The following is a 288,358-nucleotide window of genomic DNA, read 5'->3' as shown; positions in this document are numbered from 1 at the left end:
TTTGCTTTCCATAGGTTTGAAGTCCGCCGCAGTTATGTACCGCGCCGTGCTAATGCCAGGAGTAATACGACAGTCACTGCACTAGCTCACAGTCTTCCTGACAGGACGGCCGATCTGTCTCGGTGCCGCAGTGGAATAATTCCGTTGCGGAAGCGCTCTAGAGGATTTCACCGGTCCCAAAAACGAAGCTTTTGAAAATGCGTAGCATCGTCAACTAAAGAAAAGCTACAGAGGCAACCGGCGTCCGTCCGAAAAAGCTGACCAGGCGAGCGACAGATAACAAGGCCGCCATGTTTAAGCACTAACTTCACTCAAGGAGCGATTCAAGGTAGCTGCGAGGCTACCTTGACATTCTCGAGTAAAGCGCTCGAGCTTTCCTTCGCTCAAGGCGCGTTTCGAGTGGAGGGCGATTTGTGAAACTAAAAACCGCACTCAAGGAGCATATCGAGTGGAGGGTCGAGTCGAGGTGCGTTTGTGAATACGGGGGAAGATTTTCTGCGTGACCGTGTAACATTTTCAAGCACTTTCGGCACGTGTACAACCTCATTTCGACAACTCTTATTTGCTGAGGATCCGTTTTAGAGACATTCTTAACTTTACACAAGCCACCGCAAACGAAGTAAGGGAAAGCGGACCAATGGTAGACGCCGGCACCGCCCTCATCATCCGCTTATCGATTTTCACTGCACTGGCTCGGCCCCGCTGACTCTGTCCACTTGAGCGTGCTCCTTGCCCCCTGGAAGCCAATTACAAACGAAAAACCGCTCAATGTAGACAATGTAACTTGTTTTGAAAGCAAATTCACCTCCTATAAACTAAGAGGGCGTTTGATTGGGTTGCTGAGGCAACGCTGCGGGTTATCTCCCGATGCTTGCATCAGCTACTATGCAACTTTGACGTCAGGAGGCTGGAATACGAACACATTAGAATAGTTTTGTGTTATAGGGCCCAGTTTTCATGAATAGATCTTTCTGAAAATTGCCAAATGAAGTCAGACAATGAAACTTCTAGTTCAGCATTAATAGCGATTTTATCATTAATAGTAATGCAGCCGCGGCTTTAATCGCTCATTTGCTTTTCTGCTTTTTTATTAGCGTTGAAGAATTTTTTAATGAGTAGTGCGTCGCTAAATGATCACTGAAACCAGGTAACATTGTTACATTGGCAACTACTGATGGGTGCATGGTAAGTAACAAATCTAATGCAGTCACTCTAGAGAGTGTAATGTGTGCCAGACATTTGAGGATCTGTGCAAGATTGAAACCTGAACATGTGTTTATGAAAGGAGTAGATTGTGAGGGATTAGAGCTTATGCGAGGATGAGGCTCGGCCCGTGAATTGACAGGAAAGCTCAAATCACTCACCAGAAATTTGCATGCTACTGGGTAGCGAACATGAAAATTGTGTACGTCATGTAAGTCAAAGCTGAAAGCGTAAGGATGGCTGGAACTGTGCTAACAAGCACAAAATGCAATGATTGGATGCAGACACAAAGCAGTTCAAAGGGCGATACAAAAGGAATAAAAAAAGAGGGTAATGGTTCACTGCCATTAAAACTCCACCACCAAGTCGAGTTCCGCGGTCACATCAATAAAATGTACACTTTCTTTCACAGTTTCTACTGTCAATTTTAGCGAAAAGCCAAGCTTCGCTCAATATAAGATCAGCGCAACATATTTCAGCTAGCGATGGCAGGGACTCACGTTTGTTCAGTAAACTTCTGATATTACAACATAAAAAAGAAACATCGCTGGATACATTAGAACAATTCTTTTTTTTTTTTTGGCTTCGTGTGTAGGGCCGGCATCTGTGCTCTGGCCCCTTCAGGTGCAAGGGGGGATACTCTCCGGCCGTTCGATTCAAGTTCACATACACTGTTTTACAAAAGCTGTAGAATATTTTATTTAACATTAGCTTATTGTGGACTCTACCTTGCTTGTGTTTCTTTTTTTGAAAACGCTGTGCTCGCTACTTTCCTGTCAAGAATACTCTGTTATACTCATAGCGCGCATGCCGTTCGTGACTTGGAAGTACCGGGCTCGCAGCCTTAAAGAAGGACAAGACAGATGACAGTTATTGTTGTGTGGCAAGATAAGCCCCAAAGGATGTACATTTGTTCAAGGATCTGGCGTAGCACATACGGCTCCCCACTGGCTTTCCCAAAGTGAAGCAGTTTTTTGCCCGCTTTGGGCGTCGTCTGACAAAAATCTTCGCTAATAAATACTGCAGTGCCTCGAAGTTAAGATTTTTTTCAGACAACACACTTGATTTGACCTGTAATGAAGACAAGCGTTATATAATAGGCCTGCACTTGTACGGAAAGAATGGACGCAACCGATGAGCACGAGAAATCCCGTCATCAGGCAGCTGCAGACCGAGGCGCTTGGATAGCAATTCCCTCACATTTTCCTCGGCCCTAGCCCATGATTCCGTGCCACATTCTTTAATGGCATAAAAGACAAGGTTTTCCCTTCTAGCTCGATCTTCCTGATCGTCCAGAGGTGCCTGTAGTGCTGTATTTTCTGCTTGGACCTCTACAGAAACCAAGTTTCAGAAGTTCGGGTCCTCGTGGCTATTTTCGAAGGAAATTACTTTGTCCTCTAGAGCAGACACCCTAGAAGCTAAGCCCAGGACCTTTGAGTCGAGCAGTTTTTTACTTTCCTTGACCTCGTCAGTGGATTGTAGGAGTTTATCATGAAGTGTGTCTAAATGTGCACTAGGCTTCTTAATCGCGCATAGAGTTTACTTATGTTGTGCACTGCCCTCTTCATGCCGCGTACCGGGAATAATCCTGGTCCGTCGCGGCAGTGTAGCAGGGCTTTTCAAACACGAACAAAATGAATAGCAGTAGCCAACAATACCCGTGGGCATGGTGATTGCAGCAGGGCAACGCTGCTAGAGCGTTTAGAAAAAAATGTAACGGGGTTGAAGCAACATGTACAAATAGGCAAAACCAGTTTGAGGATGACATCGGTGCGGCATTTTCTTGCCCACTTAAGAGGAATGCCGTTCGCAGGCTACTTATATGGTTCCCGTGTGGTTCGGGTGGCGTCGAAGTGGCTGCGTCATTGAACCGTGCGTCCAGCGGCGCACAAACGACGTCAAGCTCCTTGATGGTGCAGGCACCGTTGGTCCATGTGCCACGCGTGTCGTAGTCAGTCGTCGTATTGAAGAACGTCATGAACGCCAGTAAGCACGAGCAGATGACGCAGGCCAAGTGCACAAACATACAAAAGCAGATTGCGGATGCCATCGGTGCCGCATTCCCATGCTACTCAATAAAAGAACAACGCGGTTTTTGGGTAGAAGCGTCGATGGCGCAAAGGTTACAGTATCGGGCTACGGGGTTGGAAGTTCTATGTTTGAATCCGGCGATTGGGCCATTCTAATTACTATTATTAAAAAAATTAATGTTTTCGCCATAAGCCCGAAGCAATGAATGCGATGACAACATGTTGGAATATTACACGAAGTGTAAGGTTCGTAGCCGTAGTGGCAGTATGAATTGGAGCAAACACGCACTTATTAAGTAAACAAGCGTGGTGTGGCGTTTATAGACACATGAACAGAGAGAACTCTGCGAGCGCGAGCAGCAGCGGCTAGAACTACAGCGTGTTGTGGACGTTTCCACCTTGTGTCGACCTCACGTTCCCGTACTACGGCATGCTCAAGGCTGCCATTATGAACTGCATGGTTTTGTAGAAATTGTCGCTTAGCCTAGATCTCCCAGCTGTTCCCACAGCGCCGCGTGTGAGCGCCTTCGGCACCGTGGTGCAACGTGTGACGTACTTACAGCAGCACGTTGTTTCCGCAACTGGACCAATACTGAAGTGGTCTTGGTGCGTATCCGCTCCCGCCTTGCATCAATTACAGCAATCGCTTGGCTGGATCTCCTCGGCCGGCGTTCTGAAAACACGCGGGGGCCCGTTTCCACGATGTGAGCGCCGCAGTGCTTCGCTGTATAAACGGGTCACCGGCAGGTACCAATCTAGTCACCCTACCACTACTACTGTACGTGTGAAAAAACTATGGCGCGAGCTGAGAAAGTCTGTAAGGTCTGGGTAGGTTCTGTTGCAAATCGTTCCACCAAGCAAAACTTTCTAACTTGAGGTCTTAGAATGCAGCTTCCTTTGTACACCAGTCTCTACGATTAGAATCCGAACATACCTAGACATTTTTTCTTCACCAATTGGGGTTCCAATTATTTAAATGTGGTCTTTGAATCACGATAAATCTGCTTCTGCTGAATGCATTCAATTACTTTTTGCTGCTAAATATTTCCGAAAAGCCCATCCTTTCACTTGAAATTTTTTTCATGACTTCGATAAAAAGTGTTGGCGGGCCCCTAAGGATGTTCTATTCCGTGTACTGAGGCATGCACCTCTGGTTTAATGTTTAAAGCATCGCCTGGCTGTGCAAGCGTTCCTCTGTTAAAATCCTGCCGTGGTGCAACTTTATTTATGTTTATTTGATATATACATATATATTGCGAAAACTGCGTTGGGGCGCATATCCGCCTACTCTTTAAGGCTGCCCTCTTCCAGGATCGAAAGACGCTAGAAATATACATCGCATTTCCAATCTCCAAACCACGGGAAGGCCGTCAACCATCGCCCTGCCTGCATTTCTGAGCATCTGTCATCATTTTTCGTCCATACAGCAAGGGACTGGAATGACCTGCCAAACGCCATCATTGATCAGATCGACTCATCCTCGTTCAGATCGTCCATAGAAGCAATGTACTGCTGAAATTCCACCCCCTCATGTAATACCCCTTCAATGGGGCCTTTGAGGTACTAATAAATAAATAAATAAATAAATAAATAAATAAATAAATAAATAAATATCTACGTGCATCAAAATGGGGCACAATGCGTGCTATGATGTCAAGCCCTGCTTCGTGTGCAGTTACGAGGTCTCTGTCAAGCTGCAGCAAAGCTTGCTATCCATTTTACGATTGCACAGGAAAAAAGGAATTCAATGAGAAGTTAGTTCTGTTCACAAGAAGGCGCATCGGATGTTGACGCATGGTAAGAAGATATAACATGGCCTAAAAAAAGTGTTTATTCTTTGCTTCATACCAGTACTAAAATGCGAGCAGGCTTCCAGTATATTTACTTCAAACTAAAAAAGAAGTACGCCAGCTTTTTTCAGAACTCACTTTTAATAGAAAAAGATGAGACAGCGAAAACAGCGATAAGTATGTAGCGGGTATCATAAATGTGCGCCTGACGCAAGAAACCTGCCGATAACGTCGTGTGCCAGCCTGCCTCGAAAGCAACCTTTACTCCGTTTTTTGTACCTGTTTTTCCTGCGCTTTACCAAAGCAGATTAGAAGGAAAGCAGCGGGGGCTATATAAAGGGGTTGTGAGTGCCCTGGCCCAAGTCTTTGTAGTCATTGCACTGTGGTGGATGAACCGATGCGAATGCGGGTTATTCTACGTAGCCATTTTTTCTGTATTTTTTGAGCTTTGTACCTGCATAATATTACTAATAAACTATGTGTCTGACTACACTTTTAGAAAAGTTTACACCTTTTGAGTCGTATTTTGCCACACAACAATAATCGTCATCTTTGTTGTCCGCATTTCCTTTCTTTAACACGGCGAGCCAGGTACTTTCCAGTAACGAATGGCACGCGCGTTATCAGCATGACATAATATTCCTGACAGGAAAGTAGCGGGCGCGGCGTTTTCAAGAAAGGAAACGCAAGCAAGGCACATGACGATTATTGCTGCGTGGCAGAGATAAACCCCAAAGGGTGCAAACTTTTTTTTGAGTGTATCAAACAGTCACTGATTCCTGCACAGTCCCAACTTCAAATGTTTTTGTGTCAATTTGAATTATTTTCCTTAAACAAAACATAGACGGAATAGCCATAAAGTGCTACTGAGCTCACATCTTAGCATGGGAGCAAGAGTGTACACTTTTAGATACAATTGCAGAGAATGAAATGCCAAGGTGAAGAATCTCACAAAATGCAGAGGAACACAGCCAAGAATAGAAGAATAAAGAGATTTTACACACAGTACACACAAGTTCTTTTGCACGCATTACAGAAAATGAAGTCATAAGGGCACATAAGGCATTTTACCAAATACAATAGGAGACAGCTAAGATTAGTAAAATAACTGCAAATTGAGATCATTTGTTTCCATATTTATTGTGAGGTGTAAAACTTGAGTGTTTTACTAACAAAGAAAAACCAGGGATAAATCAGTGGTCGCTACTTGGCATGTTAAAATAAAGGATTTTTCTCGATAATATCACGAACAATTAGCATACGCAGTGTCCTCTTTCTGAACAAAAACACACTTATGCAAGTGAAATCACTCATGTGTAAATGAAATGGAAATACACCTGTACGCGAGCTGTGTAATGAACTCATTATGAAAATTCTCGTTGGCAGGAATTATTTGTATTCTAAACAAACATAGTAAGCAAAACCAAATAGACATGTTCGGCAAAATGAAAGTAATTTGTCATGAGATAAACCTCATACATAAATATCGCAAACAGCAACAATAATGGGTTCACCAGCATCAGCAATACTACCTAAATAGTTTTTTATTTAAATTCCCTCGCTGAATAACAGAATCATGTTCAAATTATCCTGCACTATATTTTGCATTGATATGATAGCATGTATGACCTCAATTAACTTAGGCATGTAACAATTAAAAATTCTTAGGTTTTACATGCCAAAACCTCGAAATAATTATGCGGCATGGTGTAGTGAGTGGGGGGACTCCAGATTAGTTGGACCACCTAAGGTACATTAACGCACACCTAAATCAAAGTACACGGGTGTTCTTGCATTTGGTCCCAAACGAAATGTGGCCACTATGGCTGTGAATCGAACTCACTTGTCGAGCTCAGCAGGGCGACACCTTGCCTGCTAAGCTACGACGACAATTTGCATAACAATGATGCTGATTCTTGTAGTAAGTGAAGTGGTTTTCCTTGACATTAGAGTGCTTGTTATCAGGAATATGCCAACAAGCGTGTAAACATCCTGCCAAACACCAATTTACTTGGACGGATGGTAGGAGTGCGCTTTATTCCAACAGCCAACGAATTTCCCCATTTTCATCTTCAAAGGCACTATTACTGCTCAGATTAGCACCCTATCCCCTCGACCGACCGTCACCACAAAGTCTCTGTAATGTTTGCAGTGACGTTTGCTATATGTGAAACTAACAATAGCGCGCACAGGAGAACGACAGCAAAACAAAGATACATATTTGTGTTTTAGCTGTCACCTTTTGCTAGGCAAAACATGCATTTTAAGCTCCATCAAAACACATTGGCTTCTGACTTGTGGCTTACAGTTCTGGAAGAGTAGATTCAGTTAAGACTTTCAATATCTTGTATGACAAAGTATTCGTGTCGACAAATTAAAAATTCCCCCTGTGATAGGGCATATTTGGTCGAGTGTCTCTGTCTTTTCCGAAGGCAGTGGCGCTTTAGTACTTTGAATATCGTCATTCTTCGGATGGCTCTTCAACGTGAACACGTGCGCTAGCAATTGTCAACGTTTTGCTTCCATGTGCAGCTCATAATTGCTCCTGAGAGAGCAACAAAGGGGGTTGTATAAGACCCAGCCGTAGCTCTGTGCACTTTTCAGCCGCAATATATCCCTTATCAACCACTACATCTTCCTGAAAGCTTGTCAGCTTCAGAAGAACCTGTCATTTCTCTGGCAAGCCATGTCGAATGCCCTACCGCGAAAAGCACTGCTTACAAATGTTATGACACCTGCAGCCGATACATCCACAAGGACTTTATCTGTATGTGTTCCCTTGTAGTGGGAGTATGTAAGTTTTCCGCATGAAGTAAAGTGGATATTTTCTACCTCAACCTCTGTCCAGTAGAGAATGACACGCACCTTTGAGAAGACTGAAAACAAATCGGCACCTTTTTTTGTATTTCCTCTGCTGTGGAACAAAGAATCGCGCAATCCAAAACTGCAGCAAGGCTGGGCAATGTGCTATAAAATGCCTGTGCACGCTTGTTTTGCTAATAATAAGTGAGGCACCTCAGCAGCCAGATGAGGGACAAGTCTTTATACGCACAAAGACAAGTGCAACACGCCCAAGCACAGATCTCAAAGGACAGACATCTAAGAGGCATTATTGTCAGTTGAAATTGTCTCATTAAAAATTGAATGAAAAGTTTTCACTCACTGAACACCTGTGAAAAATCGAACAGCGCTGTCGTATACAGCAACTGCGCAAGGTTCCGCTTCCTGCTTACAATGGGTAAGCAATCCAACATGAGAGATTTTTTGGTGGCATTGTTGTCACTCCCACATGTTACAAGAAGGGCCTCCACTGCCTTTTCATCTAAGTGTATCGGTTCCGCCCCAGCTCTGGATTCTCAGGTAGTTTCATGCCCTGACTGCTCCACCTGTGCCAGTCAACAATAACAAACTATGCACTCCATGTTGAACAGCACACCATGCGAACATCTCGTTTTCAAGTCCAATGCACGATAGTTGGTGAATGGCAGCCAAACGTAACACACCATTACCTGTGAAAGGTGTGTATGAACTACTGCGAACAACCGCTATTGCTAATGGATAAGGTTTAAATATATAAAACCCCAGCATCTTAGAAGAAGTTCTTATCATATTGAAGCAGTGCGTTTCTTAGTATTTTTGAAATCTATCTTAGGCTTAGTATAGCAGGCAATTAACTGCAACGTTGTGAACACGCTGACTCCCCAAGACGCTTCTGTTCTGCAACTGTTTTTTGTTAGTGGACTGCGACTGATGTATGGCGGCAAATGACAAAGTAGAGTGCAGTATAAACAAAACAAAGAAGTGCTCTGAAAGATGGTGCGAATAGAAGCGGTGCAGATGGTGCATATAGATTGGTCACCAGATAAACATGCAATAATTACATAACTGTGTTTGAAGCAGCCTTGATTTTCGTTGAACCTTTTGTGCTAATCGCCTTCATACAAGTGAATGAAGCAACAATTTGTTGTTTTACTAAAGCACGAGTAACAGAATTGACTCCAACATAACACAGGGTCATCACCTTGAATTTACATCTGCGTGGAATGTAAAGTAAGCAGATCATCACTGCATTCAAATATACCGGTAAATTATGCCTCCGCTCCATGTTTTCAATGTGGCACATGCGTATCTTACCGCCATGTGGTCTTCTTCGTACGGAATGCGGTTGTGCCTAGACACTTTTTTTGGTCTGAGAAGTCACACCTGCATAAATTACAACTTTTGTTACCATGTGAGAAGTGCTTATTCATGGTCATAGTACAACTGTCGATATCTGTTTTAACCTACAGAGAAATTTACTGATTGCGCATAGTAAGTTCACTTTTAGAATAACGGGCAAACACGGGCTAAACGCAAGATGATAATGTTGCTAGTATAAGCACATATCTTAAAAGACGCAAACCTTGAGAATGCCTTGCATAGGCCCGTTTATTACATTCTAGGGCTACATGCATCCTCGGCAAGTTCTGTCTGTCATGAGGCCGTACAGGTAAACATTGGGACGGCACATCTGTCAACTTCAGTAGTCGCCTAGCAGGCTGCTATATCTGCGGGGCTGCATACCAAAAAAAAAACGAATTAGTTTGACTGAGGAGCATTCGTTGCAAGGAGTAGACTAATGGTATCAATGAAGCTGGGTGGTTGCTTAGTGGCTATGGTTTTGGGCTCCTAAGGTCGAGGTCGCGGGATCGAATTCTGGCCGCGGCGACCGCATTTCGACAGTGACGAAATGCGAAAGCGCCCGTGTACTTAGATTTAGGTGCACGCGAAACACCTCCAGGTGGTCGAAATCTCCGGTGTCGCCCACTACGGCGTACCTCATAATCAGAAAGTGGTTTTGGCACGTGAACACCCATAATTAAAGTTTTAAAGTTATCAATGAACTATTGATATTCTGAACTAAACATTATTTGGTGTCTACATCCTCCAAGCCATAACATTTTTGTAGAGCATAAAGATTATTGCCTTAGACGCTCATCTGTTCTCGCTGCGCTGGTACAAGTGCGCAGCTCGAGCTTGGTTAGGCGTTGCCGCACGGCGTGCAGCCCAGAGCCTAAACACATGCGTTTCTAGCTGGACGAGACATAACGACGACCATACTGTGGGCTTCTGCCGGTAAAAACACGGTCAAATACTTACTGCACCTGCCGACGTAGATTTATTGTAGCATTGCTCTTGACCTGCGTCAAAGTGCAACAAAAATGGTAGTTTCTATCTCAAATGATCGCATGGTCTCGTTGCGCTGGCCACAAGTGCGCAACTCAAGCTTGGCCACGCGGTGGAGTACGGGATGCAGCGAGAACGAAAACACGCGCTTCTGGCGAAACGAGACACCACGGCAACAATACACTACGAGCTGATGCAGGCGAAACCTGAACAAGCACTTCCAATGCTCGCCCACGTACCTGTAGTCGGGATCAAAGCCACGGCGTTGTTGCGTTGCTGCAATACACTGTCGCAAGCTCTATTTTTCTAACTAACGGATCGCTTTTCCGTATAAAAATAAACAAAAGAATGCACATCAGTAAACAACTTTCGTTTTCTAACCTACGTTGCTCCAGAAGAAGCCACTGGTGATCAAATGCGCACTGCACACTCTCATCGGTGGTGTGACCGGCTTGTCAATTCTCAGCGTCATAAAGCATTCATTCTTCTTTGCGGCAACTTCGAAGAACGAGTGGAGGCCCACTTCACTTGCAGCTCTGTTGGGGCACTGCGGCACGCAGCACATGTGATTGCTCTTGAATTTCATCACACAATCAAGCTCACGGTGATCAAACCTACTGACCAACACGAAGAAAGCAAGCAAATGTGCTACCACCGCACCTCCTGCGGTTATTTTAATTATTTTTTTTTTAATTTTGCCGATGGCAGCAGGGTGGCCTGACAATCTACGCAACTTGTGAATATTAATGCTCTGCCGGTCTAGCGCCAGCGCACTTAAGAGGAATCTTTAGCTCGGGCCCAACTCCGACGCGGCCTATTCAAATACATGTTAAACGCAAAAACGTTTTTCTGAGATTGTCCCTGGACCGCTTTTAATGAAATTTCTTGTATTTGAGAGAGAAAGTTATATTCTAGTGACTGTTGGAAGCGGAATGTTGATCTAGGGCCTGAATTTTATGAAAAGGATTTTCGAAAATTCGAAAGTTTGAAAAAAAAAAAACTACGCGCACGAAGTTTATAAATTATTAGCTCTGCATCAAAAACAGATATCGCGGTACTGTAAACGGCATCCATTAGATCATTCAAAGTGGACAAATTCAGTATGTCAATTTATATCTTAGGTGAATTTGTTACGTTGTGTGCAAGGGCTCTGCAAAAGCTATATTCCCATATTACTCCATTTTTTTAGGTTCATGTGTAACATATCAATTTTGTCCGCTTTAGACGTACTGTAGCTGGAATTCACAAAATTGTGATATCATTTTTGCTTGCTGAGTTAGAGAGTTGTAAACTTGATAGTTTCGTTTTCTGAAAATTTTTGATGTTTGCCAATTTTTAATAAAAGGTTGTCGATGTAAATCGAAAATTCGACACCAGCAGCCACTGGATTTTAAGTTTTTCTTTGAAATGCAACAAACCTCATCAAATTTGGCGCAGTGGTTGCCGAGAAAAACGAATTCTCCTTTTACATGTATTTAGATAGGAACACCCGGGGTAAAGCTTCCTCTTAAGTGATACAATTTGACGCGCTTTAGGGTACACTACTCAAGTTGCTCCCCATCAGAGGATCCATGGGGTTTCTTTCATTAAAATAGTTAAGGAGGAGGAATAAGACATAGCACGCGCACTTTAGTCACGTTATTTGGCGCTGTCCAGAATGCGTCCTTAGGGGTTTATGATTTTCTTGGTGTTGTACACTTTGATGAGAAAACAAATTGAGAAAGGAATTGGACTAACAACACTAGAGGTAGACGAATATAAAATTTTGGAATACAAAGCGAATATGAACAGCAGGCATCGAATATCGAGTAATGCAACACAGACTCGCAGAGTGGGAATATTAATTTATTTACATTTAAGTGTCGCGCTTGCACTGACTTGTGCAATAAAGAGAGTCTATTATGGACAATAAGGATCAGTTAAAAACAGAAGATCACTATTTGTCAAATAAACTCATAACATATATAGTCTCTCAACATGTTTACAGCCTGAATGTAAACAAGCTTTATCAAGAATAAATCCCTGCTGCCTGACTACCATTGCAAAAATACTAAATAAGTTGTTAAAGAAGATCCCAAGTTCAGGGAAAACGAAAACAAAAACTCAGTGCGCTTCCACTCTGTAAAGAAGGATGACAGGCGAAGCAGTGTATGTGGGCGCCTTAATGGCGAATTGCACCGCGCGCGTGCCGGCCCAGTATTGCACTATCTTCGGGGTCGGCCCACGTATAAGGAGTGCTTAACGGCGGCTTCACCTCCGCAGCAGATCGTCCAACGTTTGAAAAATTGTTGGTGTACGCGCGGACGCGAACTGCCAGATTCTAGACATATACAACTTCGCTGTAAAAGCTGCTGAAGAGCTCTGTGTACCGTAGACACGCGTAAAAGGGCCCGTCGCTAGAAAAAACATAACTGCTTGTAGCACACAGATAAAACTGCTGCATGACTAGACTGCAAGAAACACTAACTGACACAGTAAAAGAAGAAATCACATGATGTGATGTAGACTTCCGCCACGAAACCGAAAACTGAGCTAGCATCACGCATTTTGTTTCTACATTGCCTCGAAAACGTTTGTTACTGTTAGACTTCTTATAGTTCACGATACTTTATTGAGAGGATGGAGACCAGTAACCTGACAATAACAGTGGTTTGCTGCCAAATATTTGGCTAGTTTTAATTGTCGAAAATACCTACTGGTTCATTTCCGATATTCGGGATATTCGATTCATATTCGAAACTTCAATATCCGCCAACCAATAAAAATCGGATATGAACAGAGAGAAAAATAGGAGCTGAAATTAAAAGGTAAGCACAGGAGAGAGAGGGAGAGAAATTCATTACGAGAAATCAAATAAGGTCAGCCTGAGGTAATAGTTCTGAAGCCTGCGTCTCTTCTCAAGAGTGGGAAAGAGAAGAGGAGAAAAAAAGGCATGAGAAGTTACGTAGGAGGAAAGGCATTAGAACGCGATTACATACACGTCCATGTCCGAAAGTTCCATTCACAATCTAGAATGTTAGTGGGCTAAATAAAAATTCGAAGAGAGCCTTAATGGCTCGCTTCGCTGATATCCTGTCCGGCTAGGGTGGAGTAGTTCTTTTTCACTCAACAGCTTGTTGGTAACTGAAGCTAAAGAAGAGGACAATGCGTGCTGTTAACAAACTTGTTTGAAACAGGCAACAAGTATGTGCTGGACTCTCTCAGGTATGCGCGTATCACAGTCTGGCAAATCCACGTGTTAGGTGCGATGCAAACATTGTCACGCAAAGGCTGCACCTAGTCTTAGCCTGCACAAGAGGCTCGTATTGCTACGCTGGACGCCACAGAGCGTCGGAAATGTCCTATGAGCATCGAATATATAAATACGTTCGTGGCAATATTTTGTTACGGCCGTCTCTCACTTTTCGCGTAGCCTCGATAAGAAGAAAATTGCAATCTGACCTCAGAATGGGATCAACTGGCGTAAAATAAGGCCTCCTTTTCATTGAGAAACAATGTAGAGATGCGCAACGTTACGGGACATAAAATAAAATGTTTATTCGCAGGATATTATTGCAGCGCTGGTCATGAGTCGCATGATCAGCTCTAGGTCTCAGGGAACTCATAAAGGTGACTAAGTGCTTCTAAGATTACCACAAATTATGTTGCAGCTGATGTGGTGCTGCGTTATAGCCAGTACAACGGCCGCTGTTAAGGCGGACAATGTTACCAAGCCATCGGTGTACACGTACATGAAGTTCTCATATCTTTTCACATATGTACTCGTGGGTGAGTTGCCCGAGGCCTGATGTCGGGATGTACTGCTTTATGCCAATTCCTGGTATGAACAGCCGCACCTCAGGTGAGGCTGTCACCCGTGGTGGTGTGCGTGTTAACTGGGTGGAGGCATGCCCTGACGAGTTGATGGTTCCATGTGAAATAACTCTTGAAAAGGTGCTGTTAGGTCGTAAACTGTGGATCATGAACAGTCTGTACTGTTTATGTCGAGTAAGTAGTCGCGGACATAGTAAAACAGGTTCGCGTGGGGCCGGCACAGCCATCGGAGTGGTGCATGCGTCATCAAGTGTGTCAATGGTCGCCGTGCAAGGCAGTTTTCGATGGCATCTGCACAGCACCTCCGCTTGCAGACCATCCAATGGGAGTAATCAAGTATTTCTCATGTGTGAAGGAACTTGCAGGATATAATGCGCGAAGCCACCAAAAAGAGTTTTGTAAAAAGAAAGGGGCCAGGACACCGACCAAGAAGATTTAAATGCTTCTTAATGTTTAGGCTCTACTACGTGAGCCTTGTTCCACAAAGAAAGTTTTATGTATCATTCAGGCAAGACGGCATTGCGTCGTTCACTTGACTTCAAAAAGAGCTTCGTACAGCTGATGTAAGGATCGTTCAAACGGGTTCCATGATAATCTTGCAGCTTAAAGTAGGAAATTTGTCTTGACCCTCAATCGTGATTTCAACATTTCCATATGTTTAAAAAACTACGAGGTTTTACGTGCCAAAACCACCACCTGATTATGAGGCACGTCGTACACTGTAACAAGTACAGTGTTTTTTATGCGCAGCACAACGTAAAAAACACAGCGTTACGCCTGTAGCTCCAAAAAACCGTCTCTTGCCCGTATATGTGGGCCGCGTGATGAACGCGCATGCGTATCTCGTGGCGGGGCGGCAGCATGGCCATGCGTGGCTTAGGTGATGAAAAAAAAATCGCGCTCACAGGTTGGTGGGAATGCGGCAGCCGGGTAGTGGTTAGGCTGCGTATCGAAGCTTGGACAAGAGGTTAATCAAACTGTAAAGATTGTCATCGTACACGTGGGCGACATTGGAAAAGTTCCCCATCTAGTAGATGAGTAGGTAAGTCCCATTGTTGGTGACTTCAGGCTATTGTGCGGTTATTCGTGGTATCGTTGCCGCAACATCTGTGGACGTAGTCTTTGTTTCGTATCCCGCCAGCAGTGTTCGCCGCTGAGATGTGTTTCACGGGGCTCGCTTCGGAGGACATCGGCGAAGTGAATAAAAAAGCCCTTGGTCTGTTCCAGCAAATCTGTGGAGCACACTGGAATGTCTAGGTTGGCACATTTTCTTATATCATCGGTTGCCTTCTTTAGTTTCCCTTTCCAAGCACCTCAGGACTGAAGATAAGGTACATAATCAAAGAAGCCCAATATTGCTCCCATGGCGTACTAACACGGTGAAAAGCATTGCTGCGAGAAACATTGTATGGTGACAGACTGTACATGAATCCAGTTGACTAGAAATACTTCACGTGATGAAAGGTTCTATAAATGTTTTTTTTTTATATTTCGCGATCAACTACCCTCCTTACTTTTTGCAGTGGTCAGCAGTTAAAGTGGGGCACTGCAAAAAGTAATGAAATCGAATTACGCAAGGAAACTTCGCTATATGTTCAGTTTGGCGTACTCAGGAAATAGAAAACAGTTCAATATAGAAAAGAATTTACTCAAAAAAGGTATGGTCATGCAAAATGATTAGAGCAGCAATTTAACTTCTGAATGGCATGCTGGAGGCCTCTGAGAGTGCTAGATCTATGTGCCATAGATGCTTTTTACCACATTGAAACTTGCAATGCATATAGTCGCATCATGTAGCCAGCAACACCAAATAGTGGTCCATGCTGTAAGCTAAGCGTTATTGGGCTCACGACTCTTTCTTTCTCGTGGTAGTAAGCTCAAAGGTGACTTAAACTAGGTTGCACTGCTTTGATATCTTTTTATAGCTAGCGATAGTCCTTTTAGTTTAATTTACTTTTGTATGTGTCCACAATGTGTTTTAGCCATTCGTTGATGAGGTTGTTACCTTTGTCCTTTCAGGAGCGCCCGCAACTTGACATGTTGGCAAAGCTCACTGCACAAAGTTTACCCTACTGTCGTCTTTCACTAAGAACTGATAATTTTCCTGCAATAAATGAAGGCTGCAATGCTGGCCATCTTCTTCGTACTGAATTCTCTGCTGCATTATAGCATGGTAGCCTCAAAAGCAGGTAGCTGTGGCATATTGCAAGTAATGAATTTTAGGTTGTAAAAGTGTATCAGACGAGCACAAAAACAGCTAATTTTGTATTTTTAACTGGTGTTTGTTAATTGTACTGCAGAGTAACGATAAGAAAAATAATAATAATAATCTTTATTTCCATCGGGATGATGGAGGAGGTTGTGGGTAAAAGCTGCTCGTAAACGGCAGCTTGACAAAGGCCCACAGCCCCCTTCTACAGGGCAACAACAGCAAAGCAGGGAAAGACACACACAAGTGTGCACATAATCTCTTCGCAATTTAGCAGAGCCAAAAATAACAGGATCATTTCATAAATGAAATAGAAACAAAGAAAATAGAACAACAATCAATACAATAAGTGCAGAGGGTGTAAAGCTATACAATAAACACAGGATTAAGTATACACATTATAGGAATACAGGTGGAGTTACTAGGAATGTGTGCAGTGAAGCTGTCGTAATTCACGTTTAGATATTTTAAGTAGGTCAGTCCCGGATTTTTTGCAGTTGTTTAACAGAGTTGGAAGTGTGAAGGATAATTTTTCCATTGTGTAATTGGTTCGAGGAGTTGGTACAATCCACTCCTCTTTATGACGGGTAGTGTAAAACACAGTGATCTTTTTCAGTACTGACAACTCATGCAGAGATTTAAGATGATTTTTTAGTTCGCGCTGGAATGCAAGTGATAGCTTATAATTGTAAAGATTGAATACTGGTATTATGCATGCTTTGGAGAAAAGACCTCGCGAGTGACTATTGTATGGTAGACTAACAAGTACTCTGATAAGCTTTTTTTGAAGTATAAAGATCCTTTGCAAATTTGTATACGTGGTTGTGCCCCAGACCAAGAAACAGTAATTAAGATGGCAGTAAAATAGGGAATTGTAAAGCAGGATCTTTACGTGATACGGGAGATATGATCTGTAACGGGAAATAATGCCGACTGCTCGAGCTAACTTAGAACAGCATCAATGTGACTATCCCATAGCATGTTCTGAGAAAAGGTAACACCAAGAATTTTAATATTATTTTTGATTTCTATTGGTGCGCCACCATAACTTAAGCTTACATGAGAATTTAGCTGCCTCGATTTAGGTCTAAATATTACAGCTTTAGTCTTATTAACATTTATGTTTAGATGGTTTACTACTGACCACGTTTTAAGCTTAGTAAGGAGAGACTTCGCGTGATTGTGTAAGATATGACAGTCTGGAGCAGATAGAAATATACTAGCGTCGTCGGCATACAAAACATATTTCGGTTTAGTAGAGAGGTTAGTGAGATCATTGATGTAAATGTTAAAGAGAAGCGGACCAAGAATGCTGCCCTGAGGAACACCTTTAACTATGGATTTTAAATCAGAACGATACGTTTCGATTTGAACGAACTGCTGTCGAAAACTGAGATATGATTTAATAAGTTCAAGAAAATGACCTCGGATTCCATAAATTTCCAGTTTCTTCAGCACAGTTAAGTGATGAATACAATCAAATGCTTTTGAAAAGTTGATATAAATAACTAGTACAAAGTTCTTTTTTCCAAATTCGGACAAAATAAATTCCTTCTGTTCCAGCAAAGCTAATTCGGTCGATTTGTTCTTCCGAAATCCATATTGAGCATCTGAAATAAGTTCGTGTAATTCAAAGAACGAGCAAAGCTGATAATGGATAAGCTTCTCCAAGCCTTTGGAAAATATGGGTAAGACGGAGATGGGTCGGTAATTATTCATATCATTAGGATCACCCTTTTTGAAGAGCATAGTTACTTTAGCGATTTGCATTCGCTTTGGAAAGCATGCACTTGTTAGGCAAAGGTTAAAAATGTGGGTTAAATATGGACATAAGACATCCAACACATATTTCAGCGGACGTGTCTGAATTCCTTCAGCGTCGCAACTTGAACTAATATTTAAAGAAGAAAAAACTGATGTAACTTGATCCTCTGTTACAGGGCTTAGAAAAGCAGATGAATTATTTCTAACGGGCATAAAATTGTAAAAATCTACAAGTATACCTTGATGAGAATAATGAAGTAAATGCTCATTAAAGGAATCTGCAAGGGCGCAGCCAGACACTTCACAGTCATTTATTGACAACTTCTAGATTCTAGGTGAAAGTTTCGTGCGTTTAAAAACAGTGTTCAAATTTTTCCATACGAGGTCACTTTTCTTTAGGCAACTGTGGAATTCAGAGTAAATGTAACTAGATCTGCTTTTTTTAGCCTCCTTGTTTAATTTATTTCGGCACGCCTTAAATTGCTTTAAGGTATCAGGATCCTTTGTTTTAATAAACTGATGGTAAAGCATATTTTTCTCGTTGATTTTTCGGCGCAGTTCTGGAGTTATCCAAGGTTTGCAGATTTTTTGACCTAGCTTAAAAGTTTTTATTGGAAAATGTCACTTGTAAACCTGCTGGAACTGGTTGATAAATTTTTCATACCCTTCGTCGCCATTTTTTATCTTCATTACCCATGTAAAATCTGACTTAAGTAGTTCAGTCCTGAAGCTGTCTAAATTTGACAGAGTAATAGATTGAAAAAAAAAAAATGGGTGGTCGGCTTTTGCATCCTTCTAAATTCTGCTTCTTTACCATAATAAATATTGGAAGATGGTCACTAAGACCACATGATATGGCTCCTGGTGTGATGTCTGTATTATCAAAATTTGTCACAAAAAGGTCGAGCAGTGTTTTATTGTCTTTCGTAATTCGGGTCGGTAGTGTGATTGCATTATCGCAACCATTTGATGTAATAAGCATTTTCATGTTTCTTTGTTCGTTAGTGTTTGCTAACATATCTATATTAAAGTCGCCGACTGACGTGACAGAGTAACCATTTGCAGAAACAAAATCGAGAAACTGCCCGTAAAATAAAAAAAAGCTTGAGACATTTCCATGTGGGGGCCGGTAACAAACAGAAAACACATGCTTATTTACACGAACTGAAAATATTTCAAAGTCATCACATAGCACAGAAAAAGAAGGAAGCAGTTCACACTTTACATTCGGCTTCATCAATAGCATGACTCCACCACCACGACGATTTTTTCGATTTAAGCAGAAGGATTGATAACATGAAAACCGAAAGTTATTTTGGTCGTCTTTACACCAAGTTTCAGTTAACATGGCAGCGTCGAACAAAAAAGAAAAACTAGAGATAGAACAATCCAGTTCTGCTTCCTTGTTGTAAAGTGAGCGAACGTTTAAATGAAGGCATTTTAATGAATTTTTGTGCTGGTTCGTTGCAACTGCGTTTACATTCTTTGGAAGAAGGTAATTGTCATTAGCCATTTCAAACTCCGACAGCACAATTTGTTGGACACTCTGAAATGTGCTATGACGGAAGGTCACGCACACTGCGCACTACGATTGCCGACTGGCCATCTGTTTTGCGCATGAAGATCTTCCCATTCCTGTGCCAGACATACTGATATGCATTGTGTTTTGCCCAGTCCTTCGTCAGTCGCAACAGATTTCGGTTATGACTAGTCATATTTTCCATAATGGCAATGAGGATTTTTGAAAAATGACAGGTTCACGTTTATATTACAGCAATACGTACCTTTTATTTTCATTCGCTGTAAAATGTACGTAATATTTACAGTGTAGGGCCTGTAGTTTAACAGTAATATCACGTGACCATGACCACATACTGTAAAATGAAAAAAAATGGTCATGTGTAATTTTTACGCCAAAACTTTTGATTTGACAGGTAAATTCCTGTTAAAATAACAGCCTACTTGTTACGCTGTAGTGGGTGACTCCGTAATAATTTAGATCACCTGGGGTTCTTTAATGTGAACCCAAATCTAAGTGCGCCGTTGATTTCGCATTTCGCCCCCACCCCCAATGCCGGGATAAGAACCCGCGACCTCGTGGCCACACTGCATGAAAAGGACTGTTATCTTTACAGGAAGTTATCTGTCATATTTGGCTGCTACACATTTCAAGTAAAAGTACACCCAGCCTTTCTTTTCTCATTATCCAGGTTGCAGTGATTATTATTGTATTATTGCTGGGAAATCTACATGCCCTTCACGTGAAAATATGCAGCCTTTTTACTGCAAAATACCGTAAAATTTACGTGGTCCTTTATTATCAACGTGTTCGTGTAATTTTTCTTTCGATCTTACTACAGTATAATTAACAAGCAGCAGCTAAAAATACAAACTGAAATGTTGTCTTGCTCATTTCACACATTATTAGGACATTAAACGCTTTACTTGCGATATGACACTGCTTACAGCTTTGCAAGCTGCTTTGCTTTCAATTCAGCAGATGACTCACTACACGGTACGCGAGAGGAAAATGGCGAAATGTTTTTTTCTGCTAGTGTTCATTTAAGGAAAATCATCAGTTGCTTAAACTCCGCCTGGTGAAAAGGATGGTGGCGTTAAATTACGTCATTGAGCTCCATTGGCATGCCAAAATGTGGACACACTGAAAAAGCACAGAAGTGACATTCTGATCACTGCATGGCTAACAAGAGAAGTTCCCGACAGCTAACAAATTGCACAAACGTAGGTCACTATGCAAGAAATAAGGATTTTTGAAAAGCAAAAAGACATAGCCTCGGTCATGTTTGAATTTAGTAGCGCGAGAAACGAAGCCAGCCGCGAGACTATATACGCGAGGATGATAACATGAAACTGCTACTTTGTGTTGGTGGCTCTATGACGTTAACATATGCAGGTTTGTGTTCAAACTCTGCGTTAAAACATCTTATGTTAAAACTCGTTCACGGCAAAAAAGTCTGGCACATTCGAAGCCATCCAATGTGCAATTCAAAAGTTATACTTCAGCTCAAGTCAGCTAGCATGGCAATTTCGTTTTTTTTTTTCGTCACTTGTTTTCTGAATGTGAATGCCTCCGATGTTTTGAAACTAGCAAACTGACCCAGTGTTGAAATTTCTGTATGTCATTTTAGATACCTTCTCGCTTATTTGGGGCGAATTCGTGTAATTGCTATCCACTGAAAAAGGTAAGGAGGCTGTTTTCTCTAGAAAAATGAAAATTACTTGTAAGATTTTCCACCATAAAATAAATGTTTATTGAATTCCTGTACCGTCTGCTCAATACAATGTTTCTCGCCGCAATGCTTTGCATGATTTCCATACACTTGGACCACAGTTAGGTTCTTTTATTCACGCAGCTTACTTTGACAATTAAGCTGCATTGAAAGAGAAACCAAAGAAAGCAACCAAAGACAGAATAGAATGTTCTCAACTAGGCATCCGTTTGCCTGGAAGATTTGATGGAACGAGATGAGAACTGTTTCGGTCACTTCTGTGCGTGTATTCTTTTTTTTTTTTTTTTTTTTGCCTCGCTGCCACGGTCCGAGTTTATCCCATAGAGTGCTCTGTGTGAGTGGAAAAGACATTGCAAAAGGAATGAATGTAACGACGGCAAAAAAAAAGAAGGTTTGTGAGGACGCAACGCTCATATTGGGAGGGCTTACCAACGAAGATGTGTAGGCTGCATACATGGGCACTGAATTGATGCGTGGGCACGTTTCACATAAGTGGCCGCAGACAGACGTGCGCTCATGCATCGCTTTGTTGTAATTATGGTATAGGCGGACGTGCTTGCCGTACACCTTATCAATAAATTCATCGGCGAACCTATGACAGCCGCCGCAGAAAGACTGAGGTTCAATACAGTTAGTCTGCTAAGTTAAAGTATAAGCACAAGGAAAGGTCAGTGTATATAAAAGTATACCCACATTGCGCTACGCTTGCATTAAAATACCCTGTATAACGCTTAATAAAGGAAATGCTTGCGACGCTTGCTCTGCAAATCTCAATTCAGAAGGTCATTGGCTCCTTTAACATGTTCTTTGTGAGTACGGCCTAAGCCCGGAACAGGCGGTTGTTAGCATTACAAAATTCTACCCCAGACAGCATGAGATAATGCAGTGTTGCTTTTGTGCGTGGTACTATTTGTCTGGCGTTAGGAGTTACTGCACATCTACAATTTTCCCCGCAATGAACAAGGAATGTGGAGACTTTGTCTGAGATGGTAATGCAAGCACTGAATATAGCTGTAAATAGAAGGCAAGCAACAACTACATGCGGCGCCCACAACTGGCTGTCCTTTACAGAAATTAGATATGCATATGTCTACGTGAACAAGGGGGAAGCGAAAGTGACGCTTGCGCTGTTAGGCACTCAATCTGCCCATGACCACAGCCATGCTCAGACTTCCTAGCTAAATAAAATGCCAACCATGGCAAAGATGTGACACACAAGTCACCAATATTCACTCATACATTATTTTCCAGTATATACTGATCCAATGGGTAGCACTACCTCAATCTTTCCAAAGTTCAAAAATCTAATCATGTGAATGAACTTTAGAAGCTTACCTTTGAACAAATTCAAGGCTTTAGCAGACTTTGCCAGCGAAGCAAATCTGCAGGCAAAAATAGCTCACAAAGAGCATCCGGAAGGCCTTATCGAAATGCGATACTGCTGCAACAGCATGGCGATGAATGAAGACAATCTATTCCTCTGCAGACCAAATTTCATCTCCTGGAAAGCACCAAAATAGAGACATGTTCACCAATGGAACAAGCTCATTAATTCCAAATTTGTTATTGCCAATTTTTCAATAACATAGGTCAACCATGGCAGTGTAATTAATGCGTAATATTCTTGAAGTTATTAGGCAGCTAGCTACTTTGAGACTACATTATCTATGCTCCGAATACTTTGATCTGCTCGATACGATGGCCAGATAAATACATTGCCTGTCGCCGCTATCCAAGCCAAGGCACATGCGTAGCGATCAGTATTGTCGTAAACACACTAAAACCACCAAAGTTTAGCATGCTCATGATTTCAGAATATGCATTTAACGATCACCGTTTATATTTCGTGATTAGGCCCAGAGCCGACGCTGATCCTATGTACCGCGGTGTAGTGGTTGTAAGTGTAGCAGAGATCCACAGAAAAGCAATTCTCAGGGCACCTTGAAGGTCTATGTGCTTATAACATAAACCACATGAAAGAGACGGCCAGGTGTATTTCCACACCTTTTATGTACAAAGGAGAAATTACTGAGGTCTGAAACATTCAATAGAGTACTGAAACCAATACTGAAACTTTGTTGAGGTCATGCTAAAAGTCCACGAAAAGATGAGTTCTGAGTTATGCAAGATGAGTCCCAATAGGGTCCTTTTGGTTTAATTGCTTCATATCATACTTTCTTATATTTTTAGAACCTCCATAAAGCAGCAATAAAGCTTGAATTATGAAAGGAAGTTTGCTGAGCTAGATTACCATAATTCAGAAGTGTTCTGCTGGTACTCCTTTACTCAACAGTGCACGAAATATGCCCCCAAAATTGGGACTTGCTATCAGTACCATGCAAAAAGGTACTTTGTGCAGGAGAATTTTCAATGCTAATTTCTAAGTTCTTTGAGGCTAAATTTTTCTTCACACAACGTTATTGTCAACATTGTCTGGTTATAATTCTACTGTAAGCAGTATATTAGTCAATGGAAATATCTGTAGCAAGAAACTAGTCATGGCCCAAGAATTCAATCGTTTCTTTGTCTCTGTATTTGCACCCAAACTTGATGAGCAGGTTTCGAAGCATTCACTAGAAGATGTTCTTGCAAAACGATAGAAACGCTTTAGATGACTAGAAAACAATGACACTTTAGGACTGAAAATTATTGGGCGATTAGAAATATACTTCTCGGTACCTGCACTGTACACACAAATAATGAACACCTAGTTAATAACGAAATCCTCATAAAAAGATGGTTCATTCTTTATTGCTACAAAGTCCGCGTTCTGATAGTCGTTCTGATAGTCAATGTGTGGTCTTTTTATGGGAAGCGGCATTAAGAGAAAGTCAGCAGAAGAAAGACAGGGAGGTCCACCATACGGGTCTCCCATTTGCCAGCGTACAGTTGGGAAAGGGAAATAGAAAAGAGGGAGAGAGGGAACACCGCTTACGCACGCGTCACTGCGTGCATCAAAGCGCTGGGAAATAAACGGACCTCGCATATGCATTGAAATGCCGTCATTCTGCCATCTGAAGTCGATTTTGGTGCTTCCCCATAGCTGGTTAAGCGCAATGAAATCATCTGAGATGACCCAGGGATCGGTGGTCGTTAGCGGTACACTTCAGCGCGTCGCAGTACGTCGCGGTGTATCGTTGCAGTAAGAAGAACCGTTTTTCGACTTCAGTGCTTATAGAAGCCTGCTGGAGAGCCATGGTGCTTACCGAAGACTTGCAAGCACTGAAATGAGAGCATCCAGCTGCCCTTTCCGCTGGCGGAGTATGCAGCTGGTTGAAAAAAAGTATTCATGAATGACCGGAGCATCACGACTAGTTGCTGGTCTTCAGAAAATTTGTCAGGAGCTGGCGCTGTGTACTATTAAGCAGTGCGCTGTATCGCTCTAACTGGCTCCAGATCCGACTGTCGCATCTCGTTGTGCTTCTGCTGTGGCTTCGTATGTGGCATCGGCTGTAATTCCAGCTGTGGGCTTGTTTAGGCTGTAGCTTTAGTAGCGTGGGTCAAGCTGTATTCGTGTTATCAGCCATGACATTCTCAGATTTAGATTGGATTCCGCCAGGTCTAGGGTACAGACGAGGAGGCGTTGTAATATGTGGCGAACTCTAAAGAGAGGCACCAGCATTTTCTGACGTCCGACGGCGCCAGGACCGTCGCTTTCTAACAGCCGCAACAGCTTTCTGACTAGATGAATGGTGTCTGGCCATTTGCTTCAAGACCACCTTTTCCTTCTTCATTTGAGGCAGTGCTTCGAGGAAGAGTGGTGGGAACCAAGGCAATTGGCGCAATAGAAAACTATGGCGACACAGGAGTCTGCAGCGTGGGGCTCGGCGCAGCGTGAGCGAACTCTAGTGTTCTCGGGCATGGGTTTCACGTGTGTCAGCCTCATGCAATTGCGGCATTGGAGGGCCCTTGGGATAAGTGGCCACACGGGGTGTCTAAACTAAGATGGCCCACTTTGACCGGTGAGGGCAGAGACTCGCCCTTGAAAATGATCTTTGCACAGTGGGATGTGCCGAGGCCAAGCACATGGGTTATGGCGACGCCATCCACGGCTGCCTTCGCTAGAATCGGCAAGTCAGCCCTGTAATGGAGACGTCCACGTCGAAGATGACACCAGTAGTGGAACCACTTTGCATGGGGATATACGAGCGGTGTTTCGTGTCACCAAGTTCTCAAATGCCATCTTCGGCTGGTCGTTTCTGAGCGCTCTGGAGCGCTCTTGTGAGCGGCGTCGTCTTCGGCTGGATGAAAGAGGGTGCGCACCCTGAGTTCGGTTGGTTCTTCTCGATTGCTCTCCTCCATCTTGGAGCGCTCTGAGCCGCGCTGAGCCCTGTCGTCGGAGCAGTTGTCGACATTGAAACGTCATTACAGCGTCGCGTGGCTGCTGTTGGCGACGGCCCACCGTAACCCTGGCAACCTAGGCCGCTGCATGCTGGTGTCTCGACGAACGCTCGTCCCACCCGCGCGTCTGTATATTTTCCCGGCAGCGCCTGGAGCTTTGGATTGGCGAAACATAGGGCGTTGGCAGTAGTCACGTGGTTTCGCATCTGCCATTTCCTCCTGCGAGAGCGAGTCTCACGTTCTGCTTGCGCGCTTGTCCTCTACCTCTGAGCTCGGGGAACGCCGGATCTGCCCGACTCGTCGCGCTATGTTCGTTTACTTTCTGTAACACAGGGTCTGAGTGTCCGATGGGCAGCAGAATTAATAAGTCGAATGTTTTCTAAACGAAAATGTGGCGCAATGTAGTTTTGTCTGATAACTGTTGCATATGAATACATGGTGTCGCAAGGAATTAGGAATGATTCTGTGAAAATGATCCGTATTTGTTGCTCTATGTTACAGGTGTCTGCTGGCCGTAGTAATATTAATCTATATAAACATGTCTCGTTTGGTCAATTATACTGGTTACATAATTATAGACGAATAAAAGTGAAATTGCTTCTGAAACCTCTGGGGTAGCTTCATTTATTTGCATCCAGTTCGCTCACTTTCTCAAAGAAGCTACAGGAGCAAAGGCCGTTAATAAAAACCCAATTATGTTCACATTAAGACATACGCCACTCCTATAGTTATAGGACACGCTGACGTTTCAGCTGAGGCGAGTCGCAAGCTCGCCTCAGCCTAAAAAGTAAAATAATTGCTTGCGTAGCGGTCGAAATGCCGTACACTAAAGAAATTCAAACATTCGCGCCAAGCAGCAGAAGATCTTGACGTCACTGCCCTTTCCGGTTGGGACGTCACAACCTAATCTGGAGCCCTCCATTACGCCGTCCCTCGTGTCACATGTGCCGATTAACAGAATATACAAGCTGAAGGGGCCAACTATTTTAAGTCCTCGGGCCACTTTCGCACTTCAATCTTGCGACTATGGAGCCGGACCTCACTTTCTAAAACTTGCGTAAATCTGGTTTCACGAATGACTTCAACGTCTGCAGGGCAGCCCTCTTGGTCATTTCTGGGGTATATTTTTTACTCGCTATCTTGTAAGCGCCTTTCTGCCAGGTCTGGCCTTCAACTTTCCACCTGCACACAATCCTCCTGGCCTCTGCAGCAAACACCTTCTTTTCCGGCCCCATCAAATGGGTGTAAAATCTGCCAAGTAAATATGTGCGCGTACATCAGTTAATCCCTTGTGAAAAGATACAAGAAAAAAATGGCCAGAAGGAAAACACTGAAATCGAACACCTTTAGAAGCTTCAAAGGAACACTACAGTACAAGCAGCTACCAACACAACTCCGCATTGTTCTTTTCTCTCCCTGCCCACTTTACGTGGATAGGACAATCGACGACATTTGAATATGTGTGTTGCTCTCAGGCCCTTACCACAATATGGATTGCTAGTGCTGTGTGAAATCTCCATCTCAATTATTGCAGTAAGTCATGTTGTATATATGCAGACGAATTGTTGGAGGGCAGACATGTGTTACATGGAAGACATTTTATTTATTTTGTTTTATTATACAATACTGCGGACACATGGTCCAAGCAGGGTGGCCGATACAAATACAAAAGAAGCAGCAACGAAGAAAAAGTTAAAATAATACAGGCTCAGAAAGGTTACTTCGCAGTGCACTTGCTTTGATAAGGCAGTTCCATTCACTAATGGTTCTCGGGAAATAAGTAAACTTAAATAGGTCTGTGCGAGCAAAATATGGGGTTAGAGCGTTTTCATTGTGGTGTCGGGTGGGCCTGCTAGTTAAGGGTGACAAATATGTTGATGCATCTAGCGCTAGTCATTTTTCCAAGAGTTGGGAAAGAAATTCTAAGCTAAATATTTGCCTTCGTGCCTGTAATAGGGGAATGCCATTTGCTTGCATTAAATCGGAAGGTGAGTCTAATACTGAAAATTTATTAAAAATAAAGCTTACGGCCTTTCTCTGAATACATTCAAGACAACCAATGTTGCAATTAGTATGAGGATCCCATATAATGTGCGCATATTCCAGTCTTGGCCGTACAAGAGCAGTATATCAGAGCAGGTTAACATTAGTGGGAGCAGTTTTAAGTTTATGTTTTAGGGCACAAAACTTACGGAAGGCAGATGAACAAACATTATCAATATGAAGACTCCAAGACAGGTTTGAAGTGGGTGTTACACCGAGATATCTATAGCAACTTATTCTTGTAATGGTGAAGAGCCTAATGTGTAGGTATATGACAGCGGATTTTTTGGGCGAGTTACTAGAAGGCAGACACATTTCCTCGTGTTAAGGGTCATTCCCCATTTCACACACCATTGATGTATATTGTCCAGAGTAATGTTGAGATCGTTGTAATAGTTAGTGGAACTAATTTCTTTGAAGAAAACACAATTATCAGCAAATAATCCTATCTCTACACCAGGGCGAACTAGGTTAACAATATCATTAATATGCAATCTAAAGAGCAAAGCACCTACCACGCTGCCCTAAGGTACACCGGATGTGACTGGAAGACAGCCCGAGTGTTGACGCGCTACATCAACGCATTGTTTGCGATTTTTCAAGTAGGCTGAAATCCAAACAACAAGTATATTTGGAATGCCTATTGTTTTAAGTTTGAAAATGAGTCTACTATCAGGAACTTTATTGAAGACTTTGCAAAAATCCAAGAAAAGCATATCTATCCTACCGCGTCTATCGAGGGTCAATGCTAGAGAATGAAATAATGTGACTAGTTGAGTTACATTTGATAGTCCTTTACGAAATCCATGCTGATAGTTGGTCAATATGCAGTGTTCCTCGAGGAAGTTTGTTATACTAGTAGCTATGATATGTTCAATAATTTGCAGCATTGCGAAGTTAGTGAAATAGGACGGTAATTTCCTAATGTCAGGCGGTCTCCATATTTAAATATTGGTACAATTCTGGCTGCCCTCAAATCACTGGGTAGTTGTGAAGTAGGCAAGGAAGTGCGAAAAATCACCAAAAATTTTGCAACAGGTAAAGCATATCGTCGTATGTGATGTGAATGATGTGAAGGTTACGTTTCTCCTCCAAACAAGCATGGCGAGATGCACGTAAACAGGCTTGTTCAAAAGGACGTAAAAATGACATATTGCTCTTGCTACAGGGTCATATTGTGCACGCAGAATACAGCTTCGTCACCGTCGTGTGGGTAGCATTTTGACGAGAGAAAGGACATGAGACGGGTTCAGGTATTTTACAGGTTGTAGGGCGCACTGTAATAATGTCCTGAAATATACATCTAAAAGACTTACCTCAGTCAAATTATTTGCTTAATCTTTTGTTCATTCGGATAACGGATTTTAATGCAGCCATTAATAAAAGGAACTTTGCACATTTTACAGCAAGTTATTTAGGATTTTCACTTTTCAATGTAGTTATTGTTTCCAGCAATTAGGTTATGAGCAAGAAACTGTGTCCACTTTTTCGCAGCCCGGACGGCCGTGGCTCTAGAGATAGCTCGCGCTCTGTAGCTACGACATTCTTCGTGGGCTTTTTGCTGGTAGCCATAGAGGGAAATGAATTTAAATGGTTATTGTCCATGGCATATTTTCACATCCTATATGGTCGCCGCGGGTAGGTACCAGGCGATGAAAGCGACGCTTAAGTAGCGCGCGGGTAGACAAACACAGTCGACAACGACGTCGCGTTGACTGCTCTGATAAAGTGCTTTTACACGTCCTCGACACCGGCTTTCCCGTCTCCTACTAGGCTGTGACACTGGTGGAGGTCAACTGGTCAGCAGTCGAGATAAGTAGGATATATCTAGAGTATTTGTGGAAAGAAAGCAGGGAATACCTTGACACGACCGGATCATGTACCAGCATAGGTAGCGGTACAAGGTAGATATAGCAGTCTTAAGGAAAAGAAGAGGTTAAACAGACGTATACAAAAAGGCTAGGATGAAAATTATGTATAGCATACCTCATTAAATCAGGCAGCCTAGATTACTGTTTGTAACGGCCACGTTTCAGAGGGATGCAAACAATTATCATCAGCATCGTCATACTTTTGCTTGGGTCATCGACAATTGCAGCTGTTAAGAGGCTATTGCGAGGACGTTCAGGTAGCTTCAAAGGTATTTGTGCGCATGCGACACGGCGGAAAGGTCCAAACAGTTCTCCCGCCGCGTTTCCTATCTGTCATGAACAAGGCTTGTATGTGTGCGCTCTGAACCACCTCTCTACGCGGTAGGTAAAACAGCAGCAGCAGCAGTCAAAAAGTCGAAGAGGGAAAGAAAGCTTCGCATTAGAACACTCCTACTGTCAAGATTAACATCTAATTTAATTTAGGACGATAGAACTTTGTTGCGAGTTCATTTCCAGCCTTGACACACAGCAAAGAATTAGCGCGAGCATCATCTCGTTTGTCAACAAAGCTACCTTTTTCTTAACGCGCAAGCGTAGTTGGCCAGCTAGGGAAATCGGCGAACGTATGTTTGCAGTCGCAAAGGAAGCGAAGCAGAAGGGAACCTGGAGTTGGAGGAAATCGTGCGCCGGGGAAGTACGAAGGAGTGCGCCTAGCGCGCGGCAAATAACGCCACCTAGAGGAAAGTGTAAGTAACGTTGAGCGAATAGGACATGGAGAAATATGGCGAAGCGTCGCAAAGGAGAAAAGCAGGCGGAGACGTGATTGCGTTGACATCCTCTGGCAGTCGCTACAGGTTGCGTGAGCGCTGTGCGGATACCAGGTTTTTCTCATGACCGAGCGGCCGAGAGCCGAGCGGAAAGGCTGGAGCAGCAATGCAAGCGGCAGCAGGCCGACCGCGAATCAGCCGACCCGAAATCATCGCAAGCGCCGGGCACAAGCTGAACAAGTCCGGCAAGAAGTGCGGGCTTCGCATCCACAGGGGATTCCCGAGGAACGTGTTAGGCGACTTGCGACACTGCGCGTGTATCAGACAAGACGCCGCAGCGTAGAAACTCCTCAACAATCCGAAGTCCATTTTAAAGTCCAGCACAGTGCGTTGTGCAACGCCCGGAAGCGCAACAATGAACAGAATGAATTGATTGCGATAGCAAGTTAGTAGACAGCTATACTAAGTAAGGATAGTAGTTTCATCGGCCATATAAAATTCCAAACATTCGCTAACTAACTAAATTAGCAAGCACGGTCACAGCACAAAGTCAAAGATCACATTCGATGACCGCGGAAACTCGCTGTCAGAAACACTACCGTGAGGAACCGTAGCAGCAGCAGCGAGCGAAGTGACCTGCGTGCTGTCTATCGCTTCAACGCAAACTCAGCGGCGGGAACACAGCGCCCATGCTGCTGTGAATTGCGGGCGCCGTCACTACTCCTATACTCTGCAGATCGCTTTCAATATTATGAGATAATGCACGCGTGGCCGTGGAATACACAGCCGCTGATGGAGTACCGCGTCGTGGCTCCTCCCTCCCCGCCCCCCGGGACCATGCGCACGACGAAGACAGCGCGCTACCTCCCTGCTTTCCTTTTTACAAACGCGAGATTATCCCCCGAATCATAGAGAAAGAAATTCAACAAGAGGGAACACTCGGCCAACACTGGCAACCAGAAAGAAGTCAGGCGTAGTGCTCGTCCCATCCGTTAGCTAACGCGAGCCTCGGAATAAAAGATGGTCAAATGAACTTGCAGCGTTTACCTTTTTTTTTTCTTTTTTTCCGCTAAACATAATAAGTTCCGTGTATAAGGTACTTTGCGACCTACTTTTGTTGTGTTACGCAGCAACATGACAATTACACGCGAGACGCGCCAGATACATGCGTCACGCGCCAGACACGTCACCGATGCGAGTGATGCGGGCTGCACACATGAGCGCTCGCCTCTTCGGTGAGCATGTGTATTTTTTTATGTAGCCTGGTTTCTTGGGCTCCCGGCGTATTAATACAATCCCTTGTTTACTACACTCACTATACGCTGACGATATCGCTCTCGGGGCTAATACCAAAAACGATAGAAAGGTAGAGGAAACACTACAAGCAGGAGCAGACCGAGTGTCATATCATGCGGATAAAATAGGTCTCTCATGCTGATTATAAGGGCTCAACCAATCGCAAGAACACCTGACCCGGACATCAAGTTGATGGTAGATGGCACATACGTTCAAGAAGTACAGATACTTAGAATTCTGGGGATGCACGTACAAAACAACGGAAAGAACGCCGTCACCTTGAAGAAAATCATAGGATGCGTTAGCCAAACAAACAGACTAATTAAGCGAGCAGCAAACAAACATAAAGACACGAAGAAAGCGGATATTAGGCAACTAGTGCAATTGCTCGCCCTGAGCCGGATAGTATATTCCCTTCCTTACCTGCACCGCTACCGGACTGAAAAGAAGAAAATTTATCGCCTAATTAGGCAGTCATAAAAATCTCCCCTTCACCTCCCCATATGCGGCTAATCAGAAGCTCCTAGAATTGTAAGTCCGCAATACGCTCATATAGGCAAGGTGTGCTGCAGTGATCATAGGATGCTAAGAACTCGAATTAGCCTAGACTTGAGGAGGGAACGGAAAAAACTGGTACATAACAAGCCGATCAATGAGTTAGCGGTAAGAGGGAAAATAGAGGAATTCCGGATCAAGCTACAGAACAGGTATTTGGTGGCCTTAACTCAGGAAGAGGACTTGAGTGTTGAAGATATGAACGACCATCTTATGGCCATCATTAAGGAATGTGCAATAGAAATCGGTGGTAACTCCGTTAGACAGGATGCCAGTAAGCTATCGCAGGAGACGAAACATCTGATCAAGAAACGCCAATGTATGAAAGCCTCTAACCCTATCACTAGAATAGCACTGGCAGAACTTTCCAAGTTAATCAACAAGCCTAAGACAGCTGACATAAGAAAATATGATATAGATAGAATTGAACATGCTCTCAGGAAAGGAGGAAGCCTAAAAGCATTGAAGAAGAAACTAGGAATGGGCCAGAATCAGATGTATGCGTTAAGAGACAAAGCCGGCAATATCATTACTAATATGGATGAGATCGTTCAAGCGGCTGAGGAGTTCTATAGAGATACATACAGTACCAGTGGCACCCACGACGATAATGGAAGAGAGAATAGTCTAGAGGAATTTGAAATCCCAGAAGCAACGCCAGAAGAAGTAAAGAAAGCCTTGGGAGCTATGCAAAGGGGGAAAGCAGCTGGGGAGGATCAGGTAACAGCAGATTTGTTGAAGCATGGTGGGCAGATTGTTCTAGAAAAACTGGCCAGCCTGTATACGCAATGCCTCATGATTTCGAACGTACCGGAATCTTGGAAGAACGCTAACATAATCCTAATCCATAAGAAAGGGTACGCCAAAGACTTGAAAAATTATAGACCGATCAGGTTACTGTCCGTTGCCTACAAAGTATTTACTAAGGTAATTGCAAATAGAATCAGGAACACCTTAGACTTCCGTCAACCAAAGGACCCGGCAGGATTCCGTAAAGACTACTCAACAATAGACCATATTCACATTATCAATCAGGTGATAGAGAAATGTGCGGAATATAACCAACCGTTATATATAGCTTTCTTTGATTACGAGAAAGCGTTTGATTCAGTCGAAACCTGAGCAGTCATGGAGGCATTACAGAATCAGGGTGTAGAGGAGCCGTATGTAAAAGTACCTAAAGATATCTACAGCCGCTCCACAGCCAACGTAGTCCTCCATAAAGAAAGCAACAAAATCTCAATAAAGAAAGGCGTCAGGCAGGGAGATACGATCTCTCCAGTGCTATTCACAGCGTATTTACAGGAGGTATTCAGAGACTTGGATTGGGAAGAATTGGGGATAAGAGTTAATGGAGAAAACCTCAGTAACTTGCGATTCTCTGATTATATTGCCTTGCTTAATAACTCAGGGGACCAACTGCAGCACTTGCTGACTTACGTGGAGAGGCAAAGCAGAAGGGTGGGTCTTAAAATTAATCTGCAGAAAACTAAAGTAATGTTTAACACTCTCGGAAGAGAACAGCAGCTTACCATAGGTTGCGAGGCACTGGAAATGGTAAGGGAATACACCTACTTGGGACAGGTAGTGACTGCGGATCCGGATCATGAGACAAATAATCAGAAGAATAAGAATGGGCTGGGGTGCGTTTGGCAGGCATTCTCAGATCAAGAACAGCAGGTTGCCATTATCCCTGAAGAGAAAAGTGTATAACAGCTGTGTCTTACCAGTACTCAGGTACGGGGCAGAAACCTGGAGGCTTACGAAAAGGGTTCTACTTAAATTGAGGACGACGCAACCAGGGTGCTATGCAGGATGCGCCGAGTTTGGCGAAACTCGGGATCTTCACGAGCTCTGGCGACACCCCAAGATGAAAGCACGAATGGTACCGAGACACAGTTTATCTTTCCACAAGCCTCCAGTTTCATTGGTTTATCTAGATTCACTCTGGCTGGCTATCATTCCTTGGGCGTTGCCTTCTGGGCGGTCGACAAACTGGAGCTCACGTGATCATACCGTCGGTGCATGGTCGTGCCTTCTTTCACTTGTTTGTCGTTCCACCGAGTGCATTACATGCACAAGCGATTATAAAACAAACACATTTAGTACAATATTATTAGTTAGTTTAGCGTGGTTTAGAAGCATTTTAAAGCTTACAACATGTACACTGAATGTGCATTAGACTAATTTGTAATTTAGTACGCTTCGCATTATACCACGAGGGAACGCTGTGGTGGCGTCATCACATCCATTCACCGGGCGAGCATGGCGGCTAAGCATCGGAGGCGCCCAGTGTAAACAAACTCGTACAACGAGCTTGCAGTGCGCGACGTAGTGATCAGGCTCGACGATGACCACTATTTCTTGGATTAGTCTGTTCCTCCGTGAGCAATCTTTCCGTGCACTCCGAAAGACTGCCAATAGCTTCGGCGATTTTACCGATCGCAACGCGCACCTACTGTTCACGGCGCAGTGCTGAAGAAACAACTTGTCCGGTGCTGCTTCTGCGAGCGTCACGAACATTACATAGTGTTACATTACATCTTATATAGCTACGATGCGACAAGGAGGTGGTACCGACGATGGATCTCGCTACCAACACAGTGAAGGAGACATCGACAAACTGCAGATAAGTATATTTCTACTGTTTCATATTTAGCATAATAAGAGTGCACGGATTAAGTCGCTTTCGTAGTAACGAACTGAATGTCTAGCAGTTTAAAGAAGGCAGTGAGAACCAATGAGTGTTCGTGCTTCTACATGCAAGTGGGCCCGCGAAAATATGGAAAAGATGAAGGTAACTTTCACTAACTTGGTGAGATAACAGAAATTCATGAGTGACATTAAGCCCGCAAAATTTATGGAAGAGTATCTTTATCCAGGTTAAATATCAATAGCAGGTACTGATATAAAGCAGGAAACTTATACAAAAATTTCACGGGTTGAACAGCACATGGAAGGCATTACCGAATCGTGATCGCCACGTTACCGATATCCTTGAAAAAAGTTTAGAATCATTGCATTTTACCGGTTATGCAATATGGGACATAAACCTGGAGGTCAACAAAGAAACTTGAGATGTCAATGACTGTGCAGAAAGTGAAGTAACAAAATTGTTGGAGATAGCATTAAGGCAGGAAGACGGTGGTGTAGTAAACCGTGGCAACTGATATGCTAGTTGAGATTAAGAAAAAAAAAAGGAATCAGCAGGTACGCCATGCACGTAATCGATCACTTGTTGCCAATTCATAACAGGTGATTACATAAGCGTGACAGAATGGATGTCAAGGAGAGAGAACTACAGCCGAGGGTGGTAGAAAATTGCGCAATGGGATAAAAATATGATGTTTGTAGGCATAGGATGCAATCAGCTCGCATAAGACGAGGTTGTAGGGTGAGGCATTTGTTTTGCAGCGAACAAAAATAGGTTTGTGGTGCTGACAGTAGAGACTCGTGAAGGTGCAGGGCCACCTTAGCTGCAGGCACACTAATCAACATGACAATTGGCTCTGAAAAAGAAAACCCCAGTTATGAAAAATAAAGCAACGTTGTCCCAACGCATTGTTTTATTATGCATACTACACTAGAGGTGTCCACAGTTAAGGGAACTTAGTACTAATAGTGCAACGAGCATTTTTCTTTGTAAATAATGGGTTGTATGCGGCTGATTCATTCCAATACACTTTTTTGCAGCAAAACATTCTGCTGCTGGAGGCACTCAACCGCCTGGTGGCAGTAGGCGAGCGCCAGGATCGTGCTGTTGAGAGTGCGCCAGAGGTCCAGAGGGCTGCTCTGCAAGAGTAGTATCGGTGCCCTCACTGCTCTCCTGTCGAGCCCACAGGAGGCACCTTATAAAGGAGCTTTCAGTTTAATATTTTGTTTATTATTCAAGAACATCAATAAAATTATTGCAGTAAACATTGTGCTGTGCATATCAGGAGACTTGTAACATGCATTGGTGTCCCTTCAAAATAGGCAAAAACATAAGACAACCTGTGCCACTCTTGGACCATGTAAATAAAGAATACACTAATGCAGCATACACGTCATTGTGCTGTTTGTTCTTTCTATGTGCAAGAATACAGTGCGTGTTGATTAGCCACAAGATGAACGGTGTCTGTAATTCAGAATGAAGACAGGAAACAGCAGGAGCTTAATAATGCTATCACCTATAGACTGTGCATGTGACTGCAACACACCCCGATTCAAATGTGCCATTACATGCATGTTCGATACCACATATTCTTTAACATTGTCTTATAATTGCATGTACTACATTTCACACATCTTAAGCCGTTGCATAGCACACTTCTGATGTATCCATTTCATAGGCCAAATAATTGTACACTTTGTCCTTTTGTGTTGTATGAAAAGCAGCATCCTTTACAGTCAGAGAAAACTTCAGAAGACAGTAGAGGCCCCGCCCAGATGACCAAAACGCAGCAGCCGATTGCGTCCACGTCTAAAGAAATAGTCCCTCTCCAACGAGCAGGTATTAGTCTGTCTGGCGGCACGATGTCAGTCTAGAGTGCGTGCCCATCGGTGCAGGCTTGTGTTCACCTGCCTTGCAGGTGAACAGATTCCACAGCCTCCTAAAGTTGTATCCGACTATAGAAACACGTAATGCCTTGCACCAGTTGCATAGACTTCTGCAACTTGATAGCACACAATGATCAGGAGCAGAAATCTATAAAGGCATCCAAGCAAAGCTGGCTGGCCACACTTCCATTATGAGGGGCTGCAAAAGGTCTCGCCAAATATTCCCATGACGTCCTTGAAAAAGAGGTGGTGTTTGGCACTTCTTTAGAATCAAAAACAGATTACAGTGAATGTTGTGTAGCACGTCAAAACAAACTGAGCTTGGTTGTCTGCACAGCATGTAATGGGAGGTTGTGCTTCACATAGGAAACAAACTGCTCTATCCAGTACAATTTTGAGGCCAGTATGGCACCTATTATGTCAACAGTGTCTATATACAAATTACACTTTTCACAGGCCACTGATTTCACCATTATTTTTGTATGATGGTTCTTTCAATCAGTGCTTGTATAACATGACCAGGTGGATTTGAAAGCAAAGCTTTGTTTGCAAACCTTCCGACTTCCATAATTGTGTGGCAACGCAGTGGCATGTTGTCGAATAGCTCACACTTCCTCGGTCCTGCACCAAGGAAGCCCAATGCTCTATTTGAAGTTGGATCGCACAACAATTCAACGGCACACAAAGAAGAGTAACACACACAGCAAAGCATTCTGCTGTGTGTATTTCTCTTCTTTGTGTCCCGTCGAATTGTTGTGCAATTAAACTTCAAGCTTCTATACCAATTCACCGTCTTCAACCTCACCAATGCTCTAGTTATTAGGCCACAATGGTGCACATCTTTGAAATTTCCCAACACAAATTAGCTCTCCAAAAAATCACAAATGATAAATTTTGCAGCACAGGTTTATGTATGCACGTGCCATATTCTTTACCACTAAACTCACAGGAATCAAAGGGGCAAGCATTAACCAGCCTTGCTGCTGCAAGGCTGGTTAATGTTTGCCCCTTTGATTCCTGACACCAAAGGAAATACAGTGCTACGTTTAAGTAAAGGGATTGCCGGAGGGAAAGGTGTGACAGCGAGGGCTTACAATAAAAATAATGGTTACGAGACATGTTCAATGCCAATATACGCTGCATGTCGCTCAGCCTACTTTGGCATTGCAGCAAGCGTTTACTCGTTTGAGCATATCACGTTTTGTGCAATCATTGCTCTAAAGCTGCACAAATGGTCTATTTGCTCTGCAATTTTTATTTTTATCATGGTGGGTTAAAGACCCACTTTTCATTGGCATCTGCACCACATTTCTCCCGATGTGTAATTTTGCCTTGGTGGTTCATGACATTTTCATGTACACAGAGTTCTGCAGAGCATTGGATGTGCATTATTCTACTGCTTAAGAATTAGAGCCCCATTATGAGACGAAAATATACAATTTATCCATCCAGAATAACGCCGCCCCCCCAAAATAAGAAGATACACTGAACCTCTGGCACATGCATCGACGGTGAACAGAGCAAACAATCTGAAGTATTTTCTTCATGCAAGCCAACACACTAAGATTCTCAATGCATTTTCATTTCGCCACAAATGCATAGGCACAACCGGCTTGGCGCAACATCCACATCTCGCGCTGCAACAAATTGTGCAATGCCTCGCTGTTTCATAGTGCGGCCGATAGATTACGCATAACCAAAATTCAGCATTGTGCATACTAAGTAACTTCACCAATGAAGAACCCCAAGTTTTTTATGAGATTAGGATTCATAGGTTACTTCACACAATTTGTGATATCCATTTATCTATTTATACTTGATTAACCTCTTTCCCAAGAAAGTGAGCCATTTGGAAGGCACCCTGACAGACAAGTAGAACAATCGGCAAAAAGTCATCAACCAGCGAAAAAGTCAGTATCATAAGCAGGCGCATGTGAGATGTCGCTAACACAAAATTTAAGTCGGCTACACAGATGTGACGAATTTGGCAATATGGCGTGTCTAAACATTGCTTCAATGTTAATCACAGTAACGCTGACATTGAAGGCGCCTTAATTCCTACGTACGTTCCATCGACACACCCGACTACGTTCGTAATGTTCCCACGAAGTAGGAAGCGTTCTTTTACATATGCCCGCTCAGCCGCAGTATTCTGGAAAGCTAGCCACCGCTTACGCACTGCCGCATCGATAAGCGCGTCAGACACATCTCTGACACAGTGGCTAACAGTAGTTTGATGGCATTCAATGTAACGCTCGGCGCCGAAGCTTCTCTGAAAACTCCCACTCTCGTAGAAACGGAGCGCACAGATAACTTGCTCTACGACGGTGAGCGAATGAAGCCCGCCACGCTGTCTCCGCAGACGAGTCTTCGCCTAGCTCGTCGCACAGCCAGCGCACTGATGTCTTCTACAGGCGAAAATGACGCTGAAACTCCCCGTCGGTCATGTAGGTGAACGGGTCCAGACGCTCATACTGACGCTTGCTGCCGCTGGATGCAATGAAACAGGCTGCTGCTGCCGCCGCCATGTTCCCGAGTTGAACTCGGAGGGGGTTTCGCGATGTACGAGTTTAGCACGAGTTCGCCTGTCAATCAAAACCAGAGGTCACGCCCCGCGCGAGGCATGCAACTCTTGTGCGCGCACCCACTACAGTTGGGCCACGCCCACCTTATCTTCCGGCAACAGCGACGCGGTGTCGAGCTGAGAGGCATCAACAATCTTGACCGCCGACATAAAACGCGCACAACGCACTGTCATCGGTGATGTACTGAGCACCACTATCGAAAACAAAGCGTTGACTGTCGCTGGCTTATGCATACATCTTCTCGGGCTGAGATGGCCGCACAACAAGGTTTCATGGCCTGTATTGTGGCGCGTAGCACACAGTAAATAATTATCGGCACGTCACTGTAGCTGCTTACAAGGCGTCGATGCGGCGAGGGGGACGACGATGCTGAGGAGTGCGTATTGCAGCAGTCGTTTGAGATGGCTGCTCTGTCATCGGTGATGAAACGGAGCCACAGCGTCGTAAACACAATCAGCGTCTGAGAATCGCTCGCTCTGCTAGACCCAGTGCAATGGCATTTCTTCATCACAAGCGCTGCGCACTCAACAGTTCCAACACCTCTCTCCGTTCGAAATCTGATTTCAAACTGCACACAAGAGCCCTCACCCGCCAAAATGCGAGTGCTGCGGTGTCGTTACGATATCCATCTGCGATCGCTGCTGGCTCCAGCAGAGGTAATCTGCAAGCACCTTCGACTGCACAACACACTCATATACTGCGTACATGCGCTCAAAGGCACCTTCACTGGGCAAGCGATGAATTGTGTCGCTGGGGAAGCACGCACTTTTCGCAATGTATCGCAGAGGCTTCGCGCACAAAGATAAACTGGTACATTTTCACTGAACTGCGTCACTACGCACTCTACAATAACATACCGCCATTTCACAGCGACAGCCGTTGTCGTTTTTAGCTGGTAAACCGGGAGCCTTAATGGCCTAGTGAAGCGCCTGCGATGAACAGCCGTACCGCGGCGCTGCGTTTCTATTCCCCTAATAGAGAAAGAGTGGCCATGACCCTCCATGGATCATGACCGACATCATTGAGAATAGCTCTGCAGCGCCCCTAGGCGACTTATCACCGTATGAACGCCCTCGTGCGCGTGACCCGTTTCAACGTACCGCTTCTAAGCTTTCGCCTCACTGTCGCCACTCGCGGCAAGAAGTGCAAAATTTGATAATTTGCTCGATCTCCGTTTGTCACCACAAATTTCTAGCGTTGAAAGCGAAAAACAGATACTTAGAGAAATAAAAACGTTCGTTATTTTATTCGTTGTACTTTAACGTATTCGTTTGAGTGAAAGTGTAGGTGCAAGAATGCGCCGCATGTACCCTATTCGCATTCGATGGAGGAAAGAAAGATAGCGCCCGAAAGAAAAGGCACGCCCTTGACGCGCCGGGGAAAGGCGTGGCAAGCGGCTCACGGCAAGTGTGCAGACAGACAGCGGGACAGTCACGGTATCGCTAAGTTGCGATAATCCGTTGATAACAATACGTGGCGCTGGCGCGTTTCGTTGTGCAGCCTTCTGCGCTTGAAACGTGGAAGCAGCGTGCCGCGCAGGGTGCGCTCATGTTGTCATACGCGGCTTTTTGTCTACATATTTTTTTGCCTGCACCTTCGGCGCGTTCCGCGCTATCTCCGTTCACTGACTGCCGTCGAGCAAACTCGGGTAAAACTCGGGTGAACGAGAAACTCGGCGCATCCTGCATAGCACCCCAGCTATGGAAAGAAGAATGATAGGTGTAACATTAAGGGATAAGAAAAGTGCAGATTGGGTGAGGGAACGAACGCGAGTTAATGACAGCTTAGTTGAAATCAAGAAAAAGAAATGGCCATGGTTAGGACATGTAATGAGGAGGGAAGATAACCGATGGTCGTTAAGGGTTACGGACTGGATTCCAAGGGAAGGGAAGCGTAGCAGGGGGCGGCAGAAAGTTAGGTGGGCGGATGAGATTAAGAAGTTTGCAGGGACAACATGGCCACAATTAGTACATGACCGTAATAGTTGGAGAAATATCGGAGAGGCCTTGGCCCTGCAATGGGCGTAACCAGGCTGATGTTAAGGATGAATACGCTAGAGGAGCTGGCCGAGGCACAGAGACTAGCCCAGCTGGAGAGGCTATCCAATACTGAAGTAGGAAGACACATGCTGGAAGATCTGGGGATCCGACATGAATGCACACACACCTCCATATGCGAACTTCTACTAATATATCAAATAAATTTAGGGATATTCCCACTACGATGAAACAAGCATGCCGAACAACCCAAGGACAGAAGGATCGAGAGCAAGAGCTAAAGCTATACATAAGCAGTAATAGGGCCTGCAGGATACAGTCCACGTCGACGCTGCGCAATACCCAAGACGACATGCCTTCTCTAAGGTGTACTCAACAATCAAGGCCAGGCTTACTCTGCAGCAACAGTTAGTTGCACGCATACAGAGAAAAAAAGAAGCAACTATAGCTCTAGCTATAAATGGCAGCACCACCAAAATCATCTTTAGCGGTTCCAAAACAGCAGTTAGAAACCTTACCAGTAGAAAAATACACAAACCGGGCCAGTAAATTGTAAGCACTTATCCAGCACCTGATTGCCAGATTCAAAAATTCTGGATCCCGGCACATTCCTCGTACCGAGGAAATGAGGCTGCCGACAATTATGCGCGAGGTGTCGACAACTGCGCGCAGGGAGGCCTCGGCCTGGGTTCAGCGAAAGATCGCATGGTAATGTTTGACGAAATTACTATGCACTACCGCGAATGTAGACAAAAATGCCCCCCCCCTCCAAATAAATTTATGGTTGAACAGCAGCAGGTTACCTGGAGACAGTTGCTGACTGGCTCATTCGCCAACCGTTACAAGTATTCACTGACATATCCGGGCTGCTTCTCGCCTAAATGCAAAAACTGCGACGCCCATAAGGCAGACCTGACACATATATTGAGCGACTTCCCCGCTCTAAAGCCTAGAGCTTAACTCCAATTTAATAACACTTCGGACTGGGGGGTAACGGTGTTCAGCTGGGATCTCGCAGTACAGCGGCGGACCCTTGGCGATCACCGGAAGTCAAGGGATTATAAGGCCACCTCACGCTGCCACGCAGAAGAAATAGCCTAGTAATTCACATAATTCTAAGATATGACGAAAATAAATATCCCCTTCCGGCACATGGTGCGTTACTCCTGCACTCTCACACACGGTGTCACTGCGATATTGCACTACGGCAAGGTGAGACATGTTTGAAAGTCGTCTGCGCCGCATTTGAAGCGATTCAGACTTATAGGGCACGGCACCGAACGTTGTGACGCAGTTAGCGAAAAACAGCTCGGCAGCTGTGGCCAGTTAGTTTCGCGTGCACTGAACCTTTCTGGGACATGTTTGTGGCGCTCTCTCGGAGCCCCCAAATTATTTCAATTGATTTTGTTACTTTTTGGGGCACTTTTGAAGCACGGTTGCCGCATCCGGCGTTCTGACGCAGTAAGCAAAAAGCAGATTGGCCGCGGTGTGGTGATTCAGTTGTTTCGCGTGTACTCAAGCTTACTGGGGTGAGGTTGTGACAATTTTTATGCCCTGCCCCCCACCCCTAACAAGGTATGCGTTCTTTCAGTAGTCAGGCTTGTGGAAAACGGGATGAGCGATTGGCAAGAGTTATCACACGGGAGTGTGTTACTTGCGCCGGCAGAAAGCGCAAAAAGTAACGCCGAGGTGATCCAAAAACGCAACTTGTAAGTAGCAAATTTTTGCTGTCTACTGAACGACTGAAAACAGGCATTGCACCGACTCATTTGTCATGAGTGGGGAGTAGAAGGCATTCGGTGAGCTTCTGCCTGGGATCCGTTGTTGTGGCCACCTCTGTATACGTGGCCTACCATTACGTCAGCTGAGGTCAAGTTGTGTCGAAAACGGGCAGTCGACTATGTATTTCTACTTTTAAAGAGCAGTAATAAATGCCCACGAATGGAGGAATGCATGTGAGTCATTTTTTTGTCATACTTTATGTATGGTATTGTTTGGGATGGAGTCGGGTATTTTCTGCGGCGTGTTTGTAAAAGCGAATTACTTTCATTTGTAATGTCGCCTATTCAGCACCTTTGCACGTTTCGCCTCTACGTGCAGTTTTCCTATAAGGGCTAAATACAAAAAGGACACGTGCTTTGAAATAATTTTTCAGCTAATGCCATCCGACGGAGCTTCGTACGAGAACTACTGCTGCTTACCTGGTGCCACAACATTCGATGAACGCACTGAAAGCACGCAAAAAGCATATTTATTTATTTATTTATTTATTTAAAATACCTTACATGCCATGGGGGCATTGTGTAAGGGGGGTTACAAAATCAAGGAAAAAAGAAAAAAAAAGAGTAAGCGGCCTTCTAAAGTGCTATGCAAAAGATACACCTCAATACAGGGCTCAACAACATTACTGCCAAGATTAAAACATGAAACAGGAACAACTGAAGTAATGAAAGGCCACAAAGGTACACTTAAGGAAATAACACGAGTAAAACTTAACGTAAGGCACTAATACTAGAAGGTAAAATACACAAAAAATGAACATATCAGGGAGTACAATTCTCGAAGTGATATTTATGGAAAAAGACGCAAAAAAGCAATGATATATACAGGGTATACAAGTGAACACGCGACGCAGCATAAAATAGCAATTCACAAGAGCGAGTTAGCAATGCATCAAAAAAAAACATATCACAAGAAGTTCGAAGCAAATTGCCAAGTGTAAGAAACAAGATAAAGTGATTTGTAAGTGCTGTTATGAAAAATGCTCGTGTAGGAGATGACGAAATTTTTCTTGATCTAACTCGGAAGCAATGTGATCAGGCAGATTGTTCCATAAGCGAATGGCCGTAGGGAGTGCGGAAAAGTTAAAAGCATGTGTCGTACCGTACATGCGCGCAAAACTTAAGTGGTTATTTAACCGACGAGACGTGTTCGAGGCAATCTGGATATGTAGTGTGGATTGTGTGGCATTATAAACATATTTGTGAAACAAGGATAACAGAGCCATATTACGGCGAAGAACTAAAGGCTGTATGGAATGATCGAGTTTCATTTGCGTTACGCTGGAGTGATGGCTATAATTACGTGAAATGAAACGGGCAGCTCGGTTCTGGACTGATTCAAGCATGTCGATTAAGTATGTAGGATGTCGCGACCAAATGGATGATGCATACTCGAGCTGTGGACGAACAAATGTCTGATAGGCCAATTTGCGGATGTTGGAAGGTGAATTACCCAGATTACGACGTAGGTAACCTAATGTCCTTGAAGCTTTTGCGCAAACGGCTGCAATATGGTCTGTCCAGGAGAATTTTTCGGTTAGGTGAACACCCAGATATTTATACGATACTGTATGTAACAATTCTTTATTGTTGACGTTGTATAAAAAATGTGAGTTGTCACGCTTACGACTAAAAGAAATTACCTGACATTTTGAAACATTTAAAGCCATTAACCAGGTGTTACACCAATTATGAATTAGGCTAAGGTCATTTTGAAGGGTCAGGTGGTCGTCAGTACTGTTAATTGATCTGTAAATAATGCAGTCGTCAGCGAAAATACGTAAGTGAGAAGAAACATTAGGTGGCAAATCATTTATGTAAATTAGGAAGAGTAAAGGGCCCAAAACGCTGCCCTGAGGAACACCAGAAGTAACGTAAGTAGGAGACGAAGCAATATTATTAACTACTGTGAACTGTTGACGATTCGAAAGAAAATTACGAAGCCATGTTAGAGTGAAGGAGTCAATTCGAAGTGCAGTTAATTTTGCAATAAGGCGACAATGAGCTACACGATCAAATGCTTTGGAAAAGTCAAGGAAAATGCAATCGGTCTGCTGGTTATTGTTGATGTTAAGGTGCAGGTCAGTCGTGAATTCGAGTAACTGTGTCTCACATGATAATCCTTTCCTGAAACCATGTTGATGGCGAAAAAAGAAATTATTGGACTCTAGGTGATTATAAATATGAGAAGCAATTATATGTTCGAGCATCTTGCAGGAAATGCAGGTCAATGAAATTGGACGGTAATTTTTCGGGGACTTTTTATTTCCAGCTTTAAATATGGGTATGATTTTGACCATTTTCCAGTCATTGGGCAGCTGTCCCGATGACAAAGACTGTTTGAATATATGGTATAGAATGTTACTGGATATAGAAATGGTATTTTTTTATATCTTGGAACTAATATTGTCAATACCAGATGAAGTAGAAAACTTCAAATTATTAATGAGACATGCAATTCCCTCCACCGAGATTTCAATACTTTCCATGAATCGCCAGTCATAATCAGCAACATCAGGTACATTGGTATGATCCTCGCGGCTGAAAATCGATGAAAAAAACGTATTAAACGCAGAGGGGCACTCATTGTCAGGGAGGGGAGTATTTGTATCGCTATGCAAGGCTATCCGGTTAGAGTCACGGTCAGGTGATATAACTCGCCAAAACATTTTCGGATTCGAATTTAAGAGAGAAGGTAAATCTGTGGAGAAATATTTATTTTTAGCTGCAGCTAAGGCAGAACAGTACGTTTTTAGGCAAAGGCTGTACCTTTCCCACGAAGGAGCATTATTGACGCGTTTAGCGGTATTGTACAGACGTTTCTTTTTATTCCTGAGCTTACGTAGGGCATTATTAAACCAAGGATTTGTTTTGTCATTTGTTATCGAGATCAACGGGATATATTTGTTAATTAGAGCAGACATTTTATTCTTAAAACGTACCCAGTTATCTTCCACCGAGCGATTATAAAAACAAGGAAGTAGCGTGCGCTTGAAAAATACTTCCAAGTTCATCGTTTATTTTAGAGTAGTTTGCTTTGTTATAATCACGTATTATTTTCTTTGAGATACCTGAAAAGGGTAGTGGAACACTGATTGTTTCCTGAAGTAGATCGTGATCGCTAAAGCCGTTTAGATGAACTACGGATTCAATCGTTTCGGGAGTGTTGGTGAGTATAAGGTCTAGAATGTTAGTACCACGGGTTGGTTTGTTAACGACCTGGAACAGGTTAAGATCTAAAGTTAAGTTAAGAAAATCCACAGATGTTCGACAAGATGATGATAGATTACGCCAATTTATGAGCGGAAAGTTAAAATCACCGAATAAGTAAACAGAAGGCGCCGGACAGAGCTGAAGGGCCGTGGTTATACTATTGCGTAGTTCTGTAATGAAAGAAGTGCTGCAGTCAGGTGGACGGTAACAGGCACCTACCAGTAGTTTGGTCGTATTTATTATTATTTCAACCCACACAATTTCAAGAGATGATTTCGAGTCGATAACAAGTGAAGATAATGATTTTTTAACACCGAGAAGAACGTCATCGCCTCTCTTGCTAGTTCGATCTTTGCGGTAAATATTATAAGAATGGTTATCAGGAAGAATTTCGTCGTCTGTAATGTCAGGATTTAGCCAAGTTTCGGTAAGAACAAGAATATTAGATTCATTATCGTCAAGCAGGGAGCAAACTAATTCGCGCTTGGGCATGATGCTTCGTATGTTTGCGTAAGATAGTGTCAACAAAGACCCATTGATATGTAGCTTTGACTGTGGAAGAGCCCGTGGGCAAGTGCTTATGTCTAGCTATCTTTGCGACATGACAACGGTATCAGTGTTTTTGTCGTAAGTGTAAGTCTGGTTACTTATAAGCAGCCGATCTACTGACAGTTTAAAAGGCACTTTTTGAGGTTTGGCAAAGTAAAGCAGCTTCCTTCTAGCTTGTCGCGTAGCTGGCGAGAAATCTTCTCCGATTGAATATTGTAAGCCTTTTAATTTGTGTGCAGATGACAAGATGCGTTGCTTGTCTTTAAAAAAAGTTAGTTTAGCTATTATAGGTCTTATCTTTCCTTCTTGGTATTTCCCAAGCCTATGTACGCGTTCGAATTGCGAACTGATTGTTGCAGTTTGTAATTTTTCAGAGCAGAATTGTATATATATATATATATATACATATATATATAGGGAGAGCGAGAGAGAGAGAGAGAGAGAGAGCAGGTAAGCACTTCCTTATTTAAGAAGGCGTCTTGCACTCTATGAATTACATGTTGCACAGATTCGACAAAGGCTACCGCGAATGTTCCACCCGTTTGTCAGGCGGAGTGGCTGTAGTCGTGCAGGGTGGCACTCCTACCCGAAACGTCCCATTGAATACATCTTTAGAAGCCGTAGCTGTCACCATTCTATCTTACAAAACCATCACCATTTGCTCACTGTATATTCCACCCCACACCCACTTCACTACTAAACAATTAGAAAATTTAACAGATCAATTACCGGAACCATTTGTTTTAGTAGGGGATTTTAATGCTCATTGTACTCTTTGGGGCAGCGTCAAAACTGACCAAAGAGGACAGCTGGTTGAAGATTTTATCTTATCCAATGATATCTGCCTTTTAAATTCAGGTGCCCCAACGTACTTTTCACCAACTGCCCGCAGTTTTAGCTGTTCAGATTTAGCTTTTTGCTCACCATCTCTTTTTAATGATCTTAGGTGGGAGGCCCTCGACACATCATATGGTAGTGATCACTTACCAGCAGTCATTCAACTCCTATCATCACCACGAACCGTAACCACTAGGCTACGCCGATGGAAACTAAAGCTCGCTAATTGGCCGCTCTTTACGGAAAACTCGAAACTGGAAGATGTCTTTTCGCCAGCCCTAAGCGTTCATGAACTTAACAAAAAATTCACTGATGTAATAATCTCAGCGGCACAAAAGGCGATACCCCAGTCATCGGGAATTGTGAGCAAAAGGCTAAACCCCTGGTGGACGAAGGAGTGTACCAACGCTAAAAAAGAACAAAATAAGGCCTGGGAAATCCTACGGAGGCACCCCACCTATTCCAACCTCTTAAACTTCAAACAAGCCAAAGCCAAAGCACGATTAATTAGAAGACCAGGCTGAAAAATCTTCATGGCAAAAATACATATCTTCAATCAACAGTACAGTAACATCAAAACGAATGTGGGATCAGGTCAGGAAATTTAGAGGAGAGTACTCATCGTACACAATTCCACTACTTACATGTCCAGGCACACAAACAACAATACAAGAACAGGCAGATATACTTGGAGAACATTTCCGTGATGTATCCAGTTCAGGGAATTATACAGAGGAATTTTTACAATACAAACAGTCCGCTGAAAAACAGAAGCTGCCCACTACTGGCGCGTCAAATGAACCGTACGATTCCCCCCTGACACAACAAGAAATAAACAGAGTTCTTTCTGCAGGGAAAACAACAGCGCCAGGTCACGATCGTATTCACTACGCCATGCTGGCCCATCTATCTCAGGCATCTGCAGACGCTCTCCTTAAATTTTTCAACATAATCTGGGAATCTGGTATAATGCCCGAAGAGTGGAAAAAAGCAATAGTAGTCCCATTTCGAAAAGCCGGTAAATCCCCAACATCCGCAAGCAGCTACAGACCCATTGCCCTCACAAGCTGTTTGGCAAAATCATATGAAAGCATTATCAATATCAGACTCTCATTTATTTTAGAATCAAGAAACCTCATAGACCGACATTAGTGTGGATATAAAAAGGGTTGTTCAACCACCGACCATCTTGTCCGTCTTGAACATGAAATTCGACATGCAGTTTTACACAAACAACACTGTCTTGCAGTTTTCATCGATTTAGAAAAAGCCTATGATACCACATGAAGATATGGAATCTTAAGAGACCAGGCTGACCTCGGCATCCGTGGTAAAATGCTGAATTGCCTAGCTGATTTTATGTCTAACAGAACATTTCAGGTACGTCTGGGTTCAGTTCATTCTAATACATTTACACAACAAAATGCCGTTCTGCAAGGCTGTGTTCTCAGCACGACGCTGTTTATAGTAAAGATGAATTCAATTAATAAGATTATACCGTCATCTCTTATGCACTCTGTTTACGTAGACGATCTCCAAGTAGCTTGCCGCGCCTCAAGTTTGCCAACCTGTGAAAGGCAGCTTCAAATGACAATAAATAAACTTACACAATGGGCTAACAAAAATGGTTTTCGTTTCTCCACACAGAAAACAGTTACTGTTTTGTTCTCTCAGAAACGAGGGCTACACAGCGATCCAGTCCTAAAATTGAACGACACCATATTGCCGGTGAAACAAGATCATAAGTTTTTAGGAGTAACCTTTGACACCAAACTTAATTTCCTAACTCACATAAAAGCACTAAAGATTAAAGCAAATAAAGCTCTAAATATCCTTAAAGTTTTGTCTCATAAGCACTGGGGTTCCGACCGAACGTGCCTTTTACGTGTTTACCGGTCTCTTGTGTGGAGCCTTTTAGACTACGGCTCCGTGGTTTACGGCTCAGCCAGACAGTCCTACATCAAGCGACTTGATCCAGTACATAACCTTGGACAGCGACTGGCAAGTGGCGCCTACAGAACGTCACCTGTCCAAAGTTTACATGTTGAGTGTAATGAACCCTCATTACATCAGCGCAGAGCATTACTCACTTTTTCCTACGTACTAAGAATTCAGTCATCACCACAACACATATGCTACAATATCCTCACACAATGCAACTCACGCCTACACTATACAAATAAACCGAACATGATTAAACCGCTTGTCCTGCGATACGAGGAATATGTTCGGGATTATAACATTCCTTGCGAAGTCCTACAGGTTGCCAGGAAGCCACAGCGTTTGCCCCCGTGGTACGATCTTAAACCGCTATGTGACTGGACATTGACACATTTAAAGAAGAAAGACACCCCACGCGAACACGTCACACAAGGATTCCGTACACTTCAGGACAAATATTAAAATAACATGCAATATTATACTGATGGCTCTAAAACGAAAGAACACGTGGGTGTGGGGGTCGTAACGGAAAATTGGGAAAAAAGTATTCGATTGCCACAACACGCCTCTGTCTTCACGGCCGAAGTTTTCGCTATATGGGTTGTTGTAAAAAAGATTATCGCTGATAAACACAAAAATGCAGTCATATACACAGATTCTTTTAGCACACTAAAGGCTCTACATTTTAAATCTAAGTGTGAACCCTTGATTGGAGACATTTTAAACATGGTGGTGCTTAACGAATACGGGAGGTCAATTCGTTTCTGCTGGGTCCCAAGCCATGTGGGATACCGGGTAACGAAGCAGCTGATAGATATGCATTGATGGCAGCGCACAAAGACATTACAAACACAACACTCCCATATAAAGATAGCATCCGTGCAATTAGAAAAGCCTTAACGGTAAAATGGCAACGCGAATGGGACCGTTGTGCCGACAACAAGCTACATCTCACGAAACCCATAGTTGGCGAGTGGAAGTCATGCTATCATCAGGAGCGGTTCATCGAAGTAGTTTTATGCCGACTACGCATTGGGCACACACACCTCTCACACAATTACTTACTTACGAAAGAAGAGACACCAACATGCGAGAAATGTCAACAGCCACTAACAGTTATGCACATATTACTCACATGTACGGAGATTAAAACACACAGGCGAACACTTTTGCACAAATTATATCAATTACACATACCTTTACACCCTGCTTTAATTTTAGGTGATGACCCACTAGTACCATTATGTGACGTTCGTAAATTTCTAGATGACACTGGCTTTTTACATAAAATATAGATTAACAAAGCCTTTTCCTTGGATTTTAAACACCTCGTGTTTGGCGCAGCATAGCCTCAGCCGCTTTTGCGCCATTAAACCCCATTTAACTAACTAGCTTGTAAATATCGTTCGCAGTTCATATTGATTTTACTAAATAAAAAAAAGCGATTCCTCTACAGCACAACGTGCCGTTCAGCAGCAAAAGCGAAAACAAATGGCACGCTGATCAGCGCAGCCGGCGTAACGCGTAGCAGCTCTAGCGTTGAAAACACGCGCGCCCCAACCCGAAACCAGAATTGTGGTTCAGGCCTTAATCTCATTTCAGTTGGTGCGCTGCAGTCGATTCGGCCGCTGGGGTCTATGGGAGTATCCGTTATCGTTGAATGCCTTTCTCTATGGCCGTGTTTTTAAGGACCGAATTTCACCCTCTAACAAGTTAAAGTTATCACTCAGCGCTAGATGCGCCTGCGTGATTTGGAATTTACTCGAATGTTATCGTTTTTTCTATCTGTTGTGTACTTTCTCCCTTTACCTTGTGAGAGAAAATTGTGTGTGCGACGCCGTGGAGGAAAGAAGCAAAATAGGAGAGGCCCTGATGTCAAGTTTTTGAGGCCGGAAGTGCGTCCATGTTGGTTTGCCATCTCCCGTTGACCCTGCAATCAGTTCGCCGGAGCAGATAGGCGCGAACATTGAATTTGCATTGTTACGAGCTGCCGGAAGAGTGTGCTGCCGACGCGCGTGGCAACAAATGCTACGGAACTTCTGTAAGCTTTAGTGAAGTAGAAACGCTCCTGTGCTTTTCCATGGCACGTCGAAGGGGACGACTCAAACACACACCGTGATTACTTGAGTTGCTGCAAGACAGGCCAAGTTCACGCCAATTTATTCAAAGAAATTGCTAACAGTTCCTACAGCGCCCGATTAATGGCCGATCTTCCAGGGTGGGTTGAGCCAATCGACTACAGAACAAAAACTTGACTTTCTGCTTGACACTCATCTTCAAACACAAACTTTAAGCTCACACGCTGCACTCCAACGTCTGCTTGTCTCGTTAAGAGGATGTGCTGCGGGAAAGACACGGGCCGAAGAAATTTATTTCATTCTTCTTCAGAGCCCAGGAGGAGCAGCGAAAGCTTAAGAATATGGAGTTCTGAGTAGAAAACCACGATCTCATTATGAGGCACACCGTAGCGGAGGACTCGAGAAATTTGAACCACCTGGGGTTCCTTAACATGCCCCTCAATCTAAGTACATGGGTGTTTCCACATTTCGCCCCTATCGGAATGCGTCCGCCGTGGCCGTGATTTGATCCGGCGACCTCGTGCTCAGCAGTCCAACACCACAGCCATAAGCAACCACGGCGGATCAGCAGCGAGAGTTTCAGGAGCGCTGTTACTATGGCAACGTTGACGTTTCGGGTACTAGTCACGGTGCTCCTTTGCCAGAAACAGCATCTGACTTCCGTCACACTTTCCTTCGAAACATCCGCGCTCGCCGGCGCCTTTCCTGCGCTTTCTATCCTCCCTGGCGCGACACGAATAGTGTTGTACTTCCTCGAAGTTGCACGAGCATCAGCGATTACAGCAGAACCTTCGACGAGTCATGTCTAAAAGCTGATGTGTTTGTCTCGCAGATAGGATTTTCGATTATCGTCGGCTGGGCTAGCTGCTATTGTTGTGCTTTGAATGCCAGTTGCTTTTAGGGACACAGGTTTGAGCAGTAAATAGCTAGTTCTGTGATACAGAGTTATTAATGCGAAAGCATATGTCCTGAAAAGCGGGAAACCTGGCGTGATCAAGCAATGGCGCCTAAATTGGCTGACAGCGCAAACAGTAAAAGCACGTCAAAAATGCGCGGATTGGGGACTCATTTCCCAGGGACGTTCCTGTAAACAAAGTAAAATATTGCCATCGAAAGGAAAATGTGGTACATTTGCGTCTTCCTGGGAATAGAACCCGGGCTTTCGGGGTGCAAGGCGAGCACGGTTCCCCGGACGCCACGGCGTCTCAACGGTTCTGGATGGCTAAAGGTGTGCCTAGTGCGCGCGTCATTGCACACGTGACGCCGTAGCCACCTGGCTGAGTAAACGTGTGGCCTAGTGCGTGCATCGCTGGGCACGTGACGGTGCAGCCAATGGGGAGGAGGTGACGTCATCAAGTGGTTCTGTTGCCTCAGTAGTAATACACTAGATACGAGGGCGAATCAGACAGTATTTGCCCCTATTCATTAGCCAAATTACGGCTGTAAATGCGAAGTCAAAATATGCGACCCCAGTGGTGGACCTTTCTTGGGCTGCCCGGCCTTACCTGCTGGTAGCTCCATGGCACGGCGCTGCTGTCAGTTGTTGAAGTTTGCGGTTGTGCTTCACACGTCCACGGCGTACGAGCAACGAAGTTTTATTCGTTTTCTACGGAACAAGAGACCAACGCATCGAAATGCATAGGGAAATGCAGCCAACATATGGGGAAAGGTGTCTCTTTTTAAGAAGTATGAGGTGCTGGTCTTGGGAATTGGCAAAAGGCCTTGAAAACTTGCATGTGAATGAGCTTTAGGGGAGGCCACGTGCGTCACTTGCTGATGACAGCTCCGTTCATTTGTCTGGGAGAGTCTGTACCACCCACCATACAGTCCGAACCTCGCCCCTAGTGATTTACAAGTTTTCGGTCCGCTGAAGAAGTACCTGGCATGGGAGTGATTCACGTGCAACGATCAAGCCAAGACAGCAGTCCGACTGTGGTTCCACAGCCAGACTGACGAATTCTACCACAGGCACATCTCAAATTTAGTGCTGCGATGGGACAATTGTGGGGCAAACTGGAAAAGTAGTGTGAGGTGCGTACAATGGTACGTATATTTGTAGTTACTTGTATGCACCCTATTTTGGCTAATAAAAAATATGGACAAATACTTCCTGGTTCGCCCTGGTAGTATATAACATTATTAAATGGTTAGTAATTTTGGGTAAATAATAGGAATTCAACTGAAATACGGTGAATTACCGTGAAGTAAACAGAATTCAAGTTAGAACAAGTTAGAGTAAGCTATCGTAAGGCCTAGTAAAGGGATTTAAAGTGAAGTAAAGTGAAGGAAGGTTAATAAAAGTCTATTAGGTGGATCAAGGTAGATTTGAATGCTTTCGCAATCCAATCACGTAAGGATACTTCGGTGCCTGTTAATTTGGCTACTGTGTTCTTCAGCATTACTACTTCGTGTTCAACCGGTTCATCCCATATGAAATTTTCAATAAATATGACCCCCAAAATTTTCAGGTTGGAAACACGCTCCATAACATCGACCCAACCTGCAAAGTAATATTTTGCTGATGTTTTCGTGAAGCTGATTGGATGATAGGCTTTGTTTTTCTTGCTTTTAATTTGAAAGAATCGACCTTGCTTCACTCGACCAAGTGTTTCAGAGTGTCATTAACTAAGAGTGAGTGGTTATTCATATTACGACACTGAGAGAAAAGCCTGCTATCGTCCGCATAAAGAATTAATTTCGCGTCATTAGAAATGGTAACAATGTCATTAATATAAATAACGCTTTTGGGTCACTGACGTACCGGTGCATTTTCATGTTTCTCTCCCGACACGTCACTGACGTCAATAGGTGTGTGAGGACCATAGCAACAATGATTTGGCATTATTCATATCATTGTTTTCCTTCTGCACATCTGAAAATAAATCATTTTACACGTATAATATTATCAGTGAAAAATTTATGAAGCTGCAGGAGCGTCACCTCCGAAAATCTCGACGCTGAAAGGGTTAAACAATGGTCTGGTCATAGAGTAGCTAGCAAGGGAACCCCTTGTGGTATTTTCTGGTGGAATTCAATATTCTGATAAATTTGAAACGAGTTGTTTGTTGTGGTTAAGATAAGGAAGTAAAAGCGTTCAAGAAATTCCGCCAATTTCGTAATGCTCTAGTTTGGAGAACAAAGTTTGATAATTTAGCTTATCAAAAGCTTTAAACTATATTGCACAAAAATTGCTAACGTTATTTTCTTATTTCCAAACCCATTGCAAGCTTACTTTTTAGAGTTAATAGAGCCAATTAAGTCGATATTCCCGTACAATAACCAAATTGTTTTGTTGGGATGATGCAATACTTACCATAAACTGAGGTTCTTGTTTTACACATAACTTCTTCAAAACCCTTCGATAGAATAGGCAGTACTGAAACTGGTCTCTAATTACATAGCATATTTTGGTCCCCGACCTTGCATAAGACTGACGCTTGCGTGTTACATTTTTATTCAGGGAAATATTTAGTTGATAGGGACAGAATAAAACGATTCGTAAGTTCCGATTATCAAAGATCAGTCACAAATTTAATAGGCCTTACTTCAAGCCTGTCTACATCGCGGGATTTACTACACTGAGGTGGTATGTTGAAAGTCAGCACGCGACGTTATTGCTAATATGGTATTGCCTGTCATTTAGGATAATGTGTTATACTATACCTATCAATTAAAATTTTAGATTCGTAGGTACCCCTGGTCTACTGTGACTTGTTTGTCTCTTACATATTTGCGTGCTTGTGCCTTACCACTTTCTCGTTTTTGTATGTACTCAATATGAGAGGTACCATTGCCGTTATTTCACTTCATTACCTCTCCGTGTACATAGCTTAAAAGATACATTGTTTCTCGGTGTGTGTGAAATAAAAACTTCCCTCTAAAATTAAGAAGTTTCGTTGCACGGAAAGTGCTTAAAAGCATTGTAATGTACGGCTGCAGTCTAAGCCGTATGCATTGGCCATGACCTAATTTACTCGATCTTTCTCGTAGACATCTTATTATGAAAAACATTGGAGGCGGGCTGTAACTTTCATCTGATTCAGGCAATGTCGTAGGTGCGTGCAGGCCTTGAGCGCTGAGGTGGTGGCACTCAATTTCCTCTAAAAGTGAAGTATCGATCTGAAAGAGACGCACACAATCGATCATGGGTCTGTTAAATGCCTAATTCCTGTTTGTCTATTAAACTTTCCTCTACACGTCGTCTGCAGCGAACAGATAAGCATATAGTGGCACAAGAGGAAATGACACGTCATTGCAAGTTCGCATTTCGCCTCACAACAGCAATGCACAATTTGCCTGCATTGTAATGCAAGTAGAAAATCCCGCCTAAGGAAGGCATCCAAGGCCTCTCTTGCTTCCTGTTTTGCACAGACCATGTTTAGAAGAGTAGTTTTCAACGTGTATTTTCATTTCCACTCTAGGAATATTTGTGATGCTATATGTGTTTGGCGCTCTTCTGCTGCAACTAGGTAACGGAATAATCAATGTAATGCAGGTTCATTTCCGCAGCAATACGATCTGGCTAAAGAGAAATGAATTTTCGACGATGTTGTTCCTTGCCAAGTTGACGTCCTTTATTTTTGTTTGACCTTGCGATGAAAACAGTTCGTGCTTTTTGAATGTTTCACACTCTTCGCAAGCTAGACAATGTATTCGTCCACCACAACTCAAGTATTTACGGAGTATAAAGGAAGCGCTCGTTATTGTGCAAAATACGCTGGTTTTACTCGTGATAGCAAGGAAACAACTGAAAGCAATGGATGCAGGGCTGTTCTCACAAACAAGCGTGTGCGGATTGGCGGCTTGTGGTTGGCTCCATCCGTAAACTACGGCCAACTGGAAGGTAAACATGGTGCGAGGCAATCAAAAAGCATCATCGAAAACTGGCTCGTACGGAAGTTTTGGCTTGCGGTTGGCTCGCAGGAGTGTGCCATACCTAGGCTACGACCAACTAAGCGATAAACGTGATACGAGGCAGTTAGCAAAGCACTATCAACCACAACTGGTTTTGCGTATAGAACCCTTTATCGATAGTGTTGCCGGTAAAAAAACCAAAATGGCATAGTACATCAACCACTCCCCAATCGAAAAACGGACCCGTTATTTTTGTCTGGCTAGCTCAAGAATACAATCTCTCTATGCTCTGTCACTCATACATTATCACATTTGCATGAACGTTTAACTGATGTTGCCAGCAAGCCTTGCTGTAAACTTCAGCAACCTGCAATAACCCGCACGACGCTATATTCTAGACCTCCCTGGCTAATATAACGCAGTGAAAGGTGTTCTAAATGGGAAGACCGACGACATTTGAAGTAAGTGAGCTACGGACATGCAATAAACGCACATATTCCTAGCAGCAGTCACGCTACACACACAAAAAAAAAACAAGTTACGCCCTTAAATATGAATAAAGGTGAAATCAACCTTTAACTCACCGTTACATTCAAAATGAGGGTAAACAAGTTAGTTACAGACCCATTTACACCATTATTAACATTTAAAGGTGTAATTTATTTTACAGTGTACATTAAAAGCAGTTTGTCGCACGAATGCAAAGTGGCATTAAATAAGTGACTTGATGCTACTTGGTAAGCATTGGTATAGTCACACATATTCTATGTTTACATAGCAAACAGCCATCATGGGTCACGATTTCTTTTATTCACCTGGAAAAGAGCTGAAATTATCCTTCAATAACCGATCATTTACTGGGTGACTAAGAGCATGGTCTATACCCTGCCAAGATCACAATACGCCAGATCATGTCAATCATGGGTACAGATAAAGCTAGATGAAACTTTAGAAATAAGTAATTGGGAGAGGATGTAAATATGTTAGTGTACCTAATGTACATAAACGCATCTTTTTTTGCAGGTGATCACATCGTAAAATGTGCGTAGTGGGATCATGTCCAACGAGAAGAGAATACGCCCGTCGTTTAGGAACGGCATGCCATTGTTGCACGCAACTAAAGGTTTCGATGACCTATACGAACATGTATATTTGATGTATTTTAGGCGGAGGCAAGGATTATGCATTTTGACAGCTTGAGAACGGAGAGTCGACTGGCTTCATACCGAAGTAAAAGCAGGCTTGCCGAGTGGCTGTGGTGGTGCCCCAATCGGGCAGCCGCCTCGATTCCAAGAAAGAGGAGGGGGCAATGACCCCCACGTCGAGGCACGGCGAGATAAATTGGATTTCCGAGAAGGGGTCAGCTAATTGGCGGACGGTCGCTACAGATTAGTGAATGCGAGTTGTCAAGCGTCTAAGTCTCACCTGACTTGTGTTATTCTTTGTAGTGTGTTATTGTTAGAAGGTTGAATCATAAGGTAAGCTAATTCCTATTCTCTTTACCCGCCGTGGTTGCTCAGTGGCTATGGTGTTGGGCTGCTGCGCACGAGGTCGCGGCGGCCGCATTTCGATGGGGGCGAAATGCGAAAACACCCGTGTGCTTAGATTTAGGTGCACGTTAAAGAACCCCTGGTGGTCGAAATTTCCGGAGTCCTCCACTACGGCGTGCCTCATAATCAGAAAGTGGTTTTGGCGCGTAAAACCCCATAATTTAATTCCTATTCTCTTCGCTATATCTGTTAAATCCTGGTTACTGTAGTAGCTCGCAGCTGCTTCATAGCGTCCAACAATACCCATAGATTGGCATCCTACTCTGGTGGACCCAGTTGCGTCACTAGCGTCAACGGCACCCGGAGTGGTAGCCCGCCGCAACACGTCCCCCTCCTCCCGCCCGCCTTCTCGTTTGATGCAACAAAGCACAATTTTATCCTCTTGGCTTGCTTCAGCGTGGAGTTGGTTCTCTGGTGGGAGAGGAGTAGGAAATAACTTTATTGTCTGTCCTGCGAGTTGGTGGGGAAGACCAAAATCCCCGCCTAGGTGACGGCCAGGAGTTTGTTGGTTCTGGCGGCATCCTCGGCCAGCTGGGCAGCCCACAGTTGATCCTCGAGCGGGGGTTCAAGAGCGCGGCCTCCCAGCGCGTGCGAAGGCGGTTGCAAGAGGCCGCGTTCTCGTTATTCTTACATATCCCTCGGCCTTCCCATAATAAATGCTGCAGAGTGGCTGATGACTAATTCTTTTTATTTGTTTATGAAATGTCCAAAGTAACGAGTGGCAGCGCACAACTCCGAATTCAGCACATCACATCAAAAGCACATATTCACGTGTTTATTTTCTATTAAGCCTACAAGAACTGAGGCCTGGGCGAATTTCTAAGACCTCATACTGACTTAAAGCACAAAAGAAAACCAGAACACAAGAAGTAAGACCACAGAAGATGAGCGCTATTTCAGATTAAAGTTTATTCTCTGAAAATCATGCCTATATATCTGTTGAAACAGATCAGAAGCAAAGTAAATCATTTCGCAAGCGCACTTCAAACCCCCTAAAAGTTTTCAGAAAGTTGTGCAATTTAATTATGACACAGCAATACTCATAGAAAACATACAAATAAACAAAAAATACTCAAATCTGCGAGAGTGTAAAACGTAGAAGCAATGCTCTGACTCCGGCCTTTCTCATGGGGCATTAATTGTGCTGGATTTGCAGCGACAAACAATTTGTCGAGATGAACTATTTCACTTGTGAGAAAATTTATCGCGGGCTGCCTGACACAAGCGGAACAATTTCTTTGAATGTAGATAGCCTCTACAACCTCCCTAGTTATCCTATCTCGGTGCCCAAAAATGACTCATGTGCCTTGCAGAAAGGGTTCACATCTGCGTTGTCGACCAGTCTCGTAATATGAATAACCTCCCACTCTTAGTTAACGGCACTCTCAAACACTTGGGCGAATGAAGCAAGATCGATGCTCTCAAATTAAAAGCAAGAAAAACAAAGCGAATCATCCATTCACCTTCACGAAAACGTCCGCAAAATATTACTTTGCAGGTTGGGTCGAAGCTATAGAACGTTTTTCTAACCTGAAAACTTTGGGGGTCATATTTATTAAAAATATCATATGGGACGAACCGGTTGAACACGCAGTAGCAAAATTGACAGTCACCTAAGTCAATTGACAGTCACTTCACCTTAAATCACTTTACTCGGCCTTAAGTCACCTTACTCTAACTTTTTCTAACTTGCACTCATTTGTTTCACTGTAATTCACCTTATTTCACCTTAATTCAGTTGAATTCTCATTTTACCCATAATTACTAACCATTTAAAAATGTTATACCATTTACTACCAGGGCGAACCAGGAAGTCTTTACCCCAATTTTTATTAGCCAAAATAGGGTGCATACAAGTAACTACAAATATGCGTACAATTGTACGCACCTCACATTACTTTTCCAATTTGCCCCACAATTGTCCCATCGCAGCACTAAATTTGAGATGTGGCTGTGGTAGAATTCGTCAGTCTTGCTGTGGAACCACAGTCGGACTGCTGTCTTGGCTTCATCGTTGCACGCGAATCGCTCTCATGCCAGGTAATTCTTCAGCGGACCGAAAACTTATAAATCATTAGGGCCGAGGTTCGCACTGTATGTAGGGTGGTTCAGACTCTCCCAAACAAATCACCGGAGCTGTCGACAGCAAGCGACACACGCAGCCTCCCCTAAAGCTCATTCACATGCAAGTCTTCACGGCCTTTTGCCAATTCCCAAGACCAGCACCTCATACTTCTTAAAAAGAGACACCTTTCCCCATATGTTGGCTGCATCTCCCTAAGAATTTCGATACGTTGGTCTCTTGTTCCATAGAACACGAACAAAACTTCCTTGCTCGTACGCCGTGGACGTGTGAAGCACAAACGCGAACTTCAACAACTGACAGCAGCGCCGTGCCACGGAGCTACCATCAGGTAAGGCCGGGCCGCCCAAGAAAGGTCCGCCACGGGGGTCGCATATGTTGACTTCGCATTTACAGCCGTAATTTGTCTGAAAAATAGGGGCGAAGACTATCTAATTCGCCCTCGTATCTACTGTACTTTCGGCTTCGGCAAGCGGGATAGCCGAAAGTGGACGTGGAGGAGCCCGAACGGCGAGACTAGAAATGAAATAGACTTCATACTCTGCGCTAACCCTGGCATCATACAAGATGTGGACGTGCTCGGTAAGGTGCGCTGCAGTGACCACAGAATGGTAAGAATTCGAATTAGCCTAGACTTGAGGAGGGAACGGAAGAAAATGGTACATAAGAAGCCGATCAATGAGTTCGCGGTAAGAGGGAAAATAGAGGAATTCCAGATCAAGCTACAGAACAGGTATTCGGCTTTAACTCAGGAAGAAGACCTTAGTGTTGAAGCAATGAACGACAATCTTGTGGGCATCATTAAGGAGTGTGCAATAGAAGTCGGCGGTAACTCTGTTAGACAGGATACCAGTAAGCTATCGCAGGAGGCGAAAGATCTGATCAAGAAACGCCAATGTATGAAAGCCTCTATCCCCACAGCTAGAATAGAACTGGCAGAACTTTCGAAGTTAATCAACAAGCGTAAGACAGCTGACATAAGGAAGTATAATATGGATAGAATTGAGCAAGCTCTCAGGAACGGAGGCAGCCTAAAAGCAGAGAAGAAGAAACTAGGAATTGGCAAGAATCAAATGTATGCGTTAAGAGACAAAGCCGGCAATATCATTACTAATATGGATGAGATAGTTCAAGTGGCTGAGGAGTTCTATATAGATTTATACAGTACGAGTGGAACCCACGATGATAATGGAAGAGAGAATAGTCTAGAGGAATTCGAAATCCCACAAGTAACGCCGGAAGAAGTAAGGAAAGCCTTGGGAGCTATGCAAAGGGGGAAGGCAGCTGGGGAGGATCAGGTAACAGCAGATTTGTTGAAGGACGATGGGCAGATTGTTCTAGAAAAACTGGCCACCCTGTATACACAATGCCTCATGACCTCGAGCGTACCAGAATCTTGGAAGAACGCTAACATAATCCTAATCCATAAGAAAGGGGACGCCAAAGACTTGAAAAATTATAGACCGATCAGCTTACTGTCCGTCGCCTACAAAGTATTTACTAAGGTAATTGCAAATAGAATCAGGAACACCTTAGACTTCCGTCAACCAAAGGACCAGGCAGGATTCCGTAAAGGCTACCCAACAAAAGACCATATTCACACTATCAATCAGGCGATAGAAAAATGTGCGGAATAAAACCAACCATTATATATAGGTTTCATTGATTATGAGAAAGCGTTTGATTCAGTCGAAACCTCAGCAGTCATGGAGGCATTGCGGAACCAGGGTGTAGACGAGCCGTACGTAAAGATACTGAAAGATATCTATAGCGGCTCCACAGCCACTGTAGTCCTCCATAAAGAAAGCAACAAAATCCCTATAAAGAAAGGCGTCAGGCAGGGAGATACGATCTCTCCAATGCTATTCACAGCATGTCTACAGGAGGTATTCAGAGACCTGGATTGGGAAGAATTGGGGATAAGAGTAAATGGAGAATACCTTAGTAACTTGCGCTTCACTGATGATATTGCCTTCCTTAGCAACTCACGGGACCAACTGCAATGCATGCTCACTGACCTGGAGAGGCAGAGGAGAAGGGTGGGACTAAAAATTAATCTGCAGAAAACTAAAGTAATGTTTAACAGTCTCGGAAGGGAACAGCAGTTTACGATAGGTAGCGAGGCACTGGCAGTGGTAAGGGAATACATCTACTTAGGACAGGCAGTGACTGCTGATCCGGATCATGAGAGTGAAATAATCAGAAGAATAAGAATGGGCTGGGGTGCGTTTGGCAGGCATTCTGAGATCATGAACAGCAGGTTGCCATTATCCCTCAAGAGAAAAGTTTATAACAGCTGTGTCTTACCAGTACTCACGTACGGGGCAGAAACCTGGAGGCTTACGAAAAGGGTTCTACTTAAATTGAGGACGACGCAACGAGCTATGGAAAGAAGAATGATAGGTGTAACATTAAGGGATAAGGAAAGAGCAGATTGGGTGAGGGAACAAACGCGCGTTAATGACATCTTAGTTGAAATCAAGAAAAAGAAATGGGCATGGGCAGGACATGTAATGAGGAGGGAAGATAACCGAAGGTCATTAAGGGTTACGGACTGGATTCCGAGGGAAGGGAAGCGTAGCAGGGGGCGACAGAAAGTTAGGTGGGCAGATGAGATTAGGAAGTTTGGAGGGTCAACATGGCCACAATTAGTACATGACCGGGGCAGTTGGAGAAGTATGGGAGAGGCCTTTGCCCTGCAGTGGGCGTAACCCGGCTGATGATGATGATGATGATGATCTACTGTATTGCTACTGAGGCAACACAAGCAGTTGATGACGTCACCTCCTCCCCATTGGCTACACCGTCATGTGCCCAACGATGCACGCACTAGGCCACACGTTTACTCAGCCAAATGGCCACGGCATCATGTGTGCAATGACGCACGCACTAGGCACACCTTTAGTCATCCAGAACCGTGGAGACGCCGTGGCGTCTGGGGAACCGTGCTCGCCTTGCACCCCGAATTCCCGGGTTCTATTCCCACAAATTGCTAATGTACCACATTTTCTTTCGGATGGCAATTATTTACTTTGCTCACAGGAACGTCCATGGGAAATGTGTCGCCCATCGAAGCATTTTCGACGTGTTTTTACTGTTTGCGTCGTCAGCCAATTTTGGTGCCATCGCTTGATCACACTACGTTTACCGCTTCACGGGCTGTGCGCTTTCGCATAATTAACTGTGTATTACAGAACTAACTATTTACTGCGCCAACCTGTGCCCCTAAAAGCATGTGACATTCTTAGCACAACGATAGCGGCGAGCGCAGTCGACGATAGTCGAAAATTTGATCTGCGCGTCAAACACATCAGCTTTTATACACGACTCGTCGAAGGTTCTACCATAATCGATGGTGCTCGCACAACTTCGAGGAAGTACAACAATATTCGCGTCGCGCCATGGAGGAAGGAAAGCGCAGGAGAGGCTCTGGCGAGCACGGAAGTGTCGGGGAAAGCAGGCGGAAATGACGTGTTATTTTTCGCAAAGGAGCAACGGGACTGGTACCCGAAACGTCAACGTTGCCATAGCAACAGCGCTTCTGAAGCTCTCGCTGCTGATCTGCCGTGATTGTTTAGTGGCTAAGGTGTTGGGCTGCTGAGCCCGAAGCCGCGATTGCCGCATTCCCATGGGGGCGAAATGTGAAAAGACCCGTGTACTTAGATGTAACGGCACGTTAAAAAACCTCAGGTGGTCCAAATTACCCATGTCTCCCGCTACGGTGCGCTTCATAAGTTGAACATACTTATTTGACTATTCTATTTTCATAAAGTGTTCTGCCACCTAGTGTGGGGTAACACGTCTAAGAAGATCAGTAAATTAGTATTGCTACAAAAATATAAACAAAAAGTTGTTTGTCATATCGCAAATGCGCCATTAGACGTACATGCAGTAGAACTGTTTTCAAAGTTTACTATTATTCTAAATCAAAATTTCTATGAAGTAAACTTTGGCCTTCAATTCTAGAAGTGTTGTAAGTGCAATCATATAAAGTTCCTGGCATTCACTCTTAAAGGGAAGCTGAAAGGTTTTCCAGAAAAAAATGAGTGAACATCTGTACATAACGGTTTTCAACCCTCCGAATTCGAATATCGTATCGAAATTGAGCGAAAGAAAGCGCAAGTATATTTTATTTCGACGAAAAGTGCAGCAGTGGACACGCCCAGCTCGCGCGTCTCGTTTCCGCCTGTGATTGGTCGGGCGCCTCGTGACGTCAACACTAGTGACCGACCGCTGCCGCTACACATGAAGCGCGGTGCCAGGTAGTTTGGTGCTGTTTTTCTGAGACGGTAATGGAAAATTTAGAGAGACTGCGTTTTTCTGAGGAGTTCGGCGTTACTCCCTACACGTACGAGCCGATTGAGAAGAGCCGGCCTCTCGAAGAAGCAAACGATGCTGGTGCGAGCAGTGCTTTCGACGCGAACGAAAGCAAAGTCTTGGGATCTCCTCGTGTTGGAAATGCTCTTTGGTGAGTATGTTTTTTGCAAAGCGATCTAGTGATCTCGCCGATCTTTCGCCGATCTAGTGAGCTCGTTTCCGGTCAAAAAACTGTAGTGTTGTGTTCCTGCATGCCTCCTCGTGGAACGTTAGCGGGGATGCGATCGTCGGCATTTGTGCGCTGTCCAAAGCTGTCGGCAATCTACAAAGGCGGTTTAAACGCGTGAAAAGCTTCCCGGTTCATGCAGTACGTGTAGTGACCTTCATCTGTTGACTACCACGTTGACTACCACTCACGTTGATTACCACTCACGTTGACTACCACGCACGTTGACTACCACTCTACATACACGCAGACGCACCAACAAAGGAATGCAGGGTCGATCGAAGCAGATTACGATGGCACGCACGCAGAAACAAGCGCGGTCAGGCACGGTCGCGGACGCTGCGAAGGAACGAAACACTAGAGTTGACGTCACAACACCGCGGTTTCCGGTCTCCGCTCGCATCGTCAGCGTCAGCAGCAGCGCGCGGCATTCGACGGGGGGCGGAGCTACAGCGCAATTTCAACCGACGATTACGTCGCTCCTAATTGAAAAAAAAACTCAAATTTTACCTACATGGTTTATAAGGTTCCCGCATCCGTATATGAGCGTCTTATTGAATTCGACAGACTCTTCAGCTTCCCTTTAAAGAACTTTGCAACCTTCCCGGCTTATCTTGTCTCGCAACAATAAGCTTCATCTACGTTGCTTCTGTTCGCTTTCTTGAGAAATATACACGCGCTACTTTCCTATCGAGAATGCTATGTCAGGCTGATAAGGCGCATGCCGTTCGTGACATGGAAGTACCGGGCTCGCAGCGTTAAAGAAAGGAGACGCAAGACGCAAGCAAGACAAATGACAATTATTGTCGTGGAACAAGATACGCCCCAAGCGGTGCAAGATTTTTTAAGAGTGTTGTATCAAATTGCATCTGCAAGTTTTAAAAATGGGCGCATTCATATCAGAGCACCCTTACAGTACCGTTTGAATAATTTTAGGGTGCTGCAAGAATGTTTGTGGAAAACATGTACCTTGCTGAATGTAAGTCTGAAAAGACATTTTCAAGAAAGCAAATATGCGTAAGGAAGTGAAAAGATATATGTGTGTGTTTTCCAGCAGTTTGTGTGAAGTCGTTCTTAGAACACGTCAAGTTGTCACAGTAATTTGTGTGCATAACGTCTCCGGTAAGGAAGTGGAAAACATTAGCTTTTTGTTTTGTTTCCTACCCTATCATTCGATTATTTTTTATTATTGGCTTCATTTAGGTTGTTTCGGCTCGGTGTTGTTTTACAGATCGGTAGCCAGTCATCAGCAAATAGTAGTGCATCGTCTAATGCTTTAGGCGCATGTTGTTTTTGGTGTTGCATCAGGGCCGGCGTTATGTTAGGCGCCCTAAGTCTTGGGCTGTTTCATCGATATCGGTTTATAAAGAAACATTCGCAGGTGCGTGAGGAGCAGCCTGCTACAGCTAAGAACACGGCATTTATTTTAGAGATTGAACGGCCCGGTCGTAAATTCGAAAGGCGCACTTACTTTGCTCCCTTTCTGCCATTCACACCTAATTGTTAGCTTTACTTCAACTGTCTCAGTTTGGTGAAAACTTATAGATAAACGGAAGCACTGCAGAGTGTCACTTCAGTCTATCACAGCAGGTAGAGGCGCTACTACGCCCTTGAGGCCCTATATTATTCCGTTTCATTGTGTCGTCGGCGTGGTCAAGTTTTTTTATTTCTTTATTACCAGTTAGAAGGATCACCAACAGAAATACATAAAATTTGTCAAATACTAAAAACGTCGAGAAGAAAGACTTCCTTCTTGAAATCCACAGGTCCGCTGTTGGAATGAAGACTGAGAAATTTTTTTGCGCTGTATTTGTTTCATACGAATTGGAACACAATTCTGGAATACTTATGTGGACGTTCGAGAGACTAGAGTAGGGATAGCGTAAAATATATTGCTGCAAAAATAACAGGGAATGAACATTTTGACAAAACATAAATTGGTGGAAACGGTCAAATTCATTGCAATATATCACCGATTCATATGGGTGTATTAGTCCCTAAATAGCTTTTTCTATGAGTGTAAGGGTATGAGTTATAGTAAAAAATGCCCTTAAGGATACAGTTTCTCTCAGTGTGTACAAATTTTCCATGCAAGGTTAGGCAAAGAAATAAATAGCTTTTCCCACTCTAAAGTACACATTATGGATCATGTAGCTTGGCCAGATGCGTTGCAACTTTATTAGAGGAGCTACATCTTTAGGTATCGGGAAAATAACATTTCTAGGTGACCCATTACGAAGCCATTTAATTCAAACCGATTATTTTAAGAGATGAGACATCGCAACTTATTTTTTATTTTAGATATTTTCCTTTCTGTTTCTGAAATAACATAAAATAATAGTTCCCTTTATATGCACATATTAGTTGTATGCACACGAACATATTTTTTCATCTACGTTTTATCTTTGCCGATGTTTCTAGACCCTTTAGTGTTGCCTGTGATTTGGTATGTGCTCATACAATGCTGTTTTCTGAAATATCTGTGTTTGAACATGTACTCATGGCAATGTTATTTGTAAAGTTTTAAATGTTTTCCCCATGAAAATAACTGCGAATGTCAAGCGTTTCCCCACCTATTCACATATGCAGTTGTATAGATTTGCAAGATCTGCTCACTGCTTAAGTGTACACATTGTTTCATGTTATGCCTTTTATTTCTCCTCGTTGTAATTTATAGGGGCAAGCACCTCTTCAAGCTGCAAACAAGCAGCGTTTAGTTCTTGTCCCAGTTTTTTTTTGTAAATAAATGACGGCAAATAAGGAATAATTGAATGAATGCGAATAAATATTGAATGATTGATATTGAAAAAAATAATCTCGTTGTTGACTCTGTCGAAAGTATTTTCCAATTAAAGGGGTTGAGACATCAAACTTTGAGGCTATGAAAAGTATGTTGTAGGCTGCTTCCGTATGCGAGGACACCCACAACGAGGTATTGGACGCGGCAAACATTTCCAAATAATTTTAATTCATCTACAAAAAGTCATTAAAAGCTCCTTCTCGTGGCCGAGACCCATCACTAGCGCGGCAGTTACCACGTCACAGCGGAGGAACGAAAATATTGACGTCATAGCACACTAGCACAAAAACATGACGTATGATAAGTAGCGATGAAATGCCGATTACGGAGCCTGCTGAGCCGAGCGACCGAGCATAGCCTCCACTATGACCGAGCTAGAGGCATATAGAAATCCTTTCTTAATGCAAAGAAGGGGTAAGACGTGCAGACACGGATACAAGAGGAGAGAAGTGGACAACACGAATGCCGCACGGCGGCCCGCGAACGGCAAACTGCGTGCGGCGAGTTGCCGTGCCGGTAACGTGGACGGGCCTTTATACGTTGAGTGTAACACTAGCCGGCCGACTCCGAAAGGGACCAGGATATGCCGCGTTCGTGTTGTCCACTTCTCTTCTCTTGTTTCCGTGTCTGAACCCATTGCCCCTTCTTTGCATTATGAATCATAACCAACTAGCTCAGCTTACTGTAATTCTAGAAATCCTTTCTCTATGCTACAGGCTTCTAGAACACTGTAACCGAGCTAAGCCTGGCCCCTGACTAACCGAGACATGCACAGCGCTGTCCTGGAGAGCAGTTGACGTAGCATCTGCCAGTCGCATAGTTCGGCAGTTCGGAGCGGTCTCTTGTTCGCTTGGTGTTTCTCAATGTGTAAAGGCCCGTCCACGTTACCTCGCCGCACGCCGTTTGCCGTTCGCGGGCCCCCGCGCGACGCTGGTTTTGCTCGCGAACGGCGAGATTTACTTGCCGTAGAGAGGATGGGCCCGGGACCCATTTGTGCGGCAGCCGTACGGCGAAGCGGCCAATCAGTGACCGAGGAGTGGTCACTCTAGCACCGACGGCAGCCCCACCGCCGCTGATTTATTTATTTATTTATTTATTCTGTACTGTAAAATAAGGAGCAGTGGGGCTGTGGCTAGGAGAGAGACAGCGACGACGAGAAAGAACAACCTTGTTTCGGTGCTCGGTCGGCTACACTACCTCTCGCTGCTTCAGCGTTCTAGTCGCGAACGTTTTCTGCTCAAAGTGCTTCGCGACATTTGGTGGAGGTGCTGGACTTATTGCAAACCTGGAACTCCGAAGCCGGACGATCCCTCTCACGTCTCCCATGCCTGAGGAGACTAGTACTACCGCGCCACCCATGGCACCGCCTCCAGTCGTCTGTCCTGGTGCGCCACGCCAAAGGGATCCTCCCATATTTAATGGCACTGACGATCATGACGTAGAGGACTGGCTGTCATCATACAACCGAGTGAGTGCACACAACAAATGGTCTGAAGCTGACAAGCTTGGCTACGTACCATTCTATATTTCCGGGGTCGCCCATCTTTGGTTCCGCAACCATGAGGCTGACTTTTCCACCTGGTCAGCATTCCGAACGGCACTTCAGGAAGTATTCGGTCGCCCTGCTGTGCGCAAACTTCGGGCTGAACAACAGCTTCGCTGTCGTGCCCAACAAAAGGGCGAAACCTTTACGAGCTACATTGAAGATGTAGTTGACATCTGCCGGCGTATAGACCCAGATATGACCGAAGATGCCAAGGTCAAGAACATCTTGAAAGGCATAGAAGATGACGCCTTCCAAATGCTCTTGGCAAGGAATCCTCAGACGGTCAACGACATCATAACGCTTTGCCAGAGCTATGAGGAGCTGGCATTCATTTCCTCAAAGGTCTCTGTTGAGACATTACATGAGGGAGTGGGGAGTTAGTGACAAAGATAGGTACTACAAATTAGAAAGGGATATTTTCGATGAGTCGCTTGAATGCAAGTGGGTCGATGATAGTGGCAACTTCGGCAGGCAGGCCATTCCAGTCTCGTGTTGTGCGTAGAAAAAATGATTGCTGAAAAGTAACGGTATGGGCTTGTGGGGGATATACTGTATTAGAGTGACTGGTGCGGGCAATGCGATGTGCTCTTTTTATGTACGGGTTCTCGAAAGGCAAGGAATGAAAGAATTTATGAAAAAGCTTAAGACGGGCTATTCTACGGCGTGAGGCTAGAGAGGGTAGGTTTATTTGGGCTTTTAGTGCCGAGATACTTAAATTGTATGAATAAGTTGACAGGATAAATCGTGTCGCGCGGTTCTGAACCGACTCGAGGGCTTTAATAAGGTTATTGTGGTGGGGGTCAAAAATAGCTTCGGCATACTCAAGCTTGGGCCGCACAAAGGTTAGAAAAGCAAGTTGTTTAATAGAGGGAGGAGCGAGGAAAAGGTTACGGCGTAGATAACCTAGAGTACGATTAGCAGAGTTTATTATGTGGTATCGTTCGGCTGCGTCGATATCGTCGCTAGGCCTTTTCCGGTTCACTTCAAAGCTAAAGCTTACGGCGCTTCGGAATGAATCACCGACTCTCACAAGCCGCAGCATTTTGGTACCGTTGTTGTCGCACTTCGCAATAATTATAATAATCGCGACATGCACTTCGAATCGCCAGCTGTTCACCTCTGGCATAGCACGCGTATGCGCTAGCAGACGACGGAGCATGGTTTTATGTCACTATTTTTGTGACCCACATGACCAAGCCCGTGTTGCGTTTCCTCTCCTGTGACGTCATAGCATCACCCGGAGCCCAGAAACCGAAACCGAAATCGCTCGGTATAATAATGCTATTATTCAATTATTTATTGTGTATATATGAATCCCACCGTGTGTATCGTGCTTCCTGAAGCAGTACGCAACGCTTGAATTGATGAACGCATGAACGAAAATTTTCATGTCTCCCCCCCTTTAAGCATACTTGCATCATGGCCACCCGGTCATCCTATGTATCAGACCATTCAAAATTCTTTGGTGTAGTATGAATATTCGCGCTGATTCCACTCCCCTTGATGCCACATAATGGCTGAGGGTCCACTATGCTTTTAATCACGCCCTACAATTTGCGCACAAAAGCACAGGAAATAATGTAGTGCTCTAGCTGCCCCGATGAGATGACGCCACCTTGTTCAGTGCTCCAGATTATCTATAAAACAGCTCCAACATAAATCTTTAAAGCAAAGCCAGCAGTAACACAGGAAAAAAAGTCAGGAAAGAAGAGAACGAAGTGGTTGTGTCTTTCCAATTTACGACTGGGGTACGCAACCTCCACAATACATACTGTGTCCTTATCGGTAGTATATTGGTCTTAATGCACGTGCGAATGTTTATCCAAAACTGTGCAAGATTTACTGCGCATAGTATTGAGGCAGCCCAATGCGAATTAAAAAGACATGCGCCTGAAGAAGTGCGAAAGGATGGCACGCTATGATTCGCAGCCGATTAAAAAAAGAAAATTGAGGTGAAACAACGCAAAGCAAGCCATTGGTCAAAAAATAAAGGCCGGGCAAGGAATAAAAGAAAAAGCTATGTCTTTCAGCTTCGCCACAGGGGACGGAATGTACATGAGGTACCAGGTTGACATCCACAGCCTGCTGTGACAAGATAACATGCTTGAACAATGAATTGGTGCAGATTGTTCCGAAATATTAACTTATGGCTTTTTACTTGCTTTAAATGTTGAACTGCCAGAGCACCCTCACATTCTGCAAGATGTATATGTTGCAACAACGTCCTTTTAGCACTCTGAAATAATGAAAGGATGATCTTACACTTGTCTGCTAATGAATGCACGCATTTTCGAAATTTTCAGAGAAAGTGAGGACATAAAATGGGTGTTTCAACATACAATCTACCTTGGAGAGTCATTTTCCGGAGTGCATATGTATCCGATTAAGGAAATTGCGCTTATTAGTGATGTGGTCGGCTAATATTCCAAGATTGTGGCTCATAAATTCCTCGATGGGGGTTGCGCTAGATGGACCGTTGATGAAGGTTTTCGTGCCTAATAAATTCACTGCCTCCTTAATTCTGAAACCCACCCTACTTCCATCCAGTCAAATAATGTAGTAATTAATTCGTTTCATTGGCTGCATTTAGGCCTTGGCATGGAGATATTAAGGCTAAAGAAGCGCTATACCCTGCACGCACAAATAATGGCAGATTGAGGCAAAACAGTGCATTACTTCTCCAGTTAGCCCATTCTTGCGTGCGTCACTTTCTGAGCCTCGTAATCCGGCAATGTTCCGGCTAAATTGCCATCTTCATGCCTCAATCCCTATCTTGAAACTTCTACCACCAAAACCTAACTGAAGTATGAGGACGTAGCGACGTCTGGCAATTCTTTTTTCTTTTTCCTGGGGAGTTGGGGAGGGGTGGCTGTAAAATTCAGGTTCTTACTGTCACTTTGAAAAAAGCCCGCCAGGGGGCCGAGGAGCACAGTCGTACCTCACATAGCATCCTGCTTTTTTTGCTATTTTGTGCGGAACATTGCTTGGAAACTCCGCGAATTTGGTAACCTCGGGTTCCTGAAGTTGCAAGGCACCGTTTGACACGAGCCACGACGCAGTGAGTAGACCTTTACTCGAATAATTGAACCCTGAACATTCTCTGACCGTGCGCTCGAAGATAACCCTAACGCCGGGGCACCCGTGGCACGAGCGGGAGACCAGCGGCTCGCGCTTGCCGGCCCGCGGTGCACGCGCACGGCACTCTCGCAGTAGCAGAGAAGCACGCAGAACCAGCATCTGAGGCAAAGCGCGCACGCTTTTCTGGAAACACAGATGGCGAACGCTTTACAAGAAGAGCCGACAAAGGCGCGAATGGAGGTGACCGGGGCTAACTCTGATACCATAACACAGTAGACATACGACGTGAATAGCGGCCAAACGACGGGTAAAGCCCACATCGAGTGGCTACAAGTTCGTCGTAAAGGCAGATCAGCAAAAGAAGACAATAAATCTACCGAGGAACGAACCATGGAAGTCCTGAAACCAGACCCCAAACCTCAAGCAGAACAACTGCCGCAGCGTCAACGCATTCTGAGGATGTGACCCTTCCCTACTAACGGTTTCAAAATCGTCTTCCGCCCTCAAGCAGGACTTGACCTCTCGAAGCACACACTCATCGCAGTGACACATGCCGTCGAAAGATCCAGTGGTTTGGTCCAGCAAGACATTCACGATAATGTCCAAGTACAAGTTCAGAAACTATAGAATTTAACCATCGCGAGCACGTCAAGTACGGAACGAGCTTCCAAACTGCAGCATACCAACACCACACAACTCGGCGGAACCGTCTATCAAGTAAATCCCCGTATTCGACACCCAGGCGATGTGTGCCGCGGAGTGATATACGGCCTCAAACCGGGTACAAGTCCCGCGGAGATTGTTGCCGGCCTTCCAGTGGACTCAAGATACACGGTTCTCGGCGCGCGCATGCTAGGATTTTCAACAGCCGCGGTTATCACCTTCGACGGACAGCACGTCCCTTATTACGTAACGTACAAGAGCGGTGACTTCAGATGCAAGCCCTACTGAGATATCCTGTCGGCGCCATCGGACACCAACAGTATATCCGTCCTCAGCCAAGAGCAAAATTTGTGCTACATATGCGGGCGTGATGGGGTCACGGATAAACACGATTGTCACCCGAAATGCAAGATTTGCGGCGGAGACCACAAAACAGCAGGCAAGGAATGTAAGAAGAAACTCCGCAACAACCCGCCCTCCTACCAAGTAAGAAGACAGCAGCTTGACAACGTTCGCACCCGAGAGAACCACTGGAGCTCGAGCACCGAAGACTTCCCCGCGCTGGTTACCGCCTCGGACAGCTCACAGGGGTCCTCGCCTCGACAAAGACCTGGCCGGAGACGCTCTCGCTCTATCCTAAGATCGCGCTCTACATCCCGCTCTCGGTCATGGTCTCGCTCCGTAAGGCGAATTACTTACGTCGCCACGGCGAACGGAAGCAGTGCCTCGAATTCATCACGCAACCCGAGCAGTTCAAGAGACAGCGACGATACGGACTCTCGAACGTAAAGTACAGGATCTACAGAGGAGGATACAACAACAACTGGTAGCCGAGTGCAACACGCCAGAACTCGAGGAAAGAGTAGCGAAGAGAGTAGAAGGAAGCATACTAAAACAGGTAGAAGCCAGAATAAGGAAGCGGCTAAACGAACGGCTGCAAGTACATGAAGGGAAGATTCTCGACCTTGTTGAACGACGCCTTCGAGTCTTCGAGGAAACCCTCACTACAAAACTTCTCGCATCAGCAGACAGAAGCATAAAAAAAATGATAACTAAAATCGTGGAAAAGGTAGAGCCACTAACCCATACGGTCACCACACTCACGCGAAACTGCATGGCTTCATGGCACAACACAACTTCATGACCTGTGCTTACAAGAAGTTCGTGACTCATGAACATCTGACGGAGCAGTTGGGAACCGAACGCCAAGGACGAAAGACAGTGCAAGTGGAGTCCGCGGAGGATTCTAGCTCGAAAACACCAAGCCGCCTACTCCAGGTGGAGGACAACCACCAACATGGCGGCTCCCAAACGTAGACATACCGAGCCGCTTCCAATCCTCCGCATTTGGTATTGTAATTGCAGATCCTATAGACGCCACTGGGCCAACCTGCAAGAATATCTGAAACAACCCTGACATAATGGCATTACAGGAAACCAACACCAAGGAAATAAATCTCCGCGGCTACAACACTATAGCACACACTGCCCGCACCGCAATTCTTGTCAGGAAGACACTAACCACCCAGCCTCACGAAATTGAAGACACTAAAATCGAACACACCATAGTGGAGGTGTTCCCTGCTCGCAAGAATCAACAGAGCCTATACCTGGCCTATCTCTACAGCCCCCCGTGGGAGCAGCTACTCCACTACGACTACTTCGTCCGGGTCTTTTGCAAGAACTTTAACGGCAACCGGCTTGTTGTAGTAGGGGACTTTAACACCTCACACGCGGCCTGGGGCTACCGCAATACCACCAAGAAAGGGGCACGGGTTCACGACGCCGCACAGCAGCACGGTCTTACTTTATGGAATGACCTACTCCAACCCACCCGAGTGGGCAACAGCATGTCGAGGGAAACCAATCCTGATCTCACGTGGACCCGACTCCCGGGCACGCTAGGGAGCGATCACCACATAATTCAAATCGAGGTTGAACAATCTCACCGCGCGCCCAAGTCAGGAAAGGCGCGACTCACTGACTGAAACGTGTAAGTTAGTGAACTTGACAACGATTCCGACATCGAAGACATTTAAGCTTCGCTGAACGGCATCGTAGGTGCGGCTGACGGCTACACCAGAACGATTCAACTAGACGAGGACAACGCGGCGGTCGCTAATCACCTACTGCACTTATGGGAGTCTCGGCTATCGCTCCTCAACAATGGCGACGCCAAGATCTCAACCGAAAGCTCCAGCGCCGAATTGCCCTATTAAGCATGCAGGCACAGGAGTACGCTGAACAGCTAGCGAGTCAGCACTACTGATCCTTCTGCGACCAACTTCAGGGATCCTCAGCACAAAGAAGACTTGGCATATACTTCGAGCCCTGGTCGACGGCAACGCACACCAAAACCCAACAAAGATATACAATTCACCGACTAATCCATAACTATGGCGGCGCAGAGGATCAGCTACTCCAAGAACTTCAGACGAAGCTACATGGCTCAGCTAGCCCTCAAATCACTGCTGCCAACCTTTCCCTCCCCCCCCCCCCCATGGAGTAGCAAGGAGCGCCGAACGAAGAACTAGATCGGGCTTTCCCACAGGCAGAGTTACAGGCGGCCCTCTCTAGGCTAACACGCAATACGAGCCCGGGCAAAGACAGGGTCACCAACAAGCACCTTCGACAGCCACCCCCTTCGGGCGTTGACGGCTCTCCGGTACTATAACGACTGCTGGATTAAGGGCGAGTTACCAACAGCCTGGAAACACTCGGAGGTAACCATGTTACCCAAGCCAAACAAACCCATCTCCATCGCAAATCGTCGCCCATCTCCCTTACGTCCTGGGCCGAGAAACTGTTTGAACACATGGTCAATGAGCGGCTCACCACACAACTCGAGGAAAACGATCGCTATCCGCACACCATGTTCGGCTTCCGCCAGATGCTCGCCAAGCAGGACGTCCTCTTCCAGCTAAAGGAAGATATGCTTGACCATTTGAGCAAACACAGCAAGTCTTCCACTCTAGCTGTAGACGTAAAGGGCGCCTTTGATAACGTGAGCCATGAAGCCATTCTCCGTAACCCAGAAGATATCGGCTGTGGTGCCAAAACATACGCCTACATGCGCGCTTTCCTCACTAACCGTACGGCCACAGTGGGGATTGCCAACCTCCGGAGCAAGACATTTCACCTACTAAACAGGGGTACGCCTCAAGGTTCGGTGGTCGCGCCACTCCTCTTCAACGTGGCTCTCCTCAAACTTCCCCGCCTCCTAGACACCGTCCCAGGGATGTTCCATGCTCTATATGCAGATGACATCACACTGTGGACTAGAGGCACGAGCACGGGTGAACAGGAGGCCCGTCTTCAGGAGGCGGTCAACATCATCGAACGGTACCTCAACACCTGCGGCCTCCACCGGGCCCCGCTTAAATCCGAGCTGTTAGTACTCGGGGCACGCACCCGGGGCCGGCCCCAAAGCCACGACGCACCGGACCCACAAGTCCTTCTTCAGGGAGTCCCGATACGGAAGGTCGACTCACTTCGAATCCTCGGAGTCCATATACACAAGGATGGGTCCGGCTTCGCCACACTCCCCAGGCTACACAACACCGTGGCACAGCTTACTCACCTGATACGACGAGTGGCCAATCGTCAGAATGGCCTCAAAGAGCACGACCTCTTGCGAATGGTACAAGCCCTCCCTTGCAGCCGCATTGCATACAGAACTCCCTACCTCAACCTGAAGACAGCAGAGAAACAAAAGCTAAACCTCCTAATACGAAAGGCCACGAAACTCACCCTAGAACTGCCGAAAACCGCCTCCACTGACCTATTGCTTCGCATGGGAGTTCACAACTCCTCGGAAGAACTCGCGGAAGCTCACCTAATCAACCAGATCGAGAGACTCAAGCTCACAACCACAGGCCGAGCAGTTCTCCGACGCACAGGATGCGTAACCAACCTAGAACTCGATGGCGAACGTAAGGAAAAGATAAATTCGAAGCTCCGAGAGTCTCTACAGGTTTATCAGATCCCTCGGAACATGCGTCCAGAACACCATCGAGGCAGATGGGTCGCCAGAGTAAACGCCATCAGATACAAAGAAGCACTGTAAAAACCCGCAGGCGCGCTACGTGGACGCAGCCAAGTATCCGGGCCGAAACGCCTTCGCCATCAGCGTCAAAGACTACAGGGGGACGACACAGGCGTTGGCGACAATTCTCGCCAAACGCGCGGACACAGCTAAGGAGGCCGCTATAGCACTCGCCACTCATACAAGCAAGGATGCCATAGTGGTCTTCACCGACTCTCAAACAGCGGTACGCAACTACATGAAGGGCAGGATCTCCATCAAAGCGATCAACACACTGAAACGTGGCGACACTCATCGCCCCTACACCTGCATTATGTGTGTTCCGGGACACGAGGGACTCGAGGGGAATGGAGCGGCACACACCGCGGCCCGCGCAAGCGTTAAACGGGCCTTCCCGCACGTGATTCTAGACATGTCCCACCCACCTAAATCAGCGGAGAAAACAGAAAAAATACCGCTAACTTACCAAGCGCTACTGCAGCACTATCGGCTTGGACGCAGGGTATACCCTCCACCACATCCAAAACTAACGAGAAACGAAGGTACCGACTACAGGCGACTCCAGAGCAATACCTTTACCCACGGCCGCTTACTGCAACATTTCCACCCGACGCTATACAGCTACACCTGTCCATAATGCAACGTGCCAGACACCCTGGCGCACCTCCTACTGCCATGCAAAAACACCCGAGCAAGCATCACAGCGACACAACCAGTAGCCCCCCACCCCAGCAGATGCAGACTCAAACCTCCTCGCTGAAACGTGGGAGGCTGCGATCTCCGAGCCGGACCTGGTCGACCAGAGCGAACTCGTCGCCCGGGCCTGGAGGGCGATCCAAGCCAGAGGATTCCTGGAATAAGGGACCCTCCCACCTCGACTGACAAGTCACTGCTTCAAATAAAGGTTCATTCTTCCTCTACTGTCACTTTCGAGGCACCTTGCGGGTGTTTCAAATTGATATTTGTCAAATGGCCATCGGATATTTAAAAAATATGCGCAATCAAGTTCACTAATTGTTCATAGGCACCTGCTACGTGTATATACTTGCTTTTGCATCATCCTATGAATATTTTCAGCGTTACGAAAATGAGAAGTAGCCAAGCAACCACGGATATCCCTGGGACGTTCGCCACAAGTCCGAAAATCTATCAAGCAACTACGCATGTCGGTAGGACGTCCGCCACAAGTCCGAATGTCCGTGCACGTAAATATTCATCACGGACGTCCATAGGGCGTTGAAGAAAGGTCAATATCCCGCTCGGATGTATGGGGGATATCCTCTTTTGAACATCCCCTGGCTGTACATAAATGTACATCCAATGTGCAGCTATTGAACGTCTGCAAACACCAACAGAGATCCGTCGACCGTCCAATGTGTGTGTGTGTGTGTGTGTGTGTGTGTGTGTGTGTGTCTGTGTGTCTGTGTGTGTGTGTGTGTGTGTGCGTGTGCGTGTGCGTGTGTGTGTGTGTGTGTGTGTGTGTGTGTGTGTGTGTGTGTGTGTGTGTGTGTGTGTGTGTGTGTGTGTGTGTGTGTGTGTGTGTGTGTGTGTGTGTGCACGCACACTAATCTTGAAGCAGCCATATAGGAATGCATGTAACAACCAGTCGGGTACTTCAATGCATTTCAACTTCACCGCTCTGCTGCAAATAAACAAAAACATGGGTACACACCAGATTCAAATAAAATAAATCTTTTACTGCCACCGTACTTTATAAAGCCCACAAAGAACACATGAATACTGTTCATAGCAACAAATATACAGGCTGATAAAAAAAAACTTCCAGACCTGTATATCATGCCTGAAGTTACGACAACACGAAGGCATAAAAAAAACAAATAAAAACTCAGTTCAGAATATGAGACAAACTCTAAGAAATGTGGAAAGACAACACAACTAAATGAGGTCTTATGTGATTATCATACTTAATTTACTGTTTCGTACTGTCAAAGCTTACAAGAATTAATTCAAGGCACATGCTTTAGAATGGAGAAAAAAAACTTACAAGCAAGGTAAACGTGTGGCGGAAACCACAAAAAGACAGCACAATGCGTAGTGGCAGTGGAATCATCAAGGCTTATCTAACACAGTAAGGTGTCAGAACTGGCTAGACAAAGGCTGGCAAAAAAAGCGGGTGTTCTCGAGAAATTCGGTACTCTCGCTTAGTGATGTCCATTGTAGAAAGTTTTTACACTAGAATTCTGGTATGATACCCACAGAGCGAGCTACCCAATTTCGATTGGCGTCCGCAGCGTGGTTTCGATCCCTGCAGCGTTTGCAAAATCTGTTTGATAACGATATCAATTAAGTTACAGAAATTCTGAGAATTGTCTACTGATGCGTAAGCACTGTTTGCTCGGCTATGACATTGTTCTTGCTTTGTTTTTCATACTTGCTTTTCCTAGCCTATGCGTGACTACCCACGGCCTTTCCGGCGGCAAAAATGCTTAGGCTTTAGTAGACAATTTTCAGATGTTTTCGCCGCATCCCGCCTCTTCAATGCAATCCTACCAATTGGGCCAGAACGCTGGGCACGTGCACGTCTCGACGGAGCAGAGCGATCGACAGAGAACGCCAGCTCCCGCAGCAGCGCGTGAGGCGTTGCGTGAGGGGAGAGTGCCTCGCCGTGATGCCACGTCACCCGCGCTGTCGCCGTCACAAGCCTGTGTTATGCACGATGACCCTGTCCACGCAAGCTCTCTCCTGCGTTCTGACTGCGCTCTGCTGCAAATAAACAAAAACATGGGTACACACCAGATTCAAATAAAATAAATCTTTTACTGCCACCGTACTTTATAAAGCCCACAAAGAACACATGAATACTGTTCATAGCAACAAATATACAGGCTGATAAAAAAAAACTTCCAGACCTGTATATCATGCCTGAAGTTACGACAACACGAAGGCATAAAAAAAACAAATAAAAACTCAGTTCAGAATATGAGACAAACTCTAAGAAATGTGGAAAGACAACACAACTAAATGAGGTCTTATGTGATTATCATACTTAATTTACTGTTTCGTACTGTCAAAGCTTACAAGAATTAATTCAAGGCACATGCTTTAGAATGGAGAAAAAAAACTTACAAGCAAGGTAAACGTGTGGCGGAAACCACAAAAAGACAGCACAATGCGTAGTGGCAGTGGAATCATCAAGGCTTATCTAACACAGTAAGGTGTCAGAACTGGCTAGACAAAGGCTGGCAAAAAAAGCGGGTGTTCTCGAGAAATTCGGTACTCTCGCTTAGTGATGTCCATTGTAGAAAGTTTTTACACTAGAATTCTGGTATGATACCCACAGAGCGAGCTACCCAATTTCGATTGGCGTCCGCAGCGTGGTTTCGATCCCTGCAGCGTTTGCAAAATCTGTTTGATAACGATATCAATTAAGTTACAGAAATTCTGAGAATTGTCTACTGATGCGTAAGCACTGTTTGCTCGGCTATGACATTGTTCTTGCTTTGTTTTTCATACTTGCTTTTCCTAGCCTATGCGTGACTACCCACGGCCTTTCCGGCGGCAAAAATGCTTAGGCTTTAGTAGACAATTTTCAGATGTTTTCGCCGCATCCCGCCTCTTCAATGCAATCCTACCAATTGGGCCAGAACGCTGGGCACGTGCACGTCTCGACGGAGCAGAGCGATCGACAGAGAACGCCAGCTCCCGCAGCAGCGCGTGAGGCGTTGCGTGAGGGGAGAGTGCCTCGCCGTGATGCCACGTCACCCGCGCTGTCGCCGTCACAAGCCTGTGTTATGCACGATGTCCCTGTCCACGCAAGCTCTCTCCTGCGTTCTGACTGCGCCTTGGTACGGCCCAATGAAAATGCGCCAAGCCTATCGAGGCTCTCGCTTGCCCGCGACATGTTCATAACTCGAAGGACGCTCAGCAGTGTTCAATCGGACATGGGTCCCCCCAATATCTCAAGTTGACCCATCCCTAAATTTAAAGTTTGCCTACGCCCAAATTTCCGTTGGCCCGCCCCCAAATTTAAAGTTGTCCCACCCCCGAATTTAATTCGGCCAATCCCCAGATTTCAACTTGGCCCACCCTCAAATTTCAGTTGGCCCAGCCACAAATTTCAGTTGGTGCACTCCCAGATTTCTACTTGGCCCACTCCCAAATTTCACTCCGTCCTTGTTTAATTTTGCTCACGCCCAAATTTCAAGTTGACCCACCCGCAAATTTCAGTTTGCCCACGCCTACTATGAGCTTCCCCATGTATGTTCTAAGAAGCGCTTATCCATCTCTATGGATACACTCTTTTGATTTTTTGCTTTAAAGCGTTCCTTATGGCTTAAAAGCTACCAATCATCAACATATACAGTATAATAACGATTAAACACCTCAACTTTGCAAATGTACGAATTTTTGTGCAGATAAAAGGCATTACACTTTTCCCGTGACAGGGCTGGCGAGCTCGCCAAAGATTTCTCACACATTAAAAGCGGGCGGCGACATGATGAAAAAAATTGTGTAGTATATATGTATGTGCACACATCGCATTGCGGAAAGGCAGTCTATAGACTCCTTTCGAGAGAGTGCGAAAATGTACGTTTACCGAAAGAAAATTTCCTAGGCGGTGGCTCCGATGGGTCGTCTTCGCTGCAGTTATTCCCTTCCTGAGGTACTTGGTATTCGAAGAGATGGCTATCGAATTCTTGCAGGCTACGCGTCGTTTGTGCAAGTGCTTAAAATTCTTCACATTTATGTCTGTTTTTTCTCTTCATATACCATGCTCTCCTTTCTTACTTCCAGGATAGGCAAACAGCGCTATCTTGTGGCGTCAGCTGTCTTCTTAGCCCTCTTTCGCTTACACCAACATAGTATACCGAACAGAATTGAGTAGACATTTTAAGGTCCCCTCAGCTCCTACCTTACCCGCGCCATAGAAATCGAAGTTAAGACGACCAAACGCCCTGAGTGCTGACATGGTATTGTATAAAAGGCTTCTCAAGCCCTGTAGCCGCGAAAAGCACCAAGGAGAAAGGTACACATGCAAGATCAAGCACTGATAAAACCCGAGAGCCTGCAACATTTACATAGGGAACTGAGTGTACACTAGCAAGAAACAGTAATTTCAGTCATACCTAACTGTCTCAGGGAATAGGACACATTAAAACTGTATTGTTTATTAGCCCTCCACAGTTTACACTTTGCAATTGTCGGCAAAAGTGACATGCATGCACGACTGCGTCGAACGCCCATCCGTGAGCGTATGTCTTTCTCTCTCTTTTTTCTGATTGAAGGGTCAGTCTTCGTTATAGATCATTTTGAGCTAAAACGCCTAAAACAAATTTTCTTTGTTTTCGTCACATGCAATCTATTCCTGCTCTCGTAAGGAAAATAGGTTTTTACTGCTTGTTAACTCTTGTTCCATGCATAGCATGGCCGAACATCCTAAGCACACCTTCCCCCGTTGAAGCTTGAGCTTTCAGGCGCTTTGTGTGTGCGTCACGTTACACAGGTACAAATTACCTACAAAAAAAAATAGACTCGCCATTCCGACCCTGGGAAAGTGGATGGCCAGCAAAGCTGTTAGAAAATGACTCAAATGTCGTCGATGGGGATAATAAATGTTTCATTGTTCTGTCTAGTATTAGCACGACACCCATGTTGAGCATTACGATTTTGCAACCAGGCCCATTTTTCCCAAGAAGATTGGCGAGGGTCGCCTTTGGGGTCTGGGACATTTCCAATGGAATGACCCTGGAGAAAGAAGTTTTGGGACAACTCACCACATGGTTCTGGAGTGCGAAGGTATTCACCCAGCCAGACCCGTAAGAAACCTACATTTTAAGAAGCACTGAGATTTAAAGCGAGCATTAATGAACCCTTCATGACTGCTGACCGGTTAATGAAGGCACTAACAGGTCCGCAGACTAGGTAAGCAAGGGACGTTCAGAATACTAGTGGAAAAAAAGCAGGGAAGAGGCTTGACAGGACCGGATCCGTTACAAGCATAGGTAGCGGTTCAATGTCGATATACGTTTTGCGGAAGAGAAAAAAAGATTAAGGAGATACAGGGGCAGTGCTACAGTCAAAAGCATGCATAGCGTACATGATTACCTGAATAAGGTTAGGTGAATATTTACCGCCCCATTTCGATAGGGATGCCAATTAATAATAGTAAACGTCATCATAGGATGCAGGAGAGCTGGGTCGGAGAAGCAGGCAGAGCTGAGAGCGCCCGGCCGCCCGAGTGCGTCGCCCGGGTCATGTGCCTGTGTTTTGAAGAAGCGCTAAACACGTGAGACTAATAGGTCGTATGCCTCGTGGATGTGTGAAAGAGCAACAGAAACACGATGCGAGTGGCGCATAAAGAAGGGTCAAAACGTAGTGTTGCATGGCGCTAAACAAGACAACTTTTACGTAACTTCGCGTGAAATACAGCGCCACTAAGATTCGAAATGCAAGAATAACGTCAAAAACAGGCAGCATAGAAATAAAATATCACCATTTCACGATACAAGAGTTTTAACTGCCAAGTACGTCGACCTTCTTTACTTTAGCGTCGATACTTGGTTGAGAATTGCTTTTCTTTTACCACATCTAATATTTTTATAGCGTCGGCATTCTTAGGAACTTCACGCACTTTCCGGGAGCTGCGCATCTGTGTATGTATGTAGCTCTCTACATTTCTTTGTATCTAACCGTTTTCCCACCTACCTGGGTGATTGGACTGTCCGTGGTCGAATGGGTAATACCTAAGGCTTTTATGCTGAGGTAACAAAGTGCTCGAAACCAGCCATAGGAACAACTTTGAAAACTGAATAGGTGGCAAGATGTACATACGTGCCGCTCTTCAGCGAACGTCTTTCCCGCCGGCATGGGCCACTTTAAAATGCAGGATTTGGTAGATACCGCTGTTCGAAGAAACTTTTTCATGGCGACTTCGAGCACCGGATATGTGCCACTCGGTCAGTTCTGCTCTCCAGTGAAACCCATTGATACCAACTTCGCTCGCTGGGTATATGCCGGTAGGTGTGTGCCACTCTACAATGACAAAAAATATCCCAAGTTTATTCGATGCTGAGCGGAATCGAACCCGCTTTACGAGGGTTCTTCAAGCACAGAAACCCGCCACATTACAGACTGCGCCGCAAATCCACTGTGTATGTGCCACTTGCAGTGAACGCCTCTCACGCCGACGCTTCAGCGAGGTGCGCCATGAATGCACTGGGTATGTGCTGCTCCTCAGTGAACCTCTCGTAAACTTGAGCCACTCAGTATATGCCACTGATTGTGCTGCAAGCAAGGAAACAATTCTGAGCTTCTTTTTTCGAGCACCACGCTCGGACTTCTCGGCAGTGGCCCTAGACTGTGCAGCGTCTCCAGAAAGGAGCGCGAGGGAGTAGCCCGGTTGCCGTGTGACGTGTTCCTCAGCGTTCCCACGCAACAGCGAGCCATGCGTTCCGGAAGCCACGCGCAGGCTTCGCGCCGGCAGTGCTAGCTGGCGCCGAGTGTCCTTAGTGCGAAATAGGTGCCCGCTGCAGTGCACGTCTCATGCACAACTCGTTTCGATGACGGCAATAAGTTGTGTGGCTATAATGCTAACGCTTCACCATCGACAGTTATCGTGAGATCGGTTCTGCAGCAATTTTTTCACCAACCATTTATTTATTGTTTTTGGAGAGCTACGAAATGAGTGAACACTGAACATCAGAAATAGATGGAAAGAGACAGAATAGAAAGATACAATGAACATTTAATGATAGAACCATTTGAACTGCCAGGTACGTCGACCTTTTCTGTTTTCGCATAGACACTTGGTTGAGCTTTTCTATTCTTTTACTACATCTAATAGTCTTTCAGCAGCCAGGCATTTAGCGCCTTTGCAAAGCTAGTCATACCACAGCCATCAATATTTAATGTTCTTTCGAAAGCAGACCGTAAAAATTTTGAGAGGCTATGAGGCGCTTTTTTGCAATTATTGTTCTTTCGCATGAAACTGGTTCTTTGTTTCTGACAGTTGTCTACCTTGCTCTACACTCTCGATAAAGTTTACACCCTTTGAGGTATATGTCGTCCCACAACAATAATTATCGTCCGTATTCCTTGCACTTTCTTTCTTCAATACTATTTGCCTGTTACATTCAACAGTCTTAGCAGAATGTTACCGTTTGCCGTGAGCGGTACAGTATACCGGCTGTCACGACTGCACATGGACATAGTTTAGTGGGCTACGATATGAGTTTGCCGGAGTGCTCCTCCGTACACCGTATTTGCGCAACAACACTGCAGCATCCAGGTGGCCACTTTGATCTTGTATATATATAGGATGCCCGTGATGCCTACTCCCCTTTGCGACAAGAAATTAATGGCAAAATTTTTCATCGCTTAGTCTCGTTCCCTGACGAGGACAAAGTATGAACACTCTTTTGTCGTTATATTGAGATCGGTCATTATTTTGATGCTGCTAGGCATACAGCTAATATAGCCAATACTAGAGGAAATGTTCTCGTTCGCGCTCCATGCATTGAAATCTGTTACCGCAAAGGCGCCGCCTTGTTGCGACTCTGTGCAAGCGCACACGCGCCGACGACGAGATACACTTCAGGCGACACGCCGATGAACGGGATCCTGAGTATAGTGGTGCCATCTAGTTTAGGGGTCTGCAAACACATCATTTCACGCACCGAAAATTTCAAATTGATATTTGTCAAATGGCCATCGGATATTTAAAAAATATGCGCAATCAAGTTCACTAATTGTTCATAGGCACCTGCTACGTGTATATACTTGCTTTTGCATCATCCTATGAATATTTTCAGCGTTACGAAAATGAGAAGTAGCCAAGCAACCACGGATATCCCTGGGACGTTCGCCACAAGTCCGAAAATCTATCAAGCAACTACGCATGTCGGTAGGACGTCCGCCACAAGTCCGAATGTCCGTGCACGTAAATATTCATCACGGACGTCCATAGGGCGTTCAAGAAAGGTCAATATCCCGCTCGGATGTATGGGGGATATCCTCTTTTGAACATCCCCTGGCTGTACATAAATGTACATCCAATGTGCAGCTATTGAACGTCTGCAAACACCAACAGAGATCCGTCGACCGTCCAATGTGTGTGTGTGTGTGTGTGTGTGTGTGTGTCTGTGTGTCTGTGTGTGTGTGTGTGCGTGTGCGTGTGCGTGTGCGTGTGTGTGTGTGTGTGTGTGTGTGTGTGTGTGTGTGTGTGTGTGTGTGTGTGTGTGTGTGTGTGTGTGTGTGTGTGTGTGTGTGCACGCACACTAATCTTGAAGCAGCCATATAGGAATGCATGTAACAACCAGTCGGGTACTTCAATGCATTTCAACTTCACCGCTCTGCTGCAAATAAACAAAAACATGGGTACACACCAGATTCAAATAAAATAAATCTTTTACTGCCACCGTACTTTATAAAGCCCACAAAGAACACATGAATACTGTTCATAGCAACAAATATACAGGCTGATAAAAAAAAACTTCCAGACCTGTATATCATGCCTGAAGTTACGACAACACGAAGGCATAAAAAAAACAAATAAAAACTCAGTTCAGAATATGAGACAAACTCTAAGAAATGTGGAAAGACAACACAACTAAATGAGGTCTTATGTGATTATCATACTTAATTTACTGTTTCGTACTGTCAAAGCTTACAAGAATTAATTCAAGGCACATGCTTTAGAATGGAGAAAAAAAACTTACAAGCAAGGTAAACGTGTGGCGGAAACCACAAAAAGACAGCACAATGCGTAGTGGCAGTGGAATCATCAAGGCTTATCTAACACAGTAAGGTGTCAGAACTGGCTAGACAAAGGCTGGCAAAAAAAGCGGGACGAAGACAAAGGCGGTCTTTTTCCTACCTTCTTTGTCATCCTTTGTCCTGTTTTGTGCTGATTAAACAAGATTACTTAATACAGACAAACAACAGTCTGCACAGAATAATGTAAAATAATGTGCCATATAATTCAAAACCAGTTATGTACAACATGTAAGAAAAAGAATGCATTTTCAAAGAAATGAAAAACAAAATGTGACGCACCTGCAAACCAATTGTAATGGCAAGCTTTAACACAAAAAGCACTGCCTTTTTGTGCCAGTCCGAGAAACTTATGTATTGTTGAACAACAATTCGACCCGCTGCGCGATATATGCGTATCTCAGGACTCTCAATAAAGTTTTTCCATCCATCCACCCACTAAAATTCATTTCTATGTATAGAAGGAGCATTTTTTCACTCAGAAGCTTAGTAAAAAAATAATTAAATGCATAACACTTGAACCTGTGAACCTTTAAACCTTTGGCTACAAGGACGATATATCGAGTCAGCCATCAAACATATTTGTAACTAGGTGTGAAAATTTCCCCACAAACGAATTTAATAACAGCATAACCAGTACCTGCACTTAGCGAGTACACAATTGCGAGTTATCTTTACCTCTTTAAACATGCATTCAAAATAATGCTATAAGTGTTTTTAATACCCGCTTCGCTAGCAAATGATTACATCGATTTGCTGCTGAGGCCGAGGTCGGGGCTGAAAACGTTGACGAGTAGCGCTAAAAACATGGACTACTAAGAATGACACAAGTACACAGGTCGCGTCGTGTTACAATCATTGGCATTAACTTATGATGTAGCCTCTTTACAACGACAAACGTCGCAAGGCACAAGAACGTTTGCGTTGATACGAAGACAATCATGTTAACGCATGCGTGCGGCGTACATGCACACTGCACCGTTATGGACTTGCGAATTCTCAGTCCATTGAATGCTGGCTGCCGGCGCGTGATCTGAAGTTCTCAAATATGGCGTTTGTTTGCAGTGACGCTTTCTCTCGCATCTACGGCTCTCCCCTTAGTTTAGAGCGTGTTGGCGCCTCTGAACAATACATATTCTCATAATCCAATGACTCAAATAGGGATAGATGTTGCTGTCATAGCTCAATAGCTGAGCAGGTGACTTCGGGCAGGCTATGAAGGTGGCAAACCAACCAGCACTACACTGGCGCTTCACCGCCATTAAATCGATGGAACGATGGCTATAACTTGGATTGAATTGGATTCCTGCAGGACACTGTCGTCCAACATCATGCGCTGACAAGGCTTTCCGACATATCAACGCAAATATAAATAGTTTGGTTGAAACATTTACAGTATATTTAAAATTAAGCAATCAAATAGCTACTTGTTTTGGGAATAAGTGGTGTCCGAAAAACCAAATGTCTATGACGTGTTTCCGGCTACCGAAATCTCTTCCGCTGAATTCAAACAGAAAAACTGTAGGAAAAGCATAACCTTAGAGATATTCTACTACTACATAGCATCTATGATGAATTTTTACATTTGTAGTCGGTCGTGCAGCGAGTGAAAGAATAACCTTTGAGATTTGTTCCGGTTTCACAGTCATCTTAATTTGCAAGGATGTGTCAGCTACTCGTTTTGTCTTGCAAAAATAACTCAGGTTATGTGTTCAATAGAGTGCGGAAAGATGCAGAGAAAATGTAAAATCAATTAGTAACATTGATCAATGCCCTAATTATGTCCTAGACATGTCCGTTTACGTACAGCCAGGAGATGGCCGAAAGAGGATGTCCCCGGGACGTCTTCATGGGTTATGGACATTTCTTGTACGTCCTATGGACATCCGTGAGGGATATTTAAATGTAGGGACTTTTGAACTTGTGGCGGACGCCCCACGCATATCCGTGGTTGCTTGAGTACTTTTGTCGTCCAGTTTTTACTCAAGAGGTGGCTTAATAACTCTATACAACTATGCCTAGAGCTAAGCAATCTAAGGAGGAAAGTGTGTACATCTGAAGCCAACAGATGACACGACATCCAGGCACATAAAGGGCCACATAGATTGATTCAATGGACTGGGAGAGTGTTCAGGTATTTATACAGCAATAGCTTGGTTCAGAGTAGAGGAAAAGAACTAGGAAGCTTACTACCAAGTATACAGCTGTAGGGTGAGCAACACAACAACAAAGAACTCCAAGCGGAAAGTCAGAGAGGCTGAAATAATTTCATGGGTGGCGGCAATGTAAAAGAAACCTGCCATGAGTAGCTACTTAAGAGCATAAACGAAATCAGGAAAGAAAGGATTTATGAAGAAGAAGCATGTGCTTACTGCGGTAAAGCTAGGAAAACGATGGAACATGTTTTATTAGAACGTGAAAATATCTCCCCAGTGTTCGATCTAGGCACCACTGACCTCCTTGAAGCCCTTGGGCTCAGCGAGGGCAAGGGGAAAGTAAACTTGTCCGCAGTAGAGATTAGTAAGATGCGACTGGAATATTGGGGGAAGAAAAGTAGGGAAACGACAAAAAACGGAGACCTACAGAAACAGTCTTCACAATAGGGGGTCAGAAAATTTGGTTATGGAAATTCATCATGCGTTTTGTCTTCTTTTTCTTTTTTTCTTTTTTAACCGCGGTAGGACATTACGCAGTATAATAGCAAGAGCTTGGTGGCGCAACACACCGACCCGTTCCAAAGGTGGACACTCATAACATCCATCCATACATCCATCCATCCATCCATACAATATCGATTATAGCTAAATGCTCTCACTGGACCACGAATATCCTCTGGACATCCTGATTTCATCCGAACAAGTCGCGGTCAGGACGTCCAGTGGATAACGTGAGAGCATTATTTTCGGGATGACCTATTTAAGAGATCTTTCAGACATACAGAGAATTGAACTTCTCAGATGTAAAGAAATCCCACAACCTTAATCCTATTAGTGTCTGAAGGGTGTTCTCAATGGGACGTCCCATACCGGGAATATCTGGGACCAACACACATAATTCAACACGTATTACGTGATCATGTCGCGGAATGTTAACTCTCTTCCACGGCTACCCGCCGCGCACAATCTTCTGAAAAGACATGTTAGCCAGCAACATGGAACTGCCACACCCAGGATCATATATCTAGTGAAGAGGATAAATGGAGAATTTGTATTGGACGACCACAATTGCACAATCATTTCGGGAGGAAATGTCACAAAATGGTAGGCAGAGCTCGGAAACAGCTGCGCATTACCACCTACAGCTAGGCGTAATCGAATCAGTTCTATCTTACGCTCTCCGAATATGTTGAGAACGCCGAGTACTGCATAGGCTACAACCCCTGCCGCAGAACAGAGCAGTGACGGCCTTTACCCAGTCGAATCGCCACTGTCTGTTGCATGCACGCATTGCGCTGACTTGCGCGTAGTCGATCACATCACTTGACGTCACCATTATGCTGGATCTCTTCACCCTTTTTGTGGTCATGTTTGGTGCGCTCCGCGCTCAGTGTGCGTGTTTCTTTAAACGTGGTAGTAGTTTCATGCGCTCTTCAGTTCCAGAGTGAAGGTTTGTCAGTTCCAGGAAACGTTTCCGTCGTGCACTTTGGATCTCCATCTATGCTGCGTGCGCCCTGTGCACCTTACACCCATCAAGAGGTAAGGGACACTTCCTGTAGTAAGTGTTTTTCTTTAGCAGCCCTGAAACCTTTTCGACTAGCGTGTCGTCCAGTCTGCGCGTAATCGAACGCCGGGCACTCTACTTGGTCTGTGGCTACGGTAACACTATTTGGTGATTGACCATCCATTGTGCTCCCGCAATACTGCATTTGGTTGCATCGTACTGCTCTTTTTTTGCAAACTTCCGACGTTACTCTGTGTTATATTGTTTCTATGCAGCACTGAGATCAGCCCAAATTTCTGAAAGCGAAACTTTAGAAGCACTAGCTGCTAACATGTAGCCCACAGGATTGGTCCGCGAGAGTTTCGCTGTCTTTCGTGAACAGTAGCAAATAATATAATAATAATTATTATTATTTCCTACACGCATTTCTGGAATAGCCTCGCCTGAGCTTCGTTCGCGTTTTGTTTTCGTAACCGCGACTGGGATAGCAATTGTAAAACTGCGTAAGGTTCGAATAACTTAACTTTTGTAGGCATTTGTATCGAGTCCGTATCACTTGCTGCATACTATGGCTGGCCGCGCTGCTGACTTTTACCATGTCCGCCTTTAGGGCTGCTATAGTGCTTTTGCCAAATAGTGCCGCGCACATTTATTGGAATCACAAAATCTCTGGGCGACTTTTTAGACTTATGATAACTTACACGTGATTCGAATCACAGAGTTTTGCATTTGTGGTAGAAGCCAGTTGCCACTTTGTTAGGTCATTCTTGCCAGACTGCCTATCAAATTGAATAGGGAAAAGAGAGTCAAGTATAGCGAATGGTACAACGCCTTTACCGAGGCGCACAGATTTACCCAAACAGAAGCATAACACACTCGCGCGCTTGCTGGTTAAGTGCCCTGTTCTACGACGATAAAAAAGTGCCTTTCGCTGCGCACGCTATGGCGCCTACGTGCGCTTTAGGGCTTTCACTCTATATGAAACTAAGACGCGTCTTGGATGTCTCGGCTAGCTTTTTAATCCTGCGCCCTATGGCAATTACGTACGCGTTGAAGCTTTCGCTTGATCTGAAATTGCGACGCGTTGCACAACCATACGGACGCTTTCTTCCGCTGCGCGCGATTGCTGCAACGGAATGAAGCGGGCACAACTTGCTTGCTCCGCCTAGGGGTCAATTTTCCTGCGGCTTGCACTGCTCGCATTACTGGCTTTTCTGAAACTGTTGTGTGACGCGTCTCAGCTTGCGAAAAGCCAGTAATGCCAGCAGCGGAAGTCCCTGCAGGAGAATTTCTATGTGGAGCACGGTAAATTAACCGCTCCCTATCGTTTCAGTCATCGCGCGCAGCGAAGAAGGCTAGGCGCGATTTGTAATACGCATCTGTTTAAGATCAAGCGAAACTTTCAACCCGTACGTAGCAGACATAGCGCGCGGCGAAAAAAACCTACATGAAAGTTGGGCGACGCGCCCCACTTTCAAATACAGCGAAAGCTTCAACCTGTATGTGGCTGGGATAGCGCGCGCAGCGAAAAAAGCAAGCCGATAGTTCAGAAACGCGTCCCGGTTTCATATACAGTGCAAGCTTCAACCTGTAAATAGCAGGGATACCGCGCACCTCGAAAAATCTAGCCAAGAATAGTGCGACGCATCCCACTTTCACATCCAGTTACATCTTCGATCTGTATGTAGTAGGCATAGCGCGCGCAGCGAAAAAAGGTAGCCGGAATTTGTACGACGCGTCCCAGCTTTAGATCCAGCAAAAGCTTCACACTGTATGTCGCAGGGATATCGCGCGCAACGAAAAAGCTAGTCGAAAGTAGTGCGACGCCTCCCACTTTCAGCTCCAGCGAAAGCTTCAACCTGTATCTAGCAGGGATAGCGCGCGCAGCGAAAAAAGCAAGCCAAAAGTTGTGCAACGTGTGCCAGATTCAAATCTATCGAAAGCTTCAACCTGTATGTAGCAGAGATTGCGCGCGCCGCGAAAAAAGCTAGCCGACAATAGTGCGACGCGTACCACTTTCAGCTCCCGCGAAAGCTTCAACCTCTATGTAGCAGGGATGGCGCGCGCAGCGAAAAAAGCAAGCCAAAAGTTGTGCAACGCGTCCCACTCCCAGATCCAGCGAAAGCTTCGACCTGCAAATCGCAGGGGTAGCACGCACCGCATAAAAAACTAACTGACAAGAGCGCGAGGCGTCCCATTTTCAGATCCAGCGTAAGCTTCGGCGTGTATGTAGCAGGGATAGCGAACGCAACCAAAAAAGCTAGACGAAAGTTGTGCAACGCGTCCTAGTTTTGGATCCAGCGAAAGCTTCAGTCTGTATGTAGCAGGGATAGCGTGCGCAGCGGCAAACGCTATCCGGCAGTAGTGCGACGCGGCCCGGCTGCAGATCCAGCGAAAGCTTCGACCTGCATGCAGCAGGGATAGGCGAGCAGCGAAAGAAGCTTGCCGAGAATAGTGCGCCACGTCACACTTCCAGATTCAGCGAAAGCTTCAACCTGTATGTGGTAGGGATAGCGCGCGCAGCGGCAAATCTACCTGAAATTTGTGCAACGGGTCCTAGTTCCATATGCAGCGAATCCTTCGACCTGTATGCATCAGGCAGAGGGCGCGCAGCAAAAAAAGCTATCCGATAGTTTTACGACGCGTCCCAGCTTTAGATCCAGCGAAAACATCAAACTTTATGTAGTAGATGTAGCGCAAACAGTAAAAAACGCTAGCTGAGAGTTCTCTAACGCGTCCCTGTTATGATCCAGTGAAAGCTTCGACCTGTATGTCGCAGGGATAGCATGCCTTGCGGCAAAAGCTATATGGCAGTTGTACGACGTACCAGCTATAGATCTAGCGAAAGCTTCAACTTCTAAGTATTAGGGATAGCACGCGCACGAAAAAAAGCTAGCCGCTAGTTATGCAACGCGTCCCACTTTGAGATCCTGGAAAATAATCGACCTGTATGAAGCAGGTGTAGCGCGCGCAGCGGAAAAACTAGCCGAGAATAGTGCGACTCGTCCCACTTTCAGATCCCGCGAAAGCTTCGAGCTGTATGCAGCAGGTGTAGCGCGCGCAGCGAAAGAAGCTACCCGAGAATAGTGCGGCGCGTCCCAGTTCCCTTCCAGCGAAAGCTTCAACCTGTATCTAGAAGGTGCAGCGCGAGCACCGGAAAAACTAGCTGAGAATAGTGCGACGCATCCCACTTTCAGATCCAGCGAAAGCTTCGACCTGTATCTAGCAGATGTAGCGCGCACAGTGAAGGAAGCTAGCCGAGAGTTCTACAACGTGCACCAGTTCACATACAGCGAAAGCTTCGTCGTGTATGTAGGAGGGATAGCGCGCTCAATGAAAAAAAGCTAGCCGACAGTTGTGCAACGTGTCCCACTTTCAGATCCAGAGAAATAATTGACCTGTATGTAGCAGATGTAGCGCGTACAGTGAAAAATGCTAGCCGAGAATAGTGCACCGCGATCCACTTTCAGATGCAGCGAAAACTTCAACCTGTATGTAGAAGGTGTAGAGGAGCAGCGGAAAAACTATCCGAGAATAGTGCTACGCGTCCCACTTTTCGATCCAAAGTAAGCTTTGACGACCTGTATGTAGTAGATGTAGCACGCACAGTGCAAAATTTAGCCGAGAGTTCTACAACGTGTCACAGTTCAGATCCCGCGATATCTTAGACGTGTAGTAGGAAAGAGAGCGCGCTCAACGAAAAAAGTTTGCCGTCAATTGTGCGACGCGTCCCAGTTTCAAACCCAGCGAAATCTTCTCCCTGTATGTAGAAGGGATAGCATGCGCAGCGGCAAAAGCTATCTGACCGTTGTACGACGCGTCCCAGCTATACATCCAGAGAAAGCTTCAACCTGTATGTAGTAGGGATAGCGCGCGCAATGAAAAAAGCTAGCCGACAGTTGTGCAACGCGTCCCACTTTCAGATTCTGAGAAATAATCGACCTGTGTGCTGTAGGTGTAGCGCGCGCTGCGGAATAACTAGCCGAGAATAGTGCGACGCGTACCATTTTCAGAACCAGTGAAAGCTTCGACCTGCATGTAGCAGATGCATCGCGCACAGTGAAAAAAGCTAGCCGAGAATAGTGCGCTGCGTCCCAGTTCAGATCCAGCGATGGCTTCAACCTGTATGGAACAGGTGTAGAACTAGCAGTGGAAAAACTTGAAGAGACTAGGGTTACCCGTCCCACATTTAGATCCTGCGAAAGCTTCGACCTGTTTGCAGCAGATGTAGCACGCACAGGGAAAAAAGCTAGCCGAGAGTTCTATAACGTGTCCCAGTTCAGATCCACCGGAAGCTTCGACGTGTATATTATTAGGGATAGCGAGCTGCGAAAAAAGCTAGCCGACAGTTGTGCGACGCGTCCCAGTTTCAAATACAGCAAAAGGTTACAGGTTCTGCCTTTATGTAGCAGGAATAGCGTGTGCAACGGGAAAAGCTATCCGACAGTTGTACGACGCGTCCCAGCTAGAGGTCTAGTGAAAGCTTTAACCTGTATCTTACAGGGATAGCGCACGCAACGGAAAAAGCTAGTCGAAAGTTGTGCAACGCTTCGCAGTTTCAGATCCAGCGAAAGCTTCAACCTGTATATAGCAGGCATAGCACGCGCCACGAAAAAAGCTAGCCGACAGTGGTGCGACGCGTCCCACTTTCAGATACAGAGAAAGCTTCAACCTGTATCTGGCTGTGATAGCGCACGCAGCTGCAAAAGCTAGCCGAAAGTTTTGCAACGTGTCCCAACTTCAGATACAGATACAACCTCTATTAGCAGGGATAGCGCGCGCAACGAAAAAAGCTAGCCGACTGTTGCGCGACGCGTCCCACTTTCAGATCCAGCGAAAGCTTCATTCTGTATGTAACAGAGATAGCGCGTGCCGCGAATGAAGGAAGCCGAAAACACTGTCCCGCGTCCGACTTTCAGATCCAGCGAAAGCTTCAACCTGTATGTAACAGGGATAGCACGCGCCGCGAATTAAGGAAGCCGAAAATACTTTTCCGCGTCCGACTTTCAGATCAAGCGAAAGCTTCAACCTGTATGTAACAGGGATAGCACGCGCCGCGAATTAAGGAAGCCGAAAATACTTTTCCGCGTCCGACTTTCAGATCCAGCGAAAGCTTCAACCTGTATGTAACAGGGATAACATGCGCAGCGGCAAAAGCTATCTGGCAACTGTATAACGCGTCCCAGTTATAGATCCTGCAAAAATTTCAACCTGTATGTAGTAGGGATAGTGCGCTCAACGAAAAAGCTATACGACAGTTGTACGACGCGTCCCACTTTCAGATCCAGTGGATGCGTCTACCTGTATGTAGCAGGTGTAGCGCGCGCAGCGGAAGTATCCGAGAATAGTGCGTCGCGTCCCTTTCAGATCCAGCGAAAACTTCGACCTGTATGTAGTAGATGTAACGCGCAGAGTGAAAAAAGCTATCGGGGCAGTTACTGATGCAACGGAAGCTTCAACCTGCATGTAGCAGGGATAGCGCGCGCAGCGAAAGAAGCTAGCCGGGAATAGTGCGCCGCGTCCGACTTTCAGATCCAGCGAAAGCTTCCGCCTGTATGTACCGGGGATTGCGCGCACAGCGTAAAAAGCTAACCGAGAGTTGTGCCGCGCATCCAAGTTTCAAATCCAGCGAAAGCTTCAACCTGTACTTAGCAGGCATAGCGCGCACAGCGAAAAAAGCTAGCCGACAGTTTGGCAACGCGTCCCTGTTTGAGATCCAGCGAAAGTTTCGACCCGTATGCAGCAGGGATAACGCGCGCAGCGATAAAACAGTCCCGAGAGTCGTGCTACGCGTCTCAGTTTCAGAAAAGCCAGCCACAAGAGATTCTCTATCCGTACCACGGCAATGCAACCGGTACGTCTCGTTGCAGCCTTCGCGCGCAATTAAAAACATAGCCCAGGGTAGCGCGACGCATCTCAGATTGAGATCGAGCGGAAGCTTCAACCCGTATTTAGGTGACATAGCGCGCTGAGCGAAAGGAAGCGCTTCGTATCTTCGGAGAACAGGGCGCGAAACTAGCAGTGGATTTCAAAGTTTGAGGGTTATGCAGCAAACTTACTGTACTGCTTGGAGCTGCGATATTGCGCGTGTGTTATGCTCCTGGTCTGATAATTCTGTGCGCCTCAGGAACGTCGTCATTGCGTTCGCTATATTTGGTTGTTGTTCCCCGTCAAATTTGGCAGGCAGTCCTGCAACAATGACCTCAAAATCAGGATACAGACTTCTACCATACCAAGCATAACGCCATCGGATGCTAGTACAGTGGTCATATTAATTGAAGTTTACTCCTCAGCTGTACGTAACGATCAAAACATTGGCGCTGACTTAATTATTCGTTCGCACGTGGTCGTATTTTTTTAGTACGCAACAGTGAAAGTAACAGTTAAACTCATCATTTTGTGCTTTTTTACTCCACGTTGGTGGAGAAAATATATTTAGCTGCGGAGTTTCACAGTGCATTCAACCATATAAATGCGACACAAATTCTGACAATTGTCTGGTAATGCGTAAGCATTCTTTGGCTGGGCTGTTACTTCGCTTTGCCTTATGTGCGTTTCCTAGCTTATGCAAATCTACCCATGGCTTTTCTGGTGCCGACGAATGTAGCGAAGTAGTAAACAATTCTCAGAATTTCTGTAACATTTTTGTTGTTTGTCATGTCTGCCCTGCTTAGACTATAATGCTATAGAGACAATTCCATTTCATCAAATCGCGGGATTACATTCTTCTTTTATTGGTGCGTTCTGTGCAATGTCTTTTTTTTTTTTACGAATCAAACAACCTGCATTTTTTCTGTGGAAGCTGGCAACCTGTTTCTATTTCGCATTGAATTTTTCGCTGTTCCTGTGTCCCCGTAGCTTTGTGTTCTTGATATCAGTCACATTCTTTATTTCCCTTCTGTGCTGGATCAAGTACAAAGTCCTTTCTGGTTATTTCTTTTATTTTATTCCCTTTGTATGCTAGGACATCAGCGCGGTGACATCCCAATTTTATGCCTTTGTTTAAGCCAACCAGTCATCTACTATTACAGTATTATCACATCTGCCGATCCGCTATTCTATCATTTTTATACCCCTTAATTCCAAAGCAGGTTTCGTTGCACGCTCACAAGTAATGCGGAAAAGTAAGCTAACAAGGCCGCACGGCGAGAACGTTTTATCCTTTTTTTTTCATTTTCTATTGCTTCCTTATTGTTTTGAAATCAAACATTCATCTACATTTATACTATTGGTACAAATAAATGTTTTAACTTCGCCAATTACCTACTTAGTTCGCAGATGAAGGGTGTGGCACCTTTAGTGTCAGCTTTTGCTGAGGTACTCTGCAAATCATGCTCACGCATAAAACCCCTACTCAGCTTCATTTTTGTTTATAGCGATATATAGTGGCACCCGCAAAAGACAGCAGGTGCGCAGTTGTGAATCCGGTATACGTTAACCATCACGGTATACCGTAACTCTCTGCTAAAACTGTAACATAGGTCTATGTCACACCGATAATGCGCATGCCGTTTGTCACTTGGAAATACCAGAAGCTCAGCGCTAAGAAAAAGCGGTATATCGAGCCAAACTATGTTTTCCTTTTCAATGCTTTTACGAGACAACCACTTCTATAATGTCAATGAAATTTGTTGCGTATATGAGAGTAAGCTGCATTGATTCCAGCAAGCAGATTTTTTAGTGTGGCCTGCAATATTTTATGAAAATACTTCAAGGTTGGTAAATTAAAAAAAGCTTGAAGTTAAAAAATACATAAATCTATACAAATACGAAAACAAATTTTGCAATTCTGTAAACTGGATCTCTAAGTGGATCTGAAATGCCTAAATTTGATTTTAATTGACTGCTTATATAAAGTAGTTACAATTATCACGCGGGTGTTGCAAATGTCTTACTCCCAGATTTGTAGTACGTTTCAAGTTGGTATATAATACACATATTTTGGCCTCTTAACATGCATGATTAGGTGCAGTTTACAGAATTTGGATATCATTTATTTTTTAATTGTGGAGTTACCACCTTGAGATGTTGATGCCTGGGTTTTTTTCTTTTTTTCAATTGTGAACTTCCAACAATTTTTGTGAAAACTATGGGCGGCCTAATCAAACCGTTTGCTTCCTACACATAATAAATGCTTTGCCAGAACTGGCCCCTCCGCCATAAAAACCCAATAATCAATCGCGCAAATTCTTTTTCTTTTGAATGTAAGAAACTTCATCCTATTTCAGTAAGTGCTTGTCCAGAAAAACCATGGGAGGAGGAGCAGCTGCAGTGGCCAATTTTTACGTCCACTGCAGGACGAAGGCCTCTCTCAGCCGTCTCCTATTACCCCTGTCTTGGGCTCACTGATTACAACTTGCGCATGCAAATTTTCTGACCTCATCACCCCGCCCACTTTTCGGGCGGCCTGGACAGCATGGCTCCTGAACAGGCGTATATTTATCTAGGCTTTTTCTCAAAGGGACCCTGACCACGATAAAACGGTGGTCAGACCTGCAACGCAGCAGAGAGTGCTGGACCCGGACAGGCCGGCAACGGAAACTGACCCTGACAACATTCAATATCTGTACCATCTCGAGTGAAGCTAGCTAATCAAAACTCTTTGATGAACTTTCGAGCATGTCGAGAAATGTGGACAAAGTTTGCAAGCCAAGAAGATTGCAAGCAGCGTTATGACAGCTCTCACCACGGCATTTTCTTTTCGTTTACCCACTTGCAGCCGGGGCTTGTGCGAGAAGTTCTTTTCGATTTTCTAGGACCGTACATAAGTACAGGGCAAATGTCCTCTGTGAACTACCGTGTTACTCCCGTTCAAGTTCGTCCTCTTCGTCGTTGCCGTAGTTCCGAGATCATTCACGTCTCGCGTTTCAGACCCTTTGTTCGGCGTTCCTTTCCCGCCTTAAGTTGCGGCCTGGCTGCCTGCTTCAGAGCGCGGGGGGAAATTAGTGTGAGCGCTGCGTTTGCATATCATATTCCTCATCTGTACATACTCAACATCACCACTCGGGGACGTAATGCTGGGTGGCTCGATCGCTGAAATAAATGGGAAGACCAGCGGTCTAACCGTTGTCTCTCAATATATATATATATATATATATATATATATATTCCTTGCGCGGCACATCGTTCTTGGATTAGTGTAATAGATTAGAGAAGTTCCTCAGCAGCTAAAGTGAACATTCAGTTGGAGAATATACTTTTTCGGACCAGACTTTTTCGGAATCAGATGCAAGTTCAGGTTGTTGTTAAATTCTAGGTGTCTTCTTTGTGCGCAAATTGCATTGAAGGTGCTTCCGTATTCAGAAAGTGTATTGCTAGCGGTATCGATACATGAAAGTATGAACGTTGTCACCGTTTTCACTTCTCGAAGCTTTACTATTTATAAATTAAATTATGGGGTTTTACGTGCCAAAACCACTTTCTGATTATGAGGCACGCCGTAGTGGGGGACTCCGGAAATTTCGACCACCTGGGGTTCTTTAACGTGCACCTAAATCTAAGTACACGGGTGTTTTCGCATTTCGCCCCCATCGAAATGCGGCCGCCGTGGCCGGGATTCGATCCCGCGACCTCGTGCTCAGCAGCCCAGCACCATAGCCACTGAGCAACCACGGCGGGTAGCTTTACTATAATGCATGTCAAATAAATATACAGAATGGTATTGGACTGTGCCACATAGTGTCAAAAAAACGAGTTTATTTCATTTATAACTTATTGAGCACAGTAATACAAGGACAGCACATGAGTAAAACATCGCTAGTATTTCCGACTGATGACTTTTATTAACAATGTGAAATTGCCTGTAGTGAATTTCGTTCTTTTTATAAGACAACATGTATCTCAACCACGTGGAGAATAGAGGCCAGAACTGGCGCCCAATAACGTAAAACTATTCCAATCAGCTTTATTTCTAATCTCCTGACGTCAAATTTACGTAACGGCGGACGCAAGCATCGGGCCATGATCCGCAGCGTTGTCTTAACAGCCCAATGAAACGCTCACCTCGTTTAAAGAAGGTCAATTTTGTTTGCTTTCCAAACGAATAAAATTGCTTACATGGAGCGGTATATTTATCTGATTGGCGGACAAGAGGTGAGGAGCGCGCCCAAGTGGAGAGGGTTTCGACGGGGCCGAAGCCAGGGCAATGAAAATGGATGACCGAATGAGGAGGCTGGTGCCTGCGATTTGTCCGCTTCCCCCTACCTAGCTTCCGGTGGCTGTTCGAAAATCGTGGCGGCGTGCAACGGAATGTTAAGAACGCGGCTAAAACGGGTCCTCAGGAAAGATGACTTAGCAGAGTGACGTCGTATACCCGCCGAAATGGCAAAAAGTTTATTATACGTCAATAAATCCATGCTTTCCGGCAGGTGCGAGTAACCAGTGCCTGAGTGATCGGCAGGCAGCCATCTTCTATTCCTTTCGCGACGCGGCACTGCCCAGCTATTCAGAAATGCTTTCAGTTTTGTTGGGCATATTAATGTCTTTAACGCGTACACGTCACTTTGTAGCGGTGAGTTTTTACGGTTTTGTGACGTCGTGTGACAGACAGGCGAAGTGGGTGGAGCCCGAAAACTTTTGATGAATAGCAGAAGGCTCATCGCAAAAAGGCGTGGAATCAGAAGAAATTCTTTTTTATTCTATATGGTCTTTCAAGCATAATCAATGTGTACAGCTGATATCAGCTGCGGAGCTATGACGGTTTTCGTGACGTCGCGTGACAGACAGGAGAAGTGGGAGGGGCCCGAACACTTTTTGACCAATCGTGGAGGGTTCATTGTAGAATTGGAATATAAAACTTTGGAATAGCTTTACCTTATAGTGTACCTGGGGCGCTATAACGTAAAGCTATTCCAAACTTTTCTTTTCCAATTCTGCAATCAGCCCTCCGCGATTGGTCAAAAACTTTTTTGGATAACCCCCACTTCACCTGTCTATTACGCGACGTCACGAAAACCGCGATAGCTCCCCATCTGATATGACGTGCACACACTAATTATGCATCATTTGCCGGAGAAAAGAAAAATGGTTATTTCTGATTCAACCCTTTTCGCCATTAGCCTGCGGCTGTTGGTCACAAGTTTTGGGGCTGCACCCACTTCACCTGCCATTTACGCGACGTCATAAAACCGCAAAAACTGGCCCCGTCGAAGCGACGTGTACGCGCTAATGATTCATTAATATGCCGAACATAACTGCATTTTCTTCTGAATAATCGCAGGCTGCCCCTTTCCGAAAGGAATAAAAGATGGCGCATATCGCTGCGGCACTGGTTACTCGCACCGGCCGGAGAGCATTGGTTTATTTGCGTATAATAAAACATTTTGCGGGGCCGTGTAACGTTTTCGAGCACTTTCGGCACGGTTACGACCTCGCTCTGCCAACTCTTCTCTGATGAGGATCCGTTTCGGCGTCATTCATAAGCTTCCGTTGCATAACTCTGGGATGTTCGACTAGCCACCGGAAGCTAAGTAACGGAAAGCGGACCAATAGTAGACGCCGGTACCACCCCCTTCCCTCGGTTATCGATCTTAAGTACAGTAGCTCGGCCCCGTCGAATCCCTTCTCCACTTGACCATGCTCCTTGCCTCTTGTCAGCCATTTAGATAAGACAAGCCGCTCTGTAGGCAATGTTATTCGTTTTTCAAGCAAACAAAAGTGACCTCCTATGAACGATGAGAGCGTTTGATTGGTCTGTCTAGACAACCCTGCGGGTCACCGCCCGATGCTTGCGTCGGCGTTACGCAAGTTTGACGTCAGGAGATTGGAATAAAAACATATTGGAATAGTTTTACGTTATAGGGCCCCTGTTTACAGCAGACAAAATATACGGTCTAATCTTTAGGTTCAACCATATCAACCGACACTCAAAACGAGGCCTAAGCTATACATACGCAGAATAACATTGCGCACCCCTTCACAACATTAATTTATTGTCACAGTCTGACTTCGGGCGTTCACAGTGCACTTTCATTGCGACATAAACTACATTTTCCCCACTCTTTGAAGCATCTTGCATTCTCATAGCAACATCCTTTAAGGAGACAGGCAAAATGCTTATGGTGTTCCATAAACGCTCTGCGAGTTGCTTCTGGCACTAAGTGATTTCCCAGAGGGGGTTTTTAGGACGGCTGTCAGACCGAATTTCAGCTTGGGACAATGTGAGACGAACAATAAAATCGCTACTCACGGGAGAAGATATCCCAGGAATAGCGTTGACGCGAGTACCAGATGAAGCACCTTTATTTCAAACGCTAACAAGGCGCCACTAAAACCATTCATACTCATTTGCTATCAGCAACAAAGCTGGCAAAGTGCTGATATTCCTTGCAAAGTGCAGCCATTTAGATAAGACAAGCCGCTCTGTAGGCAATGTTATTCGTTTTTCAAGCAAACAAAAGTGACCTCCTATGAACGATGAGCGCGTTTCATTGGTCTGTCTAGACAACCCTGCGGGTCACCGCCCGATGCTTGCGTCGGCGTTACGCAAATTTGACGTCAGGAGATTGGAATAAAAACATATTGGAATATTTTTACTTTATAGGGCCCCTGTTTACAGCAGACAAAAATATACGGTCTAATCTTTAGGTTCAACCATATCAACCGACACTCAAAACGAGGCAAGGAGTGCAAGAGGCAAGGAGCATGGTCAAGTGGAGAGGGATTCGACGGGGCCGAGCTACTGTACTTAAGATCGATAACCGAGGGAAGGGGGTGGTACCGGCGTCTACTATTGGTCCGCTTTCCGTTACTTAGCTTCCGGTGGCTAGTGATAGCTCAGCGTTTTCAATAATAGTTATAGCAATGTTAGCTACATTACATGAAAGGGCTGGAGAGGGCGAATTGCTCAATGAAGGTGGTACATGCAGCTATGATTCGGAATATGGTGTAGAGGTCCACCAGGCTCTCCTAAAATTCGCACGTCTCAGTTTTGCACCAGAATACAAGGCTCACACTTGAGGACGGACTGGTGTGCCGAGCGATATTCTAGACGATGAACTAGCTCCTAGTAGAGGACATGGTATCTGTACAAGGTCCTGTAAGAACTGAAACCTCCTGCCCATCATGAGCAAGAAGCTCGACGAGAAGCGCTCGCAAACATGGATATTACGATGAAGCTCTATATGACACGAATTTCGAGAAAATTATTCCGCCAACTGAAGCGAAAAAAATGCCTATCTTCATGGGAATTACGCATGCAAGTCGCACTCCACTATTCGTTTCTATAAAGAAAAGCACAAAACAGGGTCACGACCACATGATACATGATAAGGCGCGTTCGAACAATGTCAAGCCCGTAGCGTATGCCGCATTCTTTTCCCGGTAAAGATTACGGTTCCATAAGCTGCCGTTGCCGGAAAGCGGTAACTGCAGCATACGAAGCAGGGAGTAACGTCACTACACTTTCATACGCAAAAGAAGAACCCGCCTAGCAACTGATTTCGTTTGTGTTGGGATAGTGCTATGGCAAGAGCACACATATCTAGGGCTCTCGAAGAGCAGCGTGAGCACGATGGACGGCGACCGGAACAACGTCAACATGAACGACGGTGTTGTGCTCAGGCAAGACCGGACGCAGCGGTTCCTGCGAAAAACAAGCCGCGCACATTTAGGACGCCTGAAGAGCACGAATCAACTGCTAATATCGTTTCAATTAAATATAGTTTTGCTAGAGTGCATTTAAATATTTTGCTGTCAATTATTTCACGTAGGGGATTGCTCAATCGTTCAAGGCTACGTCACACTGGTATATGGGATCAGGTGATACCACAAATTCGCTGGCCAACCACTTCCACAGCGTGGATTGGAGCCCAATTTTGTTTACTGCGACAGAAGTTAAGGGTTGGAAACTGGGTTTGCTTTTCCAATTCGGTTGCTCTTTCCGCTCCGCCGACGGAGGTTGTCGTCGTGGTTACCGTATCGTCGTCACCACGCCAACCTCCTCACAGGGATTTAGCGCATCTGGTATTCCACAAAACGCAGGCTAACTGAGCGTTTTGGCGGATAATTGGAGGCACCAACGTGAACGGCCTGAACGGTGCAGCCAGCTGAAGGCGCAGACCTAAATCCGCCAAACACAAGCTAATATTCCAGGAAACAAGTGTGCTAAGGTACGTCCTCACCCGCGGAAGTAAGCGTTAACAAGGCGGCGCGCTTATTTCTGCAGCGCTTGGGGGGTCGTCTTCTTGTCTCCTGTCCCGTCTACGTTTTGCGCTGTTAACACCATGGTGGAAAACCAACAAGCTTAAGCTGTTATTCTAGAGAATTCTTGCCGTGAAAGCGCCTTTCGCGGCGCACCTTTTTAAGCGCGCGGCTTTGTGCGCGCTTATTTCCACAAGTGAGTACGTACCTTTATACTTCGCTGCTGGTCTACATTTTCGACATTGGCGTATTCGCGAGCACTATTGCGCCTCTGCCGAAAGTTTACACCCGAAGCTAAGTAGAACCAATTTGGTAACTGCGCTAAAAACTGCATTTGTCTGGTTGATCTTTGTGGCAGCAGGTGGCGCCACCACTCCGTCCTCTCGCGCTTACACCTCCGCTCAGTCAGCATTCTCGCGATCCGCCTGCGTTTATCGGAACACCGGACAAGCTCAAACTATTACGTTCACCAGCGCCATACGGTGAAATATAATACTTCTCATTCACTGGGGATGGAATCGCGCATTGGCAATGTGCAATTGCGAGCCACACACATGTAGCCACAGGGCATTAGAGAGCATTCGGTGAGCGTTTATTTCTGGCTCCTCTCGGATTTCTGTATCCCGCCTAGTCAATGAAGAGGAACGCTAGTGCTTGTGCGCCCAATGCTTTTTTTTTTGGCACCAGGGCACAAATCGGTCAGCTGCAAAGACGATTGAACAAGCGGACGCACCGCGACGGTGCGTCCGTTTGGTCCTTTTGCGGTTTCGCGGACAGGCTGAGTGCGCATCACTAGCATCTTTGTGCCAAGTCGAATGGTGCATTTCAAAGAGGCGAAATCAACGCAGCTTTGAGCAGTGCTTGAGCGCGTGAAATTTCAGCAGAGCGGACCGTAAGCGACGCTCAGCTAAAACTGTCTGATAGTGCTAAAATGAGCATGTCGAAGCCTTTTAGTGTTATAACCCATACAGGTTTTGCCGGATCTTTCTGAGCCTGAAGGTACACAAATTTTAGGCAAATTTTCGCTAAGCGTATGCTTGCCGATGTTATCGTGCTTGTGTGTGTGTGTTTTTTTTTTTCCTCATAACTTACTACTGAGTAACCGCGCTTGTCCAAGTCACTCTGCATTGTACCTGTGTTCAAGTGCATTGCAGTAGCAATAACAGACTATAAGAAATAAATTGTAGTTCTCGCCGTCTAGTCCCGTAAAGAGTGCTTCCGTATTAAAGGTCCTGGACAACGCAAAACACGGTAGCATCGTCTGCTCGCTGTCTGCATTCCATGGGGTCCTTTCTTTCGCTATTTGCTTCTCATTCCTAATATACTGGATGTCCCAGCTAAATTTAGCTAGAGTTTAAAGATATGCAAATGCCACGCAGCTGCGCAGAACAAAGGTAATGTTGTTTGCCGTTGCTTGGAGATACACAAAATGTATTTTTCAATCCGCCTGATTAGATAATTAATCTTAATTAATTATTCAACTTCTCAAATACTATAAATTGTTTAAAAGTGTCAATGTGAAAATTGTAAAGCGACATTAAAAACTCCCGACACAACTTTCTGTTCCTCAAAACATGTTACATGAAACTGTTTTTCCGGGTGTGAAAGAAGCGCGCAAATGCAGGCAAAATTGCCTCGCGACTGGCCGCTCAATGCAGTCAGTGCGCATACGCAGGTGCCTTCAAGACCTACATCAGCTACCTCATAGGTTTTACTAGCGCGGTATGTACACGTTTTTGCAAAAGTACATTCACGCTTGCGCAGAATGCCAACGCCGCAAGCCTGATTTTTTCCGCAAGCCCGCAATCCTGACCAATGCAACCTTTGCGCGGCCCTTCGCGACCCTGTTACCGGGTTGGGTATAGGCCTATATGGGCATCTGTCATACACAGCTGCTGGAAATCGCTCAGTCATTGCGGCTATAGACCATACTTCACGACGTATGCAGAAACGGCCGCTCTGCCAGCCGCGACAGCTTGTGGTGTGCCTCCTTCGTGCTTGAACGCTTCGATCTAGGTCACGGTGCTCCCAGCGAACATCTGAGCGACCAAGGCCACCGCTTTCTCGCAAATGTCATTCAGGAACTTCATAGTGAATGCCGCGTTGTTCATCGCTGTACCACCGCATATGACCCGCAAACAAACGGCTTGACACAGCGCTTTAATCGAACTCTTGGCGACACGCTTTCGATGAATGTCGCCTCCAACCACACCAACTGGGACCTCATCCTTCCCTATGTCACGTGCGCCTTCAATACGGGACCCCAGACAATGACTGGATTTTCTTCCTTCTTTCTATTATATGGCCGAGAGCCATCAGCATCCATTGAGACTATTCTTCCTTACCGTCCCGACTTGTCAGAGGGTACACTGGTTTTAGAAGCCGCGCGGTATCCAGAAGAATGTCGATAACTCACTTAGAACGCAAGAACAAGCGCTACAGAGATTACGTCATGACGACGGGCGGCCCACCCCCAGTTTTCTTCTGACGCTCTCGTTTGGTTGTGGGCGCCACCTATTTCGACACCAGGCGCCTCCTGCATTTTTGTCTTCAGATGCCATGGACCCTCCCGGGTCCTACAGCAAACTTCTCCGATAAACTACGTCATCGAATCTCTGACGCCCACTACGGACTTGCGTCGCCGAGTCCGCGAAACTGTGCACGTACATCACCTCAAGCCGTATTACGAGCCCTTCGTCCTCACAACGCATTAGGCCAACTGTGTAGCTTCGTCTTGAGCGAGAGGGGAAGATGTAATGAACCAGATATGCGCCGCTGCAGAGCTCCGCAGGCGGATCGCGAGCGCTACGCAAGTGGGGCTAGGCCTAGATGTTGTTCCTAGTGTGACTGGTGAAGCCTACGCTGTTGCGTCTTCCAGTCGTTTCTTCGTGTCGTCCATAGCCGTGTCGAACTTCTCTGTCATACACCCCATATTATAAGTCACCATCGTCATCTAATCATGGACAGCTCAATCAAGAAAAAAAAGCCACGCATATTTCTGATCTGCACTCGTGCTCTTAAAAACTTTGCCTAAGTTTGTCGAAATAATCGACTTTGTGATAGCTTACCTAACACTTCCGTTTCAAATAAATGCGCTTGATTCAAGGGTTTATATACTAATTTCTTCCATAATTTCTTTATAATCGGATATGCACAACTACTGCTATTAAATGACGTTCCATGGCTGACCAAAGTGCACAGGCTCATGAAAGTCAGCGTCCTAAGCAACTTAACGCAGAAACACTTCTCGACTCAAGCGACCACTTTTCTGAGCGGAAGATTTTCTGCTACAGCTGAACAGGCACACTTTTGTGATACACCTGCTTCACGGGTACCCTTATAACGCTACAGCAGTTCGAGCTAATTTACTAGCTGGCCGCTAAAATAAATAATTTTGTCCAGAATGAAGTCGTGCGCTTGTTGCATTCGCCTAAAGAAGCTATTCTTCTACCTGGGCTGCCTGGACTTTCATTACCTTTAGGAGTGCGATGACTTGGTCTCCTTCGGAAAAAATGCCGCTTGAGTCACTAACTTCATGCGTGCTCTTAAAACACACTTGATGTTGCACTGGTAGTGATTTTATGTGTACCAATATTCGAGTTCAGCCTAAAGCGATATGCTGAATGATTATCAAACTTTCTTAGTAATTTTTAATGATTCACATTCCAAAGGCACCCTGGCTGACGACCAGAAATTCTCTAGAGCTAAAGCTTTATTCAAACACGCGGACAAACGGCTCCCCTATAACTACTGTCCGATAGCCTTCACTTGTACGTGCTGTAATTTATCGGAAGATATAATTCATAACCCCATTTGGCTCTTCCTAGACACATATTCAGTTTTTTCTTGAGCCCAGCATGGTTTTAGACGTGGCATTGGTGCACGGCCACCAATGCCGACAACAGACAAAGCATCGAGGATTGCTTGGTGTACTACATTATCATATGCGCCAGTGACATCAAGAAACATTGGCAACATTAATCTTTTCACGCTTTTTTGATGTTGAATAGATGTTACTAAATGAAGCACGTTATTGATGGATGACCGACAGCGCTGGAAGCCCGCCAATGCATGCGGAGATGGCTCATTATGTTCTAAGTACCGTTCATGACGCATCAACGCAATCATTAGCCATAAATAACCGGTCTCAGATGCAAAAACAAGAAAGGGGCTGACAGATGGAATAGCACACTGTGGTATAAAGTTTGTAAACATCCCCAACACGCTCCCCAACACGCTCCCCAACACGCATCCCCAACACGCTCCCAAGCCCCCGTATTTCTTAGATTTCACTTTTCTCCTTCTTTTTCTTTCACTCCTCCCCTTTTTTTGTCTGTCTTGGTGCCGCCCTGGCTTTCCCCCCCCCCTTTTTTTTCCTTTTCTTTCCTTTTTTTCTGCTTCTATTCCTTTTCTTTTCGCCCCGCGTGCCCACTCTGACGGTCTTGTCCCCTCGTCTTGAGAATGAAGCTCACAGACGTCGGACGACAGCGCTTGTTTCCTCTTGTAATCTCTCTCTTTAAAACCAGCCGCCAGCGACAACACCCGCACGTGACGTCACTGCACTAACCCTTTAAAACTAACACGCCGAGGATGACGAGGCCGCCTTTGACGAAGATAGGTCCTCCTATCGAAACGTTGGCCAGCCTGTCTGAGGCACTTCATCCCTGTTTACAAACTTTATACCACGGTCTCAGATGCAGTTTTTTTTAGACTTCGCGAAGGCCTCCCATAAAGTCTTTCATTATAAACTAGCCATGAAACTATCGGAAGTGTTCAAAAACCCACAACTTTGTGAGGATGAATGCGTATCTTACAGCTCCCAAACAAAATTTTGTTTTTAATGAATGCTCCTCGAGAACCTACCTGCTTACACGGGTGTCCCTCAAGGATCAGTGCTGGGGCCGCATTTGTTTCACAGTTTTATAAATGATACTGCGGGTGATTGTGGTGTAAAAATGAGACTATATGCAGACGAATGTGTGGTGTATACTGTGACAAGTTCAACTTTCGGTCAAAGAGGAGGAGGAGGAAAAATAAGAGGTGAAAAGCTGTGAGAATAAGCAGAATAATTGTTCAGTTGGTTACTCTGCTCTGGGGGATGGGATAAGGGCAGAAAAAATAAGAAAAGAAGAGAAGATTAAAATAAAAGGAACGCATTCCCCCGTTCGCACATTCTATATTTTTTCAAAAAGCCCCATTTATATTAAAAAGCATGTTAGCGCTTTTAAGCCAGTTCGGGCTGACGGCCGCTGGGAACAGGGTCCAAGAATTCTGGATTCCGTAAGGGGACGGTTGTCAATGTTGTCGAGTGTGGTGCTGAGGACTTTTTTTGTGCAATGAAATGACGACAATGGTACTCCAGGTGCTCTATCATCTCTTAGCACCCGAACGCTTCACATTCTGGACTTGTGGCCATTCCGATGAGGCTGGAGTACGCGTTAGTAAAAGATACTTCAAGCAACAGGCGACAAATGAGTTAGGTCCCGTCGTGGCAAGCCATGTGGCAGGCGGAGCTTCATATGAGGATCCACGGAAGAAATGCGCAAGGTATTAGAGTCTGTCGAATTACATTGAGCAAGCGTAAGCTCGGAAATGCATGGAGCTTTGCCGCTGCGTCGGTTCTTGGCATCTGGATACCGACGCAATCGCCACCGTTGTGTGAAGATCGAGCGCGTGCGTCTGCTTGCTCGTTTTCAAGGACACCACAATAATTGCCAACCATTGAAATGCGATATCATTTCGTTTCTCTACTAGACCAATGGTACATTTCTAGTGTGTCCACGACAAGTCGTTCATAGGGTCCACGGCGCATTGCAGAGAGGAAACTCTGGAGGGTGATTTCGGAATCCGAGAAGAAGGACCATTTCTCAGGCGTTTTCCAATCTGCAAGTTGGGCAGCTGTTGTTGATGTCAAGTGCAATTTGCTTAAGTTTATGACTGTAGATCTTTCTGTGAAAAATACTACAGCTGCTGAACTAGTGTACATGACCGACGCACCGGTATAAACATGTAAGCAGTAATTGACTGCCTCTAGTAGCAATAATGCTATCGGCTTCAATGCTGCTGAAGGCATTTGTGCCTTCATCCTGGTGCCTCGAATGGTAAGGCATAGTGTAAGTGAATGCACATACCACAGTTGAAATGAAGGTCATCTGCTGGAGCGTAATTCGATGGCAGCGTTGCTCCATGAGTAGTCAGGAGACGGCTATAACTCTTATGCAGCCTAGTTCTTGACAGGCAAGCAAGACTGTGAAAGACTGCCCTTGCGACATGCCGAATGTGCCTTCTCAGAGCGTCTACTGCAATGTACATTACTATAATGTGGTCACGCGCTATGGCTATTGTGGCTGCTGTGGATGCACAGCTAGGGAGGCTGAGGCACGTCCGCACAATTTGGGCGTGTATATTCCGGAGTGCGTGAATGTTTTTTTACTCGTGCTACCAGCACAGGCAGGCTGCATATTAAAAACCGATAAATAACGCATGGTATGGTTGTATCCTCGATTGCACAGATGAGCGCCAATAATTTCCGCCGACAAACTTGAATACATGGGCTATTGCAGTTAACCTCTTCATTTAGGAAATATGTGGCGTCCAAGACAAATTATGGTCGATGATGGCTCCAAGGAAATAATGCTTTGTTTCGTATACTATTTACCTAACCATTACACCTATACCATATTTAGTCGTTTTTTTTTTTGCATTTAAATGCGACTAATCGGCACTTTTCTGAGGATAGTTCCAGGCTTTTCTTATACACGTTAGCGGACGTTTGTGTGGCCGCCTACTGCTGTCTCGCTCGTATCTGTGGAGACTTGCGACACTGGAGGCTCAGATGCAAATATAATCTGCCTAAATGAATATCTGAACCGTCCTTGGCAATGATTCAGCAAGGCCTAACAGTGCTGTGCTCAAGATCGTGGGGCTTCACAGGTCGCCTTGCGGTACGCCTTTGCTGATTAGATGGTGGGATGTCATTCAGTCTTCGGTAAGCACGAAGATGGAACTAGCCTCCAAAAGACTTTGAATCCAGCGCAGTGCACAGCCACCAATGCCAACACCAGACAAAGCATCGATGATTGCTTGGTGTGCTACATTATCATATGCGCAGGTGACATCAAGAAATATTGCCAACATTAATCGTTTCACGCTTTTTTGTTGTTGAATGGAAGTTACTAAATGAAGAACGTTATTGATGGATGACCGTCAGCGCTGGAAGCTCGCCATTGTAATGCGGATATGGCTCATTTTGTTCTAAGTACCATTCATGAAGCATCAACACCATCCTTTTCATTAGTTTCCCAACGCAACTGGCAAGAGTGCTGGGACGGTACGACGCCAAGCCTCACGGAGATTTGGAACTCCTAGGAAACTGTACTAGGTCGCTGACCTTCCACTCACAAGGCATCAATCCTTTGCGACAGGATTTGTTATATCTCTCCAAGGGTAAACTGCGGGATTTTTGGCTAAGGTGTCCAAGTGCCATGTATGTGACTACACTGGACCCAGGCAATGATGACTTCCTAAAACTCGCCAGCGCAGCCTCTAGCTCCTCCATAGAAAACATGAGATCCATGTAAGAGTCCATAGAAGCCACTCCATCACGTGATGTTGATATAGGCAGTGACGGAAAGCCAGCAATTCTTGCACAGAATTCCTCAGTAACGTCGATCTCACGTGGTCCTTGATGCAGGGCGAAAGCTCTAAAAGGTGGCACTATTGTAGATTGTAGGACACGCAAAGTTCTCCACATATGGGACAGAGGCTTACGAGGATCCAAGGACTCGCAAAAGGATTTCCACTTTTGAGATTGTAAAGTATCGATGCGGCGCTGGATATTCTTTTTGATTCACCTCAGCTCCCTGAGATCGTGAATACGTTTGGTACGCCTGTATCTTCTTTCTGTTCTTCGGCGGCCACTCCAAGCTTTTCAATTCCCCTTCCTATTGCATATACTTTCGAGAACCCCTGAAAGTGAACATAGCTTTTTGCAGTTAATTTTGAATCTGAGACTCCAATAATTACGCGTGGCCTTCTTGATATTCGTCTGCCATGACGACCTGAACTTCGTCCAATCTGCTCTACAGACGGCAGTGGATTGAGACTTGGCCGCTTCCTTGGTCTTCAAGTAAGTAAGAACGTGATCTGTTGCGTGGGTTTCTATATCTGAGAAGCATTTTACACTGCTTCGATTACACGGAGACACCAAAGTGAAGACAGTTGCTGTAGTTCACTCCCCGTAAATACGTCGAGCTACCGTCAATGAGATAACAAAGCTCTTGGTTCGAGGCAAATGCTACAAGCATTTTCTTCCTTGGAGTCCATCTTCAAGCGCCCCCAGAGCGGGTGGTGTGCGTTAAAATATCCACTAAGAATCCAAGGCCCAAGTGTTGCGGATAACAAAGCACTCAATAGTTGCGTGTAAAAACTGGTTGGACAAATATATGCAGCGACAAAAGTGAATGTAAGTTTCTTTGTTTTTCCTGTTAAACACACGTCTTGGTAGTTGTTGTGAGGCAGAACTGAATATGGCACGTAAATTAGGCTGTGTAACAAACAACATGCTGGAATGGTGCAGGACCTAGCACATATCTGTGAATAACGGAAAATTTCCGGTATTTACCATAAGTAACAAAGAAGTCCTTGTTTGTGTAACTGCATATCTCACGGTAAAGCAATAAATTCTATCAATGAGTTCAAATATTTGTTTCTTAATACAGCCAATAACATTCATTTGGATAAACACATCGCTGATGCTTCTAACGGGGCAAAGTCCAAACTTCATTTTTAAAAAGGTATCTCAGTAGTGCATCCAACAACTCCAAATTAGTCGCAAACATATACCCCGTACTGACAATCTAGAGTACGCGAATGTTATCTGGGACCCGTTTACACAAGTTAACCTATATAAATTCGAGAAATTTCAGAGCAAGGCTGTAAGATTTGTTTTTAATAGTAACGGTCCTTCATCTATTACACATTTACTTGACCGAGCAGTATTGAAACGAATAGCAGAAAGGAATGAAGTCTCAAGCCTAACGCTTATGTTTAGCATAGTTAAGGGTAAGTTAAAAAGCCTAAGGCCAGGTTAACCACCGTGGTTGCTCAGTGGCTATGGTGTTGGACTGCTGAGCACGAGGTCGCGGGATCGAATCCCGGCCGCGGCGGCCGCATTTAGATGGAGGGGAAGTGCGAAAACACCCGTGTGCTTACATTTAGGCGCACGTTAAAAAACCCCACGCAGTCAAAATTTCCGGAGTCCTCCACTACGGCATGCCTCATAATCAAAAAGTGGTTTTGTCACGTAAAACCCCATAATTTAATTCTTAAGACCAGACTATATTTCATTTTCCTCTAAATATACCACACGACAACTTCATCCCTTTTCATTAGACCCATTTCAGTGCGGAAATACTGTTGTTAAATATTTTTTTCCATGAACACTACTAGTAGATTGGAATGATCTTAATACATGTCTAGTAACGGAAGATGGCATTTATCAATTTCAGGCTCTTACCTTTATGTAACACTGTCAATAATTGCGCCACCAAAGGGTTGTTTACGTATTGATGTAAAATATAAGATTGTGATATTCATGGAAATCCAAGAGTATATTTGTAGTGAGTGATGCCATGACACATGCTAACTGATGGTGTGATGTATGCGTTTGCCTGTACCACCCCTTAAGAGTCCCAATCATTTGGGTCAGCAGTATTGTAAACAAATGAAATAAATAAATATGACTGCGTTGTAAGTATTCTTTCTTGTACACTAGGGGCCTATAACTTAAACTATTCGAATACGTTTTTATTCCAATCTGCCGACGCCAAATTTGAGTAACCGCCGATGCAAGCATCGGTAGGTTCCCCGCACGGTTGTCTGAAGAGACCAATCAAACGCTCTCCTCATTTATAGGAGGTGATATTTTTTTTTGCCTTAGAAAAGAATAACATTGCCGACACTGAGCGACTTGTCTCAAATAATTGGCTGACAAGAGGTGAGGAGCACGCCCAAGTGGAGAGGGGTTTGATGGGGCCGAGCTAGTGAACTGAAAATCAATAACCGGATGAAAAGGGTGCTGCCGGCATCTGCGATTGGTCCGCTTTGCCTTAATTAGCTTGCGTACGCTGCTTTCGAAAATCGCAGCGGCACGCAACAGAAGCTTAAGAATGACGCTAAAATGGATCCTCAGCAAAGTAGAGTTGGCAAAGCGAGGCCGTAAGCGTGCTGAAGGTGCGAAAAAACGTTACACGGCGACGCAAAAAGTTTTATTGTATGCAAATACACACATACTCTAAGGCATGTCTGAGTAGCCACTAGTTGAAAGATCGGCAGCAGCCATCTTTTATTCCTTTCGGGATGGGGCAGCCTGCGGCTATTCAGAAAAAAAATAAGTTTTGTTCGGCAAATTAATGCATTTTAACGCGTACACGCCACTTTGAAGCGGTGAGTTCTTGTGGTTTTGTGTGTGGCGTCGCAGGACAGGCAGGTGAAGTGGGCGCAGCCCTAAAGCCGAGGTCTATTGGCGAAAAGGTGTCGAATTATAAATAACTATTTTCCTTTTGCTCGGCCCAATCATGCATAATCAGTGTGCACAAGTCATATGAGATGGGGAGCTATCGCGGTTTTCGTGACGTCGCGTGACAGACAGGCGAAGTGGGGGTTGTTCAAAGAAGTTTTTGACCAATCGCGGAGGGCTCATTGCAGAATTGGAACAGAAAAGTTTGGAATATCTTTACGTTACAGCGCCCTGTTCAACGATGTCAGAGCGATAATCGGGACGCATGGCGGCTGGCACGTTTGTCTCCTTTCAATCGCAAAGCAAGGTACATGCGCATTTAGTCTAGTAAACTTCACTTCAGTTTTTCAAATGTTACTGCCTAAGTTACACAATTCTGAGTCATTGCACTACAGCTTGCAAACAAAATTTTATATCGTAAAATAAAACACGTGTTTTTAACGCGGGCGCTTCTAATCCTCCCTTCCAAATTTTTAGAAAGAAAACAGTAATCTTAGGCTCGCGTATCAATATTTCAAGTACATTTTTTTTAAATGTTCACATTGGATTCGAATAAAGAATTTCACTATTCGCATCCTCCTATGCTAGAGGGACCTCTAAGAGGGAATACCGGCTAATATTTTTAGCTAATATACAATTAGAAAACTGCGTAGAAGAATTTCTAATATAAAAATACAAACAAGAGCATCATAAGTTAGGACCCAGGCCAAGTAGTAGCATAACACGTGTCATCGTATAGTACTTCGTAAAAACAGGTGATGATTTCTTGTGATAGCGAATAGAGCTTTTAGGCTCGCTAGCCATCCACACCACTTCTGGGGAAATAAATTTGAATTTCAATAGTCAAGGAAGCGGCTTTTTAAAATTTTTGTTGTCACCTCACTTTTCAATGCTTAGTGAAGAAAACATTTCTATATTTGTTGCTGCTCTTTGTTGCTGACTGATAGGTATTGCTTGTATGATGTACCGCTCCTATGCACAAATTCTAAATTAATATTTCGCTGATGTTTGCGCCATTCAAGTATTTTATTACTTGTGACCGGCGAACAAGGAAGAACAAATTGCGTTTCTTCCAATCCTAGTGCATGAAAGCACCAAATCCCGTGGTTTTACTGTAATTTACTAGATTGGTGATAAAACGTTCGCCTTCTTTTCTTTGTTGTTATTGCACTTGGATATGCAAATATAGTTATATGACAAAAAATATGAAATGATCAGTCAAGCAGGGAGGCTGATTTCCGCGAAGAATGGCTGTAGGCCATATTGTTGCAACGATTTTCAAGGATTATCCAACGTAAAACTGCGTGCCTGTTTTACATGTTCGGCTCGCTCAACTTGGTCGCCGCACACGTCATAAGCCTCGCTGGTTTCCTTATTACATACGTTTAGGGCAGCTGCACATTCGCCGACATTGTATCGGACAAGTCTGCACATCATCACCGTTGATAATGTTGTCATTATACGAGGCTTGTGTCATGATTGTGAGTGTGGTGATGACCCTTGCCGAAGCCTCCCTTCTGCGCGACCAGCCTGTCTTTGCTTAACAGGACAGCGTGCGAGCACATGGACACCCTCATCGTTTGCTGTCGGTCTGTCCAGCTGGTCTGGAAGGGCACAGCCCGGCCGTTCGCCGAGACGGTCTTTGTGGCTTCTGGCTTCGGGAAGCACCAGCACAGCGCTTGGCGGAAATACGATCTGAACCTGCGAACAATGTCGAAAATAAGCCCTGTGAGCAAAATGCTGCTCTAGCACAGGTGCGCTGTGCCATAACGAAAGCACGCGAACACAAGATGAACGAAGACTGAATCGAACCACTTCATCCTAACATCACTCACAAGAAATGGCGAAAATAAAACATTGTGAAAACATTGAAACATTACAAGTTGACAACAACTTTATAATTGACTCTATTGGGCTCAATCGAAGACCTTTCCAACAGATAGCATGAAAATATGTTATAATCTGCCTCTGACACGTTTAAGGCTTCGGGTGATAGAAATCTTGGCATACCAAAAAATAATGTTATAGGAAGATCGACAGCTCGGAAGTATAAAGGGTAACATTAAGCTGCAAGAAGCGTGATTATTCGTTTTCCGATTGAGCTGATGAGAGGGAATGAAACGCACGTCAAAGCCGGCTTACATAACTACCTTGATTTTTAAGCGCGTTCAAAAAGTGTCTTTCCTTGTGTCCTACATGCTGCCGCCTGTAATAGCTTCCAGTGTTTCAGTGAGAAAAGTGTTCGATATGCGGAGCACCGACTTCAGCTGTTAGGTTTGTAGACAAGTAGTATGCGCTGTGTGTACATGTTGGTCTAATTATGAACGCTCTATCGGTAGACGAGACTTATAGCCGGCTGAAAGGGAAGTAAGACGAGAGCCTGCAGCAGAATTGATAGTTGGGCTGGTTGGTACGAATTCATAGTGAAATAGCGCGCACAATCGACAAGGACACAGTTAAAGCGCTCGTGTGTCCCCCTTTACTGTGTCCTTGTCGATTGTGCGCGCTAAGTACTTCACTATGAAGGCGAGAGGTTCGTCGGATCTCAATTCAGTATATGAACAGCACTCTTGGTTTAAATTTCTCAGATACACTTTCCTTCGACTCTGATACAAGTTTCTTTGATGCCTTGATGGTTAGAAAAAATGTTTTTTCTCTCTCTCTTTAATGACTTGAAGTCAAATACAGCGGGGGTTATTCCCTCTACCGAATAAGAAACTATGGCTCAGCTTGTGGCACATAATTCTCCCTCAGCTTTATAGGCAATCCCCACGGTAGCTCAGCTGCCATGCAGCTGCCACGACCAACGTTGTGGGTTTTGTTTTTGGGTGAGTGGGCTGTATTTTGCTGGAAGTGTAAATCATATAAAGTTTAAATATATTAACCTGCCTGATATACTCATTGCGTGGGTTAAGCATTACTTGCAAGAGCGTGCTCAGTTCGTTTGAGTCGATGGGAACAATTCGAGCTATCTTCCTGTCACATCAGGCGCGTTCCAGGGCAGCGTTCTGGTACCTCTGTTGTTTTGCTTCATGTAAAGGACATTATGCAAAGGACATAGTAAAACAGGGAACACAAACCAGACTGTTCGCGGAATACTGTGTGCTATTTCATGAAGCCGTTTGTACTTGCGCCCAAAATAACTTGAACTCAAGTCCAGATGATATACTGAAATGGTGTCATGAATTTGGTGTGGTTGTTAACAGTGCAAAAAAAAAAAATCTGTCTATTTTCATACACACAATAAAAAACATTCATTCATACGTATAAACGGGATTAATGATCACTCAAACAGGTCAGCAAATATAAAGATCTGGATGTAACAGAAACTAGTAATCTTTCTTAGAACCTATAAATGTTTTTCGCCTTCTGTAAGATCTGCTTCTTACAGCACAGGCTTGTTAATTCCCCTTCGAGCCTGAAACATCTCAGTTATTTTACCTATATAAGACCTAAACTAGAATATCTTAGTCTTGTTTGGGATTGCTTTACTAAGTTATCAAGATACTTTAAGCTATCCAAAGACAGGCTGTTAGATTTATTTATTCTAAGCTTCATTTCCTGACTCACCGACTGCTGACAATATTGAAAAACTCGAATTACGTAGAAAAGTCTAAACTTTTCTTATTTGCTTATTGTAGTTAACTTAGCCATTGAAATCGTAATAGATAGATATCGAGCCCATTTCTTTCCCCTTATGCGTTAAAAGAAACTTAAAGGAAAGCGGCGAGACTCGTTCCTCCTTGTGTTCAATAAAGGGTTGAAAGCTAATCGAAAGTAAATGAATTGCCGTTTTATTTATGCGCTTCTTTTTTCGTTTTTTTATTCATGGTACCCTCAAGGGCCGAAGGCATTACAGAGGGGAGTGGGAAAACGGGAAGGATCACAATGAAATACGAAAAATAAACAATGTAGCATATTAGTAATTTTTAATTATACAAAACTATGTAATATCTTGCCTAATGGTTGTAAGTACGACCGATAATATCAACAATTACGGTTAATACCATGTTAACCCGTGTCGTCCTTAGTCGTTGGCAAGTACGGCAAGTAAATGAAATAACATGTTAATCATTCCTAATTATACAATGTTAGCTAATGCCTTACGAAAGAGTTAGTTGTCGGCAATAGATACAATTTCACATGGAAGGTTGTTCCACTGCCGTGATGATCTGGGAAAAAAAGATTGACTGAAAGTGTTAGTGTTGCCTGTTTGAAGTTCGACCTTATGGCGATGATCGAAGCGGCTCGACAGGTAATGTGGCTGAAAAATGAAGTTATTGTGAAGGGAGGAATCGTAATGAACTTTGTGAAACAGTGTCAAACGTGCTATTGCTATTGTTCTACGAGATGCAAGGGATTGAAGAGATAGATTGCCCTTCATTGATATTACGCTAGCGGTACGGTTATAATTTGAAAATATGAATCGGACAGAATTATTTTGGAAAAGCTCGAACTAAGAAATAAGGTTTTCATGGTACAAGTCCGAAACAGCTGCAGTGTATTCTAATTTAGGGATCACTGATGACTCGTGAAGTAATATTTTGAACGATGGTGGTGCTTTGGAAAACTGGTGCCATAAGTAACCAAGCATGCTATTAGCCTTACTTATTATGCACTCAGTGTGAAGGTTCCAGGTTAGTTTCGCTGTTACATGAACTCCTAAGTATTTGAGGTCAAAAGCCAATTGGAAAAATAAAATGTGGGCACGGTAACTGCTAGTGTCCCATGGTTCGGACAGCGAGGGCAGATGGTCCTCGCGTAACACCGTTTAATGAATTTCCATTCCAAATACGTGTGCAACGTGGGCTATGATGCGCCTGATTCCAGGTGCCCGTGCGGTAAAATATGGTGGTGATGGAAATCTCCATCCTGGGATTGCCGGGCATCTGGAAATGTCTCAGCCAAGGAGAGGCATCTGCAATGATCTTTAGATGTATGTTAAGAAAGGGCGATAATTACTCATAAATCACGATCATGATCACAATTATGATCATAAATTGCGGGGTCATTGCCCAGGTGAAGTAAAAACAAACATAGATCTACATGAATTAACTGGCGATAGGTTGTACGAACCTAATGAGAACCATAACACTTTGTAAACAGGTGCGCAGATGGGGAGGAAGTAGTGTTCGACCGCTGGAAAGTTACGCCACAACATTGATATGATTTAAACACTAATATCGGAAACCTCGTCCTTACTGTCATGGTGTGTGCACAGCCGCACGGCAACTGTAGGGAGATCAAAGGAGTAAGGAAAAGTAAATAAAATCGACAAAATAAAACAAATATCATGTAGAAAGAATTAAAAAAACAATGAATCTTTCATGGGTTTCGAACCCCAGAATACGACTGAGCCCCAGTGCTCTGGCGGGTTAGGCTCCCGCGGGTCGAGCAGCCCGGTCGTTGGGATATGGCGGCACAATAACAGGACGCGACCGTCCGACGGACGCCAGGACTGCGCCTCCGCGCCCCGGACGTCGTGTCTGAAACACGCGGGGCGAGCATGGGAGCACCTCCGGCGTGTCCGCTCGTGCTGCTACGCTAACGGCAGGCATTCCTGCTGCACGGCGTTACTCAGCGGACCGGAACCCCAGCAGGAACACATCCCTAGAGACGATGGCATGCGAGGCAAACCACGCTCGCCCATTTGGGCGGCCGATGGGGTTGCAAAATGCTGCCGCTCTCCTAAACCGCCGGAGGACCGGGCCAAAAAGAAAAGACATCTGGGATGTAGTGAAAACTAAAATTAAGAATAAAATTAAAGTTCGAAGATGTCGGTGACCATGATAACTACAGGCAAGTGAATACCATTTGAGGTGCGGAGCAGTGCGCTGCGGCCAGAGACGAAGCTGAGGACAGTACAGAAGACGACGCTCGCTGATGTCGCGCGGACTGTCTTTCATCTTTATGTCAGTGTATGCATTGTAAATGCCTCTAAATCTATTTAAACCTCTATTTCCCCACAAATTTTTTATACAGGTTGTGGGCTCTCCAAGACGTACGACGTATTTACGCTGGGGGGGCTACTTGGCTGTGTCGGCAATTCCAGCCCAAGGCGAGACTGCTTCGTGCACGTCGCCACCCGAGCCAGCCGTCATTGTGGCGCAACCGCGCGACCTAGGAAACTTTTCTAGCATGGATAATACTCACGTTGCAGATGGGCTTCAACTATACCAGCGCGTGAGCGCGAGCAATTACTGGGACCAGGCCGTCATTCTCGCTAGCCTGGCCTTTTACCTCGTGGGCGTCTGGGTTGAGGCCGACGTAGAAGAACCCGTCAGCTGGGACTTGTGCAAACGAAAGCTCACTGATTTGTTTTGTAACCCTGTTGGCCGCCACCGTTGCCGCGCAAAAAGACTTTGCGTGCCAAGTTCAGATTTGCACTGAGTCCTCTGTGACATATAACAAAGACGTGCTTGCACTTTGGCGCAAGGTGGACGAGAGGATGCGGGAAGGGGTAAAGGTCGTCCATATCCTCAAAGGAATCGCGGACGAAGCATTTCCTCTGCTAGTCTTCAAGAACTATTCGACAGCGCAAGACATCATGTTCAATGCCTCCGCTTCGAAGAAACCGGAAGCCGTCGCATTATCCACTACTTTCCTCGGCTTCCTAACACTGCTGCAACATTTACCTGCGAAAACCTCCGTCTCCCACCCGTGCCTGCTGCATCGGACAGTATTGTGCGCATCGTCCGCCGGGAGATCGAAGCTGCCTCGCCAGTTCTTCCCCAGGTTCGCACACCAGATAATTTCTATGCAGTAATATCCCTCCTCCAGACCGTTGTACAACAAGAATTTTCCCACATCGAACTTCAGCCACTTTGCCCAGTCAACAGACCCGACTACTGCTCACCCGGCATAACCGATCTACAACGAATTTCGTACGCTCGTCGTCGTTAGCGAAGCCCGGAAGAACGGCGTTCTTCTGATAACGGGCCTGTCTGCTTCTGCTGTGTATACCTTGGACGTATTTCCCGCCATTGTCACAATTCTTGGAACCCGAAGCCTTGGCCAAGCTTTCGAAATGCCTGGCGGCCACCTAGCAGCCCCGCCTGCCGACACACATCGAAGAAGACACCGCTCCAACATCGCTGCCCACACTACAATAGTGTTCCCCTTCGCCACACCCATGTCTTTCCCGCTCGCCTCTACTTCTTTGCTACCCATCTCCTTGATCTTGGCTTGTAGCGCGAAGTGAACACGGACACAGAAAGGAGCAGGACTGTCCGTGTTCACTTCGCGCTACAAGCCAAGATCATGTTACCGTACCAACTCGCCCAACTGTCTTCCTTTTGCATTACCCATCTCCTCCTTACTCCCGCCGCTCCTAGGAAAACTAACGAGGGGACCTCCGAGTGGCAAGTATGCCATGACATACTTGAAGAAAACAGCGCGACGAAGCCGCGGACTAAAAGAGGAACATGTACGACGGACAAGGCGCTCAAGTTCCTCTTTTAGTCCGCGTCTTCGTAGCGCTCTTTTGTTCAAGTATGCAAAACCAACTCGCCCACATCAAGCCTCCCATGCCATGACAACCCGACCCTAAATTCCTCTTCTTATACTGTCTGGCCATCACAGCATCATGAACGTGAACGCGGATGGTATATCTGTAATAGTACTGACTGACACAGGAGAACACATATCGATTATGAACTCGAACCTCCGTACGTGCGCAAAGGAAAGTCCTAAATCCTGCCCCGCACGCTATCGTACGCGCAGCTGATGGTGGACTCCAGCTGTTAGTAGGTGTTGCTTCCCGTGTTATTTTAGCAGGACGCCATTCGTATGTTTTGTTGCTCGTCGTGGAGCAGTGCCCACACGAAATCCTTTTAGGCCTTGATTTTCTGTCGACACATTCGGCCGTTATAGGCTGCTCTGCGTGTGTTGTCCAACTCGACCTACCGCATGCCGTTGCCCCGATTAACTTCACTTACCTCACCGAGCCGTGACGTATTTGCCGTTTCACTCGAAGCACCTGTCGCCGACGGTCATTACGTCGTGTCGCCCAAAGCCACCGTCCTCCTGTCGCAGAACGTCACATTCCCACGCACGTTCGTCCGTATAAAAGACAATGCCACCTGTCTTCCTATGCCACATTTCGGCCTCTGCCCTCAAGTGCTACCTCAGGGCATATATCTTGCAACTTTCGCCTCGACTTGCGACTACCATATTTCTGTCTGAACTGGTGATACTACGTCACCAACCTCTGTTGGTTCGGGCCCTACAAGCCGAGCATTAGAACCTCTCACGACATTGATCACTTCTAACCTTCCGGCCCGCCATGCGGACACATTTCGTTGCCTTCTCGCTTCGCACTGGGATGCTTTAGATCGCAAAGACCAGCAGCTCGATCAAACGTCCGTTGTGAAACATCGGATACACACGGGCGACGCCAGCCCGATTCACCGTCGGCCCTACCACGTATCCCCTACTGAGCGCCAAGTCACAAAGAAGGAAGCCGACAAGGTGCTTGTCGGAGATATCATTGAGCCTTCTTGTAACCATTGGGCTTCCCCGGTCGTGCTCGTCAGAAACAACGATGACTACGGGCGCTTCTGTGTCGACTATCGCCATCTCAACAAAGTAGCAAAAAGAGACGTGTATCCGCTGCCGCAGATAGATGGCGCCCTCGATTGTTTATATGGTGGAAATATTTTTCTTCGGCAGACCTTCACTCTGGGTGCTAGCACATTGCAGCTGACGACGTGGACCGTGAAAAGACCGCTTTTATCGCACCTGATGGCCTCTATCAGTCTAAAGTGATGCCGTTCGCCTAGTGTAATGCCCCGGCTACATTTTAGCACATGATAGACGCTCTCCTTCACGGTTTTAAGTGGCCAATCTGCATATGCTACCTCGATGACGATATCGTATTTGTCTCAACTTCTGCCGCGCACCTCAACCGCCTTTCGAATATTTTTTCTGTTTCACGCAAGGCTAGGCTTCAGCTGAATTCATCAAAATGTCCCTCCTGTCACCTGCAACTTAGTATGTTCGGACACTTCGTAGATTTTTCTGGCGTCTGTCGCGGTCCCAAGAAAGTCCGCGCCATGAAAAACTTCATCGTGCCGACCTGTGCAAACGACGTTCGTAGCTTTGTGGGCCTCAGCTCATACTTGCACCGGTTTGTACGCAATTTCGCTAGCGTTGAACGTCTTCTCACAGAGCTTCTCAAGTAAGGCACGCATTTTTTCTGGGGTCCGGAACAAGCTACCGCCTTCGCTGAGCTTACCGTGCCGGTCCCTTCATCACCAGTTCTCGTACATTTTGACGTGTGCCGCTCAAATGAAAGTTCGCACCGATACCAGCTGCCACGAAATCCACACTGTCTTGACTCCTCGCCAGCAAAGTTGCGACTGTGTTATTGCGTACGCTAGCCGTGTTCTGTCCCAAGTGGAGCGCAAGCACTCCTTACTGAACGCGAGTGCTTTGACGGCGTTTGGGCTGTTGGTAAATTTCGCCCCTACTTGTACGGCAGGCCATTGACAGTTCACCGATATCATGCCTTAAGCTGGCTCTCATCCCTAAAGGATCATACTGGACATCTCGGTCGGTGGACTCTGCGACTCCAGGAGTACTCACACACAGTTGTGCATAAGTGCGGCCGATTGCATGAAGTCGCTGATTGCTAGTCCCGCCATTCAGTTGACCCACCGGAGCTTCCCGACAGCTGCTAGTATACCTATGTGTTGTCGCTTACTGTGTTTCATAAGATCTGTGGTGAGAAACGACGTGAGCACTACTAGCGAGATATCATTCTCCAGCTGACTTCTGAGACACCTTCCCCTTCTCCGCGTGTGTTTGCGCTGCAGGATGACGTATTGCACCATTACAACATGCAGCCTGACCGTCCTGAACTGCTCTTAGTTATTTTTACCCACATGTGTCAAACTGTCCTCGCACAGCTACAGGTTGTTCCTATAGCAGATCACCTCGGAGTCGCTCGGACGTATGGCTGTGTTTGGCATCGCTTCTTTTGGCCCGGTATTTATCGCTCCGTCGGCGGTTACGTCGCTTCCTGTGAACAATGTCAGCGCCACAAGAAACGAGCAGCACTCCCAGCTCACCGCCTTCAAAACCTTGACGTACCATCGGAGCCATTCTTTAGACTTGGTCTTGTTCTTGTTGGCTCTTTTCTGCTATCTGCCTTCTGAAGTGAGCGAATAGCAGTCGCTACCAACTACACTGCCCGATACGCGATCACTCAGGCTTCCCCAACGAGCTGTGGAACCGATGTCACGGACTTTCTCAAAGAGGTTATACTTCACGATGGCGCTCCTCAACAGCTCCTCACGGACGGGGGCCGCTATTTCATATCAAAGTTTGTCCAGGACCTATTGCGCTCCTGTGCTACAAAAGACAAGTTGACAACGGTATTCCACCCTTATGCCAACGGCCTCACAGAGCGTCCTAATAGAACTCTGAAACACATGTTTGTTATCTATATTTCTGCCGATCATCGTGACTGGAACGTCGCTCTGTGCTTTGTAACATTTACTTATAATTCTTCCCGGCATGACCCTGCAGGTTTCTCTCCATTTTATATCTTGCATGGAAGAAAGCCCATGCTACAATTTGACAAGCTCCATCAAGCCGTTCTTTATATGTCGTCAGAATGCGCCTGTAACACCACCTTCAGATCTGCAGAGGCATGCCAGATTGCCCGCCTGCGCCTTACCGCTTCGCAGGAAAAGCTACGACGCTTCTATAATGGCCGTCAACGCGATGCGCACTTCAATCCTGGTGATATGGTCCTTGGTTGGACGCCGTCACGACGTATGGGCCTTTGCGAGAAGTTTATTTCGCCTTACTCTGGCCCTTACCGTGTCTTGCGCCAAGTGACCGACGTGGCATATGAAATCACGCCTCTCGATTACAACACGTCTCGACGTTGCACCGATGTCGTCCATGTCACCCGCATTAAGCGATACCAGACGGACAATCATGCGAGCACCGGGATGGCGCCTTCGCTGCCGGCGGCCATGTTACCAACCACAGCCAGAGGCAAAACTGAGGACAGTACAGAAGTCGACGACGCTCGCTGATGTCGCGCGGACTGTCTTCCATCTTGCATGTCAGTGAATGCTTTGTAAATACCTGTTAATATATTTCAACCTGTGTTTTCCCCGTAACAATACTTATATCCTTTCACCATAAGACATACAAGACATCATGAAACCCATGCTTTAACTCCGCATTTCGCTAAAACTAACATTTCCATCTTTTCTGAGCATTATATCCGAGTGCAACCGGCTAACTGAGCCTTACAACTTACATGTAGATTAGAACCTTGTTTATTCTGCCTTGTACAATGTATTAGCGTCATATTTCACCTCTATCTTGCACCTTGTTTGCATATTGTTACGCGTGCCTGTCCTGCTCGGACCACATTTTTTCTACAGGATATAATAAATGCCTAATATATAAATCTGTCACCGTACTTATACAAAGTGCATGTTGAGAGGAACCCAAGGAAGTGCAAACTATTGTATGGATAATCTTGTTCCCACGTGTATTGTATTTGTGTACCTTGCCGTATTTTTGCCATTGTTGTTCCGCAATCTGTACCCTCTCCCATCTACAATGCTTACGCGTTCGAGGGTACATGGAATACATAAATTATATATTCATTAGTCTGAAGCTTCCGGTCACGGTTAACAGGCCAATGTTGGCTTTTAGGCGGTAATCCTGAATGAGCTTATCAGCCTTCAGCATTCTGGAGTAAATAATGCTACGAGTGAATGCATTCGAAGTATCGAAGCATGCTCACCTTTTGTTCATGCAGTAGTACACGATGGGGTTGCACATCGCATGGGACATGGCGAGCCAGTACATTGCCAGGTACACGTGCTGGATGTGGTCCAGGTATGCCACGTGCGGGTTGTGCGAAACGTACACGAAGTATGCGTTGTAGGGAAGCCAGCTCACACTGAACAAGGTCACCACGGCTATCAACATACGCACGACCTGCATCAAACGGAAGGACAAATGAAAGCAGAATCAGTGTATGTAAATCATTCGGACGATGATGTGCATTCTCAAAAGAAGCGTCAATCACTAATATTCATGCATGAATACATTTAAATACAGTTTTACTCCGTTAGCGTGCTTTTCTTGAGATGCGTTAACAAATCATTAACCTTTTTTCTTTGTGTACACATTTCCGCAAAAGAACTTGCCACAGTTATCAGTGCCTTGTTGCGTCGCTTCTGTTTTGAGGAGCTTTTGTGTCCGCTTGGTGTTCATTTTATCTGGTCTTTTCTTCCCGAATATACATTAGAGCATTTCTTTAGTTTTCTTAACGCTTTCTGCTTACCCTTTCCCTCTTTGCACAGTTAGATTGGCTATATTTTTTTTCGTACGGTTTCTATAAGTTCCTTTTAACCATTTCGGCCGTGGTGTCCTATAAAAAAGACACGAAGAGAAATTGTTTTATATCATGACGCAAACAGTTAACAAACTCAGAAAAGAATTTGAGCTATTTTTCATACATCTCTGCCAGCATAGGAGACATTTTATTCGTCTTTGTCTTCATCAGAAAGCACTAGCCTTCAAAAGAATGTGGCGAAAGGCATGAAAGACGACTGCAGGTGGTATCCACGTCATTTAATAATATTTTGCTCCATGTCTACCGTCTAAATGGCGATCATAATTTTATGTGTTGTTGCTGATGCGCTTCGAGGTTTATTGATATTAGGAAATTTTGCCTCGCTTTGCGTATATCCCAAGGTCGGCTGCATTGTGACTGGCGACGAGGAAGCGGCAGGGCGTTCTTTAGCTCATCGGCAGCGCTCTGCCAGCAGCGTGCATTTTTGCCGCCACCCGATGGGAGCCGACCCTGTTCACCGAACGCACGCTTGAAAGCAGCACGATACCACTGCGCAAGCGCTCCATCACGTGGTTTTTTTTCATATTTCGCGGGCTTTCTTTGCAACCCGGAAAAAAGGACTGCGGGAGACGTATTGTAAAGGAAAGAACTCGATCGGTGGTTTCTGAAGGTGCTCTACAAACCTGCGAATCATACTTGGGCTCCCCAGCCAATAATTAAAAAGATGGGTAACTTAATTAATTATTCAGTTATGGGGAAAACAAAAAATTGTCTGAGTTACTATAGGCTATTCGGAATGGTATGCGTTTGGGTAAATTCTCTTCCTACGCGCGTCTCATCTTTAAATTCTTGGCTCAAGTTATGTGGGACACCCAGTATATATGACATGACGCCATATCTTATACTGATGGGGTACTCCGCATATAATATAATCCGTTCCTCTTTAACGTATATATAAACGATCTCGTCCATATTTCCAAGAAGGCTGAATTTATAATATATGCCGACGACACTAGTTTATTTTTATCTGGAAACTCATCGAATGAACTCCTCTTTGAAGCGAACGTCATATTGGAAAGCCTCCATAACTGGTCACATGTAAACAGTTTAAAGATTAATCATAATAAAACAAAGGCGGTTATTTTCGTTCGATAAATCGGAAAGTAACCATATCAATCCCACTGCTTATTGGAGACTACGCTATCGAAATCGTAAGCAAATATAAATCTCTTGGCGTAATATTTGATGAACATCTTAAATGGGCTAATCACTTCCGTCATCTTGCTTTAAGCTTGTCGAAATCTTTAGGAGCTCTTTCACGAGGTCGCGACTTGTTTCCCGTGAAAGTTAAAAAATTAATATATCATTCATTATTTCACTCTCAAGTAAGCTACTGCCATCTTGTGTGGGGAACTGCGGCTCGCGTGCATCTAAACCAACTACTACTTCTGCAAAAAAAAGCAATCCGCATAGTTTCTGGCTGAGATTACCTAGCTCATACCAGACCACTGTTTATTAAACATGCAATATCTCCCATTCATCATCTAGTGTCATTTACCATTCTTCGCGCCTTGAATAACTTGAGCTTACCTCGGGCTAAGTTCATAATCCAACTCTCATCGGTGACACAAACGCACACTCATACAAGCACCAGACGCAAAGAGAAATGGCATCTACCCCAACTTCGCACAACGTATGGCTCCCAAATGTTGCATTTCCTGGTTCCGAACACCCTTAACACAAACAAATGGTACACAGAAAATATGAACCTAAACAGAAAAACAATTGTTCAGCAATTTTTTGAGCATGTGGTGGGTTCAAACCCAAATTAGGCTAATAGTGTTTTTTTTTTTTCGCCATTGTATAAAAAGAAATGCTCCTATGTATTGTTTGAACTTGATATATTATGTCGTAGTGTTGAAATGCAATTACGTTTTACTCCTTCTGTTTCTGCTATACCGCTGTATTATGCATTTTTGTTACTTCTCAGTGCATTGTATATTTGAATTTTTACTTTGTATTGCATTAAGTTTAATTGTAATTCTGCATTGTGTATGGTTCTTTGATTCATGATGTATGTCAAGTTGTACTTTTTTTTCCCTTCACTGCTGCCATTTTGTAAATGGGCCCCGGACCCCGTCAAGCTGCTTCAAGGCAGCTTTTTGTCCCCGGCCTTTTTCTCTTGGAGAAATAAATGAATCTTGAATCTATTGAATCTTGAATCTATAATATTGTGGTGTTTCTTAGGCGGTAGTAGATACATACAAAACGATGAAAAGGAAATTCCACATGTTAAAAAATTCCAGTGCTGAAAGTGTTAAGTTATCGCATTTTTGTCCTCTCCCACACCTGTTATGGTCTCTCCAGGAGCTGCAGTATGTGTAAATAACTAAATAAATAAATAAATTTGATCATTAATTATACTATAATAATTATTTACTATAATTATTTAATAGCAGCGCAAGTCCGCACGGCGTTGTAAATACAGTACAAATCGTATCTTCTTCAAACAACAATGTCACATTTTCTCATAACCTGACAGTTCATGTATTCATGTATGTATTCATTTATTCATGTCATCATTCATGTATGAAAACGTACATCAGGAACTCGCATTAAATAATTATTAGCTGACTTTAATTATCATCAGACAACGTGTTCTGCCTTAATAACGTTCCTACAAAAATAAAGGTTCCCATCTTCGTCTTGTACCGTGTTTTACAATTTTTCCACGCCACATAAGAACTACATCAATTTTTATGAAAATTAAAATTATTTCAAGCGATACTATCAAATTTCCGGAGTCCCCCACTACGGCGTGCCTCATAATCAGATGATGGTTTTGGCATGTGAAATCCATAATTTAATAATTACGTTTTTAATGCGTAAGCATTCTTTAGCGAGTACCCCAGCCCTGTCACCCGGAAATTGTAATGCCTTTGATCTGCACAAAAATGCGTAATTTGTAAACGTAAGGCATTTAATCATTATAACAGCGTAAACAGAGATGATTGGTAGCTTTATAAGCGATAAGGAACGCTTTAAACTTGGGGATGAGCCAAGTTGAAATCTGGGGATGGACCAATTTGAAATTTATTGGTGGGCCAAATGAAATTTGGGGGTATGCTTACGCATACTTAGTCAACTCCAGTGCCGTTTCTCTATTATTTTTCGGCTCTTGAATTTGCTTTGAATTAGGCTGCTAGGAACGCATGAGTGGGTGACGATTATTATTTGGTTTTCTCACGGATACAGGCAACGTACAGGGGGTGTTCACGTGATCGAGCAAGCTTGTTCGCACTGAAATTGCACAATCGTCCCATTCAGGTTCACATTGAGAAGGCAAACGCGTGGACATACGATGCACTGGCGACTAATTCATTACTGGAAGGCATGCTGAATATAATACCTGCGGTGCACATGTGCGCACAGGCAAGAAAAAAAAGCCAAGCACAGAGGGATGTGCCGCGAACAGTACTATATCAGGTGCACAAAATAAAGCATCTTTTCGTGTGGCAGAAAAAAAAAATTCTGCAGTACAGAACTCGCCCCCCAAGCTCCTTTTACATCACTATATACATATATTAACCATTCATGCAGCTTTAAGAAGAAACCAACCTCCTCATAAACGTTACCTTCTCGACGCTATTGTCACCATTTTTCAAATTTTTTTACACCAGTGGGGCACACAAACGGTCCAAAATCACGTGCCGCCATCGAATACTGTGGACCGTCCGCTTGAACTTGAACCAAGAAGACAGAGTGTACCGTGCGGAGGGCGCGCGAGGGGAAGTGAGGAGGAAAGCGCCACGGGAAGGAGTTGCGCTACTTTCAAGTTATGAAGGTGTTTTACTCCGCCCGACCGAGCGAGGGATCGCTGAGCTAAAGCTTATTTTTGTGCGACGGCTCCGCTGCCGTCTGCGCTCACCCGCTGAGCCCGCCGGACCCTAAGCCCGCTGAGCTATAACTTTCGAGTGTATAGCGAAATGAAAATGCCTATACTGCTCACGCATACGTATACGCTAAAATTTCGCATTAGGGAGTATCGTAATCGTCAGGAAATTTCTTCCTTCTTGTACTGATGTGACAGCTCTGAAAATATAAGAATTACGTTTATAGTTATTCAAGCATTTTTCAACACGGTCAATTACAAAGTACGAAGTAGCGACCGCAAAGGCATCTGTGAGTGAGCCCGCTGAGCACGCGCTTTCGCGCGTCTCTTGTACACACCGCCATTGATCGTGAGGTACGCAGTCACAAGACAGGGAGACGTGAGTTTGCGGACGTCGGCAAGCGGACGTGTTCTCCGGCCTTAACACTTGGAGAACGCTCGCGCGCGCGCGCACTTACGCACGCATGCACGAACAATTTTTTAGTGGGTAAGTCCCCTGCCTAGAGTTCAATTTTCTTTAAAGTAAGAGCACCGGCCATCTAGAGGCGCAAAATTAAATGCACCAAGAAAGAACCGCCACTATGTTGCGTCCTAGCCATCGTATCGGGTAGATACAGTGCTTTACATAAAAATTGTTACAGCGCAAGCACATGCAGCCACAAAGTATGAAGGACGGGACACAAGCGCTCACTGTCAACTAAATTTTATTGATGGATGACGGATACCTTATATAAGGGGAAAGGCAGAAGGGAAGGGGAAAGGGAGTGATACAATTGGGGAAAATGACATTGCGCATCGATGAACGAACGTGCCAGCAGTCAACGGAATCAGGCGCAGAAAAAACAAGAAAACGAGAAAAAAACTAGAAAAACACTAGAAAAAGGCGAGGGATACTAACATACAATCAAATCAGTAAGCAGTCACTTCCAAAAAATGCAGCTCTGCAGCAAAAAGCGATACAGAAGGGGTGCTTACGCACTTGCTGCCATATTTGTGTACGTGGAACGCTTCCAAACTGACGCGCGCCGTCGCGTCGGCACTCTTGCCGAGAATCTTCGTCTCTCCCAATCGAGCCTCGCATCCTGTGCATTCAATTACGTGCTCGACCAAAAAATGCGTACTTGTCCTTTAAGTTACTTAAATTTCGGGCACGTTCCCGCAAGCGTTCATTGATGCAGCGGCCGGTTTGGCCGATATAAGCCTTTCCACACTTGTGGAACACTTCTGTGGAACACTTGATGAACGGCTTCTCATGTTTTAGCTGACAACCTCTTTTTTTAGAGTTGCAGATGCGTGGGCATAACTGTGCCAGCTTGTTGGGTGCCGAAAGAACAACGGACACCCCATGCCTGTTGGCTACCTTCTTGAGACTGTGCGAAGTCTTGTGCAGGTACGGCACAACCAAAGGCTTGTCGGTCTTCCGACGGTCATCTTTCCCTCGTGTTCCCAGTTTTAGCTTCTTAAGGAGGGTCTCAGACATCGCAATCAAGACCGAATGGGGCAACCCCGTCACCAAAAGTCGGCTGGCCTGATTCTCAAAACTTTTCTGCATTATGTGCGGGCACGACTTCTGAAGAGACGATTCCAAACAGTGCGACGCTATAGCTCTTTTTACAGTTTTGGAATGCGCTGAATCATATGGTAACAAATCCTCTTTTGCGCGAGAGAAGTAGCCCCAGCAAACGTGCTTTTTCATGAAAGGTTAGTCTCAGGTCTAAAAACTGTAAGACATCTGCGTCAGGTAGTTCGTGGGTAAAATTTAGCCCAATGGTTTGGTTTCTTTGTTTAAAGGAAATAACCTTATGCTTGTTCAAGCAGACAAAGAGACTGGGTTTGTTGTTCTACCAAAGGGAATGTACAATGAAAAAGCGCAAGTGGCCATCAATAAGAATATTGAGCCTGTTAAGAAGAGTGCCGTTAGGGTCAAGACCAAGTTTCCTAACTTCTGTAGGGAATTAAATCTTGACAAACTTGGGAGGGATATTGCTAATAGCAGAGGTAGTAGCCTAAACGCATTTTTTACAGCCAAGGCCCACAAACCAGATGTTCCATTCCGGACTATCGTTAGTGAAGAAGGTTCGTGGCAAATAAACGTTAGTCGGTTTCTGCAAAAGCATCTCAAAGCGCTTGCTTTGGATGATCCGTTCCTAACAAAGGAATCTACGGATGTCGCGCTGTTTCTTGAGAGCAGAGATAACATTGGCCTTGGTTTTTCCGTAGATGTACAAGACTTGTTTTATTCTGTGCCTCAAGATTAGCTTTTGTTGGCTGTTAGAGAATGCGTAGAAGCAAACGGCGAAATGTCATTCCGGAATTCAACAGGCTTGTCAGTAGATAATGTTATATCGTTATTGCAGTTTTACCTGAAATCTACTTTTATTGTTTATGACAACCTGCCTTTTTTGCAGCGCAGCGGTATGTGGATTGGGTCCTGCGTGGCTCGAATTCTTTGTGATATTTTTTTAGCAAAAGTAGATAAACGTTTAGATAGGGCTTTTTTGGGGGGGTTCGTTTTAAAGGTTTTTAGGTACGTAGACGACTTTTTAGTGCTTCTAAAAAAGCAGACGGCCTTCACCTACCTCTCTACAGTAGCTGAAGTTTTAAACGCATTTGACAAGCAAGCACTTGGGCTAAATTTTACCCACGAACTACCTGACGCCGATGTCTTACAGTTTTTAGACCTGAGACTAACCTTTCATGAAAAGCACGTTTGCTGGGGCTACTTTCCTCGCGCAAAAAAGGATTTGTTACCATATGATTCAGCGCATTCCAAAATTGTAAGAAGAGCTATAGCGTCCCACTGTTTGGAATCGTCTATTCAGAAGTCGTGCCGGCACATAATGCTGAAAAGTTTTGAGAATCAGGCCAGCCGACTTTTGGCGGCGGGGTTCCACCATTCGGTCTTGATTGCAGTGTCTGAGACCCTCCTTAAGAAGCTAAAACTGGGAACACGAGCGAAAGATGACCGTCGGAAGACCGACAAGCCTTTGGTTGTGCCGTACCTGCACAAGGCTTCGCACAGTCTCAAGAAGGTAGCCAACAGGCAGGGGGCGTCCGTTGTTTTTTCGGCACCCGACAAGCTGGCACAGTTATGCCCACGCATCTGCAACTCTAAAAAAAGAGGTTGTCAGCTAAAACATGAGAAGCCGTTCATCAAGTGTTCCACAGGAGTGGTCTACGCCATTCCCTTGAAGTGTGGAAAGGCTTATGTCGGCCAAAGCGGCCGCTGCATTAATGAACGCTTGGGGGAACATGCCCGAAATTTAAGTAACTTAAAGGACAAGTACGCCCATTTGGTCGCGCACGTAATTGAATGCACAGGATGCGAGGCTCGATTGGGAGAGACGAAGATTCTTGGCAAGAGTGCCGACGCGACGGCGACGGCGCGCGTCAGTTTGGAAGCGTTCCACGTACACAAATATGGCAAGTGCGTAAGCACCCCTTCTGTATCGCTTTTTGCTGCAGAGCTGCATTTTTGGAAGCGACTGCTTACTGATTTGATTGTATGTTAGTATCCCTCGCCCTTTTCTAGTGTTTTTCTAGTGTTTTTCTAGTTTTTTTCTCGTTTTCTTGTTTTTTCTACGCCTGATTCCGTTGACTGCTGGCACGTTCGTTCATCGATGCGCAATGTCATTTTCCCCAATTGTATCACTCCCTTTCCCCTTCCCTTCTGCCTTTCCCCTTATATAAGGTATCCGCCTTCCATCAATAAAATTTAGTTGGCAGTCAGCGCTTGTGTCCCGTCCTTCATACTTTGTGGTTGCATGTGTTTGCGCTATAACAATTTTCATGTGAAGTATGCACCAACTCGCCCAGAAAGAAGTTTTAATAAGGTACAGTACTCTTCGGGGATTGAGATCCCGCTTGCAGCTTTTTAAGCGCAGAAGCTTTAGTATACAATATTGGATCTGGAATTACCGCGGTTGCTCCCCCCCCTCCCCCCCCCCAGACTATCCCTCCAATTCAACTTCCGAAAAATATATTTGGTGAGCTCATTTCAATTACGAGGCTTCAAAAGAGTCCCGTGTGTTCATTTTTCGTCCCTAACTCCCCATGCCAGGGGCGGGGGGGTAATTCGCGTGCGTACTGCCTTCCCTGAACGCGGTAGCCGTTTGACAACGTCCCTCTCCGAAATAGAACCGTGATTCAGCGTTGCCTGTAACATTCGTAAAAAAAGTTGCCTAAGCACCGAAAGTTGATAAAGCAGATACTTGAAGGAAATGTCGCCGTCGTGTGGCAATGCAATCAGCAGAAGGCTATTCAGAGTCCCCACACAATGCGGGCCCAAATCCGATCAATCTTGGTGCAATACATGCACCGCATCCCCAAAGGGCTTTCTACATGGTAACGTAGAGACTGCACAAAAAAACAACTCGCACCTATTTAATCGCAACACTGAATAACGTACTCCGCAGGCAAGCTCGAAAACCTTGTGGTTTTGTTTCATTAGATGTTTTTCCTCGTCCTCCTCGAAAACATTACTTGCAACGAAAAACTCGAAAGACCGCTCAGCGGCGTTCAATTGAACATTAATTCTTTCGAATTCACAACTCATAAGTGGCGAAGTGTCGTAGAATTGTTTTTTTTTTTGTCCTTTGTAAGTTTCTAAACTTTGGCAAAGGTGGACACTTCAGGCATTGTAGGTGTACTTTTTTGCTTAATGCATCATGAGTATTAATGTGCATCACAATGCTACGCTTCCCTTCCAAGGGAAGGGAAGCGTAGCAGGGGGCGACAGAAAGTTAGGTGGGCAGATGAGATTAGGAAGTTTGCAGGGACAACATGGCCACAATTAGTACATGACCGGGGTAGTTGGAGAAGTATAGGAGAGGCCTTTGCCCTGCAGTGGGCGTAACCAGGCGGATCATGATGATGATGATCATAATCATGAGGGCGATATCTTCGATACCATTGAGGATGTAAGGTCATGGACGGGCTAACCTCAAATGACCAAGCGACAATTAAAAATTACCGATGGTGCGCGACGCTTTTCCGAGAATATGAACCAACAAGATAAACGCTACCACGAAAGTACTGACAGGTGCGCCTGCGTCAGCACAGTCGGCCAGCCGTTTATTCCCGAACGCTTGTTTTTAAACTGCATTATCAAGAACATGTTCTTCTAGCAGTACTAGAAATTAATAAAAAGTTGGGAGGCGAATAAACCTCCAGCTGAAGTCGATGAAAGACAAAGTCTTCCAGAGTGCGTTGGTGCCGGAGATATTGCCGGAATCACTGGGCAGCGCACTCTGTCCCCTGACATCTCGAGTGAGAGAAGTGCGAGCAGCGTCGGACTCCTAAATGCCTTCACTGCACCATCTTCAGGATCGGCCCAAATTTTGACCTATGATGATTAATTTTAACTAATTTCTGGTGTGCTACATGACCCACAACAATCTGGTTGTGAGGCATACCGTTAAGCGTCTGTGGAGTAATGGACAAAGCACCGGACTTCTTTGAAGTAAAAAGAATTACAGTTTGGCTATAAGGCCGAAGCAATGAATGCGATAGCAACAAGTTAGAATGTTGCACCAAGTAAGGCCCGTAGCTTTAGTGCCAGTATGAATCACAGCAAAATATAAGCTCACTAAGCAAACACAGTTGTGTGGCCTGCGAAGAAACACATGAACAGAGAGAACTTGATCACCGCAAGCATCATAAGTTAGAGCTACAGGGTCTTGTCGGCGTTGTCACCTTGCATCGATTTCGCGTTCTGGTACTGCAGCATGCTGCCTGCCAAGGTCGTCTTGACCGTATGCGGGCCCACCTGCCTTCAATGCAATTAGCGCTTCCATGGAGCTCCTCGGCCGGCGTTCCGACAACAAGCCGGGCCATGTTTGCGCAGTGTGAGAGACACAGTGTTGCCCTGCAGAAACCCCCACCTTCAGGTACTACCATGGCTATTACATGTAAAAAAACGGGGGAACAAACCAGCAGGGCCTCCGTAGACTGCGTTACAATTTGTTCTGCCATGCTACGCTGTGTAACCATAAGTCTTGGATCTCTTTATATGCACCATTTCTGCGTTAAATACGAACACGCCCAGACATCCTTCACCATCTGACGTTCAAGTTCCTACTCAAAGGAAAATTGTACAGGTAATGCGAACAGTGTTATTCAGCAAATGTGTGAAAATTAATAAATCAGTCTTTTTATGTGTAATTTTCGACGATGGCGAAAAATCACAAGGAGTGGTCAAATGATTCATGTTGCAATGAAAGGGCGCCAAACATGGCCTAATGATTCCAGCATCGAGAGTCCTCTTCTAAAATTCTACAATAGGAATATTTGGTTATATACGTACGAATAGTCGGCCTTCGTCGGTGTATATATATATATATATATATATATATATATATATATATATATATATATATATATAGCGAGAACGGTTGAGGCCGTCAAAATCTTCTTGACGCGCTCGAGCGAGAGCCCCACGACACAGGCCCAGAACTGCGCTGATGAGTAAGTACAGATGAGAAAATGAATCGTATGAATAATGCTGAAACGAATTTCCCCGCGCGCAAGCGGCCAGCCAGGGGGCACGACTTAGCCAGGAAGGAAACGCCGAACGATTTGTTTGAGGCGCGAAACGTGAACGGTCTCCGGACCACGGCATTACAGCGCGAAGAAACCTGAAATGGAGTGACACGATAGTTCTCTGGGGATGTTTGTTCAGTAATAATGTAGGGCCCAAGGAAGCGTGATACAAACTTCTCACGCAATCCGGGTGTACGAATGGCTGTCCAAAGGAACACTTCCTCTCCCGGACGAAAGGAGACGTCTCGACGAGAGAAGTCGCAACGTTGCTTGCGATCTGGTTGACTGACTTCTATGTTGAGGCGATCACGTTGGCGACATTTGTCGACAATCGATACGAACTGTTCGGGTATACTGGCCGAGTTTTTGGGGCAGTTAAGAAAGAGGCGTCGACGGCGAAAGTCGGGGAACGGCCGAAAACAAGGTAGAAAGGTGAGTACCCCATAGTTCGTTGGATAGGGGTTGCTGTGAGCAAACGTCACAAAATTTGAGTTTCTCCCACTTTTGTGGCTCGGCCCGATATACATTGCCATTGTATCTGTTGGTGTGCGATGAAACCACTCTGTTAAGCCATTTGGTTGATCGCGGTATGCGGATGTCGTCTTCTGAACTGGGCCACAAGCTCCGAGCACTTCTTCGATCATTGTTGACATGAAAGCCTTGCCGTGATCACTCAACTGTGCAGGAGCGGCATAATGCCGCAGTACAATGGCGTCCGCAAAGAAGACGGCAATATCTGAGGCCAAACTAGAGAATAGAGGACTGGTCTCTACGTGCCGTGTGAGATGGTCGACCGCTGTCACGATCCATCGATGACCTGCTGGCGTTATGCGCAAAGGTCCGACCAGGTCGATCCCAACAATAGCAAAAGGTGTCTCGGGACATGGGATTGACTGTAAAAGGCCAGCAGGAGGCGAAGTCGGTCGTTTCCGCCGTGGACACTGAGCGCAAGCGACGTACTTGTCCACAAAGGTAGACATGCCTGGTCAAAAGAAACGGCTCCTAACATGGTTGTATGTTTCTGGAAGCCCAAGTGACCAGCATATGGGTCATCATGAAAGGCGTCAAGGACCTGTGTGCGCAGTGGACGTGGAAGAACAGGTACCCAGCGGTGTCCATCGGTGATGTAAATATAGCAGTGCAGCACATGGTCTTCGAGCTTAAATAGTCGCAGTTGTCCACGTAATGTTGCATTTGGTGCAGTAGAAGTTCCGTACAGGCGATGGAGAATGCGGCTGCAGTAGGGATCAGAATGTGGACATGAGGTGGATTCAGTGCCATGATTGGAAGATAGCGCGGAAGTAAACGGTAGCGGTGATAACTTAAGTGGAGACGTTTCATCGAGTGGCGAGCAATGGAGAGACGTGTTCCAAGACAATAGTTACAGGAGGCAGCGAAACAGATCGTCGGCATCTTGATGCTTTTTCCTACACTTGTCCACAGCGTGAGAATCGTACTCTTCGTACCCAGCGACCAAGGCATCCAGACAAATTTTTCAGTGACAACAACCAGCCTAAGGCGTGATGGTCGGTTATTATTGTAAACTGGCGTCCTTAAAGATATGGCTGAAATTTTTGTTTGGCCCAAACTACTGCGATGCATGCCTGCTCTGTTATCGAGTAGTTCTGTTTGGCATCCTCTTATCGCGCGACTGTCATAAGCAACAACTCTCTCTCGTGTAGTGGTATCACGCTGTAGAAGGACAGCACTGATCCCATGGCCACTAGCGTCGGTGTGCAAACAAGTTGTTGCGTTCTCATCGAAGTTACAGAGGACGGGGTCGGACGTTAAAGCTTCCTTGAGGGCTCAAAAGCAAGTACGCAGTCGTGTGTACAAATGAAAGCAATACCCGACATCAGCTGCTTGTGCAGCGGCGACGCCATGGCAGCAAAATAACTGATGAAGCAGCAGAAGTGGGATTCCAAGCCCAAGAAACTTTTAAATTGTTTTTGATTTTCGGGATGAGGGAACCGATTCACAGCAGCAAATTTTTCAGGATCTGGTGGAACACTATCCTTAGTGATGTGGTGGCCCAACATTTTATGTATTTTCTGGCTAAACGGCCTTCTATTGTGTTGAGCTGGAGTGCAGCGTTGGAGATTCATGTCAAAACTTAGTTCAAACTCTAAACGTATTGACGAAATGTTGTAGAGCAATAACGATGTTATCTAAATAAGACAAACAGGTCTTCCACTTAAGGCCGCATAAGACTATGTATATCATGCGTTCAAATGTTACATGAGCATTATATAAACCAAAGGGCATTACGTCGAAATCGTAAAAGCCATCTGGTGCTGCAAAGGCTGTCTTTTCCGCCTCCTGCATAGGTACTCGCCAGTACGCTGATCGGAAGTCTAGACTTGAGAAACAATCAGCGCACTGGAGGGATTCAATCGCATCATCAGTTCTAGGCATCATACATACGTCATTGCACGTGGTTTAATTAGGCAATCGATAATCAACGCGAAATCGTGCAGATCTGTCTTTCTTTCGGAAGGACACAACACGAGACCACCAAAAAGCGGACGACGGCAGAATGATGCCTCTTTTGAGGATGTTATCAACATTATCCGCAATGATTTCCCGTTCAGCGGAAGACACCCGGTGTGGGTGGTGGTGTACAATTGAACTGCCTTCGGTTTCGATGCGATGCACTGCGGTGGAAGTGCGCCCCAGAAGCTCGGAGTAAATGTCAAATAAAGCGCTCTCTTTTTGCAGTAGGGCCCTTTCTGCGCTGCACTCAGATTGGGATTTATCGCGGCCGTTAAAGCAGCAGTCACAGCATGATCATCAGTTGGGGTGGAGAAAGGTGGTGATTTAGCTTGAAGGGGTACTAGTGAAAGAGGTTCGGTGTCAGTAAAGCAAGTCACAGTGGCACCCAGGGAGAGCACAACTGGCGAAGGAAGAGGGTTAAGTACAACGATAAACGCTCTACCATCGTGAAACCGCACCTGGCTAGCAGCAATGCTAAGCCCACCAGATATGCAGCGACCACTCAGTGCAAGGAATAGAGTCAGAATCAAGTGTTAGAATATGGTCATTGCCCGGGGGAATGGCACAGCTGGTAGATGTGTTGAAACGCAGGCTTTGAGCTTCGACATCGGAAGAAAATTCAGTGTCAGTCTTATAATTCGCTGACGACAAGATATTAAAGCTGACGTTGAGGACAGGAAATCCCATCTCAAAATCATTGCGTGGGTACACGAAGACAGCACGACAAACTGAATGTGGTGAAGGATGCCATCAATGAAAGCACATGTAGTGCAAACACAGGATGGTTGAATAAGAACTGCATTAGCACAAAAGAAGGGCAGGCCATTATATGGTGTCTTCACCTTTCGTGAGCGAGAACAAAAGTCAGTACTTATAAAAGAAAGTGATGCAGTCGTGTCAACCAACGCTTCAGCCCGCACACCTTCAACATACACCAAAAGTGCATTTGACGGGCGCTCCGGAGGAGTTTCATGTTGTCCGAAGGGGGTAGCTTTCCCTCCTAAAACTGCGCTATTTAGTTTTCCGGGCGGTGATCGGAGGTCAAAGTAGCCGGTCGAATGGGAGAAGAGGAGCGCCGCATCGGTGACGGAGAGCGGCAACGCGGGAAGTGCAATGAACCGGCAGCGCTGAATTCCTGCGGAGAGGGTGAACGTCGTGCATAATTGTAGGACGATCGCCGACATTGTGGTAAATGGCCAGAAAACTCATCCCTTTTAAATCCGGCATAGCCACGTTGCTCGTCTTGTTTACAGCGTCGGCAAAACCTCGACATTTGGCCACGGATGCGCAATAGCAGCAGATATGTCGAGTTGGCCTCCAGGCGTTGCAAGACTGAAGCCGACCACAGCAGGCAGCGACCACAGCTGCCTGCTGTGGTCGCTGCTTGGAGACTGGCACTATAGAGGCAACGTGAGCGTGAGATGGTATAGGTATGGGGTGTGAGCCCGGAACTTGCGGGCACGTCGCGGCAACTATTTCTTCACTCCCGTTATGGCGTAGGCCCCCACTAGGAGGCGTCACATAGACCTCAAAAAGGATTAACGAAACTTGTGGGTAGAGTTCCTCTCGTATGATAGAGTGAATCTGTGCATGTCGCTCGCCATGGCTGGACACCCTGAAATCAGATTGCTTTGGTGTAAGCGGATCATAAGCTCATCGAGGCGCTGACACGTACTGATGATGTCTGCGATGGTTGTGGGGTTCTCCACTACAAGAGCTTTGAATGCCACAGTCCCAATAGCCTTAAGCGGGTGGTGTACACGGTCACTCTTTACCATTGAGGTGTTCACATGGCGGCAGAGGGCGAGGACGTCTTCTACGTAGGAAGTGTATGACTCTGCCATGTGCTTCTTCTTGGCGATGGCTGAGCGGAAAGAAGCGTTCGCAAAAAGCTGGCGTACGTAATGTTTAAACGTGACCCAGTTTACGAAATCGAGTTCGTGGTTACGAAACCAAGTTTTTGCGACACAGGTTACGTAGAATGCGACGTGCACAAGTTTTACAGATTCGTCGCAGTAGTTAAATGAGCTCATGCTCTCGTACTGCTACAATCAGTCTTCGACGTCCTCACCGCGAAGTCCTGCGCGCACCGGAGGACCCTACACAGGGGTGGTGACCGTCAAAGAAGGGGTTCCCGCCGTAGCAGGCAAGGTTATTGTCGCGGTATTGGTCTGCTGGTCTTGCGACGTGGTCAAGTGGAGTTCGTAGAGGCGACGTCCGGAGCAAAGCTCCAGGGATGTAGTGTGGTTGAAGATGGAGAGGGACCGAGAGCGAGGTGATTGAGGAACCAGACAGCGCAATCCACCACTTGTAGGATAACGCTTAGGCCGTCAGACTCTTCAGACACACGCCCAAAACAGTGATTATGAGTATGTACGGATAAGAAGGTGAAGTGTATGAATTATGCTCACAATATATATATATATATATAAGGAACAGCCTACAAACAATATCACCAAGGGCGGCATAGGAAGAATGTTCTGCAGTTTTTAATTAGATTGAAGAAATTATAAACATATGCGAATGATAGTGTATGAAAAAAACAGCTGACCGCAAGTGGGATACAAATGCGATGCTCCTGCATATATATATATATATATATATATATATATATATATATATATATATATATATATATACGGAACATCACACGGCAACCAGAGGTCCCGTGTGGACTAACCCAGTACCAGATATATCCCACAATTTTAGACTGCACCACCTCCATGATCGGCCGAAGAAAGAGACTACAAACCCACCCGACATGGCACAGAGGTGATAACTCGCTAGGACATAATTTGCCTTTAAGAAGAGCAACGTTAGTGTTGAAATGGCAAGAAAGGCAAAATGGAATAAATGTAAGCGTTGTATCTGCTACAACTTGAAGAATACACGGGGATGGGCGCTTGCAAGGCTTTAGCTTTGCCAAGGAGCCAAAATTTCCGATGTCACGATTGACGAATTGTTACGATGTCGCAGGACAATTGTGGTAGGGTTTGTGAAGTTGTTGGTTCACGCTCCGTCATTTCTGGTTACTTGGTATTTCTGGTTGGCAAATCTAAACAATATCGCGTGTGCGTCGACCGCTTGGCGCGTCAGCACCTTATAACGGTTAGAAACGGCCGGGTCGTTAATGGTATGCGCATGCGCGCAAAGCGCACCACACTGTGAGAATGGTTTGCTATGCTGTTCGCATCAGGAGGACACATGCGCTGCTGGGTTATGTGTCCGGTACAGTAGCGAAAAAACAGTGTGAGGCGGTACAGATGCATGCCCAACTAAGACAACCTATATGTATTCATGGTAGCAAAACTCCCACAGAAGCCCAGACAACATTATTGTACTCATACGTCCTTCAATTACGGCTGATTATTCATGGAAGCACCGCAGTGCCAGCTACATTTCGCTGGTAAAGTTTTCGGTGGAAAAAGAACATTCACCGACGGTTACGATACTCCACAATGCGAAATTTAAGCGCAGCTATATACGTGTTTTCATTTCGCGAAATATTAGCTGGCGCGGACAATCTGTCTCGTGGGGCACCGCGCTAATCGTGGACGTAACGATTGGGGATATTGCCGCGATCGTTAAAATCGGGGACATTGCTGCGCAAATCAGGAACATAACGAGAGGCAGTACGTGGGTGATGCGTGGGCGCGATTCACAGCAGCAGCCACCGCAGAGACTTCAACTCATGCAGCGCTTTGCTTCCATACAGGCGGCGCATGCTACTCGGGAGCCATGTCGTAGTCATCGTCACCGCAAAGCTTGTCTTGTGCGGAACTACGCGTTTATTTTCACGCTTTCACTATAATCTCCTCTTCCTCTTTTCTCCTCGCGCCCTATTCGCTATCGCCGTCTTTCATCTCCCGCTGAGCTCCGCGTTCGCTTTAATCCTTCGCTGTGCTCGTTCGCTCAGTTACGAGGGGCAATACCGATGATACCGACGCAGACACTCGCCGCAGGACCGGTCACCTAAGAGCTGCGCTCTGAACGATCAACGCTGGCCGTTTGAGGCTAGTTGTGCCAAGTCGGCGACTGCACTAGCTCACGTCTGTTGCCGCCGCTACATAAACAGAGCTCACAACAGCACTAGCAACTGAGAATATTTGCCGTAATGTCGCGTCACAATCGGGCACGAATGCAAGACGTGCAAATTTGGCTTAAAGCGCTAAAAACATTTTCGCTTAGCGCAGCACTTGCTGAAATTTTGCAGAAAGATCGCATATTGGTGTTCGTGCCGCTCAGTGTAACATTTGACACAGTTAATTTCCTGGCCTTAAAGAAAAAATTACTCCCTTTGTTTATGGAGATGCTCGCTGCAGCCGCTACGGCGCAAGCCTACACTTGTATCACCGCCTGCCAGCAACTGCAGAAAGCAGCATTTACGGGAGAGTTGCCGCGTCTTCTATATAGAAGGGAGGGCAACACGCGGCCACCCACTCGGACAAGCTGCTTTTGGCAGCTTCCGTAGGCGGCGAAACAAATTTATGCTTGCGCCGTCGCGGCATCAGTTGGCATCGCCATACACAAAATGCCATTTCTGCAAAATGCCATCAAGAGCAGTGCAGTGCGGTAAGCTCAAGATCTTTTTTTAGAACATTTGAAGCGAAATTTGCGCATTCCTCTAGAGTTATTGACCCGTAGAGTTATTGACCCGCCTGTATTTATAGCCCTCAATCTGTAATGGCAGGTATTGAACCGGTGAGCCTAAGAGTTTTGAAAGAATTCAGAGAACTGGGTTCACGTAGATTTTTAACCTCTAGCGCATGCAGGTGTCTTTGTACGAATACACATCTGTTATTTTGGTGTCAAGAGAAAAGCAACTGTGCATTGAACTAACTCACAAAAACCACACTGTCATCTCCACTAGCACAGCATCCTGCGACCTGTATTCTTCTCTGGCGCTGAACACACAGCTAATACGCGTTGATAGTAAACATGCCGCTAAAAATTGAAGTTCCCAATCAAATCTAATAAAGCTGATGTTATATTTGTTGCCGTTACTTTGTATTGCTACGCATAAGAGAGTTCTGCTGACATCCCAGTGGTAAATACGGTACTACCATCTCAGCATATCTCGGCACGCATCACCACGAGCAGAACTGCATGATGTCTGCACAATATCGTACCCATAATTGTTTCTGAATAGAAACAAACATCCTGTGGCCGCATTTTCTTGTTCTAATGGCATTGTATGTGGATTTACAAATGTTTCCATAAGTTCCGTAATGGATGCCCACTTTCGACTCGCCGTGGTGGTTTAGTAGCTATGGCGTTACGCCACAAAGGGCGAGGTCACGCGATCGAATCCCGGCGCCGCGGGGGTTGCATTTCGGTGGGGGCGCAATGCAAAAACGGTCGTCCACCGTTCATTGGGTGCATGTTAAAGTACCCCACGTGGTCACAATTTATCCGGAGACCCCACCACGGCGTGTCTTATAATCAGATCGTGGATTTGGCCCACGAAACGCCAGAAATAATGATTATTTGTATGCGTCATTTTCATCAACTGGCGTTTTGCCCCGTGAGGGGTAGTTGCGCTGATACAGTACGAACCGCATTTAGGCCTCGCTTTGCGACGTATGTGAATAAACCATAGACTTCGAATAAGATGTATTATCTGCAACGCGCTTTCCATGTTCCTTTGGTATTAGTGGAGGCTAGCATGCGCCAGGGAATTAAGACGAAACTACCAATAACAGGAGAAATTTATCAGCCCATACAGGGTACTGGTCGTGAACAATGGTGCTCCGCGGATATTAAAGGGAGCATGTGTTCACTTCTCAAGTGAACACCGTAGCGGACGACTCTCGCACTAGGTAGTGCTCTTGTGCGCTAGCACGTAGTACGGCAGTACTGCTGATCTCGCCGCTTCTAGCCCTTATAAGGCGCTGAAAATTCGAGCGTTGACCATTACACTGTAACATAAAGAAATCAGGAAAGGCGTTATTTGATGTGCTTGGAAGTTGCCAGTGCGACGTAAATGTGCTTGCACAGGTCGACAACCATAGCCACGGGGGTCCCACCTGAAATGCGCCAGGCTTAAAAAATAAAACTAGCTATGAGACAATATATTGCCACCGACGGTGATTCGTCAGCAATTGTTTCTACAAACAGGGGCATTCTTTCCGTTTAATCGATTTAACTAGTTATCATGAATTATTTAGCAAATATAAATTACTGCTCTCTCGGCAAACACTGCTCTGAAATATTTGCGCACTGAAAATTTGCCTGTAAGAATTGGGTTTCTTCCCCATTCCACCAAACTGTTATCATGAGTATAAGCATGCACTGCGCACACTTGCTTTAGGCACAGAGCCTGTATATTTCGCGCAGCTGCTGCCAGCTGGTACTTAATATTGTGCGCATGTTACCGTCGCATTGTGTGCCATCAACCCACATCATCGAATAACGTGAACAATGATTGCCGTGAAATTTCATATGCAGAGACAAAGAGCTGACAAAAGAAGTGTAAGAGACAAATTTACGGCAGCTGACCGGGACGTGCAATGTAGGATTTGGTTCCACGTTCCTGCCGCACCTTCAGCGGCACTGGAGGCCTGATTGCAGATGCGCAGTCAGCCGCGATGACCGCCAACAGTGAGGCGGTTGCTGCGCATGCTCATTTGCAAACTATGTAAACCACTCGTTGTCAATAGACGTCGTACGTGCAGCCCAAATCAATCCTTTCAAACAGGCTAGAGAAGCATGTTTACAGCTGTAGTATAGCAACCATGTAGGGCGCACATAAGTTTCCATAATTTACCATTGTTGTACAATACGCTAGATTGTGCGAACCAGGGCTAGATAAATAGAATATGGGGCCGCAGGTAAGTGCTGCAACAACAGTGGGAAGTGGTCCCGCATAGTGGGAGTTTGTGCTTGCTTGTTTGAATTTGTTTCGGGTGTCCTTGGTTTCGGCTGTTCCTTCATCTTTCAAGACATATCCTTTTCTGCACTTCAATGGCTATACTCGCTGACATTCGGCGTGCAACAAATGCAACAAGGTTACGAATGACAAAGGAGATATTTTTCATTCCATTTCTTCCCTCTAACGCCGAGAAAAATTTGTGGCAAGACCATAAATGTGACTTAGTGCATTGATAACTAAAATAAAATTCCTTTCAGGTGAATTATTCTGTAACGCCGAGCGAAGGTCTTACCTTCCGTTTTGCTTGCAAGACGTTCTGCTGTCTCTCAGTGGACTCTCCTATTCCTCGGCTTCCCCACAGAACAACGCCCATGCCGGTGTAGGTGACCACCATGGTAATGACTGGAACCACGTAGGTCAGCACGAGGAACAACACGTTGTACCTATGTGAAAGAACAGTGTTGTGTTCATATGCGAGCAAATGGTAAGGCAATCAAACGGCAAAAAAAAAAAAAAAACTCTTCCGCTTCTGAACTTAAGGAAACAAGGCAATGACACTGTTGTACATTAACACGTTCACTTAATTGCACTTCAAGCCGCCAAGTTACCCTCTATATCAAAATAACTCCAACACGATCGCGCAAGTGAACTGCAATAGGATTGTGGAGCAGCCAAGTGACGCTGGTTTACCTCATATTTAGCGGGCTTTCTTTAAACGCCGAAAAAGAATCACCAAGCGGCATGTTCGTTGCCACAAAAAATTGTATCAGTCCTTTCTAAACTACCTTTATAACGCAACGAAACGCACTTGCCAAGCGCCCATCTAAAACGCTTATCCAATCGTGAAAAGCGCTTCTATTATCCCCTACTGACGCGCGCTGGCCAACTAATAAATCCACTTGAGATATCTACGTAGCAGCTCTAAAAACTGCTGTCTACTACTTATCTAGTACGCTACCTGAAATACTAACAAGACATCTTCAAAAGTTTTGCCACATAGTAAACACAACTAACAATGCCAATTCATTAGGAGATTAATCTCGAAATGCTGTTTCCGAGGACATATGTGCAACCATTGTTAATGAGTCATTTACAAATGAATTTTTGAAAACTGGCAATGTTGAATTTCCTATCCCATGCCAACACGAATACTTACCCATGCATCCTGTGAGCGTTGAGGTACACGAAATTAACAAGTTAATAGATAGTTTACCGCATCATACATCACCAGGCTACGGCTTCATTAACAGTAAATTATTTAAAAACACTATCCTCTTTAGTTCCGTGACAATAACAAAAATTTCCGACAACCCCTTAACTCGTGCGAACATTCAAAGGAATGGAAAGTTGGCAACGTGGTTCCAATCTATAAATCTGGCCCCAGAAACTCACCTCTTAATAATCGACCCATGTCCCACATATAGTTGCTGTAAATTATTAAAGCATGTTGTTTTCATGAATCTAGCTAGCTCTCTAGAATCTATATTTACTGGCGCACAGCATGGTTTTCGAAAATCATAACACAACTAGTATCGTTCACTCATGAACTGCATCGCATCCTAGATCGCTCATCCTGCGCTTTGCCTTCTTGGATTTCAGCAAAGAATTTGATAATGTTTGCCATGAACTTCTCCGTTTTAGACTAAGCTTGCCGAATTTCGATCCTAACCTTTTAAAATGGATACAGCATTTCCTTACTAACCGCTTCCAATTTGTTACTGCTGACGGCTGTAACTCTACAGTCACTGAAGTTCAATCGGGTGTACCAGAAGGGTCTGTGTTGGGACCACTATTATTTCTCATCTATAATAATGATCTGACTGCTAAAATATTTTCTTACACACATCTGTTCGCAGATGATCGTATGATCGTCCGGGAAATTAAAAGCACTGATGATACTATAAGAATACAAGCTGATCTGTATAATATATATGACTGGTGTGGTAAGTAGCTATAGGAATTGAATATTAACAAATGCAAAATATTGCGCGTATCAGGATCTATTCTACTCCTAGCCCCTACCATCTGAACAGCGTTCCCTTGGATTTCGTCGAGTCATATAAACATCTTGGTATACACATTACAAATAAATCAAATTGAACCATGCATATACAGGGCATCTTTAACAATGCTAATCGCATGCTTGGGTACTTACGGCGCACCTTTTTAAATGCACCGACTACTCTAAAGCAACAGCTTTGTCAGACTGTCATACGCTCGAAACTGGGATATGCATCGGCAATATCGGATCCCGCTCATGTCAATCTCATTACGTCACTTTAACAAGTAAAAAAGAACTCTACCCGCTTCATTCTAACTATGACTGTGCCGTGACTATAATCTCAATGAAAATTAACCTAGCACCTATTCCACTAGCCAACCGTCGCAAAGACGCTTTCTTTCGCTATTTCATAAAATTTTTAATGACACCAGACTTCACGACGACTTCATCCTGCGGCCTCAGTACACCTCAAACCTCGGCGATCATCGGAGTAAGGTAGGAACTGATTCATGTCACACAAAGTTTTCCTTTCAGTCTTTCATCCCCCGTACATTTTAGGAATGGAACCACCTTCCCCGAAGTATTGTAGCCATCAGCAATAACCAACTTTTCTGCGAAACATTAGCTGACATTGTATAATTAGGAGAATCATTGTAATATGAGAACGAACTGCACTTGTTTGTTTGCTTTAAATTATTACTCTGTAACCACTCCCCTCTTTAGTGTCTTGTCACCCTGACGGTATATTAAATAAATAAATAAATAAATAAATAAATAAATAAATAAATAAATAAATAAATAACCTGAATATAAAAATGTTGAACGATCTTGGCTATTTAACCAATTAGGCAGAATAGCAGAAATATTTTGAGGAGCGCTACATGAAGGCAAACCATACGTCGTTGGTTTCACCAAGCTGCGGTTGACCACTTTTTAAATCCTTCGTTCCAGTTACGCGAAGCTCACTGCATATCTATAAACAACCTATTATTCTACCTAACGTTTGCCTTACGATTATTCATTTCCATGATGGCTGCAAGATTAGTTGTTCTTCATGGGAAAGACAGCTTCCCGTCTAATCTTAAATGACTTTTTATGGAAAAAGAAATGTTTCTAATGGTCATTTTATATAAGCATTCACTAAATGGTATTTAACTTCTTTGCATTTGCGGATACATAATTCTTAATTTATAAATGTCGGTGCATCAGTAGCATAATATCTTTTCTGCCACACATACTTAGATAATCACCTATCACGAACTATTTTCTGGGCTGCTCAAGTTGCGAAAGTAGACGATTGGCTTGCAGGCTTGTGTTGGATTTCATGCATAAGTCAGCAAAGGGCTTATTCACAAGTCAACGAACTACCTTAAGTAGCCCTCCTTCGATCGAAATGAGAAAAACATGCGCCCAGCGTAACTCGAAAATCAGAAAAAGAAATAGTGACTCTCAGGATGTCGAAAACCATGCAGTAATATTTATCTGCACTGATTATGTCCTTCACCGGCTTGAAATATTAAGCTGTTTTTTTTTACTGCCCTCCAACCGCACTCAAAAGTACCGAAGCTACGCGACTTCATTGCAATTTCTACGACACGTGCACTTGACAAAGGCCGTCATCGTATGAACTCAGAACCATTCATACCATAGCAAACGAGAAAATATCTTTATTGTTGATGTAGTCATGAGGCATGCTTAACTTTATTTTCTGAATAAAACGACAAAGTACTGGATCAGCCATGCCAACTACATTGTATATGGTGAATCGACATGATAGAATAAACATGGAGTAAATATAACGAACTCAAGAGGAAAAGCACCAGATAGCGCCCACGTATTGAAACCGGCTTGGAGGAAGGAAAAAGCTGCGACGCCCTACCCAGTCCGCGCGCCAGGAGAAAATTGTGGAGGATGTCCAGTAGTGTATTTTGCGGTAGCAGCCATGCTGTCGGGGCGCAATGGTAATTTTCTCATGGTGGTGTGTGCTCATGCTTCTTCTGCCCCGTAGACAATGATGTCCTGTGTGCAAGATTGCTGTATTCTCCGTGTTTTGTTTCACTTTGTTATCTAGACCGTGCTCTCCCGGCTGTTTTGGCAAGGTGGGACTGGAAGAAGCAAAAAGTGTGGAACGGGCGCGCACGCAACGCCGTAGGTAACGTGCCACGCCACGTACGAAGGACGATCTGGGAGTACATTTGCCGTCCTCGACGGATTCATGCTGACGTCTCATCAAGGGCTTAGATCGCTCCGCTTCAGAACATGTACGATAAGTACCTTGCAGGTCAGTGACACATCTGCAGTGCTCCTGCTTTTAATTGCAAACGATGCATTTGGGGCACGCAACATAGCCATGTGGAAGGAATGGAAATAAGCGGCTGCTGTGAGTGATTTTTTTGCTTTTCTTCAATTCGAAAGCTTGCTCTGCGGCATAAACAAAGCGCGTCAAAGTAACAAACAGATTTGGCTTGTGCAAAAAATCTAGAAGTGAACACTGATATGACCGATGAATCCAATGTTCAACGTCGGGTGGGCGGCCAGGCCGAAGGCCTGTTGCCCGGAGTTGGCGGACACAGCTTAGGTGAAATCCTGGGCACGTCCATAGCAGGTGTGTCACTGTCGCATTCTTGGGTTTTTGGATCACTAAATGGGCACGATGTATCGTAAGAACCATGGTACTGTTGTGGCCAGAGAGTGACCACAGAGGGGATGAACGCGACCCCGACACGCGCTGTGAGTAATTATGGGCAGTTATATGTATTCTCTAGAGGCGCAGGCAAGTGAAAGTTGGCGGATGCAGTGCGAAAGTGAACAAGGCTAGAGAGGAGAACGTACGCCTGCCCGCAAATCAAACGGCTGATGGTCGCACGCAGGCGCGGTCGACGCGCTATTTGGACGCATACGGACTTACTGTTCGGCACCGCGTGGAGGATACCACAGAACTTTGTTTCCGTGAAGCTTCACTCACCGTGAGAACAATAAGCCTGAGGCCGTTGTCTGCGTATTTAAACGCGTAACGATGTTCTGCTCTGCTGGCCTCTTCGTCGGCGCGCTGTGTCTTATCACGCCTCCGCGGTGCGCGGCCGCCCGACACGAGTTGAATAAAGCAAAACGATTCCTACAAAGCCACGACCAGCGTACGCGTTTGTTCTCGCAAACTGCAGATGAGCTAGCCACAGGTCGTGATGTGCGTGTGCTGGCGGTCATCGCCTCTGCATTCTTGCAGTGCACTGAGAATGCACAGATTTATTTTCAGAAAAGCCGGTAAAAATTGCTGGGAACCGACCTTTCAGCGCTGGAGCGCAATATACGGAAGAAATGGACTCAGGCAGCGGTATCGCGAAAGTGTCCATCGCGCTCGGATGCGTCGGTCGCGTGACTACGGCGCGCGCAAGTCCGCGCAGCCCGGCGCGGTGGTGCGCCGAAGTCGAAAAAATGTAAGCGAGAGAGGAGAACCTGCCCCGACAATATGGCGGATTAAAAGTAACTTCCGCCGTCCCTGGGCTTCAGAGAGTGACGTCAGGGATTCTCTTCGGACTTGCCTTCCTCCATGGATCTCGGTAACCGCGAGGGCACCGCCATGTTGCAACTCTGCCGGCGCCCAGGCAGACGAGCAATCAACACGATCACGCGCTTTTCTCAGTATGGTGGCGCCATCTACTTCAGGCGTTTGCAAACGACCCTTTCACACGCTGCAATGGTTACATATACGGAATAACACTGCACATATGCATACGTACGCACTGCGTGTAAATAGTTAATTTTGCATCATATATTTAAACTTCTGAGCGTTACAAGCATGATTTGGCAACACGGGCTTATGCGTTTACGGTTGCTGCTATTTTGCCAAGCTTTTTCTCTAGAGTTAATATACTCTCTCTATGGGAATAAATTTTCTTAAAGCAAAACCATTAAAAAAAGCCAGCCAAAAACAAATATGCCGGACTAGAAGGAGGCACGTACACACACTCGTGAGACGCGACTGTGTGCGCGCCTCCTTCTGGTCCTGCGTCTTGGTTTTCGCTGCTTTTTTTTTTCTCGCTTTAAACATCAACCAAGTGGCCCAGCAATTCACGCTTCTAAGTTAGTATTCTTGCACCCTCAGCTCCTTTCTACGTGTGTCCTCTTCCACGGACGTCTTCGGCGACTATGTGTGTGTGTGTGCGTCCTTCTGGTCCTGCGTCTTGCCTCTCGTTTTTTTTTTTCGCCTTAAACAAGAAACAACCGACCACGCTACTCACGCTTCTAAGTTAATAAGAATAAATCCGCATTCTCCATGCGGGACGGCGAACCACGTGACTGCATGTCCCAGACTGCTGTTCACAATATGTCGTCCGCGGCACACACGGACGGAAAATACCGAGCTATTTCTCACATCGGGAATTTGGCGGTCGGACAACACGAACTTATTCTTAGATGTCTTCTTAGGTCTGGGAACAAGCACTGCGCCTTTAAGGGGGGATGCGGGGCTAAAATACCAATTTCGGTGAAAAAAAACGTGTTTTTTATTCGGAGTTGTTCTGAATTGCTTATTTAATAAAGAATCTTCTCGTCCAGTTTGGTTGTTATCGGAGCAGTAGAAAGGAAGAAAATGAATTTTTTTCGCAAGTTGGTGGCGCGCATTTCCCGTCGAACGCGACTCTGAACGCTTTTTTTTTCCGGCGCGACCGCATAGCGGGCAAGAAACAAAATGCAAAGTGAATGCCCAGGTTAGGAAGTTTGTTCTTCGCACTTATTAGAGAAATTGAGAAACTAAAGAAAATGACAAAAGGTCTAGGAGGCAAGGGGAAGCTGACACAAAATGTTGTAAAAAAAACTCACTGCTTACTATGCATCTGCCCTGAAAGACAATGCTCCAGATGCAAAAAAAAATGCAACGAGGAGTATTTGCGACGCTTTTTCACCCCTACTCAACAGTTAAAGTCCCACGACGTGACGCTTCCCCAGCTGGTGAGGACTCTTGGGGTCACTACAATCGTCACAGAGCCCTAGTTGCAGCGGAAAAGCCATCAGTGCCAAGGTCCCATCATCTAGCTTTCAGCAGAGACGTTGCCAAAGAGCTGGTGCCTCTCTGCAACAGGCTTAGTAAGCCAGAGATTCTTGCGCGATGTTCAAGGATGCAAACACAGAATGCAAACGAGTCCTTCAATGCTCTTGTATGGAAAAGGTGCCCAAAGACAGAATTTGCATCACTGAGAGCAGTGGAGACTGCAGCAGCCCTGACTGTGCTAGAATTCAATGAAGGAGCACGTGGCATCAAGAGAGTTCTCGACAAAAAGGAACTTAAACATGGAGTCCAGACGAATAAGCGCGTTCAGGAGGCAACAAAGCAAGCCATTTCACGAGCGCAGGTAAGAGTGATGGATAGCTTTAAAGCTGAAAAAAAAAGAGACGACGCCTTGAAGCGATCGCCGCAGAGCAGCGTCGTGTTGAAGAGGAGACCCCGACATATGCAGCAGGGCAGGGCACCTTGAATAATTTTCTCTGATCATAAGAATAAATGCCATGCTCTGAAATCTTTGAATTGATGTTTCTCAGTTTGCACTTTTTGCAAAAGAAGAGCTTTAGAAAAGTATCATTTCCAAACTGCTTTACCAAATGCTGCTTCCAACGTTTTTTCTAGACTGAAATTTTGTGAGGAACAAGAGAAAGTACTTTCCAGATGCCTAAATTTTTTCGAACTTATTATATTTAGCACATCTTTGACATGTAATGACAGTGAAGAAAATAAACTTCATTTTCAGAGTGATGGCATTTTTACAGAAATGACATAAAAAATGTGCAACTGACCTTATCCTGCACTATAAACCATCTAGAATGTATCTAATCACAAATAATTTGTAGATATTCATTATCTTGTAAACGATAGTTTTCCTAAGTTGACACACAAGATTGCTAAATTTCACAATTATAACTTTTTTTATCGTTGCGCTAGGGTGCTGATATTTGGAATATATCCTAATGACAACAACATCAACTACCCCTGAAAATTTCATGAAAATTGGTTGATCGCTTCAAAAGTTGACCTTTCAGCATAGCATCCCCCCTTAACCTAAGAAATTCAAAGGTTTTATCAACAAGACTGTTTCAAAAAAAAGCAACCGTCATCATCCAAATTAGAAGAAACAAACAAAAAAAAAACCATCGCAGCCAACCACGAGTCTCACGCAAAATGTAGTTCATTGCGTCATCTATACAAGATATTAGGAACTAGCAAACATCTCCATCTTTGTCCTTAGATCTAGCAGCACCTTTTGCTTGTTGGACTCACTGCCAAATCTCGTAAGCTATGTACAGCCAGTTCAACCTCTCTCCTTAGACATAAAAACACCTAAAATCGACAAAGGAACTCGGAAAGAGCGCCGAGTGGTCCAGAATACTTCGCAGTCGACAAAAAAAAAACATAGGGAGGTTAACCAGAGGATATCTCCCGTTGGCTATCCTGTACCTGGGAAGAGCAAAAGGGGTACGGAAGATGAGACAGAAGGAAGAAACAAAAAAAAATAATAGCACAAACGTTAGTTGGGAACTAACAGGCTAGTGCACGACGACGACTCGATAGATCCTAAGCGGACGGCATTCCCTTCGGTGACGCCGCCATCTCTAATATTTTTGCCACCTGCTTCATAGGTTGTTCGCCTCGTCCGTTGTCTGGATGCTCTTCGCAGCCGGGAGCGCTGCGGAATAATTGGCTGTGGAACAGTTGTCCACTAAGCCGTCCGACGTATGGATACAGCTATAATAATGCGACATGGTTCATTGTCCCACCACTCTAATCTCCACTAATTAACTACAATGCATCTCATTTCTTTATCCTCCAGCGATGAGTGCATCATATATGATGCACAGGGACAGCCCCATGCAAGGAGCACCTTTACTGAAGGAGAACTAAGGGCAATAAAACAATGACGCCCTAGCGACGTGAGAGATGACTGGACAAACAACAGTAAGCATGTAACACAGGCACCATGATTGAGGCTGGTTTCTTTTCCTCATTTGTCTGGCCGCAGCCAACAGCAGTTTATGCTAAATTCAGGCAGTGCTGCACGCAGCTCAGCGTTTCGCATACCTCATCCCACTCGATGCATAGCGGTAACCGAAACTGCAATCCAAGAAATGGTGATCAGACGTGAAATATATATTGAAGGAATCGGTACGTTCACTCGCTGCGAAAATTTTTAGATAAATTAGGGTCAAAGCGGCAAATTTGGTGTGTCGGTACTTATTTGAAAAGACGGTAGCGCAAAAAACACACGGAGGGTGACGTGACGACAAGGACGAGGGCTGGGGCCCTATAACGTAAAGGTATTTCATTATGTTTATATTCCAATCTCCTGACGTCACATTTGCGTAACCACCAACGCAAGCACCGGGCGGTCACCCGCAGGGTTGTCTGAATACACCAATAAAACGCTCTCCTCGTTCATAAGAGGTCACTTTTGTTTAATTGAAAAACTAATAACATTGCCTACACTGAGCGGCTTGTCGTATCTAATTGGCTGACAAGAGGCGAGTAGAACGCTCATGTGGAGAGGGATTCGATGGGGCAGAGCCAGTGCACTGAAAATCGATAACCCGATGAAGAGGGTGGTGCCGGCGTCTGCGATTGGTCGGCTTTCCCTTACTTAGCTTGTGGTGGCTGGTCGAAAATCACGGCGGCATGCAACGGAAGCTTAAGAATGACGCTAAAACTGACCCTCAGCAAAGAAGAGTTGGCAGAATGAGGTGGTAAACGTGCCGAAAGGGCTCGAAAACGTTACACGGCCACGCAAGAAGTTTATTATACGCAAATACACCCATGCTCTCCGGCAAGTGCGAGTAGCCAGCGTCTCAGTGATCGGCGGCACCCATATTTTATTACTTTCGGAACGGGGCAGCCTGCGGCTATTCCGAAGAAAATTCAGTTTTGTTCGGCATATTAAAGGGAAGCTGAAGACTCTGTCGAATTCAATAAGACGCTCATATACGGATGCGGGAACCTTATAAACCATGTAGGTAAAATTTGGGGGATTTTTTTCAATTAGGAGCGACGTAATCGTCGGTTAAAATTGCGCTGTAGCTCCGCCCCCCGTCGAATGCCGCGCGCTGCTGCTGACGCTGACGATGCGAGGGGAGACCGGAAACCGCGGTGTTGTGACGTCAACTCTAGTGTTTCGTTTCTTCGCAGCGTCCGCGACCGTGCCTGATCGCGCTTGTTTCTGCGTGCGTGCCATCGTAATCTGCTTCGATCGACCCTGCATTCCGTTGTTGGTGCGTCTGCGTGTATGTAGAGTGGTAGTCAACGTGCGTGGTAGTCACCGTGAGTGGCAATCAACGTGAGTGGTAGTCAACGTGGTAGTCAACAGATGAAGGTCACTACACGTACTGCATGAACCGGGAAGTTTTTCACGCGTTTAAACCGTCTTTGTAGACTGCCGACAGCTTTGGACAGCGCACAAATGCGGACGATCGCATCCCCGCTTACGTTTCACGAGGAGGCATGCAGGAACACAACACTACAGTTGTTTGACCGGAAACGAGCTCACTAGATCGGCGAAAGATCGGCGAGATCACTAGATCGCCTTCCAAAAAACATACTCACCAAAGAGCATTTCCAACACGAGGAGATCCCAAGACTTTGCTTTCGTTCGCGTCGAAAGCACTGCTCGCACCAGCATCGTTTGCTTCTTCGAGAGGCCGGCTCTTCGCAATCGGCTCGTGCATGTAGGGAGTAACACCGAACTCCTCAGAAAAACGCAGTCTCTCTAAATTTTCCATTACCGTCTCAGAAAAACAGCACCAAACTACCTGGCACCGCGCTTCATGTGTAGCGGCAGCGGTCGGTTACTAGTGTTGACGTCAAGAGGCGCCCGAACAATCACAGGCGGAAATGAGACGTGCGAGCTGGGCGTGTCCAATCGTGGGTTTCAATCAATTTTGATGCGATATTCGAATTGGGAGGGTTGAAAACCATTATGTACAGATGTTCACTTATTTTTCTCTGGAAAACCTTTCAGCTTCCCTTTAATGCATCTTTATCGCGTACACGTCACTTTGACGCGGTGAGTTTGTGCGGTTTTGTGACGTCGCGTGACAGGCAGGTGAAGTGGGTGCAGCCCGAAAACTTTTTACCAATAGCCGAGGGCTAATGGCGAAAAGGGGTCGAATCAGAAATAACCTTTTTTCTTTTTTCTGTCAAATCATGCATAATCAGTGCGTACACATCATATCAGATGGGGAACTATCGCGGTTTTCGTGACGTCGCGTGACAGACAGGTGAAGCGGGGGTGGTCGAAAAAAGTTTTTCACCAATCGTGGAGGGCTGATAGCAGAATTGGAATAGAAAAGTTTGGAATAGTTTTACGTTATAGCCCCCCTGAACATCAACACCTTCCGAGACACACCGTGCGTTCGCCTCGGCCGAAGAGTGTGGTTAAGGAACACACCAGAATAGTGAAATAGCATTCCTCGAGGAACCACGGTATGCTAAGCTTTGTTGTTCTTAAGGTTAAGTTGGCTGTCTACCTGTACAATATCATTTATTATTGCCATATCGATTATATATGAACACTAAAGTCGCATTTTCCCCGCAGCAGTCGTTGGAGTCGGCGTTGCAGTGGTGTTCCGTATAAAGCGCAAGTGAGATAAGATCATATGGCCCCCCCGCACCCAGTATACTGGGAGCGTGAGGGGAAGCATCCGAGGATGAGCCGAGAACTATCGCGGCTTGATGCGCGAACAATCTTGGACGTCACGTCACAAAGCGCGCACAAGACGAGGAGGGTGGGAGGCGAGCGCGTAGAACCATGACAAGCGCGCACTATGGATATAAGACGGGGGGGGGGGGGGGGGGGTGAGCGCAGGTGAGCGCACGTGTCCTCCTCAAGCCAGTCATGCGCCGACTGCGCCCTATCTGAGCGGCGATCATCCCAGCCACGGCTACCGCATTTCGGTGGGGGCGAAATTGGAAAGCACTCGGGTACCTAGAATAAATGGCACGTTAAGGAACCCCAGGTGGTCTACATTATTCTGGAGTCCCTCACTACGGCGTGCCTAATGATCAGATTGGGGTTTTGGCACATAAAACCACCTAATTTGATTTTTCTTGACCAGTGGGCGCACAGCCCGAGCGAGCCTAGATAGCTCGTGGCTGCATGGATGTGACGTAATCTCAATTTTCGGAGAGAAAAAAGGTATTTAGAAAGACAGGCAGGCTAAGAAGAGGTAGTTCCGTTTGACTACATTGCACAGTGGGATGTATTAGGTGAATAAAAAGAGAAAGAGAGCGACAGAGGGACCGAGACAGAGGAAGAGAGACGAGCTCAAACAATTCGCGTACATAATCGAACGGTAGGGGGTGGCGTTCTGAAAGACTATCATAAGGGCCCGTAGACCGCAGGAATCTTACTAACGCGAATAAGGCCTTAAGCGCGGATATTCTTTTGTAGCACTGGCCTAAACCATTTAGTTGTGATAGAGGATAATTGTCAAATTGGTTCAGCACTCTGCACATCACTTGTCTATCGGCAGCATAGCACAGGCAGACACGGATAATGTATGCGAATGTCTCTTCACAGCTGCATATGTCGCACGTGAGGCAGTTGGCCATTCCAATAAGGAAGACATTTCAGTTCGTAAATGCAACTCCTAGCCACAGACGGTACAGCCTGGTCTGTTCACGTCAGGGCAACCCAGGCGGTAGATGCATCAGTAAATCCTGAGACAAAGAACGCAAACGAGACACGACGAAAACGTTCGAGTCCCTCAGGGGAAAAGTACATTTGCGGGACATCAATCGCAGCCCAAACGCAGCGTCTGTTCGTGAAAGCGAAATCAAGACACACTGACAACTTTCATTTGCAGATAGGGCGGTTCCTTGGGCGTGTTCATTCCCGCTAATGTTCCAATTTCCTGGAATCCACTGAAAGATTATATTGTGTCCCTTGTCATGTCTGCGATAATCTGTCCAATTTCTTAGGACAGTTGTTCATAGGTCCGGGGCGCATTGGACTTTGTATGCACTGAAGAGCTGATTTAGAATCACTAAAAATTGTCGATTCTTTCGGTGGTTCCTGATAAATGAAATCAAGTGCGGCACGAAGTGCGACAAGTTCTGCATCCATCGAGGTGATAGCACATGAGGTCCATTACTTGATTTCAGCGGATCTTACAGAGATCATGGCTGCGGCAGCAGAGCTGTTGAGTTTTACGGAACAACCTGTGTAGACATGGCGGTATCTGTAGACGTTGTAAATGTGTTCCAAAGTTGCTTGCTTCAAAGCTTGCAACGGGGCTCCAGCTTTCTTGCTGGTGCCTGGAATTGTCAGTCGTACTTGCGACCGGTTGAGACACGACAGTGGATTGATAATCCTGTAGCAGGCGTGAATTATCTTGGCTTATAGGACTGATGTGTTACAATACTTTTGGCAAAAGTTGAATGTGGCCTCCTTGCTGGCAAGCAAGCAAGATGGTGTGAGGGAATCCGAGTGAGGTGTCAGATCTGTGCTCGTGGGATATCTGTAGCAGTGTAGAGTGCCAACGGACAATGTGTTCATGGCAATGGCCATTGTCGCAATCGATGACGTAGTTTTTGGGAGACCAATACAAGTTCCAAGCGCTTGGGATTGCACACTCTGAAATCTGCGGATATTTGTTGTGCAAATATTTCCTATTACACGTAAGCCTCACCGGAGGAACGCCAAAAATAGGGCTTTATGTAATTGGAACGCGGATGGTACTGTAGCGCCTCAGGACTTCTCGCCGAGAAACGCGAGGAGGTCCACAATGGCGGTCAAACGCTTCGTCATGTACGAGACGTGAGGGCTCCAAGTCACGTCTCACTTAATGATGAGACGAATACATCGGTGCCTTCGTATGTAAGGTACATTTTTGCCCTTAATCCGCAGATCATACGGGATGACGCGTTGAAGGGAGAGCGCAGCAGAAGCGTTAGCTCCCCTCTGTTTGCGCTTTTCATCACGCCAGCGTTGTGACAACGTTCGTTCCTGGTCATCAAGTAAGATCTATTCATGTTTGCTTGTTTGCGCGTGACCCCATGCTGCCTAATTTATTATTAGGGGAATGCTTACCGCAAATGATATGCCCGATAAAACTTGCAAAATTACATCGTGCAGTGATGCATTACTTTGCTATCGCTGTCAATGATTCGGCTGTCCGACAAAGCTGTGCCTTTTATGAAGATATTTAAGATGTACGGATCTCTAGAGTAAGCAGCATCAAGCGCGCCTTGAGGTCAAATCATTGCAGGTCTCCTATGTTACTGGAGACGACTGTGCTTATCAGATAATCAACAATGTTTTTTTTACCACATTGTATAGCTTCTTGCAGCATACCATAGTGCCATATAGTTGTACCAATCAGCGAATATTATTTTTTTGACCATATGACATCGGCGCAAACAAAAGCATCCAAAGGGAAGAGGTTACACATTTGATCCTGATAATTAGCTTCTTTTTTTTCAGAAGTGGTTTCGACTGATGTTAAAAGCGTAGGTTTACGGCCGTAAATAACATGCAGGAGTACAGAACCTACCTACTAGCTCACACATTTATCATTCTGAACATTAAAGGCAAACTCGAGCCGTAGGAATAGTGCAGCTGTAAATGAGTGAGACAGGAAACGTTGAAGGGAAACAAACGCGCTAGAAAACACCTTGGGGCCCTATAACGTAAAACTATTCGAATATGTTTTTATTCCAATCTTCTGACGCCAAATTTCCGTAACCGCCGACGCAAGCATCGGGTGGTCCCCCGTAGGGTTGCTTGAGGAGACCAATCACACGCTCACCTCATTTATAAGAGGTCACTTTTAGTTTGCTTCAAAAACGAATAACATTCCCTAAATTGAGCGTTTTTTCTTATATAATTGGCTGGCAAGAGGCGAGGTGCACGCTCAAGTGGAGAGGGTTTTGATGGCGCCATGACAGCGCACTAAAAATAGATAACGCGATGAAGAGGGAGGTGTCAGCGTCTGCGATTGGTCCACTTTCCCATACTTAGCTTGCAGTTGCTTCTCTAAAATCGCGGCGGCGTGCAATGGACGGTTCAAAAGGCCGCTAAAACAGATCCTGAGCAAAAAAATAATTGGCAGAGCGATGTCATATACGTGCCGAAAGGGCTCGATAACGTTATACGACCACGCAAAAAGTCTCGTTAAGGGGAAATAAACGCATGCTCTCCGGCAGGTGCGAATAGCCAGTGCCTGAGCAAACGGCGGCAGCCATCTTCTATTTCTTTCGGAGCGGGACAGTCTCCGGCTATTCAGAAAAAAATCCAGTTTTCTTCGGCATATTAATGCATCTTTAGCGCGTACACGTCACTTTGACGCAATGAGTTTTCCCGGTTTTGTGACGTGGAGTGACCGACAGGTGAAATGGCCGCAGCCTGAAACCTTTTGACCAATAGCAAAGGGTTAACGGCGAAAAGTAATCGAATCAGGTAAATAGTTATTTTTCTTTCGTTTGGTCGAATTATGCATAATCAGTGGGTACCTGTCATGTCAGATTGGGAGCTATCGCGCTTTTAGTGACGTTGCATGACAGACAGGGGAAGTGGGGCTGGTCGAAAAAAGCTTTTCCCACTCGCGGAGGGCTTATTGCAGAATTGGAATAGAAAAGTTTGGAATACCTTTACGTTATATCGCACCTGTTTTGGTTTGCTACTTCTAAGACGTGATTTTCGCCGTGATTATTCAATGTAATCCCAAATTTCCTCAAATCTTTCATGATAGCTTCTCTACGTCGTACTGTTTAAATGTGCTGTTGGAATTCTACTCTAGTGTAATTTTGTGTTGAGCTGTCTCTAAGCTCGAATCATCGTTTTATGTCGCCCAGTTTTCTCGAAGCTATTGCCCAACCAGGGGCTTAGACAGATTAAGGGGACCCATCGAGCACGGCAGCCCCCCCCCCCCCCCTCATGAAATTTTTGTGCACCAGGAGGCCGTCCGCGCTGTCCGCTCTTCGCCGTTTTCCTCTCCAGAAAAAGTTCCCGGCGACACCATTCGACATAACATATGCATTCGCGAAGGTAGAGTATACGCAATCACCTGCGTGATAACTGGTGATCTTGTATTTCCACGTTTCACGTTATACTCAGAATACTACACTTCAGTATAATTAGTAGCCATGTTTAAACAAATAATAGAGCACATTTACATGCTGAAACAGAATATATCCTTACATCTCTCAATGACATTAGCTTGTATAAAGATTTCTTTGTAAGTTTAGCTTCAATAATACAAAAGAAGATGCTTCGTTTTCCCACCCTAATAGTTTCTTTCTGTGGTGTTTCTTTAAGATAGGATGTGTTAGGCAATACAAGAACATAATAGGCCAAGACAAATTTTCAAAATTAGCAAGACTTTACCTTCCGAACAGCCAGCATCGCTAATTCATCTCATGCCGTTCATAATTATAACTCGCGCGCAGAAAATATAGGAAGGACTATTGCTTGCCGGATCAAAAAAAAAAGAAGATTGGAAGGGCAAATAGTGGCCAATCGATAATAAATGTACAAACGCTATCAAAGAGGGCCGAGCAGCGACCAAAACGTATGGAGGGCGAAAGGACACAATACCGTAGATTTGCGCAGAACAACTCACTAAAACCAGTGCTAAAATGGTTCTAACCAAAGGGCGCAGAAAAATTCTTGTCCGTTCGCTTTCATTGATGGAAAAGAATTAGCTTGAATAATGCAGTTACTTTACACCATTAGACCTTTGTCGCGCCTACGTTGGCGTTTTACAGTGCCGTTGCTATAAGCTAGGTTCTGGTGGTTTGTGTGCGTAGGCAAAAAAAAAAAAAAGATGGCGGCCACCCCAGAGCTAAAATAGCTACAGCATAAAGCAAAAGCGTATCACCGGGTATTCACTAGCTGCTTTTAATCGCGAGAAGCTTCAAAACATAGTGTGATAAAAATATCATAATAAAAAAAGTAAAACCGGAATATTTTTCAATTTCAGTCTGTATTTTTCTCTTGAACAGAGAAGGAGACAGGACTAAAAGCTCGTAAGCTTGACAGTGGTCCTGCCCCCTTTATCAACTTGGCAGTACAGTACACAGGCAGAAATTATCAATTTTCCAAATAAACACTCAAACAAAATAACAAAAAACTTTGTAAAAAGCAGTGCTATGCATTGCAGCACAAACATAGGCATCAGAAAAACAAATAACTGGTCATGGGAAACGGAAAAAATAATAACAGGTATAGGTTTACACTGAGTGCAATATTACGTAATCTTCGTAAGAAAAAATCGCTTAATAACATCACTTGAATGCTGAAAGGGGTCAAACAATTCTTTGTTCAATTTATTTAATAATACTGGAACAGTATACGAAAGAGACTGCTCGGTATAATATGCCCTAGGCGTCGGCACTAACCAAATTTCTTTATGTCTAGTCTGCAGGATATGCGTGTTTTCCTCAAGTTTTGCCAGATAACTAATATAATGTTCATCACCTTGTGAAGAGCGTTTATAGATCATTAAAAGTCTATAATTGTATAAACTATAGATTGGCAGGATTTCATATTTTAAAAACAAGTCATGTGTGGGGGAACAATAAGGAACACCAGCAATGCATCTTACAGCTCTTTTTCGAAGAAGGTGAAGCTTGGATAAGTTTGTGACACCCGTAGTGCGCCAAACGGTACAACAATATTGCAAAAGAGAAAGAACTAATGAGTTGTATAGCAATAGCCTAACTTTGACAGGAAGAATACCGCGCAGGCGCAACATGACACCGACAGCTGAAGACACTTTTGATCTGATATAGTCAACACGATCATTCCAAGTCAAATGCTTTGAAAATATAACGCCAAGGATTTTAACAGAATCTACAATTTCAACAGTATCAGGGCTTAAGAACACGTTCAACGGCCTAGAAATTATGTTTCCTTTTGGAAAGTACAATATTATTTTTGTCTTTTTAGAATTAATCTTCAAACAATTTGATTTTACCCATCTATTTAATGCACTCAGTGTTTTGATTGCTTTCTCTTCAATGTCACTTTCTGATCTCCCGGTTATGAACACCGAAGTGTCATCAGCGTAGGATACAATCTTTTCATCAGTTACACACTGCACAATATCATTTATATAGATTAAATATAAGAGCGGTCCCAATATGCTTCCTTGGGGGACTCCTGCGTAAATATTTTGTATTGAAGACAACGAATTTTTAAAGTCAACATATTGTGTTCTGTTCGACAAATAAGATTTCATGAGATCGTGAGCTTTTCCTTGGACACCATAGTTTGCCAGTTTATGTAGTAAAATTCTGTGGTTTATCAAGTCAAAAGCCTTAGTAAAGTCTATATATATGCCTGCACCTATTTCCTTATTTTGAAACATATCTATAATGATTTCTTTTTATGCATGCACTGTTACATGCAGTGTTTATTATGGATTTTGGTTTGATATCACCGGCTCTAAAGGCAAACCACGCAACTTTATATCAGTTCCCTTCCACTTGTGCAATGGGTAGGCCACGTGTGGTGAGGAATGCGGGAGAACAGCGCGCCTACGAAGAACGTCGTCGTGAACACAAGCGGCAATGTGTGCGGCGACGGCGCGCGGCATGTAATACGGACGAAGATTGTGCCGCAAACGCCAAGGGTATGCATCTTTGTTCGGTCAACGCTACCTACTCTACTTGCTTCGTAATTGTGGGTGATTTCAACATAGACGTGTCTCGGCCAGGTGGAAAGTGGTTCGTGGCGTTCTCTTCGAAAGATTTGGCATTCAATGTTACACAAACATCAGTGTGCCCACGAGTCGTCACCGGTTGTGCATAGACCTCACATTGGCCAAGACCCTTTCCAGTGTCGCCACAGAGCCACTGGACGTATATCATAGCGATCATAAAGCGATAGTCACCTTGTTGACTAAATAATAACTCCAGAAAAGCAAACAAAAGGTGGTTAAAAGTAAAAAAAAAAACATTCAGTATGCAAATTATTAAAACAAACACAAAAACGGGAAACAACGAAATTCATTATTCTATGTTTCTTTTATTTTCAATAAACTTGTTTATTATCAACATATTTATCACCACATATGCAGCTCCGCTGTTCATCCACCTTCATAGAGTGGATCGGCTGCGATTTTTTTTCCTTAAGCCGGAACAGGAAACGACAGGGCACTGGGAATCCCCTAGTGCCAGAAAGTGGTACAGAAAAAGAAATGCATTTGCAGAATGGGTGGTGGGTGGCAGGTCACTCCACAGTGAAAAAGGAGGGCATAACTAAGGGTAGCAGAAAAGAGCTTGTGTCAACTGTACAGCTTGTTGTAAGAGGTTCGGCGATCGGCCGCCAATTTTCGGCGAGTACTGTAAATACACGAAGCATGAGAAAGTTTATAAGCAATGATATACAATGCACCCCGCGGGGAACGACGTAAGTCAAGAACGGTGTAATCAACGATTGGCGGTGGAAAAAAGAAAAGTCACTTCCCTCGGAGAAACGACCGCAAATGTGACAGGCGCACTGGTGAAAATGGCAACAGATTAACGAGCGAAGATAAGGTTTTCCGGAGAACACAACTCACTCACTCAGGCTTCGCTGCTGTTCACGTTGCGGAATTTAAAAAAATATTGTTTGCTTCGTGTAGTCTATCGCCTTGCAATGCTTGGAGTTGTGAAGGTGGGGGGTCCGAGCGGCCACGAAGGTTCATGGCTGGTGCTGTGCCAGGTGCCAAGAGAAAAAGACGTCTAACGCGACGTTTGAGCGATGACAAACATGTTTTGTGTACAAATTTACATGACGACGGCTTGCAACAACGGCTCCATGATTCTCGGAGTAGACTACATGTCAGTCATTTTACATGTCCGAGGTCTTCATTGCTCTCATTCGTCTTCAACACTCCAGGTCCCCCTTTTGAACAGTTGATTTCCTCCTTTCGCTCGACAAGGAAATTCAATGTACTTGTTCTCGGCAAATTAAAGCTGCTGCAAAGTCCGTAAAATCCCTCCCACGGTGTCGCACCACCCCGCTCGACTCCGCCTCTAGTTCACACCCTTCGACCCGCCCTCGATGCAATTTCATGCGAAAACGGATGTCGACGTTGTTCCTATGAAGTCGTCAGCGTAGGCGCCTTGCAGCAAATAATTAGTTGCACATGACCGCTGACCCATTACAGTTTGGAATCCCAGAACTGGTCTGGTTCGTCAGCTCGTCGAACAGACGAAGACGCGACACATAGTCGCTTGTCAGTTATCTTGAGGTGACGCTGCTTTCGTCGCCAGTTCTTTGGCGTCGGCAAGGCGATGAAGTGTGGATGGCACTAGACAGCTACACGACCGCCGGTGGAGCCTATTTTGTCCAAAAGGACCATCAGGCATAACAGAGCCTACTGGATGTATTCATTGTCAAGCCTATACAATGGGCGGCAAGTGCTTTGTGAAACAGCTGAACTTATGTAGAAATGAACCACTGAAGAGTGTATCAGATCAGACACGAGCGGAAATAAGCAACAAAAGAACGTTTATTTTACAAGAAGAGTGTCTATACCATGTCATCATTTTTAAATTTTATGGAATTTTTAACAACTGCCTGCGGCAGATGGCATATTTCTGGTCGTTGAGCTGGATTATTCAAAGAGGAGGACATTGCGAGGTCGACCCATATAGGTCACGTAACTTGGAACAAAAAGCGTGCCAAAAGACTTCTGCTGGAGACATCACCTAGTGCAGCGCAATACATGCGCGTCTTGTAGAGGAGAGGACAAACACTGAAATAAAATAAGGCTGCGGAAAAATTGTTCCAAAATGCTTAAGCAATATAGTGCCAATATAGCGTTAGGTCCAAATGCTCGTAATGATAATGTGATGCAATGTTGTCTGGTCTGATAATGGTCTCATATGAATACATAACCTTCTAAAGGATTTTGAGTGCTTCAATGATTCAATGAATAGGTTTCGCATCTATTCCTATATTGTGACTGTGTGCTGGCCATACTACAATTTTCATCTATTGAAACATATTTTCTTATTCAGTCATGTATATTGACTGTATACTTAGTTGCCAGTAAATGTGAAGTGGCTTTTGAATCGTCTTTCGCACTATCCTTCATTCAATTTCTACTCCATCACGCTGCTAAAGAACGTTCAAAAGCAATAGCCGTCATTACCAGCCTAATTATGTTCACTTTGGCACACAGACCACTCTTATAGAAACACGCTGGCTTATTAAGTGAGGGGAGCTGTCCGCTCAAAAAAAAAAAATATTGTTCGAGTAGCGGTCGAAAAGACGGTCCTTAAAAGAATTTAAACATCCCAACGTAAGTCTCGGCGTCACTTCCACTTCCTCGTGTGACGTAATTATTATTTTTCTTTATTTTTTTCTGCAAAGAAGTTAAAAGAAAGAAGTATGAAAGTTGTGGCTGTCGCAGCACAAGATGTGTATGCCACGAGTGTCGCCATGACGCTGAAAAAGCGTTGCTCCTAATCACCATGTTGAAGCGTCTGCAGATATTTTCTTACTCTGGACGGGTCAAAAATAGCCAGCAATGATAGTTTGATTAAACATTCGCAGATAACTATCCATTCCTGGGCGTGCTTATGTGTCCCACGAGAAATGACGCCTTTAGGAGACTGCGCAGAAGCCATGTTTTACCGGCTAGGTTGTGCAGAGATATTCCAAAATAATTTGGAATATCTATTTGGACTCCTAGCATACTGTGCACTTCAGGCTGATCGGCTAGGTTAGGCATTTCGGCCACTGATGACCACATCACATCTTTCGGCTTTATGCCTTCTTGAGATCATATTGTCACGTGGTGGTGACGTTGAAGAACACAGTAGCAATACTGTGAAAGACAAAACGAACTTTTATGGGGCGAACCTGCGCCCACAAAAACAGGCTGCACTTATAACACAACGATAGCGGCGAACACGGTCGGCGATCGTCGAAAATCTGATCAGCGGGTCAAGCGCGTTGCTTTTTATACAGCAGTCGTCGAACGTTCCAGACTAATCGTTGGGACTCTCGTACCTTCCACAAAGTTCTACACCATTCGCATCAGGCGATGAAATCAGATAACACAAGGTTCGGCGACAACAGACAGCGGATAGAAGCATCGATAACTTTTCAGAAACTTTGGATACATGCAGGCGCGTCCCGCGCTATGCGATAACATTTGTTAGGCGGCCAAACGTGGTCGCCCAATAAAGATAAGTACACGTGTCAATACCCCCCTCTCAAAAAGCATCGACCCGATGCTGCAAACAAACGAATGTAATAAAGAAAAGCACTCGTAGCAAAAAAAACAACAAAATAAGGAAGTTCGTCAGCGTCCGTAGAAGGGTTTAAGGCGCACCACGTGGACCACTTCAGATCGTGCGTGGCGCCGCTGTGAATGCGAAATGCCATCTGGCATGACCTGATAGTCCAGTGAGCCAATACGTCGGATGACCTTGTAGGGTCCGAAATAGCGTCGCAGTAGTTTCTCACTGAGTCCTCGTCGGCGTATCGAGGTCCATACCCAAACACGGTCGCCGGGCTGGTACTCGACGAAGCGTCGTCGGAGGTTGTAGTGTCGGCTGTCGGTCCTCTGCTGGTTCTTGATCCTCAGGCGGGCGAGCTGTCGGGCTTCTTCAGCGCGCTGGAGATAGGTAGCGACGTCAAGATTCTCCTCGTCAGTGACGTGCGGCAGCATGGCGTCGAGCGTCGTCGTCGGGTTCCTGCCGTAAACCAACTTGAATGGCGTGATCTGTGTTGTTTCTTGCACCGCCGTGTTGTAAGCGAATGTTAAGTACGGCAGGACCGCATCCCACGTCTTGTGCTCGACGTCGACGTATTTTGCTAGCATGTCGGCGAGGGTCTTGTTCAGGCGCTTCGTGAGACCATTCGTTTGCGGATGGTAGGCACTTGTCCTCCTGTGACTTGTCTGGCTGTATTGCAGAATGGCTTGCGTGAGCTCTGCTGTAAAAGCCGTTCCTCTGTCGGTGATGAGGACTTCTGGAGCACCATGTCGCAGCAGGATGTTCTCGACGAAAAATTTCGCCAATTCGGCTGCGCTGCCTTTCGGTAGAGCTTTAGTTTCAGTGAAGCGGGCGAGGTAGTCCGTCGCCACGACAATGCACTTATTACCGGAAGTTGATGTCGGAAACGGTCCCAACAAGTCCATCCCGATCTGCTAAAAACGTCGGTAAGGAGGCTTGATCGGCTGTAGTAATCCCGCTGGCCTTGTCGGTGGTGTCTTGCATCGCTGACAGTCTCGGCATGTCTTGACGTAACGGGAGACATCGGCGGTTAGGTGCGGCCAGTAATACCTTTCTTGTATCTTCGATAGCGTCCGGGAGAAACTGAGGTGCCCAGCGGTCAGATCGCCATGTAGGGCGTGCAGTACTTCTGGACGCAGCGCCGACGGAACAACAAGAAGGTAGTTGGCGCGGAGAAGTTCTTCTTCACGAGTAGGATGATTTGAAGCGTGAACGAAGACGATCCACGCTTAAATGCCCTAGGGACAACGTCGGTGTGCCCTTCCAAATACTCGACTAGGGCTTTTAGCTCAGGGTCTCCTCGTTGCTGTTCGGCGAAGCCTTCCGCGCTTATTATTCCAAGGAAGGCGTCGTCATCCTCGTCATCTTGCGGCGGCGGGTCAATGGGGGAGCGTGATAGGCAATCGGCATCTGAGTGTTTTCGTCCGGACTTGTAGGTTACAGTGATGTTGTATTCTTGCAGTCTGAGGCTCCACCGTGCCAGCCGTCTTGAAGGGTCCTTTAAGTTAGCTAGCCAACACAACGCGTGATGGTCGCTGACCACTTTGAATGGCCTCCCATATAGGTAAGGGCGGAATTTTGCTGTAGCCCAAATGATGGCGAGGCATTCCTTTTCGGCATTCCTTTTCGGTTTTCGGTACACGTGTCCATATGTCACCCAATAAATCAATTTCCGTCAACCCGAACTTGCATTTATCAGCATTGGACGTCAAGCCAGAGTGTCGCCACCTTCAAAACATGGCGAAGGCACGCCCCTGTGCATATTTAGTAGCTACCCAAATTAATATGGCATTAATGTACACGCAGACTCCAGGGTTCCGGTCGAAAATTCCGCTCACTGCTTTCCGGAAAACTTGCGGGGCTGAAGCTACTCCGAATGGCAGTCCCAAGGAGCGGTAGCACCGAAAAGGTGTGCCGAACTTCCATATGTTTGAGGTTGCTTCGTCTACAGGGATTTGGTAGAAGCCGGAGCTTGCGCCAAGGCGCGAAAAATACTTCACCTCAGCGAGCTTCACCTCCATATCTCCACACATCTGCATTTCATAATGCTGTCAGTTGATACAGTCGTTAATGTTGCATGGATGCATACGCATGCGCACCCTTCAGTATTTCTTTTTTCATGATGACTAGTGGGCTCCCCCAGTCCGTCGGTTTGTTTACCTCCTCGATGATGTCACCGTTCCAGCAGCTTTAGCTCGTATCGCAGTGACCCTCTCAATGCCAGTGGTACTGGTCGTGCTGGTATAACTATTGGTATAACTATTAATGGTGCGTCCTTGCGCAGAACCATGAGATACCGTGGTTTCAAGCAGCCGGTTGTCCGAAATAAATCTTAGAATTTCTTCCTACTGTCATTGGTGTCATCATAGCTTAGAGTCTCCGCCGAGCATGATGCGAGTTCCACGTCTATCATACGATTATTCCAAGGATCACCGGGTTACTCTTCTCACATTGAAAAAAGACGCTGCTGCACCGATGATTCACGGCATCGTCCCGAGTTTCCACGCCGATGTGCTTGATAACATCACCACTTATTCGACCTACAAACGGTGCTGCTGGGTTTAAGCTTCAAGTCTCCTTTGCGCACTCGAGAGACAGAGTAACGCAACATATTGGATTGAGATCCGGTGTCCATTTTGAGCCTTAGAAATTCAGTCGCAAATTCTGCCTTAACCGTCCAGTCTGCTTTGCTGTTAGCAGTATAAATCTTCATATTCAAAACATCCAAGTTACTACTGTGTTCGTATACGTCATATACTTCTGTCCGTCTTTTGCAGAACAATGCGAAGTGATCTTTTTCATTTGCACCAAAACACATTTTGCCAAAGGTCGGACATAATGGACGTACGTGAGACCGATTGCATTTGGGGCAGTTGTACTGTTTAGAGTATTTAACTACCACAACTAGGCAGTCTGCCAGCGACAATGCTTCATTTAACGAAACATGAAGAGCTGTCCGTCTGAAAAACGCAAGAAAAAAGAATGGAATTCAGAAAGTTGTTTATGGATATATATCGTTATTATCAAATTTCGAAATATGGACAGTGGATCTCAGTTACCCTCCTGGTTACTGACAACTCACAAAATAGAAATGTGAGTCGAGCGAATAATGCGCAAGACAGATACGTCGATTAAAGCTGCGCGGCGACAGGCGCTATACCAGGTTTACTCTTTGTATTTACTATACAGGGTATTCAAAATTAAGCTTTGTGGTTTTCCTAAAGTTAGGCGCTGGGAGGCACGTGAATACCACCTTTGCAAACGCTATGTGTCCAGTGGGCACAAAGAGAATATAATTATCGCTGTCAGCAGCCCAATTAACTAAAATTCAATAATTTGCTTTTTGTTGACTGCAGTAGGTGGGTATGTTTGTATTGAAAAGTTAGAGGCCGTCCTGTTTCTACACAGTTTCCCTTGGAAGAATTCTTCAAGCATATCTGTGCTCCGAGATATCCAACTCCAAATTTTAATTGCCGTTTGCATTATTACGCATGCAAGAGAGTGAGGATTGGCGCAAAGCTCCTCCCTGATGTGACGCGACTGTTGCGTGCGTCGTTTAGTCTGACAGAAGGGTGGAGGCATAGGCAAAGGTGACAACTGTCCCCCTTCTCCTCTCAGCTGGCGAAATAAAAAATCGAAGAACCTGGAACAGCTGTCCTAACACGCGACTGCGCAGCCTGTAATGATGACGGCAGCTGTCGTGCGGAGATAATGGCGCGGGCGAAGAAGCCGGAGGGCAGTGCGCGTGCGTAATGGTGGCTTGTTGAGCAGGCATAGTCCTTGCTTGGCCTACGCAAATGAAATGACTGCTGAATTCCAAGTACTGCAAGTTTTATCGAAATCAAGGGCGTAAAACTGTTCCAAATTTTTTTATACCAATTCTGAAATCAGCCCTCCGCAAATGGTCAAACACTTTTATGGACCATCCCCACTTCACCTGTCTGTCACGCGACATCACGCAAACCGCGATAGCGCCCCATCTGATATGACGTGTACACACTGATTAAGCATGATTTGACCGAACAAAAGAATGGTTATTTCTGATTCGATGCCTTTTCGCCATTAGGCCTCGGATATTGGTCAAAAGCTTTCGGACTGCACCCGCTTCACCCTCCTGTCACGCGTCGTCATCACAAAACCGCCAACACTCAGCGCGTCCGAGTGACATGTAGGCGTTGAAGATGCATTAATAAGCCGTACAAAACGAAATTTTCTTCTGAATAGCCGCAGGCTGCCCCTTTCCGAAAGGAATAAAAGATGGCTGCCGCGGATCGCTCAGGAACTGCTAGTCGCAGCTGCCGGAGAGCATGGGTTTATTTGCGCAAATGGAACATTTCGCATGGCCATGTAACGTTTTCGAGCACTTTCGGCACGTTTACAACCTCATTATGCCAACTCTCCTTTGCTGAGGATCCGTTTTAGCGGTATTTGTACTGTTCGTTGCACGCCGGCGCGATTTTAGTCAAGCCACCGCAAGCTAAGTATTGGAAACCTTACCAATCGCAGACAGCGGCACCACCCTCTTCTTCCGGTTAAGTTAACGGTTTAGAGCGCAGTGGCTCGGCCCCATCGAATCCCTCTCCACATGAGCGGGCTCCCCGCCTCTTGTCACCCAATTAGATAACACAAGCCACTCAGTGAAGGCAATTTTATTCGTTTTTGAAGCAAACAAAAGCGACCACCTATGAACGAGGAGAGCGTTTGATTGGTCTGTTTAGACAACCCTGCGGGTGACCGCCCGATGCTTGCGTCGGCGGTTACGCAAATCTGACGTCAGGATCGAGATCGGAATCAAAACATATTCGAGTAAATAAAAATTAAATTATAGGGCTTTACGTGCCAAAACCACTTTCTGATTATGAGGCACACCGTAGTGGAGGACTCCGGAAATTTTGACCGCCTGGGGTTCCTTCACGTGCACCTAAATCTAAGTACACGGGTGTTTTCGCATTTCGCCCCGATCGAAATAAGGCCGCCGTGGCCGATATTCGACTAGTTTTACGTGATAGTGCCTGAAGAAAACAACTGCACGGCACACCGCGCTGTAATATCGTGATTTCGCAAGCCGAGAGGAAGGGGAGCAGTTATCTTTGCCTATGCCTCCGCCCTGTTGTCAGACCAAACGCCTAACGCAACAGCCACCTCACATCGGGGAGGCGCTTTGTGCCGATCCTCACTCTCTTGCGTGCGTAATCATGCAGAACGACAATTAAAATTTGCAGTTAGATATCTCGGAACACAGATATGCTAGAATTCTTCCAAGTGAAACTGTCGAAACACGATTGCCTCGAACTTTTCAATACAGACTTAGTGCACTTAGTGTAGTCAACGAAAAGTCAATAATTCAATTTTAATTAATTGGGCTGCTGACAGCGATAATTATCATCTCACGTTGTGTCCCCCTGGCAGCATAACTTATATGCACAGGTGGTCTTCGCGTGTCTCCCAGTGTCTAGTTTTAAGAAAACCATAAGGCTGAAGTTTGAACACCCGGTATACTCATCTGTATATGCGGCGGGATCGTGCTACAAGCATTCTTCTGCATCCGCGTTCATTACACCGGGCCTCTATGTAGAAGCAATGCTTAAATTGTCCAGGGTGGCATCTACTGTCACCGAACTATTTGCTGTTCTCTCTGTCTTGCGCGTCGTATATAGCTTCAGAAGAAATCGCGCATAAATGGCTAATCTTCAGCGATTATCAAGCCGCCTTGCCTTCACAATACGAGAGAAGACAGACAGAAATGCGTTCAACACACATTTAGTATAAGAAACCCTAAAAGTGTGCACAAAAGTCAGCGCAACAACAACTTATGATGGAGCATATCAGTGGATACCAGAACACTGCAATGTTCTTCGGCAAACTTCAGCGGATGCCTCTACAAAACAGACGCAGAAGAAACGGTATACCTTAAATTTACCTTTTACCCGTAACCATGTCCACCTACTGCTGAAACATATATTATGTCGCCTTAAGAAACAAACATCTGCTTTGATGGAAAATTAAAGCTGTCATGATTATTCTTATAGAGCCTTGCATCAAAATATCTATTCCGCAGAAGCTGACTGACAATAGAAATTTTGTAACCTTATTTCACCATCTGTGGCTTGACACACCATATACCCGCCTAGTTTTGCTCAGAATTCAATTCACTGCTAGTCCACAGCGCCATTGTGGTCAAGCTGACGTAGATGTACAACACCTCCTTCATGAACGCCCATGACACGATATGGCTAGGTGAATAGTGCACATTTCTGTGTGCTTTTTACTCGGGGGAATGGACAGTTTGCGGAAAACGCGAATGATGGACCGAAATGCCGAAACGGTGGTACATCCAAGGGTACATTTTATCCAAATGACACTACACCTAACAGATGTTTATGATGGACTCGATATACAACCAGACTGGTAGCCTATTTTGGTGACGCGCTTATCGTTACTACACTTCTAAAGTGAAACCAACGTTTCTATTCACAGCATGAACGCTGTTTTTTCTGTGTGACTTTCATTATGCCCTCCATTCTCTGACTATCCAGAACTGGTGAATGTCGGATTGAATGCTACTGCAATAAATATTGTTACGTAGGAAGACGCAGACGAAACGCTATATACAAGTATATTTACAAGGGAATACGCCGCACTTGGCCAAGAGGCAACAGCCCGCGCTAGCCTCCAATCGTTGTCGACGTCTTCTCACTGCTCGCCTCTTCGTCATTGCAAATACTGCTCCGTAGCACTACCCCCGGCAGCAAAAGCGCCGTCCCGGAGCGACTAAAGGCCGGACTCGGAAGCAGTGTAGTAGGCCTTGAGCCTACTGACGTGCACGACATCACTAGATGCCAGAGTATAGGACGAGGTTAAACTCACAGGAGCGATTTCGTACGTCACAGGCGTCAACTGGCGCAGCACGGGGGTACGGCCCTGTGTATCGCGAAAGGAGCTTTTCCGAAAGTCCGACGTGACGAGAGGGCGACCACAGGAGCACGAGCGCACCAGGCGAAATCTGTACGTCACGGTGGCGGGCGTTGTACTGACGCTGCTGAGTGGTTTGCGAGGCCGTCAGTCGAACACGGGCAAGCTGGCGTGCATGGTCGGTGAGGGCGATGGCGTCGCGCGCATACTCGCTTGTTGAGATCGCAGCAGGAGGAAGTGCCGTGTCAGGGGCAAGGTCGGTTCGCCACCGTAATATAGATAAAATGGAGAAAATCCGGCGGTGTCGTACCGGGAAGAATTACACACGAATGTGACGTAAGGAAGGGCAATGTCCCAGTCGTGGTGGTCCTTGGAAACGTACTTGGACAGCATATCGGTAAAAGTACGGTTTAAGCGCTCTGTCAGGCCATTGGTTTGAGGGTGGTATGAGGTAGTCAGCTTGTGTTGAGTGGAGCAGGAGCGCACAATGTCGACGATAACTTTCGAGAGGAAGTTGCGACCACGGTCAGTAAGCAGCTGCCGCGGGGCGCCATGAAGTAACATAATGTCACGCAAGAGAAAGTCTGCGACGTCAGTGGCGCAACTGGTAGGGAGAGCCCGCGTGATAGCGTATCGGGTAGTGTAATCAGTTGCGGCGGCTACCCATTTGTTCCCAGAGGATGACGTGGGAAAGGGACCGAGGAGGTCTAATCCAACACGAAAGAAAGGTTCCACAGGGACGGTGATCGGCTGGAGATGACCGGCAGATAGCACCTGAGGTGTTTTCCGACGCTGGTAGGGATCACAGGCAGCAACATAGCGTCGAACGGAGCGAGCGAGACCAGGCCAATAGAAGCGGCGGCGGATGCGGTCGTACGTGCGGGTTACCCCAAGGTGTCCTGCAGTAGGTGCGTCATGCATGTCAATGAGCACAGTCTGTCGTAGATGTTTTGGCACGACAAGAAGAAGATCAGATTCATCAGGGAGGAAGTTCCTTCGGTATAGAATGCCGCCCTGGAGGATATATCGGCGAACGGATGCGTCGGTAAGTGCAGAGCGCAGACGCTCGATGGGTGCTCGATGCGATAGGTCTCGGTACTGCTCATCGGCGATGTTAGCGATGGCAGACACAGAGAAACTGCCATTGGCGGTACTACTGTCGGCGTCGTCAGGCTCGTATACCGGGTAGCGAGACAGGCAGTCAGCGTCTTTGTGTAGTCGGCCAGATTTGTAGATTACAGTATACGAATATTCTTGGAGCCGTAAGGCCCAGCGACCAAGTCTTCCTGTAGGATCTTTCAGTGATCATAACCAGCAAAGTGCGTGATGGTCTGCGACAACGGAAAAGGGTCGGCCATGTAACTATGGGCAGAACTTCGCAAATGCCCAAACGAGGGCCAGACACTCAAGCTCAGTGATGGAATAGTTGCGCTTCGCGGGTGAGAGGAGCCTGCTGGCGTAAGCGATAACACGGTCGTTGCCGCCCTGGCATTGTGCCAGTACTGCGCCAATTCTGTGACCGCTGACATCAGTACGGACTTCGGTAGGCTCAGAAGGATCAAAATGGGCCAGAAAGGGAGGCGTTGTGAGAAGGTCGATTAGATACGAGAATGAAGAGGCCTCGTTATCGCCCCAGTGAAAAGGGGCGTCTTTTTTCAAATGCTCGGCTAGTGGTCGTGTTTTTTCACGAAACGGCGGAAGTACGAACAAAGGCCGATGAAGCTGCGCACATCCTTGACACACTTCGGAGCAGGGAAGTGCATAACAGCATAGATCTTTCCTCGGTCCGGTTGCACTCCTTTCGCGTGAACGAGATGCCCAAGGACAGTAATCTTGCGACGGCCGAATTGGCACTTCATTGCGTTGAGTGGCAGACCGGCTCCACGAAAAACGTCCAAGACTATTGAGAGGCGCTCGAGGTGCGTAGCTAACATTGGGGAGAATAATATAACGCCGTGCAAGTAGCATAGGAACGTGGACCATTTGAAACCGTGAAGAAGGCAGTCCATCATGCGTTCAAAAGTGGCAGGAGCGTTATATATACCGAACAGCATCACTTTGACTTGATAAAGACCGTCGGGTGTTACAAAAGCAGTCTTCTCGCGGTCAAGATCGTCCCCGGCAATCTGCCTGTAGCCGGAGCGAAGGTCAGTAGAGGAGAAGTAGCGAGAACCACGGAGGCATTCAAGGGCGTCATCAATCCGAGGTAGGGGATACACGTCCTTTTTGGTAACCCTGTTAAGGTGCCGATAATCCACGCAAAAGCACCATGAGCCATGCTTCTTCTTTACCAGTACAACTGGTGACGCCCATGGACTTCATGACGGTTCAATAATGTTCTTGGCAAGCATTCAGCGAACTTCGGCGTGAATAATTTTGACGCTCAGCCGGTGACATGCGATAGGGCCGGTGATGAATAGGAACAGCATCACCGGTATTAATGCAATGTTTAACAGCTGTAGCTTGGGCCAAAGGGCGATCGTTAAAGTAAAAAATATCATGGTAGGAAAACAGAACGCGATAGAGCTCACGAGCGTGCTCGGACGGCATGTCGGGCGCAATCATATTCTGTAAGTCGGCGATGGTATAAGTTGCCGACTGCGATGATAGAGGAGGATCGGCTGCATTGTCGCCTACTGCCATAGATGCTTGTGAGTGATCCTCGAAGGAGTAAAGCTGGGCCAGAGACACCCCGCGTGGCAGTACTTGTGTCGTCAAGATAAAATTGACCACTGGCAGGCAGACGCAATTCGCCGTAATAGATAAACCTGTATAAAGAACTGTGATCCCATGTGTAAGTAGGACGTCTTGCATAGGAGCCGCGACGTAGTGACCGTAGGGCACTGGTGGGGATGACACTATGTCAACGTAAGTCAATGCCGAAGGTGGCAAGCGAACGAAGTCGTTGGAACTGAGGCGGCTGGGGTGTGGTTCAGCGGGATCTAGAACAGGCAGGTCAAGGCGGAGAGTACTGGCGGAACAATCAATGCGAGCAGAATGTGCGGAGAGGAAGTCGAAGCCGAGGATGATGTCGTGGGGACAGTGGGCGATGACTGTGAATAGCACGATAGTGGAGCGATCGGCGAAGGAGACGCGGGCGGCACACATACCAATTACGGGGGCTGTTCCGCCATCGGCGACACGGACAACAGGCGTCGTGGTGGGCGTGATTATTTTCTTCAGGCGGTTACGAAGGTCAGCGCTCATTACCGACAAATGCGCCCTAGTGTCTAGAAGAGCCGATACAGAAACACCGTCGACTTGCACGTCAAGAAGGTTCAGATGAGTGGGCAACGTCAGTAGAGGATTTGGCGGCGTAGGGAGCAATGCAACGTCACCTCGAGGCGCTGCATCGTACAGTTTTCCGGCTGGGAGCGGCGTCCGAAGGGAGTCGGCGAAAAGGAGTGACGGGGCTGGGGGGAGCGAGATTGTCGTCGTTGGGGCGAAGGTGAACGAGAATAGGGGCGGTTCGGCGCAGGAGAATCAGTGGCGACATTATCGGAGCGTGCGGCATAGGGACGAGAAGGGCCACCTGAGGGGTGAGAGTAGGCAGTATAAGTAGACCGGGTCGGGGAACTCCAGCGACTGCGACAGTGCCGAGAAATGTGGCCGATTTGACGGCAGTGAAAACAAATGGGCTTGTCGTCAGCAGTGCGCCATACAGCTGGGTCGCGGAAACGTGGTGGGTAATGAGATGCGGGATGGGGCGGAGTCGAAGAAGCCGGGTGGGTATCAGGGCGATGGGCCGAGCAGATGGTGAGAAGACCCATGTTTGCGAATTCCTGGCGGTTACTGCCTGGATCAGGCAAACCGTGAATACAGGTGCGTTGGAGGAGCTGGAGTCGAAGGTAGCCGGATAGGCGGCCTCGATCTCCCGCCCGACGATCCTGGTAACATCGCCAGTGATGTTGGGACGAGGAGCGTCGGCACAGGAAGATGTCGCTCGGGTGTTGGGTGGACGGGCAAACTGCTGGTCGATACGTCAGCTTTTAGCGCGTTCCAGGCTGCGGCACTCTTTTATAACTGCATCCACCGTCGCCACGTTGTTGAAACCGAGCAAGTTGAAGGCGTCATCGGCAATGCTTTTGAGAATTTGGGAAACCTTGTCGGACTCAGTCATATGTGCGTCAACTTTGCGGCACAGAGCCAAGACGTCCTGTATGTACGTGACGTAGGGCTCCGTTGACGTCTCTACACGGCTGGATAACGCCCTCTGCGCCGAAAGTTGGTGATCATATGGTTTGCCGAACAAGTCTCGGAGCTTTTGCTTAAGCGAATCCCAACTGGTGAGCTCATCTTCGTGCGTCCGAAACCAAACTCGAGGTGTGCCATCGAGGTAAAACACTACGTTGGCAAGCATGATAGTAGGGTCCCACCGTTTATTGCGGCTGACGTGTTCGTACAGGCTGATCCAGTCCTCGACGTCTTACCCATTTTTGCCCAAGAATACGCCAGGATCACGGAGAGCGGGGAGAGTGGTGTAGGTCGTCGAAGTGGCAGCAGGTGTCGGAGCCGGCGGAGTCGAGTTGTCATCGCCGGGAGCCATGAAGAAAGGCTCGACGTACCGTCCACTGCGAAGCTCCGTGACGCGGTACTGCGAACGTCCACCTTCACCAGATATGTTACGTAGGAAGACGCAGACGATACGCTACATACAAGTATATTTACAAGGGAATACGCCGCACTCGGCCAAGAGGCAACAGCCCGCGCTAGCCTCCAATCGTCGTCGTCGTCTTCTCACTGCTCGCCTCTTCGTCATTGCAAATACTGTTCCGTAGCAATATCATTAAAGAAAGAAAAACATACTAAACGCTGGTTTAATGTTGTTGGATCGCCTGAAGTTCACTCTGCAAAAAATATTTGGCCGATGGCCAACAATGCGGCTACGCTAAAAAAAGCTCGTTGTGGCGTTTAAAATTTTACTAGAAAGTGCAAAATATTATGCTCATACTAAACATTCGTGGCTGCGGCCAGTATTGTTTTTCCTTAATACCACAAGTCCTTTATCAGCACCTCACGTCTGATAGTGTTATGTGTTATCCTGTTCTGTTGTGTGGGTAAGTGCCGATACGTCAGCCATCTTGCCTGCGAAACGTCTTACTTCTGTGTTTGTCTTCTGACTCTTGCGTACTTCCACTTGTTTACAGAACTTAATTATGTCTCGTAATGACATTTTACACGATGCAATGCACTACTTTGCCCATGTGCGGAACTTCGCAAATGTTCGTGATATTGGACTGCTTTCGGTAATATTTTTTTTGCTTTTAGTTTTGCTTGCCCTGTGAAGAGGAATCGCGGGCACCAATAAAGGTGCGAACCTCTTCTTTCATTACGTATGAATAAAAATGTAATCACAAGCGGCTGCTTGCTCAACCTGTGCCTTTTTTTCTTTAAGCTACTCCTAATACCGGCCCTACACAGAAACGGAAGGTAGAAAAAAGCCTGAGTGCTCCTGTTACGTCAAGTCGTAATCACCGTTCCCTGTTCTCGGCGAACCCGTCCACTCAATGTGAGGTGCACTAGTGCACGACTCTCAAAGTTTCACAGCGAAGCTGTCTATGGCTAGGATCTGGAAGAAAAATGTGTCCTAGATGTTGACAAAAACAAATCATGTGGGCCCATCCTGATGATAGTACACAAAGGGTCCAAGCTCAATGGCAGGTACTTCTGTGGTCTCAGGGGCCTTTAACGCGCCCTTGAACTACTCTTGTCACACGTGGGACCGAAAAGCCCCCAGGCACCAGGCTAAGAACAGGTGTTTTTGAAGAAGAAATGTATTGTACAGCTTTTTTCAAAAAGGACTCTTAATAATTATTGGCGCCAACTGTGAATACGCCATAGTGTCACTGCTCGCGCGTTCATTGTCGTCGTCTTCTTCCACAGCTAGCTCCTTTGTGAAAAACAGTACTATCATCTTCAGCAACGGCTCGAGCGCCGTCATCTTCCACATGTGGCTCCGTTTCCGCTCATCATTCCAGCGTAGAATTTCACTTCTCTCGTCGTAATACGGAGGCCGCGTTTACGGGGCCTCCGTATTATGAGCCATTGCTTAAGAGGGTATGGGCTATGCATTGTCTTACGTGACGGACACATTTAATAATAGAGGCGATACGTGAACGTGTGTGCGTACCTGCATCACCACGACAACCACAGATTAGGACAATAAATATGTTTGTACCTTTGTTCGATATTGTGGGTCACCTCTGTGTCGCGAGCTAAACGGCTTCGCTGGTCATCCACCTTCACAGAGTGGAATGGCTCTTGAATTTCTTCCTTAACAGGACTCCAACTTTCCTACTATAAAATCAAAAATTTGAAGCAGCCCTTACCATGACGCCCTACTCTTTTTCAGCTTTGCAGTCATACTCCCCCTAAATTTAGTTATGAATGGTGCTCGGATGCGCATTATAGTGTGTGCGCACATGTCAAACGCATCTCGTGCTCGGAGTGAAGGAGCTAAGAAGCCTGTCAAGAACCCCAACAGATGGTGCTTTTATGGAACCGAACCTTTCCCTCATGAAAAACTCAGTATCCAGTGTCCAGTGCCACGCCGGATAAGGAGCCCAGTGTCATGCGCGTCATGCTGGGAGGCGCTGGGCACTTGTGCGAAGAACAGCTCTAGAACGTGAAATACGCGGTTCCTCGAAACCATATAAATTTATTTTAACGGAAAGCAACTGATGGCGTTTTAGTGAAATAAAAATTAAAAACAAAAACCTTACCACCAGGATTTGGTCTTGTGACCTACAGATCACAAGCCCAGTAATTCACAAGTCACGCCAGCACCATGGCAGGATATGAATAATTTGCCATATCAAGACCCAGAGGCAGTTTTATTTTGGCAGACGGGTTTCGCACAGACATGGTAGGTGGGCAATCGCCCTGCAACTAAAACTTACGCCTGTATCACACAGAAAAACTTGTTGTCCGTATTCAGTAGCATACTTGGAAGTGCCGCAATACTGATTTTGTTTTGCGATTGGTATTTTAATTTTGAAAAAAGTCCTAAATGAACCGCCGACCCGGGACGCTGTATGGGCTGTAGTGCCGATTTTGGTACCCGTTTCTTGTTCTTTGCGCAGGGGATACGCAACATTTTCTTTGTTCAACGATCCGTTTCAATTGACACGCCTGTCTAGTCACATATCTTCGCGAGAGAAGCGTAGGTTAGTGCTGCGAGCCTTCGGCGACAGCACATATACGCATGATTTAACCAGTCACATCCGCGCTCATCGCTTCTGGTGGTGACACTATAGACACGAAAAAAATGGTTTATTTAGGAACACCGATGCGAAAGCTGCAATATAAAGCGATTTATCCTTGTTAGAGTCGTTTACTTCTGAGTGCAGACGGGCCGACAGCGTGTAGACAGACTCGGCGGGTACGCTAGGCCTAAGCTTCGGTTGAAGGGAACGATGTGGCGCGGGTACCGGACGATTGCTGAAATGTACGTATTTGAGCCTCAGAGCCTTTTATCCATTATTTTTTAGTACACTAGGGAAAGTGGAAGCGCTCGAGTCGCCTCGGCTTTGTTATCGGTGTAATAATATCCATCAGCGGCAGGCTTCCGGGAGTCCGTTCGAACATGTTTGAACGACTTCTGCGTTTCGTCTTGACTTCACCACATTACGAAGACAGCGATAGCCCGCAGTCATCGGTTGCGTACAAACTACTACACAAAGGGGCGGCATCTGCGTTTGCATGATTTCGTCAAGAATATAGCTACCCTCCCACTGAAAAGGGAAATGCAAGAAAAAAAACGAAAGTGATTTTTAGTGTCAAATACGATTGCAGAAACAGGCCATGAATTATGAAAGGTACCTTTATTCCAAGCTGTGACACGAAACAGACTTTTATGACCCGAAGATATAGCGTTATTTAGGGCAAGATATTAGTATCTAGCGATGCGTATTAGTACCTTGCGTGCTGGAACCAGTGCGGCACAAACGCAACCAGCGCAGTTACTAGTGCGATCCAGCGAACTGCAGCGAGAACGAGTGTGTGCAACGCGAACTAGTGCGTCCCATCCTCATAGTAGTGAAACCAGCGTCTGGTCTAGTGCGACTCAACTCTTATCCAGTGTTCTCACTAGTGTCCCAGTGACTCCCAGGGAGGGCCAGCGTCCTTAGTGCGATCCTGTGTAAAAAACGCGTTGATTACACATGGGGGGGGGCACTGGAAGACGCGTGTTTTTGCAATAGGGTTTGCGTAAGTATCTGGCTTCAAGCGCCGAACACGCCTAACTAGGAAGACAGCGCCATCTAGGAACGCTGCAGTGAAGGAGTAGTTTTCGAGCGCGAGTTTACGAGTTTCCGAGTGAAGCAATTCTGCCAGCGTGGGAATAACGTTTAGCCCATCGATTTCTGCTGGCTCATTTCTACCAGAATGAACCAACACAACTGTAATACCACAATACTGTAACCACAAACCACAACCACAACTGTAATACCACAAAAGGACAAATTTAAACCAATACAAATTTTCGAACACCTACACGAAACACGAAACAGATAAAGAAAGCATAAATCATAACAGGATAAATATTTCGGGCGATGTGCCGCCGTGTCAAAATTAACTGGCTAATTACCACAAGTTGCAATTTTGGCGAAGATGAACGTCCATCACTTTGCTCAGCTTAGAGTTCCAGAATAAAGCGGTACATAGGAATGTTGACGATAATGTGGCTTCATCGTATTCTTTTAGAAAGAATTTGCAAGCCATAGAGTTGAGTTTGACATCTTGTCTGCAGATGCTTAACTGCACATAAGCATACGAGTTATGATATTGCACGTTTTGACGACTACTTTACTTACACATTTCTAGACCATCTTCAAGTTCAACCTCAAGAAACATTTAGCCTAAGCTGAATTGAAGAACCAATGAATATAATTGAAAATTTAGGCGAGAACCTGAGGGTCAAGTCAATCTACTCGATACCTGCATATTTTTTTAATGAATAAGGCACCACAACACACCACAGTGATTTCACCAAAGCGCCACCGGCACACTGCCCTCAACGAAAGCTCTTTCGCATGCTTGAAAACTACAGGGCTCATGAAGACTTTATTAAAAACTTTAGTATGAGTATGCATGTCCGAGTGCGTATGTGCCAATGGTGGGGGCGTGTTTTTTTTTTCATTGCATATCTAATGCATTAACATTACAACAGCGTGCTAGGCTGTCCGCCAGACCATGGGCCCTATACCGTAAAGCTATTCCAATATGTTTCTATTCCAATCTCCTGACGTCAAATTTGCGTAACCAGCAACGCAAGCACCGGGCGGTCGCCCGCAGGGTTGTCTGAACAGACCAACCAAACGCTCTCCTCGTTCATAGGAGGTCACTTTTGTTTGCTTGAAAAACGAATAACATTGCCTACACTGAGCGGCTTGTCGTATCTAATTGGCTGACAAGAGGCGAGGACAACGCTCAAGTGGAGAGGGATTCGATGGGGCCGAGCCACTGCACTAAAAGTCGATAACCGGATGAAGAGGGTGGTGCCGGCGTCTACGATTGGTCGGCTTTCCCTTACTTAGCTTGCAGTGGCTGGTCGAAAATCGCGGCGGCATGCAACGGAAGCTCAAGAATGACACTAAAACGGACCCTCAACAAAGAAGAGTTGGCAGAATGAGGGGGTAAACGTGCCGAAAGTGCTCGGAAACGTTACACCACGGCCATGCAAGAAGTTTCATTATGCGCAAATACACCCATGCTCCCCGGCAGGTGCGAGTAGCCAGCGTCTGAGCGATCGGCGGCAGCCATCTTTTATTCCTTTCGGAACGAGGCAGCCTGCGGCTATTCCGAAGAAAATTCAGTTTTGTTCGGCATATTAATGCATCTTTATCGCGTACACGTCACTTTGACGCGGTGAGTTCTTGCGGTTTTCTGACGTCGCGTGACAGGCAGGTGAAGTGGGTGCAGCCCGAAAACTTTTTACCAATAGCCGAGGGCTAATGGCGAAAAGGGGTCGAATCAGAAATAACTGTTTTTCTTTGTTCTGTCAAATCATGCATAATCAGTGTGTACACATCATATCAGATGGGGAGGTATCGTGGTTCTCGTGACGTCGCGTGACAGACAGGTGAAGTGGGGGTGGTCGAAAAAAGTTTTTGACCAATCGTGGAGGGCTGATAGCAGAATTGGAATAGAAAGTTTGGAATAGTTTTACGTTATAGCGCCCCATTATCCCAAACTTTTGCGAACAAATATTCTAACAGAGAAAGAACTAATACTTGTAAGCTACCTTGTGCAGAATTTACTCAGTCAAATACCAAACAAAACATAGGCGTTTCGCTACCGATGCAGGTGACGTTATCAGTATACTTTTTGTTAAACAGAGCCTATGTCTCCCGAACAGGTAATAAGCAAAGAAGTCACAGTATTGCCCGAAAGGCGAAGCCTTGATGGAGATTGCAAATTATTAGACAGCTACGCGAAATTAGGGTGTCAGTTTTAACAGCTGCATCAAGTGCTGTAAATACTCGCTTACTAACTAAATTAGCAAGCACGCTGTCCCACGCGCACAGGAAAAATGAACGCATCTCAGCAGATGATCCCGGACAGGCTGTCCGAACGCTTGCGCGTGGAAGAGCGGCTGCAGCGGTGAGCGAATTGCCCCTCGCGCTGCAACGGGCTTCAATGAGAACTATAAGCGGCAAGAACACAGAGAACACGATGCCATCCCCCCTCAGCGCACCTACACTCTGTGCCCTGTATGGAGCGAAGATAGCTTTCAAGTCAACTTGTTGAAACGTTTGCGCCCGCTTTTACTTTTTTCTCGTTTTGCTCATCGTAAAGTACTGAAAGGTATACTTGATTATAAGAAGGATCATTTTGAAGTGAATAACAACGAGCTAGACGCATCATTTAACACCTTTTACATCGATGCTGATAAACCTTTAGCTGAGTCTAATTGGCAAATATTTGTAGACCAGATACTCTCATTAACAAAAAAATGCACTCCCAGTTTGTATAATCACTTTTAATCCACACACACTTTCATGGAATTCTTATGCTGAGTGTCAATATAACGGAAACGACTATATCGCTTAGCTAAATCATCTGCGAGTAAAATACGTTGGCACTCATATAAGGCTGCTAATCAATAGCACTTCACTAAACTGAAAACGATAACGACACTTACTATCTCTGAACCTACTTCAAATTCTTAAAGCAGATTTCCAAAAATTTTGGCGCGCCAATAATCCCTCACGCGATAGCCACAGCAACTTAAAAGACTTGTCAGGTGACGTCATCTTAAGTGACGCCTTCGGGGTCGCTCTTATCGAAACATTTACAAAGAACTTTTCTGCTTCACAGGGGGAACATTCATATACCTCGCGCAGAAAAATACAACTATCTTATCATGCACCCATCAGCATTCATTCATTTTGCGTTGCGAAGCTCACTGATGATTTATCATTTAAATCTGTCCCCGATTATTATAGCATCATTAGCACATCTTTATAGAGCACTAGTGCCTTTAGTTTTCTAATTATGGCTAATATTCTCGAACGGACAACTAACACATCTACTCTGCCTATCGAATGTAAAGTCGGGAAGGTGGTTTCGTTGTGTAAGTCTCACATCAACAATTTTAAGGGCACCTAAGCTCTTCTTAGTGAATGCGAAACTATCAATGTGTAATCGAACTCCGCTTAGCGGTCCTTCGAGTTTTGCTCTGCGAGTAATATTTTCAACTTTTTCTGCGTGGAATGTGATGGACTTTTGTGATTAGATTGGTGCGGCTTATTTTTTTTTTACAATTTCTAGCATATTGGCTCTAAACAGGAATCATTTGGACAATATTCGTGCGTTCGCTAATGTCTATGGGGAGAGTAAATCAGGCGATGTCTTTATTGGTGGCCACGATGTCTTAATTTTCACTCAGCTGGTCCACTGCCTGCCTCTTGGCTCGTTTTGATGTTTTCTTCCCCTCCCATGCTGCGTCTGCGGTGTACTGGGCTGGTATTTTGTAACGATGCCTTTTCCGATTCTATGCTTTTTCAGGCTTTTCGCGCTTGGCCAGTGGTCAGAGCGACGGTCTGCCCACATTATCAACGGGATCAGGCGGCCGTGTGTGGTTGATGATAAGAATAGCATAGAATAAGGCATAAGGCATCGCTACGAAATAGCGGCCCTGGCGTGGAAGGCCACGTTTCGCTACTGCGCAGGTTGCGGCCGCCGATTATGCAGATGCCTCAGCCACTGTACGTACGTGCTGCCCATGCCAGTAGGCTGCAGGAGCCTGCGGGGCCAACACCGCATGCCACCGACGTCCGAGAGACCAAGAAACCAACAGCGGTTACCAAGGCCGGCATGCGCGCGCAGCAGCTCAGCCGAGTGGGGGTGAGAGAGAGAAAGAGCGATACATACCGTGCGCCGGCTTACAAAAGCGAGAGCGAGGGAGACATCACGTCGCATGAAGCCATGTCCCTTCACGCATAACCTGGCGCGCTATTGCGGCAGCAGGCGCGCAATTTCGCCCGCTCTGTTCAGTCGAGGCGTGCTGGTGACGTGGCGTCGCAGGCAATGGAAATTTAGGTGGCGTTTGGCTGCTACCGATGCTGGCTTTGTCGCTCAATGGGCCATGTGATGCTCTCCCATCAAATCTCACTGAAGAACCGCCCAATTTCACTTGCCAGCAACTGCTGCAACCTACTTGTGATATTTTTAAACCTGGTTAATTTTATTGACTGAAACCCATTTTTCTCTTCAGCTGAGACTGGTTTTCCCAAGACATAGTCATGTGAAACGCAACTAATATCGTTTACTCGCAGATTACGCTGTGTTTTAGATCGTGCTTCCTGGGCTTGCTGTGTTTTCGGGTATCGACAAGGCGTTCGACCAGGTGTCTCAGAAACTGTTTTTTCAAGCTAGGTCCTTCAAACCGTAAGAGTAACCTGCTCAAACGGATTGAGTTCTTTCTTACTAAACACTATCAATTTGTTGCTGCTAATAACCATGACTGATCAATGAACAAAGTTCGCTTTTATGTGCCTCAAGAATCAGTGCTAGGGATCAATTTTCTTGATTTTTATTTATGACCTTACATTCTTAGGCTAACGTCTCACATTGTGTTGTTTTCCCCTGATTGCGTGATTTATCATGAAATAATTACTAACGACAACACTAATGCTCCTCAATCTTATTTCTACTATGTGATTGATTGGTGTAACACCTAAGTAATGAAAGTAAAGATTATTAATGCAAGGTTATGTGTGTGCACATTAACACCAAAACATTTCCTACTTATTCCCTGAATAAGGTTCCTCTAGAACCTGTTATCCCAGAAAAATACGTAGGTGTCCAGATTACAGTTGTATCCTGGACAATTCACGTTGAGTACATAATCAATAAATCATGTTTACTTAAGTTGCACTTTTTAGAAGGCACCACGACATTTAAAGCTACTGGTTTGCAAGTCAGTTGTGCTTCCTCAGAATACCCTATAGCTGCGTGGGACCCATACCATGAAAACCTTATTTTTTGCCCTAGCATGTTCAAAGTTATCCAGTGCGATTCATGTTGACACGTGTACTTCTTTATCTTTTCCAGGTGACCACTTTTCACCGCCTAAGAAATGTTATTGCACAGCGCATGATGCGCCTGCATGTATCGGAAGTTTCTCGAATGTTATCGATGGTTCTATCCACTGTCGATTGTCACCGAAACTTGTGTGATCTGATTTCATGTATGCGTGACGCGAATGATGTACAACTTTCTGGAAGACACGTGGGCACGGGCGATTACTCTGGAACCTTCGGTGACTGATGTATAAAAGCCGACGCACTTCACCCACTGAGCAGATTTTCGATGATCGCCGACAGCGTTCGCCGCTATCGCTGTTCTTTGAGTGTAGCCTGCTTTTGAGGGCACAAGTTCGCCAATAAAATTGTGGTTTCATCAATCACAGTTTCGCAGCCTTTTCACCGTCACTACTACGTGACAATATAATCAACTTGTAACGCTACCAATAGCATAACTCCAATTGAAGTTAATCCAGCATTTCCATCGCTTGCATCACGTAGAACAATAGCACGTTTGACCCTCTTTCACAAAGTTTATCGCCGTTCTTCCTTTCACAGTGATCACTTTTTCCCGGCTAATTTAGGAATATTTAGGGAGCATTATCATGTTCATAGTTTACTTTATTTGCCGTTTTTCATTGTTCTACCACTTCCTTAAATAATGCCCAAGGACCTTGAGGTTAGCATAAATAAATAAATAAATAAATAAATATATAAATACCTAGCATCCCATGAAGACACGCATTCCGTTGTTAGTTAAACACTGGAAACTTAATTTCGCTTTGTTTTTACATCTTTTGAAGTCCGAAAAATAGCCTTCCAGTATAGTGTACCACTAAGCTACTGCGTAGCAGCTAGAACGGGGATAAGTATAACGTAGAGCCGTGCTATACTATATTGTTACGTAGGAAGACGCAGACGAAAAGCTATGTACAAATATATTTACAAGGAAAATACGCTGCGCTTGGCCAAGAGGCAACAGCCCGCGCTAGCTTCTAATCGTCGTCGTCGTCTTCACACTGCTGGCCTTTCGTGATCGCGCATATTGTGCCGTAGCACTACCCCCGGCTGCAAAAGCGCCGTCCCGGAGCGACTAAAGATCGGACTCGGAAGCAGTGTAGTAGGCCTTGAGCCTACTGACGTGTACGACATCACTAGATGCCACAGGAGAGGACGAGCATGAGGCCACAGGAGCAATTTCGTAAGTCACAGGCGTCACCTGGCGCAGCACGCGGTAGGGCCCTGTGTATCGCGAAAGGAGCTTCTCTGAAAGTCCGACGTGACGAGAGGGCGACCACAGGAGCACGAGCGCACCAGGTGAAAACTGTACGTCACGATGGCGGGCGTTGTACTGACACTGCTGAGTGGTCTGTGAGGCCGTCAGTCGAGCACGGGCAAGGTGGCGTGCATGGTCAGCGAGGGCGATGGCGTCGCGCGCATACTCGCTTGTTGAGACCGCAGCAGGAGGAAGTGCCGTGTCTAGGGGCAAGGTAGGTTCGCGACCGTACAGTAGATAAAAGGGAGAAAATCCGGCGGTGTCGTGCCGGGAAGAATTGTACGCAAATGTTACGTAAGGAAGGGCAATGTCCCAGTCGTGGTGGTCCTTGGAAACGTACTTGGCCAGCATATCGGTAAGAGTACGGTTTAACCACTCTGTCAGGCCATTGGTTTGAGGATGGTATGAAGTAGTCAGTTTGTGTTGAATGGAGCAGGAACGCACAATGTCAGCGATAACTTTCGAGAGGAAGTTTCGACCACGGTCAGTCAGCAGCTGTCGCGGGGCGCCATGAAGCAAGATAATGTCACGCAAGAGAAAGTCCGCGACGTCAGTGGCGCAGCTGGTAGGGAGAGCCCGAGTGATAGCGTATCGGGTGGCGTAATCAGTCGCGACGGCTACCCATTTGTTCCCAGAAGATGACGTGGGAAAGGGACCGAGCAGGTCTAATCCAACACGAAAGAACGGTTCCACAGGGACGGTGATCGGCTGGAGATGACCGGCAGGTAGCACCTGAGGTGTCTTCCGACGCTGGCAGGGATCACAGGCAGCAACATAGCGTCGAACGGAGCGAGCGAGACCAGGCCAATAGAAGCGGCGGCGGACGCGGTCGTACGTGCGGGTTACCCCAAGATGTCCTGAAGTGGGTGCGTCATGCATCTCAAAGAGCACAGTCTGTCGTAGCTGTTTTGGCACGACAAGAAGAAGGTCAGAGCCGTCAGGGAGGAAGTTCCTTCGATACAGAATGCCACCCTGGAGGACATATCGGCGAACGGATGCGTCGGTAGGTGTAGAGCGCAGACGCTCGATAAGTGCTCGCAGCGATAGGTCTCGGTACTGCTCATCGGCGATGTTACCGAAGGCAGAGACAGAGAAAATGCCGTTGGCGCTACTACTGTCGGCGTCGTCAGGCTCGTCGACCGGGTAGCGAGACAGGCAGTCAGCGTCCTTGTGTAGTCGGCCAGATTTATAGGTGACAGTATACGAATATTCTTGGAGGCGTAAGGCCCAGCGACCAAGTCTTCCTGTAGGATCTTTCAGTGAGCATAACCAGCAAAGCGCGTGATGGTCTGTGACAACGGAAAAGGATCGGCCATATAAGTATGGGCGGAATTTCGCAACCGCCCAAACTAGGGCCAGACACTCACGCTCAGTGATGGAATAGTTGCGCTCCGCGGGTGAGAGGAGCCTGCTGGCGTAAGCGATAACACGGTCGTGGCCACGCTGGCGTTGTGCCAGTACTGCTCCAATTCCGTGACCGCTGGCATCAGTACGGACTTCGGTAGGCGCAGAAGGATCGAAATGGGCCAAAACGGGAGGCGTTGTGAGAATGTCGATTAGATGAGAGAATGCAGAGGCCTCGTTATCGCCCCACTGGAAAGGAGCGTCTTTTTTCAAAAGGTCGGTTAGTGGTCGTGCTATGGCGGCGAAATTTCTCACGAAACGGCGGAAGTACGAACAAAGGCCGATGAAGCTGCGCACATCCTTGACACACTTCGGAACAGGGAAGTGCGTAACAGCATGGATCTTGCCTGGGTCCGGTTGCACTCCGTTCGCGTCAACGAGATGTCCCAAGGACGGTAATCTGGCGACGGCCGAATTGGCACTTCGATGCGTTGAGTTGCAGACCGGCTCGCCGAAAAACGTCCAGGACTGCTGAGAGGCGCTCGAGGTGCGTAGCGAACGTTGGGGAGAATACGATAACGTCGTCCAAGTAGCACAGGCACGTGGACCATTTGAAACCGTGAAGAAGGGAGTCCATCATGCGTTCAAAAGTGGCAGGGGCGTTACATAGACCGAACGGCATCACTTTGAATTGATAAAGACCGTCGGGTGTGACAAAAGCAGTCTTCTCGCGGTCGAGATCGTCCACGGCAATCTGCCAGTAGCCGGAGCGAAGGTCAATAGAAGAGAAATAGCGAGCACCGTGGAGGCAGTCAAGGGCGTCATCAATCCGAGGTAGGGGATACACGTCCTTTTTGGTATCCCTGTTAAGGTGCCGATAATCCACGCAAAAGCGCCATGAGCCATCCTTCTTTTTGACCAGTACTACAGGTGACGCCCATGGACTATATGATGGTTCAATAATGTTCTTGGCAAGCATTTTGCGAACTTCTGCGTGAATAACTTGACGCTCAGCTGGTGACACTCGATACGGGCGGCGATGAATAGGAGGGGCATCGCCGGTATTAATGCGATGTTTGACAGCTGTAGTTTGGGCTAAAGGACGATCGTTAAAGTCAAAAATATCGTGGTAGGAAAACAGAACGCGGTAGAGTTCACGAGCGTGCTCGGAGGGCAAGTCGGGGGCAATCATTTTCCGTAAGTCAGCGATGGTACAATTTGCCGACTGCGATGGTAGAGGAGTATCGGATGAAGTGTCGTCTACTGCAATGGATGCTACTGAGTGATCCTCGAATGAACAAAGCTGGGCCAAAGACATCCCACGTGGCAGCACTTGTGTCGTCAAGCCAAAGTTGACCACTGGCAGGCAGACGCAATTCGCCGTAATAGATAAAACTGTATGGGGTACTGTGATCCCATGTGTAAGGAGGACGTCTTGCATAGGAGCCGCGATGTAGTGACCGTCGGGGACTGGTGGGGATGACACTAGGTCAACGTAGGTCAGTGCCGAAGGTGGCAAGCGAACGAAGTCGGCGGAACTGAGGCGACTGGGGTGTGGTTCAGCAGGATCCAGAACAGGCAGGTCAAGGCGGAGAGTACTGGCGGAACAATCGATGAGAGCAGAATGTGCGGAAAGGAAGTCTAAGCCGAGGATGATGTCGTGGGGACAGTGGGCGATGACTGTGAATAGCACGATTGTTGAGCGATCGGCGAAGGAGACGCGGGCGGTACACATACCAATTACGGGGGCTGTTCCGCCATCGGCGACACGGACAACAGGCGTCGTGGCGGGCGTGATAATTTTCTTGAGCCGGTTACGAAGGTCAGCGCTCATTACGGACAAATGCGCCCCAGTGTCTATGAGAGCAGACACAGAAACACCGTCGACTTGCACGTCAAGAAGGTTCAGATGAGTGGGCAAAGTCAGTAGAGGATTTGGCGGCGTAGGGAGCAATGCAGCGTCACCTCGAGGCGCTGCATCGTCTAGTTTTCCGGCTGGGAGCGGCGTCCGAAGGGAGTCGGCGAATAGGAGCGACGGGGCTGGGGAGAGCGAGATTGTCGTCGTTGGGGCGAAGGCGAACGAGAATAGGGGCGGTTCGTTGCAGGAGAATCAGTGGCGGCATTATCGGAGCGTGCGGCATAGGGACGAGAAGGGCCACCTGAGGGGCGAGAGTAGGCAGTATAAGTAGGCCGGCTCGGGGAACTCCAGCGACTACGACAGTGCCGAGAAATGTGCCCGATTCGATGGCAGTGGAAACAAATAGGCTTGTCGTCAGCAGTGCGCCATTCAGATGGGTTGCGGAAACGTGGTGGGTAAGAAGATGCGGGACGGGGCGAAATCGAAGAAGCCGGGCGGGTATTAGGGCGATGGGCCGAGCAGATGGTGTGAAGACCCATGTTTTCAAACTCCTGGCGGACAACTGCCTGGATCAGTGAGACCGTGACTGCAGATGTGTTGGTGGGACTAGAGTCGAAGGCAGCCGGATAGGCGGCCTCGATCTCACGCCGGACGATCCTGGTAACATCGGCAGTGTTGTTGGGACGAGGAGCGTCGGCACAGGAAGATGTCGCTGGGGTGTTGGGCAGACGGGCAAACTGCTGGTCAATACGTCGGCTTTTGGCGAGTTCCAGGCGGCGGCACTCTCTTATAACAGCATCCACCGTCGCTACGTTGTTGCAAACGAGCAAGTTGAAGGCGTCATCGGCAATGCCTTTGAGGATGTGGGAAACCTTGTCTGACTCAGTCATGTGGGTGTCAACTTTGCGGCACAGAGCCAAGACGTCCTGAATGTACGTGACATAGGGCTCTGTTGACGTCTGCACACGGCCGGAAAGCGCCTTCTGCGCGGCAAGTTGTTGACCGTAGGGGTTGCCGAACAAGTCTCGAAGCTGTGTCTTAAGTGAATCCCAACTGGTGAGCTCATCTTCGTGCGTGCGATACCAAACTCGAGGTGTGCCACCGAGGTAAAAGACTACGTTGGCGAGCATAATAGTAGGGTCCCACCGGTTATTGCGGCTGACGTGTTCATACAGGCTGATCCAGTCATCGACGTCTTCCCCATCTTGGCCCGAGAATACGCCAGGATCACGGGGAGCGGGGAGAGTGATGTAGGTCGTCGAAGTGGCAGCAGGTGTCGGAGCCGGCGGAGTCGGGTTGTCGTCGCCGGGAGCCATGAAGGAAGGCTCGACGTACCGTCCACTGCGAAGCTCCGTGACGAGGTACAGGGAACGTCCACCTCCACCAGATATGTTACGTAGGAAGACGCAGACGAAAAGCTATGTACAAATATATTTACAAGGAAAATACGCTGCGCTTGGCCAAGAGGCAACAGCCCGCGCTAGCTTCTAATCGTCGTCGTCGTCTTCACACTGCTGGCCTTTCGTGATCGCGCATATTGTGCCGTAGCAATATGATTATGGCATATGCTTTATCTAAGATGCTGCCAAACTATTCTACCTCGTGGGTTGTGCTCCGAGTGAGCGAAAGGGCCTTCTGTTTTCGCCAAACCTCTGAGATATGGAGTCGACGCGGCGTATTCTCAGAAAGGCTCTGAGCGCAGCTAGGGACGACGCGACTGCACAATTGACCACTGCGGCTGCGATATGTCCTCCAAGAAGAACATGCGTGTCCGCTTAGTTCGCGCGAACCCGCCGTCGGTTGCGGCCCAGCGGCTGTTTACGCCTTTCGAGAGGAGCCGAAGAACGCCTCCTGTTTCGCTGATATTTCGCTCTGCGCAAATATTATTCGGGGATCGCGCGTGACAAGACTTCCTCCGATAACCGCGGGTATATACTAGAGGGAATGGCAGCACGGGGGACTTGGTTTGACGCAAGTACCAGGAAGGAACCATCGGCATTGTTCACTAGCCGAACACCGGCGTATTTTAAGCGACGGCGATGTCACGAACACTAAACAAACACGCTCTGAGAGCACCTAACACGGCGACGTTAAGCGTGCGCCTGTTCTGTTTCGTTCTCTCGCCCCTCCAAGGAAGCTTCTGTTTGCACTACGCAGGGCACGACGGGAAATGCGCAGTCTCTCTCCTGTGCCACGCAATGAAACAAAAGTAAGTCTCCATGGCACGTTACACTGCCAACTGCACCCCGTAAAACTGAAGTTCTTCCATCTTTTAGTTTATGGCTCCTAACCGTGTTTTTAAAGCAATAGTTTTACATCCCACTTTTCTCCTACGAATTCTATGGACAGTACCAATTCCGAGATATTATTGTTCAAAGTGTCCGTCCAAATGCATTGGTGTATTTGTACTTCGAAACATAAAACAGCGGCTTCTTACAAAAGTAACTGGAACGTCAATGCATTTCGTCGGACACAATGAAAATTAATGTCACGGAACTGGTGCTGTCCAGAGAATTCGTTGCAAGTGGGTAAGCAGTGCGAACTCAGTGGCTATAATTCGTAGATTGAAATATGTACCTCAACGTCAATAAATAAACAGTTTATTAGCGTAATTACGGTACTTATTCAATTGAACATTTTGATTTCTCGTAGAAGTAATGCCTGCCTCAACGAGTAATTTAGATCAAGGGTTAGAATTGCGTTGTCAGGCATAGGCAATCTTTACAATATTTGGTGCTTCTAAAGGAAAAAAACTGCCTGTATGTTTCAAAATCAAATAATAATTATTCTTCAACATCTGCAAAACTGTTGTTTAAGCTAATTTGTGTTCTTCTCGCATAGGCTCCGGCCTTTCCAATACGCATAACACAGCGTACAAACATGCACTCCTTAAGCTACTGTGCCGTACGAAATGTAATGGTCACGTTTTCGGGCAACACACGACCTTATATTAAAATAAGATTGTGAAAGTCCTGGTGGAGCCCTGCTTGCCACAGGCTCAAGAATTTGTCTTCTGATTTACGAAATAGGCTGCAGAAACTTCCGAAGGGCGCTGCAGATATGTGCCTACTGAGATGCCCCATTTTTGTGATCGAAACGATAGCATCGTACAGGTTATTATTATTCTAAGCGCGAGTAGCGGTATAGACTCTGTGCCGCAGAGAACCCGGTGACGGAGTCTTCCGATTCGTTCGGGAGCGAAAGTTTCCGCGTATATATACGTATGCGTAAATGACAGAGCAGCTTATCCACTCTCGACGGCTCGGCCTTTCGACGCAGCGCAATATGAAAATACCCCGTGTCTCGTCACCCTTCGGGTGAGAGAAGTGACCAATTCCGCCATTATGTTGACCCCTCCTAATTTTAAGTGCTGTCCGAGGCCGTCGGAACGCCTGTATAGTTTCACATCTATCGCGGTTAAATCAGAGAAGTTTTCAGGTATGTAGGGCCCTCTCGGCTGCACTTGTCGGCGATAAGGTAGCCTCGCCACCTACTGGCTTATCTAACTGAGCTATGTCGAAAGCTCGTTTTGCATAGTCAGAAGTTTCAATCCTTCTACAAGGTTTTTTTTTTAAATAACTCCGACGACGGTGAGCTTCAACTTCACCTCCTGCAGTGCACTACACCTGCAGGCTTGGAGTGACGCCTGACACCGGCAAAAGATGCCGAGAGCGAGTGGGGCTATACTAATCCAGGTACAACAAAATGAGGAAGACTCACTAAGCTTGAACAAAGACACTCGCTCACCAGAACAGGAATTGGAATCCCTGGTGCAGAATTCAGCCGCTACCTTCATCATGGTTCTTACAAGTAACCCATGGCCCTCTGTCCCCAGCAGTTGCGGAGCACCTGACCACGCTGGAAGGTCAGACTTACAAAGCAATACAGGGTGCTATGAATCTCTGGGTCCGGACAGGCCGCCAATGGAAACTGACGCTGTCAACCTTTAACAGCCCAACTCTGTCGAGTGAGGCTAGCTTAGCGGGACTCTTTGAGGAACTATCAGAGATTGTTTGGGATATAACCGGCCTTAGTGAGATTAGAAGAACTGGCGAGGCTTATACATTGCTGAATAACGGCCGTGTCATCTGCTATAGAGGACTTCCAGATAAGAAACAAAGCGGAGTAGGATTCCTAATGCATAAGGACATAGCGGGCAACATTGATGAATTCTACAGCATTAATGAGAGGATAGGTGGTGGCGTAGAGGTAGACTATCCGCCTCGCGTGCAAGAGGACCGTGGTTTGAATAAAAAAAAAATCCGCTTGTTGATAAAATTGAATAAACAGGCCTGGAGTGCGGCCTGATCCCGGTGACCAGAACCGGCAACGCACTCCCTCACAACAGCAGCATTGGCCACCCTGGTGCAGTACTTGGCCACAACTTCCTATATGAATACAAGAATCAAACCCCGGCCCTCAGTCCCCAGCGGCTGCGAAGCAACTGACCACGGTGGCGGTCCGATCTGTGAAGCAGCAGAGGGGGCTAAGAGTACCTGGGTCCGAACAGGCTGCCAATAGAAAATGAACCTGGCAACGTTTAACGCTAGAACAATATCTAGTGAGGCAAATGTTGCAGTGCTATTGGAGGAATTAGAGAGCAGTAAATGGGATATAATAGGACTCAGCGAAGTTAGGAGGACAAAAGAAGCATATACATTGCTAAAAAGCGGCCACGTCCTGTGCTACCGGGGCTTAGCGGAGAGACGAGAGCTAGGAGTCGGATTCCTGATTAAGAAGGATATAGCTGGTAACATACAGGAATTCTATAGCATTAACGAGAAGGTAGCAGGTCTTGTTGTGAAACTTTGTAAGAGGTACAAATTGAAGGATGTACAGTTCTACGCCCCTAAATCCAGTCATAATGACCAGGAAGTCGAAAGCTTCTATGAAGACGGGGAATCGGCAATGGGTAAAGTCAAAACAAAATACACTATACTGATGGACGACTTCAATGCCAGGGTAGGCAAGAAGCAGGCTGGAGACAAATCAGTGGGGGAATACGGCATAGGCTCAAGGAATAGCAGGGGAGAGTTATTAGTATATTTTGCAGAACAGAATAATATGAGGATAATGAATACCTTCTTCCTCAAGCGGGATAGCCGAAAGTGGACGTGGAGGAGCTCGAATGGCGACACTGGATATGAAATCGACTTTATACTCAGTGCCAACCCTGGCTTCATACAATATGTGTACGTGCTGGGCAAGGTGCGTCGCAGTGACAATAGGATGGTAAGAACTCGAATTAGCCTTGACTTGAGGAGGGAACTGAAGAAACCGGTACATAAGAAGCCGATCAATAAGTTACCGGTAAGAGGGAAAATAGAGGAATTCCGCATGAAGCTACAGAAAATGTATTCGGCTTTAACTCAGGAAGAGGACCTTAGTGTTGAAGCAATGAACGACAATCTTATGGGCATCATTATGGAGTGCACAATAGAAGTCGGTGGTAACTACGTTAGACAGGATACCAGTAAGGTATCGCAGGAGACGAAATATCTGATCAAGAAACGCAAATGTATGAAATCCTCTAACCCTACAGCTAGAATAGAACTGGCAGAACATTCTAAGTTAATCAACAAGCGTAAGACAGCTGACATAAGGAAGTATAATATGGATAGAATTGAACATGCTCTCAGGAACGGAGGAAGCCTAAAGGCAGTACAGAAAAACCTAGGAATAGGCAAGAATCAGATGTATGCGTTAAGAGACAAAGCCGGCAATATCGTTACTAATATGGATGAGATAATTCAAGTGGCTGAGGAGTTCTATAGAGATTTATACAGTACCAGTGGCACCCACGACGATAATGGAACAGAGAATAGTGTATAGGAATTTGAAATCGCACAAGTAACGCCGGAAGAAGTAAAGAAAACCTTGGGAGCTATGCAAAGGAGGAAGGCAGCTGGGGAGGATCAGGTAACAGCAGATTTGTTGAAGGATGGTGGGCAGATTGTTCTAGAGAAACTAGCCGCCCTGTATACGCAATGCCTCATGACCTCGAGGGTACCGGAATCTTGGAAGAACGCTAACATAATCCTAATCCATAAGAAAGGGGACGCCAAAGACTTGAAAAATTATAGACCGATCAGCTTACTCTCCATTGCCTACAAAGTATTTACTAAGGTAATCGCAAATAGAATCAGGGACACCTTATACTTCTGTCAATCAAAGGACCAGGCCGGATTCCGTAAAGGCTACTCAACAATTGACCATATTCACACTATCAATCAGGCGATAGAGAAATGTGCGGAATATAACCAACCCTTAAAATAGCTTTCATTGATTACGAGAAAGCGTTTGATTCAGTCGAAACCTCAGCAGTCATGGAGGCATTACGGAATCAGGGTGTAGACGAGCCGTATGTAAAAATGCTCAAAGCAATCTATAGCGGCTCCACAGCCACCGTTGTCCTCTATAAAGAAAGCAACAAAACGCCAATAAAGAAAGGCGTCAGGCAGGGAGTTACGATCTCTCCAATGCTATTCACAGCGTGTTTACAGGAGGTATTCAGAGGCGTGGACTGGGAAAAATTGGGGATAAGAGTTAATGGAGAATATCTTTGCAACTTGCGATTCGCTGATGATGTTGCCTTGCTTAGTAACTCAGGGGACCAACTGCAATGCATGCTCACTGACCTGGAGAGGCAAAGCAGAAGGGGGGGTCTAAAAATGAATCTGCAGAAAACTAAAGTAATGTTGAACAGTCTCGGAAGAAAACAGCAGTTTACGAAAGTTAGCGAGGCACTGGAAGTGGTAAGGGAATACATCTACTTAGGGCAGGTAGTGACCGCGGATGCGGATCATGAGACTGAAATAGTCAGGAGAATAAGAATAGGCTGGGGTGCGTTTGGCAGGGATTCTGAGATCATGTACAGCAGGTTGCCATTATCCCTCATGAGAAAACTGTGTAACAGCTGTGTCTTACCAGTACTCACGTACGGAGTAGTAACCTGGATGCTTACGGAAAGGGTTCTACTTAAATTGAGGACGACGCAACGAGCAATGGAAAGAAGAATGATGTGTTTAATGTAAAGGGATAAGAAAAGAGCAGATTGGGTGAGGGAACAAACGCGAGTTAATGACATCTTAGTTGAAATCAAGAAAAAGAAATGGGCATGGACAGGACATGTAATGAGGAGGGAAGAAAACCAATGATCATTAAGGGTTACGGACTGGATTCCAGGGAAGGGAAGCGTAGCAGGGGGCGGCGGAAAGTTAGGTGGGCAGATGAGATTAAGAAGTGTGCATGGACAACATGGCCGCAGTTAGTGCATGACCGGGGTAGCTGGAGAGGTATGGCAGAGGCCTTTGTTTGCCCTGCAGTGGGCGTAACCAGGCTGATGATGATGATGATGAATGAGAGGGTAGCAGTAACCGTAATCAAACTTAAGATATATGGATTAAAGGTGGCACAAGCCCACGCTCCAACATCCACTCACGATGATGATCAAGTAGGTCAGTTTGATGAAGACGTTGAATTAGCGATGAGAAAAGTACAAACTGAGTATGCTGTAGTAATGGACGACTTCAATGCAAAAGTTGGGGGAAATCTGGCTGGTGTACAAGCAATTGGCAACTACGGCGTCGATTCTACGAATGCTAGAGGAAAGATAGTGGTAGGCTTCGCAGAAAGGAATAAGCTGAGAATAATGAACACCTTTTTTAAGAAGCGTAGCAACAGCAAATTAACGTGGAATAACCCTAATGGTGAAAGAAGAAATGAAATTGATTTCATACTTTCTGACGGTTCCAGCATAGTGCAGGATGTAGAAGTGGTGGGTGGGGTAAAGTGCAGTGATCCTAGATTAGTGAGGGCTAGGATTCACCTCAATTTGAAGAGACAAAGTGTAAAATTGGTCAAGAAGAAACAAGTCAACCTAGACTCAGTAAGGTTAAAAACATACAAATTCAGGGTGGTACTTTCAAACAAACATGCAGCCTTAAAACAGAGAGATGATGATGCCACAGAGGTAATGAATTAAACTGGAAGTAGGCTGGCTTCATAGGCAGCAATTGATTTGGGAGGCAAGGCACCAAGGCAACCAGTAGGCCAGCTCTCCCAAGTAACAAAGGACCTAATAAAGAAACGACAAAGAATGAAAGTGTCCAACTCAAGAGATAAGATAAAATTCTCGGAACTGTCAAAACTGATCAACAACGCGAAATAAGTGATATTCAAAAATTATAACGTGAGAAAGACTGAGGAAGGCGTAAAGGCGTAAAAATGCAGCCTGAAATCAGTGAGAAGGAAACTTGGCATAGGACAAACCAAGATATATGCCGTGAAAGATAAGCAGGGTAATATTATCAGCAATCTCGAACTTATAACAAAAGCAGCGGAAGAGTTCTCTACTGACATGTACAGTACCCAGAGGACTCAGGAGTACTCCATTCGAAACAATAATGAAAAGGATACAGAAACCCCTCCTATAACTAGAGATGAGGTCAGAGGGGTCTTAAAAGATAAAAAACGAGGAAGAGTGGCAGGACAAGATTGAATAACAGTCGACTTAATCAATGACGGAGGAGACATAATACTTGGAAAACTGGCGCCTCCTTATACGAAGTGTCTATCGACTGCAAGTGTCCCAGACAGCTGGAAGAATGCAATTATTATACTAATCCACAAAAAGGGTGATGTTAAAGAATTGAAAAATTATAGGCCCATTAGCTTACTCCCGGTATCATGTAAAATATACACCAAAATAATCTCCAATAGAATAATGGCAACACTGGAATTTAGTCAACCGAGGGAACAGGCTGGCTTCAGGAAGGGATACTCTACAATGCATGACACCTATGTCATTAATCATGTAATCGAGAAATCCGCACAGTACAATAAGCCTTTCTATATGGCTTGCATAGATTACAAAAAAGGGTTTGATTCAGTGAGATACAAGCAGTCATAGAGGCATTACGTAATAAATGAGTACAGGACGCTTACGTAAATGTCATCGAAAATATCTACAGAGATTCTATAACTACGTTAATTCTACGCAAGAAAAGCAGAAAGATACCTATAAAGGAAGGTGTCAGACAGGGAGACACAAACACTCCCATGCTATTCACTGCGTACCTGGAAAAAGTATTCAAGCTAATAAACTGGGGAGGCCTAGCAGTAAGGTTCGATGGCGAATTTCTCAGCAACCTTCGGTTTGCCGTTGACATCGTTTTATTCAACAACACTGCAGACGAGTTACAACAAATGATTGAGGACCTTAACAGAGAGAGTGTAAGAGTGGAGTGCAAGATTAATACGCTGAAGACAAATATAATGATGAATAGGCGGGAAAGGGAACAAGGGTTCAGGATCCCTAGTCAGCCTCTAGAATGTGTGAAGGAGTACGTTTACCTGGGTCAGCTAATCACAGGGAAACCTGATCATGAGAAGGAAATTCATAGAAGAATAAAAACGGGGTTTGATCGCATACGGCAGACATTGTCAGCTCCTAACTGGAAGCTTACCATTATAATTGAAGAGGAAGGTGTACAATCAGTGCATTTTGCTGGTACTGACATATGTGGCAGAGACTTGGAGATTGACAAAGAAGCATGAGACCAAGTTAAGGATCGCGCAAAGAGGAATGGAACGAAGAATTCTAGGCGTAACGTTAACAGGCAGAAAGAGAGCGGTTTGGACCAGGGAGCAACCGGGTATAGCCGATATTCTAATTGACATTAAGAGTAAAAAATGGAGCTGGGCAGGTCATGCAATGCGCAAGGTTGGATAGCCGTTGCACCATTAGGGTTACAGAATGGGTACCAAGAGAAAGGAACCGCAGTGGAGGACGGCAGAAGACTAGGCGGAGCGATGAAATTAGGAAATTCGCGGGCGCTAGTTGGCATCGGTTGGCGCAGGACGGGGTAATTGGAGATCGCAGGGAGAGGCCTTCGTCCTGCAGTGTACATAAAATATGCTGATGATGATGACGACAATCACTGCAGGATATAAGAAGGATATTAACACCACAATAGGTGATTGACCGTCCTGTGATAGTACTTGTGTAGCAAATTTCGCATTTACAAACGTTCGCGTAAAAGAGCATGAAAAAGAGTATTTGTCCTTCTAGAGTCGATCCTTTTCAACAAATAGAACGAAAACGCAGTGTTCTGTTTCATTCCTTGTAACTGTTTTATACAAAGGTTTCTTTCAAATGACTTAAAAATATGACTGGTAAGAGCGCGAGAATTTAGTCAGGGGAAAGAAATCAGCAAGGAAAATAACTTCGCTTTTTGTTGCCTTTCAATATATAATCATATTTTGAAGGAGGTTGCATGAACTAGTAAACTTAAGTCATTAAAATTCAGTCGTGCATATAGCAGTCGAGGTGTAACCAATGTATTTTATTCACCTGCGGAAAACGTGAATCTGATTGAGTCTGAAACGTGAGTTAAGAGTCCATGTGCTAAAGCACGACATCAATAAATTGTGTAATCGGAGCAGATGCCGTACACAGCTGTCCTTTCTGTTCAGCTCATTGAAGCATTTTTGCGCTTATTACTGTTTCTCGTGGCTTGTGCATTCGCATATATAATTAGGGTGCCTGAATATATAACAGCTTCAACGTATGCGAACATTTAAATGCGTATCTCTGCATATCCCCGAGCTTTGTAATAGTAGAGCTCTGAGCAGGTGACGTATAAGGAAATGAATAAATGTCGTACAAAGAAACTTTTCTATTGAATTAACTTGCACTCTTCTTGCTTGTAAGAAGTGTACTCACATTTGCAGAATGCATGTGCGCAGCGCTGAGATAGAAAGATTAAGAGGAAAGGCAGGGAGGTTAACCAGATATTAGTCTCCGGTTTGCTACAAATGCATCTGCGTACCCTGTGCGTACCCTGTCCCTGTGCTTTGACTTGCACGTTGTAGTAGAATAACAGAACCTTAAGCAGGTGGTATGGCAAGTGCGCCTGTTCAACTTGTAAACTACAACAGTGAGCGCCGACCACTAGCAAGCGGACTCTGCCTCTACCGATCTGCATCATCTACCGTATTTACAGCAGGCACTTCCATACGCACTTCCATACGCACTTCAACATGGTTGACAAAGGCTGAACCCTTGGGGAAAGCAACGCTTCCAGCATTACGCCCGAAAGCCTTTCACTTTAACTTGGCAATATGTCCGATTATTGCACCTTTAGACTGCGTGTAGTTTCACTGCTTTTCTTCTATGTTATGGAATTCCTGGCAGCAAGATAACAGCAACCTTGATTGGGCGTTCCGACAACTTATATCAGTAAGAAATGTAAATTTTTGAGAAGAAGGCGCCATCTATATTTTGCCATTGTTGTGCTTTATAAGTAGTTTCGCTATGTTGCGCATTATGCCAACTATTTCTAGTTGTTTTAACGAGGAAAGGAGAATGTCAAACAACCAATGGTGAACAAAGGCAGATGAAGAAACTCGTTGGTGTCATTCTCGGTTCAGTCATGTGAAAGGCAGGATATTTGGAACATGAGATCAGAGTTGTCTGTTCAGCGCTGCAGCAAACACTAGACATCACAAACTTTTAGGCTGCTGCCTTAGTACTAATGTTGGTGTACACTGGCTTCAGAATTATATTTATTCCTCTAAAGTAATGCCAAGAACAAGACTTGTCTGGACATAGTTGTCGATGCTAGTAAATGGCGTGAAACATGATTTCGTAACGATGAAATCACATATGTAAGTCACGAAGCGCTGTGAAATTAGGCAAGAGTGTACGAGAACAAGATAGCGGTACTGCGAAGACATCATCGTGAAGAGTTGAAAAAGTGTGAGTAGCTAGGCTGCATGGCTTTGAACGTAATGCTGAAAGGTGCTCTTGCATGCGGTCTTATAGGCATACCCGAGGTGTACGAGGGATAGCTTACACGTTGTGAAGGGTAAGTAGATTTCACAGACAACATGGCATGTACCCGACAGAGTGTTCGGCAGCACCCAACGATCGTCTATTTATAGAGGCGATGCATATTATGAAGAAAAAAAAAAACGAAATGTGCGTGGTGTCATAAGTACAGGCAAAATATTTCGACGAACTTATTGGCAAACAGTCTTTTTATTGTTTCGCTTTTCTTCCCTTGTTATTCTTTCCCATTTGATGGCTGGCGTTGAAGGAACTCTTGAAAATGGTTCCTAAGGTTGCAATATTGGTATGATGCAAGTTCCTGCCAGTGTGTTTTGTCAGAAATATGCTTCGCCTTCCCGACAGCTGACGCCAACCCTGTCGCATTTTTGTAATGTCACGCCCTGAAATTTCTTTCGGTTTCCTGCCTTCTTTTTCTTTGCTTATTTACTCAGCGTTTATATCTACCAGCACCAGCGAGAGCGACACCACTTCACAATGTTTTTTCTCCGCAAGAAAAACAAGGACCTCGACCTAAATTGAGCTCGGACTGTGTGCTCTCTTGTAGGACAGTATTTACAAAGGTTACCTTAGGTGAAATTCTAACTTCCCTGCCTGGCTTTCGAGGGATTCCCTCTTAAAAGAGCGATCGGCGTAATAGCAAGACCGCGAACTCAGCCAAGGCCATTTACCAACGACGCTCACGTAAAATGAGTTTTGTGAATACTGCACCACACACTATTGGCCATCACCGCGGTGGCCATGCCGTTAACGTGTCAATCGCTTCCGCGAGTCATAGGCGGCTGAATGCGCATAAGGCTGGCAACTAAAATGCTCAGGAGGAAACTAAGAAAATTCCTCGCAAATGTATAGAAATCCGAGCAACTTATACACCACAGGCAGCTAAGCTGTTATGGGAGTTATACGTTAGTAAGATCTTGATGAGGGCTAGTTGGTTCATACTTAGAACTGAGGTGAAACAGCGCGAAAAAGACGAGGACACAAGGAAACAAATTTTGGAAGAAAGATTAAAATGTTGTTGATTTGCAGATGTTTTTGCGACTGATGTGTGCATGCCTATGCTGAAAAACATATTAATGTCCGGTGAATTTCAAATAAACTTCCAGTTGGCAGTCAGCGCTTGTCTGTGTTATTTGTTTCCTTGTGTCCTCGTCTTTTTCGCGCTGTTTCACCTCAGTTCTAAGTATGAACCAACTAGCCCTCATCAAGATCTTACTAACGTATAACTCCCTTAACAGCTTAGCTGCCTGTGGTGTATAAGGAGTTATACGCTTCGTACGTGCGTGTCGTTTGCGACGGGGGGAAGTCTACTGAAGAATTTACAAACGCTTGATTAAATACGGGACACTTTCATTGACACATCCGAGTGTGAGTTACTGGCTGTTCTTAATGATGGTTGATCAGTGACGCCGGCGCAACACTGCGAGTTCTCACCGGAGCAGTAGTCATATACGGCCACTTCGGGGCTCCGCCACTGGCTGTGCTGCTGGTTGTTCTGTGGGAAACATTCGATGCCGAACGTGCTGCCATATGTCGCCACCACCGCGCGAGAAACTATTCTGGAACTCCCTTAACGCCTACACTGCAAAATTTTATGAGTAAAGTGTCCCAAGTCAAAGTCAAACGGGGAGGCCTTTATTGTTTACTCTTCATCACCGCTTCACTATCGAAACAGTTTCAAAGAGGTGAATAGCGATGGTGGTCATTCGTGGATAATGCGCTGAAGAGGAGGCAGTGGTATTGGAGGTGGCCTGCAAGGATGTGCGCTGAGAAAATTTATAATACCTGTGATTGTTGCAGAAACAGTTATCCAGTGAGTGCATCTAAAGCGTGCCATTGCTATAGCATTATTAACCTTAGTTTTTGACAACTTCATCGGAAAAGACGCAAATAGTCAGCCTTCGTACCAATAAATGGTATTCATTCTCTTGTATTTGCAATGATTTGCATACGTGTGTTGTCTCTGAATGTCCATGATCTCTTAAAACTTAGCGTTTCCTAAATGTTTCAAAGCAGGGCTGCAGCAGCTACGCAGGAATAGTTAACGCAGCTGTGCTTCACAGTATTCTGCACACAATAAGCAGTAAAGAACGGCAAAAGAGACTGAAAGCTTTGGGGATGTCTGCGCAACTGCTCCAAGAACGTGAATAGGTGAGATACTTCGTACATATTTGGAAGCTAATTAAAACGAAGAGACAGGATGCTGCGCTATCAACTCAACGATGTATTGCACAATACATGGCTTATAAATGTTAACACACGGAAAAAAAGAATACAGAGAGATCAGTTATTCTCCTTACCCTTATTATGGGGTTTTACGTGCCAAAACCACTTTCTGATTATGAGGCACGCCGTAGTGGAGGACTCCGGAAATTTCGACCACCTGGGGTTCTTTAACGTGCACCTAAATCTAAGTACACGGGTGTTTTCGCATTTCGCCCCCATCGAAATGCGGCCGCCGTGGCCGGGATTCGATCCCGCGACCTCGTGCTCAGCAGCCCAACACCATAGCCACTGAGCAATCACGGCGGGTAGTTATTCTCCTGATATGCGGAATAAAGTAGCCGTCGCAGTGTTCATTGCCTGAGGTGTTGTGTTACTGAGCTCAATAATGCGGGTTGGATTCCCCACCACAGGAACGGGATGCATTAAAAAATAGCGCTGGTGTATGGTGTAATATATTCAGGCGCACGTTAAAGCAGTCAAGATAGTTAAAAATATTGCGGAGCCTTGCATTACGGTGTCTGTTGTAGTTCAACAGTTGCTTTAGCACGCTAAATTCTAGCGATGATTCAGCCGATCAAAATGAGGTGAAATCAGAAAAGTTAGCGGAAATTTGGGAAAGCGTCATTTTTTTGTAAATATTGAGCAACATGCGACTTGCTTCACATATTGCTTCATTTCAATACTCTGCTTCTTTAGAGTATATATTGGCCCTTTTCGCGGAACAATTTATTCTAGAGAAACGAGATGGTGCTTTCGGCGGCGCGCCGCAAGTGCCCTCAGCTACATCGCATGGATACCAAACCACTACCGCTTCCACCCAGCTTTTGTGCGATCAGCTTTCGGAAATCCAACTGAGTTTTCACTAACACACTGTGCTCCAATCATGCTGGATTGAATCATGTTGATTGAAGACGTGTGCAGTAAGTAGTTGAAACCATGAAGTAGCTCTTTACAGCGCCAATTACAATGCCTATAGCATGCTCAAGGCACTACAGCGCAACTTAGGCTGCCTTGAAAAGGAAAATTCAAGCACATTCTGCCTCACCATGTCTCGATGCTGCATTGTTTAGTTATACAAACTGAAAAATATTCGCTTCGTCAGTGCATAAAAGAGGATCTCGCACACCCGCATCATAAAGAAGACGCCAGAAGCCTCACACGAATTAACCTGACCTTTGATCTCCCCTGGGGAACAATGACATCTTCAATGTGTTCCACACTACTAATGACTGAGGCTTCCGCTTCTTGCTCGATGCAGCAAAACGGTACAAAAGGCATATTGCACTCAAATATTTGCCCCGAGCACCCTGTGTCATTTCTACAAATGGATTCATCATGTCTGTTTCTCAAGCAAGAAGAACTAGTAACTTGCTCAAGTGAGTTGAACGTGTAGCAAGGAAAGGAAATAAATATTGGCACATTCCTTTCCGTGTGCCGCAAACAGCTGCAAGTCTCCATCAGCTTTATTTCAAATAACCACCACTTAAATTTAACCGGTGAAAAAGGGCCTAATTTTGAGAAGCAGTTAAAAATGCAAGTGATGCTGGCAGAATCTAAAGTGCAGTGTTGATAAGTTCTCGTGTTACTGCCGAGCGTTACTGTGAAGAAATAGAAAAATTCGATATACCGTCAACTACTCGTCTTGAGGAAACATGTTTTAGCGGGTTAAAATCAACATAAATGTTGTAGAAGGCACATAAAGCCATCGTTTGATTGACACGCACGTTGCGCCATGGTGGGTGTGGAATTCTAACTGGATTCTTATGTGCTGTGCTTTTGCGTCTATGCTTTTATTATTCACGAGGGCTACCGCTGCAAAGTGTAGATCCGTGTATAAAAAACCCATAATGGGCTGGTCTGAGCTCTCTCGGGTGGCACTATAGCGTCGCCTTAGAGAAATACACTGTCGTCTAGAAAATAAGCTCCTTCATTATATTTTCCCCAACGAAGACGTCGTAAAATATAGAGTTGAGAGGCCTGTCATATGTATACAAGCATAGGGAACGAGGACGAACAAACGGAAACGCTGCAGAAGGCACCCGGACACCGCCCGAACTGCAGCAGAAGACAGGCGTGAGTGCGGGCCCTGACGTCACCCGACCGGCGCTAGCAGCTGCACTCTAGGTCGTTCCCGGGGCTAATAGTGAGCGCACCGAGAAAATTTACAGAGTCAGAAATGTGCGAAGCCGCTCCTTGAAAATATTTGCCAAATAAAGAACGAAGAGCAAGACACACCAATCCTGATTAAATTCATGAGCGCAAAGTTTGGGTAGCTTTGAATGCATATTTAGCCCCGTTTTAAGAATAAGCACCATATACGCTGCTCGCGCCGTTTGGAGATAGCTTAATCAGCTTCGAAAGGGCTATTGCATGTTCTCTCAAACTGCGGGCAAAGCTTCGTGTCATCCACCCAGGCACCGTCTACGATATCTACCGAAACAGGTTTTCTAAGCCGCACCGGCGTCATACACACCGATCGTCACCACGGAGGCCGTTGAGGCAAGCAATGGACGCGTCACCACGTGATCAAACATGGCGGCGCTCACGGGATCGCCGTGAAAAGGGTCAATAGTTACCACGTTCTTTCTAGGTTGATTGGAGGTGCATATATCCATAAAGTGTTTTTTGTAGGTGCTTCGTGAAGGCTTGCTCCGACATTCATCAGCGCCGGATATTTTGTTACCAGTTTATGTGTTGTTTCAACTAATATACCCGAAGGTATAAGAAAAACTCAGGATTCTACAGAGGCATTGCCACTGTTATGCTGTTAGCTATTGATGCTGTTAGCAGCCATCTCAGGGAGGCGCCAGTATTTGTTTCGTTTCTTATTCGCTTGCACCTAACTCACTAATTGTTCTTTTGCTATTTCATTCGCATTAAGCATTACAATTATCAATTTTATAATAATTTATTCTTGTTTGCCCGTGTTCCAATGCAAAGTAAAACACAAGCCTATTCAAAAACACCAGATACGTTACTTTCGTTGTTTTCGGGCACTGTAATCGACTCAGTTTTTTATTTCCGAGTGTACGCTAAAGTATGGGTTTATTTTTGTTTTGAATTACCACAACACATTAAACATTTGCGGCTTCTTCGCAAAGAAATTAACCACATATATTTGCCTTCATCTGACGACAAGTCTTTTGTGTATTATTCGATGTCGGTCCAAGCGAGCTGAAAAAACATGTTATATCTCAGTTGTACGGAACATTAGAACCGAGAAGTTAACTGAATTCGGAACAAGAGATCCTGCATTTCTCTGGATGCAGGCGTCACCAGTATTCTCTCTTGTTCCACGCCTACACTGCCGGCAAGCCGCTTTTTTGCGAAAGGCGCGGTACTCGGCTAAATTGATATTCTACGGTTGCTACGGCAAAGAGAGAACTATGCGCAGGGCTACTCACACGTAGTCGGTGTGAGACATATAAGCGGGTCCGTCCGGCCACATGAGCAGGCAGACCGTGCGGACGCTCCCGTCAGCGTAGCGGTACGACCGGGTCCGGGAGTAGAGCAAGTTCGGCAGAGAGAGCAATGCCGAGGCGGTCCACACCCCGCACACGGCGGCCAGTGCGAGCCAGCGCGGCAACCGCGCCCACAAGGGCCGCACCACGGCGAAGTACCTGCGATAAGAGAGAGAGAGACAAGAGGGAATGTAATTGACACGGCGGTCTAAGTTAGCTTTCTCAAAAGCGCTGCCGGCACGTTTGGAGGGAAGGATGAGAGCCGGTGCACAAAGTCGGTAGGGGTGTGCGCATAGAGCGCAGATTTACAAGCCTATGTGTTTAACTCAAAGGAACAGAGCGCTACCCGCCTCTTGAAGATCAAATAGACATCGCAGAAACACGCATGCCAGAAATTTCCTTGCATTCTGACACTCGCCGTCTACCGCGGTTGTTACACTTCTTTAGAATAGGTACACAGATCATGACATTTGTCTAGAACGCCCTCTTTACGACCAAAGGAGCTTCCAGAGGATGAGGTAACTAATATGACGGAAGAAGACTCGTAAATGTAGCCGCGTATGCTCACCGCTAGCCGGTTTTGGAGCAGGTGTTACCACTAGCTGTCGCTAGCAAAGCCCGGAGCACACGGCTCGCGCGTCCAGAGATACGTCTTCACCTTTCTGTTCACCTATGTCCTCTTCTACTGGAGTAACTCGTTTTTTTTCGCTTATAATTCCAGAGGCAAGGAAAACGAGTACATGTACACATGTACTCGTTTACCATACATACCATATATACCATATGGTATATGGCGCCCAACGAAAGCTAAGCTAGTTTTCAGAGAAAGCTTTAGCTCGGGGCTATTTCGAATTCTTATATTAAAAACCAGTAAAAGGAGAAAAATGCTTTTATGTCAGAACTGCTCCATCGATTATAATATACCTTGTCGGATTTGAGAAAAAAAAAGTTAAATTCTTGCGACTCTTGCAAGCATATAATTTTTATTTAGAGCCCGAAGTATTTTTGAAATATTCCCGTAAATGAAGCTAAAATATATTTAACTAACATGCTCACTAATCTATAACTCAGCACCTAAAACAAATATCACCGCTCTACGAACTACACCTGTTAGACCATATAAAGTGCAATTTGCAGTATAAATCTATGTTTCATGAAATTATTGAAATGCTTCATAGTTTTTACTTTTAAATAACAATGATAAATGTAAATTTTTGTTTCAATTGTTGATTTCCTTTTACGTGTTTTTGTTATATGGGCGAATCATATGATATGTGGTATGAGCGAAACTGTCCATAGTGCTTAAGTATAGTCATATTGTATAGGATGTACGCGTGTAGTATTTGTAACGCAGCGTCTCTTTTTTGTACCAGCTCTCTGCTGTACTGCTGTAGACTGCTCCTTTTCTTACGGGGGCAGAGACCTCGTCAGGCAACCATGCCTTTAGTCTCTGCCACCCGCAGGATGATGCGATTTTCCTGCAAATAAAAGCTGTCTGACTCACTGATTGACTTTTTTCAAACTTCCTACTCATAAATTAGTGGTTTGTGTCAGAGCAGGGTAAAATATTCAGCGTTGTCCGTTCTAAATGTATTATTAGATGCAGTTTGCAGAATTTATATCTTTTCTTATGGCTGAGTTACAAAGCTGTAAACATTATAGTTGAGCTTTCTGGAATTGCGCCATTTACAAGAATATTTGCAAAAATATTTATGGCATACATTAAGAAATCTATTTCCTAAGCTGAATTTCTAGACAAAGCGCTAATGAATGAGCCACTGTTGGCTACGAGTTCAGTGACCACTTACCAATCTTTTGCATTATACCACGCTCTAACCATCGTAGTGTTTCGGAAAATGGGAAAGAAGCGAGAGCAAGTAGAAAAATAAGTGACAATAACATTACGAAGTTCCAGGAGCTTGTAACTAACACCGATTGGAGTGTAATAGAGAGAGAAAAAAATGTTGACCAGGCTCACAGTAAGTTTATAGCACTCTTTAAAGAAATTTACGACACTTGTTTCCCACTAGAAATGCGCCAAACGCACCGAAACATTAGAAAGCCTTGGGTCTCCTACGAACTATATAAAGAAATTGAACGCCGCAAAAAGTTATTTGAAACATTCATTAAATCGAAAGATCCACACGTCCTGAAAACCTACAAGCAGCTTCGAAATAAAACAAACTCTAAAATGAAGAAGGCTAAACGCGAGTACTATCAGAACAAGTTCACCGCAGCTGCAAACAATCCTTCACTGCTTTGGAGAACATTTCGAGAATTATTGATGGGCAACAAAACGAACTGTCCTAAGTCAATAGTTATCGACGGGATAACATTATCAGGGGAATGCCTAGCCAACAAGTTTAACTCGCATTTCCAGGTTTCTGCTGCGCAGTGTAGCGATGCTCCTGTGGGCCGATGTGAAGCATACAAAAGATGTTCTGATATGCCCACTATATTCCTGTACCCAACAAGCCCAGCAGAGATAGCAGACGTCATATCTACACTAAAGAATAACTGCGCATGCGGAGCGGACGAAATAAGTACAAAGCCTATAAAGAGTGTGGCGCAAGTAATATGTCACCCGCTTTCGCATATCTGCAACCTCGTCTTATCGACTGGTGAATTTCCCGTGCTCATGAAAATTGCGAGAGTAGTGGCACTGCATAAGGGGGGTGCGCTAGATAACCTCAATAATTTCAGACCCATCTCAGTTCTTCCTATCTTTTCTAAAATCCCTGAACGCATTTTAAATAAAAGAATAGTTGGGCACTTGACAAAAAACAAAGCAATAGTACCAGCACAATTCGGGTTTCAGAAACAAAAGTCAACTGAGCAAGCGCTTTTGCATGCGAAAGACCACTTAATTAAGAACTTTGAAAAACAGACTTACACTATTGGAGTGTTTTTGGATTTCCGAAAGGCTTTTGACTCTATTAATCACGATATTTTGCTTCGAAAGTTACCCTGGTATGGCATAAGAGGTGTAGCATATACTTTAATTAAGAACTATCTCAGCTCCCGTAAACAGTTTGTTAGCCTAAAAGATTCTAAGTCCCAACTTCTTGATTTAAACTGCGGTGTTCCTCAGGGCTCAATCCTAGGCCCAACTTTGTTTCTTCTCTATAAGAATGATATTGTTAACATCCCAAACACACCGTGCATAACTTTGTATGCAGATGACACCAGCGTTTTCTTCTCTGATCATAACATTCAAGAAGCATTTAACGTAGCCAATAGATTGATGGGGGACCTCAACTGTTGGCTAAATTCAAATAGAATACAACTGAACTGCGAAAAAACAAAGTACGTCATATTTAGACCAAAAGGAAAGCAGCTGATGGGTCACTACGAGTTAAATTTTGGGGGGCGCATTATAGAAAATACGAAGTGCGTAAAATTTTTAGGCGTATGGTTTAACGAAAACCTGTATTGGTCCATCCATGTGGAGACCCTCAGAGCCGACATTCGTAGAGCGACGGGAATGATTAACATGTTAAAGCATCTTATTCCAATGAATTTAAAGAAACAGCTATATTACACACTAATACACTCTCCTCTACACTATTCTCTTCTGGTCTGGGGAACTACTACCAAAACTAACCTTATGTCACTATATAGGCTGCAAAAAAGAGCCGTAAGGGCAGTTTGTAACCTACCTGTTCTTGCACACACTAAACTGTTTTTTATAAGCTTGGCATACTCCATATAGACCACCTATTTTTGCATAGGCTATCGCTCGAGGCGTTCCGTCTCCGTCAGGCTGATCACATACAGTTTAATCAGACCTTCGCCACCAAAGAAACTCCGTATAATCTCAGACATGACCCAATCTCTATAGCGCTTACTCGCACGAACTACGGGAAACAGGCATTACACTTTCAAATATCAACCTTACTAAACAATAATCCCACAATTCTGCAACAATTACAAACCACGAAATCAAGCTTGAGGTTCAAGAAATCTGTTAAAACGTATTTTCTTCGCTGCTTTATTGTATAACTTCCTTATGTACTGCAATGTTACTGTTTTGTTTTCCTTTTTAACATGTTCTGATCGAGATTTGAATTGTTAATCGTTTTTTATATGTTATCATATTTCGAAAATTGTAACACTTGTTGTGCTGTTGTTTGCTTCAGAGTGTCAACATGCTTTGGGTGCTGCAGCCTTTGTCAGGCAAGAATATTGCCTTTTGCTGCAGCCCCTGAGACAGCTGTATGTCTCAAACAACAAATAAATGAAAAAAAAATGAAAATGCTCCTTAATGTTTGTCTTTGTGTTCCTATATTCAGAAATATGTTCTTTGTTGGGCAGGGGAGCAGCACAATTCCAAAAATTGATTTGCCCTGCGAGACAACCGCCCTATCTAACGGGGAAAATTGAAGAAAGAATCAGTTTCACATTGGCACACGCTGACTTTACCGTCTTGAGACAAGAACAGGTCGACCAACCCAGAAGCGACTTCCTTTTCTCTCGCTGTTAGTACTATAGATTGCATTAGCAAGCATGGCGTTCACCTATGCGCGTAAAGAACACCACGGCGTCGTGTTTAGGAAGAGAGAATGATGCAAGTCAACCGCAAGATACGCGCAGGGGTGCTATGCAGGATGCGTCGAGTTTCTCGTTCACCCGAGTTTTGCCCGAGTTTGCTCGACGACAGTCAGTGAACGGAGATAGCGTGAAACGCGCAAAGGCTGCAGGCACAAAAAAAATATGTAGACAAGTAGACAAAAAGCCGCGTATGACAACATGAGCGCACCCTGTGCGGCACGCTGCTTCCACGTTACAAGCGCAAACGGCTGCACGACGAAACGCGCGAGCGCCGCAAATTGTTATCAACGTATTGTCGCAACTTAGCAATACCGTGACTGTCCCGCTGTCTGTCTGCACACTTGCCGTGAGCCGCTTGCCACGCCTTTCCCGGGCGCGTCAAGGGCGGGCCTCCTCTTTCGGGCACTATATTTCTATCTACTATCGAATGCGAACCGGGTGCATGCGGCGCATTCTTGCACCTACACTTTCGCTCAAACGAATACGTTAAAATACAACAAATGAAATATCGAACATTTTTATTTCTTTAAGTGTCTCTTTTTCGTTTTGAATGCTAGAAATTTCTGATGACAAACGGAGATTGAGCAAACTATTAAATTTTGCACTTCTTGCCGCGAGTGGCGACAGTGAGGCGAAAGCTTAGAAGCGGATGCATTGAAGCGGGTCGCACGCACGAGGCAGTCCATACGGTGAGAGGTCGCCTAGGGGCGCTATAGTGCTATTCTCAATAATGTCAGTGATCACCACTCTTTCTCTATTAGGTGAATAGAAACGCAGCGCCGCGACACGGCTGTTCATCGCAGGCGCTTTAAGGCCCCCGCTTTATCAACTAAAAACGACACACTAGTCATAAATACGGGAGCAACGGCTGTCGCTGGAAAATGGCGGTCCGTAGTGCCCGTAGTGACGCAGTTAAGTGAAAATGTACCAGTTTATCTTTGTGCGCGAAGCCTCGGCGATGCATTGCGAAGAAGTGCGTGCTTCCCAGCGACACAATTCATCGCTTGTCATCGCTTGCCCAGTGAAAGTGCCTCTGAACGCATGTACGCAGTATTTGAGTGTTTTGTGCACACCAAGATGCTTGCGGATTACCTATGCTGGAGCCAGCAGCGATCGCAGAAGGATATGGTAACGACACCGCAGCAATCGCATTTTGGCAGGTGAGGGCTCTTGTGTGCAGTTGTGACTTCGAACTGAGGAAGGTGTTGGAACTGTTGAGTGCGCAATGCTTGTGATGAAGAAATGCCATTGCACTGGGTCTAGAAAAGCAAGCTATTCTCGGACGCTGATCGTGTTTACGACGCTGTGGCTCCGATACATCACCGATGACAGAGCAGCTATCTCAAACGACTGCTGCGATACGCACTCCTCAGCATCTTCGTCCCCCTCGGCGCATCGACGCCTTGCAAGCAGCTACAGTGACGTGCCGATAATTATTTGCTGTGCGCTACGTCGCCACAATGCAGGCAATGAAACCGTGTTGTGGGGCCATCTCAGCCCGAAAAGATGTGTGCATAAGCCAGCGACAGTCAACGCTTTGTTTTTGATAGTAGTGCGCACTACATCCCCGATGACAGTGCGTTGTGCGTGTTTTATGTCAGTGGTGAAGATTGTTGATGCCTGTCAGCTCGGCACCGCGTCGCTGTTGCCGAAAGATAAGTTGGGCGTGGCCCAACCGTGGTGGGTGCGCGCACAAGAGTTACTTGCCTCGCGCGGGGCGTGACCTCAGGCTTTGATTGACAGGCGAACTCGTGCTAAACTCGTACATCGCGAAGCCCCCTCCGAGTTCAACTCGGGAACATGGCGGCGGCAGCAGCAGCCTGTGTCATTGCATCCAGCGGCAGCAAGCGTCATTATGACCGTCTGGACCCGTTCACGTACATGACCGCCGTGTAGTTTCAGCGTCATTTTCGCCTATCGAAGACATCAGTGCGCTGGCTGTCTGACGAGCTAGGCGAAGACTCTCGTCTGTGGAGACAGCGTGGCGGGCTTCATTCGCTCACCGTCGAAGAGCAAGTCCTCTGCGCCCTCCGTTTCTACGGGACTGGGAGTTTTCAGGGAAGCGTCGGCGCCGAGTGTTACATTGGACGTCATCAAACTACTGTGAGCCTCTGTGTCAAAGATGTGTCTGATGCGCTTATTGATGTGGCAGTGCGGAAGCGGTGGCTGGCTTTCCCGAAGACTGCGGCTGAGCGGGCATTTATAAAAGAACGCTACTTACTTAAATGATATTGCGTGACATAAAAAAACGACACGGACGTGAGCTACTTACGTCGCGGAAACATCACGAACGTAGTCGGGTGTGTCGACGGAACGTACGTAAGAATTAAGGCGCCTTCAATGTCAGCGTTACTGTGATTAGCATTGAAGCAATGTCTAGACACACCATATTGCCAAATTTGTCACTTCTGTGTAGCCGTCTTAAATACTGTGTTACCGACATCAGACATGCGGCAGCCTATGATAGTGAATTTCTCGCTGGTTGCTGACTTTTTGCGGATTGTTCTACTTCTCTGTGAGGGTGCCTTCCAAATGGCTCACTTTTTGGGGAAAGAGGTTAATGAAGTATAAATAGATAAATGGATATCGCAAATTGTGTGAAGTACCCTGTGAATGCTAATCTCATAAAGAACTTGGGGTTCTTTATGAGATTACTTCGTACTTAGTACAAGTTACTTAGTATGCATAATGCTGAATTTTGGTCACGCGTCATGTATCAGCCGCACTATGAAACAGCAAGGCATTGCACAATTCGTTGCAGTGCGAGATGCGGATGTTGCGCCAAGCCGATTGTGCCTATTCATTTATGGCGAAATGAAAATGCAGTGAGAATCTCAGTGTGCTGGCTTGCATGAAGAAAATACTTCAGAGTGTTTGCTGTGTTCACTGTTGGTGCATGTGCCAGAGGTTCAGTGTACTTTCTATTTTTTTTTGGGGGGGGGGGGGGCAGCGTTATTCTGGATGGACAAATCATATATTTTCATCTCATAATGGGGCTCTAATTCTTCAGCAGTAGAACAATGCAGATCGAATGCTCTGCAGAACTCGGTGTTTGTGAAGATGTCATGAACCACCTAGGCAAAATTACATATCGGGAGAAGTGTGGTGCTGATGCTAATGAAAAGTGGGTCTTTAACCCGCCATGATAAAAATAAAGATTGTAGAGCGAATAGACCTTTTGTACAGCTCTAGAGCAATGATTACACAAAACGTTACATGCTCAAGCGTGTAAAAGCTTGCCGCAATGCCAAAGTAGGATGAGCGAAATGCAGCATATTTTGGTATTGAACATGTTTTCTAACTGCTATTTTTATTGTAAGCCTCGCTGTCACACCGTTCCCTCCGGCACTCCCTTTACTGAAACGCAGCGCTGTCTTTCCATTGGTGTCATGATGATGATGATGGTAATGGCAGCAGTAAGGCTGGTTGCCCTTTCGATTCCTGCGAGTTTAGTGGTAAAGAATATGGCACGTGCATCACCTGTGCTGTAAACTTTTAGGCTTGTGGTGATTTGTTGGAGAGCTAATTCGTGTTGGGACATTTCAAAGATGTGTGCCATTGTGGCTTAATAACTAGAGCATTGGTGAGGTTGAAGACTGGTTGTATTGGTATAGAAGCTTGACGTGGAATTGCACAACAATTCAATGGGACACAAAGAACAGAAATACACACAGCAGAACGCTCTGCTGTGTGTGTTACTCTTCTTTGTGTGCCGTAGAATTGTTGCGCAATCCAACTTCAAATAGAGCATTGGGCTTCTTTGGTGCAGGACCGAGGAAGTGTGAGCTATTTGACATGCCAGTGCCTTGCCACACAATTATGGAAGTCTGAAGGTTTGCAAACAAAGCTTTGCTTTCAAATCCACCTGCTCACGTAATAGAAGTACTGACTGAAAGAACTGTCATACAAAAATAATGGTGAAATAAATGGCCTTTGAAAAGTGTAATTTGTATGTTGGCACTAATGACATAATAGGTGCCACACTGAACTCGACAATTGTACTGGACAGAGCAGTTTGTTTCCTATGTGAAGCACAAGCTTCCATTACATGCTGTGCAGATAACCAAGCTCAGTTTGTTTTAACGTGGTACACAACATTCACTGTAATCTGTTTTTGATTCTAAAGAAGTGCCAAACACCACCTCTTTTTCAAGGATGTCATGGGAATATTTGGCGAGACCTTTTTACAGCCCCTCATAATGGAAGTGTGGCCAGCCAGCTTTCCTTGGGTGCCTTTATAGATTTCTGTTCCTGATCATTGTGTGCTATTAAGTTGCTAAAGTCTATGCAACCAGTGCAAGGCATTACGTGATTCTATAGTCGGATACAACTTTACGAGGCTGCAGAATCTGCACTGCAACGACAGGTGAACACAAGCCTGCACCAATGGGCACACACTCTACACTGACGTCGTGCCACCGGATGCACTAATACCCGCTCATTGGAGAGGGACTATTTCTTTAGCCGTGTAGGCAATAGGCTGCTGCACTTTGGTCATCTGGGCGGTGCCTCTGCTGTCTTCTGATGTCGTATCAGACTAGAGGATGCCGCTTTTCATACAACACGAAATTACAAAGTGTACAATTATTTGGCCTATGAAATGGATACAAGTGAGCTATGCACGGGCTTAAGCTGTTAGAAAATTAGTAGATGCAAATATATGACATTGTTAAAGCATATGTGGTATCGAACATGCATGTAGTGGCAAGTTTAAATCAAGTTTAATGGCAAGTTTAATATGCACAGTCTATAGGTGATAGCATTATTAAGCTCATGCCATTTCCTGTCTTTTCATTGTGAAATACACACACCGTTCATCTTGTGGCTAATCAACACGCACTGTATTGCACATAGAAAGAACAAACAGCACGATGACGTGTATGCTGCATTAGTGTATTTTTCATTTACACGGTCCAAGAGTGGCACAGGTTGTCTTACGCTTTTGCCCTTTTTGAAGAGACACCAAGTGCATGTTACAAGTGTCCCAATATGCACAGCACAATGTTTACTTCAATAATTTAATTCGTGCTCTTGAATAATAAACAAAATAATAAACTGAAAGCTCCTTTATAAGGTGTGTTCTGGGGGCTCGATTGGAGAGCAGTGAGGGCACTGATACTACACTTGCAGAGCAGCCCTCTGGACCTTGCCACACTTTCAAGAGCATGTGCCTGGCACTCGCCTACTTTCCCCATGCGGTTGAGTGCCTCCAGCAGCCGAATGTTTTTCTGCAAAAAATGTGGATCGTTGGAATGAATCAACCGCAAATAAACCATTATTTACAAAGAAAAATGCTCATTGCACTATTGGTACTAAATGCCCTTAACTGTGGAAGCCTTTAGTGCATGCATAATAAAATAATTTGTTGGGACAACGTAGCTTTATTTTTCATAACTGGGGTTCTTTTTTTCAGAGCCAATTGTAATATTTATTAGTGTGCCAGCAGCTGAGGTGTCCTCGCACCTTCACGAGTCTCTACTGTCAGCACCCCAAACCTATTTTTGTTCACTGCAAAACCAATGCCGCTCCCTACAATCCCGTCTTATGCGAGCTGATTGCATCCTATGCCTACAAACATAATATTTTTGTCCCATTACGCAATTTTCTACCATCCTCGGCTGCAGTTCTCTCTCCTTGACATCCATTCTGTCACGCTTATGTAATCACCTGTTATGAACAGGCAACAAATGATTAAAGACGTGCATGGCCTGCCCGCCGATTCCATTTTTTTTTCTTAATCTCGGCTAGCATATCAGTTGCCACGGTTTACTACTCCACTGTCTTCCTGCCTTAATGCTATCTCCAACAATTCTTGTTACTTCACCTTCTGCACAGTCCTCGACTTGTCAAATTTCTTTGTTAACTCCAGGTTTATGTCCCATATTGCATAACCGGTAGAATGCAATGATTCTAATCATTTTTCAAGGATGTCGGTAACGTGGCGATCACAATTCGGTAATGCCTCCCATGTGCTGTTGAACCCATGAAATTTTTGTAAACGTTTCCTGCTTTATATCAGTACCTGCTATTGATATTTGCCTGGATAAAGATACTCTACCATAGATTCTGCGGGCTGAATGTCACTGATGAATTTCTGTTATCTCACCAAGTTAGTGAAGGTTACCTTTATCTTTTCCATATTTTCGCAAGCCCACATGCATGCAAAAGCACGAACACTCATTGGTTCTCAATGAATTTTTTAAACTGCTGGACATTCAGTTCGTTACTGCGAAAGTCACTTAATCCGTGCACCATTTAACATGAAACAGTAGAAATATACTTATCTGCAGTTTGTCGATGTCTCCTTTACTGTGTTGGTTGCGACCATCGTCGGCACGACTTCCTTGTCGCATCGTAGCTATATAGGCTGTCTTCCTTTTGCACACACTATGCAATATTCGTGACGCTCGCAGTCACGCAGAGTGGAGGAACTCGGCGCACTCACAGAAGCAGCACCGGATAAGTTGTTTGTTCACGATTGCGCCGTGAACAGTAGGTGCGCGTTGCGATATGCAAAATCGCCGAAGCTATTGGCAGTCTTTCGGGGTGCACGGAAAGATTGCTCACGGAGGAATAGAACTATCCAAGAAATAGTGGTCATCGTCGAGCCTGATCACTACGTCGCGCACTGCAAGCTCGTCGAGTTTGTTTACACTGGGCCTCTTCGATGTTTAGCCGCCAGGCTCGCCCGGTGAATGCATGTGATGACGCCACCACAGCGTTCCCTCGTGGTATAATGCGAAGCGTACTAAATTACAAATTAGTCTAATACACATTCAGTGTACATCTTGTACGCTTTAAAATGCTTTTAAACCACGTTAAACTAACTTATAATATTGTACTAAATGCATTTGTTTTATAACTCGCTTGTGCATGTAATGCACTCGGTGGAACGACAAACAAGTGAAAGAAGGCACAACCATGCACCGACGGTATGATCACGTGAGCCCCAGTTTGTCGACCGCACAGAAAGCAGCGCCCAAGAAATGATAGCCACCCGGAGTGAATCTAGATAAACCAATGAAACTGGAGGCTTGTCGAAAGATATACGGTGTCTCGGTACCATTTGTGCTTTCATCTTGGGGTGTCGCCAGAGCTCGGGAAGATCCCGAGTTTCGCCAAACTCGGCGCATCCTGCATAGCACCCCAGGACTGGGTTTGTTGACTGCGTGCAGGCGGTAAATTGCTGCCTCTTCATGAGGCATCTCTTGCAAGCACATTTTACAGCATCATGCTCCCACAGTGTTTTATTGCGCTAGCAATTATATGAACAGCACAACCGCATTTCTACCGTTGCCGTGATGTTATGTGTAAAGTCCAAGCGTGACAACGTCGTCGCCAAGCGCCGTATGCTTTATGTGCGAGTGAAAGCGTGCGCGGGAAAGCAGGCGATGGTGACTCAATCTCGCGCGCCAAAGGGAGGAAAGCTGCGATGAAACTTGTCCACAGTTGCGCTCAAATAACCGGGGGGAGGGGAGGGCGTAGGGGCCGTTCTGCTCCGGCGGCGGCTGCGTATGGCATGGCCGCGTGCAGCTGCGCGGGCCCTATCTTGCAAGCGACCTGCGATGGGGACAGAGTGCTCATAGCTTCGTGTGCGCTACGTGCTCGCCGATTAGTCCGCGTTGAAGCGAGAGGCAGCACGAAGGTCAATTCGCTCGTTGCTGCTGCCACATTTCCTCACTCCAGCGTTTTGACAGCGAGTTTATGCGGTCATCGAGTGACACCGCAAGACCATGCTCGTTAATCTAGTTATTAGGCGAATGTAAACAAGTTTATACGGTCGAGAACACTACTATCCTGACTTCGTGTAACTAGTCACTAATTTTCTATCGCAATCGATGATTCTCCTTTCGAGCGAAACTGCGACTTTTTTACAAGCTTGCCGACTTTTATTTCAATAGCGATATAAATGAAAGCTGACAGAGCAAAATAAAAAAAAATAAACAAAACAAAAATAACAAGACACTCGGCCAAGTACGCACCTTCTGTAAGCAAAGACTTCAAACTAACGTATTTGTTCCGAAACTCAGCCCAAAAATAGAACCAACTTTAACTACGCATGCCATTTTCTTTCTATGTGCGGAAAACACACGCTAGAGTATTTGATACAGACAGGTGCAAAATTTGAAAGCACATCTACTTCCAAAGATCAGTTTGATCCGGCTATACCGTCTTCTATGTTGGAGAGCATCGAACGCAATTTGAACCAAAGCCTCTGTGTCAAGATACTTTTTTTGTCTTCGCTTGACCAACGCGGCATAAAAAAGCTAGCACTAATGAAAAAGTGGTTACAGACGAAGCGTATAAAGCCGTCGGTCGGCCATTCTTGATTTCTTGTTTTATCTTACACATCGCTAAGGTAGGCAAATACGTAACACCTGCACCATTTTACAAGCTACCAGTACGAACACATGGAAAACCAAGCAGCCTTAACAAATTCTTTCGTGGGAAGCTGGCGTTAGAGAATACCCCTCAGATAAAAATATGACAGATAAAATATCAGATAAAAGAATTGGTTGGCTCGGAAGGACTATTACACACGGCACTAACAATGTAGCAGCCGTTTCGAGTACAGTTGTATATATCGACGAAAGGAAAATAAAGATTGTATGTTGTTCTGGCCATTTTCGTTGCCAGGATTCTATTTTTCACTGCTTACACCTAAGAAAAGCGCTAGTATATGTGTAAATGCAGCACGCAGCTGCGTTCGTGCCGTGCTCACTGGCCCTTCCGGCATTATCTGCAATTACTGAAGTACTATAGCGCCAAACAGGCGACACAAGAAGAAGAGACACGGACGGGCGCTTACTGACAACTGATGCTTTAATGACGGAAACACACAATATGTATACGCAAATTTGGCGGCGCAACTTGCGCATTGTCAAAACATCACATGGTAACTAGGTAAAAGGCGATAGAACGATTGTGAAGGTGACGTTCGTGAAGATGACACGTGGTGTACAGGGCCAAACGACTATAAATGATAATGGTTACGCGATACACAAACACCGCCGTAAGGGAGTACCCCATAAAAACTATAAGATTAGGAATATTCATCAGGCGCGGGCGGCGCAGCAACATGCTCAGATTTAACTATGGGCTTCTAAAAATGACATCTCAATTTTATAGAGAATTTTCGATGGTTCGCTTACGCATTCAAGGCCCTTCCTTTTAATGTGGAAGGCTTCCTTCAGCTCGCGATGTTTTGACAATGCGCAAGTTGCGCCGCCAAATTTGCGTATACATATTGTGTGTTTCCGTCATTAAAGCATCAGTTGTCAGTAAGCGCTCGTCCGTGTCTCTTCTTCTTGTGTCGTCTGTTTGGCGCTATAGTACTTCAGTAATATGCACCAACTAGCCCAACAAAAAGTTCTGCTGGATTATCTGCAATGTTCAGTGCGATCGTTAGCGCTTTCTCATTCAGAGAAAAGACGGACTTCTTCACCACACGTGTCCAGCTTGCTACGCAACAAACTCTTTAGGTCCTGTCCAAAATTAGCTACATGTTTTATTTTCTTCTCTATATCTCTCTTTCTTTGGACCAGGAGAACTCCGGCAGAGGAGAAACTTTTTTGTTGACCTACTTTCCTCGCACTTCGCTCTAAGGCAAAACAGCACCGACAGACTGAGAAAGACGAAGTTACACCTCCCAATGGGTACCGCGCTCGTGCCAGATGGAGTTGAGAAGAACATCCGGGGCGCCTGGACATCGTCTTCCAGGGCTCGTGGTCGCCTACATTCGGGCGACGCAAGTTCCTCATCCGCTGTCTGCCGGTGCCTGCTCGTTATAGCTATGACACTCTGAAACATATCACGCTACGGGGAATAGTGTCATAAAGTGGCGCACTGTTTATGAGCAGCAACAGTTTGGAGGACGCTTAAGCTTCGCCTTTAAGAATGAAACGCGATAGCATTCGAAGATCTCTGGCTGCTTCTCAAGCTTCCCAGCAACTGCAGCTCGTGTAGCAGTAATGATTTCTTGGAATCGCTGGCGGGGAACGCTATGCACGAAGACGGGCTTTCGGAGACGCGCCTCTCCTACTGAAACAGACCCCAAAGGGGGTTTGTGTCTGAGTTTTCGCGTAAAGCAATTATGTTTTCTCGTACATTCAAATTACACTCCGACGCTATCATGACTGGAACTTGTAAGTCGCACTATACGAATTTCATGACGTAGTTTCATTTCGGAAATTTAATTAGTTCAGTAATGCATATGTGCCACGCGCGGCCCCGGCGTGGATCGGGATGCGTGGTTCGGATTGATTTTTCTAGTACGGACAACGTCGCCGCCGTCGACGCCGGCGCCGGCGCGGACACCGACGTCGGATTTTCTGCAAAAAAGGACCCTTAAGGCTATCGCCTTAATAAAGTGGCTTCTCTAACAGTTTTACCCTGTTCGAAGGTATGCGGACAGGCTTGGTCGGTGTCATTTTTATTCGGAATTTTAGTCTCAGAGACCACTTCCTACGTGATTCATCATTTGCCTCGTGACCTATGCACCGAGAATTTCATGAACTTTATGCGCGTCGTCGACATAGTCTTTGCCAAGTGATTTCGAGTATCTAGCCTCAAAAGCATGTTTCAAAGGGATCGGGGATGTGTTTTGGTGGTAATTGAGAATAACTTCGTTTGGATTCAATTCCGCAGTAATTCTATTTGCGGACATGCTTAGGCCTGATTCCGCGAATAAAACATGACAGAAACGCTAAAATAGCCTTGTGTTTCCCAAGAAGCTTTCTAAAAAATAACACCAAATTTATAAAAAATATCGCACGTTGCATTCCCACTCCTGTCGAACACGTTACCTTCTGTAGAAAAATTCCCTTGTTTTTTTCTACAGTTCATCGATGTACCCAGACAGACACCTACAGAATATGTCACATCCTAAGCATTGCGCGTGCTTGTCATGATTACCTCGCGAGCAACCGTTACATTTCAAGTTAGGCGCCAAAGCATGGCACTCGTTAGACTAAGTTGCTTCCAAGGAGTCATCGCTACAGTTCGAGCAAAGCAGGGTACGAGTGTAGGATTGAATAACACCTGTCAGACATAGGGTCCCACTGTTTGAACTATATTTTAATGGCTCTTTCTGCCGGTAACCCTCGCTTGGTTAGCAACATACAATTCCTGGACCTAATCATTGATGGAACCAGCTACAAAAACTAACCAATATGGCATTCAAAGCTTGAGATGCGTGTAATGTGAATGATAGAAACTGCACAAGTGTGTAATATTCTCACTCTTGTTTACAAGTGTCCTATCCTTATTCTTGAAAAAGTGAGTAGACTAGTAGCTCAGCCTGAGCTTTCCCCGTTTCTTGCATAGCTCTCTCTAACAGGTATAAAACCTTTAGAGTTTGCTTCGAAAAAGTTAACAAACTTTTTTTCATCAATTTACCAGGAGCCAGGTTTTAAAACAAGGGTTCATAGCTTCCGGTAGGTTGAAAAGTCATAAGAATGTTGTTTTTGTGAACTTGCTTTATGTGCCACGTCCTTTCATATAGTAAAAAAAAAAACGTCCTATGCAGAACGTCTAAGGTTGCTTTATGAGATGAACTGCATTTTCTAGAGAAATGCATATTTACTATAAGTGAAAAATAATTTTCAAAACTTATTTTTGTTCAAACAGGGAAAAAAATCTAGAATTATATCAAGCAGATTTACAGTCAAGACGTTTCTCCCAGAAGAAGCTTATTTGTAGACATGCAGGTGCCTGCACTCTGTGTTGCCTTACTTAGTCCAAACTTGTACCAACTCCGATGATGGCTAGGATTGTAATCGGCGGGTTATTAGAACTCGCGGGCTTTTCAGAGGGTAATAAATGTAGAAACCTGAACATCAAAACTAACCCCATCAATGGCGCCCCAAGAAAAACAGCCTGTTCGCTAGAGTTGCAGATATTTTCTTGAGGGGGGAAATCTATCTTGCGGCGCCTGTCTTTATTACTTCCAAGCGCGTCGCTGCACTCCTCTCTATATTGTGCTATGAGTAACGTGGAATGAGTAACTACCTCAAAGGGAAAAAATTAAATCAGCGGAAAAATAACGTTTATGATAACTTAAACGGAAGCTCCTAGCTTTTCGACGCGAAATGGGGATGCATTATTAGATTGAGTAGTTATAAAGCGAGGTACACCAAGGTCGAAGAAGCATGTACTTGCTTCGGTGAAGCTAGGGAAAGGATAGAAAATGTTTTATTAGAATGTGAAGATATCTACACAGCAGAAGTTTTAGGCTCCTCTGGCCTTCTTGAAGCCCTTGGGTTAAGGAATAGCAGAGGGAAAGTAAACATGGCCGCCATGGAGATTAGTAAGAGGTAATTGGAGGTTTGCTGGCAGAAAAGTAGGGAGACCACACGCAACGGAGGCGTACAAAAACAGAGTGCCCAGTAATGGTTCAGAAAGTTCGATGTTGGGAATTCTTGGTGTTTGTGTATTTTCTCATAAATATAGGTAGGACAACCGGCAAATTTAGAACAAGAGCTATATGGCGCAACCACCACCCCGTTTCAAAAGGGCCACTCATAGCATACATCCATTCAAGCATTGGCATGCTTCGCTGTTATTTGTGCGCCGTGTCTCGTGTGCGTTCGGCCCGAGAGCATTAGTTCTCCATAAAATGTATCTCGTTGAGCTGAACGCAGTCGAATGTCGCCCCAAAATTGCGCATAATGCTGGGCCTGCCCTGTTTTCATAAATTTTCATCAGCGTTTGAAACACCATTACCATAGCAAGGCCTCAAACTAAGCTCACAGAAAGAAATTCTCGTCATATGTGGGTCAGGTTGGCAATAGCTGTGGCCAACTTTTGATTCAGCTTTCTACGTCTGTCTGAACAAAGTAAACTTAAGAAAAACTTAATAAAAAACGCTGCCTGCCGCTTGCAACCATTACCGCAATAGCCAACAACGCTGGGCAGGGGGCCGAAATGAAATAAATGCTTTTTTGTTTTCCTCTCTCTGAAGGGTCGTTTTACAAGGGGAGCTATTTTGCGACAACACGGAGCGAATGGCGTCCGTTTTAAATGCCTGCGCAGAAGTGTGGACATAAATCTGCCGAATGATTCTGTGTTGTTCGAACAACCAAGTTTGTGGCAGATTTTGTAAAATGCGCTTTGGAGCTCGGCCGGGTATAAGAGAGTTCATTGTTTCGTGACTATCACCCACATCAACTCGAAACATAGTTGGACAAAGTAGTGTTTGTCGGACGAAACATGGCTTCTAAACCTCACGGTTGTGTGTGCTCTTGGGGCGCCTTTAGAAATTGCGAAATTTGCATTAATTGACGTTTACCCAGGTGCCTCTTGTATTAATAAAGTGCTTGCCTTTCTGGCAAACTATGTGCGCATCAACAGGCATCGCCAGAAGAAATTGTGCGCTGGAGGTCGTATGTTCCCGATCTTCAAAAGTTCTGTGCGAGATCGGGAAGTTAAGCGAAATCTTGAAATTGCCGTGTGACCCTTTGCACTAAATTGGCAAACCTTACAGATTGTACAGTTCTGATTGAAACTTTGTGCAGTTGCCCTGCAGAACTCGATCGCTTTGATAGTGCTATTCAAAAAAATGTGCGTTGAAAAGTATGAAAGTTACAAACCGGGATAAAGTGCCAAAAAAAGGCTCCCTGTTTGTAACTTCTAAACAAGAGAGCGCTACACCATGAGCCGCCTCCCTTCCTTATTTTGGATATGCTGTAAAATGTTACTTTAAAGCGTTCATTATAGGCAACCCTGAGTGCCAAGGCCGCCAGTACTGGGACACCAACTCTGGCTTGTCCCTGCACCCAGAGGCTGTAAGGAGTGGGCAGAAGTTCTGCGGAAATTTTCCACTGTAGCCTGAAGTGACATTTTTAGCAGAAAAAAATACTGCTCCGCGGAAACTGCATTCAGTAGGTACTTTGTCATCTTTGGTAGCTTCTTTTCGCGCTCTTCTCTTTCTAACTTCGCCTTTCGTTTAGACGCACCACTTTGATGCTTCCGCCCGAGCATTTTCGCATGAATGGATGCTAATTGTTCACCGGGCACTTCGACAGTCCGACGCAACCGCAGGTGTCCAACGGTGACCGTCCCGATGACTGGCGCACGCTGCCTGGATGGTCCGTGGCTGGCCGAGAGCGGTGCGTCCCCTCGGGAACTCCTCAGCGGGCGGGCTTATGCAAGCTTAACCAGCGGCTTGGGGCTGAATCGAAGCCCGCGATCAACTTCCTTTTATAGACGCGCGTCACGTCTGTCTGTTACTAGCGCCAAAGCAGGCGTTCATATACGCCTAGAGTTCCTTGTACAAATTCCCTCCTTCTCCGTACAAACTCACTCCTTCTCCCTTTCCGGTCTCGTCTTTCTGTTGGCTAGGAGCAATCGTCTGTTCTGGGAGGTTCTCGATTTTTCTTTCGCCCCGTCGACGCCGAGCACGAGAACGAAGGGGAGAGGAAGCTACTCCTAGCGCGGGCGAAGTTACGCGCCCCCCATCGCCTCTGAGTAATATTTTTCTACTTCTTTCTGGAAAGTTCGGCGGCCAGTCTCACCTATTTTTTCCGTCAAGCGCACGCGAGTGTGCGCAGCCACTAGGCAGGAAGAGGCGGTGGAGACAGGCCTTTGTGTCCAGCTCTCCAACTTCCCCCTTCACTCTTCCACTGCCCTAACCCAAACAGTGAACTTTCCATGCCCCACGGCACGCGGACAAAAGCACGTGTGACGTCTTCTCTCCTTTCCTGCCTAGACACGGCCATCAGAGTCATCATCATCTGTTATCGGACTCATCCTCCCCCGCCGAAATTACCATCACGGTAAAGAAAAGTCGAATGGGAGGCACTGTTGGGTACTGCAGCACATCCTTTCTATGAGAAGGAGAGCGGCGGAACTATTTGAGAGGTGGAGGGTGGCGTAGTGGTGACGAGGGGCAAGGGAGATTTAGGTCCTCATCCCACATTACATGTTTTAGGTGTTTCCCCCTTGCCCCTCCCCTCCAGACAGCACTGGACAGACGGACTGACAGAAAACCACGAAAACTCTTCCAAGCAAACGCACCTCGCTTCGTAAGAAAGAAGGCCCCGCCGGGGTGGCGGAGGATTCCTGTTTTTGCAGCTCGACAAGCGCTCCCCAAATGATCAGGCTAAACGCATGCTGTTACATTAGGCGGGGAGGGGGGGGGCCATGTGCTCGTTCTGGTTTTCTCGCTTCATACATCTAGCTCGAAGTTCCGTTGCCCATCGCTCCATATACTAAGCAGGTTAGAATAAATGAGCCCCCTTCTTCTACTGTCCGAGGTGAGGCCCTGGGCTGCAGCCCCTTAGCCCCCCCCCCCCCCTAATCCAGTGCTGCCTAAGAAGCAAAGTGATTTGAAACGTCTCGCTAATATCTCTAGAGAGGATGGCGAGAATTCTGGTTTGAAATTTAGCGTGAAAAATCAGGTGTTATGGTATTCAAGGAACCTAAAGAACAGACATTGGCAATACAGGGCCAGCAAATACCTCGGGTAAAAGAGTATAGATACCTTGGTGCATTGATAAACGAAGGCACTAGATATATGGAAACACAGCGAAAACAATAACAGCAAAGGGGAATAGAAATGCAGCCATAATGAAAAACAGAGCGCTATAGGAATACAATAGGTACGAGGTGCTCCGGGGTATGTGGAAAGGTGGAATGGTTCGAGGACTTACATTTGGAAATGCTGTTGTCTTGAAATCAGGGGTACAATCAGGACTCGATGGCAACCAAAAGTCAGTGGGACGCCTCGCACTGGGCGCCCACATGAAAACTACAAATAAAGCTGTGCAGGGTGATATGGGCTGGACGAGGTTTGAAGTGACAGAAGCTTACAATAAAATCGATTATCAAGAAGGACTGAGGAATATGGAAGAACGTGAAGGGGCTGGGAGAATGTTGAGGTATTTGTGCAGAAAAAACATTGATTCACATTAGAGGAAAAGAACAAGGAAGATTACCAGCAAGTATGCGACTCGTAGGGTGACCAACAAAGACCGTCAAGCGGAAAGTCAGAGAGGCTGAAATAATCTCGTGGTTGGGGGCAATGGAAAAGAAACCTGCCATAAGTAACTACTTAAGAGGAAAAAACGAAATCAGGAAAGAAACAATTTATGATAACTGAAAGGAAAAGTGATTATTTTTCGAAAACGATATCAAGATGCCTTAGAACAAGCACCTATATAGCGAGATATAAGGAGTAAGAAGAAGCATGTGCTTGCTGACGTAAAGCTAGGGAAATGATGGAGAATTTTTTATTAGAATGTAAAGATATCTGCCCAGTGCTCGATTTAGGCACCACTGGCCACCTTGAAGCCCTTGGGTTCAGCAAGAGCAAGAGGAAAGTAAACATGTCCGCAATCGAAATTAGTAAGAGGCGATTGGAAGATTGGTGGAAGAAAAGTAGGAAAACGACAAAGAACGGAGAACTACAGAACAAAGTTTGAACTCAAGCTTGAACTAAAGCTTGAACTCAACTTAACTCTTACACTCCGCGAATTTCTGCCGAAGCTGCAATGCACCGTTCACAACAGTTAAAGATGCACTTAAGTCTCCTTGCATGCGTTGAATGAGAAAGCAGTGTGACTCTTTCACGCGATACTTTTCACTTGGTCATGTGCTCGAATTTCGCAGTCATTTCTGAGGGTGTGCCACCAAAATTTGGGGGTCTGCCAAGTACATTTTGGGTGTGGGTCACGTCAGTTTTGAACATGAGTCAACAGAATTTTTGAATTGGCAAAAGTAAATTTTTGGGTGTGGACCACTAAAATGTTTGGGGTGGGCCAAGTCAATTTCGCAAGTGGACCAGGTCGGTTTTGAACATAGGCCAACTCACTTTTCAAATTTGGCAAAATTATTTTTATGTTTGTGAGCCAGGGCGTCCATTCGACGCCGAAGCTGTTCACCGTGGGATATTGCCGTGCAAGCCCCAGCAAGTCCATCGCCGGGAACGTGTTGTGATCACTTGGTCACGTGGCTTTTGATACCTTAGAATGTAATGCCGGACGCGTGCCGGATTTTACGCTTCATGGGTCTTATAATGCGTTCGCATTGAAAATATCTCAGATTTGCAAGATTATCTGGTAAAGACTCGGCAGCTAAGTTGCGTAAATTCTTTCTTCGCAAAGCTGCAAAAGGCGCTGCACGTACTGAAACCAGGGACGCGGCGATTTGCATTTAGAAAGTATGTTAGTCCATTGACTCCCTTAACAATACCCCGCAATTTCATGTCCCCCATCAGCATAATGATTCGCGCGAGAAAAATTGTGCAGATCACACACGCTTTGGAAATTGGTTTAAGAGAAGCTTTCATTGGTGTTGGCGATGAACGCGGTTCTTGTTTAGTGACCATTTGGAAGAATACAGCGACCAAGCTGGTCGAATTTTCAACGATAAGCGCATCGGTAAACATGAAGATATCTTATGCATGCATGACGACGAAGCAATGATGGAGGCATGATGACTACAGCGTGACGACATCGGAATAACGACGACAGAGTGAGAACCATGTAACGACCACGACGACATGATGACTGCGCAATGACAATGTTGACGTGAAAATGAGATGATTATTCAACATCATCACATTTTAAACTGATAGGCTGTCATCTCATCATTGTCATCTCATTCATCTCTGACTTCAAGAGAAAATCAGAGAAGCCCCAAAAACTAGAAAGTGAAGGAGACGGGTAAAAAGTACAACCGTTTCTTTATGAACTCGCTATTGTCAAAGAACTGTGTTTGCCGCCATTCGTTCTGTACGTGAGTTATTGTCACATGCAACGCAGTGTGCTATGACGGAATCCAATATCAGAGGCGGCTCACCGAATTCCGAAAATGTTTTGGACTTATGATCCTAGTGATGGCTGAGGCGTTTCAAGAAAGAGGGTTTAGTGCAAGTTCGGCGATAATTCCTTAATGAAAACATTTTCGGCATCTCTCCTTTGGAGATGATTAGAAACATTAATGCGATTAGCAATGTTCCTTATAATGAGTGTGTAATTGGTTATGACGTGTTTTGTATGTTATGATGATTATTACGAAAAGCGGCGCATACCCAGCAGCACTTGTCTAGTTACACAAGTTGGCGTGAAATACGAACATTGAAGAGCGGTGCGTATGGGAGGGGGGGGGAGGCAGTGATCCAACATGGCGTGAAAAAAAATTAAATTATGGGGATTTACATGCCAAAATCACTATCTGATTATGAGACGCTCCGGAAATTTGAACCACCTGGGGAAGATGGCGTGAAATAAAAACAATTCGAACCCGACATGGATAAACAGCGTAAAGTTCGTAAAGAAGACAAATCTCATTAGGAGGATCTGGTCCAAGTGGGCCCCATTCGTTAAAGCAGCAGCCATCTGGTACTAAGAGATTATCGGATTAGTGTGGCTCTGGCGTGCAATCAATCCCTAAGCGATGTCTCAACGGTGCAGGAAAGCCTTCGTCCGGCTGCAAATTTCCCTCCGCTACAAAACGAAATCCTTTGCCGAAGTACTTCGTGTGATTTGGATTTTCTTGATCATTTTTGCAGTTTCTTGGAGCCTCGTTCTTTCGATGGCATTTTCATCGCTCTTATGCGGCTTAGAAGAATAAGACAGGCAGCAGGCAAACGTTGAGACGTTTAGCGTGGGACGTGTAAATCAGCTGGAAACTATTCGCTATATGTCTTCTATATACGCCGTCATAGCCCCCCTAGATCTAGAATTAGCTCTACTTGAAGGCCGCTGTGATAAGCTTAAGGTGCTTGTTCTCGCTGAGTCTGCTCAAGATGTCTCACGCAAAGAACACCGCTACGTACATTGTTTTCGCCAGTGCTTTTCGTATATGCTAGATGTCGACATATGCTCTCCGCACCTCATACGGCAAGCATTTGTAAAAGAAACATTCACAGTTCAGTTTGCATGGCCTGCACCACTACTCCTGAAGCAACAAATGTATCTTCAATGAATGTCAAACTTTCATAAACAAGACCACGGACGCTATAACGTAAAACAATTCCAAACTTTTCTATTCCAATTCTGCTATCAGCCCTCCACGATTGGTCAAAAACTTTTTTCGACCACCCCCGCTTCACCTGTCTGTCACGCGACGTCACGAAAACCGCGATAACTCCCCATCTGATATGATGTGTATACACTGATAATGCATGATTTGACAGAAAAAAGAAAAACAGTTATTTCTGATTCGACCCCTTTTCACCATTAGCCCTCGGCTATTGGTAAAAAGTTTTCGGGCTGCACCCACTTCACCTGCCTGTCACGCGACGTCACAAAACCGCACAAACTCACCGCGTCAAAGTGACGTGTACGCCATAAAGATGCATTAATATGCCGAACAAAACTGAATTTTCTTCGGAATAGCCGCAGGCTGCCCGGTTCCGAAAGGAATAAAAGATGGTTGCCGGCGATCGCTCAGGCGCTGGCTATTCGCACTTGCCGGAGAGCATGGGTGTATTTGCGCATAATAAATCTTCTTGCGTGGCCGTGTAACGTTTTCTAGCACTTTCGGCACGTTTACCACCTGATTCTGACAACTCTTCTTTGCTGAGGGTCCGTTTTAGCGTCATTCTTAAGCTTCCGTTGCATACGGCCGCGATTTTCGACCAGCCACCGCAAGCTGAGTAAGGAAAAGCCGACCAATCGCAGACGTTGGCACGACGCTCTTCGTCCGGTTATCGATTTTCAGTGCACTGGCTCTGCCCCATCGAATCCCTCTCCACTTGAGCGTTCTCCTCGCCTTTTGTCAGCCAAAAAGATACGACAAGCCGCTCAGTGTAGTCAATGTTATTCGTTTTTCAAGCAAACAAAAGTGACCTCCTATGAACGAGGAGAACGTTTTATTGGTGTGTTCAGACAACCCTGCGGGTGACCGCCCGGTGCTTGCGTCGGTGGTTACACAAATTTGACGTCAGGAGATTGGAATATAAACATATTGGAATAGTTTTACGTTATAGGGCCCCACGTCTGTGTTGTTTTGTCTTTATTCGGTCCTGTTGATGCGCTCATTTTTCGCGTACTGAAAGGAGTTGTTGAGTTGCCTTCCTTGCCTCAGCTTCGAGGCTCCACTGATCGGCCTGTGTAGCATGGTGTAACAAGTGACAAGTTTTCCCTGCGGCAGTACTGCTTCGTTCAAAAAACAAGACTGTTGTTCTCCGAGTGGCGGCAGGCACATGGCGACTGACAGTGGTCAGTACCTGGCGGCTAGCCCACACGTGCGTGTTCCAATATAAGACAAAATCTTCGGCGGCATGTTACACTCCTGAAACACGTGAAAACGAAAGCCTGCTGTACACCTAGTAATGCATTAAGTCATACGATCGGAGGGTTCAGACTTCTTACAAGACATAACGAGCAGCAGTGTGAAGTACACGTGTGGCGCTTTAGGTCGACCTCCTCAACGACACAGGCAAGCACTTAATGCTACTACCTAAAGGTGCAGCATGCTTGTCGCCAGTAAGTGTTACAAAAGTGTAACACAAGCCGAACACAATTACGTTGCATCCTCTAAGTAGCGGAAATCAGCACTGGCGGTCGAACACCTTGTTCCCGCCGCTTCGCAGTTCGCACCACATTTCTCACTCGGCGAGAATCCTCGGCTATAGAGTACTTCCGGGTATACCGCGCCATCCGCTAGGCCCCGGGCGAGCGTCCTCCCTCGCCGTCTCTCTCGCTTCGCAGTCGACTGTCGCCACAACTGCCGGCGCCGCATTACGTCAGCGATGCAACACCTGTTTTTCTGTAGGCGCACGCCACTCGTTGCCCTCTCCCACCGCAGCTCGCTCGAAAAAGGTCACGTGGTATTTTCGCACCAATCGACTAGACTCCGCGTTTTTCTTTTCAAGGTCATCGCGCAACGAGCCACTTAAAGCTGCCGCCTAACAAAAACAATTCTTACCGAAACCCCGAACTGATTATGCGGCGCAGCGTAGTGCGGGACTCCTGGTTAAGTTAGACCACCAGGAGTTATTTAATTCGCACCTAAATCTAAGTACACGAACGTTGTTGCATTACGCCCCCATAAAATCGCGGTCGTCGCGGCGGACATGAAACCCGCGAAGTCGAGCTCAGCAGCGTGACGCCATAGCCACTGGGCTACCACGGCGGGTTTGAGTGTTATTCCAGGCAGCTCAAATTCCGTAAGAGGCCAGCTCGATTTCAGGTGAAAAACTCCAAACCTGCGTTGTAACTTGGAGAGACTGTGCGTATGATACGAGTCAATTAGACTCAAACATAGACGATAACCAACTTATATCGATCCACCCTCAGTTCCAACTTGCAAGCTGACATTACGGCAGCGGGTCTGCCTAGTATTGCAGAAAGATTTACCACGAACTAGAGAGAAAGCACTATAGCGGTGGACACGAAAAATAAGAACAGTGGGCTCGAGACGCTCAACATGGGCGCTGAAGTGATTTTTTCTATCATTTGGCTGTTTTCCCTGCTGCATTTTCCAAAGTGCAGGAACATAACTGAAGCATCCATGCGTTTCGATCCAGATAATGGTTACCAATTTCTGGAAATCGGCTCAAGGGACCGAGCTTGAAGCCAAACGTTATGCATAGATGACTGGTTGACTCTGGCGCAGGTAACTGGCTATCACCTTGTCGCGAGCTAAAGCTGAAGAAAAAAAATATGTAGTACCAAGCTAGAAGATACTCAAAAGCAGCGCAGACAGCACGGCCCTTACCTGAAAATGAACTGAAGAAAAAGACAGCGCGCGAACCCGGAGGAGAAAACGAAAAGTGCAGAAATAATAAGAATGACTGGACATGGCCTGGAAGGAGAGAAGAGTGGCGTGGCAGAACACCGCCGAAAGAGGGGAGCAGCATGCGTTCAGACGTAAAACCCCTCAATTTTTCAAAAGTAGCGCAATTCTTAGATCTTTCCGCCACCCCGCTCACCCTGGCGCGTCCTCCTCCACGTCTCCTGTCGCCCCAGCCTCCTCCGCTCCCCCATTGGCCAATCTGTGTCACGTGGAAGCAGGCGCCGCGCTTTTGTATATTTTTTCTTTCCAGCGCGGAGCAGGCGCCGCACCTTTGTATACTTTTTTCTTTCCAGAGCGCGCCGACCTCCATTGTTGGGCCTGCGCGACGAAAGTACGGCAGGTGGACTGACGGAGTGCGTTAGCGTAATAGAATGTGTAGGGCCGAGAACTTAATAATTGCGGTGCCATGCTGCTGCGCCTTCGATTGCCGCAACAGACACAGCGAGGGGAAAAATCTTTTTGCTTTGCCGTCCGGCGGGCGCAACGCAAAAAGAAGTGTGGACTCGCAGGATCGGGCGGGCTGACTTCGAGAAAGTGGAAGAGAACGCGCGACTTAGTGAAGTAAGGGCCACGGCTACTCACAGCCTCTTATTTCGAGCCCAGTTCACGCCTTCCGCTTCGAAAAAGTGCGTGTTCATCCTCTGCGTGGTTTTTAGCGCGTTCTTTGACATTTTTTTTTTTTTCGAATGTGCTCTCTTTGTTTCATGTAGTTTCGTCTTGCGGTGAAATGCACGCACCTGCAGCTGGCCTCTGACATAAAAGCGACTTTATTCCGGGTGTGTTTTGAGCTCCACCAGAAGTTACCACATTCTCGACGCTTTTGCAAGGCTCAATAGGACTTACGATGCAGTCTTTTAGCTTCGAATCTACGGCCGCATGTATTGATTTGGTTTGTGGTGATTAACGTTTTTAACGTTCCGAAGCGACTAAAGCTAGGAAGCAGGTCGTAGTGGATGGCTCCGGATAACTTCATCTAGCTCGCCTGGGGATGTTTAACGTGCACTTTGATCGTAGAGTCAGTCATACGTGGGCCGGTAAATTCCTCGTTGGCGTTTCATAATACTCGCGCGGGCGCGCTAGCGCTGCTTTAGAAGTTGGCGCCTCGGCGCGATTGTATTTCTTCAATGAATTTTATTTACTAGTTGTAACACCTTGTCATTATTTCGTTTTATTGACGGCGCCTCCAGGGCACCACAGCGGCAACGGGAACACCAAAGCTAGAACCAGAACTGGATGGGGCTCGCCGAAGCCTGTGCATGCCAAGGGGGTATAAGATCGCGGACAGCCAATTTTGTATGCGAACACTCCCTGCGACGCCTGCATTATTGTAATGTCACGTGCTCTTCAGAGGCCTCCGTTAGCCATTACATGTGCCCTCCTGGAGCAGTACTTGTAAAAAAAAAAACAATCTATCGTCACGATTACCAAAGCACCCGCAATGAAAAAAAAAAACGGCCCTGTTGCCAGTCATTGCTGACCGCACACAGCCATTCAGGCTGTGGGCGGTCAGCAATCTCTCACGCGCAGGCCGAACAAAAGTATCCTGCAGGTACGTAAATCAACCTACGAAACCACGTGCACATACTTTCACGCTGTCAGCACCTGAAACTTTGGTAATTACGCGCGTGTTTGAGTACACCGCGTGCTTGCGTCGTGTTTCAGCAACACGAACTCTCAACGTCGCGCGCTTTACGCCTAAATACGCCTTGAATAATGGTCCTTTTCTTTATTTCTTCCGCAATTCCAACACGAAATTCTAAAGGCCAGTTACCGACTGACGAAGAAATATCGCGATTGAAAAAGCTGCTCCGCAGGGCTCGAACGAGCTTTTCTGTGGATTTCCTCCCGTAGCGTGTTAGCCGTCGTCTGCTACGGCAGGCCCACCACCGGCGGCGCCACCGTCGAGGCCGCGCTGAGCGGAGGAGGAGGGAAGTGAATGGCGCTACTTTGGGAGATTGAGGGGCTTTATTCAGACGGAAGGAGACGAGCCGAAAGGCGATTGCAGCGCCGTCGCACTAGCCTCAACTGATCCTCCACTCACCGCGGCTACGCACGGTGGACTTGGTTCAAGTCAATCGATGACAGCGGTCGTCCGGTGTGCGCTACGAATGCATCTCCACAGCCGAGATGCCAACAATCGACCGGGCCACATGAAAGGACAGCGCCGAAGCACACATGCTAGTGCCATATGGTACTTGACTTATAAGGAATTTTAGCGGCAAATACGAACTGGATCGGTCACGGACTCCTGAAAGATAATAGCGTGAAGGCGTAGGGCGCCGAACTCAAAGTAATTCAGCATAACCAGACTATTTAGCCCGGTTTACGCGTATTTGATGCAGGGTCGTGTATGGTGTCTTAATATTATAGAAGTGTGTCGTTGCCCTTATTCATGTCTCGAGCGTCAGGAACCGTGACGCGCCTGAACATAAGGACCTGTAACTCACAGCCATGAAAAAGTGTCCCGAGTCCCGCGTCTACGACGAACACTCATTCCCTTCTGTGGCTCTGCCCTTGTAGCCGGGATATTAGGCGTAAGATGCACATGGGGGGGAGGCCCAACCTAAGCCTAATCACTGTAACAGGCTCGAAAATGACTACACGAGAGGTATAGAAAAGAGATTAGAAATATATGTCAGTAGGCTGAGCGCTTCTGAACCCGTGCACATTCGTACGTTTTCCTGAATCATTTTATTGATGTCGTCGGAAATCCCCCTGACATGTTTGCACATCATAGGCAAGTAGCAATGGAATGTTCTAACCGAGAAACTTATTAATGGCGTTGAAGTTCTAGCGAAAAAAGTGGGATGAGTTTTCTAGCGATTGGGCACTACACTCAGATCGAAAGATTTTGCTACCACAGTGTTTCCTTGTTGCTTCCTTCAGAAATTTTTGAAAGGAATTTATGTAACCGCAACTATTACCCTGATGAACAATGAAAAGAGGATGCTAGTTTATTTCCTTTTAAATAGTCTTCCTTTTAACCCTTCATTACAGAAGCTGTATGTGAAGGGCGCGGAAGAGATCTTGGTTTAAATAACATAATTAAAGTGATAAGTTAGCGCCTTTAGGTTTTGCCGCCTGTTCATTGTCTCTGGCCAAACAATAAAAAGTAAAACGCAAGAAACATTAAAAACACCGAAGACAGTCTAAGAGCACGAACGTGCTTGCCTAACTATGTCATCTATGTTGAATTAAATATCACCTAAGAGAACGCAAGTTTTGGAACAATCCCTTGATTTTAATTTTACAGCCCAATTCGGCGCATGTATATATTAAGGAACGCGGCTTTTTTTGCCCATTCGTTACAACAGGAAGCCATACGAAATCATTGGGGCATTTGATAATAAAGTACATTGCATATTAGTTAGCCAGGCGTTTCATTTCTCTTAATGTTCACGCGTTAGCGTTTCTTCACAGCCTCGTGTCGGCTTTCTTTCTTCGTTGATGCACAATTATGTGGCCTGGTTATGACTTTCACGCTCTTCATTGTCGGCCTCTTTCAGTGAGTGCATATTTCCCAAATCTAAAAGCCGCGTTTCTGCTAATGAGTGCAGAAAACAAAACCTGACAACTTAGGGAATTTGAATGCGGGTTTAATTATCTCGTCGGCAGGAAGGCAGGCGGAATATTTTTTGGTTATTTTGTTGCCCACAGTGCCTACAAGGCATTACTGTTTGGGAGGGGGGGATACAAAACGTAGTAGCAGATATAAGTAGCACAAGCAATATGAAACAGGTCACAGGCACAAAAAAAATGTAGAATGGAATAAAACACAATTACTGCAGTAACTCCTTAGTGGGACTTAGTGGGATATATATATATATATATATATATAATCTAAAGTGCATTTCTAGGACGATGCAAAGAAACGCTTCCGTTGATATTATGACGATATCGTCGAGTGATGCTCAAGAGACGAGCCGCCGCGAGAACGACGGTGAAGTTGGTCGGTGCCCTTGGCGCGAGCGAGTGTCGGCCTGGCTGCCTGGCTGCAATGTAAATAACCTGTAAATCGCCTCTTTCGTCTGTCTTTTTCCACACGTAACATTCTGGCGGAGGTTACCGATCCCCGTCCTCACCACGGAACTCCGAAGTGGTCGGCACATCGAGCTTGTCACCATGCCTCCCGGTGACGAGCCCACCTCTGCAACGGCTTCGGCTTGTCCGACTGCTCCAATCATCACGATTGCCCCACATCGCGACCCCGGCGTGTTCTCTGGCCTGGAGGGACAGGATGTTGACGACTGGATCAAGCTCTATGAACAACCCAGTGCTAATAACAGGTGGCACCCATCAATTATGCTCGCCAATGTCATCTGTTATCTCGGTGCCACCCCACGCGTGTGGCACCAAACACATGACGACCAGATAACAAGTTTCGACAGTTTCAAAGAAAAGCTACGGTAACTGTTCGGCGACCCCATCGGGCGCAAGGTTGCCGCGAGAAAGGCTCTTGTGTCTTGTGTTCAGTCATCTACAGAGCCGTACGTTTCCTACATCCTCTACGTCTTAGCTCTATGCCGCAAAGCTGGCGATAATATGTCCGAAGCAGATAAAGTGGCACTTGTGCTAAAAGGCATCGCCGACGACGCTTTCAATTTGCTTGTTTTCGGCAACGTCTCGACTATCGACGCCATCATTAAAGAATGCCGTCGCCTTGAACAAGCTAAGAGCCGCTGTATCTCACACCACATTACGCGGCTACCCAAAACTGCTATTACGTTGACATGTGGGGGTCGACCGCGTCAGACCACCACCTGTGACGACGTCACCCGCATTGTTCGCCGCGAACTCGTGGCTGCCTGCTTGCCAGCTTTCTCCACGACGCCTCCCGATCCGCCAGCAACCACCATTTCGATGATTAAGGCCGTCTTCAGACAGGAGTTTGAGAAGATGGGTCTGAACTCCGTGTGTTCCACGTCTCAACCCAGCGTTGCCCAGTTCTCTAGCGGCCCGCCTCGTCCTCGGCAGTCCTTTTCTGCCACATTTCGCCTCAACTCGTCCGAATACTGTACCCCTGATGACAGGCAGATCTGCTTCCACTGCTGTCGCATCGGCCACGTCGCTCGTCACTGCCGCAACCGATGGCCACCACCTCCTCGGATATACGCCGTCGCACACTCCCGCACCTTTGCACCTTCTGTTCTCTATACCACCCGCCATGAACTCCCTGCCGCTGATGCTCCTCCTCCGAACCTTCGCTACAGCCGCTCGCCCTCACCTCGACGCCATCAGTCACCCGTCGCTTCTGTGTAGACTTCCGTCATCTGAACAACATTACTAAGAAGGACGTCTACCCCCTTCCACGTATAGACGATGCCCTTGCCTGCCTGCACGGTTCTAGCTATTTCTCGTCTATTGATCTTCGTGCTGGATACTAGCAGATTGTGTTGACGATATGGACAGAGAAAAAACCGCGTTTATCATACCTGATGGCCTATACCAATTTAAAGTAATGCCGTTTGGATTATGCAACGCCCCTGCCACCTTCGAGCGTATGATGGACTCCTTGCTCCAAGGTTTCAAATGGTCCACATGCCTCTCCTACCTCGACGAAGTCATCGTCTTCTCGCCAACGTTCGACACTCACCTTGAGCTTCTAATAACTATACTTGATGTATTTCGAAAGCCGACGCTACAACTTAACTCGTCCAAATGTTGTTTCGGCCACCGACAAATAACTGTTCTGGGCCATCTCGTTTAACGCAAGAACATTATCTAGTGAGGCGAGTCTAGCAGTGCTATTGGAAGAATTAGAGGGCAGTAAATGGGATATAATAGGGCTCAGTGAAGTTAGGAGGCCAAAAGAAGCATATACAGTGTTAAGGAGCGGGCACGTCCTGTGCTACCGGGGCTTAGCGGAGAGACGAGAACTAGGAGTCGGATTCCTGATTAATAAGAATATAGCTGGTAACATACAGGAATTCTATAGCATTAACGAGAGGATGGCATGTCTTGTTGTGAAACTTAATAAGAGGTACAAAATGAAGGTTGTACAGGTCTACGCCCCTACATCCAGTCATGATGACCAGGAAGTCGAAAGCTTCTACGAAGACGTGGAATCGGCGATGGGTAGAGTGAAAACAAAATACACTATACTGATGGGCGATTTCAATGCCAAGGTAGGCAAGAAGCATGCTGGAGACAAGGCAGTGGGGGAATATGGCATAGGCACTAGGAATAGCAGGGGGGAGGTATTAGTAGAGTTTGCAGAACAGAATAATATGAGGATAATGAATACCTTCTTCCGCAAGCGGAATAACCGAAAGTGGACATGGAGGAGCCCGAACGGCGAGACTAGAAATCAAATAGATTTCATACTCTGCGCTAACCCTGGCATCATACAAGATGTGGACGTGCTCGGTAAGGTGCGCTGCAGTGACCACAGGATGGTAAGAACTCGAATTAGCCTAGACCTGAGGAGGGAACGGAGGAAACTGGTACATAAGAAGCCGATCAATGAGTTAGCGCTAAGAGGGAAAATAGAGGAATTCCAGATCAAGCTACAGAACAGGTATTCGGCTTTAAGCCACGAAGAGGATCTTAGTGTTGAAGCAATGAACGACAATCTTGTGGGCATCATTAAGGAGTGTGCAATAGAAGTCGGTGGTAACTCCGTTAGACAGGATACCAGTAAGCTATCGCAGGAGACGAAAGATCTGATCAAGAAACGCCAATGTATGAAAGCCTCTAACCCTACAGCTAGAATAGAACTGGCAGAACTTTCGAAGTTAATCAACAAGCGTAAGACAGCTGACATAAGGAAGCATAACATGGATAGAATTGAACAAGCTCTCAGGAACGGAGGAAGCCTAAAAGCAGTGAAGAAGAAACTAGGAATTGGCAAGAATCAGATGCATGCGTTAAGAGACAAAGCCGGCAATATCATTACTAATATGGATGAGATAGTTCAAGTGGCTGAGGAGTTCTATAGAGATTTATACAGTACGAGTGGCACCCACGATGATAATGGAAGAGAGAATAATCTAGAGGAATTCGATATCCCAGAAGTAACGCCGGAAGAAGTAAAGAAAGCCTTGGGAGCTATGCAAAGGGGGAAGGCAGCTGGGGAGGATCAGGTAACAGCAGATTTGCTGAAGGATGGTGGGCAGATTGTTCTAGAAAAACTGGCCAGCCTCTATACGCAATGCCTCAAGACCTCGAGCGTACCGGAATCTTGGAAGAACGCTAACATAATCCTAATCCATAAGAAAGGCGACGCCGAAGACTTGAAAAATTATAGACCGATCAGCTTACTGTCCGTTGCCTACAAAGTATTTACTAAGATAATTGCAAATAGAATCCGGAACACCTTAGACTTCCGTCAACCAAAGGACCAGGCAGGATTCCGTAAAGGCTACTCAACAATAGATCATATTCACACTATCAATCAGGTGATAGAGAAATGTGCGGAATATAACCAACCATTATATATAGCTTTCATTGATTACGAGAAAGCGTTTGATTCAGTCGAAACCTCAGCAGTCATGGAGGCATTGCGGAATCAGGGTGTAGACGAGCCGTATGTAAAAATACTGAAAGATATCTATAGCGGCTCCACAGCCACTGTACTCCTCCATAAAGAAAGCAACAAAATCCCAATAAAGAAAGGCGTCAGGCAGGGAGATACGATCTCTCCAATGCTATTCACAGCGTGTTTACAGGAGGTATTCAGAGACCTGGATTGGGAAGAATTGGGGATAAGAGTAAATGGAGAATACCTTAGTAACTTGCGCTTCGCTGTTGATATTGCCTTGCTTAGTAACTCAGGGGACCAACTGCAATGCATGCTCACTGATCTGGAGAGGCAGAGCAGAAGGGTGGGAGTAAAAATGAATCTGCAGAAAACTAAAGTAATGTTTAACAGTCTCGGAAGGGAACAGCAGTTTACGATAGGTAGCGAGGCACTGGAAGTGGTAAGAGAATACATCTACTTAGGACAGGTAGTGACTGCTGATCCAGATCATGAGAGTGAAATAATCAGAAGAATAAGAATGGGCTGGGGTGCGTTTGGCAGGCATTCGCAGATCATGAACAGCAGGTTGCCATTATCCCTCAAGAGAAAAGTGTATAACAGCTGTGTCTTACCAGTACTCACGTACGGGGCAGAAACCTGGAGGCTTACGAAAAGGGTTCTACTTAAATTGAGGACGACGCAACGAGCTATGGAAAGAAAAATGATAGGTGTAACGTTAAGGGATAAGAAAAGAGCAGATTGGGTGAGGGAACAAACGCGCGTTAATGACATCTTAGTTGAAATCAAGAAAAAGAAATGGGCATGGGCAGGACATGTAATGAGGAGGGAAGATAACCGATGGTCATTAAGGGTTACGGACTGGATTCCGAGGGAAGGGAAGCGTAGCAGGGGGCGACAGAAAGTTAGGTGGGCAGATGAGATTAGGAAGTTTGGAGGGTCAACATGGCCACAATTAGTACATGACCGGGGTAGTTGGAGAAGTATGGGAGAGGCCTTTGCCCTGCAGTGGGCGTAATCGGGCTGATGATGATGATGATGATGATCTCGTTGACGCTTCCGCAGTACAGCCTGATCCCGACAAAACTCGCGCTGTCCGAGAGTTTCCGTTTCCGAACACAGCCGCAGACGTCCGAAGTTTTGTAGGGCTGTGGTCGTACTTTCGTCGTTTTGTTCCAGATTTTGCGACAATTGCTAGGCCCCTAACTAATCTCTTGAAGAAAGCCGTACACTTCTCGTGGGGTACTGCAGAAGCCGCCGCCTTCTCTCGTCGCGTCACTCACCACCCATTCTCGGTCTCTTCGACCCTGATGCCCCTACAGAATTGCGTACAGATGACAGCGGTCATGACGTAGGTGCCGTCTTAGCCCAGAGTCAGCGTGGCCAGGATCGCGTTATTGCTTATGCGAGCCGCCTCCTAGCACCATCGGAGCGCAACTATTCCATTACGGAACGAGAATGCCATGCTGTTGTCTGCGCGGTCGCGAAGTTCCGTCCTTACCTTTACGGTCACCCTTTTTCCGTAGTCACTCACCATCATGCTCTCTGCTGGTTCTCATCGCTAAAAAATCCTACAGGCAGGCTTGGTCGATGGGCTTTGAGGCTACAAGAATTTTCATATTCCGTGGTGTACAAGAATGGCCGCCTGCACCAAGACGCTGACAGCTTGTCCCGTTACCCTGTTGACGACTCTGACTCCTCTAATATTGCCAGTGCTTCTTGCGCATTCTCTGTATAACAGCTACTTCATTTTGCCGACGAGCAATGCCCTGACGCCTACATCAGAGCACTCATCGACCGTTTTGAACACTCTCCGGCCGATGCTGCTCTACGCCTCTTCGTACTCCCCGACGGTACTCTGTACCGTCGTAATCTTCATCCGGACAGCTCTGAGTTCCTACTTGTAATACCTAAACACCTCCGCTCCACCGTTCTAAAAGAGTTTCACGACGCACCAACGGCAGGACATCTGTCTTTCCACACGTAACAATATCATCCATGACTCTTTCTCAGCGGAACGTAATAATTTCGCAAGTATCTATTCATTTTTTAATATATAGATGCCGCTGAGTGTCAAGATTCTTTGCCTGTAGCTGTAGCTCCTGTTACCATGGTTACGTGCTAAATGTTAGCAAACAAATATTACCAAAGAAAAATACACTCTAGACTGCGCAGGTGGCCCCCAAAGAATGTTACCCTGAAACAGGCATACGCCGACTATCCTTCGATGCATCTACGAAAGGGGAGATCAGAGGATATAAAACAGCACATTTGGTTCTGCACTCTTAGGCAAAGTTACACCCTTTAGCTTACCCCTTCTGGCACACAACAATAATCGTTATCTGCCTTGATGCGTTTCCTTTCTTTAACGCTGCGAGCCCGGTACTTTCCAGTAACGAACGGCACGCGCGTTATCAGCATAGAACAGTTTACACAATTTGGAGTGCCCCTTCTGATAACGCTCGTGCGGTTCGTTACTGGAAAGTTCCGGGCTCGCAACGTTAAAGAAAGGAAACGCATCAAGGCAGATAACGATTATTGTTGTGTGGCAGAAGCGGCAAGCCAAAGGGTGTAACTTTGCCTAAGAGTGTGATATTGAATGTAAAAATTTCGGCTCACAGGTGGCGACAATGAACATGATTAAGTGATTTCGCTTCACGTTGGTCTAAAGGGCAATAGTGCTTAAAGTAGTGTTTGTTCCCGTAGTTTACCACACCTAGTGCTGAGTCTACGAGAACGTGTCGCTGTGCACGTGAATGCGTCTTCTCCTAGGCACGACGGCGTGCGAGCGTAACGGTGAAGTTGCAAAAAATTTGGAAGGGTCCGTGCGTGCGCCCCCGACATCGGAGGTTGTAGAAAGAACCTCCCGGCGATCTCGGATGAACACAGACGTGTACTGCAGCGAAAAACCGTGCCGTATGGAGCACTTCGGAATTTTACTAATAGCTCCACGTCTATGCGATGGCAAAAACGCTTGAAGAATGCAGCTGCAACTCACATCTTAAAGACGGGAAGCGGCGTGCGTCGTCCGGACTACACTGCCAACCAAACGTCAACGACGCACAGCATCCGCCGTTTGCCGATGGCAAGCAAATAGATTGGAATAGCCTTACGTGAATCTGGGACAACACTTCATTAATACGTACCATGTGGCGGACGTAGCCTTCCTCAACCATACGCCTTTTTTAGTTCCCGGTTGCATGCATGCTGAACCGCACGTTTGACGCGTGGTCACACTGGCCCGACACAATACCGAGAAGCCACTGACGACGCCAACGATCGGGGACTAGTAGGCAGACCGTGTCGCTGAGATACTGTTATCAAACTATAGGGCTAAAACGGCGCAACAGACGACCATGCGTCGTCGTATAGTGCGACAGTTATCCATGCCGAAAAAAAAAAAAACAATGTGCCGATCACCGCAATAGCCGCAGTGCCTTCGCTAGTATTTGTTTTTATTTATTTTTACTTGAATGTGTTTATATAGTTATTGCATTTGAACTGGTGTCAACGTCTTTAGCGTAGGTTACGCCTAACTGATCCGACAAGTTCCTGCTGCTGCTACCAGTTGGGCTCAACTGAAGAGTAAGCAGTCAGGGCGCTGGAAACTTACAGTTCAGTTGTGGCCTGAGGAATTTGACGTCAACCACTCTTTGAGTCGTACAGTGCGCCCATAAGAAGCGCGAAGCGGCGACACGGCCAGCGCCAAGTGGTACGTCAGCATTTCCGATGACAGGCAGTCGCCTTCACTGGCGCACCCCTTAATAAGATGCGATTAACGGGATGGGCACATCTGTGCGTAATGTTCTTCCTAAACATTTATAATTAGCGAGATGCACTGTGCAGCTCTTATATCAAACAAGAAAAAAAAGAAACGATGCCTTCGGTACAGAAGCGTAAACAATCGCCTGGCTCAGTTGCCAATGGTGACATCACTTGCGTCAGCGTCTTTTTTTTTTTTGCGTAAAAACTACATGCTCTCAAAATGAGTGCTTAAATGCGCAGTGTCTCCCCTGACAACATTTATCATACGCGCAAAGTGTATCCACAGTGAACTGCACGAAAAGCGACGACGAGCTGTGGAAATAAACCAGAAGAAACCGTACTATACGATTCTTACGGGTTTTACGAGGGGCTCGACCATATTTGTCGGTTTAGACTAAGTAGTTCAAGTGTGCAAATATTTATGCGCTACAACCTCGTGGCCCTGTGACACTTCACCGCTGTTTCCTCTATATTTAAAGCAAATGACGAGTGTGGGCTGATCGTGCCTAAAATTCACTACTGTCGTGAATCTGTAACCTGGCGCGGAAACCCACGCTATAATATTTCATGCAATGAAGTTGCGAAGTTTTCTACCACATTGCGTATTAAATGATGTGCTCATTTCAGGCTATTTCATTTCTGAATGAAAGCATGTCAATGCAGTAACTGCGGCTGTTGAGTGCCATAGGGATGGTGATAGTGCGAAGGAAATCGTATGCGGATGGACCATGTTTGTTTTCCGGAATTAAAAAAAGAGCTCCCTTGTCGCATATAGTATAATTCTTCCCCACTAGCTGAATTATTGGAAGAGGTGTACATTACTAGAGCGAGCATTCGAAACACATGTTCAACTTACAAATAAAAATTCACTAATTAAGTTCTTATTTTTTTACTTAACGGTACATATCGCAATTTACGAATTGTAGCCGGTTACTTTGCAAAACGTATGCACTGAAATGAATGTCTATATAGGATGATAGAAGTTTCCAGATATTATTTCTCAAGAATATAGGACGAAATACATTGGCATTCCAGGTACTTTCGTGCTTGAATCCATAAAAGAGCGTTTTGGGAAAAAGTAAAGCAACAGTGCATTTTTACGGCGAGTTTTTGGTTCATATCTCTGGACTGGTATCATTCTGTAAATTCATTCGAAGTGTATACGCCTTGCAAACAGATCAAGCTTTTATGGACATCGACATTTAGTTCGCGACGTCGCCCCCACGTGCCGTGCAACTTTACCTTTTTTTTGAGTCTGACGCGATGGTGTAAGTTGCGCCGAGGAGGAAAAAAAATCCCGCTTCTGAACACAAACCTTGACTACCCAGGCGGGTTCGGTGGTGTTCGCCATCGTATGTGATGACGATAGGACCGGCAAACCATCGTCAGGAAGTGATTCTTGATCCTCGATTCTTTCGCGAAAATGCGACTGCGAAGCTGAAGAACAATGTTGGGCTTTACGCCCTATACGTCCTATAGACGGTCTATAGAAAAAAGTCGATAAAGTGTTTGTTTATTTTTTCTCTACTTCCCCTCTATGACTACCTATAGACGAAAGTCGATACAGTCTCAATTTTTGTCTATTGTTTGTCTACAGACTTTCTATAGACGAAAGTCGATAAGTTTTCTATTTCTTTTTGTCTATGCTGTCTATGGACGGTCTATAGAAAAAAGTCGATAAGGTGTTTGTTTCTTTTTGTCTACTGCCCCTCTATAGACTACCTATAGACAAAAGTCGATACAGTCTCTATTTATTGTTGTTCATTCTTCGTCTTGAGCATGACTATATACGAGAGTCGATAAGGTGTATATTTCCTCTTGTCTATTCCCGCTCTACGTAGTTCTTTAAACACGCACATACATACATTCCCACACACACACGCACAAACACACACACTATATATATATATATATATATATATATATATATATATATATATATATATATATATATATATATATATATATATATATAATGAAATGGGGTTTATTGCAGCTCGTTCGGGGGATCGCAGGTAGCTCTAGATCACGAGTCCTAGCGCTTCGCATCAACAGCCCGAGCTCGTGTCTCGCGCCGCAGCGGTGGCAGTCCGCACAGTGCCACATGCATATTGCCCACTACAACTACAGTGCCACATGCATATTACCCACTACAACTTCCCCCGCGGCGAAGAGGAGCCATCCTGGCGACCTAAGGCGATGATACGATAAGGGGGTCGTGGTACGGCTTGAGGCGGCTGACGTGAACGGTCGCGCCGCCGCGGCGGCGTTTGTCCGAAGATGGCGTCACCGGTTCGACCACATAATTCACAGGCGTAGTACACGCGACGATCCGGTACGGACCTTGATATTTCGGAGCAAGCTTTGGGCTAAGGCCTGGAGCTTGGAAGGGCAGCCGAAGCCAGAGGTGAGAGTCCACGGCGAAGGACTATGTGGGCTGATCGTTGTCGTGGCGATCTTTGTGGATTCCTTGGGTATCCGACGTGAACGAGCGAGCCAGTTGGCGGCACTCTTCAGCATGGCGAGCAACTTCGGAAAGAGGGGTGAATTCAGAGGCATCCGGGTGATATGGTAGTACGGTGTCGAGGGTAGTGGATGGTTCACGCCCATAAAGAAGGAAAAATGGTGAGAAGCCTGTGGTAGCCTGAACGGCGGTATTGTATGCGTACCTCACAAAAGGGAGGACATCGTCCCAATTGGAATGATCAGACGCAACATACATGGTGACCATGTCCCCAAGAGTGCGGTTGAATCGTTCCGTTAGACCGTTAGTTTGTGGGTGATACGCCGTAGTGGTGCGGTGAATAGTGCGGCACGCGGCGAGTAGCTCATTAATAACTTCGGACAAGAAGACACGGCCTCGGTCACTGAGCAGTTCTCGCGGTGCGCCGTGCCGTAAGACGAAATGCCGTAAGATGAATGCGGCGACGTCGCGAGCAGCAGCGGAAGCAAGTGCAGCAGTTTCAGCATATCTGGTCAGGTGGTCTACTGCGACAATTATCCAACGATTTCCGTTAGCACTGCATGGAAGAGGCCTATAAAGGTCGATGCCAACCCGATCAAAAGGACGTGCAGGACACGGTAAAGGTTGCAGAGGGCCTGTCGCATGAGAAGATGTCTTCCGTCGCTGACAGGATGCACATGACCGAATGTATTTGCGGACATAAGAATACATGCCGCGCCAGTAGTACCGCTGGCGGAGCCGCTCGTAGGTTTTCAGGACGCCAGCATGAGCTTGTTGTGGGTCTGCATGGAAATACGTGCATACGTCGGAACGCAAATGGCGAGGGATGACTAGCAGCCATTTGCGACCGTTTGGCTGATAGTTTCGGCGGTACAAGATGGCGTCCCGTAGCACGAAGTGGGAGGCTTGGCGACGAAGGGCTCGAGGGCATGTAGACGTTGAAAAACTGCTAAGAATGTCAATGAGAGAGACAATCCACGAATCTTTCCTCTGTTCAGACGGCATGTCAGTAACAGCAAGCGTAGCAACCGGGCACTCTACGGATGAACGTGGCGTTTCGTCGGATCGCATGGGCGCACGGGAGAGCGCATCTGCATCAGAATGTTGGCGCCCGGATCGATAAATGACGCGAATGTCAAATTCTTGGAGCCCAAGAGCCCAACGTCCAAGACGCCCGGACGGGTCTTTCAGTGACGCAAGCCAGCAGAGCGCGTGGTGGTCTGTCACAACGTCGAACGGACGGCCATACAAGTAAGGGCGAAATTTGTTTAAGGCCCAAACTATAGCCAAACATTCTTTTTCCGTGACAGAATAATTGGTTTCTGCCTTCGTGAGGGCACGACTCGCATATGCAACCACATATTCTGGAAAGCCAGGCTTCCGTTCTGCAAGGACGGCTCCAAGAGCAACGCCGCTGGCGTCGGTATGAACTTCAGTCGGTGCACTCGGGTCGTAGTGGCGTAGAACAGGCGGTGAGGTAAGCCGATGACGCAAAGTGGTGAAGGCTTGGTCACATGCCGGAGTCCAGTCGCGAAGGTCACCAGGGCCAGCCAGGAGCTTCGCCAGGGGAGCGATGATGCAGGCAAAATTGCGCACAAAGCGTCGAAAATAAGAGCACAGACCGACAAAACTTCGGAGCTCTTTCACTGTAGTCGGCCGCGGAAATTCTGCGACAGCACGAAGTTTGTCAGGGTCGGGAAGGACGCCGTCTTTGGACACGACACGGCCAAGTATGGTCAGCTGGCGGGCTCCGAAGCGGCACTTTTTCAAGTTAAGTTGAAGGCCGGCGGTGGTAAGGCAAGTAAGGACTTCGCGTAGACGAGAGAGGTGAGTGGTGAAATCAGGGGAGAAAACTACCACGTCGTCTAAATAACACAAGCAGGTCTTCCATTTGAGGCCTCGTAGAATATTGTCCATCATCCTTTCGAATGTCGCGGGTGCATTGCAGAGGCCGAATGGCATTACTGTAAACTCATACAGGCCATCAGGCGTAATGAAAGTTGTCTTCGAGCGGTCGGATTCATCCACTGGCACTTGCCAATAGCCCGATCGCAAGTCCAAAGAAGAAAAGAATTCGGCACCATGAAGACAATCCAGGGCGTCATCTATGCGTGGTAGAGGATAGACATCTTTTCGTGTAATCTTGTTGAGGCGACGATAGTCCACACAGAAACGAATCGAGCCATCTTTTTTTCTTAATGAGTACTACAGGAGACGACCAAGGGCTGCAGGATGGCTTGATAACACCACGTTCAAGCATGTCTTCAACTTGCTCGGCGATGACACGACGCTCGGTGGATGACACGCGGTACGGACGCTGGCGTAATGGTGCGTGATGTCTCGTATCAATGTGGTGAGAGACGGTACTTGTGCGGCCTAATGATGCTTGGTTGCAGTCAAAAGAGGCGTGAAAATCATTTAAAAGAGTAATTAGCCGCTCACGTTGTGTCGGCTCGAGGTCATCAGCAATAGAGCGACAAAAAATATCCGGTGGTACTCGGTTAGATGGCACATGAGGTGCCAGTGCTGTTACGTTGGCAGTATCCACGTCGTCGGGAACATGGAAAGGCACAATAACGTCAGCGTCCACAGTCTGGATGGTACCAATAGTCTCGCCACAGTGCAAAGTCAAAGTGTACGAATTTGGGTTAGAAATCAGTATTTCTGCAGCCCCATGGTGAACCGTGAGGAGGGCGAAAGGCAACAATATAGGCTGGCGGCGAATGAAGACGGCAGCGGGTGAAAACATGACCGTCGCTTCGGCAAGCGATGCGCATGAAAGAGGGACAAATACCGCGCTGTGAGGGGAAAGGTCAGTATCTGAAGCTACACAGATCCTGGTAACATCATGAACTTGAAAGTCGTGAGATGGCAAATCGCACAGAACGGAGAACTGAACCTCAGCACGTGCACAGTCAATGACGGCGTGATGGCGCGGCAGAAAATCCCAACCGAGAATCACATCGTGCGAGCAACAAGTTAGCACAAAAAAATCAATCGAATACAATATGTCTCGAATCAGCACCCTGGCAGTGCACATAGCGACTGGCTGAACTTGTTGTGCACTGGCTGTTCTAAGCAATAGTACCGAAGGCATCATGGTCACTTTCCGTAATTCACGGCAAAGTTTCTCACTAATCACGGATACGGCAGCACCTGTATCGACGAGCGCAAGACATTTGATGCCATCAACAGACACTTCAATAACGTTAGCGGGGGAAAAACGAGGACTTGGATGTTCCGACGATGACGCGGTTCGTGCCTCAGGAACTGCGGAAATCAGTTTTCCGCCTCAGTAGTACTGGCACTGGGCCTACGACGCATGGGTATATATATATATATATATATATATATATATATATATATATATATATATATATATATATATATATATATATATATATATATATATATATATATAATTATATATATATATATATATATATACTGCTTAGCGACCGGCCGCTCGAGTCACATTGCCTGTAATCGCGTGCTTCTTCACGCTCGGCAAAACACTTCTATGGAGCACGCGTTGAACAGAAAACTGTATCGGGAGTTTCTAATGTTGCTTTACAATTTTACCATTGAGAATTTTCATCTAATTAAAACAATTTAGAGAGAGAGAGAGGAAAGGGGAAAGGCAGGGAGGTTAACCAATTGAGAAATTAATTAACACTACTTACCTAATCAGGGGAATGCAAAAAAATAATCTGAGTATCTCCAAGCGATGGCCAACAACATTACCTTGGTTCTCTCTAGCTACGTAGCATTTGCATATCTTAAAACCTGGCTCAAACTAAGTGAAACACCCCGTATACTTCTTTGCAATTCGAATGATTTTCCACGGTTTCCTGTATGACCGCGGGTGAAGGCCGTAGGGTGGGACGTCACCAAAGGTCATGTTAACTTGTGCGAACAGCCCGTATACCGATTGTGGTAAGGCATGAGATGAAGTATAAAACAGCCGATACTGTAAAATTCTTATTCCTTCAGGTTTACAAGGCGTCTATAGATTGACAATAGACAAACATTGTCAATCTGGGCCCAACCCTTGTACGCTGTAACCAAGCGCCTGCAGGTACCGGTGGATAATACGGAGCTGCCTTTGATATAAGCCACTGAAGTTGTATACTGCTGAGATTGCTGTGGAGCCTATTTGTAGACTTTAGTATACAGATAGTGTATACCTCCGCATTTGTTGACCACATGATATGATCTACGTAGTCGCTCTCGGCAATGCCAATACAGTCTTCACAGTTGTCATAGCATCACTTTTGCGGCAGTAGAATAAAGAAAGCAAAACGCCAATCCAGTTATGATAATAGATGTTTTGAACGCCAACTTCCGCTACGAGTGGATTCCAAACAAGTATCAGGCTAACAGCGCAGCGACTCGATAAACCGATGTCGCGCATGTGGTGTGCGCGTTGTGTGTCGTGCGATCTCAGATACTTTTCACATTGTCTTCATATCTCGGCTGCATCACCAACATCGGGCGGTTTTTTGTTGATTGATATCCTGCACTATAAAGTCATCGAAGTTTCTCATTCACTTAATCTATGTGCCGAATTCTCTGAGCCCACCCACTATTTGGCCGGCAGTATTCCTGCGCAGCCACGCATATGAGTACCTCAATGCTGTACAGATTGCTTTGACCTATCATCGGAACGGAAAATTAGCACTAACATACGTGCTGCCATCACATTTGGCGGTACGCTGGAAGATATGCTACAAATGCGCTGTATTACTCATCGTCGCTGGCAATAATGCGTCTGAAGTGTCTGAAGGGCCCTGTAGCGGCTTTTACAAACAGAGCATTCATCCATCCACACGATAGCCCACAGCGTTTGTAACACACCTGCCAGCGCATTTCCTTCGTCAATGAAAAAAGATGAAAAATAGAGAAAAGCAACCCGTTCCGGCGCGCATGGCGCGCAGAGAGAGAGAGGAGACAAAAAAAAGAAAAAGGTGCTCACACTCCTCGGAACGCGCACGCCTGGCGCGTGGAGCTCCGACGCATGCGCGGCGACATAGCTGTCTCCGACAAGCGTAAGACAGCTGACATAAGGAAGTATATTATGGATAGAAATGAACATGCTCTCAGGAATGGAGGAAGCCTAAAAGCAGTGAAGAAGCAACTAGTAATTGGCAAGAATCAGATGTATGCGTTAAGAGACAAAGCCGGCAATATTATTACTAATATGGATGAGATAGTTCAAGTGGCTGAGGAGTTCTATAGAGATTTATACAGTACCAGTGGCACCCACGACGATAACGGAAGAGAGAATAGTCTAGAGGAATTCGAAATCCCACAGGTAACACCGGAAGAAGTAAAGAAAGCCTTGGGAGCTATGCAAAGGGGGAAGGCAGCTGGGGAGGATCAGGTAACAGCCGATTTGTTGAAGGATGGTAGGCAGATTGTTCTAGAGAAACTGGCCACCCTGTATACGCAATGCCTCAGGACTTCGAGCCTACCGGAATCTTGGAAAAACGCTAATATATTCCTAATCCATAAGAACGGGGACGCCAAAGACGTGAAAAATTATAGACCGATCAGCTTACTGTCAGTTGCCTACAAACTATTTACTAAGGTAATTCCAAATAGAATCAGGAACACCTTAGACTTCCGTCAACCAAAGGACCAGGCAGGATTCCGTAAAGGCTACTCAACAATAGACCATAATCACACTATCAATCAGGTGATAGAAAAATGTGCGGAATATAACCAACCTTTATATATAGCTTTCCTTGATTACGAGAAAGCGTTTGATTCAGTCGAAACCTCAGCAGTCATGGAGGCATTGCGGAATCAGGGTGTAGACGAGCCGTATGTAAAAATACTGAAAGATATCTATAGCGGCTCCACAGCCACCGTAGTCCTCCATAAACAAAGCAACAAAATCCCAATAAAGAAAGGCGTCAGGCAGGGAGGTACGTTCTCTCCGATGCTATTCACAGCGTGTTTACAGGAGGTATTCAGAGACCTGGATTGGGAAGAATTGGGGATAAGAGTTAATGGAGAATACCTTAGTAACTTGCGATTCGCTGATGATATTGCCTTGCTTAGTAACTCAGGGGACCAACTGCAATGCATGCTCACTGACCTGGAGAGGCAAAGCCGAAGGGTGGGTCTAAAAATTAATCTGCAGAAAACTAAAGTAATGTTTAACAGTCTCGGAAGGGAACAGCAGTTTACAATAGGTAGTGAGGCACTGGATGTGGTAAGGGAATACATCGACTTAGGACAGGTAGTGACTGCGGATCCGGTTCATGAGACTGAAATAATCAGAAGAATAAGAATGGGCTGGGGTGCGTTTGGCAGGCATTCTCAGATCATGAACAGCAGGTTGCCATTATCCCTCAAGAGAAAAGTTTATAACAGCTGTGTCTTACCAGTACTCATGTACGGGGCAGAAACATGGAGGATTACGAAAAGAGTTCTACTTAAATTGAGGACGACGCAACGAGCTATGGAAAGAAGAATGATAGGTGTAACGTTAAGGGATAAGAAAAGAGCAGATTGGGTGAGGGAACAAACGCGAGTTAATGATATCTTAGTTGAAATCAAGAAAAAGAAATGGGCATGGGCAGGACACGTAATGAGGAGGGAAGGTAACCGATGGTCATTAAGAGTTACGGAATGGATTCCAAGGGAAGGAAAGCGTAGCAGAGGGCGGCAGAAAGTTAGGTGGGCGGATGAAATTAAGAAGTTTGCAGGGACAACATGGCCACAATTAGTACATGACCGGGGTAGTTGAAGTATGGGAGAGGCCTTTGCCCTGCAGTGGGCATAACCAGGCTGATGATAATGATAATAATAATACCAATATGGATAACCAAGGGCCAGTTGGGAGAGAAGGAGGAGAAGCTCCAACGGGCAGCCAATTCAATAGAAAAATATACCTAACCAAGAGGACTCCAGTGCTGGGAGACGAAATCAGAACTCATTCGGCTCACAAAAAAAGAAAAAAAAACTGAGACCGTAGAACTGACCCGAGACTCACGCTCGAGATCAAGCTGGAAGGGAATATTATTCTGGAAAGGTGCATAGTTAGAGTGCTGCGGATGTAGCCGCAATCGAATGACAGATGTCTCCACACTCTAAACACAATCAGAAAAACAACACGACAGCTTAACAGGATCGGACTCACAATCGGACAGGGATAGGGGAACAAGACACCCTCAGACTGGTGAAAAGCCTGGTGATTAGCCAACTAGTGTGCTCACTACCTTACCATGCCGTGAATAGGGAGGAAGAAAAAAAGGCTGATCGAATAATAAAGATGACATATAAGAGAGCCCTGAGGCTGCTACGCAACACTTCAAATAAGAAGCTGCTATCCCCCGGCCTCCACAATACATTTGAGGAGCTGGCTGAGTCCCAACTCGTAGCGCAGAGGAGTCGATTAGCGCAAACGACAGCCGGCAGAGCTCTTCTTCAAACAGTTCGCCTTGGAGAATGCATACAAGCACACCGAAACACCATAGGGCTACCCTCCTAGATCAGAGATTTGTATGGATTATCACCAATGCCATAAAACCTGTATCCCACATTGCACGCAGGAAGGAGAATGGCTAGAGCAAAATACATAGACAAAACAACGAAGTACTTGGACACTGCAAGATTCACGGATGCTTCCCCATATCAGGGCAACGCAAAGGATATGGTGGCAATTTCCGTAAACCGAAAATGTAAAATCACGGCTTGTGCTTCGGTTTCCCGAGCAAGCATCATAGAAGCGGAATAGATGTCCATTGCCTTAGTTCTAAGAGAAGGCATAGAGCGAAACGCTCCACTGACATAATCTCAGGCCGCATGTAGGAAGTATCAGAGGGGGAAAATCGGCGTGAAGGCACACCGGATACTAACGAAAATCAGTAGAGAACTGAACGTCAGGTATACCAAACAATAATTTAGGCCCCGGGACACGAGGGTGTTACTGGGAACATCCATGCTGATGAGGCAGCTCAAGGTATCGCTAATTATCGAGCTGCCGATGGCAACATCGTGAAGGATGCAACACCCACTGATCCCAGATATAAAGAAATCTTGTAATGCTACAGAGAATTGAGAAGCCTCTACACAGAACCGCACGAGAACCTTCCCCCCTTGGACTCTGCGACGTTACGTAGGCTCCAAACGAACACATATACAAACGTCCATAGATTGCACATACATTACCCCACAGCATACAGAGACATATGCTCGAGGTGTGTGAGCACATCGACACTCTACCACATCACATGGGAATGCCCGGTTCACCCCGAAGACCAAGATGAGAAAAAACCAAAAGTAAGGTGGGAAGCATTGCTTTCAGACTCGGCCCTAGAAGACCAGCTCAGGCTGTTCCGGAAAGCAGAAAGGATGGCGAGAGCCAGCGGTGCCTTGGAATAGGGGCCCGAACACATGGCGTTGCCCCGTTGTGAGGTAAACAAAGTCTTTTGTGCAAATAAACTTTTCTTGTTCCGCGCGTCTAAGTAGTATTTATTCTCCTCCACCTGTCAGCGACGCAACGCCGTGTTCTCGGAACTCTAATAAAGCGAAGGAGAAACAGATTCTCCTTGCTGGTTACTCTTTCCCCACGCCACCCTTTCAACTTTCACAGTACTCGAACGGCTTTGGGCTTTTTGCGCGGCTTCAAAATATGGCTAGCGAAGTAGCGCGGAGTGTTAGAGGCGCAGAGCTAAATCTGCCGGGGCTTATAGCGATGCGTCGAAGTTCGGTTTCATGGCATAAGCGTTGGCTGATGCTGGCCGGTCCGTCGCGGAATCCCCCCTCGACCTGAGTGAAGACTGTCACCATTAAAGCTCAGCAGAAAAGTGCGCGTCATACAAGCACGCGTATACGAACGCCTGAGATATACTTTACAACGTTCACTGGATTTACGACAGGAAAAGCTTCTGAAAGCGTGCCAGCGCATTCAGGTTATATAGCGGGGGATCTCAAGATACGACGCCATACAAGAACTCGAGAAAAGCAAGAGTACCTTGCTCCGCCTGCAATTTTGTTGCAACGATGACTGGCTGTTTTAGATCTCTATGCAAACAAACACCTGGGACGGGTATTTAAGATATGATCGGCACGTTGGAGTGGAGCGCTCGGCATGCACTAGGTTCGTTCTGTAACCCCGATAGGTTCCAAAAGAGAGAGCTCTCACAGGCTCTGAAATTTTCCGTAGAAGGTCTTTCGAGATTTAGCTGGGTCGTGAGCACGTGATCTTGACCACTTGTAAATAATGTGAGGTAAGTTCCCGTGGCGCGAGAACTGATTCATCACTTTCCCGGCTTCTGCGCCTTAGCTGTCTTTAAAAGAGTATCTTTGGATTATACGGCTCCTTATCTCCTCATTCCGCAGCTTGAATCGGAGAGTGGAGTATCTATAGACCATTCGAGCAAAAGCTTCTTAGCAGCAGTTCTCATCGACGTCCCGCGTTCTTTCTTTCGTATACTGACTTTCCACCAGAATCACTTTCAAAGTCATACATAATTATATGAAGCCTTACGGAGAACGAAATACATCCGTGCAGCGTTTCAGAGGGTGACTAAATTGTATAATACAGCCTAGAGAGAGAGCGATACTTAGAGAGATAGAAGGAAAATAAAATCTGAAAATGTTAGCCTGCAGAAAGGCTTGGTATGCTACCCATGAAAAATAGCCATATGTTGGAAAAGATGGAGCGAGATAAACAGAATGGTAGGTGACCCTAATGTTTGACTTACGTGTCTCTTAGCGGCTCTCGCACCTCGACTTTGGTGTTCTTTAGGTTAACTTTAGGCGCACGTAACGCTCGAACCGAAGTGCGAGGCAACGCTTTTCCTTTAATTAGCCGGTTAACTATCAGGCCACCTTCTTGTGTCAGACACCATTAGTTAGGTAACTACTTCCGCTTTCTACTTCCGGGTTTCCACGAATTTCGCCAAAGTCGTGCTCACGTGCAGGGCTCTAAACATGTTCGTAGGGGTGGGCAGCGGCACCTGGACGAAGGACAAAATGAAGTAGACGATGCGAGCCTAGACTAACTGGTTTATTTTTTCAAACAAGTGAATAAATATACGGAGGACGGATCATGTGATGAAGTGACGCGTACATGTGGTGAAATAATCTCCTTAAGTCTAAGATTCTGTGCTTTGGTGTGCGGTAATCAGTGATTTCTAAATAATTTTAAGAATTCCAAACACTTCAGTAACTCAACTTGTAACTAAACTTATGTTCTGATATCACATATATAACGATACCCATGAATGTTGTACTGAACAATTTTTTTCTATCTGTTTTATATTTTGAATTTCGTCCCCCGTTGTCTCGGTTATTTCTAATTCTAATTATTCCAGACAAATCAGTAATTCCAGTTGTAGCTAAACCTATGCTCTGATATCATCTCTATAATGATCGAAACCCATGAATTTCGTACTGCACTAGTTTTTTCTGAGTTTTCTTCTGATTTTTTTTCTCATCGCCTGGGCCTTACCTTGAATACTCTGTAGCGCGAGCGCGAACAATTACGAGTCATCAGACACAGGAGGAAGAGGAAATGAAGAAAGAAGGCAGGGATCTTAACCAGAAATGCGTCTGATTGGCTACCCTACTCTGGGGGACGGGAAAGACGGTATAGAAAGATAAGATAGAGGGAGGGAGGAGAGGAAAGCCGCGGTGAGCGCGGGCACGCACGCGGAGGGCCTGAGCGAGTCAAAGACGTTTACATAGGCCAGTCACTCTCAAGAAAGACAAAAGTGCCTTCATAGCTTTGTGGGCCGACGAGCGATGGTGACGGTCTTCAAGTAGCACCTGCACAGACAACGGCCGATCGTCAGGTCGTGCAATGCGATAGATGATGTTTGTCTTTCCGACTGAAATCGATGACAATGGCACAATAAATGATCGATGTACTCTTCCACGCCGCAGACATCGCATGCAGCACTGTCAGTGATTCCAATCAAAGTAGTGTACGCCTTCGTGAAAGCCACTCCCAACCATGCACAGCCGGTATAGAAGCGATGCCTCAGGTCGGTGAAGCCCGGGTGGAGGTCGGAGTTGTGGCGAAGGGTTCAGTTCGTACAATCTGGTGTGGTTTATATTTGGGGTGTTTCACTCTGTTAAAGATAGCTTGCGTGCCAGCTGACGAAGCTGTCTTGCAGCATCTGTCCTGGAAAGAGGAATGGGAACGATGTTTTCCTTGATGTGAGCCCCGGCAGCTTTGTCTGCTTGATCATTTCCACTGATCCCGCAATGGCCACGTAGCCACTGGAAAATAATTTCATGCCCTTTCTGTTTGACGTCGTGATGGAGTTTGACAATTTCGTATGTTAGCTGTTTGTGAGCTCCACGTCTGAGAACTGACTGCATGCTGTGAAAAGCCGGTCTCGAGTCGGAAAGCACTGCCCATGTACCGGGATTTTCTGTGTCAATGAATTGAAGCGCACTGCGCAGAGCCGTGAGTTCTGCAGCCGTGGACATCGTGACATGTGACGTCTTGAATCGCAGTCTTACTCCTCTTGGCGGTATAAACACAGCACCCCCAGAACTGGCCGATGTGGTCGATCCGTCAGTATATATGCGTACGTGACTACTGTATTTCTTGTACAGCAGGAGTAAGCTCGATTGTTTCGGAGAAAGCGGTGGTAGATCTGACATTTTCTGAAGTCCTGGAATTCTGCGGTGTACTTCAGGACGGCCTAAACACCATGGAGGAGACCCCGACCTTGCCGCAAATGTGTACTCTTGTGTAAGCGAGGCACGATATGCACTGGCAGTTTTCTAAATGACGTGCGGAGTCTTTCCAAGCTGAGATCGGCGAGGTGGTGGCAAGGGGTCCTGGCAGTGCACGACATGTGTCTGACATGTGCACGCATTGTCTCGACGACGATGTGCGTCGTGATTGAATAATCTTGAGCAATGGCAATAGTTTGCAATAATGCTCTGAACTGTAAGTAAATTGGTCTTGCAGGCGTTGGATATTACAGGTAGGCTGTACCGGAGAATCCCAACAAATAACACCCCATACAGCTGTAACATGGATTGTGTGGACATCCCCCAGTTCATTTCTGCAAGGAACCTGAATAGATGACATATAGCAGTCAGTCGCTTTTTCACGTGGTTCACGTGACGAGTCCAGAACAAGTCTCTATCGATCACAACACCAAAGAGCGTGTCACGTCTCCTGCACGATATAATTTGTCGGTTGATTGATATGGCGTACGCAGACATTGACTTCCGGGTAAACGCTACCACTGTGCACTATTCCCACGTCACCTCCAGACCTTGTTCACGAAGGTAGCATGATGTCGAAGGCCGCCTTCTGAAGCCGAGCGCGAAGCTGAAGCCGTGTCACCCCCGACGTCCAGATACAGATGTCATCGGCGTAGATAGAGTCGAACAGTGCTTGACAGGTCCTCGAGTAGTCCAATAATGGCTAGATTAATAAGCGTTGGGCTTAGTACACCGCCCTGAGGGACTCCGTGGCTACTGTAATACTGTGCTGTCGGGCCGTCCCCTGTGAGCACGTAGAATGATCGCATCCGTAGGTAGCTACGACCCCAGAGATATATCTTTCCACCAAGCCCTATTGTTTCTGAGGCGTTAAGGATGGCTTCATGGGTAACGTTATCATGAGCCCTTTTAACGTCTACAAACAAGGCAGCAGACAAGCGTTTACAGGTCTTCTGGAATTCGACGTACATTAGAATGTCGATAACGTTGTCTATAGATGAACGGCCGCGTCTGAATCCTGTCAACGTGTGTGGGTAAATTTCATTGTGTTCTGGGTACCTCTCCCAGGAGTTATAATCATCCGTTCCATTAGTTTGCCTACACAGCTAGCAAGCGCGATCGGACGTAATCAGAATCAGGCGACTTGCCTTCCATTCTTGAGGAACCGTGCCACTGCCACGAGTCATTGTACAGGAGCAGAAGTGCTTTTCGAGCTCGTTCACCAAAGTTACAAGAGGGCGGTATGTAATTCCATTTGGTCCTGGCGCTAAGGAACGCCTGCATAAAGCAAGCGCAGCCTCTAGTTCGCCCAGAGAAAAAGGGCACATCATACAGGGATCACGGGAGAATGGTAAGTGATCGGCAGCCCGCGTTCAAGTGGAGCTTGTTTCACCGGCAATCCTCTTACTGGAGGACTCAGCGACTTCAATTCCTTCACATTGTAGGTAAATAGCCAGGGATTTAAATAGGTGGCGCTGTCCAGGGGTTGTACGGAGGCCACTAACAGTTCTCCATATAAGAGACAAAGGCTTTTGGGGATCCAGAGACTCGCAGAAAGACATCCATCGTTGTGAAGCCCAGCTTCTTATACGACACCTTATTTTCCTCTGCGTGCATCTGGCCAATCTCAAATCATGAATGGACTTTATGAGCCTATATCTTCGTTCCGCACGGCGGCGAATCGCCCGAGGTTTCTCTAACTCGATGTCGAATTCGTAGCGTGCGGAGATTTTCAAAATAGAATGTGTGGTAACCTGTAAGGCATCTTTTATTGCGTTCCATAGTCGGGATGGTATGTTGTTTCGACAGCAGTCTTCCATGATTGATTTAAATTTCGGCCAATCGGTGCATTGGACGGCACCGGAGAACTTGGAGCTAGTAAGCCCCTCAATAGTGAAATAAGTTGGGATGTGGTCACATCCCCGCGTTTTCAAGTCCGAGAACCATTGAACCATTCTGTTAAAGGAACGCAAAACAAAGCTAAGCTCCAGGCAGCTACTATACGCTGTTCCTCGCAGATTGGTGGGGCTTCCATTATTTAACAAACAAAGTTCTCGTTCAGAGGCAATGTTCACTAATCGTCTGCCCCTTGAGTTAATCTTATCGCTTCCCCAGAGATAGTGGTGGGCACTGAAATCTCCAGTTATCACCCACGGCAGCGGAGTCGTTGTCGAAATTTCCCGTAAGCGCTCGCAGTTTAGACGACTTGATGGTGGTAAGTAGGCTCCCACAATTGTGCGAGTCACCTTCCTCTTCTTCACAGTCAAACACACGCACTGCTTTTCATTGTCCGGTGACACGGGGTGCTAAACACACGTCATGTCACGGCGTATAAAAACAATAATCTTGCTGCATTGCCCGTGGGTGGAGGACATAATGCACTCATACCGGAACAGTCTGATGGCAGATGACACGTTTGGCTCACAAATGACAATAATGGGAAACTAATTCACTAATACAAACTGTCGAAAGTCGGATATACGCGACTTAAGTCCTCTGGCGTTCCAATGAAAGACGGATGCATTCTAGACCTCCTCTCGAAACGATGGTATCTGACGTGCCATTGCTTTACCCTACAGCCAAAAGCACTGGACCCAGGTCGTCCAGCACCTGCAGCGTGCTCTGGGCCGACGGGGTTTTCATGTTGTTGAGTAGAACACGCATAGCATTCATCAGTAACTGCAACATTATTATAACCTGGCGTTCATCAGATGTCGTTGCATCGGTGCTTTGTGAGGATGTCGATGATGGCGCTTTCCTAGGTGTCTTCGCGGCACGTCGTGCGCTTGGAAGTGCGGCCCACTCTGCAGGATGATCGAGCCCTGCTACTTTCTTCGTTATCGCGCTATCTTTCATGGTGGCGCTCCGCGTTGTTGTAGCAGCCGCTTTGGTGGAAGACGGCGTGTTGTTTGTTGCGGCGTTTCGCTGCACTCTTCGGTGGGGATACCGTCGCCGCCTAAGTGTAGCGGCAGCCTCGTTCTGTGTGGATTAATCCCGAATCATGCGCTTCAGAACCGCGAATTCCTTCCGGACCATTAGGCAGTCCTTCGATGGGGAAATCAGGGCACTTCAATATACAGATACGGGCTACCTAAACACACGTATAAGCTAACTCTAAAAAGTGCAGCCCCGACTTGCAAACAGAGCTCTCATTTATTTTTATCCCAAGACATACTGACCTGGCAACAGTTTGTAGCCTCGTTCAATCAGTGCAGAATACCTGTATTTAGCTTCTGAAGGCACGACAGACCTTACTGCCTATTAACTGTGGGATGGTACGCAAAATGCTGCAAGACTAGTCGCGGTGCGGAGTTGCTTATATGAAGGCCGAAAACAATCAAGTATCGTACCTGTAGTAGTAGAGCAACACCGAGAACAAGTGATTGCACCTTTCGGAGGCCCGCTACGCCCAAATACTTCCCTTTTTTAACCTGTGCTCCGAGATATCCGACTCCAAAATTTTATTTGTCGTTCGCATGATTACGCATGCAAGAAAGTTAGGATCGACGCAAAGCTCATCCCTGATGTGACGCGGCTGCTGCGTGCGGCGTTTCGTCGGACAACGGCGCGGAGTCATTGGCAAAGATGATCACTTTCCCACTTCCCCTGTCTCAGTATACTCTCAACTTATGCACATGCATTGCACTAATTGTTTATAATGTTGAAGCCAAACTGAGGGCACGTGTGTCTACGGCGCAGGTTATTTCGCATCTGTAGTCGACGGTAATTTGGTAATTATAGGACGAGACTCAGTAGCACAAATACATAATGTAAATAAGGAAACACAGCGGACCCGTTGTACCACTGCGCCCGAAAGTACTCCAGTTCGTACGGCGGTGTGATGCGCGTTTTTTTCCTTTTGCTATAGGGAACTGAGAATGAATAGTGAGAAAGAACTCGAGTTACGCTAAAAGTCTACACTCAAGTTTAGACACTCTAATTTGTGTAGTAGCAGTTTGACATATTTTGTCAAAATCTTTTGAAAAGTAGGAAGGTACTAGACTAGAATGAGGAATGATCAGGAATAATTAACAGAATGTTGAATAAAAAATACACCTTGTAAATCATTTGAAGCCTCCATCTTTCTGGGAACTTCACTCTTGAATAATCAAAGATTCCATTTCATTTGTGTGGGAAACATATAAAGTGCATTTCGTATAAAAGACGCTTTTGGAATCCGAGTTGTGATCCTATAATGTGCTTGAATAAAGAAAGTAAGTCAGGTTTGAAAACAGGATGCCGATAATATTTTGCCCCCTCTACTAAGAGATAGGAGAAATATATTACAGGAAAGACATAAAGGTTGACCTGACCTAGTGTGCTCTATCCTGCTGCCGTAAATATAGTGCACAGTGTAAAGGAGAATGTTTTTTACGTGGTTTATGGACTGGAATCACGTTCCTGAGCTTACATTCAGCAGGAAAGGAACCAGTGTCCAGTCACTTCTGGAATATTATGCTTAATATAAAGGATATCTGGCTGTGATACTCAAGAGCTTGGCCGTAATGTGATCCCAACCAGGAGAACATGGAAGTTTTAACTCCTTAATTGTGTTTTCCATGTCATTTGAATTCAATGTTGTCGGAAACATTAGGGTACTTTAGTAGTGATGTGTGTGCCAGGAGAATTGATGCGCTATAGCCGACGGAAATGTGGAAAAATAGTTGGGCCGAACTCATGCGCAATGCTTATTGTGCTACCGACCACTGAACTTAAAGCCCCCAACATTTTATTGAATTGCCTTTCAGCATTAATAACCATGTATTTTTTAAGGAAGAAAAACCCCAGCGGAACCAACCTTGGGCAAAAGGTTAGTAATGGTTAGCTTGCGCATTACGACAAGATACGCGCTGCGGATATCAGCGACGAAAGCATCCCTCAGCCACCTTCGTCTACATTGCCGAGAGAGCGGACACGTGTTAACGCCTTAAAACCTCCCTACCTTCTCCTTTTCCCTTTCCTCCCTTCTTACAAGGCACGACCGTGCTTCAGCCTTCTATAAACGGAAATTTCGATTTTCATCGTAAGCTAGAAGATGCGCGCACTCATATTTTTGTAAGTAACATGTTGCTATGCGCCGCGCGGTAGGCGCCAAGCGTCTCAAGGCGCTGGCCTGCGCAGGAGAAATTCGTAAGTGTGTTTTATCCCGGCTTTTTAGGCATGCATCCCTGGCCCAATAGTTTGAGCGTCGGGGGTTTTCTGTATAAAAGCATGGGAATGAATAAGAACGCCGAGAGAAAGAGACAATTCAACACGGCATACAGAAGAGCGCATTGGAAGAAAAGAGAGAGACATGGCACATATATGACACGTATTATACGACATGACATATGTACAGATGAATATATTTGTTATGATGAAAACTGCGCGTTCAGTAGTTGCTTCTGTGGAAAAAGACGAATAAACGGAGAAGGCGGGCACTGCGAAGAGAAGAAGAAGTTGGAACAATGAGTAACTCTTTGCCTGGTTTCTTCGCGTCTCGTTAGTTTTATACATTTTTGGTGGCGAAAACCTCCGTGCGGACTCGTTACCTTCATCGCACGTCTCCAAAGGCCTGCTACTTACCGCTCCGCGTTGCGAGCGGCGAGGAATGACTGGATAACACATCGTTCATGATCGGCGTGTACACAAGACATGTATCAAGAGCTAATCGGATGGATCGCCTCAAGACCAAGCGGTCGGCTCGACGAGCACAGAATACGCAGATTATGCAGGAAGCACAGTTGCTACTTACAGATCCTACTGTGCACAAGCCCAAGCTTTCAGGTATTTTTGACCGTCTATCTGCTAGCAACAACCAGCTCTCCAAACCAGCTCTCCACTTACTATATGCCACATCGGGAAGTTATACGAGAGCAATCGCTGACCACCAAACTCCGAGTCGATGCACTAGAAGAGCACATTGCCGGCGATGAGCTCGAAGCAGAATACCTAACTCATGCAGAATATAACGATCAAGCTATCAGCATGCTTGCCGAGATTCGGTGCAAGATCGACGCTTTGGCAGGCGTAGACAGTACAGCGGAGTCTGCTCCTCAAAATGCAACCCCGACAGTTCCTGACGCTATGCCCAGAATTGGCCCAAGGCTTCCGAATCTTGATATGCCGCCATTTAAAGGCGACATTCACAAATGGGCACCTTTCTGGGAGCAGTTCGAGCAGACTGTTCATCTCAAATACGCTATATCGACAATGATGACGTTTTTCTATTTTCGGCATTATCTTGTCGGGGAAGCGGCAGCGGCCATTGCCGGTTTATCTTTACCGACTTCTGAAGCTTGCTACTCAGATGCTGTAGAACTTCTCAAAGAACGTTTTGGCGATCGTCAAAGAATAGTGCAGCACCACCTGACAGCGCTTCACCATCTACCTCATGCAAAGAGCGGAAGCGACGTACGCGGCCTCAGGCAGCTGTATGATGCCGCGCAACTACATATCCGTTGTTTTACTGCACTAAAAGTACCCATTCTCAGTTTCTCTGCAATACTGATAGATATTCTACAGAAGGCATTGCCATGCGAGATCGTTCTTGCATATACGCGAGGAAAGCGAGGTCAGACTTTACGTCAACATAAGCCTGATACGAACCTCTCGGAGCCAGCACTGGCAGCCGCAACATCGGAAGCGGAGTTAAAAGAGCTGCTCATGCTCACACGTGTTGAGTTAGAAAGCCGAGAGCAGTGCAACACATCGTCACAACGATCTGTCGACCGTGCTGAGAGAACTGGAGGGAGCAGCACCGCTTCCATACTGCAGAGTGCATCATACAGCTGGAACGAGTGTTTCTTCTGTCGATCTAAGCACAGTACACGCGCCTGCGACGCCAACCTATCTCTTGTCTCCAAAAAAGAGAAGCTAGCTAAGGATAACTGCTGTTATATATGTACATCACGAGGTCACCAAGCACGGTCTTGCCACGTCAAACTCACGTGCTCAGCTTGTCACGGAAGATACGCCTCGAGTATGTTTGACCCGAACTACAGAAAGAGAAATACTATAGCGGAAACTTCGAGACCAGCGGTGGCTTCAGGTAGTACAGCAGGGATAGTCTCGTCGCAATCAGCAATGTTTTGCGACAGAGATTCCACAAACGCTTGCGCAAGGACGAACAGAGAAGTGTAGCTGCAGACTTTTCGCGCTTTTGTCGTTAAAAATAACAGGTCCAGATACATCAGAGGGATTACGGATGGAGGCAGTCAGAGATCATTTATCACAGAAGATCTGGCTGTAAAACTACAACTGCAGGTACTGGGAGACACCAGAATATTATTCAACACGTTTGGCAACACATCCCCAAGTTCTGCTGAAGTACGAAAGGTTGTTGAAGTACCACTGCGTAGTCAGCACTGTTCCGACATCCATCTTGTTCAATCAATTATAGTTCCAGTTATCTGTGGCGACATTGCTGCGCCGACAGCTGATAACAACTTCATTCGGAAGCTGCGATGTGAGGGCAAATTTCTTGCTGACGACAAGAATTTTCTTGAAGCGGATACTGAGAACGGCCTCAACTTGTTGATTGGAGCTGACCATCTTTGGGAAATCATGATGGGAGAAGTTGCAAGGAGCATAGAAATTCCAAGACTGGTCGCAATCAACACGGCATTCGGATGGACACTTGCAAGGACCAAATTGCCAAAAAGTCTTTCTTGACTGCAGAGCTAACGTTATGGTCTGCGTTCTCCGAGTGGAAACGATTACTGACGATGACACAACCTCGGTTCCATGGTTCCGAGGAACAATTCGCAAGAAAAATGGCAGATACACCGTGGTGCTGCCTTAAAAGAAGATCAGAAACAACTACTTGGAAGTAACCGTGATACCGCGCTCGCACGTCTACAAAAACTGGCAAAGAGGCTGTCAATGAATGAAGGATTATTGGAGCGATGCAATGCAGTCATCCGACAATGCCTGGAGCTAGGACACGCTGAAGTGATACCTAAGAGTGTTCCTATTGGTCGGGCCACCTATTATATGCCACATCGGGAAGTTATACGAGAGCAATCGCTGACCACCAAGCTCCGAGTCGCGTTCGACGCATCGTCACACGCTCAAGGCTTTCCATCACTGAACGACTGCCTTGATAAAGGGGTGAACCTCAACCCAGAGTTACTGCGAGTACTGCTTCACTTTCAGTGGTTTCCGGTCACTATGAGCTCGGATATCGAGAAGGCATTCTTACAAATTGAGATACAGGAGACCGACTGACATGCATTCCGGTTTCTCTGGTTTGATGCCATTCCCGTCACCCAAAACAGTAACATTGTCGAATTGCGCATGACCCGGCTACCAGTTGGATCAACATCAAGCCCTTTCTTGCTCATGGCGACTATTAATCACCACTTCGACACCGCTTGTGAGGACAAAGCGCTTGCTTCTATTTTGAAAAAGTCCTTTCATGTAGACGATTTACTGGTGGGTGCAGAGACATTCGAAGATGGTCTGAGCATCTATGAGCGATAGAAGGCTACTATGCGAGATGCAGGCATGAGTCTCAGAAAGTCGAAGACCAATAACCAGCAACTACAGAACATTTTCGACAACGAGGAGGCGCAAGTGGAAGGTACATCAAGGGAATCAACTGCAGCTTTGGGAATGCAATGGGATACCGAAAGTGATTACTTCAAGTTTTCTTCCAAATCTACAGCCCAATACTTAGCCTCTGCGCAGCCGGACACAATACGTTCACTTCTCAAGGCTGCTTCCCGAATTTTCGACCCTCTTGGTATTATCTCGCCTTTCACCGTCACTGCAAAGCTTTTGTTTCAATGACTGTGGGTTTAGGGCTAGTCTTGGGATAACCAGTTACCAGAGGAGATCAAGAAAACGTGGACAGCATGGTGCGCAGACGCAATCTAGCTTGGCTTCATCAAGATTCCGCGCTGCGTGAAAGATGGGCTATATGGAGCGGTCGAGAAGGCAGAGCTGCATATATTCATCGACGCCAGCCTGAAGTTTTATGGAGCATGGGCCTATTTGAGACCAGTTGATGACGGCGAAAATACAACTACAACATTAATGGTAGCGAAGTCTCGAGTAGCGCCTACCAAGAATTTAACACCGAAGCAGCTCGAGCTTATGGCTGCGGTAGTAGGAGCCAGATTACTAAAATACATCCGCTCATAGTGCGATTTAACGCATTTTCCCTGCGTTATGTCGACAGTCTCAACGAATACACTGAGCTGGATCCGGGGTGACCGTAATAAGTGGGGTCAGATTGTAAAGCACAGAGTGACTGAAATCGGCGCAATTTCTGACCCACTGTTATGGCGTTACTGTCCAGGAGAAGGCAACCCGTCAGATTTATTGACTAGGGGCGTATGCTTAAAGATTCTACGTACATGTCACAGCTGGTGGAGGGGACTTGAATGGTTATCCCAGCCAAGATCAACTTGGCCGGCAGACTCGGACATGAGGACACCGATCTACGAAGAGTCAGAGTGTGGCACGCAACATGTATTTCTTCGAGCGCCGAGAGAATAGTGGACAGCCTGATTGATTTAAGGAATTTTGGCAACCTACAGAAGCTCCTGCGCGTCACCGCTTGGGTATTTCGATTTGTGGATCGATGTCGTCGTATTCAAACGTCGCTCGGTGGAATTACTTCGACAGAGGAGCTAAACAAGGCTGAAATGTTCTGGATCTGTTGTGTCTAGCTCGAAGTATTCACGAATGACATTGAACACCTTTGGCTTAGAGACACTGTGCAGAAACACTCCGTACTGCGCGATCTCCACCCTTACCTTGATCACAGCGAGCAGCTTCGACTTGGTGGCCGACTTCAAAGAATGAACGCTAAGTATGACGAAAAGCACCTGGTTATTCTACCGCAAAAGCATCCCTTCACGGCCTTAGTTCTTATAGACGCCCACTGCAGAGTTTTACATAGCGGTGTTGCAAGCACTATGATGCAGATTCGACAGCGTTGCTGGGTTATACGTGCTCGACAAGAAGTTAAACGGATCATCAATGCTTGCTTTCTCAACGTCAAACCTGTAAAGATGCAACTTGCGCCAATGACTGAAGACAGGCTTCTCATATCACGTTCGTTTGAAATTGTAGGGTTAGACTTTGCAGGCCCACTATATGTAAAGCAACATGAGACTGATGGAATTACATACAAAGCTTATATTTTGTTGTTCACGTGTGTGACCACGAGAGCTGTACACCTTGAATTGACGAGTGAAATCTCTACAAGTTTCTTCTTACTAGCGTTCCGTAGGTTTTTGGCTTGTAGAGGAGTGCCCGCCACACTGTACTCCGATAATGCTCTCGCATTTAAGAGAGCATCGCGAGACCTATGAACACCATTTGCATCTTTGCTCTTGATGCATCGCATAGAATGGAAATTTATTATGCCAGATGCGCCTTGGTGGGGCGGCTGGTGGGAGATTTATCCGATCAGTCAAGTCATCTTTACGCAAAGTGCTGGAAAAGAGCAAGCTCAACAGCGAACAAACTGAGACTGTACTGCTGGAGGTAGGGGCGGCTATCAATTCAAGACCCCTAACCTATACGTATACGGACGCTAGAGAGCCCTCTCCACTATGTCCTGCTCATTTTCTGGTCGGGAGCTCATTTCTTGCCTCTGCAGAGCGAACCAACAGTGACGACGAAGCCCGAAGTGCACATGATACGCGACGTGACCGCAGCAAGAAGTTGCGATACCGCCAGAAGCTCGTGGACAACCTGTGCATCCGATGGGAGAAAGAATACCTCCTCGAGCTGCGGGCACTTGACCTCTACCCATCACATCCTAGTAGTAGTCTACAAGTAGATGATGTAGTACTCATCGAGGAACCTAGCATCTCTAGAGGTATTTGACCACTGGGGCGAGTCGGGGACGTTTTCCCCGGTCAAGATGGAATAATCCGAGCCTACCGTGTGAAAGCTCAAGATGGCAAGGTTATAAGAAGGCCAGTGCAGAAATTGTACGAGCTTGGATTGGACAACGCTACTGTGGGGCGGGAGTGTGTACAAAAGACGAATAAACGGAGAAGGCAGGCACTGCGAAAAGAAGCAGTTGGAACAATGAGTAGCTCTTTGTCTGGTTTCTTCGCGTCTCGTTAGTTTTATACAGCTTCAATTTATCTCTGGTAATTTGCGCGACAGTGCTGTTAGGAAGCGAATGCAATTGCTCGCGGTAAAGCCGAGATGTTAAATGCGTAAGTGTTCCCATAAATGCGAGTGAAGCTGAAATCATTATGAAGTCGCGATGTGCAAGACGCGCATTCAAGTGGCAAGTTTGATGGCTTCATTTGGTGAACATATCTATGGAGCAAGGACAGAAGTGATATGTCACGTCGGCTACTTAGTGTTTGAAGGGAGACGTCAAGTTTTATTTCCGTAGCACTTGGCTGGCGGTTGTAATTGAGTGAATCTACCAGCTGAATTTTGGATGGCTTCTAACATGCTGATTAAGTATTCATGGTAGAGAGACCATATAGGGGACGCGAACTCAAGCTTGGGGCGTACGAATGATAGAAATGCTAATTTCCGGATTTTAGACGAGCAGTTACACAAGTCGGGACGAATATACCCAAGAGATTTGGAAGCGTTTACACAAGCGGTTGTAATTTCAAAGGCCCAGGAAAGAATTCGTGCAAAATTAACGCCTAGATATTTACATACTAATACCTGAGATACTAGATTTATATAAAAGGAAAAGCTATGGTTTGAAGTTGTTTTGTGTGAATGTCATAATTTTCATTTAGATGAGCTAAGTTTCATTTACCAGTCTTCACACCATTCGGTAACGAGATGAATGTCCTCTTTAAGAATATCCCATCTTCAAAAACACGCAGGCACGATGAGATGCTATTGGGCAGATCATTGATGGAAATAAGAAAAAGCAAGGGTCCTAGTACGCTGCGCTGCGGTACACCGAAACTGAAATATTGCACCACTTCAGCAACTTTCTTTGAACCAACCCAAATTTCATGGCCGCAACTTCTTTCGTATTTGCCGAGTGAAACATCCAAAAATACGAAATTCACGGGTAATTGCCTTTAATAACATTTGTTTGTGTAACGTTTGTTGGTCATGAAACTTTATCATCAAATGGCAGACCTGAGAGATCGCAAAAGAGAAGGAAAGAAACGAAGAAGCATTAACTAAGCCAATGCCGGCTTGGCTACCCTATACACTTGGCGAAGGAGACAGATGGATAGGAAAAAGAAGAAAAAAAAAGGGCTAGTAGTGTGAACACCCTCGCAGAAAACGTTTTACTGATAGTTTCAGAGCGGTCGTACAATCTAGCCTGCTCCAAAAAACTCAATGAGCTTTTTGTGAACTCAGGCATGAGTGAGTGCTCTGGCCGAGGTCCCAGCATTCTGTCTTCCGAGAGTAAACTTTAATCTAAGCGAGGAGACCAGCTCACAAAGCCCATCCTAGAGCTTCGAAGAGGTGAGAATCAACACAAAATGTACTCTATCTTTTTGTCGGGATTACGTCTTATGCGGGATTTGTCGGTATTACCTCTTATGCGGGATTACGATCCGTTTGAAAAGGCGACGTCCAGTCACAGGCGCCACACTAAAGTGGCTTCACGAGGAGATCGAGTGATGTCGCGAGCAAGGAGAAAATGTTAGAAGCCAGTTTCGGCCCAGAATATAGCATGCGGTCCAGTCCACTCAACACTGGTACTGCGACTTCCACAGATGGTGGCGGCGCCGCGTGGTTTGTTCGCGAGAACCAACGACACGAGGATCGGCCTCTATGGCCCTTGCGCCATAAAACCCAATATAGCATCACCATGGGCCTCTGTCGAACTGTGGACTGCTTCGTTTCCAGACTCAGGAAGAAATTCAAGCAATTTACCTTTCAATGCCTTTCTGAAGTGTAGGATATTCCGTGAAAACGGACGTGGGTTTGTGGGAAAAATCATCGAAAAAAAAAAGAGGTGTCAGAAATTAGGTGAGTCAGAAAGCAATACCCACATGGTCACATGGTCAGAAACGGATGTGTCTCAAACGTCCCGTGTAAAAAGTATCCGTCGTATTGTTCAGAGTCAATCTCAAGCTCTTGGGAACTATCTTTCCTTTTATCTTCGGCCTATATATACACCGTAGTCATTGTGCTCTCGTAATTTATTCGTCCCTTACCAGAGTCTCATTTTTTCATGCATTCCTCAAAAACCAATAAAGACTCGAAAGGACGGACTACCTGCTTTCAAAATTATATATGGAAATCGCACTTGTTTTGTTCATTGCTGGCTGTTGCCTGTTAGAGGGGGCACAATAAAGCTACATCGCCAAGAAATCGGATATTTCGCCCTACCTGTTCGGTCGCAAAGTGGAAAACACACCTAATTGAATACTTTGTTTTTCTTCAACGAGTGCAAACTGCATTTCGCCTTCTTCATGCTTCGAATCTACGGCGGCAAAACCTGCCTAGTTTGGCAGGCCTCGAATAACACTAAACTGAAGTAAGCGTTACGGTGATGAATAAAGTGCAAGTAAAAGAACAATTAGGTGCGTGTCAAAGATTTCTTTCCACCCTTCTGTACGGTATAAGTGATAATTTTATAATTTGTGACAAACACCTATCAATGCATTAATTTCGGCCATCGAAGCGAGAAGCTGCAGCATTTGCAGAATTTATAATTGTATGCATTTAGTAAATAATGCAGCTGCATTCACGTACCCAACATTTATTCATAGAAAAATTTTATCGCTTCTATTTCTACTGAACAGTCTCTCCCCTTACCTGGAAGAAAATTACCACTTGTTCACCACGGTGTGCGAATTCAGACACCTTTCAACGCAAGACATCCGCCTCCAAGTGAAGGAAGACGTCTTAGACAATCTGAGCACCCAAAGCAAAACCGCACTCCTCATGATGTGAAAGCAGTACTTCACAATCTGTTTCACTCAGCAATCCTAAGCAAACTGCCGACAACCAACTACGGTCAGAAGATGTACAACTACGAGCCGTAATCGCACGGTAAGCAGAATATCGACAGCCGCCTTAGACATCCTTGAACGCACCAAACTTTTACTCGAACTGTGCATAGTCTGGGCACCGGACACTCCTCCCTAGTAGGCAACGAGGCAGCCTACGCAGCAGCCCGAGCATGTTGTCACGTGTTGGTGACGTTGAAGAACACAGTAGCAATACTGTGAAAGACGAAACTAACTTTTATTGGGCGAACCTGTGCCCACAAAAAGAGACTACACTTATAGCGCAACGACGGCGGCGAACACGGTCGGCGATCGTCGAAAATTTGATCAGCGGGTGAAGCGCGTCGGCTTTTATAGATCAGTCATCGAATGTTCCAGATTAACCGCTGGGACCCGCGTGTCTTCCACAAAGTTCTACACCATTCGCGTCGCGCATAGATGCAATCAGATTACACAAGTTGCGGTGAAAGACAGTGGACGGAACCATCGATAACATTCCAGAAACTTCTTTTACATGCAGGCGCGTCCTGCGCTGTGCGATAACATTTGTTAGTCGGCGAAACGTGGTCGCTAGATAAAGATAAGTACACGTATCATTACCGCCCGCTTAAAAAGCATCGACCCGATGCTGCAAACAAACGAAAGTAATAAACAAAAGCACTCGTAGCAAAGAAAACAACAAAAATAAGGAAGTTCGTCAGCGTCCGTAAAAGGGTTTGAGGCGCACCACATGGACCACTTCAGATCGTGCGCGGCGCCGCTCTGAATGCGAAATGCCGTCTGGCGCGACCTCATAGCCCAGAGCGCCAATACGTCGGATGACCTTGTAGGGTCCGAAATAGCGTCGGAGTAGTTTCTCACTAAGTCCTCGTCGGCGTATCGGGGTCCATACCCAAACACGGTCGCTGGGCTGGTACTCGACGAAGCGTCGTCGGAGGTTGTAGTGTCAGCTGTCGGTCGTCTGCTGGTTCTTGATCCGCAGGCGAAGCGAGCTGTCGGGCTTCTTCGGCGTGCTGAAGATAGGTAGCGACGTCAAGATTTTCCTCGTCAGTGACGTGCGGCAGCATGGCGTCGAGCGTCGTCGTCGGGTTCCTGCCGTAAACCAGCTTAAATGGCGTGATCTGTGTTGTTTCTTGCACCGCCGCGTTGTAAGCGAATGTTACGTACGGCAGAACCGCATCCCACGTCTTGTGTTCGACGTCGACGTACATTGCTAGCATGTCGGCGAGGGTCTTGTTCAGGCGCTCCGTGAGACCATTCATCTGCCGATGGTAGGCAGTTGTCCTCCTGTGACTTGTCTGGCTGTATTGCAGAATGGCTTGCGTGAGCTCTGCTGTAAAAGCCGTTCCTCTGTCGGTGATGAGGACTTCTGGAGCACCATGTCGCAGCAGGATGTTCTCGACGAAAAATTTCGCCACTTCGGCTGCGCGGCCTTTCGGTAGAGCTTTAGTTTCAGCGAAGGGGGTACAACGACAGCGGCGAACACGGTCGGCGATCGTCGAAAATGTGATCAGCGGGTCAAGCGCGTCGGCTTTTATAGATCAGTCATCGAATGTTCCAGATTAACCGCTGGGACCCCCATGTCTTCCACAAAGTTCTACACTATTCGCGTCGCGCATACATGCAATCAGATTACACAAGTTGCGGTGAAAGACAGTGGACGGAACCATCGATAACATTCCAGAAACTTCCTTTACATGCAGGCGCGTCCTGCGCTGTGCGATAACATTTGTTAGGCGGCGAAACGTTGTCGCTAGATAAATATAAGTACACGTTTCAGTATACCCTACGGGTAGCTTCACTAGGACAGAGGGTAGCTATCCCGCCAGGTCAACCTGTACGGCGCAGATAGAGACATACACGCGCACCACTTACTGGGGAGAAGAATCTATACCCCGCCGCCGCACTCGAAGCTCTTGAATGACGAGAGGATAATATCCAGACAGCTAAAAACCGACAATTTTCCACATGGCACCAAAATACCATTTCATTTAGCCCACATTTTACGAACGGGTATAGACGATATTCTAATTGTCATTAGGAGAAAGAAATGGCGCTGGGCAGGTCATGTAATGCGCAGATTAGATACCTGTTGGACCATTAGGGTGAGAGAATGGGTACCAAGACAAGGCAAGCGCAGTAGTGGACGGCAGAAGACTAGGTGGTGCGACGAAATTAGGAAATTTGCGGGTGCTAGTAAGAATCGGTTCGCGCAGCACAGGGGTAATTGGAGACCGCAGACCTTGGTCCTGCAGTGGACATAAAATAGACTGATGAAAATGATGACGATGATTACGAATACGACTGCAAATTCTGCCACACGCCAAATCTCGCGTACCACATGGTATGGAAATGTGACTAAAACACCAACATCCCCTCTGTCTCCTAATCAACACCAGAGCTGTTGAGACCCAGCTCACCAGCTTCAACACTGAAAACCAACGTCAGCTGGTCAACAGGACAAGGCAGGTGACCAGGGCACATGACTACCTGGACTAAGGAAGTAAGACAGAAAGTTTTCGCTAGGAAGACAATAAAACAACATCTCTCGATAACATTCAATTGTCGTCATCTCTGTCTACGCAGTAAAAGACGTGTGAGGAGAACTGCGGTGCTAAGAACTCTGCTATTCTTAAAAACTACACGTTTCGTCAGCGTCGCAATCATCTAAGCGTCTGCCATGCTGAATACACAGCCATGCCACCTACAGGCCGTAAACATTGCTAATACATAATGTTTGCATGCGCTGATAAAAGTCAGTCAGTGGCACACTATGCGAACACAGGGGTTCCGTCATTTACTTCAGCTTCTCAGGAATGTAAATGTCAGACATAAGTTCGTTAGTCAATCATGTACTGTAGCGTGAAATTCACACTGTAGAAAGCGTGTGCTAACGCATTGGCCAACATATTGATAGTTTCATGATAAGTACTGCTACGTAACAGTGTTCCTCCGTAGGACAGCTTTCAGCAACAAAAACTAGCGACGAAGTGGGCGGAATCAGTATGGTTGATTTTTTTCCCTAGTTTTCTTTTACTTCCGCCTACACTTGCCATCAAATACTATGAAGTTGCATCATTTTATTTTAGTTTACTTTTATTCTGACCCAACATGGGAAGCGCCATAGGACTCACACATATTTGTTGTTCTGTTTGTAAACTGCTATCGAGCGCGCATTTCCACGCATATTTCTGCAAGCTACACATACCGCAACCGCATCAGGTCTCCTCTGTCTAGAAACGTCCACCCTCTGTGACAATTGGCGCGTGATCTGCCCCGGGGTTGCCTTGTGGCCACTAAAGTTTTCAGCGCCGTCACTACGCTGTTTGCATTGAGCGTGAAGGCACGTTATTAGCAAAAACCTAGCTGTTGCACTGACTCACACAAAAAGGTTTTAGGCACGCGACAATTGTCACTTTGTCAATATAGGAGAGAAGACATTTCCACATATAATTTGCAGCAGAGACCAAATAACGGAATAGTGAATGACATATTGTTGCTTAACTACTGCGGAAAGTGTCATCGCCACTTCCTGGGTATGTTGTCCATCATTTCTTGGTCGCTAATTGTGACAGGCCGTCAACAGCACCTTTCTCGAACAGTTGTGGGAAACTAACCGGCAGCACATAGTGAAGCACCTTTGGTTGATCGCATGGTGGCAAAAATAAAATCCTAAAATACGAACTGCTCTACACGCTAGACCACGAGATAGGGGGGAGGTGCGAGCGCGCGACCGGATCAGATGTGCAGCGCATCGGCTCCGTCGTTTTTCGCACGGAACCGATAGCCACCGCTTCGGACCCCCTGCAAAACCTTAACACCATCTCCGGAATCTGACCTGGCTCAGCTGGACACCACGTTACGGCAAGTGGACCCATTTTACGACTTTCACGGGCGTTTTAAATCTCGACGCCGGCGGCGGCCCCGCTAGGCCTACTGGCTCTGGCACCTCCCGGCAGAACGGGCGATCGGCCTCGAAATACTCCCGCACCCTAGGCTACGACCCCTACGGCATGCTGTAGACTACGATTCAAACCTCGGACAGCAGACCGGAGCTGCCCCAAGCATATAAGAGCACCGCCCTTGCTGGTGCTCTTATATGCTGGTGCTCTAAGGCGAGAGCGGGTGAACGACGCAACAATGGCAGCTGCTGACGCGGCAGCTCGCACCCGTTCCACAACGCTCCCACCACCAGGGGAAGAAGAAACCCATGTGGCAACCTCTCCCGAAGCCGAAAACGACGGATTTCGTCGTCGTTCTGAAACCGAGGACTCAATTGTCCCTCACCACCGTTTTTCCCGAGAACGGAGCCGGCAGCGCGCTCATGGCGCACCTTGGCGCAAATGCCAACCGGCTGGCCACAGTAGCGATGGTGCGGGAGCAAAACCTCATCCTGACCTACACCCCAAACCCAATTATTGCGGACAAACTGATTGGTGAACTCTCAGTTCGCTCCTCCGTCGGTCCGGTGCTCCTTTTCGGGTACCTACGCGCGGATACCCAGAAATCATGCCACGGAGTGGTGACAGTGGATAGTACCGACTCCGGAGACGAACTTCAACAACGCCTCTACTGGCCGGAGGGCGAGATACTCCAGATCCGGTGATTAGACACCTCCAACAAGGTGAGGCTCAAGCCGCTCACGTTTTCCGCAAGCTGAAGCCCAGTTACGTCGCCTACGACGCCCTTTGAATCCCGGTACAGCCGTACAAAAAGACCGTACCAGCATGTAGGAATTGCGGATCTGTTGGGCACTGCCCCGACGCCTAAGCCCTAAGCCGGACCTCTGCGGCACCAGTGGCAACATGGTGCCACTCATGGATGGCGCTTGCGCACCTCACGAGTGCACACCAAAGTGCGCTACTTGCGCCAGACCCCACATCACCGGAAACAGGAGCTGAAAGGCGCCACCACCCAAATTGCCCACCCCTTCACTGGAGAGCCAACCCGGCTCCACGAAACGCCAACGCCGGCGACCACGGAAGCCGAGGCCACCCGCCACTCGGGCTTCACGGCAGGGGACTCCGTCTCCTGCCACCAAATCTCCTCCACCCCCGTATCCTGGAGCGGGGGCCCCCGGGCTTTCCAAGCGAGGCCCCACTCCACCGGGACCTCCCACCGAGAGGTCTCCATCGAGGCAGGGCCTACCTGCCTCCCCCACATCGTACCCGCCACCACCCGGATTCCAGCCTGCTGCCCAAGGGGAACTCACATGGGCTGCCAGCATCCGACAAGGACTCCAGGTGAGCGGCATGGGTAGGGTAGCCTCCTCACTGCGACCCCCCCCCCCCCCCGAACCCACCCAAACCGCTCACACCTACTCCCTCGCGAGAACAAATGGAAATTCCACAACTTAAGGCCCAAGTGGCATCTCTAACACAGGCAATAGAGGCGGTCGTGAACCGCCCCCCCCCCCCTCCCTACCTCGACACCTTCCGGGCCAGCAGCGGAAGCGATGAACAGTGCCCGCTCTTAACAAAGGGACTTCGCAGCACCCTTAGCTCCGATTGAAGCACGTCTCAGCAACCTGGAAGCCTAAATGGCCTCCATAATAACCACTATCGAGGATAGACTGGCTGTTGCCATTCAAACCGTATTCGACCGCATCCCGGGCATGATAGTGCCCAATTGCCCCAAATAGTTTGCAGCACCCATCCACCCACCACAAGCTTAAACGGGTGAATAAATCTCGGATGCAACGGCCACTGCCTCATATGGCCGAGCCTGATCGGCAGCCTTTCAGTTTAACCGCAACCCTGGATAATAGCCCCAGAACGAGCAGCGGAGCGCCTATGCACCTCTCTGCTCTAATAGAGGCCACCCAAAATTCTATCCACAAGATGGTGGGCCACGGCCCTCCATCACGCCGCAGCCGTGCTAATTCGGATCCTCTTACAATCCTTCAGCGGAATTACTGGGGATTTCGAGCCCGTACTAAGTGGGCTGCTCTCCGGCTCCATCTAGAAACCTATCCTGATTTAGCCGCGGTAGTTGCTCTCCAGGAGCCAGGCGAGCACGCCACCCTTACAAATTATACCGTGTAGCAAAGGGACGCACAAACCGCTATATGCGTGCACCGAAATTACACCGCCAACTTCGTGGATCTTCGTGGACCCGTCTTATTCGTATGCTATGGTGACCCTCCTCCCACTTAGAAAGCAGGACCCATCCATACACATTCTTAACATGTACAGTTCACCCAATCTTCCCAACATAACTTACACCGACATCTTTAGCAAAGCATGCCCGGCGGCAGGCAAGGAACCACTGGTCATAGTAGGTGACTTTAATGCCCCGAGCACCCATTCGGGTTACCATCGGGAGGAACGACGCGGTAGAAAATTGGCGGAACTCGTTTCTACTATGGGTTTTACCCTCCTGACGGACCCTGCACGCCCAACACGCATTGACAACTCTGTGACTCGCCACACATGTCCCGACCTCACACTGATCAAAAACATCAGACACGCAGATTGGCTCAACACCGAGGAAACCCTCGGAAGTGACCACTGCGTTGTCCTCACCACAATCCAAACACACCTCTTTATCCGTCCTCACCAACAGGCAAAACTCCCCGAATGGACTAAATTCTGATCGGAGTATACCAATTCGATCCGCATAGCCCACCAGGGCTACGCCACCTGGTCTCATCACCTCGTGACGTCACTTCATCACACTGAGCAGACGGTTCATCTCTCAGAGGCCCCACTTGCAGTGGACAACCACCTCCGGCACCTCTGGGAGGCTCGCCACATACTAGACCTCCAACGGCACTGACAGAAACACAACCGAAAACTCCAACTACGAATCGCAACCCTCACCCAAGAAGCGGACGAGTACGCGGCCCAGCTCGCCTATTCTAAGTGGGTGGAACGCTGCAACACTGCCGCTACGCAGATGTCAAGTCATAACACTTGGCGTCTTTTCAGGGATCTCATAGACCCTAGCCAAACACGCAGAGAAACACAAAAACACTTACAGCATGTACTTCACGCATACGCGGGAGACGCGGAGAAATTGACTCAAACGCTCAGAGATAAATATGTCGGTCGCCAACACGACCCCCTCGGACCGGCGTACTCCTATGCAGGCACGAAGAACGCTGACCTGGACCGTTGATTCCAACTACACGATCTGATGGCGGCCCTGTCCAAAATGAAACGAGGAACTGCGCCAGGCAGGGATCAAGTGACGGTTAGGCTTTTAGCCAACCTCCCTGACTCGGCGTACCTTCACCTCCTCGACTATTTCAATCAGATCTGGGAGGGGCGGGAGCCCCTACCGATTGATTGGAAAATGACCTTAGTTACTTTCATACACAAAACAGGCAAATCCATTAACATCGAAAATCTCAGGCCCATTTCCTTAACCTCCTGCGTGGGGAAGCTTATGGAATGCATGGTCCGAGATAGGCTCTCTGAATGTCTGGAAGCCCAACACAGTTTTTTGGACACCATGTACGGTTTTCACCCACATCGCTCTGCACAAAACATTATCCTGCAACTACACCGAGACGTTATCGAACCAGTTGAACACCCCAGTGATGACAAGGTAGTGCTCCCCTTAGACCTCAAGGGAGCTTTCGTTAACGTCGCTCATGACATCATTCTTACCCACCTCTCACAGGCAAACTGTGGGCATGATGCTTCCAGGTATGTTCGCCAATTCCTCATAGAACGGCACACATACCTCCGTATTCAAGACAAGGAGCATGGCCTGTACCACCTCGGTACGCGGGGAACACCAGAAGGAGCGGTCCTCTCTCCTCTCCTGTTCAACGTTCCCATGGCTCACCTCCCCCCATTGCTCAATGACGTCCCAGGCGTGCAGCACGCTACGCACGCTGACAACATCAAACTATAGGCAACCCAGGTATCTCTTGGCAACATCGAGACTTGCCTGCAACAAAGGGTGTCGGTAGTAGACGACTACGCCCGTAGCTGCGGTCTCGATTGCTCACCGGTCAAATCAGAATACGTGCATCTTCGCCACAAACCAAAGAATACCGCACAAATCAAACTTCCTTTGGCTCTTCATCCACACACACCGCAAGATTGACACCACCCTGCGTAATATGCGCACGGTTGGGGATCAGGTGGGCCGTATGGTCCGCCGGGTTTCTAATAAACGGGGAGGCCTCTGGAGCAGGGATGCCCTGCGCCTCGTCAACGTTTTCGTGACCAGCCGGATCCTGTATTCTACCCACTACCAGCGTCTGCGTAAATTCGACGAGAATACACTCGACTGTATAGACCGCAAAATCTACAAACGTGCCCTTGACCTCCCCATCTCGACATCTAACCAACGTCTCGCACACCTGGGCATGACAAACACATACGGGGAACTTAAGGAGGCTCATCTCACCAACCAATACCTGTGCGACTTGGTACGTCGTAGGCTGGGAGAGCCCTCCTACACCGTTTGCACATCTCCTACATCTAACGGTAAAAGGGCGGACGACGATCCCTGAGGACTGGCGTGGTGCCCTGATCATTCCGCCTCCGCACCAAAACATGACTAAGGGGACCCACGATGGTAGGCGTATAGCGCGGGATAACGCCCTACAGCAAAGCTAAAGCTCAGGCACGGGGGTCTTCTACACGGACGCATCCGGCCCGCATCACGGCGGGTGGTACACGGCCGCTGTTGTTCACCGAAACATACCTATTCAAGGGCTCACTTTTCGAGCATCCGCCATCACACACGCGGAGGAAGTCGCCATAGCACTCGCCGCAGCAGACCCCGCATCCCTGATCATCACAACCGACTCGCGGGCTGCGTGCCAAAATCTCATCCGGGGTTGCATCACTGAACGCGCAGTCCAAATTCTTAAACGATGCTACTAACTAGATCCTCCGAACCCGCTTACAATCATCTGGACCCCTGGCCATACAGGGCTAGGTGGGAACCAGGCTGCCGATGCCTCAGCCCGCGCACTAAATTAGCGGGATCCACCTTGCACTCCATCGCCTGACGTTCCAGCACCCAATGCAGCTACATCCTTCAAAGAAATCAGGGCCCTGTACAAATCGCACAGGCTCAGATTCCCAAACCCGGTATCGGGCTTAAGCAAGACGGACGAACGCTGGCTCATCAGTCTCTACACCAACATGTTATTGTGCCCAGCAATACTCAAACACTTTAACCCGGCATTCTCCGGGGCCTGCCTACACTGTGACCATCCGTTCGCGGACCCCTTCCAAATGGTGTTGGCCTGCCCCTCAAACCCGGCGGTCCCGCCACACCCCTTCCCATTCCCCCTACCCGAGAAAGCTGGGAGGCTGCCCTGCTCGGCTGCTCGACCCTGGAGGATCAACATGCCTTAGCGGCCCGAGCGCGTGCTGCAGCAGAAGACACAGGAGTCCCGGACTAGGGACCCCTCCTAGAGTTTGTGAGTGGCCGGCCCTTAAGGCCATCCTTAACTCTCTACTGTCATTACTCAAGAATGTTTTTCCCCACCACCACCACCACCATACCATGAGAGAAGAATTCATTGCAAGGCATTGGGAGTGAAAAGACAGCTGGCGGAATTACTTTGGAATGATGTGGGCATTATAAAAATAATTGGTCCTTTAAAGTTCATATTGTAAATCAACGACTATGGTGGGGATTTAAGAGCGCACTTTGTGCATTTGTTTGTTCCTTGCAGGCGCTTGCATACTCGCCTGCAAGGAACGCTAGTTCGGGATGAGGAGTGCATGCCGTTTCTTGCGGGAAACTACCCGCAATAATTAGAATTATTGTTGTGGGACAAGGTAAATCCTGAAGAGCCGATTTTATTTTTTAAATTGTGTTCAAGAGAAACACGCCATTACCGCATGCACATTGCCCCCTTATGTTGCCTTATATATTTAAAAAAAACTAATCGGCAAATGCTAAATTTTAGAATAATCTTGCAATCAGAAAAGACTAGTAAGATGTGCGTCACATTACGCCACCATTTACACGAAATTGCTAACATTCTTAAGATCCCTATCATAACGCCGCTTCAAAAAACGCTTTAGTCGTAAGCCTTCCTTGCCAATGGTTTATCGCCTTCGCTAATGATACGTTCAGAATCAGGATAGGCTTAATTTTTCTCTTACTGAGAACGTTAGCCTAAGATCTCTTTGTGAACAAAAGCGAAGACAACTGGACAACCCTCACTTATAGTTTTCACTAAGGATATAGCACCTAGTCAGCAAACAACAGTACTTTTTTAAACTATTGTAAGCGAGTTTCACACATCCAAGGAGTACCACGCAGTCAAAGAAAAAAAGCAAAATGTAAAAGTGCATTATACCATGTATTCTTGGATAGCAAAGCCTAAAATAAATAATGTTTTGAATAACATGGAGCGCAGCGGAAAATTCAGTTTGGTTTATTTCGTATGTTCCCTGGGGGTGCGCAAAACTGAACAAAAACGGCAAGCACAGTTGCACAAGAACGTTGCAAGACGTCAGACAGCCCTATTACTTCACAACTACAGGGAACCGAGAATGGCGGACTGTCGAGCGAGAGTACAAATATTTGTTGTACCGCGGCATAATGTTTCTCCATATTGATTTCATTGCGAGCGTCTTTTCCACAGATTTATTTCCCCGACAGCCAAACATGTTTTATGCTTGGCCGTATTCTGGAAGATTTCCATGCGGCACTTGCCCCTAACAACGATGTCACCCTGTCTCGAAGCACACTAGGCAAACTCATTTCACAAAATAGTTGATTGAGTATGAGCAGAAAAATGAAAGGAGAAACGAACAACTGATGTTACATGAAGTGTGGGTTTTTCAGTCGGCCCAGCCTACGAACTTGAAGATTCTGTAGAAAAGAAACTGCAGTTGAAAGGTAACTTTGGTTTAGGTGTACACAGAAGTTTTCGCTCGAATACGTTTCCTTTAAAAAGCACTATGCTGTAAAAAAAGTTGTACTATTCAAAATTAGAACCAAGACGAACCATTTATTCCCCAACGTGAGCAATAAAGTCGGTTATATTGTAGTGTGAAGGGTTGCAACATCTTGAGACCGTACTGCCCGAAAATCTCGCAGTACTGCAGTAGGTTTGGCTGTGCCATGAGCTCCCCATCTCAACCGTATCCACCGCATCCATTGCAAAAATAGCGCTTTATGAAAGACACTTTT

General features: G+C 46.0%; 1 protein-coding gene across 1 annotated transcript; it reads right to left on the bottom strand.

Moving 5' to 3' along the window:
* Positions 1-102,986: 102,986 nt before the first annotated feature.
* Positions 102,987-265,979, bottom strand: LOC126516660 (tachykinin-like peptides receptor 86C). The gene is made up of 6 exons (XM_072289680.1): positions 265,909-265,979; positions 211,573-211,788; positions 147,251-147,401; positions 126,605-126,801; positions 103,650-103,755; positions 102,987-103,079 (listed from the first exon to the last, which is right to left on the bottom strand). The coding sequence occupies exons 1-6, from the start codon at positions 265,977-265,979 to the stop codon at positions 102,987-102,989; spliced, it is 834 nt and encodes a 277-aa protein (XP_072145781.1).
* Positions 265,980-288,358: the final 22,379 nt, after the last annotated feature.

The sequence above is a fragment of the Dermacentor andersoni genome, chromosome 1 (genome assembly GCF_023375885.2).
Source record: "Dermacentor andersoni chromosome 1, qqDerAnde1_hic_scaffold, whole genome shotgun sequence".
Lineage (NCBI taxonomy): Eukaryota > Metazoa > Arthropoda > Arachnida > Ixodida > Ixodidae > Dermacentor > Dermacentor andersoni.
This window is presented reverse-complemented; position numbering and strand designations above follow the sequence as displayed.

Bases quoted from the DNA above. Each gene is read 5' to 3' on its own strand.
- LOC126516660 (XM_072289680.1), bottom strand. From the start codon at position 265,979: ATGAAAACCCCGTCGGCCCAGAGCACGCTGCAGGTGCTGGACGACCTG. The intron at 147,402-211,572 runs GTGAGTAGCCCT...TCTTTCACATAG, and splicing joins ATGTCTCACACCGACTACGT to GTACAACGTGTTGTTCCTCG. The intron at 126,802-147,250 runs GTAAGACCTTCG...CGTTTGATGCAG, and splicing joins TCTTGCAAGCAAAACGGAAG to GTCGTGCGTATGTTGATAGC.